Source organism: Bos indicus x Bos taurus, chromosome 4, assembly GCF_003369695.1.
Source record: "Bos indicus x Bos taurus breed Angus x Brahman F1 hybrid chromosome 4, Bos_hybrid_MaternalHap_v2.0, whole genome shotgun sequence".
NCBI classification, from domain to species: domain Eukaryota; kingdom Metazoa; phylum Chordata; class Mammalia; order Artiodactyla; family Bovidae; genus Bos; species Bos indicus x Bos taurus.
The window spans coordinates 16,513,921-16,802,278 of record NC_040079.1 but is presented as its reverse complement, the minus strand read 5'-3'; the positions used below and the strand labels follow the sequence as shown (position 1 = coordinate 16,802,278).

Genomic DNA, 288,358 nt, shown 5'->3' with positions numbered 1-288,358 from the left:
ATGGGACCAGATGCCATGATCTTCGTTTTCTGAATGTTGAGCTTTAAGCCAACTTTTTCACTCTCCACTTTCACTTTTATCAAGAGGCTTTTGAGTTCCTCTTCACTTTCTGCCATAAGAGTGGTGTCATCTGCATATCTGAGGTTATTGATATTTCTCCCGGTAATCTTGATTCCAGCTTGTGTTTCTTCCAGTCCAGCGTTTCTCATGATATACTCTGCATATAAGTTAAATAAACAGGGTGACAATATACAGCCTTGACGAACTCCTTTTCCTATTTGGAACCAGTCTGTTGTTCCATGTCCAGTTTTAACTGTTGCTTCCTGACCTGCATACAAATTTCTCAAGAGGCAGATCGGGTGGTCTGGTATTCCCATCTCTTTCAGAATTTTCCACAGTTTATTGTGATCCACACAGTCAAAGGCTTTGGCATAGTCAATAAAGCAGAAATAGATGTTTTTCTGGAACTCTCTTGCTTTTTCCATGATCCAGCAGATGTTGGCAATTTGATCTCTGGTTCCTCTGCCTTTTCTAAAACCAGCTTGAACATCAGAAAGTTTACGGGTCACATATTGCTGAAGCCTGGCTTGGAGAACTTTGAGCATTACTTTACTAGCGTGTGAGATGAGTGCAACTGTGCAGTAGTTTGAGCATTCTTTGGCATTGCCCTTCTTTGGGATTGGAATGAAAACTGACCTTTTCCAGTCCTGTGGCCACTGCTGAGTTTTCCAAATTTGCTCTCATATTGAGTGCAGCACTTTCACAGCATCATCTTTCAGGATTTGGAATAGCTCAACTGGAATTCCATCACCTCCACTAGCTTTGTTCATAGTGATGCTTTCCAAGGCCCACTTGACTTCACATTCCAGGATGTCTGGCTGTAGGTCAGTGATCACACCATCGTGATTATCTGGGTTGTGAAGATCTTTTTTGTACAGTTCTTCTGTGTATTCTTGCCATCTCTTCTTAATATCTTCTGCTTCTGTTAGGTCCATACCATTTCTGTCCTTTATCGAGCCCATCTTTGCATGAAATGTTCCTTTGGTATCTCTGATTTTCTTGAAGAGATCTCTAGTCTTTCCCATTCTGTTGTTTTCCTCTATTTCTTTGCATTGATTGCTGAAGAAGGCTTTCTTATCTCTTCTTGCTATTCTTTGGAACTCTGCATTCAGATGTTTATATCTTTCCTTTTCTGCTTTGCTTTTCGCTTCTATTCTTTTCACAGCTATTTGTAAGTCCTCCCCAGATAGTCATTTTGCTTTTTTTTCATTTCTTTTCCATGGGGATGGTCTTGATCCCTGTCTCCTGTACAATGTCACAAACCTCATTCCATAGTTCATCAGGCACTCTATCAGATCTAGGCCCTTAAATATATTTCTCACTTCCACTGTATAATCATAAGGGATTTGATTTAGGTCATACCTGAATGGTCTAATGGTTTTCCCTACTTTCTTCAATTTAAGTCTGAATTTGGCAATAAGGAGTTCATGGTCTGAGCCACAGTCAGCTCCTGGCCTTGTTTTTGCTAACTGTATAGAGATTCTCCATCTTTGGCTGCAAAGAATATAATCAATCTGATTTTGGTGTTGACCATCTGGTGATGTCCACATATAGAGTCTTCTCTTGTGTTGTTGGAAGAGGGTGTTTGTTATGACCAGTGCATTTTCTTGGCAAAACTCTATTAGACCTCAGTGAGGACAAAGAGCCTGGTCTTCCCAGGAGGGTGGGCTGCTCCAGTGTGGCCCGATGCTAGGCTACATGATGATGCTGGAGACAGCAGGCAGCCCAAGGCCACTCAGGACAAAAACGTCGAGATGAGAGGTCTCAGCAACCCCATAGCCCACAAGGGGGTCCCCCGACTGTCTTTCAGGCCCTAGACTTGGCTCTGTCAGGGTTGAACTGACCTGGTTACTTCTGCTGGTCAAAGATGAGGGGCCGCCAGTCTCAGGCATGGAGTCGTCTGCCTCCCAGGCCCCGGCCCATCCCAATTCTATAAGGGCTCCCTCTCCCCGCTTCCATCTGTCCCCTGAGTCCCTCCACCCACCTCAAGACAGGTGGTGCTTCCCGAGACCTGTCTCAGACACTGGAAGTGCCCCACACCCTCAAGGACTTTCCATGTGAAAAATAAGAGGGGTCTCACGCTTACACTGTGACGCTCCCCCCTGAGATACCCACCCCCTTCATGAGGGAGCAGCCCCGGGACACAAGGGATTCCCCACACACTGCCCTCAAATCCTGGCCACCTCTCCTCCCTGCCGACCTGATGCCAGGACACCCCATGGCCACAGAAGCAGGCCTTGTGAGGCTCCTCCCTGCCCAGGTGAATAACACTGGTAATGATCACAGCCTTCAGGGGAGGCCAGGAGCAGGCGACAGCGTGACGCCCTGGCACTCATGCCCGTGAGGAAGTCTAAGCCGGGGAGGGGGTTTTCATCAGACCTGGCTCTCGGTGATGTCGTACAGATGCTTTCCAAACAGTGAGTGTCTTTGTGCAGACCCTCCCCAGTCCTGCACCCGTGATGCGTGTGACTTGGCTGCCAGCCTGTCAGATACAAGGAGAGGGATGGCTGAATGGAGATGCTCACAGCACAGAGTGAGGTGGAGATACTCCCAGGTGTGGTCCACATGCATCAAAATACCCCAGCTTTCCAGAAGACATTAAAACAATAATGCAGGCAAGTAGAAAACAAGAGGCTTTCTCCCCCCAAAATAAAAGCCAAATTCATCCGTTAGTGAAAAACTGAGGTCTGATGGGGAGACTATTGGAGATCTCTGGCTGTGAAGGAAACTTTTAGGAAACTATTAGTTTTAGGAAACTATTTAGTTTAAACAGCTTGCTAAAATTTCTTTTATTTCTGTAAAATAAATCTGGCAGGGAAAGCTAGATTTTTTTATAATAATGCAGACTGAGAATTTTCCCTACCATGTACCATTAAGGTATACAGCTATCTATCTAACATCTTTCTTTCATCTATCCATTTACCATAGAGGAGAGTAGTGGCAGAGGGCTCCCTAGGTGGCGCAGTGGTAAAGAATCTGCTTGCCAATGCAGGAGACATAGGAGACTCAGGTTTGATCCCTGGGTTGGGAAGATCCCCTAGAGAAGGAAATGGCAACCCACTGCAGAATTCTTGCTTGGAAAATTCCATGGACAGAGGAGTCTGGCAGGCTACAGTCCATGGGGTTGCAAAGAGTCAGACAGACTGAGCATGCCCACACACAGTGGTGGCAGAGGGTCAGACAAATGAGAGACAGAGAGAGAGAAAGAGAGACAGGGAGAGCAGGACCAACTTAGTCTTAAATACAAACACTGTGAATCTTTGGTCAAGTAGAAGTCGTCGGTCACTCAGCTCTCACTCAGCTCACTCAGAACAAAAACCCTCTAGAGAGGCAAACTTCTAGGGAAAGGGTCTTACATCGCTGTCAGTCTTGGGACCAAGCTTATGGACTCCATCAAGGTCCATCTTTCTCTACAAAGGAACAGATATTTCTGTTCCTGGGGACCCATCAGAGAACCCAGGCCACAGGGACCACACTGCATGCTATTCTGTGACCACAGAACCTAGCCTGCATCAATCCAAGTTATAGAACCTCATACACAGCCCTGAAGTTCCTTCGGGGCTCAGATAGGGAGACAACCATTGTCAAGATCAATTCCCAATTTCACGATGAACGTCTATGCTTTAGAAGAAAATTGAAACTACTCATTTACCCTAAAGATGTGTGAGGGGATGAGAGTTTTTAGGACAGTATTTCTTAATTGGTTTATGTATAGATTCCTTTGACTCTGCAGTGAATCCTGGGAACATCCTCCCTGCTGCTAAGTCACTTCAGTCATGTCCGACTCTGTGCGACCCCATAGACAGCAGCCCACCAGGCTTCCCCATCCCTGGGATTCTCCAGGCAAGAACACTGGAGTGGGTTGCCATTTCCTTCTCCAATGCATGAAAGTGAAAAGTGAAAGTGAAGTCGCTCAGTCATGTCCGACTCTGTGCGACCCATGGACTGCCGCCTTCCAGGCTCCTCCATCCATGGGATTTTCCAGGCAAGAGTACTGGAGTGGGGTGCCATTGCCTTCTCCATCCTCCCTAGTAAAATATATATACTTTGCAGTTTTTGGTGTTGGGAGGCGGGGTCACAGATTCCCTGAAGCCCACCCATGAGCAGCAAGGTAAGGACCCCTGGTCTATAGGCTGAAGCTCTAACCATCTGGCTTATCTATTCCACTGCATTTTTGCCCATGAAGCTTCTTTCATAGGCCATCGGAAGTCTGGTTTCCACCTGTCTCCTCAGACCCCCAAACTGGGATTACATGACTTAAATACCCTGACGCAGACAGCAGGAGAGCCAGTCTGGTCACTGTGCCTGAGAATTAGACACAGAACCGTGCCGTTTCTGCAAGCAAAATACAACAACTGAAACAGGCATTTAAGCTATGGCTAATTTTGAAGAGACCTTCACTGCGATGATTAAGACAAGGTATAATTTAAAAAACCTGAAGGGGTAAACGCCTGCAAGGATGATGATAGCTCTGGCCAAGGAGGCCAGCTTTTCATAGCCTTATGTTTCTTTGGCTGCTGAGACAGCTCAGGGTCTGTTTGGGCTACAAAGCCTCCCTTTGCTTTGGGGTCTGGAGACACATAAATTTGAGACTGTCTGGCTTGTTTATCTTAAGAGATTTTATTGGAGATCAGACAGGTTTCTGAATCCAACCTGACACAGAAAGAAAAGCTTTCTAGTAACTTTTATGAGCTGAATTTCTCTGTCCCTCCAGCCTCCCCTCCTCCCATCACCATGGCAATGGAGGAGAAGATGAGGGGTTTAGTGCTATCTTGTTTGGGGATCTTAATGGTATCTGCTGAGCTGTGTCCCCACAAATTCGTATGTTGAAGTCCTAATCCCTAGTAGCTCAGAATGTAACTTTATTTGGAGCTGAGGTCCTTGCAGATGTAATTAGTTAAGGTGAGGTCATTAGGATGAGCCCTTCGTTCACGCATATATGCTTAGTCACTCAGTCAGGTCCGACTTTTTGCCACCCCATGGACTGCAGCCTGCCAGGCTCCTCTGTCCGTGGGATTCTCCAGGCAAGAATATTGGAGTGGGTTCCCATTCCTTCTTCCAGGAGATCTTCCCAACCCAGGGACTGAACCAGTATCTCCTGTGTCTTCTGCTTTGCAGGTGGATTCTTCACCCACTGAGCCATCAGGGAAGGTCCTAATACATCATAAAAAGGGGAGGTCTAGACACAGACATGCATGCAGGGAGAATGCCATGTGAGCATAAAGGCAGATGGGGGAGACGTGTCTACAGGCCAAGGAACACCAAAGATGGACAGCAAACCACTGGAAGCCAGGAGAGAGGCAAGATTCTACCTGACAACCCTCAGAAGGAATGAACTCTGCTGATGCCTTGACCTCGGACTTCTAGACTCTGGAACTGTAAGACAGGACATTTCTGTTTTCTAAGCAAGTGATCCCCAACCTTTTGGGCACCAGGGACTGGTTTCACGGAAATCTTTTCCACAGACCGGGGAGGGGATGGTTTCAGGATGATTCACGTTATTACATTTACTGTACACTTTATTTCTATTATTATGATGTCAGCTCCTCCTCAGATCATCAGGCATAAGATCCCGGATGCTGGGGACCCCGTTATGTCACCTCATTTATGATACTTTGTTACAGCAGCCCCAGGAAACAAACACACTGACCCGGGCCTTTGGTAGCCCACAAGGAAATGCCTCATTGTCCCGTTTCAGACATCATCAAAAAGTGCTCAACTACACAGATTTTTATAGAACAGGTGGTGGGAACATAAACTCACTCTTGGCCCACCTTAATCTCTGTCTGCCGGAACTGTAATGACCTTTCTATTTACAGAGGAGTGTCTGTATATCTAAGATAGTCTGGGAACAAGAGAAACGAAGGTGAGCCATTCACAGCTTGGCTTGAAGAGCTAGGCTACAGTCAGCAGAATGGTGCAAGCACGTTTTCTGCCTGAAAACCTTATGATCAAATACAGAGGTAAGAGTCTTGACGTTACACACCGCAGCTGCACCCCCTGGTGGAGACCACAGGCACAGGAAAAGATTTGCCACTCCAGCTAATACACGGAGCAACTCGGGAAGGGATTTCTACCTGTAGGAGAACACAGGTGAGAAGGGGTCCAGAGAAGCCAGGGAGTCATGAGCTGGGACTCCATGCAGGAGCCTGTTCTCCAAGGAGCCACCTAACTCCCCGAAAGCTGCAGTTGGCCCCTATCTGTGAGAATTAGGAAAAGCCCCACCACTCCCATCCACTGTGGGCAGGCTCACAGAGAGCAGGTGGATTTGAAAAATGTGCCCTTTCCTCCAGGTGACATGGCTCTGCGATCAGGTAAGAGCTGAATTCCAGGTCCTAATGGCTTCACCACCCCCCCCCCCCAACGCCCCCACCCCCGCCCCAGGCCAGGCATCGGGTGTTCAGTGAGCAGCTTACACAAACGTAAGTAGCCTGTTCTGATTGCTCTCTTGGTTCTCAGTCTGTATCTGCTTCTATTCATGCACTTGTCCCACATGGGTGGGGGACAGCCTGTTGCTCAAGAATGACAGCCGGGACTTCCCTGGTGGGCCAGTGATTAAGACTGGGAGCTCCCAATGCAGGGGGCTTGGGTTCAGTCCCTGGTCAGGGAACTAGATCCCACATGCCACACCTAAAGATGCCACATGCAGCAACTAAGACCCAGCACAGCCAAGTAAGTAAAAATAAATATTAAAAAAAAAAAAAAAAAGAATGGCAGCCAAGGCTCCAAAAGTGGGTAAGAAGTGCTGGGTGGTCCACATTTTAAGTCCAAAGAGGCCAACAATCAGACCAAGCCTATCCACAGGGCTTACTGAGTGGTGCCTATTGAAAACTTTCCCTTTTCCTCATCCTCCTCCCCAACAACCCCCTCCCCCCAATAGGGAAGGAGGTCAGCAGCCTTTGCGAGCTCAGTGCTTGTGGGGAGAAGCTATTCTCTTAAAAGGCGGGTGGTGCCTTCCCTCCGTGAAGCCAAGTTGGGGACTGCAAGAAAACCCCTAAGCGGGGTGTCTGAAAAGAGGAGAGTGGAGTCCTTTTCCACCTGATTGTTTGCTGAGCTGCAGAAACCACTTGCCTCCTGAGTTTTTTCTGGAGCAAGTGGGCTGTTGGGGATGAGGTGGTTTTCTGGAGCAAGTGGGCTGGTGGGGATGAGGTAGCTCAGGGCCAGGCCGGCCCAGAAACTTCGGAGGTCGGTCCGGCCGGGTCTTCTGAGTCTGTAACCCGGGTGCACTCAGGGAGGGTGCACTCAGGCTAACCCTGGTGATGCTCCCTCTGACACCCTGGTCTCCCCGAACACCTTCCCCAGTCCCGACAAATAGTGGGGTATCTTGAACCAGAATTCTCCCAGAGAGGTCTTATGCCCAGTGTGGCTCTGAGCCGACCTCTGTGGGGCCACCGGCCTGCCCTGCTGAAGAGCAAGGCATCCTCAACAGGAGGCCTGACTCAGGGCTTGGACCAGACCCGCCTCCACCCGCGGAGATGGCCCCAGGCCGCGTGTTGTTGTCGGGCAGGGAAGCGCCATCCCTCATCCGCCCGCAACAAGGCCTTTTGGAACGGGGTCCAGTCCTCTCCACAGAACTTTCCCGCACTCATCAGAACGTTCCACAGGTGTACTTCGGCCACCCGAAGTTAGAACGTGTGGTAGTATACCTTTAGATATCGCTAGATGGCGACCCTGCGTTAAGAGAAAGGGAAACAGCGCTGGAAACAGCGCCGCTCACGGCCTGCTTGCCTCTCCTCAGAGGCGGGGTCCCTGGAGGGAATCGAGACGGTAGACGGTGCAGGAGGAAGGTGCTGGCTTTCGGGTTCGCCCGGGGACTCCGGGGGCGTGGCTCCTGGGGGCAATTCCTCCCCCAGACGCCCCGGGAGCGGGTGCTGTCCTTCCCCAGGAGCGCGCCCAAACGCCAGCCCAGCTTCCCGCGGCTCCGGAGCTGTGCGCACTCGCGGAGTGGCTCCTCGCGTTACCCGCTGGGAACCGGTTTTGCCCCTAAAGGCTGTTTTCAGGTGAAGCCCATCTCGGGGCAAGGACGTGAGCCCTGCGAGGGGGGAGAGAACACTCTCAGCTGAGCACCGGCCTCCAAGGCACAGGCTCAAGGCCACGGCCAAGGTGGCGCCCGCGCACCGCAGCAAGGTCAGACCCCGGGCGGGTTCCTAGAAAAACCAGAGTGGATCTGTGTGCTCGCAACTGTACAATTTAAATAACAACAACAACGGGCTTCCCAGGTGGTGCTAGTGGTAAAAAAAAAACCTTCCTGCCGATGCAGGAGATATAAGAGATGCAGGTTCCATTCCTGGGTGGGGAAGATCCCCTGGAGGAGGGCTTGGCAACCCACTCTAGTATTCTTGCCTGGCGAATCCCATGGACAGGGGGGCCTGGTGGGCTACGGTCCGTAGGGTCGCAAAGGGTCGGACACAACTGAAGCGACTTCGCCAAAACAAACAACAGCAACAATAATGAAAGCTCTGCAGTGTTTGGAAGCTTGTGGAATTGGTCTGAGGGTCCTCAGTTGTGTCCGACTCTTTGTGACCCCATGGACTGTAGCCCCGGTTCCTCTGTCCATGGGATTTCCCAGGCAAGACTCCTGGGATGGGTTGCCATTTCCTCCTCCAGGGAATCTTCCCCACTCAGGGATTGAACCTGCGTTTGCTGCATTGCAGGTGGATTCTTTACCAGTGAGCCACAAGGACGCTGTCTGGGCATATTTGAAAAGTGGCAACTGGAGGCCGCTTTCGAATCTTCACCCTTTATATTAATTTGCAGTACTATATATTTTGTGTATGTTTCATTTCAGTCCTGAAACTCCCTCAGGGCGATGGGGAACAGAGCTTTACTGCAGGGAGGCAGTGGAGAAGGCAATGGCACCCCACTACAGTACTTTTGCCTAGAAAATCACATGGACGGAGGAGCCTGATGGGCTGCAGTCCATGGGGTCACTAGAGTCGGACACGACCGAGCGACTTCATTTTCACTTTTCACTTTCGTGCATTGGAGAAGGAAATAGCAACCCACTCCAGTGTTCTTGCCTGGAGAATCCCAGGGATGGGGAAGTCTGGTGGGCTGCCGTCTATGGGGTCGCACAGAGTCGGACACGACTGAAGCGACTTAGCAGTAGCAGCAGCAATGGTAAATTAATAGCCCAACTAGGGCCGAAACTAGTCCGTGCCGTATCACAGGAAGCTTTTGCCAAGATGGCTTCTGTGCTAGACGCTGTGTAAGGTTCAGGGAATTCAGACTAAATAAGATGCCAGGTTCCTCTTTTTGATAGTTGATAGTTACTCAGAGAGATGTTGGGCCCTGATCACCCCACCCAAAACAGCGCCCCCTACCTGCCAACAGTCATTACTCTCTCTCCTTAAGTCTCCTCATAGCAAACTACCCAACCTGGGTAAGGTTTATTGCCTATCCCTCCCCCCACTACAGCATCCGCTCCGGAAGCCCAGGAAGATACCTGCAAGTCTCCAATCTCCAACCCGCCCCCTCACCCGGGCTTTTTTGCTCAACCTCTCTTTGGGCAGGGCTGCCCCAGAACTTGCAGTTCTCTAGAAGCGTTCCCTGCCACCACAGCTGCTGCCCCAGAAACCGAGTTATGAGTTTCTTGTTTGGCTTCTGGCCCCCAGAGGACACTCTCCTTCCCTGTGGGCTATTCACTGTGCCCCACTGTTGCCAAATTCGGGCTTCTTGTCTGGGTGAGGGAAAACATCTTACAGTAACTACCGGAAGTCCAAAGCAGTTCACATGGTTGGGGGAAGAGTCCCCAGCAGCTGCTTTGTCTTCAAGAGACCTGTTTCCCAGGGGCTTCTTAAATCTTGAACTGTTCAAACATGGCAATGGCTCTAGAGAATTTAATGACTGTCGCAAGTGTGTGTGAGCGTGTGTGTGTGTGTGTGTGCGCGCGCGCACGCTAGTGACATCTAGTGGATAGACAGACACCAAATTGATGTTTTTGAACTGTGGTGTTGGAGAAGACTCTTGTGAGTCCCTTGGACTGCAAGGAGATCCAACCAGTCCATCCTAAAGGAGATCAGTCCTGGGTGTTCATTGGAAGGACTGATGTTGAGGCTGAAACCCCAGTACTTGGGCCACTTGATGCGAAGAGCTGACTCATTGGAAAAGACCCTGATGCTGAGAAAGATTGAGGGCCAGAGGAGAAGGGGACCACAGAGGATGAGGTGGTTGGATGGCATCACCGACTTGATGGACATGGGTTTGAGTGGCTCCGGGAGTTGGTGATGGACAGGGAGGCCTGGCGTGCTGCAGTTCATGGAGTCGCAAAGAGTCGGACATGACTGAGTGACTGAACTGGACTGAACTGAATGGTGTCATTAGGGCTTCCCTGTAGCTCAAATGGTAAAGAATCTGCCTGCAATGCAGGAGACATTGAACCCAACCTGGGTTCAGTCCCTGGGTTGGGAAGATCCTCTGGAGAAGGAAATGGCAATCCAGTCCAGTATTCTTGCCTGGTGAATTCTGTAAACAGAGGAGCCTGTTAGGCTACCGTCCATGGGGTTGCAAAGAGTCAGACATGACTGAGCAACTAAATTTCACTTTTCATTTCCTGCTGTCATTACACATCCCACATTGCACAGGACAGCCCCCCTCCACCCACCTACTCCAGTAACAAAGAATCATCTAGACCAAAATGTCAACAGTGCAGAAGTTGCAAAACCCTGGGACATGGCTTTTTGGGTTTATTTGACTCCTGAATTGCTCCTTAAAAAAAAACAACTCAATCTGAAAGAAGTTTTGGTGTATATATACATAACGGAATATTACCCAGCTGTTAAAAGAGTGAAATAACACCATTTTCAGCAACATGGATGGACACAGAGATTATTATACTAAATGAAATAAATCAGACAGAAAAAGACAAATATCATATATCACTTATATGTGAAATCTAAAAACAAGAATACAAATGAATCTATTTACAAAATAGAAACAGACCCACAAACATAAAAAAACAAACTTACAGTTACCAAAGGGGAAGGCAGGGGTGGGATAAATTAGGAATATGGAATTATCAGGTACACACTGCTATATATAAAATAGATAAGCAAGAATGGTTTACTATATAACACGGGGAACAATATTCAATATCTTGTAATAACCTATAATGTAACATAATCTGAAAAATACGACTGACCCACTTTGCTGTACACCTGAAACTAACACAATATTATAAACCAAATATAGTTTAAAAAAATCTCAATCCAGAGTGTTCCTGTGCTTATTCTCATACTGCGAGTTAACTACTTGTTAACTTGTCTACTTGTTACTAGTTTCTTTTTTACTTTGTGACCTTTTTTCAAACCATCGTGCCAGTTTGTATCATTTCTGGAGCATCGCTTAATGTTCAGTAATATACTGCATGCATGCCTGTGTGCTAAGTCGCTTCAGTGTCTGACTCTTTGCGACCTTATGGTCTGTAGCCCGCCAGGCTCCTCTGTCCATGGGATTCTCCAGGGAAGAATACTGGAGTGGGTTGCCATTTCTCCTCCAGGGGATCTTCCCAACTCAGGGATCCTCCAGGGTATCTTTGCAACCCAGGGATGGCACCTTCATCGGCTATGTCTCCTGTATTGGCAGGGAGGTTCTTTACCACTAGCGCCACCTGGGAAGCCCTCAGTTATGCAGGGACAATGGCAGGATTGCAGTGAGAGGTGGATGCTGGCTAAGTGAGCCCCACTCACTGGATAACTGTTCTACACCTTTGAAAAACTACACACGACTACATATCATGGCACTTTGGTCACACAAAATGAGAACACTAAGACTCAGACTCACTACAACTTACCCAGAGTCTTCTTGGATCGTATGGTATTACTTTTCTTTAAGAGGTTTAGACTGTGAGTATTTACTGGGTGGGTTTAGAGGAAGTGAGAAACTAAGCAGGAAGAGATACAGCCCCTTGTGTGAGGACAGGTGCTGACACCTAAACGCCTCTTGGGGGCGCTGTTCTCTCTTCAGAACAGCACTTAGTAGGAGTCTGAGGGCTTAGGCTCACCTGTGGTCCCTTCCCTCCTGTGATCAACTGATGTGTTCAGTCCATGAATGATTCTGATGCTGCCATCAAAACCCTTCACACGTTCCCGTCAGTGAGGTCAGGGAGACCCGGTTCAGAAATCCTGCTTTGCTGATTTCCTGTCCTCAGGAGGAAAGTGGAATATTTCTGACCAGGCAGTGCAAAGGCACGAAGCATACCCTTGGGCACACTTCAACTCTCACTCTGAATAATTAATCTTGTGCGTTATTTTATAACTCTCGGCTCTGCAGAATGTTTACTCACAGTGTTTTGAGTTGAACCATTTCAGATAACTTTTTACCCAGTAATTCCTCTTCTAGAAACTTCTTCCACAGAAACACCTGTACAGGGCACAGAAGTAAATGTGCTGGAATATTTATCGCAGCACTGCTCGTACTATTAAAAAAATTACAAATAATTTAAATGTCCATCCATAGGAGAATAATGAAGTAGTAATAATTATGGTATCTCCATTCTGTGGAATTCTATATGTTAAAAAAAAATGTTATAGAGCTATAGGAAGTGACACAAGAAGCAAGTTGCAGGATGTATTAGCTTCATTTTTGTAAAAAAAATCATAAATACTTATTTTACATATATTAAAAGGTGTTTAGAAGCACACGAAGTATACCAAACTCTAGCAAAAGGTATTTAAAAATTTACATATTGCCTGCATGAAAACATTTTCTGTATTAGCTTTATAATTTAAAAAATGTGTTTATTTTGGTTGTTTTGGAAAAAAAGGCACAAAGTCAGATTTGGTTTTCATCTTCAGCCAGTTTAAGTTTTTTGTGTCCCTTACAGGTTCCTGTTACCCTCCAGGGAGAAGGCTAATGCATGAGGCAGCGGTTTGGAGCAGGATTATTATTGAAGACATCATTCTTATCCTAAAGTCAATCTTTTGGCCAACACTAGCTTTTTTTTTTGGCTGCAGAGCATGTGGGATTTTGGTTCCCTAACCAGGGATCAAACCTGCTCCCCCTGCACTGGGAGTGTGGAGTCTTAACTGCTAGACCACCAGAGAAGTCCCAAGACTAGCTTTTCTTGACCGCAGAAGTTGCTTCCATCAGCAAATACAGCTCACTGTCAGAGCTGGTACCCAGGACGCTCACCAAGCGACCCGGCTTCCATGCGCTGGTGGGGCCCTTGTCATGAAGCTCTGAGTGCCAGGGCTGGGTGTGTCCTTGGCCTCTGTGTTCCCAGCACCCAGTGCCCTGCTCAGTGTGTATTTGCTGCTCAGTAACTGTTAACAGAATTTGTTGAAGGAAGGCTGTTTGATCCCTTTCGGCTTGATTTTCAGATTTTGGGGCAGTGGGGTGTCTGTGAAGGTGGCTGGAAGTTCCTGGGTCATGGGTGTCTCCTGGGTTCCTAACTCTGTACAGTTGTGAGTTGGCTGAGCCACCTGAGCAGCACCTGGTAAAGTCTTAACACACAGGAGCAGACACTGTCCTGGACTCAGACAGGATGCCATGGAGTTGATGTGACCCGTTTTAGCAATTTGCAGAATGTTTCTCCTACACAGTTGCTGTTGTGTTAGTTGCTCAGTCATGTCCAACTCTTTGCGACCCCATGGACTATAGCCCGCAAGGCTCCTCTGTCCATGGGTTCTCCAGGCAAGAATACTGGAGTGGGTTGCCATGCCCTCCTCCAGGGGATCTTCCCAACCTAGGGATCGAACTTGCATCTCTTATGTCTCCTGCTTTGCAAGCAGATTCTTTACCACTAAGCCACCGAGGAAACTGTGATGTAAATGGTAATCACCTTAAATAATGGTAAGTGGGTTCATGGCTGAAGCAAAATCAATCACTTCTGGGGTGTCTTTGGAGCCTGGGTGCCAAAAAGGGATCTAAGTGGACTTGTAACTGCTCTGAGCTCCTTTCAAAGATGCTCTGGACTCCAAATCAGGCCCACCCACATGCCGACTCTCTCTCTGTTTCTGAAAAAGGAGGGTGGTCCCCAGTCGTGAGCTCTCAGAGCTGAGCCTCAAGCTCCCCTTCCTTCTGAAGGTCTCCCCAGCCTCCACCCCTGACACAGAAAACATGACTGGTGGCCCTGCTTTGCCCAGCTCCTGGCCCAGGCCCCCTGGCCTTGCTATCCCAGGTCCGTTGCCCCTCAGTCAAAATCTCAGCCAGACCTCAGAGTCCTTACTCCCAGTGATCTTTCCCGGCTTCTGTGAGATAAAAATTCTGACATAGGTGCTCTGAATGCAACTTAAATATGGGGCCTGTGGTCGGTTGATATTTAATGAAAATGCGCAAGAACTGAAAACAAAAAATATTCTTCCTTCCACACCCCCTAGTTCTACTGTACAGAGATAAATACCCATTAACCCTTTCTTGTGTGGTCTCATAACTATCTTCACTCCTGTGCCAGCGCCCACGCACACATCCTTGCCTTTTGGTGGCCAGAGATGGACACACCCTCTGCCAGTCTTATGCATCTTCCTTTTTTTTTCTTTTTTAGCTTAGCTTGGAGACTGCTCCAAATCAACAGACACAGATTTACCTTATTCTTTTTTAAACAAACTTCTATTTTGAAAGAACTTTATTTGCCTGCACTAGGACTTGGTTGTGTCCTGTGAGATCTAGTTCCTTGATCAGGGATTGAACCTGGGCCCCCTGCATTGCGAGCACAGAGTCTTAACCACTGGACCACCAGGGAAGTCCTTACCTTATTCTTTCTAAAGGGCTTTCCTGTTCCACTGTCTACATGGGAAACGCTTGCTGTATTCTTCCTGCCCAGCAGCCTGGGAGAGTAGCATTTCGTCCTTTGAGAGTTCCTTTGTCTCCTCCCCACCTTCAGTCCTATGACTTGGGTGAAGATGGCCTTGACCTCAGCTACAGCCTTGGACATACGACCCAGATCTTATCATTGAGACTAGTTCAAGGGTGGACACGTGACCCAGATGCCAGCAAGGTCAGTGAGGGCCACAGTTTTATCTGAATTATTAAGGTAAGAGAAGCTCTCTTTCTCCTGCTGAACATGCAACCAGGAAAATGTGGTCCTGGAGCAGTTTCCATCGTGTGGAGTCTGAGAATGAAGCCTATATGAAGAAGAATGGAGCCAAGATAGGGAGATGCTTGTCTTGATGGCATAGTTTTAAGAGTCTGGTTCAGGTTTACCTGGAGCCCTCCCTCTCCACCCTGAACTTTTAATTACATGTGCCAATGGATTCCTTTTTTGCCTAAGCAAATTGGGCAGGGCTTTCTGCAGTTCACCCTAGGAAGAGTCTTGCTATAGAAACTGGCATCAAGAATGAGGAATGGCAAGACTTCCCTGGTGGTCCAGTGGTTAAGAATCTGCCTTGCAGTGCAGGGGACATGGGTTTGATCCCTGGTTGGGGACCTGAGATCCCACGTGCCTTGGGGCAACTAAGCCCGTGCGCCACAACTACTGAAGCCTGCATGACCTGGAGCCCACACGCCACAAGGAAAAGGTCCCACATGACTCAACAGAGATCCTGAGTGCTGCATCTAAGACTCAATGCGGCCAAATAAATAAATGAGGGATGGCAAGGGACCCCAGCATGCTGAATCAGCCCAGTCAAAGAAGGTGGAGATCCTTCTCTTGGTAGCAAGTTGGCCATTCTTATCACATAGTAATGAAGCAACTAATTAAATTGTGGCCATTCAGACTAAGGGCACTGTTCTACTTACATGAGGTGCCTAGACTAGTCAAATTCAGAAGGAGAGAGAGTAGAGCAGTGGTTGCCAGTGGCTGGGGGAGCTGGAAACAGAAAGTGGTTGTTTGCTGGATACCGAGTTTCAGTTTTGCAGGATGGAGGGAGCTCAGGAGATGGATGGTGGTGATGGCTGCACAAAACGTGAACGTATTGAGAGCCACTGAAAAATGGTTAAGATGGTAAATATTACTTTGCATGTATTTTAGTTAAAATAAAACATACACGGATGGAAAGAAACACAGCTCTATTAGGAGAAGCCCCTTTTTGCCTGGGACCTGCAAGCCAGTATGGCTGAGAGTCTGGTCAAGTTCTATTGGAAAAGCTGAATTTTCTGCAACAAGCTGAGGGCGCTGCAAGTACAGGCTGAGAGGCAGAAAACAGCCAGCAGAAGGTTGAGACTAAGGAGGCTAGTCACACGACCCGACACTTTGGTGTCTCTTGTATGGTTCACATCTATGAGCTCATAACTCCTAACAACCCACTGGAGTAGATGCTGATTTTCACATAAGGAAAATAAAAGCAGGAGGAAGTTAAGCAAGGAAATCCTGATGAGGTAAAACACGGAGTCCTGGCTATGACCTGGGCAGTCAGTGGTTTCTACTCCATGGCACTTGGGAAGAACAGCCTGGAAGCCCCTGGAATCCCAACTGGATTGTGTTGTCAGAGAAACCAGCGCTGGCTCACGAAGCCTCTGCCCCAGGGCAATCTCCAGGTCCTGCTGCACCAGCCTGTGACCCGAGGTGCAGAAAAGCCCCAGCGTGGGGATGTGACGGCTGCCCTGTGCCCCCTCTCCTTCACTCTCACATGCTTCAATTTCCATGGACTCTCCTCTTACCCGAGAACAGTCTATGGAGAAGTTTTGGAAAACCGCTGGCCATACAAAATTATTCAGTGCTTCCAAGATTCATTCACCACAGTCCTCTTTTTATTTATTTTTTTGGGGGGGGATGATATTAAGTTTTTCTTTAATTTTTAAACTTTTTATTTTGTATTGGAGGCTTCCCAGGTCGTTCTTGTGGTAAAAGAATGCGTTTGCCAATACAGGAGACATAAGAGCCACAGGTTTGATCCCTGGGTGGGAAAGATTCCCTGGAGAAGGGCATGGCAACCCACTCCAGTATTCTTGCCTGGAGAATTCCCAGGGAGAGAAGCCTGGAGGGCTACAGTCCAAGGGATCTCAAAGAAGTAGACACAACTGAAGCGACTTAGCACACGCATAGCTGATTAACAATGGACATCAAAGGGACTCAGCCATACATAGACATGTATCCCTTCTCCCCCCAACTCCCCTCCCATCCAGGCTGCCATATAATGTTGAGCGGGACCTGCTCAACTCCATTGAGCGGAGTTTCCTATGCTATACAGTAGGTCTTTGTTGGTTATCCATTTAAAATATAGCAGTGTGTACATGTCGACCCCAAGCTCCCTAACTATCCCTTTCTCCTATAGTGTAAAGAAACACTATTACAGTTGTCTTTTTAAATTTTTTATTTATTTATGTGGCTATGCCGAATCTTAGTGACAGCATGCAGGATCTTCCATCTTTGTTGCCACATGTGGAATCTTTAGTTGTGGCATGCGAACTCTTAGTTGCAGCACGTACTATTTAATTCCCTGACCAGGGATGGAACCTGGGTCCCCTGCATTGGGAGCACGGAGTCTTAGCCACTGGACCCCTAGGGAAGTCCCTCACCACACCCTCTTTTGTTGTGCACAAGTCCAGGAACTGACACTCATTTCCTTGTTTCATGTGTCTCACAGTTGACTCTGGGATTGGAAAATCTCCTGACTGAAGTCTTTTGGCTATGCTCATTACTTCTGCTTGAACAATCTGCTTGTGTGCGCTACTTGGGGTCCTAAGCTTAGCCTGTGTATTAGGGTTACGTTGAGGATGAGAAAAAGTCAGAGTCATCATCTGGCCTGATTGAAACTGGCAGAGGACAAATCACATCACTGGGGACCCAGGACAAAGAAAGACAGGACAGGGGAGTGGAGACTTATTTCAGCAGATGAGCCATGCTCTGGAGAGAAACACAGGACAACTTGACAGGGGGAGCTTTGCCCCAGTGGAGAGGAACCTCAACAGATAATGTCTCTTCTGTGCTACAAAAAGGACAATGACTTCCCTGGTGGCTTAGAGGGTAAAGAAGCTGCCTGCAATGAGGGAGACCCGGGTTCAATCCCTGGGTCGGGAAGATCCCCTGGAGAAGGAAATGGCAACCCACTCCAGTATCCTTGCCTGGAGAATCCCATGGACAGAGGAGCCTTGTGGGCTACAGTCCATAGAGTTGCAAAGAGTTGGACATGACTGAGCGACTAACACTAACTAACTGACTTCCTGAACTCAAGAAAGAAGGACCTTGAATACCCCATGATTCCAAGCAGCATTATGAGTCATATGGCAAGACTCACATGGACTTGGCAATGAGAATTTGATTGTTGACAGCCAAGAATGGACTCGTGAAGGAGATGATGCCAAAATAAGTCATGTGACAAAATATATTCTACTACCAGGCTTTAGTTTCTCCTTGTGTTGGCTTCACAATTTTTTACTTTATTAACTTATGGACAATAAAGTGAATTATTTATGTTTGTTATTATAAATGATCTATTCCTACTCCTCTTATTGCCAAGAGCAAAGACCTTCTTGGTATCCCACGGTAATATGCAGTCTGCTTGCAGATCTCAGGTGATGCCATTGACTTATGGGGAGAAGGTAGTGTGATTTCTCAAGCCCAATCCAAAGGAATAAGAGGAAAAACCTATAACCAGTATATAGGTTCAGCCTTCATCTGTATGGAAATGCCTTTCCTAATATCCTCCCAGTTCAACACCTGCTCAGCCATAAGGACCCCCACACCCTATGCTCACATAATAAGCAGTGAGGAAGTTTCCTTCCAGATGACGGAGACAGGCCAGTAAAGGAAGCCCTTGCCTATTAGGAGACAATTGCTCTCATGGGTCTCATCCAGTGACCATTTTTCCTAAGGGTTTGTGATGTCTTGTGTTATATGGGGTCCCTGACATCAAGTATGAGATGGCTGGATGGCATCACTGACTTGATGGATGTGAGTCTGAGTGAACTCAGGGAGTTGGTGATGGACAGGGAGGCCTGGCGTGCTGCGATTTGTGGGGTCGCGAAGAGTCAGACACGACTGAGCGACTGAACTGAACTGAACTGACATCAAGTATATCCTTAAATCAGAGACTGTCAACTGGTACCTCAGAGGCTGAATCAATCCTGTAGATGTGTGTGTGTGTGTGTGTGTGTTGTTATTTTTTTGGCTTGTACAAGTTTTCTATTAAAATATGAATTGTTTGCCAGAACTAGAAATGATGAAGTTTCATATAACCACTCATATTTCCAACCCCTGTGGAAAATACCCAAACGCTGGGAAGTGCTGATAACAGTGGAGCGGTGTTCCCACTTGGCCATGACCTGCTGACCTGAGTGAGGGGGTCCTCCACAGTCCCCCACTGATAGGATTTACTCCCTCTTTTCTTCAGATGTCTGCCCCTGGGCATTTGGGTTCACAATTCTGTGCCCTCCTGGTCTAGCAAACACCATAGCAGACACCATCATTCCAGAACAACTCTGCACGTGAGGACACGGGTGCAACATACATCACACTCTAACAGCTAGCAGAAAAATAACCTGTTCTAATGACATTTATTTGGCAGCATCAGGTCTTAGTTGCAGCATCCGGGATCTTTTGTGTGGCCCACAGGTTTGTCTAGTTGCACACGCAGGCTTAATTTCCCTGTGGCATGTGAGATCTTAGTTCCCGGACCAGGGATCAAACCCATGTTCCCTGCATTAGAAGGCAGTTCTTAACCACTGGGCAACCAGGGAAGACCCTATTCTAGTGAAATTTTTGTTTGACAGTTTACGTATTTCCTGTGCCTATTCAGTTGCTCCAGTCATGTCCGATTCTTTGTGACCCTATGGACTGTAGCCCGCCAGACTCCTCTGTCCATGGGATTCTCCAGGCAAGGATATTGGAGTGGGTTGCCATGACTCCTCTAGGGGATCTTCCCGACACAGGAGTCAAACCCTCGTCTCCTGTGTCTCCTGCATTGCAGGCAGATTCTCTATCCACTGAACCTGATTGTAAGCAATTCACCAGGCTTTGTATGTCCTTGCCTTAAGAATTTTGGTGGGGCAGAGAGCACAGCAGCTTGAAAATGAAGCTGATTTATACTAAGAACCTAAGGTCACTGATGAGATGATGGGGTGTCCTGGAGAGTGACCTTGGAGAAGTGGTGGAGTGAGGAGGGTGGGCCCCAGCCCAGGAAGGGCAGAGAAGTCTGGAGGCTCCTTCAGGGCAGCAGGGCCACCACAGCTCCATGAGAGCCTATGGAGGGGCCACATGGCCCAGTGGCCTGGAGAGGCAGCTCTGGCCCCAGCACCCCAGGGCTAGCAAAGACTCCACATCTCATGAAAGCCAGGAAGCAGAGTCTGCTCAGCTCAGAGGACAGGTGTCAGCCAGGATGTCCCTTGTAAGCTTTGGGGATTCTGATACAACCTTGAAAGGACAGCAGCTCTCAAAACAGAACGAGATGAAAAGGAATGAAGGACTGACACGTGCTACAACCCGGATGCTGCTCAAAAACAGGCTAAGTAAAAAGAAGCTAGGCACCAAAGGCCACATAGTGTATGACTCCACTGATGCAAAATATCCAGAACACGCAATCTCACAGAGACAGAAAGCAGCTAGCAGTTGCCAGGGGCTGGGGGAGAGGGGGATGAGGAGTGACTGCTTGATGGGTGCCAGATTTCTTTCTAGGATGGTGAACACATTCTGGAATTAGGTAGTGGTGATGGCTGTGCAACATTGAGGGAGACCGTTAGGAAGCTGGGGTTGCAATCAGACAAGAGGTGAAATGGACTTGTGTTTGGTGAGTGGCTGCAGGAAGAGAGAAGGATGGACAGATGGAGCCACTGAAAGAGAGAATTCATAGGAGTTGTTGGTACCTTACTGGATTTGGTGGAGGAGAGAGCAGGAGGGCTGAGAATGAGGGATCATAGACTGAGGAAACAGATGTGGGATGGGGCCTGGAGAAGGACATGGCAGCCTCCGCATGGAGCCTGAGGTGACCTGGGGTCAACCACAGAAAGAGCCCGGCCCGAGTGAAGACCATCCAGGAAGCCCTGGCCCCAGAATAGAACAGTGGCCTAACACGCGCCTGCACGGTGCTGCCTTCAGCATCGCTCTTGACCTCTCTAACTCCCCGTTCTCAACCTAAACTGAGGATGTTGTCAGTTAAGTTTTGTAAAAAAAAAAAAACTCCTGGCACGTATTAGAGGCTCAGTCAACTTTAAGTGAATCGGAAATGCTGTTCCACGCGTCCCCTCGGCCCTCGGCTCTCTCGTGCTCACCGATTCCGTCGTTTCTCTCATCTGCCAAGAGTCTGGGCCACGTCCCAGCCCTCACCCTACTGCTCTGGCTCCAGGGTGGCCCGGAGGAAAGCCCCTCATCTTCCTTGAGCCTCGCTGCGTCGGCCGCGGTAACTTGATTCCCGTTTTAATAGAAACTGGCAGGTGGACTGGGAGCCAGGACTCCGGGCTCCCGGCGCCGCGGTCCCCGCTCCGCAGCATCTGGACTCCTGCCGAGGGGGCGGGAGGCCGGCGGCCCCGGGCGGTGGGGCCGTTCGCGCTCCCGGCGCCTCCTCCCTCGCTCCCTGCCCCCGCCCTGCCCGGGTCCCCGCGCCTCCCCGCGCTCCTCCCCCGCGCCTCGGTTCTGCGCTGAGGTTGCGGCTCCGCCGGGCAGGCGCGCGGGGACTCAGGCGGCGGCGGCGGCGGCCACCGGGTGCAGCGGGTCCGGAGCGGGGAGCCGGGCTCAGCCCCGGCCTGCACGAGCCGCGGCCCTCGCCCACCGAGGCCGGCCTGGGGGGCCCGCAGGGCGCGCGGAGCGCCGAGTGCGCGTGGGGCTGGGCCCCGCACCCCGGCACAGGAGCGCGGGCGCGGCGTGGCGGAGCGCGGGGCATGGAGCCGGCCCGGGAGCCCCCCGCGCGCACCCGGCCGCCGCCGCCTCCCGCCGTTCGCCCTGCGCCAGCCCCTGCCGCCCCCAGGCCGCGCTCGCCCGCCGAGGCGGAGGGCCGCAGTCCAGAGGGGCTGCTGCGGCGATCGGGGTCGGGCTACGAGGGCAGCACCAGCTGGAAAGCGGCCTTGGAGGGTAAGCGGTGAGCGGGACGCGAGAGGCGGGACAAGAGTCACCTTGGCCGATCTCCCGTGGGGAGGGCAGGGAGGGCAGTGAGGGCGACTCTGGACCCCCGAGGATGGATGTCAGGGCATCGGATGCCACACTGCGGGGCAGTGGGGAGGAGGTAACTGGGGACCACCTATCTCTGCAGCTAACTCACACTCTGACCTTGGGAGTAGGTTTCTCGCGCTGAGCTTCAATTTCCTCATGAGTGAAGGGGGCGGTTACTGTCCCGCACTCACCTGGGAAGCATTGAGAGAGTGGCTTGACCCTCCAGCAGTGAAAACGCCCTGGGCAAAGCTCAAAAGCTGTAGACCCCAGTCGCGGTGCTAATGCCCTGTGAGAAGGGGTTGGCTGGGAGGTGGGGGTGAACGCCTGGAGGTGATGGACTGGAGAACCTGCAGGGGTCCCACCTACCTCTTTCAGTCGGAGGGGCTCAGGAGGTGACCCCTGACTGGCCAAGGGGGGCGGTTACCAAAGTGGAAAAGAGAGTTTAAGTTCATGAGTTCTCCCAGTCCGCTTGGGTGGCCACTGGTGGTGTGTGGTGTGGGAGGTGTGGCCAGAGGGCTGGTCCTTTGGAAGTTTCTTGGTAAACTTGACACCCAGAGTCCCAAGGCGGAGGACCTGGACAGCATCAGCTAAGGGAAGCCCTTAGCTGGATTACCCAGCCATTAGGGAAGGAATATCAGGATAGGAGGACTTCCTGGAGTAGGTGACTTCATAGATATATGGAAAGAGAAGGAGTGACATGTTCAGGGGTCAAATAGTGAGAGGTAGCCTGTCCCCTGTGGGGAACTGACCTTCAAAGTACAGGATCGGGGAGGGGTGAGAAGTGAGGAGTCCGGAGGACCCAGATTGTGAACGGCAACCCAGGCCTTGCCAGAGTTTGGACTTTGTCTGAGGCAACTACTGAGAGATTTAAAGCATAGAATGAAAATGAAGCGGGTTTCATTTTCCAAGCGAGTTTAACCTTGGAAAACTGATGGTGGCCCAGAGGGGTCAGACCAAGGCTAGGTCAGCGAGGAAGGTGGAGCTGTGGTCGGAGGAGGGACATAGCCAGTGGCAGCCAGGGCAGGGGCCTGGCCGAGGAGGGAGAGATGGGGCAGCCGTGTCTGCATTTGGCCCAAAGGTGGGTGGACCAGGAGACATGGATGGCCTGAGGGCGGGGTGGGGAAGTGCAGACTTGGGGGAAAGCTGGACACCTGGGTGGTGATTTGGGACAAAGGAGGCAAAGATGTTGGAACTTGGAGAAGAAGAACTTTTGCAGAGAGGCTTCGGGCTGAGAAGAGCTGAGCCCTCTTCTCAGGATAAAGGTGGACAGACCCCTCTCTTTGACGTGCGTCTCCAGGCACATTGTTAGATTTGCATGTGACACCCTGCTTCCCTCCCACCCAAGTTATTTCTTGGTTGCTCACGCCTCTTATCTGTATTCTCCACTCATTCATTTGTAAGCATTTCTCCAGCATCTGCCCCAACCTAGCTCTAACCCCCAGGGGTTAGGGCCATTTCAGAGGTGGTGTGGCCTCTTTCAACACCTCTGGCTTGCCACCTCCTGTCTTATTCCTCATCCTGACCTTGGCCCCGTCTGCTTCCTACTCCCAGGGGTGACTGGGCCAACCACCTGCAAGTTAGGCTGAAGAAGAGGCTGCACGCCCGGCAGGAAATGGTCCAGGGGGTCTTTCAGGACACTGGGTCTTCCGGGCCACCCTGTGGTCCGTGTTTACCTGTGGCCCAGCCTCATCTCACCTGTCCGGGCATGGCTCCCTACCTCGCCTGACTCTGGGTCTCGGGGCAGCTCTGGTCCCTTGCCCTTGTTCACATGGTCCATCAGAAACAGGCTCACTCTGATGCCTGTGGACCTTGGGGGCTCAGCCTCCGGGGCCTATGGGCCTTTCCCATTGTTTTAGCACGTGGAGTCTGTGTCCTTGCCAGGGGCCTCCCCTCTGTCAGTCCCCTGAGCATCTCCTGGGTGTTCCCTGGGTGCCGCATCTCCCGTGGGGAGAGGGGAGCTCTCAAACCAGGATGGTGCTCTCCAAGGTCCTGCCCTGTGCTGGCCGCCACACCTCCCCACCCCAACTCATTCATTCTTCCTCACCTCCCACACACACTCCTGGAGGGCCCACTGTCCTGGCGCACCTCTCGGCACAGGGAACATCCCTGTGCTTGAAGAGATCGTGGGGCAGGGGCCGAGGCAGCTTGTTGAGGGGCAGAGAGAACGAATTCTGGGGTTGGCCAAGCCTGAGCCAGATCCTTTCACTGCCAGTGTACTGGCAGGTTTTCAAACTTGTCCGAGTCTCAGTTTTCCCACCTGCTAAGCTAGAGAAGGATTTCTGCCTCTCAGGGCTACACAGACAGAGGTGCTGGGGTGTAGGGTGTGTGCAGGTGACCCCTTTCCCCAGTCCCTAGAGCCCGGTGGGGGAACCCAGGCAAAGTGTGTGACTGTCTGCTCAACCAAAATCCTTTGACTGCTGGTCTGCCTACTGAGTCCACAGCCCACCCTGAACTGTGTGCATGCTAAGTCTGACTCTTTGCAACTCCACGGACTGTAGCCCGCCTAGCTCCTCTGTCCATGGGATTCTCCAGGCAAGAATACTGGCGTGGGTTGCCATGCCCTCCTCCAGGGGATCTTTCCGACCTAGGGATTGAACCCAAGTCTCCCACATTGCAGGCGGATTCTATACCATCTGAGCCACCAGGGAAGTCTAAGAATACTGAAATGGATTGCCATGCCCTTCTCCAGGGGATTTTCCTGACCCAAGGATCAAACTGGGGCCCACCTAATAAGCCCATGATGAAACCCTCGATATGGAATGAGTGGTCTGCCATGTCTGTGGACCAAGAGATCAATTTTGCAGCCCTTGCTTAGCCAAGCATCTGTTTTGAGACTTCTTCTTTTGGCTGAGCTGCGGGGTATGTGGGATCTTAATTCCCTGACCAGCTATTGAACCCTCACCCCCTGCGTTGGAAGTGCAGAGTCCTAACTACTGGACAGCCAGGGAAGTCCTTGTCTTGAGACTTCTTGATTTGACCAAGCTGAGCCCTCAGGGGAGCTGTGCTCCTTTATTACCACGTGCTGAATATTTATCAAACCCCTACTATGTGCCAGCCCCATGCTGGGGCTTTCCTATAACCGTCACATTTAACCCTCATGTCTGCCCTTCCACGGGCTGGGTAAGTGTCGTGTGTATTTTATACAAGAGGAAACTGAGACTCAGAGAGGCTCAGTGTCTTGCCCAAGGACACACATCGCTCTGTCACAGGTGAAACCCCATTGGGTTTGCCACGAGGCCCTCTGATGTGAGAGCTCTTACCCTGTCCTGACCTGACCAAGGGCATGGGGCTCGGTGAGGCTAATTGGAGAGAAGTTATGCTTGTGACGCACGCAGCTCTCCTCCGTGTGCTCCTCAGATGACCCTGCCGCCTCCAGCAGATATTTTTTTCCTCTTCACAGGTTAAGTGACGTGGAAAACATCTTAAATCTAAAGCTGAGATTAGAGCCCAGGTCTTTAAGACTTTCCTTTGATGAACAGTTAGCTTTATAAATAGGAAGCCAAACAGAAATTCTTCCAATTGAGTCCTCTCCCTGTGGCTATTAACCTTTCCTTCCACCCTCAGCCTTGGGGGACAGGTTGCAAAAGTGATCCAAAGCTGCCATCTGGGTGCTGGAAAGACTGGAGGTGATTGGAGATGGGAATATTTCTGGCACTGGGGGTGCGGGGGTGATGAACAGCAGACTGGGGGGTACAAGAGGGGGGCCACAGATGATTCTGCAAATCTCAGGCTATAGATTTTTCAGTGCTCACCAATTCTGAATTTTTAATGTTGAAAGTTTCTTGATTAGGCATAAACCCACAACTTCCTGCTCAAAACCACACACACGCATTTAGCAAAGCCTCTTAAAAATTTAAAAATTACCAAACTCTACATTTGAGAGTTTTTGACTGTCAACTTAGGGACGTCAGCTATGAGTCTCTTTTGTGCTATGATATGAACGTTGTCGGGATTTGTCTGGGCTTGGAAGCCAAATTTTTTTCAGTTGTTCTTTCTAACATTAGGCTAAATCATATGCATTTATAACATAAATAAACTGCACCCTCAAACTCCATTTAATAAAGGCCAGTGCATACAAGGAAGGATTGCTGAGTTAGACATTTGTTCTGGCTTGAATTGTATCCCCCTAAAAGATGTGTTGAAATCTTAACTCCACAGTTCCTCAGATTATGACCTTATTTGGAAATATGGTCACTGCGGGTGTAATTAGTTCAGATGAGGGCATACTGGAGTAGAGTGGGCTTCTAACTCAATGTGACTGGTGTCCTTCTAAGAGATGGTCACATGAAGACAGACACACAGGGAGAAGGATGTGACAATGGAGGCAGAGGCTGGAGTGATGCAACTGCAAGCCCAGGAGGGCCGGAGATCACCAGTAAACCAGGAGAAATGAGGACAAAGCCAGGAAGAATTTGCCTACAGGTCTCAGAGGGAGCATGGCTTGCTGACACCTTGACTGTGGACTTCTAGGCTTCAGAGCTATGAGATGACACATTTCTGGTGTTTTAAGCCACCTAGTTTGTGATGGTTTGTTATGTTGACCTAGGAAACTAATACCACATTGTTTGGGGTTGTCCAGCTCCAAGGCCACCCTCGGGAGTGAACGAACTGTCAGATCCTGTAGCGTGTCTTCTGTCTGTCCACAGCACAGTGTCCAGGGCAGTTATCCCGTGAAAGACGAGGAGAGTCCTCCATTCTGGTGATGCTGGAGGTGCGGGCACAGACTCCGCTTTCTCTGAGAGCAGGTGTATATACACATGGTCAAGGGCATTGTCATTCAGGGCAACTAGATTCTCTGTGCGTTTCCAGCCCCAGTTGGTGCTCTGTAACATGCCAGGCGATGACTGCGCCCTGTTAGAGGGAACCCAAAGGTGAGGAAAGTACAACCCTTACCCCAAAGGACCAACTCAATGGACATGAACTTGGGCAAGCTCCAGGAGATGGTGAGGGACAGGGAAGCCTGGCGTACTACAGTCCACGGGGTCGCAAAGAGTCGGACACGACTGGAGGACTGAACAACTGCCCAGAAGGAGCCTGTGGGCCAATAACCATCATGATGGTAGTTGTTGACACTGAAGGAGAGCTTACCGTGCCAGGCACTGCTCTAAGCACAATTTGTTGAATTCTCATAAAATTCTAAGAGGCAGATACTATAATGACTTTGTCTTAAAGACAAGGAAAATGAAATAGAAGCTAAGTAACTTTGCCACAAGAAAGTGGCAGAGCTGGGATGTGAACCCAGGTGAAGTGGTTTACAATGCGGACTGAGAGGTGTTTATGGAAGGAAAAAGAAGGATTCACACAGCGTACTTGCCATGGGCGCCACCATGCAGCTCAAGGGCATCAACCTTACAACACGCAGCCCCTGGGGACGGCAGAGCTGACCCAGATGGGGTTCAGCCCTCTGCTCTTAACGGGCCTGGGGCCACCCGCCTCTGGATCCTGCTTAGTTGTCAGTACAAACAATGCCCATAGCAAGGACTCCCGAATGTCTGTTGGACTTGCAAATAAAGATGGCAGACTAAACACATGCATTTTTCTTTCCCTTCTGAAACTCACTAATACAATAGTAAAAGGTTTTTTTTTTTTTTTTCCTTTTATTTGGGAGGGGGTCACTGAAGCATGTAGGATCTTAGGTCCCTGACCAGGGATCGAACCCATGCCCCCGGCAGTGGAAGCACAGAGTCTTAACCACTGGACCGCCAGGGAAGTCCCAATAAAGGGACTTTCAAGTAAAGATGGCAGACTGAAGACATGCATTTTTCTTTCCCTTAAAAATCCAATAAAGGGATTTTTTAAAAAGACCACAAGAATAATAAGAACAGGAGAGAAAACAATAGCAACACAGTTGGGAGCTAGGGATCAATGATGATGATCAATGATGATCAATGATCAATAACTGACACTGACTTCCCTGGGCTTAGAAAGTTCAGGAAGTAGAGGAGCACGCAGGACCCCACACTGGTTAGCACAGCAGTGAATGAAGAGGGAGCTGATGTTAGGAGGGCTGGGTGAACCCTTGTTAGGAAGACTTCAGGTCCCCAATCCTCTTCCCACTCTGTGAGCCTCTCCCCAGCCCTCTGCCCTGGGGAGAGAGGACATCCAGACACGAGAACATTTGAGAGCAAACGAGGCAGCATCTGCGGCTTGAGGGCTGAGGACGGCCTCCTCACCTCTTGTCCCAGGCAAGACTACATCCTCCAGGAGTGAAAACAGAGGGACAGCCCCCAGGGACGCTGACCCAAAAGGAGAAACCCAAGAAGGTCCACAAACAGAGAGCTGGACTTCCCTGGTGGTCCAGTGGCTAAGACCCAGTGCTCCCAAGGCAGGGGGCCCAGGTTCAATTCCTGGTCAGGGAACTAAGATCCCACAGTCAAATAAATAAATATTAAAAAAATAATAATAAAATCAAGTGTTAAAGAGAGAGCCTTGAGGACTGACCCAGCCAGGTCACCCTGCCGTGACCTCCACAGTTAATAAGCTCCTCTCACGGTCTCAGAGGCGCCAATACAGTCTTATTCCTCCTGCCTTAATCATGAACAAATAACCAAGGATCTTGAGATGTATGAGGAAAGTCCCTGACATGGAAGCTAGAGATTAAAACACATGAATGGGGGGGTGGGGGAAGCAGTTTGGAAAAAACAGCGATTATATAGACTAAACTTTCTGCCCACCTCTCCCCCAACCCTCCTGCTTCCCCCACAAAATATCAACTAAAAAACTGTCAGTATTATTCAGAGAGAGAAGAGAAAATATCGCATCATTAAAGAACAGGATGTTTTAAGAGGGAGTATTCAGGGAACAGCAGCAACAAATCCCCCAAAACCTTGCAAGTTAAAAATAATCGTAAAAATAAAAGATTCAGTAGAGAGTGGGAAGGTAAAGTTTAAAAAAATCTTCAGGAAATAGAAAAAGGCAAAGTGGATATGAGGGCTTCCGCTGTCTGCTCTGGTGCCATGTCCTCTTCTTGTAAGGGCATTAACCCCACCATGGGAGCCCTGACCAAGAACAGATCTGCTGGTAACCTTGATCCTGCACTCGCCAGCCTCCAGAACTGGGGGAGAGATGTGTCTGTTGCTTCAGCCATCTAGTCTGGGGATTTTGTTAGCCTGTGAAGACTAAGACAGAAGTGGAGTAGAATTCCTGATTTTGCCTCATCAGCTTAAAGGAGCTTTGGAATTGAAATCAGGATGAGCACACAGAAGTGTAGGCAAAGGGAAATAATTACTTACAGGGAAACAAGAAGTTGTGTAGAAATAATACGCTGCATAGCTTGCTGGGAGCAGCATTTACATTGTCATAAGAAAAGAACACTGAACTTCCCTGGTGGTCCAGTGGTTACGATTCCTCACTTCCACTGCAGGGGGCGCAGGTTTTATCCCTGGTCAGGAGAGCTAAGATCCCACAAGCTGTGTGGCATGGCCAAAAAAAAAAAAAAAAAACACAAAAAACCTCACCAAATTATCAGTCCAACCCAAACTATGATGTTGAGAGGGTAAGTAGTATGTGAGTGGTCAGGGTGGGACAATAATGCAGAGAATTAAATCTTCCTCATTATTGTGGAACGTCAATAAGTAATGTCTTAAATAGAAAAGTTGAGCAGTATTGACTTCTTGACACAAAGCTTTTAGAGATTTGGAGGTAAATACCGAAAGAATTTGCTGAAGGAATTGGAAGTAGTTGCCTCTATGGAAGGGGCGATGTTCTTTGGTTGTGTAGTGAAGCCTGGTAGAATTTCTTGACTTTGGATCTGTTGCTTTGCAGATCCTTGATAAAGGACCAGGTTTCTTTTCCCAATCTGTTGTGAAGTACCATACAGATGAATTACTAGAAACAGTATCAGGCACTTGGATGTCACAGGAATGCTGAATTGCTGTAGACGTTTCTACTAATAGATACTTCCTCTTGACTTTGGTACTTAGTTCATACGGGTGGACAACCCAGTGGTGGGCTGTGGAGGTGGTTCTTTCATCTATGCACATATATAATATAAAACAATTTTAAAGGACTTAAAAACAAAAAGGAAGTTCTCATCTACTGGTGGCTCAGCTGGTAAAGAATCCGCCTGCAATGTGGGAGACCTGGGTTTGATCACTGAGTTGGGAAGATCCCCTGGAGAAGGGACCAGCTACCCACTCCAGTATTCTGGCCTGGAGAATTCTACGGACAGAGGAGGCTGGCAGACTACAGTCCATAGGGTCGCACAGAGTCTGACACGACTGAGTGACTTTCACTTCTCACATCTACTAGGATGGCTATAACAAACAAAAGTGGAAGCTAACAAGTGTTGGTGAGGAGATGGAGAAAGTAGAACACGTGGTGTCGGCATCTCTGGTAGGATGCAAAATGGTGTTGCAGCTGTGGAAAGCAGTTTGGTGTGTCCTCAAAAAGTTAAATGTAGAATTATCATATGATCCAGCAATTCTACTCCTAGGTATATACCCCAAAGAGTTGAAAATAGGGACTCAAACAGATCTTTGTTGGCCAATGTTCACAGCAGGATGATTCATAATAACTAAAAGATGGAAACAGTCCATCTAACTGTCTGTCAATGTATGGATGGATAAACAAAATGTATGTAATCATACAATGGAATATTATTCAGCCACAAAAAGGAATGAAATTTTGATACGTGCTACAATATGGATGAACACTGAAAACAATATGTTAAGCAAAAGAAGTGAGACCTCAAAAGACAGATATGATTTCATTTACATGAGGTACTTAGGATAGGTGAATATTAGAGTCAGAAAGTGAATGAGAGATTAGCAGGGGCTGGAGAGGGTTGGGAATGAGGCGTTAATGCTTGATCAGTACAGAGTTTCTGTTTGGGATGATGAAAAAGTTTTACAAGTAGATCATGGGGATCAATGCACAACTTTGTGAATGCAATTAACACCATGCATCGCACCCTTGAGCATAGTTAAAAAGGCAACTTTTATGTTATGTGTATTTTATCACAATTAATAAAACTTTCAAAGACCCTGTGTCTAAAGTCTATAAGCATTCTTTCATTAAATATCAAATTAAATGCCATTTGCAGCAACACGGATGGATCTAGAGATCGTCATACTGGGTGAAATAAAGTCAGACAGAGAAGTACAAATATTGTATGATATCGTTTATATGTGGAATCTGAAAAAACAGAAGAATACAAATGAATTTTTTTACGAAACAGAAACAGACTCATAGATTTAGGGAAGGAACTTATAGTTACCAGTGGGAAGGATTGAGGGGAGGGATGGTAAGGGAGTTTGGGATTGACATGTACACGCTGCTATACTTAAAATAACCAACAAGACCTACTGCATTGCACAGGGAACTCTGTTCAATATTATGTAACAACCTAAATGGGAAAAGAATTTGAAAAAGAACAGATATATACATATATAAAATGAATCACTTTGCTGTATACACCTGAAACTAACACATCATTGTTAATCAATTACACTCCAATATAAAATAGAGAGTTAAAAAATTGCTGTGCAGGATTCCACTGAATGAATGCCCAACATTTTATCCATTCTCCCTTTGACAGACATTTAGCTTCTTTCCATTTTCGCACTGTTATGAATAAACCTGCTATGAGCATTTAAAAAATCAAATTAAAATTTGGAGTGAGAACAATAAATAAATAAAAATTTAAAGGGAGAAGCCAGAGGATCAGGAAAGCCTTCCTGAAGAGGATGGAGGGTGTGGGGCAGAATTTCAAGAGATAGCAGTGGAAGAGGAGCACTTTGGGAGCAAAGATCCAGCCACAGGGCTAAGAGAGTGAACTGGGTATTTCAAGGAGTCTGTCTGGCTGACATTAGGGATGAGGCAGAGAAGCAGCAGGAGATGAGAGACTGGAAAGTGCTAACAGCCACAGAAAGAGTTCAAGTGCGTAGCCTTGAGGGAGGGTTTTAAGCAGAAGTATCACAGAATCAGACAAACCTGTGCTTGAGAATGGCAATTCAGACTTCAGCACCAGGATGGCCTGGACCAGAGGTCTCCAACCTCCAGCCTGTGGACTGGTACCTCCTATCAGATCAGCATTGGCATTAAATTAGAAATAAAGTGCACAATACATGTAATGCACTTGAATCATCCCCAAATCATCCCTCTCCCTCATGGAACCCCTCATGGTCCCCATGGACCCCCTCATGGTCCATGGAAAGATTGTCTTCCACAAAACCAGTCCTTGGTGCCAAAAAGGTTGGGGGCCACTTCCCTGGAGGGCTTGTTCAAACACAGAGTGCTGGGCTCAGCCCCAGTTTCTCAGTGTCAGGACTTGGGGTTGGCAGTGGGAATGGGTGGTAGGGATGGGCCATAATCAATCCCTTTCTCTCTCCTCAGATACCACCACGCGTCTCCTGCTGGGGGCCATCGCAGTGCTTCTGTTCGCCATCCTGGTGGTGATGAGCATCTTGGGTGAGCATGGATGTCAGAGCATTTGTAATTCATTTCCTACACACCTTTCAAAAGCATGTCTAATTAGGTCAAGAAAGGTTCCAGACATATCGTCAACTTTGTGGGGGTCAAAGTAAACAGGAAATAGAGTGTTGGCTCTAGATGACATTTTAGCCTAAAATAATATGTTCACACATCGATTATATCCATCCCCTTAACTAAGCCATGCAGCGAAAGTGGAGACGTTACTTAGGTACCATTACAAAAATGCTTCAAGAACGCTGAACAAACTTGGTGTGCGTTAGGCGGGCAGTGCTTCATGAAAGAGACAGTTTGGGGTTAAGGGCCTTAAAGATCTCATTCACTCACTCAACAAACATTTATTGATCCTAGCTGTGTGTTAGGCCCTGGGCTAAGTGCTGGAGATATATATTTTTTAAAGTGTAGTACGACATCAACTCCCTTGTCCAGTGATAGGGTATTGCCTGGAGGTCTCCCATGTGGTAAACTCTGAAGAATGAATAGTTTCCTGGAGACCAGGAGGAACACAGACCAGGGCATTCTGAGAAGGAGAGTCCAGGGAAACACCAGTGGCAGGCAGGACTGAAAGGGTTGAAGGAGGAATAAAAAAGAGGAAACTGCTACAAGTAAGGCAGGCCAGGCTATATGACCTGGGGCTTTGCTGCTTGTAATGGATTCAAGCCAAAGTGATTTCAGGACCTCTGTCTTTAATCTTTGAGAAGCATCCCAAGACCTCAAGATGGGAGGAAAATCCACGGATAATATCAGTTCTATTCAACCCGCACTTGCAGGGCATGCAGGCTAAGCAGGGCACTGTGGGTGCTTAGAAAAGAAGGTGGTGACCACCAGCTTGGATCCACCTAGACTAATTGCTACAAATTAAACTGTTCTACTGCTGTGTTGGGAGGGCAGGGCAATGTGTAAACAGAGCATATTGTGATTGGAGGAAAGCACAACAGTCTTCGGACATCCTCATGGAAAAGCATGGCCTATACTTCTAAGTGAGCCTGCAGCTCACTGAGCAGGAATGCCCAAGTGCCCATTAATTAATTAATTGGTGTTGGCGTAGGGGTAGCTCCCTTGGGCGCTTGAGTACCATGGGCCTGTTCTTGACTCTGTCCTGGTCTACATTTTAATCAACCTTCTTATATGAGAACAAATGAAAAAAATATGCTTATGGAATTTGTAGGCAATACAACCCAAAGGGGGATGTTCCACAGGCCAGGTGAAAAAGAAATCGAGATTAAAATTCATCCTTAAAAACTCAAATGAGCCAACGTGAATGAAGCGACTGTGTAAGAAATAAACACAAGACCCTGCATTTAGATTTAAATGTGATTTACACGTGTTCTGGGCAGGGGGGCCTGGTTTGGAAGGAGATCATAGGAAAATAGTTGAAGAGTATGGCTGAATTCCTTTTGGCAAGGAGGCCCTTAGAGAATTGCATGGAAGCTCCGGGCTTCCTTCCCAGAAAAGTGCACCTATGCACATACTCACAGATTCTTCTCATTGGAGAGTCTGCAGACTGGAAAATCCACAGCAGCCGGAAGGGGTATGGCGATCACTGCTGGGTGGCAGAGCACAGCTGATGTGTCGCAGCCTGTGCTGGTGGCAGCGTTTTAGGGGTGATGTGGGCGCATCACAGTGAGGCAGGCAGGATGGAGAAGGTCTGGAGAGCATCCCCTCCAAGGGATTGTGGAAGAAACGGTGTCTGTTCAGTTCTGGAAGAGGGGGATGTGGGTCCTTCCTCAAGGAGAAGGCAGAGCAGGTCTGTCCGGGTCACTCCAGAGGCAGATCCTGGGTCCGCGGTGCTAGGTCACAATGGGAAGGCAGGTTGAGACTCAGCATTGAAAAGGAATTTCCAGCGCTTCCTCAGCGTAGCCGATGAGGGTGTGGCCAATGAGAGTGGGTGGGAGTGGGGGTCAGAGGTCGGGGGTGGGCTGCAGGTGGGAGTGGGGGGGTTATGGAGCCCATGGAGTCTGGCATGGTTCCCACCCTGGCTGAAGAGAGAGGATGGTCACCAGGTTCAAGTCCGAGTTTCTAGGATTCCACGGCCTCCAGGAGCTCAGAGAGAGAGGAGAACATAACCTGCTATAATACTTCCCCTCACAGGGGTGTCCCTGCCAAATTGCTCTTCCTAGTTCATGTAGTCCTCAGCCTCCGACCTGCCAGGCACTGTGACAGGCCCTCCCCTGAGATGAATGACTGATGGTCACCAAAGACAGGGGAAGTGGGATTTCTGGGGGCCAGGCAGAGGCTCTCCGTGCTGGCAGCTACTGAGTCCCTCCTTTTCCCTGCAGCCTCCAAGGGCTGCATCAAGTGCGAAGCGCCCTGCCCGGAGGACTGGCTGCTGTACGGAAGAAAATGCTACTTCTTCTCGGAGGAACCAAGAGACTGGAACACGGGCCGGCAGTATTGCCACAGCCACGAAGCGGCACTTGCTGTGATCCAGAGTCAGAAAGAGCTGGTGCGTGCGGGACGGGGGGCGTGTCGGGGCGGGGCGGGGGGCGTGTCGGGGAAAGGGGCGGGGCCACCCCGGGACAGCCACGCCCAAGGACATGGTGCCCCCTGTGACCTGTTTCCAGACGGGTGGGGTGTGCACGTGGGCTCCACAAGTGGAATCTGAGCAGCTCCACGAGGGGCTCTTGTTCTCACTGCTCTTGTCAAGGCCAGCTGCGTCCATTCCAAGGCTGGTTTGCTGAGCTCAACACAGTTAAGTGTAAGCATTACAAATTATACAGGCACTTGTGAAATGTGAGGGCTTCCTTGGTGGCTCAGACAGTAAAGAACCCGCCTGCTATGCAGGAGACCTGGGCTCAATCCCTGGGTTGGAAGGATCCCCTGGAGGAGGGCATGGCAACCCACTCCAGTATATCAAATTGGCATCTTCAACTAGTCCATGTCAGGATCTGAGGTCCCACCTAACACCCCAAACAGTTATATCACTAGAAATATGAATGTAACACAATGAACAGGTCTCTTGGCCATTTTTGGATTTTGTAGGCAACAGTTTGTGCAATTCAAAATCTAAAATCACTTCTGTTTGTCTCTGATACACAGTCTAATAGCCTCTTTCTGCAGAGAAAGGCCCAGGACAGCCAGTCCCAGATAATCCATCAAGCAATCCCAGGCTTCCTGAAAATCAGGAATGTTGGCATGCTGGGTCCCCAAGCTAAGAGACAAACCCTGTTCCAGGGTTCCTGCCCCATTGGCACATCCCCAGAGTCCAGGTACCTTGAAGGCCATTGCAGTGCATCTGTAAACCCAGCTCCTCAGTCTTGGGGTGCAGTGAGGTGTCTCCTTCATGGTGTCCACACATCTTGAGAGCCAGTCTTCCAAGTTGAGGTTCATCTGTGGATGTTTGAGCAGTCAGGAGGCCACACCTGACTCTGCGGTTTCCCTCTTTCCTTGGTGCAGGAATTCATGTTCAAGTTCACACGGAGGGAGCCCTGGATTGGCCTGCGCAGAGTGGGGGACGAATTCCACTGGGTCAACGGGGACCCATTTGACCCGGACACGTGAGCTGAGGCTTCATCTCCTGGCCACCGAGCTTAAACCGGGGAAGACCTAGCCTCCCAGACGAACCCCCTGAGGGAGAACTTGGTTTTGTGTTAGCTAGAGCCACTCACCTGTAGGGTTAGGAGTGAGGGACAGAGACCTGGGCATGGGAATGGCTTTACTGTTCCCTCCCCAGTAAAGTCCAGCCTGGTTTGGTGGTCCTGTCCCATGTAGGCATCAGAGCTTCCTGCTGCTGGAAGGGGCCCAGGCTCTTTCCATCTTGTGACTCCCTCATCCCTCTGCACAGCTCAGTGTGGCTCAGAGAAAGGGGAGGACATCCCAGGACAGCCCTCTGCATTGGGCAGAACTTAGCCATATGGCCCCACCTGACAGTGAGAGAGGGGAGGAGCTGGGACTTCTCTGCTGGGCAGTCACGTGCTACCTGAACAGTTTTACTATGGAGAAAGGGGATCTGAACTATGGGTCCCAGGAGGGTCCTCTTAGAGAAAACACCTTGAGGGTGTTGGTGGCGTGTGCCAGGATGGTATTATTTGTGTGGCCCACGTGGTGTGGCAGCGAGCGTCTGATTTGTGTGGTGCATGTGTAGGGTGATGGTGGCAGCAGAGAGGGGGGCACTTTAGGCTTAGGGAGACACAGGTCAGCACACACAGGGGCGTAATAACCTCAGCCTCTGATCTAGACCCTAAGGCTGGAGGACTAGGCCCGAGGAGCTGGGTGCGGGCACAGCTGCTGACCTGATGTGACCCTCGGGCCACGAAGACTTCCCTGTTCCTGTGTCTCCCTGTCTCCTGCGCTCTTCATTCGGTGCCTCTCTCTGTCCTCACTGCCCCTTCCTTTTTTCTCCTTTTTCCTTGTCCTGTCTTCATCCCCAATCTGTTCTCAGAGCTGCTGAGACAGTCTTGCCTTGCTGCTGCCCCTGCCTCTCCCCTTCTGGAAGCTTCTTGCTCCCAGAACCCGGGGAGCCCTGGAGGCTGGGACCCCAGGATGTTGACCACCCAGCAACCAGCAGGCCTTGGGGCCACGCTTCTCTGACCACTCTGACGTGGTTCTGGCCTCCCCACTCCCTCTTGGGGTCCTTCTGATGCCCTCTGAGACCCTTGTTCTGACCTTGGTGGTGGGAGGCTCAGGTCAGGGTGACCAAATGAGTTTAAGAAGAAATGTTGAGATTCAAAAGGGATGATTTTAGGCAGGGAAAACCCCCTGTGCTATTAATAGCTGTAAGAGGTGCAGGCAGGGTGCCGTGGGGAGGTGGGGTCAGGGGAGGCTTGTCCTAGATAGGGTCCCAGTCTCCTGGCATGAGTGAGCTGAGCCTGGCAGGATGGGGAAGCCGGATGGGGAGTGTAGGATGCGTCCAGGACACGTCTGTGGGCGTTACCAGGGCGATTGGAACTGTGGACAGAGTTGGGAGATGGTGGGAGCCACACTAGCAAGGTCTATGGGGCGGACTGTCCCAGAGCAGGGCAGCTCCAGAGGGAAGGATGAATCACAGGGCCTCCGGGGCTGCCCAGCGATGGGTGGCATCTGCCAGCGGTGAGTGCCTGGTCTCGTCTCTCCCGGCCACAGGTTCCCCATCGCGGGCCCTGGGGAATGCGTCTTCGTGGAGCCCACCAGGCTGGTGTCGACAGACTGCCTGATGACCCGGCCCTGGGTGTGCAGCAAGATGGCCTACACGTGAGGTGGGTCACACCAGAGGCCACCCTGCAACCAGGCTCCGAGACCTGCTGGCCCGGGGCCCCACTCCAAGGCAAAGCAGCGAGGAGGATGCTCTCTGCCCCTGGGTGCTCTTTCCCAACCCCTGAGTCCTGGTCCCTGGTCTCCTTGGCCCCAGGCAGGTCCTGTGGCTCAGCAGTCAACTCCCACGAGCTCAGTAGTACAGTAGGCACCTGTCCTCAGACACACACGCACACCAACGCACTTGCTTATGCACACATGTGCACACAGCGCCCGCTCAAGTTCACAGTCTACCCTTAGTCAGCCCAACAGGTCTCTCCCTGGCCCCACCCTGGAGCATTTCTTCCTCTGGAGGCCCTGGTGCTCTGAGGAAGGCTGGGGGCTGACAGTCTGCCATACTGTCTGCACACACGGAGCCCCCTCCCCAGGCATCTCTCTTCTGGCACCTGGGGAGGCAGGAAGGGCAGCCCCCTCACCTGGCCCCTGCATCCACCTCTCTGGCCTTGCCCGGAGTCTCAGGCAGGCCCCTGCTGTGTCCGTGGTGCTGCTCTGTTGGCCACCGGTGGAATAAAGAGATGACTGGCGTCCAGAGAAGTCGGCTGCTGTTTGTTCCATGGTCGTGGACTGGGGGAGGGGCCATGGCTCGGGAGGACCGTCTAGGGAGGGACCGCCAAGAGGCACCTGTGTGGCCGGCGACACATGTAGGAACCAAGGCCAAAAACACGCTCAGTGGCCTCAGGGCACTGTTTAATGTTGCCAGGCCACTGTGTTATTCTTAGATGTCTGAGGGGTGTGCTCCATCTGGCGGCGTCATTACTATTCGACTCAACATGACAAACATTTATTCACACCTATCATGTGCCAGACACCACACCAGGCAGGGGGATCAGCAGCTGTATCCCCCAAGTGAGCACACAGGGAGTAGAGGGGCCAGCTTGGGAAGCACCAGAACATTCTGGGACATGGCTGGGGGATGGCTTATTCTGCCTTAGGAGAGGATGGAGTGAAGAAGGCGGAAGGATGAGAGGAGATCATGTGCATGTTGGGCTGGACAAGAGTTTGTGCAGGTCCAAGGGCCCCTTCCTGTTCTCCCTTGGTCTGTGGGGAAGGAAGGGGGGATGGGGCAGAGGCTGGCAGTTCCCCTGGGCCTGCAGCGGCTGCAAGTGCCACCCTCTCCAGCACACACCTGGAGCCCAGAGCAAGCGGTAGGGTGGCCTGGGCCTCCCCAGCCCACGGCCAGGTGAGATACAGGCGGGAGCTGCCTCGGAGTTGCATCTGTGAATCTGGGTCCTGGCCCCTTTTCTGAGAAAAGACCTTGGAGGGAAACACATCCTGCTCTGCTCTGGTCACTTTTACTGTCAGTTTTCAGACAAAACTGTCAGTTTCGGTTTTGTTGATTCTTCTGAAAGCTTTCCAGATATTTAGTAAAATATGGGTATTTTGTGGTTTCATATTTTATCTTCATGGGGAGCCAGTATAGAATCTGTGTAATGAAGAGGTTAAAGGAATGCAGTGTGGTGGTGGTGGCCTGTGGGGGGTTGGCTGAAGCCCACTGCCTTCCCAGCTCCTGTGGGGAAGTGTTTTGAGGGGCTGAGGACTGAGGAAGTGGTCAGCTGCTGTTGCTGCTGCTTGGGTTGGGCAGGAGCTGAAGGGTGAGTAGGGGGGTGTCTCACACTCACACCTGTTCTCAGTCATACACAGGCCTGGGGTTCTCACCAGTATCCTCCCATCAAAGGCTTTGCTGTTGTTGTTCAGTCACCAAGTTGTGTCTGACTCTTTGCGACCCGACAGACTGCAGCACACTAGGCTCCTCTTTCCTCCACTATCTCCCAGAGTTTGCTCAAACTCAGGTTCATTGAGTCAGTGATGCTAGTCTTACCTCATTTAATTCTCTTAAAAAGGACCTGAGGCGGATTATGCTGCCACAGATGACCCAACAGTACCCAGGCAGGGCCCCAAGGCACAAGGAGCGGGGCTGTGCTCTCATTCTGTTTTGTGGGTTCGAGTGGGAAGAAGGGAGCCACGAGGGGGCAGGGAGGAAGCACTGTGGGAGGGCAGGGAATAGGAACCCAGGCCCTTGGGATCTGATCTTTCATTCAGCGCTCCACAGCCTGCTGCCTCAGGGCACACTGGCAGGTGAGCTCGCCTAACCTTGGGTTTGTCCTGGGCTGGCTCAACAATTCTAAATCAGTTCAGCAAAGTTAAAGGAACTCTAAAGCTAAAAGAGATCAAACCAGTCAATCCTAAAGGAAATCAACCCTGAATATTCATTGGAAGGACTGATGCTGAAGCTCCAAAACCTTGGCCACCTGATTTGAAGAGCCGACTCACTGGAGAAGACCCTCTTGCAGAAAAGATTAAGGACAAGAGGAGAAGGGGGCAACAGAGGATGAGACGGTTTGATGGCATCACTGACTCAGTGGACATAAGTTTCAGCAAACTCAGGAAGGTAGTGGACAGGGAAGCCTGGCCAGCTGCAGTCCATGGGGTCGTAACGAGTCAAACAGGACTGAGCGACTAACAACAAAAGGAACTCTGACCCAAGGTCATGGATGTTTTCAGAGCTTTCTTATCTATTCCTACCCAGGAAGGAAACACAAGAGCAAAACAAAACACCGGCACGCCAAACTTGAGAAAGGTTGAAAATCCTTTCAAAGGTTATAAACCAGCCAGGGACTTCCCTGGAGGTTCAGCGGTTAAGATTCCGCCTTCTACTGTGGGGGGCGCGATCCATCCGATCTCTGGTCGAGGAAGATCTTGCACGCTGCCCTGCGCGGCCAAAAGCAAAACAAAATACCGATAAACCCAGCCAGGCACCCACGCCATCCTGGTGGGCAGAGAGCCAGGCTGGGTGGGCATGCAGTTCCTCCTGAGGCCACAGGCGGCAGCATGGAGTCCAGACCCTCTGCGGGTTTCTAAGCCTGGAGCTCAGAGCTGTCTCCCTGGGGCGGGGGCTGGGGGGTTGGGTGGGGGCGGGTAGGGAGAGGTCTAGGGTAGGGCTTCCCTTGTGGCTCAGCTGGTAAAGAATCCGGCCGCCATGAGGGAGACCTGGGTTCGATCCCTGGGTTGGGAAGATCCCCTGGAGAAGGGAAAGGCTAGCCATTCCAGTATTCTGGCCTGGAGAATTCCATGGACTGCATAGTAGTCCATGGGGTCGCAAAGAGTCGGACATGACTGAGCGACTTTCACTTTACTTCACTTCAGGCTAGGGAGAACGGTAGGGGCAAGGTGCAAAGAACCACCCTTCTGCCCCAAAGGACCACCCTCCAGCCCCACTCCTCAACCCCTTTGGAAGATTTTCCCTTCTGAGGCAACTCGCCTGGAGTTGAGAGCGTGCTTAGCTTGGAGCCTGGGTGGATTTGAAGCCACACGGCAGCGCTGTCCTCTGAGTAGCCCCTGGAGGGGACGGGAAGGCTGGAGCTCACCTCCCAGGCCACCCTCAGACGTTGGCTATGAAGATGGCGCGAGGAGGGATTTTATTAGCAGGACACAGTTGGGGGTAAGGTTCGTTGCTGTGCTGGCAGGTTCACTGGTGTTTGCTTAGTAAATTCTCTTACAGCCTTAACAGATGAAGAAGCAGGTTCAGGAACGTTAAGGGGCTTGCTCTATCTACATCACAAGCCTAGGGGGTGGGGGATAGAAGGAGCCAAAGGAGCCACCTTGGGAGAGGACGTGGGGTGCCCCTCGGCGATTTTTTTTTCCTGCGCACTTTTATCGCTTTCATATGGTTTTCAGGTGGAATTTCCCATAGAGCGTGAGTGACGCAAATACTGACTACTGCCCTTCTCTCGCTTCAAGGTCCAGTTCGCACTCCCTGGGACTGCTTCTGGGTCGGCAGCAGCCCTCGGTGACCACGCCTTCCCCCAACACCTCCAGCACCGAAGACTGAGCCTCTCACACGGCCGAGTGTGTGGAACTTCTCATCTGTGACGCATCTCTTCACTCATCTGACTGCTCTTGTCTGATTATAAGCCTCTGAATAGCAGGGATTATGTGTTGCTGGCTCTTTGTAGCACACATATGCTCAAAAAAATTGTTGTTGGTGACAATAAGATTGCTGGCGAGTGTCATCTCTTCACCCTTTGCCATGGGGGCAGACAGCCGTGGCCGGCTGCCTGTTTGAGACTTGCCTTTTAGGCTTTAGTGGGCGTGGCATGATTTTAGAGGTCCGGCCAAGATGAGATCTTTAATTTGTTTTGCTTCAGCTAAGTGAGCTCACTCACATTCCCTAAGCACGTACATACTGGGCCGCCTGAGTGGGGGTGGCCTGGAGCACGTGAGCCAAGAGGGAGAAATCCCTCCACCTCTTAAGATGTTCTTTGCATCATACACAGAGGACCAAGAGACCAGGCCCAGGGAGGGCTTCCAGCAGTGACTGGGGTTGGCTGCTGAAGATTCCTGTGATCTCCAGGATAATTATGCTAATGTCGCTGTTCTGTGTGTGAAAGACCACTTGGCTTTCAGAAATGTCCACTGTCAGCTGTGTACTTACACCAGGAGGGGGTAAAGAACTTCAAACAGGGAGCAAGTATGAGATTCACACAGAAGGGCATCCGGAAAACTTCTGCCATACCCTTCAGAGATACATTCTCAGCCTGGAGGGGATGTGCTTCCTCTTGGCTCTGAAGACCTGCTGGAGTCTAGTCTGGACTATCTCTACCAATGAGCAGGTGTGCAGCTCAGACTGCTGTGCTCAACCTCCCAGACCCCAGGCTTTACTTCTAATAAAGTAGAAATCGTGCCTGCCTGGCCTACCTCACAGGGTTATGAGAACTGTAGATGTTAGAATTTCAGGGATAAAAAATGATCAACCCTGTTCTCACTATCCATGAGGCCCAGAGAGGGTTAAAAAACTCGTCCAAGGTTGCGCATCTAGTGGCAGAGCTAGACCTCAGGTCTTGTGGCTCCTCTCTTCTTTGTTGATCTTCTTATTGTTGCATGTATCATGCTTTATTTGTTCACTTGTTCACCATCCACATGGAAGTGTAAGCCCCTAGAGGGTGGGGATCCACTCTCATGCTCCTTTGTTTCTCTGGAGCCTGGTGCATACTAAAGGAGCTTAATAAATGTGTGTTGAACTGATCTTGACTCCTAGTTCACATGCTCCTTCCCTCTATACCATGCCGTCTCTGATCTCGGAAATCTGCACTGCCAGTCCAGCTGCCCACAGAAAGTATGAAAACTTGGCAGATGTTTTAGAGAAAAAGATAAGATGCTCAACTACCTTGCAATGCCGATTAGCATCTTTTAGAGCACAGAATCCATCTGAACAAAGAAATACACATCTTAGACAAAATTGGAATAATAACAATGAATGCTGATTAAGAGCTTATAATAAGGCCAGGCATTGTGCGAAGCACTTCACACACATAGTAAGTGCTTAATAAAAAGTTATTATCTTTTTTCACTATGATGTAAACTGAGTAGGGGATTGGAATATGCTAGCTTCTGTAATACCTGCATTTCAGAGGCTTACCTGAGTAAAGATCTCTTTGTGGCTCACCCCGCAGACTAACGCAGGTCAACCACATGGAAAAGTGTTGAGGCATCCAGGGCCTTTGAACATAGAAGCTCACACAGGACGTGTTTTAGGGGATGTGGTAGATGAGGCTACCAGGTACCAATTTTTCCTTTCCTTTCCTTGTGGGTATGTAGAAGGACTGCACTTCCGGGTCTGTTTGAAGGTGGGTGTCAGGTGACACCAGAGCTTTAACCATGGAAAGGTGACATGTCGTTTCCTGGTGGAAACATTTAAGAACCAGTGCACACTCCTCCATATTCTATACTGCCCCCTCCTCCACTGCCAGTCATAATTTTTCTATTTGGAGGCTTCCTAAGACTGAAGCATTCTGAAATGCTAAGTCAGTATGTGGAGGATGGGTTCCCTGGAGGGTGTCTGAATCTGCAGCAGATGTGTAAGGGAGAAAGCCTCTGAGATTTTGGATTTGTTGTGATCATAGCGTATCTTACCCTAGACTAGACAGAGACCTGGAGGTGGCACACGTTCCATCCACAGTTCATTGACCAGGAAGGTTGTGGGAGGCTGAGAAATATCTTCAGCTGTATGCCTGTTGTATGCATGAGATTCTTTTTTTAAATAAGTTTATTTATTTACTTAGTTTTGGCTGTGCTGGGTTTTTGTTGCTGCACGGACTACTCTCTAGTTGCGGTGCCTAGGCTTCTCGTTGTGGCGGCTTTTCTCCTTGTGGAACGTGGGCTCTAGGGTACTCAGGCTTCCGTAGTTGCAGTGCATGGGCTCAGTAGTTGTAGTTCCCAGGCTCTAGAGCACAGGCTCAATGGTGGTGGCACACGGGCTTAGTTGTTCCTCGAAATGTGGGATCTTCCCAGGGATCGAGCCTGTGTCCCCTGCATAAGCAGGCAGATTCTTTACCACTGAGCTACCAAGGAAGCCCTGCACGAGATTCATGATTCTAAAAGTTGAGGTTTTCATAAATTTTGGAAGATTCCTTACCTTTGTCTCTAAATATTTCTCCTGCCTGACTCTTTTCTCTCCTTCCCGGACTCCAATTAAGGCTGTTGGGTTTGTCGTACCTTTTATCCTGTTATCTTACCAGACTGACTTGTTAGTTCTATATTTCAGCAGACTGATCAGGCTTTTTAATTGCACGTGCATCCAATGTTTTATTAAAACAAAGCGTGGGTCACCATGATTCCAACTCCTGAAATCAGCTTCATTTCTCTGTCCAGCTGCTAAGCCAGTGCCATGGATTTTATTTTACCTGTTTGCTACAGTAGTACCTCACTTTCAGAAACCAATGTCTATATTAGTCAGGATAGGCTAATTGCTATAATTTATTGTTGTCGCTTAGTGGTTAAGTTGTGTCTGACTCTTTGCGACCCCATGGACTGTAGCCTACCGAGTTCCTCTGTCCATGGCATTTCCCAGGCAAGAATACTGGAATGGTTTGCCATTTCCTTCTCCAGGGGTATTCCCAACCTAGGGATCAAAACTGCAATTGCTGTAACAAACAACCCGAAAATTTCAGTGGCTTAAATATTATAAAAAGGCTTTTTCTTACTCTTTGTGGCTTTGTCCAACGTGGTTTTATTAGGAGGCCATGAAGTCATTCGGTGGTCCCACGGTTCTCCGAGCTTTCAAAGTCCTTCATTAGCTCTTCCACACTTGGCCAGAAATTGAGGAAAGAGAGCGCGGATAAAAGTAGGAGAGTTTTTTTAGGGCTATTTAAAAAATATATTTATTTGACTGTGCTGGATCTTAGTTGCAGCACTTGGGATCTTTGGTCTTAGTTGTAGCACACGGGAGCTTTTAGTTCTGGTGTGTGAACTCTTAGTTGCAGCATCTGGGATCTAGTTCCCTGACCAGGGACTGTACCCAGGCCCACTACATTGGGAACTTGGAGTCTAGCTATTGGACCACCAGGGAAGTCCTGGGCCAGCCATATCTATACGCAAAGAAAGCTAGGAAATATAATCTGGCTCTGTGCTCAGCAAGAAGAGGAAACGACTTTGAGAGTATCCAATTAGTCTTTGCCACTGTTGGCATTATCCCTGTTTTACAGAAAAGAAATCTGAGGCTTGAGAGGTTAAGTGATCTCTCAGCTTTTACCATCATAAACAACAGAGCCTGGAATTGGACCCAATATGGCTGACTCCAAAGCCATGCTCTGAATTGCTCTGTTACGGATAATGCCTTCTCTCTTATGCCTCATTGGCCAGTGCTATCTTAAGACCTGGGGCAATCATTTCTCCTTTAGAAGGGCTTCTTCCAAGCACCCACTTTTTCTATTCTGGTTCTGCCTTTTTATATATCAATGGGTAATTTTTTCTCTTATAAGCAGTCTGGTCCATGGGCTTTTCAGTTCAGTTCAGTCGTTCAGTTGTATCCAACTCTTTGCAACCCCATGGAATGGCAGCATGCCAGGCTTCCCTGTCCATCACCAACTCCCAGAGCTGCTCAAACTCACATCCATCGAGTCAGTGATGCCATCCAACCATCTCATCCTCTGTCGTTCCCTTCTGCCCCTGCCTTCAATCTTTCCTAGCATCAGGGTCTTTTCCAGTGAGTCAGTCCTTTGCATCAGGTGGCTGAAGTATTAGAGCTTCAACTTCAGCATAGTCTTTCCAATGAATATTCAGGACTGATTTCCTTTAGGATTGACTGGTTTGATCTCCTTGCAGTCCAAGGGACTCTCAAGAGTCTTCTCCAACACCACACTTCAAAAGCATCAATTTTTCGGTGCTCAGCTTTCTTTATGGTCCAACTTTCACATCCATACATGACTACTGGAAAAACCATAACTTTGACTAGACAGAACTTTGTCAGCAATGCCTCTGCTTTTTAATATGCTGTCTTTGGTCATAGATATTCTTCCAAGGAACAAGCACGTTTTAATTTCATGGCTGCAGTCACCATCTGCAGTGATTTTGGAGCCCAAGAAAATGAAGTCTATCACTGTTTCCATTTTTCCCCATCTATTTGTCATGAAGTGATGGGACTGGATGCCATGACGTTAGTTTTTTGAATGTTGAGTTTTAAACCAGCTTTTCTACTCTCCTATTTCACTTTCATCAAGAGGCTGTTTATTTCCTCTTTGCTTTCTGCCATAAGGGTGGTGTCATCTGCATATCTGAGGTTATTGATATTTCTCCTTGTGATTATGATTCCAGTTTGTGCTTCATCCAGTCTGGCATTTCGCATGATATACTCCGCATATAAATTAAATTAAGTACGGTGACAATATACAGCCTTGACATACTCCTTTCTCAATTTGGAACCAGTTCCTTGTTCCATGTCAGATTCTAACCGTTGCTTCTTGATTTGCATACAGGTTTCTCAGGAGGCAGGTAAGGTGGTCTGGTATTCCCATCTCTTGAATAATTTTCAACAGTTTGTTGTGAGCCACACAGTCAAAGGCTTTGGTATAGTCAATAAAGTAGATGTTTTTCTGGAACTCAGTCTGCAGCAGATAAACAGTCTGAGAGCCACAGCAATAAGACATCCAAACAGAATACAAAAAGACATAGAAGCGGAAGTTAAGTGGTTCTGGAGAAGGGTACCTGCACTCCAGTGTTTTATATGTGCTGGTCAAATGCCGAGTGTGTCGGTAGATGGGACTAGATCTATAGATGGATGTGTGTAAAGAGAGCACTCATGAATGGGAATTAGATGGTCGTCTTACCAAACCAACGTTGTCTTGCTGATGCACAGTGATTGGAAAAAGGTTTGGAATCACTCTCTGTGCAGATGTAACCAAGCTACCAGCCTCTGCAGGGGTCCAGCTGGAGGGTTGCTGGCCTATCCATTTTACCCGGCTCAGTTGAACTAGATGCAGCTGCAATTCCAAATTCCTAGAAAACGACTCAGGCAAAGATCTTACTGTTCAGGTTAAAAGCTGCTTGGAGGACACGTGATTGTGAAAGTGCTCTGGATCAGCGGAGGCAGGTGGAATGGACTTTATTAATCATCGTGCATGGTTTCAGGCTCACAAGACTGGAGGACTATCTGACTTCTGGCTGTTTCTTCTCTGTAGAGTGAGGATTGGAGAAGGCAATGGCACCCCACTCCAGTACTCTTGCCTGGAAAATCCCATGGGCAGAGGAGCCTGGTAGGCTGGAGTCCATGGGGTCGCTAAGAGTCGGACACGACTGAGTGACTTCACTTTCACTTTTCACTTTCATGCATTGGAGAAGGAAATGGCAACCTACTCCAGTGTTCTTGCCTGGAGAATCCAGGGACGGGGGAGCCTGGTGGGCTGCCGTCTCTGGGGTTGCACAGAGCCGGACACCATTGAAGTGACTTAGCAGCAGCAGAGTGAGGATTAGGGTTGTTGCTGAATAGGGTGTTGGGGGGGGGGGTTGGTGGTGGGAGGGAATGGTTTCCAACCTCAAGCAGCACCAGGCAGTGTAAGGAAAGTAGATCTTCTAAGGAAGATCTGTTGGAGGATGTTTGCATGGCTCAAGTTGGGCCTACATCGTGCCAGGTGGGGGAGGGAGGGCCCAAGGGCAGAAGGGAGGGACTGAACACAGTGAAGAGGTCATGAAGACACCTGCCCCATCACTGTTACATTTACACTTTGCTCTTGGTGTATTCTCTGCTTTTACACTTACTTGATATTTGCTTGTGTGTGTGTGCTTAGTTGCTCAGTTGTGTCTGACTCTTTGCAGCCTCATGGACTGTATAGCACGTCAGGCTCCTCTGTCCATGGAGATTTTACAGGCAAGGATACTGGAGGGGTTATTTGCTTAAGCTTAGCTATTCCCAGGGAACAGTTAGGAAACGTGTAAATCAGACTCTTGCCGAAAACGTAGTGCACGTGGCTGTTCGGCAGGACCTCCAGGACCCAGCAATATGCCCCCATAGGAAGGGGAGCTTTGTGAGGTGAGAGCACCTCCCCCCAGAAGCAAAGCGCCAGGGAGCAGAGTCCGGAGCTGCCTGCTGCATGAAAGCGCCACCTACCTCCTGGCTTGGCCTTCCTCTAGGGGCTCCTTGGCTCTGCTGGGAAATAGTATTTATTATTGGCCTCTAGAGTTCCACTTTCTGTTCATCATCAGTTCAAGGAAAGCAGTGTTTGTTTTTTTTTTTTTTGCTTGGAGGAACATATTGACATCAGTAGCTTTGTCTTTTCACTTATTATTTTACAAATTTTATTTATTTATTTTCCTGCTGTACAACAATGTGAATCAGCCATGCGTATGAGCTCAGTAGTCTCAGCTGTGTTGACTCTATGCAACCCTTTGGGCCATAGTCCACCAGGCTCCTCTGTCCATGGAGATTCTCCAGATAAGAATACTGGAGTGGGTTGCCAAGCCCCACTCCAGGGAATCTTCCTGACCCAAGGATCGAACCTGGGTCTCTTACCTCTTCTGCATTGGCAGGCAGGTTCTTTACCCACTGAGCCACCTGGGAATATGTGTGTGTGTGTGTGTGTGTGTGTGTGTGTGTGTGTGTGTGTGTATATCCCCTGCCTCTTGAACCTTCCTCCCACCCATTCCCCCATCCCGCCCCTCTAGGTCATCACAGAGCACTGAGTTGACTTCCCTGTGCTCTACGGCAGCTTCCCACCAGCTATCTATTTTACACACAGTGGTGTCATGCAAAGAGTTGACTCATCGGAAAAGACTGATGCTGGGAGGGATCGAGGGCAGGAGGAGAAGGGGACGACAGAGGATGAGATGGCAGGATGGTATCACTGACTCAATGGACATGAGTTTGGGTAAACTCCGGGAGTTGGTGATGGACAGGGAGGCCTGGCGTGCTGCGATTCATGGGGTCGCAAAGAGTCACACACGACTGATCGACTGAAGTGAACTGAAGTGAACTGTCAATGCTGCTCTCCCAATTTGTCCCACCCTCCCCTTCTCACTGTGTCTACAAATCTGTTCTCTATCTCTGTGTCTCTATCCTTGCCCTGCAAATAGGTTCATCGGAACCATTTTTTGTAGATTCCATATGTATGTATTAATATACAATATTTGTTCTTCTGTCTTTTCACTTTAGATTTAAATAACTTTCCAGAGACACTAATGGTGAGATCTTAAACACAGCTGCCCTGTATCTCCCGTTGACATGCTCTTATCTCACTTGGAATATAGGCTCTGCTTCTTCTCCATTTCCATGGGCTGTGATCCCTGGAGTGCATTTCTCACTGAAGAAGTTTGTTGGACGAGTTCTGAAGTTCTGTCAAAATTTTTTGCATGGATTTTTACGGAACTTGAGTTTTGGTTGAGTTGCATTTAGGGTTTATTTGTCCTGAATTCTGGGACACATGGAATTTGGCCAGCGGGAAGGTGGGTTGATTGGGCAATGAAGGCAGCCTGATGTAGTGTGTTCATTTATCCAAATATTTCTTGACCTCCTACTCTGCCTAGCAGGGTAATAGAAGGCATGGAAATAAGAGATGAGAGAAAAATCCTTACCTGCAAGGAATTTGTGGTCCCTGGGGAAGGAAAATCAGGAAAAAAAGGTTGACAGTGTGGCTTACTAAGAAGTATGCACAAGAGGTTGTGGTCAGGGACACCCACCCTATCAGGAGCCTGAGGACGAGCCCACCATAGGGATGACTCAGGCTGGTTCTCGAAGGGCACCCGGTGTGAGACAAGCAGGAGAATCCCAGGTAAAGGGCAGATGCTTGACAAGAAAGAGCTCTGAAGAGAGGAAGGGACTCTGGGTGCAGGCCCTTCTTCCTCTGAGGCTGAAGGGAGAAAGGCTTGTGAGGCACAGGCTTCAGGAGGGCATGGGATTGAGAGAGCCCTGTGGGGGCCTGGATTTCTCTGGGTGACTCTGCAGAGTAGGGATTGTGGCTGGAGAGAATGGCAAGTTTTCAAGCAGCCACACATGGAGCCAATGACGAGCACAGATGCTGGCCCAAGGTCCCCATGGTTCTGGGAGCCAGGGTGGAGAAGCAGAGCCATAGATGGTTGAATTCACAGTGAGTAGGTGTAGCAGGAAGCTCAGGGTACCAGCCAAAAGGGTGTGCATGCAAAGTCACTTCAATCGTGTCCAACTCTGCAACACTATGGACTGTATGGAGCCAGGCTCCTCTGTCCATGGGATTCTCCAGGCAAGAATACTAGAGTGGGTTGCCATGCCCTCCTCCAAGGGATCGTCCCAACACAGGGACCAAGCTGCATCTCCTGTGTCTCCTGGATTGGCAGGTTCTTTACCACTAGCATCACCTGGGAAGAAGGGATTCCCTGGTGGTCCAATGGTTAGGACTCCATGCTTCCACTGCTGAAGGCATGGGTTCAACCCCTGGTCAGGGAACTAATATCCCTCAAGCCTGGTGGTACGGCCAAAAAAAGAGAAGGTGGGTGGGGAGAGTTTAGGCTGGTTGGGGACCTTATGAAACCTGGAGACACAGAAAATGGAGGCCCAGGAGCCTGGCATTCCTGAGGCCTGAGAACACTGGCCACGCAGGACAGGATAAGAGTGCTGGGTGAGGAAACTGGAGTTGCCGGGGGTGTAATATGGTACAGCTGCTGTGGAAAATTTTGGCAATTCCTCAAAAAGTGAAGAATCACCATACAACCCAGCAATTCCACATTCAGGTATTTATCCCAAAGAACTGAAAGCGGGGACTCAGGCCCTTACATCCCCGTGTTTCCAGCAGCATGGTTCACAGAAGCCAGAAGTTGAGTCGTTACTCACTTGTCCATTAACAATGAATGGACAGACCAAATGTGGTGTACACAAACAATGGAGTGGCCCCAGTCTTTGAAGGGAATGAAATTCGGATGCGTGCTATAACATGAGTAGACGGACCTTGAAAACGCTGTTGAGTAAAAGAAGCCAGACACAAAAGGGCAAATATTGTACTGATCCACTTACATCAAGTGTCTTTGTTGTTGTTCAGTCTAGAAAAGGAAAATTTAGAGACAGAAAGTAGGAGGTGGTTTGGGACGATGAAAGTTCTAGAAATAGCTAGTGGTGAGGTTTGCACAACATTGTGAATGTAACTAATTGATAGTACATTTTAAAGTGGTTAAGATGGTAACTTTTATGTATATTTTAACCACTTTAGAAAAGATTGCTGGAAGGGTGAGAAGGCCCAGTCAGAGGGATGTGGAGTTTCTCACGGTGGTAGAGTGCTGGTGGGCAGTGCTGGGGGGGCCCTGGTGCTGGTGAGTGGGGGGCTGCCTGGCACTGAAGTCTGGTGAGATGGTGGGCCTGGGTGCACAGGATGGTGACCTCCCACTCAGATCTGGGATGACTTTGGGGAGTGCTTGGGACAGCAGATGATAGCAATGCCTTAGCCCTTAGGGATGGAGCTGGGAAACGGCGAGCTGAGTCAGTGGCAGTGAGGAGACGACCCCCTGTCCAGCTGCCCTGTCCAGCTGCCCAGGAGCAGGTAGTGACATGACCTCAAGACCTCCCCTCTTCAGGCACATACATTCCTGCTGGCAGATTTAAAATGCAGTGGTGGGTTATGAATGTCTTCAGAGGTATTAAATATTTTCCAGAGGGCTAAATAACTTAAGCTGTGACTCGTATTAACAACCTCTGCAGTCTCAGAACTGGTTTGGCTCTAGAATAAATAAACGTGCCAGGGCGAGTGTACAGTGATTCCAAACAGTTTAATGTAATTCCAAGACAAAGTGTGATTACATTTCTACACATATACAATATGCATATGTGAGTTTACAAATTTTAATTAATAACTCGTTTCACCTCAGAGACCGAAAAAATGATCAAAAAGAAACTGTGAGTAACAAGCTATAACATAGTTCACCACAACGGGACCCCCCCCTTCCTCACCCTACAGTTAGTAATATTACAATTAAAATAACTATATTCTTCTATAATTTTTTTCTGTTAAAATCATCTCATAAATTTACAATGCTATTATTAGTTTCCAAGACTAATATAAATTCACTCCATTTTTCTACAACAAAAATGATCATTAATTTAGAAGCACACGACGTCATGATGAAAAACACAAGCATTTTAGTAGCAAGGACTGGATCAGTTAAGAATTATTTTTCTTGTAAAACATTCTAAAGCCAAGTAAAATATCCATTCTTATAACATACCTATAATATGAGACTAAGGAATAGGTTACATATAGGCCTACGACACATTGGTTTGTCTTTTTTTAAAAAAAGTAGACATTTATAAATAAAAAAAGAAAAGAGGGACAATTCACATAGGAAAAAGAGGTACACGAGAAAATACTGTTGCACGCAATAATTTTCACAAAGATTAACATGGATTAACACTTTTTTTTTTTTTATTACAGAAACCGTACAGTGAAGGAACACAACAGACCAGGGCTTCTGTAGGGTAACTGAGCTGAGATGACCTGGTAGAGAGAGATCTGGGCGAGATGGCCCTGGGGAGGAGCCACGTTCCTTGGACCGGTGACCGAGCCTCACCGGATCTCCTCTTCCCTGCTCTCTTTCTGGGGAGTGAGTCTTTCTATCCAGAGTGTCCTGATGTGTGGGCAGTTGAAAGGTAAACATTTCTACAGATGCCTTCTCTTTCCATCCTAATGGATACCATTTTTGGAAACGGGATATAATATCAGAGGCTGCAGCTCAATACATGTGGTCAAAGCAAAATGGGATGGAAAATTCCAGTCATTCTGATGTGCTGTACCGCCCTCCCCCACCCCCCAACACTCATCTCTGCCCTGTTACTGGGGACCCAGAGAGAGCAGCAGTACCCTTCGGGGCCACCGGCCTCCACTGCAGCCCGAGGTGGTGCCTGGGTCCCCCGCATCCTGCTTTTCCAGTCCATGTGCGACGGCGCAGCCTGGGTCATCCCTGGCTCCTCTGATATACCAACCAGCTTCCAAAAGCTCCTCTCCTTCCTCATCCATAAAGCTATACTTTTCCTATCCAAAATTTGGTTTGATATATATATATACACACACATATATATCAACATCTATTATCTATACAGTGATTCTCCTAGACTAGAAATCCTACCGCCCCAAAGTATGACTTCCGGGTCTACTTCATTTGGTTAAAGAAACGCACACAAAGAGGATGAGGAGGTGCTTTGGGGGCCAGAAATGATTGTGCCCTGGAAAAGCCATGGGAGAAAGCTTTAAAGGAGCAGTAACGCAACGGTGAAAGGGTAGAAAGTGACGATGAGACGGCAGGGAGAAACCACGAGCCATGGAGGCGTCTACAGGAGTCTGCCGGAAGGGAGGAGAGGGAACTGGGGTGGGGCACGCTTTAGGTTCCATTCAGAAGTCACAGAAAGCTACGAAGGATGGGCATGGTCAAGTCACTTTCCATTTCCCAAGTTCTTCCTTATAACCTGAGCCAAACTATTAAAATAATAATAATAAAAATAAATCCATTGCCCCTTCAACCAAGCAGGCGAATATCTAACAGGGAGGCAAGACCACCATTGGCAAGGCTAAGTGGATCCTTCTTCCTGGCTCTTGAGAGCTTCCTGGGCGTCCTGGGTGCCTGGGCATGGATGGGGCTGTGGGGACATCAGGGCGGAAGCCAAGGTGGCCACGTGTGGGGGCGGTGGGGGGAGCAGTGCCCCAACGCAAGAGGGCAAGGGTGCTGGGAGGTTTGCGTGGAGGCTGGCTGAAAGGAAATGAGAGAGAAGGCAGAGCCCTTTTTTCAGATACAGCATATTTACTAAAAAAAAAAAAAAAAAAAAAGCTAATTTCTATTCCTCTGTTTTTTTAAAAATATGATTAAGCCCCAAAGACAATGACATAAAATATATTTGGTTATTTAAATCACGGGAGAAAACCAGAGGAAAGTGATAGTTGAATTAGGAGAGGCAAGACAAAAACTATTTTACAGTGACATTTCCAACCGAATACTGTGATAAGAACGTGCTATCAACAGAGTTCACAAGGCAAAAGCAAGTGCATTAAGAACCACCACCAGTTCCCTGGTCCCAGGTGTTCTGCAGCTTTTAAGGTGTTATTTGCTAAAGGAATGCCCTTTGGATCACAGTAGGTCCTCTGCGCTAAGGTTGTGGCACAAAAGAAGAAATGAACCAAAACATTTAGGGCAACTGGTGCCCTCCAGGCTGCTTCTGCATGGCGACGGGGCCTCTCAATTGTGACCTCTACTTGGATAGATCTCATCATCTGCCCCCCTAGCTGCCCTTCAGTCTCCAGTCCCTTCCTCCTGCTCAGCAGCACTTACAATCTCTAGAAAAAAAGAGTCTAGGCCTCTCCTTTGGGGTCGGCCCACCCCCACGCCTGGAGGATGTACTACTTACCCTCTGTTTACTGAATAAAACACTGAGCTGTTAAAAAAAAAAAAAAAAAATCTAGATCCCACCTCCTAATGACCTAGGCTTCAAACAGAAGTTTGATAAAGAGTAAAAAGTAAACATATCCTTTTACACTTTGTTTTAAAGGACAAAAGGAATTAAATGACAGCAGATATATGGAAAACTCAACCAGTAAATATAGGCACGGGGGTGTATGACTCTCCCCTGCAAAACACCAATCAGAGTATTGCTGGGGCCCCAGAAATAGCAGCTGTACCCTTGGGGCCACCTGAATCCCAGTGTCTTCTACTGCCTGGTGCCTGCAAGTCAGTGGGTCGATTAATAAATTAAACATTCAAATCAAGACAAAATCAATGAACCAGATGTCTATTCTCTCTGCCTCTTCCAAGATGTCAAAAGGAAGGCCTTGACCACCAGTGTGCATATCACGTGGCAGATCTTTGCACCTGGCCCAGGCTGTGGACTCACCCCTTCCTGCTCAGCCTGGAAATCCCTTTACATTCTCTCGAGTTCCCATGGAAACCAGCAATACGGATGGAAATGCTCACGGTGCGCTACAGTAGGGGCAGAACACACCTGCCTTGGGGGAATGTGGCCTCCAACTGAAGAGGCAATTGCTGGGGTCCGAAGATGTCAGTTATAAACAGAAATTTTCTTTAAAAAGTACCAGTTTAAATGTAAACTATAAAATACTTTAACTATAAAACGTGGCCAGAAATATGTTTAGTTATCCACAGTCAATTGTTTATAGTTTATGCACTTAAAACGTGACTCTCTTGATATCTTAGAAAGCTAACAGCATTTTACAGTAGCTAAAAACATATATACTTAAACATGTGCATTTGAAACTCACATTTGAAAACACAAAGAATATTCTCTCCCTTGGTTTAATTTCTGTTGTAAAGATTACCTATTTTCAGAGTTCACTTAAGCAACAACGACCAGGATGTGCAGTAATCATTGTTTTCAGCCCACACAGAGTTTATATTTATAGTCTTTTAAATTCCAAGAGCAAGCTGGCTACATGATTTCAAAAAAGGCTAAAACCAGGATGAATGCCCACATTTGAGGTAATTATTGCCATCAGGTCACAGTTTGTGTAAGATAACGTATCTAAAACCTTCTTAAAAAAAAAAAAAAGAAGTCTTCAGGTGTTCTGTCAAGAATTCCAGAATACCTATTCAAACCAACCAGGATCTCAAATTCTGATTAGCTGGGTTTGCTTCCAATGGAATTAAAGCTCTAGAAGACTCTAGAACTTGTGTAAACTACCTAAGAATTGAGGCAAACATGTCTGGAGCCAGTCAATAAGGAAATTTTTAAAGGAAAAAAAAAAGAAACTGAAAACCCCATTCCAAACAACTGCAGAGATATTTCGTAACAAATGGTAATGGTTTTCCACAAAATGAAAAATCTAGTTCTAAAGCATTGCTAAATTCTTGCCACCTTTCAACCAAAGGAAACACGTTTCTACGTTACTGTTAATCTCCCACCTCAGCCAGAGGCTCCCCTTCCTTGTATCCTGAAAGTTGGCTAATTTTTCTTCAGTTTGCACAACATGTTGCTTCCCATTTCTTTGAGAAGGCTATCTTGAAAGAAAACTTAATTTTGTTCCTCTTTCTAAATATCATCTTGATCTTGTCTCTTTTTTCCTTTTTTTTTTTTTTTAAATTTTTTAAACACAAAGAAAAAACAGTTCCTGGACACCAGACTCACACGTGATTATTTACAAATTTGGTGTGAATCCTGCCTTTGGTTCTACCCAGAGCTGAAGGGTGGATTGATTACAGAGACCAGAGTCGTTATGATATTTATCAGTGCAGTAAAAAATAGTATTTTGAAGAAAATATATACTTTTAGTATTGCCTTTCTAGAATTAACTATAAGCAAGAAAAAAATATTTTTTTAAAAGAAGAAAAGAACACTTTTTTTTTTCTTCACTCTTATAAGAGTTTGTCGCAGCAGCAGCACTGCTAAAGCTAGTTGGTGCACTGAAAAGGAATCGAAAATGAACCCTACTATGATTAATCAAAAGAAACTCCCCTAAGATTTTCTCTAAAAGTCAAACTAATTCTGCCCTTGTTGCCTGGATCAGATTCAGGACTCCCTCTACATACAGACCTTCTGCTGAGCTCTGCGCACAGGGCAGGGGTGGTGCGGGGCAACGCTCCTGTGAGGCCCTTCTTCGCACACACTCCCAGGAGACAGCTGAGGCCAGCGTCTGTGAGCTGGGCAGACCCAGGTCACGGCCGGCCTTCCCTACTGGCTTGTGTGACCCTGGGCTGGTTACCAGTTCACCAAGCCATCTGCCTCATCTGTAAAGGGACTGGTACTGCCGATTTCATAGGGCTGTTATGAAGACGAAATGAAACGGGATAAACAGGAGCGACTTCCAGCACAGTGTCTGGCACAGAGTCAATGGGAGCATCATAGACGGATCACCAGAAACACGAGGCCACTCACTGATGATTATTTAACAAGGGAAACAAATTCTGTTAGTAAAGGTCTCAAGAACACAAAATTTCACTAGAAGCTCGGGGATTTGGGGCCACCCCCAATCCTTGTATTTCCTTTCCTTAACACAGCCTACTTTCTCAGAGAGTCGACTGTCTCATCAACTTCCTCCTCTGTAAATGGAGGAGAGGGGTGTTGTGAATAGGGGTGGGTCTGAGGGTACCGGGAGGCCGTGCTCACTAAGGGCTTGGGATGAGCCTGGTGTATTGAAAGCATTCAACAAATGTTGGCTCCTACTCGAAGGACATGGCAAGTTTTAACAAAGAGACAGTCAACGTGAAATTCTAATGCAATGAGAGTGCAATTAGGGGCTCGCAGAGGCTCCTGGGACTCAAGCTGGGGCGTCAGGAAGCTCCCTTCTGGCAGAGGTACCCTGAGCAAGCATGCCCCGCAGAAGGGTCACTTCTCTGCAGATTCTCACTGAGTCTCAAATGAAGAACTGGCTCAGAGCTGGCTCTCTTGGACTTTTGGGAGCTGCCAGAAGGATGGGAAAAACTTCTCCTAGGTTGGGTTGCTCAAGTGAGTGAGGGTGCCAAAAGCCTTCAAGGGGTTTCTACTGCCTTTAAATATCAGTTTGCCATCTCCATCTCTCCACTGAGTCCCGTCTGTGGAACTCAGAAGTGAGAGTCCTAAGGCATCGAAGTGGAAAAATACTGACCCCCCTGAGCCCGGTCCTGGCGTGCACCTGACCCAGACAGAGCCGCACCTCCTGGCTGGTCTGCTCCGGCAGATACCCGAGGTAACTCAAGGTGAGTTCCACCCACAGATCCATGCAGTACTTCCAGTTTCCTGACAGCAGCAGCATTTGGGGGTTATAAACCTCCACTCCACTTACAAGATGAGCACAGTTTTAAAATAAAGTCAAAAACAAAAAACCCAAAACAAGTCAGGCAAGAGAAGGATATAAACGGGATTGCATCACTGACAGAGTCATTATTGCCGGGAGAGGAAGGACAGAGGAATGCCATTCTGTCCACATCTGGGGGTGTCTTTGAGGAGAGGGTCTTTGGCTAAAGAAAGGAACACTTTCACTTTCCTTTCCAATTTGGTTAGGACAGCTCTAGCTTGCTCAACTCTGAGCCTTCCCCATCTGAAATCTCTAAGACACACCAGAAAGAAAACACAGAGAAGGGGCGAGAAGCAAGTTGGGTCCCTGGGGCTGGAATATTTCATGGCAGAATCGCTTGGGCTGGTGTTGAGCAGTGCTGGGCAAGGTCTGCGACCCACAGAAGGAGCCCTGGCCTCTCTGCTGCTCGAGGGCACCTCGTTTTTCTCTTCTGTTCTGTCCCCGCAGCTACTGAACAGGCCATGGAGAGCCCCACATCCCACCCCACCCCCAGCACCAGAGAACCCAGGACGAGAGCTGGGGCCGGCCAGTCAGCCCACCATGTTTCATCAACCACAGCCCATCAGCAATATTTCCTTAAGCCTCCTCATCTCCTTCCTCCAGTTTCCAAGAAAGTCTGCTCCACTCACTCACACACACTCACACAACCCAAATCCTCCACCACGAGCTTGTTCAAAAATGAGTGTTTGCAATTCCAGAGATCCGGTCGAGGGAAATCTGCCTGTCAGCAGCTGGGCTGATCTTTCCTTGCCTTCCTTACATCCCACAATCTGGTGTCTGGGCGGGTAAAGTCTTCCAGCTCCCACAGCCCACCAGCCACTCACCACCAGTAAGGCCAGAATGCAAAGACAGTCCAGGAGACAACCAACCCTTCCTTTCCCTCTGAATTCGACCAACCACATGCTCCACGTCACAGTATTAATTGGCACCAAGCCTCAGACCCTCCCACCCATCGGCCTGCTCACCCTTCCCTTGGAAACAGCCAAAACATCATGAAAGGAGGCACTAAGCACAGAGATGGCGGTGCAAATACCCGAGGTGCCCGCGAGACGACACGAGCAGAAGCAAATCAACCTGCGGTTCCCAGGGCTCTGGTTACGAGGCTCCCCTTGACCTGTCTTTTTTAGCCTGCCCCTCTGAGCCGTAACCATGTTGCTTCAGTAAAGGAGGATGGAGCCAATTCCAGAGCAGATGATGTTCTAGGGTATTTGTGGTCTACATGAAGACTAGGTTGGCATCTCTCCACTTGGGAGCTGGGTCCTGGGGACGGGCAGCCTTTATTCAGCCTATCTGCCAGGGCGACTCAGGGTTGGAGGATGGGGTGGGAGTTCAAGCAGCTGCTGAGGAACCCACAGAGGGGCTCATCTCTCCCACTAGGGCCTTCTCCGAGGGCTTCAGACCCACAGCTCTGTGCTTGGGTTGGAAGAAAAAGGCAGGTGGGGATGCGGGGAGGATACTAATGTTCGCTGAGTGGTGGGGGGCTGGGCATGGCCTGGCGTCTCCCTTCATTAGCCTCAGTGAAGCCCGTCATTCCAGGCCTTATTTCACCCACCTGGGGCCTGGTAGTTTCTGGGTTTGGTGGGCGGTGTGTGGGCACCTCAAGCTGATTTAGAAAGCCCATGGCACCCAGCATGGTGGCCTAAAGGGCACAGTCAGAGCCCAGTAGGCATCGCTGTAAGGCCCCACTGTGCCCCTCCACTGGCCAACGAGTTCATGGGGGCAGCAGCCCACACTGTCCGAGGACCTGCCGGACACGGTCAGTGCTCTTCTGGCCTCCTACTATCCCTATTTATTATTTTTTTGGCTCCACAGTTTGTCCCTAGAATTGTGTGCAGAGATGTACTGGGTGGGGGCAGGGACTGAAGAAGTGGGCAGTGTGGTTTGTGAGGGGCAGGGAGGCTGACATCTCCCAGGGGAAGGTACCACCTGCCTAAGCACCTTCCATCAGCTCGTTACCTTCAGTGGCTTCTAGGAGGCAACCTTATCTATACACTGAAGGGTATAAGCCACACTTCTGGTGGGCTGATGGGAAAAGGGGGGACTTTTAGGGAGGGGGCTGGGTCAGCTCTGGGCAGAGGGCTTTTTTTTTTTTTTTCCTTGACAGGTCAGTATCAGATGCGAGGCAGGCCCAGGGTCTATTTAGCAGATTTCAGAAGCACAGGGAAGGTTGGAGAGGACCATGCTGAGGGTTCAGCCTCCAAGGAGCCTCCTCAGATCTCTTCCCAGGCCACTGAGAGTCTAGAAAAATCTAGTCTTGATGGTGACCACGAACCATGCTGTCCAGAGCCCAAGTTGGCTTACACAGAGATAAAGGCTTTGATTCTTCTTCAGACTTTTGTTCTCTGGTGGATCATTCTTGACAGCTTTTTCCTGATTCCTGAATCCTTCCTTCTTTTCTTTTCTTTTTGGTCTGACAAAACTGGACATCTGGATGTCCCTCCTGTCTACTCAGATACTCACAGATACAATAAAATAAATTTAAATATTAAAGAGAAAACACAAAGATAACTTGGAATAAATGTGCACTTTAAACCCCCAACTAAAATATCAAAATGATGATTAGGATAATAATTACAAAGGTTAATAACCAAAATAATTAGTACAATAATATTATCTTTATGAGCAGCATGAAACTTTCATTTCCTGATCAGGAAGGAAAGGAAAGAAAATGTCAGGTGAAAGAGTAACTTCCAACTTAAGTAGACAAAATAATTTTCATTAAAGTGGAAGGCTACGTTGTCTTTTCCTGTTAAAAGATCAGATCTAGAAAGCGCTGGAAGTGAACAGTACCAGGGGTCCAGTATGCTACCCAATAAGGCAAAAACGCTGGCTCGTTTGCAGCCATGACTTGGGCGACTGGGCACGGGGAGGGTCGGACGGGGCACTGCTGCCCTCTGGATGCCGCGAGTCCAGAACAGAGATCCGTCCGCAGGCTGGCGTGGCTCCGTGAGTGCTCGGGCTCACGAGTCCTCTGGCACATTCCCCGCCCCCACCCCCATGGGCCACTTTCTGGTTGTCTCAGAATGGCGGCACTTCCCCACGTCCAGATAGAAGATGCATTGACTGTGGCGCCATGAAGACACCATTGTGTCCTGCTGTAGGCGGCTCCCCGGCGGACACGGGGTCCTTCCTTCCTTCCAGGCTGAGGCCGGGACTAAGCTGGTTCCAACCTGGGGACCGATTTCTTTGTCGTTTAAGTAGAATTGATGCATGGAGAGGGGATATTTTCCAGAGTTATTTCACATTTCACAGCTAAGAGCTAAGGTAAGGGCTGGGCTTCGTTACTGAATTAGGTCGGATATCAAGATTAAAAACACCTTTCACAGTAGATCGTTAAGGGATACCGCAGGATGGGGAAGGAAAGTGAGGGAGGCGGGTGCGGACTGCTGTTCGTACCCGGGAGCGATCTCTCTGCACCTTGGAAGCTTGGCTTTGGGGTCAGGGGCTCCGCATCAACCATCAAACAGTGAGGACCACAGTTAAAAATCCCGTCTGGGACCAGACAGCACCTCCCAACGTTTTCGTGTGTGACAATAATTTGCTATGGATAGAGACACCTCTCCACCCCCACCCCCACCAGTGTTCAAAGCCTGAGGAAATTTCCAGAACGTTATCAACGATGCACAGAGGGCAAACGGCAAACTTCCTTGGAAATTTGACTGCCCGTGGGCGTGTTTTCCCAAGGGCGGTCCAAGATCACCGGCTCACCCTCGTGAATGTCCCTCCAGCCTTCTGCCCACCCGAACCCTCAAAGACCAGAAACGAAGGCCTGCCTGGGGTAGGCCTGGGTAACGCGAGGAAAGATTTAGCAGCAAATGACGGTTGGCGGTTGTCTACAGAGAAAGGGATCAGGCAAAATGGTTGAGAGAAAAACACAGCCTGGTGGGGTGGGAGGGTGGAAGCAGAGGCCAGATGGGCTGGGCTGGCGGAGTGGAGTGTGGGGCGGGTCTGAGAACACGGGGCGGGCCCCCAGGCCTGCTCTCCGCCCTGCGGACAGGTGGCGACCGACCCGAAGCCAGTGCCGGGCCTGGAGGCTGCAGGCCGCTCCTCTCCTTTGCTCCTTGCGTCAGAAGCAAAGCCAACATTCCTGAAACTGAGATGGGATCTGTGATCCCACAGATCGCAGAGCTAGCCCGCTGGGGGCAGAACTGGGTGAAGGTGCAGGGTGGGGAGTCAGTCTCTCTTGCTTTGTCCACCAGGGGAAGAGCCACGCCAAGCCATCTCCAGCGTCAGCCTCACCCACCACCATCCACCTCCCGCAGCCGTCTCCTGACCCACTGGCTCTCCTAGCCCCTGCCAGTTCCCTGACACTCCTCTGCTAGCAAACAGCCCGGGGAAAGACAACAGCTTATTAAAATAAAATTAAAATTAAAAAAAAAAAAAAAAGGAAAAGGAAAAGACCAGAGTAAAATGTTGCAACAGCACAGAAGAAGGGCTGAGAGGCTGAGACTCGCCTCAGCCGGCTTCTTGGAGTACCGTGGAAGTAAACCCTCAACCGCGTCCCCGGTCGCTAAGGCACTAGGAGGAAAGGATGTAAAAACCAAGTCTGCGAGAGCCGGAGGCGGTGCCGGGGGCGGGAGGGCGCACCTGGACCACCGCGCGGGGGACGTGCCTGCGTGAGATCGCCTTTCTTGTGCAATTACAGTGAGGATAGTCTATTGGTATCAATGGGGTGAACGAAAAGCAGCACAGATAGGTGCACACTGCTACATTTACCAGGGTGCTGGCCACGCCGCGAGCCCTAGGCTATGAGACGCGGGATGCACTCAAAGAGAAGAGACGTTTTCAGAAAAGACCAAAAAAAAAAAAAAAGCGAGTTTGCAACACACATCATTAATGACATTTTGAGGAATATCATTGCTTAGGGATTTATCCAGAGTGCTCAGAAAAACACACCCTCTCCCGGGGTCCTCCTTCAGCCCAGCTGCCTGCCCGCCCTCCCCAAAGGTCCAGGCAAGTGGACCAGAACTAGGCTCCGCCAACCCCGACCCAACCCCTAGACACCAGCCTCCTCAGGCCACAGCCTGGCCTTTCCAGAGGGCTCCCGACCCTTTATAGAGTTCTGGAAAAATCCCTAATCCTTACGTTCAATCATTAAAAATCTATTGGATTTCCGTATCAGGTGTCCCTGACAGCAAATTCTTAAACGCCACTTGCTGCCATATGAAAATAATCTTTGCAAAGTTCATAAAGTTCTTCAAAAACGGAGGCCCCCCTCCCCCTACTTCTGGAATCTTCCGTGGCTCTTCTTCTTCTTTCCAGTTTGGTGCCGAACGGGTTCGTGAGCTGTGGTTTTTTTTTGTTACTGACGTTTTATTTTTAATTTTTTTTCCTTTTTCTTTTTTAAAATAAAAAGCATAATTTTCCCCCCTCCTTAAATCCCTTCCTTTTCAAAATGTTCTCTCCTCCGCTCTCAGTCCTCCTACTTCCTAGTTCAAGTTTCATCTGTGTCCCGTCCCTGCCCCCTGCCCCCCACCCCTGCCCGTTTGCATTGTTTCTGTGCGGCATCTTCAGTACAGAAGCCCCAGATCCCCCCTCCGTCCCTCCTCCTCTCCCTCTGGCCAGCCTCCCTCCCATCCCCTCCCCTTCCAGTGTTTATATGTAAGGGTACTGGTTGACCTTGGCTGGGCTCAGTGGGTATCCAGTGTAGACTGTGGAGGCTGGAGAGGCGCTGATGTAGGTCTGGTGGGCAAACTGGGCTGGATACTGACTCGGGTGTATGGTGGGTGAGGGCAGGACCCGGGGGCCCATGCTCACGGGGACCTGGTGGACGATGCTGGCCGGGTAGGCAGTGTGCTGCACGGTGTGACGCGCCGAGCCTTGGGAGGCCACCAGATGGGCCACGGTGCCCGTGGAGCCCAGGGCCGCGGGTGCTGTGTAGGTGTAGAGGTGGGGCTGGGCAGGGAGGTGGGCGGCGGCGGCGGCGGCGGCCAGGTGGGGGTGCACAGTGCCGTGGCTGGGGCTGTTGTGCGGAAAGGAGTATGGAGCCTGGGCCATCGTGGGAGTGATGTAGGCCTGCTGACGTCGGTGGCTCCCGGCGCGGTCTGCGGCAATGTGCTGTTGAGCCTGGAGAAGGACCAGGAGGACCGCGTTGAGGGGGGTGGGGGGACTGGACATACGCATGCGCAGAAGAGCATGGGGCGGGAGCGGGCAGAGAGGGAGGAAGGTGGGGGGAGTGGGGAGGAGGCGGAAGTGAGGACTTGGGAGAAAGCGGAAGTGAGGGCTGGGGAGGAGAGTCAGGAGGAGGGTGGGGAGGGCGGTGCGGCAGGGATCACAGAAGATGCCTCGTTCACATGCTGGGAAAAATATCAGTCAACCTGTCCGAGAAGCAAGGTGGTGCCCTGCTGTTTCCTGGGCCGGGTGACACACCGACAGAGCCAGCTGCAGAGGCAACAGGAGACAGCATGTCTCCCGAGGACATCCTGCAGCTGTGAAGTGTCACACGGGCCCGTCTCTGAGTGCGGACCACTTTCCTGCCTCACCGTGAAGTCCTGCTCCCCAAACAGCAGGCTCTCAGAAACGTTGCCGTATTCTGAAGTCACATACAAATGAAGCCACCTTCTCTCAGCCAGAGACTGAGTCACAACACACGTGGTCTTATCTTACCTCCCAGCTACTAAGGAAGCAGGGCTGGAGTCCACTTTGCAATTCAGACCTGAGTGATCCTAGACACACAGGCTGAGTGCTGCCCCTGGAGACACCGCCTGGTTGATACTCCCCTGAGTATCAACCACTGTCTCCCAAGTTTACCGGCTCTTTTCCTGGGTTTGGGGTCCCTGTGTGAGGCCTCCTTCACTGTAATGACTCAGGAGGCCTGGCGTGGTTGGACTCTAGGTCTGTCTCTGGGGTGCTGGGCCGAAGTGGGCCCAGACCCAGTGTTTTACCCTTCGCTGGGCTGAAAAGGCAACATGTGGGCCAGACTATTTTTAAGCAGGCACTGCATCACTAAGGGCTTTGGAACATTAGACAAGTCATTTCGCGTTGGACTGGCTCTCCATGTATTGAGGATCCACCTTTTCCAAGGTGACCTGCAGCAGAGGGAGACCACCAGAGCTCACCAAGGCACTTCCTGCTACCCCAGGGCACCCAGTGAGCTGGTGGGAGGAGAGGGGCAGGGGAGCGTGGCATGTGTGCTTACCTGGCTGAGATTGAGAGGCTGTTGCTGCTGGAAGTGTGGTCCTGGCCGCTGTTGCCGGTAGGCAATTGCTCCAGACGAGCTCCCTGAAGAGTGACCGCTGGTGGAGGTCACGTTGCTGGAGGACTTGGACTTGAAGGAGGACGAGTGGTGACTGGTGTTGACTGTGTCAGGAGGAGGAAAAGGGCACAGGTCAGTCACAGGTCCTTGGCTGCCCGGAAGACCCTGCCCTAGGGGGACAACAGTAGTCTTCCGAGGACACAGTCCTGAGACTGGACGATCCCCATCAGCCGCATTGCCCCCAGACTCGGTGATGATGTTGACTCGGGACTGACACCTGGGCTGCAGCTTGTTCCACTGGTTGGGAGCAAACCCTGATGGACTTTAGAATTACTATCTGGTGACACTGAAAAGCCTAAAGGTCATCTAAGAGGTGGAAGGAGAGCTCTCTGAGGTTCCTTGTGTTTCAGCCAGGGGTGCAGTGGGGGGCCACCTGCCAAGATGCAAAGACACAGTGACAGATGTAGCAGAGTACAGAAAACTGAGTCTCAAAAAAGGGACTGTGGTCTCTCAGACAGCAAGGAGACCAAGCCAGTCAATCTTAGAGGAAATCAACCCTGAATATTCATCGGAAGGACTGATGCTGAAGCTCCAATACTTTGGTCACCTTATGTGAAGAGCCGACTCACTGGGAAAGACTCTGATGCAGGAAGGATTGAGGGAAAAAGGAGAAGGGGGCAACAGAGGATGAGATGGTTGGATGGCACCACTGACTCAATGGGCATGAGCTTGAGTCAACTCCAGGAGATAGTGAAGGACAAGGAAGCCTGGAGTGCTGCAGTCCTTGGGGTCATGAAAAGTCGGACACAACTTAGCAACTGAACAATAATAATATACCCAGGGGTAGGGGGAACAACCAGAATAAAATGAAGAGGGGGAGGCGGTTTATATTAAAGAAACCATTTCAGTCATTATTGGTGCCGAGTGACCTGTCAAATTCCCAGCAGAGTGGGACTTGTGTCTCCAGGGGGCAAAGTAAGAACCGCATGCACGGACACAGGACATATGGAATTGAGAGTGACCGCTCGCCTACCTCTCAGTGTCTCTCCTGACATCAGGTATTCCTGTCCTGAAGCTTTGTCTAGATGAAGAGGAAGTGATCCACAGTGAATGCCAAGAGGCCTTCAGCACAGGGAGTCCGGACACTTGCCAAAACCTGCAATGTCCTCAGCAGACTCCCCGACCCTAAAACCATCCATGTTTGAAGGAGCCTCCCAGAGTAGGGACTTTAAGAGAAGACCCCAGTAAAAGGAGAAGCGGCAAGACAAACCCAGGACCTCAGAAGGCAGGGCTATTTCTCGTGCTGTCAGTTGTGAGAATTTGGAAGATTTATTGGGGATGAGCATCTTTGGGAAACACAAAAGTCTAATACAGACAGTCTCAATCAGGCACCCCGGGACTGTGAGTGTAAAAAGAGCACATCTGGTCATTCCCAGGTGGCGCTAGTGGTAAAGAATCCGCGTATGAATGCAGGAGACACAAAAGATGCGGGTTCAATTCCTGGGTCTGGAAAATCCCCTGGAGGACGGCATGGCAACCCACTCTTGCCTAGAGAATCCCATGGACAGAGAAGCCTGGCTTGCTGCAGTCCGTAGGATCGCAAAGAATCGGATACAACTGAGTGACTGAGCATTCTCTGCACTCTCTGGCTGTTTTAGGGGGTAGGGATGCTAACAATTAATAAAGCACACTTGACATAACTGGGTTGGATCAATTCTATTACAAATCCCAGGGTGATGAGATCAAAGTCATGATGAGGAGATGCCTGAGGCTGGGGCCAGCAAGAGAGAATGCTGATTAACTGTTGATGGAGACAAAGCTGGAGAGTGAAGGCCAATCAGGAACCTGGGAGAAGGAGACTGGGGAGCACACTGAGGGTGAGAGGAGCCTCCTACCTGGAGGCAACAGCCACTCCCCCCAACCTCCCTGCCCCAGTAAAAGGAGAGCTACCTCCCTGGGAAGGGGCGGGTCCTAGCAGAGACCCCAAATTCAACTGTGCATCGGTGCCCAGGGGCCCTCCCATCCTACCCAGTGAAGCATGAGATGCCCAGGAATTTGTATTCTTCGTAAGATTCCAGGAGAGCAGGAGCCAGCCTGGCCCTGGTGGACACAGCTGACCTGCATCATGGAATCAGGGTCTGTGCTCAGGCCAAACTTAGTTAGACTCTCAAAGGTCCTCCAAAACCTGGGGGTGGGGGTGGAGGGAGGGGTTCAGGGGACCCACTGTAGGGTGAAGGACGGAAAGCTGCAGATGTTGGCAACTTCAGGACAACTTCAGTCTCCATCGCTCAGCCATAGGGCTGCTGTACTGGTATTCAGTTCCTCCCTGCCTTGTGGATCACCAGCTGTGCAAGCTTCCTGGGCCCAGCTGGGGATGGCACCTCTCTGCTCCTGTGTCAATGCTCTGGGTACTTTGTAGTAATTATACTTGAGGGAGAAACTCTTAAGTGCAAGGGACCCATAGCTTGAGCCTGTAAGTTAGAGAGCTTCAGATGAAATGGATGTGACAGGGCCAGGCCACCATCATCACAGGGACAGGGGTCGGGGGCTGGGTCAGAGCTTGTCAAGTCACCAGAGTAGGGGACCCCAGAATGAGGGAAGAGGGTCTTGAAAGGGACCAAGAGACTAGGAATTTCCTCCTGCAGAGAGAAATGAAGTGACCTCGGAGTGGAGAAGGCAAGTGCTGAGGGTCAAGTTCTTGGGGCATATTTTGGAGCTGGAAGGATGTACAGAGCTCTCTACCTAAGCCTTGTTATTCAGTCCCTAAGTCGTGTCCGACTCTTTGTGACCCCATGGACTGCCGCATGCCAGGCTTCCCTGTCCTTCACCATCTCCTGGAGTTTGCTCAAACTCATGCCATTGAGTCAGAGATGCCATCCAACCATCTCATTCTCTGTTGTCCCCTTCTTCTCTTGCCCTCCATCTTTCCTAGCTGCTCTCAAAGATCCACTGCTCGGGAACAGGCCTGGGTTCACGGGTGGCCCCTAGTGGCCCTGTCTGCACAAGGCCGGTAGCAGAGTGCTTTAGATGCCACATGAACCCTGGAGGGCCTCCTGCATGGCCGTAGTGAGTTAACCTCTCTGTGCGTCTATATTCCTATGTGGAAAACTGGGAAAGTAATGGAAACTACATTAGGGTTGCTGTGAGGACTACCTGAGTTAAAGGACGTAGAATGCTTAGTATCTGGCACGTGTTCAGCTCTTAACAGTGTTAGCTATGGTTGATGTCTTTATTATTGAGCCCTGTTCCTTGGCTAAGGCTCAAACAACAGATGTCTGCCCCAACTTGGGACCATCAAGTCCTGTCTCCTGGGGCAGGGAAACTGGGAGCCTGGGGGTCACTGGGTCAGGGTGACGCAGTGCCCAGAAAGCAGGCGTTGGGCCTCCAGTGGCTCAGATCAAGGAGTTCTGTCCCATCCGGGACTTGGTGGTTGACCCTAGTCCTGCATTTTCCTTATAACAGTGCAGAGTTTGTTCTGTTGCCGTCCAGAAGAACCTTAACTACCCCAAGAGATCTGAGGAGGCTACGTGAGACATTCTCAGGGATCCTTTCTGAACTGGGACCCACAGAGGGTATGAGCACTGAGAGAAAATGGACCAAAACAAGAACGAAAGAAAATGGACTGTTGGCTGCACGGCCTTTTGTCTTGACCTGAGAGGGCTCAGGGAAGCCCGGGACCCCCGCAAAGGTCCATAATGGGGCCAAATGGGCCGCAGGAGGCCGAGGAAGGCTGCTCTCCTGATTCTTCTGAGCTGAACTAGGAGGGTTGTGCCGCTAATGGTGGGTGTCAGTGTTGAGAGACACCACAGGCTGGTGGGCTGACAGGGACCAGAATGAAGCTCCTTCCTGCCTCCTGCTGTCACTAGGAAGGCAGGTCCTCACAGGGGAACATACATCTCTCTTTACATCAGGAAATCACACCACGGGCTTCCCCAGAGACAGCAGCATGAGGTGCTGTAGAACCAGCAGCCTTTCTGAGAATTCTGAGAGTAACTTCCTTTTTTTTTTTTTTTGGTCCAAAGTATCCCTGAGAGATTCTCATCCCTTCAGCTCTAACAATCTCTGTGGAAATGTAGTGGGGTGAGTCCTCAAAACCACCATGGGCGGCCCACAGCGTGACAGCTGATGGTGGAAATGGGCAGTGGAATGTGAAAGAGGTGACCGGTGGGCTCCACAAAGCCGCCTCTGTCCACCTCGCTGTTGTTCTGGGTCCTAACAGAAAACTGCTGTGTTAGGCGGGGCAAAGCTGGCCTTCGGTTTCCTCACCTGTTTCAACTAGGGATCGGACCACCTCACCTTAAAGTTTCAGTAACTCCCAATTTTGCCAGCACCAAGACCGACAAAGCTCTGAGCTGGAAGATGCCTAACCTTCGATGATATGGTCACTCTCTCATGCATCCTCCTCTGTGTTTAAACGGCCAAGGGAATTTCAGCATCAGTTACTTGTGCACCCCCACCCCTGCCTTTATGAATTGCAAGAGGACCTGGGTAAGGTCTGTTCTGAGCCAATTCTTACAGACACTGTCCTGAATTGTACAGGGGCCGTTACTGCTACGGAGTTCCTCTGAGAGGTCCTGGAACACGGGCATCCTCAATTTACAACGCTCATCTCATTGTGTAGATTGACAATCTCCGATTGGAAAACCCTAGGGTCAGACACTTATGAAATAAAGACTTTCAGATTTTAGAAGGGAATTTGATACATATTCAACATTTTAGGTTACCCTCAAAGGAGCCTTGGGCACTAACCACATAATAAAAAGAAGTGAATATTTCTGTTATAAAATACGGGACATTTCACTAACTGGCACAGATATGACTATGACACAAACAGGAATATGACAAAGGGACTTGCAAACAGCCTCTGGCTAGTTCAGGTCTGGGTTTACCAGCCGAGTTTGCTATGAACTTAAAATCTGGTTTTCAGAGCTTTTTGGATTTTGGATTACAGATGAAAAACAGTATGTCATTCTCTTTTTGCTGGTCTTAAGGTTTTCAACAACATAGTCTTGACACCTTCACTGTTAATTAAGCAGGAGAGCACACACCAAGATGTGTGCATTTAAGGCTGTAATCTTTATAAATGGGCTACATGCAGGTGACCTGAGGACTTAAGGGTGTGAGGCAAGGAGAGGTTTGAGGGATTAATGCCCAGATTCTTAACTTTCAGATGTATCTTTTCCTAAATGGGTGCACTTGCCCTAGGACCCACTGGTTCCCTTACCCGCCTTCTCTCTCGCATTCACCCCTCTTACAAAAGAAAGGCTCCCTTCTCACTCTCCTGAATGTTTGCACTGCCACCAGGTGTGAGAAACCTAAGAAGTGCCCAAATGGAATAATTCCAGAACATATGGTTCCTGAGAATGGTCCCTTGAGAGCAAAGAAAGCCACCCTCAGTAGGAAACATTGAGGGCTGACCAGGCTTGTTCCCACTCAGGCGACAAACTCTTTGCAAACTCCCCACCCATCCATCCATCCATCCATCCACCCATCTGTCCACCCATCCGTGAGATAGTTTAGAAATGAGGCGGCCGTCATCACAGGGAGGACTTTTTGTGACAGATATGAGGTCATCTCTGGCCGCCTTGGCTGACAACAAGGAACCTTCTCAAACAGGATCCTTGGTAAAGATCTATTAACCACACACTCCCCCGATCCAGGGCTTATTAAGTGCTCCTGTAACAAGATTGCGAGCCACAGGAAGCAGAAAACCAGCCTTGAGAGAGATGCTCCTGGCAGCTCCGCCCCGAATTACCTGGCCCCAAGCTGTCACACTCCACCAGCACCTCGCTGGCCTGGGTTTTCAGGGGGGGCACGATGATGGTCCGGGGGTTCCCCGTGCAGTGTGGCTCCAGGCTCCCCTTGGTGTCGAAGGTGGTGGTGGTGTGCCCGGCGCGGTGCTGCACGGAGTAGGGGCTGGTGTTGCTGGAGGAGTCGGAGTAGGGAGAGTCGTGGACCGTGACACAGCTGATGACGTTTTTTCTCTGCTTGGAGACAGTGCTGGAAATGCAAAGAGAGAAACAAGGACCATGAGAGGCTGTGTGGTGAGACACCTGACCGGCCGGGCAGAGCTGCACTTGCTGCAGGCAGGGGCAGGCAGAGCAGGAGAGAGGGTAGGAATGTGACTTCTGCTCTTGAGAACCCTGATGGGGAAACCCAGGTGTCACCAGTCTCACCGGCGGGGTTGGGGGTGGGGGTGGGGATGATGCGAGGACAAGAGAAGAGGCTGGAGTGGGGCCCACAGAAGCTTCTGGAAATGGGGTGAGAGAACCTTCCGGGCAGGCCTGGGCTCTCCCCCATTCATCAGGGCTCAGCAGACCTGCCGGGGAAGCACTGGCAGCCCAGAGCTGTATGGCAGCTGTCCACTAAAAAAACAGGCACAACCTTGAAATTGAGAATTATCTTTTGTTTGGTGGGAATTCCTAGTCCTTTGGACCACTTGGCGATCAAACCATTCAATCCTAAAGGAAATCAACCCTGAATATTTACTGGAAGGACTGATGCTGAAGCTGAAGCTCCAATCCTTTGACCACCTGATATGAAGAGCCAATTCACTGGTAAAGACCCTGATGCTGGGAAAGATTGAGGGCAAGAAGAGAAGGGGATGGTAGAGATGAGATGGTTGGCTGGCATCACTGACTCAATGGACATGAGTTTGAGCAAACTCTGGGAGATAGTGAGGGACAGGGAAGCCTGGCGTGCTGCAGTCCATGGGGTTGCAAAGAGTCAGACACAAATGAGCGACTAGACAACATCCACCTAGGACTTGGGAGTCCGAGAGACAGCATCTCAAGTGATCCTGAGATAACTGTTCCGAGGAGGTAGCGGGAGGAATCAGGTTATATAGAAGTTTGTAGCAAGGGGCAAGTAGTCTGAACATCAAAAGTGTTAATTAAGGAAAAATAGCTAGGTTGTGACATCCCTGTTTACTATGGCAGAAAATACTCCATTTGACATTACATTTGGAGGCCTGAAATCACGGATGGCTGTGACATTCTTGTTTACTGATAAGGCAGGAGATATTCCAATTCACACAAGTGCCCTCTGAGCCACCAGGGAGGGACAGAAAAGCACACGGAGCACCCAGGCAGACCCCAGCAACGCGAGGCTGTGGTGTGGAAGAAAAACACCCCTGGGAAGGAAGAGCATAACCTTTATTAGGCTTGGGGCCTGGGAGACCCCGCCAATTTAGGCAAGGGAGGATAAGACATCCAAGAGGGGCTGGGATGTAGTGAGAGGGATGGGAGCGCGAGGTGCTGACCCTGCTAATCCCGCACACAGCTGAGGAATTGGAGCTGGACCCCATAGCATCAGCCACCTCTTGGCTCTGAGGACGGGAGGGGCGATGGCTTTGCCGTGCAGGCCACCTAAGACCCCCAGGTCCCCATCTCAGGGAAGTCCCAACCTTCCTACAGCTTCTCCACTGCCGGGCCGAGGGTGGGGTGGCGGTAAAAGATGCCTGTGAGGGCGCTGCTCTGAACCCTTGGTCTTCGTTCTAGAACCGAGACTTCATATACTGATGGGGAGGAACACACTTTGCCTGGCTCTTGACCAGCACATTTCTTTTTTCCTGAGATATTTATGTTTGTCACTTTGGGAACCAATTCTGTCTGCCTCGCAGCTCAGTGAGAGGCTGGTGGGATGACAGATACGGAATTGCTTGCTTATTGTGAAAGGTGTAAAAATGGATCACATCTATTTTTGTATATTGATCATCTATTTTTAAGAAATATCGATTGCCTAAGTAAGATGGTCAGTGTCCAACCACTTGGCTAAGAAGCCGGTATTTATAGAGCGCCTAATGGAGCCACAATACTGCCACCTCCCAACCCAGGTGTCTTGCCCAAGGTCATACAGCCAGTGACAGCCAGATTCCAAGATTGATCTCTGCCCCACCTGAGGGCAGTGGAGAAATGAGAAACTGGAGCCCCAGGTCTGCTGGTCTACAAAAGGCTGAGGGGCTGGGAGTGAGTCCACAGGAGGCCTGATGCCTTGCTCCCCGAAGCCTGCACTGCTGACATCTGGGCTGGATAATTCCTCCTGGGGCTGTACCTTCTGTCCCCCCGGATCAGGGTGGAAGGGTCCCTCTCTGCATCTGTGGGTAAGGACACAGGCCCGGAAGACAGATGTCTAACTTCAGCAAGTGCTGGTGGTCTTGGGTGACTGTTCAACCTCCAAGAGAGTCAATCTCCTTACCAGTAAGGTGTAGATAATAATAGTACCTACATCACAGGCTTGTTCTGAGAATCAAATGAGAAAATACACAAAGTATTTTGAATGGTACACAACACAGAGTAAGTATTCTATGAAAACTAGCTTCCATTATTAGTGTTACCTCATTTAACATGTGGAAACAGGTTTGCAGGTAAAAAATATCTCTAGGCAAAGTGAGTTCTATGAAGGTAACAGACTTGCTGGAAAAGTTTCCAGTCTAGGAATAAACCAGAAGACTGATAGGAAAGAAGTTAAAACTCATCAGTTAGAATCCTTGGCAATCTATGCTAGGAGGTACAGGGAATTTCAGTATAAAGAAATATAATATGTGTCTCCGCCCTAGGAGCTGATTAAAATCTCAGTGAAGGATTGTATAAAAACATGACAAGTTACACACTAGAAGTTTTAAAATAATCAGTTAAAGAGAAAGGATGTCATAAAGGCTTCCATGATGAACTGTCAAGTGAGCTGTGCAGATGATAATTAAGAACTCAGAAGAAGGCAAGGAATGAATTGATTGCATACACTTATAGTTCTTCATTCTAACTGATAAAATGGATATATCTTAATTAAGAAAAACTACGTGCATGTGTGCTCAGTCGCTCAGTCACGTCCGACTCTGCAACTCCAATGGACTATAACCTACCAGGCTCCTCTGTCCATGGGATTATCCTGTCAAGAATATTGGAGTGCGTTGCCATTTCCTCCTCCAGGGGATAAAGAACTACACTTTCTACTTGTAACAGCTGAAATGCAAAAGGCCCACATGCTTGTTGCTCAAACACAGTTTGAGGTAAACAGTTACTGTATGACCCAGTGATTCTGGTCTAGGTAAGTACAAAACGGAATTGAAAGCCAAAACAGACACTTGTATGCTAATGTTCACTGCTGTAGTATTCACCATAGCCAAAAGGTGGAAATAACCTCAGTGCCCATCGGGTGATCAACAGAATAGTATTCAGCCATAAAAACGAATAAAGTTCTGATACATGCTACAATATGGATGAATCTTGGAAATGTTATGCTAAGTGAAATAAGCCGGACACAAAAGGACAGATATTGTGTGATTCCACTTATACGAGATTCCTAGAATAGGCAAATTAATAGAGACAGAATGTAAATTAGAGGTTGGGTACCAGGGGCTGGGGGGTGGGGAGAGGAGTCTGGGGAGTTGCTGCTTAATGGTACAAAGTTTCTGTTTGAGGGGATGGAAAAGTTTTGGAAATGGGGGTGACAGCTGCACACATGAACGTATTCAGTGTCACTGAACTGTACACTTAACAATGGTTCAAGTGGCACACTTTATTACGTATGTACAGAGAGATGGGAATACCAGACCAGCTGACCCGCCTCTTGAGAAACCTGTATGCAGGTCAGGAAGGAACAGTTAGAACTGGACATGGAAAAACAGACTGTTTTCAAATAGGAAAAGGAGTACGTCAAGGCTATATACTGTCACTTGGCTTATTTAATTTATGTAGAGTACATCATGAGAAACAATGGGCTGGATGAAGCACAAGCTGGAATCAAGATTGCTGGGAGAAATATCAATAACCTCAGATATGCAGATGACACCACCCTTATGGCAGAAAGTGAAGAGGAACTAAAGAGCCTCTTGATGAAGGTGAAAGAGGAGAGTGAAAAAGTTGGCTTAAGGCTCAACATTCAGAAAACTAAGATCATGGGATCTGGTCCTATCACTTCATGGCAAATAGATGGGGAAACAGTGGCAGACTTTATTTTCTGGGGCTCCAAAATCACTGCAGATAGTGATTGCAGCCATGAAATGAAAAGACATTTACTCCTTGGAAGGAAAGTTATGACCAACCTAGATAGCATATTAAAAAGCAGGGACATACTTTGTCAACAAAGGTCCGTCTAGTCAAGGCTATGGTTATTCCAATAGTCATGTATGGACGTGAGAGTTGGACTATAAAGAAAGCTGAGCGCCAAAGAATTGATGCTTTTGAACTGTGGTGTTGGAGAGTCCTTGGACTGCAAGGAGATCCAACCAGTCCATCCTAAAGGAGATCAGTCCTGGGTGTTCATTGGAAGGACTGATGTTGAAGCTGAAATGCCAATCCTTTGGGCACCTGATGCGAAGAGCTGACTCATTTGAAAAGACCCCGATGCTGGGGAAGATTGAGGGCAGGAGGAGAAGGGGACAACAGAGGATGAGATGGTTGGATGGCATCACCGACTCAATGGACGTGACGTGAGTCTGGGTAAACTCTGGGAGTTGGTGATGGACAGGGAGGCCTGGCGTGCTGCAGTTCATGGGGTTGCAAAGAGTCGGCCACAACTGAGACACTGAACTGAATCTGAGTGCCACAACTGAAAAAAAAAATAATGTAATAGGCCCCGAACCACTTAATTGTATACTTTAAATGGGTGAACTCTACGGTACTCAAATTATATCTCAAGTTTTAAAGTCCATATGCTTATTCAGGGACAAGAAAGCAAATGGGACTCACAGGGTAGGTGGGGATGAATGACTCAGATGTGGCAGAACTAGAAAGTGGGGCACCGGGGAAAGATCCCCAAGCCTGCACAGCAGGGACAAGAAATCTGAGAGCAACAAGAGTTCTGGAAAGCTGTGGAAATAGGATGGAGCACTGGGGCTTTCCTGATGGCTCAGCAGTAAAGAATCCGCCTGCAACGCAGGAGAAACAGGAGACTTGGGTTCGATCCCTGGGTTGGAAAGATCCCCCGGAGGAGGCAATGGCAACCCACTGCAGTATTCTTGCCTGGAAAATCCATGGACAGAAGAGCCTGATGGGCTACAGTCCAGGGGGAGGCAAAGAGTTGGACACGACTGAGTGACTAACCCACAACACACTGGGAGGAAGGAGAGCTGCCTTACAAAAAAAAAGGAACTGGTGAGAGAAGCTACAGCTGCTCTCTGTGGGGGGGTGGGGCGGGCCTGGGAGCAGTCTGTAGTGTAATAAGATGTTATTACAGGAAACGCCCCCAGCTCTAACCCCCAACTCCTGGCACCATCACAAAATGCTCCCAGGACCAGGGTCAGCGCTGGGAGACTGAGAGCGTGCGGCTTGCCTGCCCCGCCCTTCACTCTCAGCCTCGGTCACAGCCAGTTCCGCCTGATTAAATGACACACACACAGTGACTCATCTGGTCACCTCACTAAACGCAGAAACGTTCTGCTGCAGGTGCGCAGACTGTGGGTGGTGGACCCCACGTAAAGGACAGAGGCTGGCTGTTGCCAAATGTGTCCTCAGAGCTGGTGCTCTGGGCCTGGCTCGGCTGTCCATGTCATTGGTGTGACCTTGGGCAGTGGCTTGGATATACTGGGGTGACCCTGGATGTCCCTCCAGCTCTAACCTGCTATGAAACTGTTAGGGAGAGTGGCATTAAAGGAGCCAGTTGTGGTCCCCTAAATATTTATTATTAAAGACATTTAAAAGAGGATTTGCTTTACTAATTTGGAGAGAAAATAAATCCTTTTAGTAAGTGTATTTTTCACGGAGACCCAGACCAAGGCAATCCCTGCTGACTACCTATCCTCCTTAGGTTCTGAGTAGTTCATTAAATAGGGCTTCTGCGGTGGCTCGGACTGTGAAGAATCTGCCTCCAATGCAGGAGACATGGGTTTGATCCCTGGTCAGGAAGATCCACTGGAGAAGGAAATGGCCACCCATTCCAGTATTCTTGCCTGGAGAATCCCATGGACAGATGAGCCTGGAAGGCTACAGTTCATGTGGTCACAAAGAGTCAGACACGACTGAGGGACTAACACACAAATAGAAAACGGGCAAATTAAACATACACACACCCCACCCCCACTAATTCTGGCCAAGCTGTAACCGAATTCAAGGTGGACATACTTGGAATTCTTTACTCAAGTTTAGAAATTGCAGAGAAGCTTCAGCTCAATACGAGTTAAGAATTTTCTGACAACTGGAATTATCTGAACATACAGTGGGCCAATTTGTGAACCAGTGAGCTTCCTGTCACAAGAGGATGGCTTTCTGGCAAGAGTCTTATAAAGCCGACAGCTGATCTAGATGACCCCTCAGAACTAACAAGTGGTGAGTCTTTCCACCAAAGGGTAGAGGAATTCTGCGTGTCATTTTCTTGATATCTATCAGGAGTGTGGGATAAAACCTCTGAGCTCTTCAGGGATTCCTCCCTTTTTTTGGAGCTGGAAGTCCCCATGCCTGACGAGCAGACAGGTACAACACAGTCTGATGCTGATATACCTACGTTTTTGGGTTTACATGTGACAGGTTTGGAAGAGGTGAATTAATTTGATAGCTCTGTTTCTAATATCTTCTATTGTTAGAATCTCTGTGCTCTACTTGATGTACTATGCAGATTAAAGAACAAAAGGGAAGCTGTTAAATGAGTCAATTTAAAAATGAGCACGCATTTGACACGATGACTACGGATTCTTTTAGCTCCTACATGTCGATTCTGCTGGGATTCATCCCACGACACTGTCTAATTATTATTGATAGCTTATCAATCCCATTACAAACTGGTTAATGGAAGTGAGACAGACAGTGACAAGAGCAGAATGAGAAATCCTTGCTTAAATGGCCTCGACAGAACATCACTTCTGAATAAAGAACAAAGCTGCCAGAGTTCACGACTGCACTGTGTTGTCATGGCAGTAGACAATTTTCATCATTTTCAAGTGATGAAAAGAAACAAGGAGCTAAGAAGCAAAGAAATCAGCCCCAGTGGAGAACACATGGCTGGAGAATCAGACACATTCTGCGACCCCTTCTCTGTAGGACCCTACCTGGAATATGCTCTTCTGATTTCCATTTGCCGGTCAATTCCATCCTGCAAGACCAGAGTCAAAACTCATCTCCACCAATGAACTTTCCATGCCATAATCAACACTATATGTGAAATGACATTGATTACTGAATATAGATAATGTTTACTGAATGCACAACTACTATTCAAAATCCTTCACATGTTTTATCCCCTTGAATCCTCACAGCCAGACTATGAGGTGGAGAAAATTATAACTTCCATTTTGAGAACAGGAAAATGTTGGGTGCTTTAGGTCACTTGGATGTTCAAGGTCACATAGCTGGTTGGGGACAGAGCTGGGCTGGAACCAAGCGTGAGCATTCTTCTTCTGCTCCTTTTTCTTTTTGTGACTGAGTGTGGTCTTAGTTTATTTAAAACTTTATATTTTATTGTGCTAAGAATATGCAACAAGAGATCTACTTTCTTAAAATTTTAAGTATACAATACGGTATCAGTGACGCTATATAGCAGATCTCTGAAGCTTATTCATTGTAACTGAGATTTATGCCTGTTGATTAGTGACTGCCCATGTCCCCCTACTCACAGCCCCTGACAACCGAGATTTAATTCTTTGATTTTGTGAATTAGACTATTTTACATAGCTCATGTATGAGGTCGCATACTGCACATTTTCCTTCTTTTTAAGGCTGAACAGCATCCCACTGTCTGCACAGGTCACCTTTTTTTATCCATTCATCTGATGGACACTTAGGCTGCTTCTACATCTTGGCTACTGTGACTGATGCTGCAGTCAACATGGGAGTGTAGGTATCTCTTTGAGGTTCTAATTTTAATTCTTTTGGATAAACACTCAGAAGTGGGCCTGCTAGATCACATGGCAGTTCTATTTTTCACTTTTTGGTTGTGCCCCACAGAACGTGGGATCTTACTTCTCTGACCGGGGATCGAGCCTGCACCTCCTGCATTGGAAGCATGGAGTCTTAACCACTGGACTACCTGAGAAGTCCCTATTTTTAATTTTTGTGAGGAACCTCCATACTGTTTTCCATAATAGCTGCACCAACTTATATTCCCACCAGCAGTGTCCAAGAGTTCCAATGTCTCCACTTCCTCCATCAACAATGATCAGCTTTTGTCTTTTTGGTAACAGCCATCCTGCCATGTGTGAGGTGATACCACACCATGGTTTTGCTTCGCATTTCCCTGATTATGAGTGAGGCTGAGCACTCTTCATATGGCTGCTGGTACATCTTCTTTTAAGTAAACTCTGTCCAAATCCTTAGCCCACTTTTAAATTTGGTTTCTGTTTTTTTTTTTTTTTTTTCTGTTGGGTTGTCCAGAGCCTGCACTCCCTCTTCATCACCAGCTACACAGCTCCTCCTACCCATGAGCACTGAGAATGTAAGGCAATTCAGAGTCCTCCTTCAGGTTCCACCAGGGGCCGAGTCGGCGACAGTGGCATGGGACGTGGGATTGTTCACAGGGACAGCTGCCCCAGCTGATGGAGATGACAGCTGCTGGCCCGGCCACCTGTATGGGGGTGTGAACTGTTCACTGTGCTGTTCCCACTCCCTTTCTACCCAACCAGAAAGAAATGGCCAACAGCCTTTGACTAGCCTGTCACGTGAGTGGAGGGGCTGGGGTCCAATGCCACCAGGCCAGCATGCTCCTTCCAGTGTATCACATGGCCTTCGATTTAAAGAAAGCTGAGCACTGAAGAATTGATGCTTTTCAACTGTGGTGTTGGAGAGGATTCTTGAGAGTCCCTTGGACAGCAAGGAGATCCAACCAGTCAATCCTAAAGGAAATCAGTCCTGAATATTCACTGGAAGGATTGATGCTGAAGCTGAAACTCCAATAGTTTGGCCACCTGATGTGAAGAACTGCCTCACTGGAAAAGAACCTGATGCTGGGAAAGATTGAAGGCAGGAGGAGAAGGGGATGACAGAGGATGAGATGGTTGGATGGCATCACTGACTTGATGGACATAAGTTTGAGTAAGCCCTGGGAGCTGGTGATGGACAGGGAAGCCTGGTGTGCAGTCCATGGGGTCGCAAAGAGTCGGACATGACTGAGTGACTGAAATGACTGAGGACCAAAAAAAAAACCCTGTACATTTTAAATTTGGTGCATACATTCCATTTGAGTTACATTATCCATATATATATATATATATATATATATATATATATATATATATATATTTCTCAATATGGACTGTACCTTGCCAGGATCCTCTATGGGATTCTCCAGGTAAGAATACTGGAGTGGGTTGCCATTTCCTTCTCCAGAGGATCGATCTTTCTGACCCAGGGATCAAAACCCACATCTCTTATGTCTCCTGCACCAACAGGTGGGTTCTTTACCATTAGCGCCACCTGGGAAGCCCCAAGATACGCATATACATGTCACCATTATGATCACTTTAAACTTGACTACCTTCTGGAGAAATCTGAAACGGGGTCTGGAAGGAGCCAGGGGTGGCCCTGGTCCCCAGGCATCACGCACAGTAGCCGGTGTTCACTCTGCCCCCGCCTTCCACATGCCTGCAGGCCTCTCCTGATCACGCTGGGTCCGTCCCCCGGGCATGGCTCTGCCCCGTGCTTTCCAAGCCGCTCTGGCCCTCCTCCCTCTGCCCTGTGGAAGGCAGGCAGGACAGCAGGTCGTCGCTACACGTCAGCAACGGCTTTGTAACACGGGGAAGTGTAGGACTGGCAGCTGGGGACAGCCGGGTGCAGTATCTTCTCTTCAAGATGCAGTCTTTTCATAAAGTGCAGCCCTTAACCACTGGGGTGTTCTGAATGAAGCCCAGGAAAGAGGAGCCACGGGGTACTCTCCTCAAAACTCACCTCTCCCGGGAAAAGTCAGGTGATGGAAACTGGTTCACTGGATTTAACTTAACACCGCAAAATAACAAACCCTCCAAATGACACTGCGTGCTGGGTTCCTTTGCTTCTTTCCTCAAGCCTGGCTCTGATGCCACCAGCACAGCACGAAGTTGGCCTGAGTGGGTGTGTGCGCTTTCCCCCGTTAACTGGATGTTAATTCTTCAGGCCGTCTTTTGGGCAGCAGCACATCAGCTTCCTGACTGTGACTTTTCTATAGTAATTTATCTGGATTTTCAATTTAGTGTCAAAAAGAACATTGGGGGGGTGGTGTCACACTTTTGGGGGATAAACAGTTTCAGAATGACCCCTAAAATCCTTAGGGATAATGATGAATCAATCTCCTAGGGAAGTTCACATTTTGGTCAGATTAGCTGTAACACTCAGCATCACTTGCAAAGTGATGCAGGATACAGTGGTGCCCTGATGACCTTGGTAAATGAACCCCGTCTAATTGAATGAGCAGATAAATGAATGAATAATGGAGACCAGGCAAAATGATTTCTAATGGATCAGCTGAAATGAGCCACTCTGGTCACACACTCTGGAAGCCTGTATGATGTAGCCCCATGGCCCCTAAAAGACAGCTTCAGCACAAGACAAGGTTGGCAGAAAGGTCTGAATAATAAGACGGGCACCCATAAACTTTCTCCAAGGGAATTTCAAGGGAGAAAACATGGCTTATTCAGCACATGCAGAGAGTCAGCTGTTCCTCTCATCAAAATCATTTACGTGTATTTAAAGTAATTCTGGTTCTACTACCTAATCCTGGGGAATCCAAAAAATATATCTGTTTTCTATCTTTACACAAACAACTCTAACCATGACCACAGAGCCCCCTCATCCAACATGGAAAAAGAGGAGGCTACTGGGTCTTGCCTGGCCTCCTCGCTTTTTCAAACCTTCTCAAAGAAATGAGAACAGGTGAATTCTGCCTGGCCTGCTGCTAGAGCAGCTGCACTCAACCAATGCCTGGCCTGAGTCAGGGCTCAGTGAACATGCCCTGGACTCCCCACTGCCCTGGCCTGGTGCTCTGCACACAGCAGGTGAGACCATGGGTGTGGGCATGGTTATGGTCAGAGGAGGCTGAGGACATAATTTATAATGTGTTGAATTAATGACTAAGGAGAAATAAATTATTTTTGCCAGTAATTAAGATTACCATTTTCTCACTGTCACAAAACCTGAATCCCAATTCTGCTACTTGGAACCTTTGCCAGTCTGGGTCACTTATTTTTCTCAGACCTCAGTTTCTTCATCTATTAAATGGGACTACAACTACCAGCCTTGTGTCATCTCATCAAATGATGCAGAGACAGTGCAGGTGAAAACTCCTGGGGGATGTCTGTTATAACACCCTTCCTGTCTGGTTCACTCGCCCCCAGCCTGCCCCTCACACTCTGGAGTCCTTCTTATAAGCAGGAGCTGTCGAGTGTCCATCTGCTGTGGCAGCTAACAGTCCCACATGCTGGGGGTCGGGAACGATAATTTTGCCTTGGCATTCCCCTGAAAATTCTAGACAATGTCACCTGGTCCTGGAGATTTACTGACACGCTTGCGCTTTTGTGCTCAGTGGCTAACTCATGTCTGACTCTTTTCGACCCCATGGACTATAGCCCACCAGGCTCATCTGTCCATGTCATTTCCCAGGCAAGAACACTGGAGTGGGTTGCCATTTCCTCCTCTAGGGGATCTTCCTGGCCCAGGGATCGAACCTGCATCTCCCTCGTCTCCTGCATTGGCAGGTGGATTCTTTACCACTGAGCTACCAAGGACTACTTGTCTTAGGTCGGCTTTAAAAGTCGCTGCCACGTGATCCCATGCTCACCATCCCTGTGAGCATCACAGGAACCCCCAACCCCCCCTCCCTCAACTCTCCAGAGGCTGTGATGAGGCTGAGGGGAAGCCATTGGCATTTGAGGCAGGGTTACAGGGCTAGTACTGGGGCTGAGCCGCAAATAGGAAATGAGGTCAGAACACAGAAGAGCAGAATCAAGTTGCTCACAGCTGGGAGAAATTAGGTTTGGGAATGAGGACGGTGAGGGTCAAGGAGGGACGCGTCCACGGTTCACACTGGAGCCCTGGCGGGTAGAGAAGCTTCCAGTCCGAGGGCAACCAGGCGGCTCCCCAGTGGCCTGCCCTGGGGGCATGTCCCATCCTTGTTCTCCCAGAACTGATGCTTTCTTGGGAGCTCCTCAGCATCTCCTTGGAAAGCTGGCCACGCCCACCTAAGGGGAGATTCCCCCCAAATCCCCCTTTCCATGCTGAAATCCCTTTCGTCCCGACCTCCCACTTTCTCTTATCAGCGAACCCCACCTGTTCTTGATCCCCCTCTGCCCACCTGTGAGGCTCTGCCCACCACTTATCTCACTGGAATTTGCAGTCTCACCTCCTCTACCCATTGTCTAAGCATATCAGGACCACTGACCTTGAAAAGCCCCCTCTCCCCTATTTCCTCAAGCTATTCCCCCTTTGAATCCCTACAGTTCTCTGCTAGTTTTTAGGGGCCTGGTAACCTGTTTTGTATTATGAAGATTTGTACGTGTCTTATCTTGCTTATTACCCTGCAAACCTCCTGAGGACAGAGACTGTCTACCTTATTTATGCAGCACCTACGGTTCCGAGCATAATATCTTACCAGTGGGGCCAATAAATATTTACCCTGTTAAATTTTATGATAGTCTGATTTCTAAGAATGAGTACTTGTATTTCTCCCTATCTTTTTCCTCATTACAAAATGCAGTCACATTAATGTGGTCACATTACATGATGGTTTCTCTATAAATAAAATAGCTACCGGTTTCTGTTTTATCCTCCTCAGGTTCCAATACCCTCTCCTACCTTCCTGGGTCCTCAAATGTTTCTTCAAGGCAACAGTTATTTGATCTCTCTGGAAAACACTATTTTCTCATTCTGTGAGCTTCCCATCACACCTGTGGACAGGTGACACCTTTCTGGGTTTCGCTCTGGCCTCAGACTGCAGCCTCCCATGTTTGATGGAATGTCTCTGTGCATCTTGTTACCCTGGGCAGGAGGCAGGCCTGCATCTTCCATGTTATGAATCTCCGGTACTCAGCAGTCCACTGTCACTCACTATCTCTGGTTGTCACACTCGCACCTGCCCATCGGCCCCTTCCCTGCCCTCCCCTAAGTCGTGACTCATCGACACCAAGGTCCTCCCATGCTGCCACATGCTTCCGCTCTGTTCTTTCTGGGCCCTGGGGCTGCTGCAGAGGCAGCCTGTACTTCCGGCTTGCTCTGTGCTCTCGGCCCTGGCAGCGGCATGATGGGTGGAGAGATGGTTTGCTCATCCTCCTTCCCCTCAGATCCACTATTCGGTTCTCTCCTGAGCACATATGTTGAGATTCCGTGTCAATTCAAATGTTAAAATGATATTCCAATCTAGTCAACTGTCAGATTTTAAAATTGCCTTTTTCCACTTGTGGCAAAGGGCCCTGTGAGGTTGCCTGTCCTTCTTATGCCTGATGCCACAGATGTGTGGGCACACTGCTCCAGGCCAGGGCCCGGGCTGTGGCTGGGAGGAGCCTTTCCCTTTGGGAAGTGACTGGGGGGCACGGGCCATGGACTCAGCTTGGGACTGTTCTCCTAAGGAAACAAAGGAAACTGAGTCTCCAAAGGAAACTGAGGCCAGCTCTGGAACAGGCAGGCTGGGAGGGAGGCACTACGCCCCAGCCCTCAGCTCCTCGGCCCCTCTGCCACCTGACCCAATGCTAGGACAGAAATGCTCCATCACATGCTTCTCTGAGACACACTGAACTGAGCTAGGCCATTAAAGAGGACACTGGAATGAGCGCTACACAAGCCTTCTCATGAAAAGACAAGATGCTGAGCTCATTATAAAGGTGGGAAGGGAATACCCCATGCAGCTAGGAATAGTTGTAGTGATAATGTTTTAATCAGTCTATCTGTACATCGTGCAATGATTTCAAAGGTAAGAATTTATTATCTAATCAAAAGGATTTGTGATTATAATCAGTGACATTGTATCCAATTAGGAATTAATAATTTGGGCCTAAATGTGAATGTTATCTTCACATTGGGTCACAGGATGTGCTCTGACTGGCAGGCCTCCCTTCCCGAGTCCTGGGTCCCAATGGGAAGAGCCAGCAGGATGGGGTTGTGAGATTTCAGATCTACAAGGTCCCGAGGCCCAGGGATGCTAAGGGCCAGAGGACCAACTGTTTGGAGGGAAAAGTTCCAGGGGACCATTAGACAGCTCAAACTCACACCAAACTCTGTTTCAGTCTGGCTGGCAAGTATAGGAAAGAGCCTCTGGCACCAGGCTTAACAGTCTTGCAAATATAATAAATATTTCTTCCCTCTCCCCCAGAAGCATACAGCGAGTGAAATGAGTTCTTACTACTTTGGGAATAAACAGTAATGTTCTCTGGGTAAAAGGCCACGTGGCAGTTTGAAAGACTGGGTTAATCAGACACAGGGAAATTTCTGATTAGTTGGACAATTACCTCAAATTCTGAGCACCGAGGCAATGTTTGAGAAACAGCCTGACCAACTGGGAATACGTTCAATAGCCCGAGGCAGAGATTTTTTTAGCTTATGAGGGCTGAAATACAACGGCACTCTGTGCCTGACTTTCATGGTCTCACGTCCCCCAAGTGTAGAGGGCCTATAACTATTTTTTAAGACCAAATTGACTCAAAATTATTTTGGGCTTTCAATAATTATAGAAATCTGTTTGAAAAGTAGAAAGTGAAGCGTCATTCAGTTATGTCCAACTCTTTGCAACCCCATGGACTGTAGCCCACGAGGCTCCTCTGTCCATGGGGATTCTCTAGGCAAGAATACTGGAGTGGGTTGCCATTCCCTTCTCCAGGGGCTCTTCCCAACCCAGGGATTGAACGGAGGTCTTCTGCTTTGCAGGCGGCTTCTTTACCATCTGAGCCACCTGAGAAGCCCAAATCTATTGGACGATCCCCTGAAGTCACTTTAGGGCTGCAGGACATGGCAAGGCCAGGATTCAGGGGCCAGGAGAGAAGGATGGATCATCACTTTGGATGACGGGGAAGTGGTCCAGGCCCACCACCGACTATCTCTGGGTGAGCCGGCCGTGCACCGTGCACCCCGACTCTGCTCCTTCCTGGTGTCTGAAGGCATCACGGCCTCACCTGGTGGGGGCGTGCTTCTGCTCCTCCTCCTCGTCCGTGTCACTGCTGATGGTGATGACGCTGACCGTGGGGCTGGGGGTGTCGGGGATGACAATCGTCTGCCGCTGCCGCTCCCTGGTGGTGCTGGAGGCCCCGTCACCCCAGCCGCAGGTGACGGACGAGCTGCAGGCGGGGCTGCTGTGCACCAGGGCGCAGCGCGGAGGCGTGTTCTCCTTGACGCGCTTGGACCGCTGCGGGGAGCTGACGGCCTGAGAGGAGGACACCTCACAGGTGGAGACGTTTCTGGAACGACAAAGCCACACCACACTCATGGAGAAGGTCAGGGCCGCCAGGTCCTTGCAAGAAGCCCAACTGTCTAGAAACACCAGCATGGCCAAATTGAGAGGATCACAGGCAGGAAGGCCAAGGGTCTATAAACGGAGGAAACAGGCTGCAAGTGTCAGACATTTTTCTCTCTCTCCCTTAAGCGGCAGGAGGAAACAAACCACAAGTGTCAGAATTTTTTCTCTTAAAATTCTGTGTTGCCATGACAACACCTAGTTCCACCTGAACTTAACTTTTCTCAAACCTTGCGCTAACCAACGCATTTTTCTTATGGAAGTGTTTTTCTTAAGCTATGTTAATGAAACTATGTGTTTGCTTTGGAATTTGCCTTTCTTCAAAATGGTTCCACCTAAGACTAACTTTTGGCTGATAACAGCTCAACCAACCAGTATCCATATCAATTGTTTTATGGCTGGGGATGACACACCTCCTGCCATCCTATCTCAAAAATGCATATTGTGGGAGAGGGGCCTGGTGAAACTCCCTCAGGCTTGAGGGGTCTCTATCTGATTAACAGCTTTCTAACAGGCTTGAGGGGTCTCTATCTGATTAATAGCTTTCTAACAGACAGAAAACAGCTTGCCAAAACTAGCATGGGGGCCACTCCTCCTCCCCCTTCTGGTGTCTGTGTCAGAAGCTTTCTCTGTCCGTTTTTTATACTTTAATAAAACTCTGCTTTATGAAAGCTCTTGAGTGCTCAAGCCTGGTCCCTGGTCCTGAAGTTATATCTTCTTTGGAGATCACGAATCCGACACCATTCATCGTAAGCTCTCCATAAATCGGAGAGAGGACCAGCACACTCGGGCTTAACCAGACTGCAGAGGCGGTGGCCTGTGGGACTTTCTTTCAATTGCTACACAGACAGGGCAGCATCCTGGCTTCTCTGGGCTCTAGCCGCTGAGGGACAAAGTGGGTAGCCAGGGCTCTCAGGAGAGGACAGAGGACCATGCCCAAAGACTGGGCCGGTCCTGCAGTGGGGGCAGATTTCAGGGGTGTCTGCCCCAACGCAGCCCCCTGCCTTCAGGGTCAAAGCCCAACTACGTAAGTTCAATCTCGTCATCCTCCCCAGTGTACTGAGTTAGGTCCTGTTTTGGAGGGAGGTGGAAGAAAAGATATTTGCACATAAAGCTTTCATTTCCTTGCTCACGGCTGGTTTACCACTGATTCAATGACCACACTCATATCCTAAGACTTCCTGGAGCTAAAAGATCTAAGGTTAAAGTGTAGCTTTGCCTCCTTCCTCCTCTGGGAAAAGGACATAACTATAAAAGTATCTGTGCGGGTATAATTTTTCAAAAATTAATTTTTCTGGGGACTTAATGAGCGGTCTACTGGTTAAGACTCTGCCTTCTAATGCAGGGCACATGGGTTCAATCCACGGTTGGGGAACTAAGATTCCACATGCCTCGCAGTGCAACCAGAAACAAACCCAAAGAAAATCCTGGATTTTGACACATGAGCCTCACAGGAAGCTTACCAGTCTGTTTCAATCGTAATGAAAAACCAGGAAAAATGCAAAATGAAAATGTATGCTTAAGGGACCTGTAACTCTTGATTTTGATCAACTAGAAATTAACTTATCAAAAAGCCAATGTAGTTTCTGGTAACTTTAGAGAAAGAAGACCTTACCTTTCCCCTCCCCATCAACTGTTGATGACCATGGTTGTATCTATACAATGAGACCAAAGCCAGCCTATAATGAAACTTAAGAGTGTGATATGTCCTTAGAGATTCTAGCACCTTCTAGCTAAAGGGAAGGTAATTAGATGAAAATAATTCCATAAAGGTAGGTCTATTTAATTTTCTATTTAGTCGGTATCACATGTTGCTTGTTCCTTTTGGGGGGCTCCTAATAAGAAGTTTCACTGATAAAATTGTTCTATTATCTGTACTTACCAGAGAACTTTATATTTGTTATTACTAACATGGTACAATTTTGAGATTAAGTTTTCACTACTCGAACAGTTAAAATATGTCTACTTGGCATTTTTAAAGGAAACTATGCCTGATTGTACTGCCTGCCAAAGGGGAGAGCCTTCTGGTTTTTCCAATTGTTTTGCCTAAGGCATTGGTCTTAAAAATAGGCAAACCCATAATTTTCACCATAGTCCCACTGATCTTGAAATGCACTGGTGGTGACCCTTCTAAAGCCAGCTGGGTGGTAAGAAGGCCACAAAGAGGGACTTACCAACAGGTCAGAGGCTAAGGGTTCTTCTTGCCCCTACCTGGCCAGAGTGAGCACTGAGACAGGGGCCTCTGGGGCCACCCAATCTAACACAGACATGGGTGTTCTATCACAGAGCTGTCAAACAAAAGCATTCTGGAAGCCTGCCACTGATCTGACATGAATTTCCCTAAGCTGTCAGAAACAACCAAATAAGAATCTTGTTCAGGAAGGATGACAACTTCAGGAAGTCAGCTCTTGGATTAGTTTTCAAATGAAAAAGAATGAAAAGAGGCAGATCTAATTTCTGGCATCTTGCTATCCAAGGAAGTTTAAAAAATTCACTAGACATTTCATGTATTACTTGACTTCTCTTGATTAACCTATTCCAAATAAACAATTAGGGACCGCCAAGCCACTGGAGAGAGATGTAGGAACAATTTTACAGCCATACAATTTTGATCTCAATTTTTTTGTTTGTTAGGAAATCTCTATTTTTTAAGTAAGGTATATTGAGGTATCATTTATATACAGTGTAAGACACCCCTTTGAATTGTTTGATGAGTTTTGACAAATGTACAGTCATGTAATTCCCATCACAATGCAGATACAGAAATTTGTCATCACCTTGAAAAGTTCCCTCTAGTCCTTAGCAGCTCCTGATCTGATCTGTCTCTATAGTTTTGTTGCTGTTCAGTTGCTCAGTTGTATCTGACTCTTTGTGACCCATGGACTGCAGCACACCAGGTTTCCCTGTTCTTCACTATCTCCCAGAGCTTGTTCAAATTCATGTCCATTGAGTCAGTGACTGTCACCCAACCATCTCAACCTCTGTCTTTTTCTCCTCCTGCCTTTAATCTTTCCCAGCAACCTTCAATCTACACACTCTATAGTTTTACCTTTTCCAAAATACCATATAAAACGAACAAAAGGACATGGCCTTTGGTCAATCTTAATTTTTTTTTAAGAGTTCATGGAGATGAAACTGGATTTAGAGGAAATGGGAAAGATCATTGTTCTCCTGGTAGTATCTATGATTAACCAAAGTTACCGCTTATATTTTAGCAAATAGCTGAATCAGTTAAATTTCTGACATTAGACTCAAATAAAACACATTTCTCTACTACTTCTAAAAAAAAGTTATGGTTTCAAAAATGCATCTTCAGAGGGCAGTCTGAGTGTTTTCTAGATAAGTGGAAGGGGAGAGAATCACTCAAGACGGGAACACGGAACACTGTGGTCTGAGGGCCCCACCCTAGGGTGCTGGTAGGGCCAGCACTCACATAGACCTCAAGATGCGTGCCTCCTTCAAAATCCCATTCCAGGGATCCAGATCTTTAACTTCCAATCTCCTTGAAGTTTTCTTTCTCTAACACTTCTTACACACCTACCTCGCAGAGGACTGGTGTTGCTTATTCTTCCGGGAAGAGGTGGTGCTGGTAGGTTGCTGCCGCATCACGTGGGCCACACCCACATTTAAGGGTTGAGCTGCTGGAAGGGTCACATGACCAGTCAACAACGCAGGCTGCTGCATGATGGGATTGTAATGGCTGCCATGAGCATGCGTGTTCCTGAAAGGGAGACAGGAAAACAGATTCTTTGATGGTTTAATAGAAACAGAGCTCCTTTAGAAGATAAAGTTCCCTCTCGCCCATTAAAAGTCAAATTAAAATCAAAAGGTAGTCCTCACACCGAGGGGAGAGTTGTTGAAGAGATGAGCCTTCCCAGGTGACTTCATTGAGTGTCTCTGGTGTAGGAATGTTTAAGTGGCGTGGACACAATTTGTTCGTGAGTGAGAAAGGGCACATTTCACGTGGGGAGAATGCCAAGTAGGCAGACTCAGCTTAAGTTCTGGGGAGAGGAAATAAATATTCCCTTCTGCTCTTCAAGACCCTAAATAGCTAACTGGGCTGTGTATTTTATTTTATAATTTAAAAAGCACCTTCAATGGGTTGTTCCACTCTGTGAGGTAGGCAGGATATCTTAGTAATACCGTTTTGTAAATGAGAATATCAGTTATGTGAAAAACAAACTTTGAAGTCTGGGAGGTATGTCTTTCTGGCATTAGGAAGTGCTAACATTCTTTAGAATTCTCTCAGCAGTTAGCACAATGTTCAGGAATGTAACAGCTGATCAGTGAGTTACATGCTTTCTGAATGAACAATTAGATTAACTGAAGGTTGACTAGACATGTATAGAGTTTGGTACTAAGTGAAAATTAGTAACAGACACATGTTGATAGAAATATTTGTAGCCATAATCCTGAAAATGGGTTATGTGAGATCTGGGTTGTATGGTGCTGTTAGGCTTATTCCCACAGAAATATTAAGAGTGATGATGAATTTAGAGAGTTGCCCATAAAAACCCATTTGCTGCCGCTGCTGCTAAGTCGCTTCAGTCGTGTCCAACTCTGTGTGACCCCACAGACAGCAGCCCACCCGGCTCCCCCATCCCTGGGATTCTCCAGGTAAGAACACTGGAGTGGGTTTCCATCCAGAAGCCCTTTCCTTCTCCAATGCATGAAAGTGAAAAGTGAAAGTGAAGGCGCTCAGTTGTGTCTGACTCTTAGCGACCCCATGGACTGTAGCCCACCAGGCTCCTCTGTCCATGGGATTTTCCAGGCTAGAGTACTGGAGTGGGGTGCCATCGCCTTCTCTGAAAAACCCATTTAATACATGGTAAAATGAAGAGCTATAGGAGAGTTCATAGGAATTTTTAAAATATTATGAAATTTAGGAAAAAAGTTGAACACAAAGAAAAGAAGTAGGGAGACACTTTTGTAGAGATCCTGATAGGCTTTTGGACATTTAAGTGAACTTTAAAAACTGATGTTATAGCTCCTTTACTTTGTTGCTATTTCTTCTACAGACATGGCATTTTCCCCTTTGACATAGGTCTAGCACTAGCCATGATTCCAGATGTTCTCTGGGCTACATATGAAATGGAGAAGAGACTGAAAAGAAACTGTTGGCTTTAGGTCTCTCCTGTGGTAACCAGGTAAGAGATGAGGAGGGATGAGAGATAAGAAGATGTGCATGAATGAGTTAAGAATGTCAGTATCTCTGAAATTAAATAAGCTGTAAATGCTGAGAGACAAAGGAAAATGGAAGTACAGCATATGTGTGGTCTTCTGGGAGAAAAAGGGGTAAGGAAAAAAACAAGTGGTCAAACAGCTTTCCACTTGGTTGCTGCTGCTAATGAGCTGGAGAGGGAAGGTGGTCTTGCTGAGCGTTCATGCTGTGAACGGGGGAAGGGCAGATAACAGATTTATTGCTGCCTGTCATGGATCAGGCGCTGGAATGAAGTGAAATGTTATTCACTCAGTCGTGTCCAACTCTGCGACCCCATGGACTATAATCCGCCAGGCTCCTCTGTCTGTGGGATTCTCCAGGCAAGAACACTGGAGTGGGCAGCCATTCCTTCCTCCAGGGGATCTTCTCGAATCACGGATCAAACCCAGGTCTCTGGCATTGCAGGCGGATCCTTTACCCACTGAGCCACCAGGGAAGCCTGGCGCTGCATGGTACATGTTAAATCCAGTCAAGTGCTTTGTCTTTTATCTTAAATTTAAACCTCCCAACAATCCGATGATAGGCATTACTGTCCCTACTTTACTGAAGAACTGAGGTTTAGTAACTTTCCCAGGTCACGCAGGGCCAGAAATGAGCCCAGTTTACCTGGCTTGAAAGTGCTTCCAATGAGAGGCGGTGGGTGTGGGGGGTGGTGTTGTCAGTGGAAAGTGAACGGGATTGTGATAAATGGCCTCCATTCCTCTCTTCTTTCTACTAAATTAGAATTAGTAAATTAGTAAGTAGAAAACTAAATGGCAGGACAGAGGACGCTGCAGTTGAGGCTGGACTGGGGGCCTGTCTCTTTGCCTTTCATCAGAGCTCTTCACTCACAGCAGCTTTACGGGACAGAAAAAGAATTGTCGGGAGGTTCTATGGCTGGTTTGAGGACTGTCAGAGGGTGAAGGGTGTGTCCTACCCTGATGCTTCGGCTGAAAGAAAGACAGCCCAGAGGGCCATGAGAAGTTGGGGCCAACTTGGGGGACTGCCATTTGGCTCTGCACTGGTGAAGGTGGGCACTGAGGGTGGTATTGGGATGGCATGCTGCTGCTGCTGCTAAGTCGCTTCAGTCGTGTCCGACTCTGTGCAACCCCAGAGATGGCAGCCCACCAGGCTCCTCTGTCCCTGGAATTCTCCAGGCAAGAACACTGGAGTGGGTTGCCATTTCCTTCTCCAGTGCATGAAAGTGAAAAGTGAAAGTGAAGTCACTCAGTCGTGTCCGACCCTTAGTGCCCCATGGACTGCAGCCCACCAGGCTCCTCCATCCATGGGATTTTCCAGGCAAGAGTGCTGGAGTGGGGTGCCATTGCCTTCTCCGTGGGATGGAATAGGTGGCAGGTATAAGGAAAAGTGGAAAGTGGCCATAAAAACAACAGAGCCACATGTTAGTGATGAAGTTGGTGAGCAAGATGGCATGGAAGGTTCTGGAAACAGATGCAGGGGTTGTGGTGTGCTTGTGGCTGTCAGCTGGATGTCTCTGGGCTCTGTGGAAAGTGTACTTTGATCTCAAAGATATGAGCATCAACTGAAGAGACACACTCAGCAAACAGAGCAGAGTTTACCAGTCCAAATAAACCCCTTTCTGTCAAGCTTTCCCCCAGGAGGTTGGATGTGACTCCAGCGTGCTCACGTGTGAAAACACCTCGAGAACACTTCCTGGAATTGCTAAGGAGCCCCTGGATCTCTTCTGCAGAGAATCAACCAAAAATCATCCCAAGCCAAGTCTGGTAAATCACACTGGTGATCAGATAACGGAACTGAATTTGGAGTTCAAAATGACAACAGATCCTAAAGTAACCAAGCTGGTTTTCTGGTGTGCTGGTATGCTGCTGCTGCTGCTAAGTCGCTGCAGTTGTGTCTGACTCTGTGCAGCACCATAAACGGCAGCTCACCAAGTTCCTCTGTCCCAGGGATTCTCCTGGAAAGAATACTGGAGTGGGTTGCCATTCCCTTCTCCAGTGCATGCATGCATGCTAAGTTGCTCTGTGCGACCCCATGGACAGCAGTCCAGCAGGTTCCTCTGTCCACGGAATTCTCTAGGCAAGAGTACTGGAGTGGGTTGCCATTTCCTTCTCCATTATACATTTATTTAAAAACAACCTCTCATTACACTGCAGTTTTAGGCCACATGGTGTGCTCAGGTGCTTAGTTGCTCAATAGTGTCTGACTCTTTGCGACCCCATGAACCGTAGCCCGCCAGGCTCCTCTGGCCATGGGATTCTCCAGGCAAGAATACTGGAATGGGTTGCCATGTCCTCCTCCAGGGGATCTTCCCAAACCAAGGATCGAACCCAGGTAGGCCACATGCTACTCTTTTTAATTTAAAAAGCCCTCTACAAAGCAGGGGAGTCTGGTACTGGCCAGCCTGGCCGCCCTCTGGGTCAGCGGTGGACGTGCCTCCCATCCCAGCCCTGCCTGCGCCTTGCTCACCTCCAGTCGGCCAGCTGCTGGGTGCCGGCCATGGTCTCAGGAATCACAGTTGCGTGCTGCACCGAAGTGTGCGTGGCCACGCCGGTCAGCTGTTGCCACGCTGGGGGAAGCAGGATCTGCTGGGTCCCACTTGGCCAGGCCTGCTGTAGGACAGAGGACACCTGCCATCACTATGTCTGACGATCATATATCAGTTGGCATGAGTCAAGCGCTTATTCTTTGCTCAAGGTTATGCTAGACCCCTTGACAGGTGTGACAGTGGAGACCTGCTCTCTGACCTCAAACACCACGGCAGATAAAATGAACACATGTGAACTCAAGAGAAGACAGTAGGTAGGTATATGGGCAAAGAACTATATGGAAGCGATTCATTCACACGAAGAATGATTTACTTATAAATCTGCTCTAATGAACCACGTTTAAAATTCCCCAAAGTTCACTTATTGATTTCTTTTGTGACACAACTGTGCACAAGAGATTGAGGGGGTTGAATTGGGTCATACAAGCGTAACTCCTTGCCCTCAAGAAGTTTTCTGTCTAGTATCCTTTATTTAATATCTTACCTTTTGTTTAGCAGTTAGAATGTAGAGGTGCAACTTGTGTTATCTTCTGAATCTAAGTTAACGTAATTCTGAGATCACCAAGTATCTGACACCTGCCTATATCCAAGGGCAAACAGGCATGAAGTAAAATTCTTAGCTGGGATCTTGAGCTTAACTGAGAATACCTTGACTCCTCAAGGCGAAAATGAAACAGTGAGGAAGTCAGAGTTCGATTTTTTATAAGCACCAAGCTATAAATCAGGAACTTTCCTGATTCCTCCTTGAATAGACTTACAGGTGTGCATGTGTACACGTGTGTGTGTGTGTGTGTGTGTGTGTGTGTGTGTGTTGTGTTTTGAGCCCTCTGTATCTTCAGTCACTATTCTGCTTGCCTTTGGTTATTAAATGATTCACTCTGAACATAGTTGTGTCCAAAGTTGGACACTTGAAGGAATGCTGCTAAGGGAAAATACCTCTTGGGAAGGTCAAGGATTTAAAGACTTGGGATCTTAGCTCTTTCTCTCTTTCCATCAGGCTGGAGATGACGAACACTGGCTAATTAATATAATGTAGTGCTCCACAAACTGTGCATATGTTCAATATGTGTGTTTTGGCTCATATCAACAAACAAGCACTTCTAGAAATGGATTATAAATTTGAGTCAAAACTTCATAATCAGTGATGTGTACTAAAATGATACAGCTTCCTCTTAGATTTGAGTGCATAGTTCACCTGGTCTATCTTGTTACCACTGTTGCACATGAGATTCAGTGAGATCTCTTATACCTTTTAGATATTTCCTGTTTGTTTACTGATCTTTTAATATATAGTCAAAAAGCTCAGGGACCACAGATTATACAATAAGTGCTTAAGAAATGTTTGTTGATAAAATGAAAGAAGCAATTCTACCAAGGCAATTAGCTATACTTAACTGTATTTCAGGTTTACTGAATTCAAACACAGTAAGCAGAAAAATAATTTAATTGATTAAAATAATTATGAGCTCAAAAGCTTAAATGAACAATAGTCTCATTGGCAGTAAGAATTCTACTGTTTTGTCTGGAACTTATTTCAGATCCCATGAAAAGCCTGTGTTTTGACTAATGTCATTTTGAAATAATAAATCTTGATATCAAGCTAAGGACATTATTTCTTCCCTGTTTCCCTAAAATGAATCTTAGCATTTTACCTCAAAGAGATGGGGTAAAAAGATATTTCTGGACCTCTATCACTGATGGATATGTTCAACTCATTTGAGACAACACTTTGCATCAGGTATTTCTATAATTTATTGCTACTTTATAATCTGTAAGGTTAGAGCCAATATTTCTGGATGCACATTGTTTGCCAGGCATAGAACTAAGACCATAAGTGGATTCTCTGACTTTATCTTAACACCAATCCTGTGACATCGGGGCTATTCTCCCCTCCTATTTTTCAGGTGGATAAACTGAAACACAGAGAAGTTAACTAGCTTGCCTGGACACATAGTAAATTAAACATACGTTTACAGCTCTCCCTCTTTTAAGCCCAACTAAAATGACAGTGAAGGAATGAAAAAGTATATATAGATCCATAAGGACACAGAGAACAGTGAGGGACAGTAACAGTTAACAGAATTTTAGAAGCTGGAAAACAGATGAGAGTGATTACCAAGTTAGCAGACTGAAGGAACAGAAGGTAAAGTCTGAATATCAAACCCTGGGATTCTGTCACCCTCAGATTCCTGGTATGAAGGATTGTTACCCCCTCACCCGCCACCCCCAATCTTCAAGCAGGAACCTGGTGGATTCTCTCCAGGGAAACTGACTATTCCAAGAGAAAAAAACTACAGATACTTTCGATGAGAGGGGACCTGCCAATGAAAATGCTGAGCTCACTCCTTATTATCCGATAGAGAAATCCACCCCGCTGCCCCTGAAGCGTTCCAGTTTTTAGTCCTTCAGTCTTAGATATGAATGAACAGCCAAGGGTCACCAGACTTTAAAGGAAGTTTCTATCATGAAGGAGACTAAAACAAAAAATGAAACTCTGAGGAACAACAGTACAGGAATTGGAAGAAAATCTAAAAATATATGTAATTAGTGTCCTCAAAGAGGCTAAACGTGTATATATATCCATGAAACAAGATATAAAGGATATATATCTATATTCTGAGAACAAGAAAACTCTTGGAAATGAGAACAATGACAATAGAAATGAACAATTCCATACAGATGGGGAAATTTTGGAAAGTAGCATAGATAGAATATATACAGGGAAAAGGTGGATGGGGGTGAGGGTGGGAGATATGAAAGTCATTAGATCAGTTCAGAAGTACCAGCGCTCAACTAGCAGGAATTCCACAAAGAAGGAACAGAGAAAATGTAGGGGAAGAAGTTAACAAGGGCAAAAATAAAAGAAGAAAGTTCTCCAGATAAAAAGGGCAAAAATAAAAGAAGAAAGTTCTCCAGACAAAAAGGGCAAACAGGATGTACCGGACAGGGTATTCTAAAAGACTCATGAGAAAGCATGGAGCCGTGAATCTCACGGACATCGTGTCCACCATGGACAAGGAAGGTCTTAAAAAACTTTCCGAAAGAGAGGAAAAACAACAGCACTGAACTTCTCAATGTGCTCAAAGACACCAGTACATCAAGCACACAAGCCTTTGAGAGCTCTGGAAGACTTCGGGGCTGCATAATAACACATACAGAGGAAACTGACCCAATGAAAAGATGGGACAATACTAATTCCAGGAAAAACAACTTATACAGGAAAGGAAGCAGAATCGTAGTACGTTATGAGGCTCAGCTGAGAATAATATAATACAATATTGATGATAATGTAGATAATATAAAGTGGTCGAATAAAAACTTACAAGGGAGGAAAAGGGAGAAAGGAAAAGTGAGAGAGAGAGGAAGAGAGTGTGCATGCGCGTGGGCCTGTGTGTTCTGGGGATGGAGGGTTAGAGGGCTAAGCATTCTTCCATGGTTGATTGATACCTAAAGTGCAAAATTCAGTAAGAAACAGTTAAAGAATGCTATTTAGAAACATGGATTTAAATAACTAAATGAAACAGTTAAAAAAAAAACTGTTTTATTTTTGGATGACCAGTCCAAGTTTGATGCATGAAACAAGGCACTCAGAGCCGGTGCACTGGGACAGCCCAGGGGGCTGGGATGGGGAGAAGGGTGGGGGGCGGTTCGGGACGGGGTAGGGGGGGACACATGTACATCCATGGCTGGTTCATGTCAGTGTATGGCAAAAACCACCATAATATTGTAAAGTAATTAGCCTTCATTTAAAATTAATTAATTAAAAAATGATAGTTTGGGGGGAATGGAAATTGGGGACAGGATAGGCAGGAGACTACTATTTTCTTAGCTGTTTATGGTGGCATTTAACTGTAACAATTAGACACATGTATTACTTTGAAAAAGAATTAAAATTTAAATTCAAAATAACTTCTCCAAAGTCAAACAGCCAGTGAGTGCTGGGGCCGCTATCTGAACATGGGCAGTGGAATTCCAGAGCCCATGCTCTCAGCCAATATGCTACACTTTCTGTGGAGGTGACACATAAAAACGACGGCCCAATTCAGGATCAGGTGCCTAAGAGTCGTATGAAAAAGTCTTCCTTATTTATTAGCAATATCAGGCACCCAGCAAGACTGACACAGACAGCAAGACAGAATGGTGGGAAAGACTGGTTGCTGAAAATGACCAGAGAAGGTTTTGAGAAGCGCTGGAGTGGGATCTTCCGCCTCTGTTGTGGCAGGCAGCATCTTCAGTTGTGGTGTGTGAGCTTCGTTGTGGCATGTGGGGTCTAGTTCCCTGGCCGGGGATTCCCAGCCCCCTGCATTGGAAGCGTGGCACCTCAGCCACTGGACCAGCAGGCAAGTCCCTCACTCACAATTTCTGATGGTGGTCAAGATACCAGTTCTTGGCTGGGGGCTGGGCAGACAGAGGTGAAAGCTCCTTTTAGGCGATACCAAAAAAGCATTACTGGTAAGGCGATCCACGTGATCACCCTTGTGTTACTGAAATGAGAGGGTGTGATTATTTCCGGACACACATCTTTGGGGTGCACCAGAGAGACTGTTTTCCATTTTAGGGACATATGATGCTACTGGCGAGGGGGGGTTGGAAAATGGCAGAGCAAACAAAGCTAACATGAGGGTGGATTCAAAAGACTATTTCTAAACATGCACAAATTCCTTGAAAAGGTTTAAACATTTAGATAAAAAGAAATATACTGAAATTTGGGGATATATTTAAAGTAATAATATTTGGAGTACCTCTGCCTGATACCTAACCTAATCCCAAGAAAAATGAAGGGGTCAGTGTTAATGTTTAATTACTGCTTTAAAAAAATAGCTGCCATACTAGTTTTTTAGGGCTTCCCTGGTGGCTCAGAGGCTAAAGAATCTGCCTAGTTTTGCAAGTTGCTTATTTTTTTTCCTTTGAAGGGATCATTAAAAAATATCTAGGAGAAAGCTCCACCTTAATAGGCTAACATATTGGAATGGATTGGGTGACAAACAAGAAAAATCAAAAGCAATCAATAAATGAAAAAGACACAGTGACACTGGATAGAACAGGACAGTTCTTTTTTTTTTTTAATTTTTAAGTTAATATCTCTTAGACAACTCTGTATGTTAAGACACTTTGGTCCACCACATCCTTTTCCAATGGCTATATGGTGTTCCATTTTATGCCCTTACCAATTTAAACAAATTTTCTACTGATGAACATTCAAATTGCTTCCAGCAGTTCCCTGTTATAAGCACTGTAGCAATTAAAATCCTTGTACATGTAATTTTGGTTCACTTCCCCACTTAGAGCTGTAGGTTAAATCCACTTGGAGATTTATGGTGCTCTAAGGACTCCTTTTCAAGTAGGCAGTTGGTAAAGCCCTTCCCTGCTGTGATTAAAGGACTAAGACAAATTCAGAAATGCTGGGCCTGTCGGTTTCCACCGAACTGAACAACGAGTAATATCTACTTTAGCTAGTATGCGATGCTATGTATCATTTCTTTCAGAGATGGTTCTTGGCTTACAGGGTTAAGTATGCAAACACAAAAAAAGGATCTGTAAGTACCCTTTAAGAGTACATGTGAATTCTGCAGGTTTTGGCTCACAGAGGAGCAGCACTGGGAAACTGGCCTGAATTTTGGCTCCCAGTCAGATGAAGTGTGAACAGGCTGCCATGCCCCTGGAGTGAGTGGTAGTTCTCTTGATCTACCAGGGCTTTTTCTGAACTCCGTACTACCAAACTGTGCAAACAAAAGGGAGCTATGAGGAACAGAGAGAGAGGGGAAGGAGTGCAGGTGTGCTTTATATACGGAAGGTTCTCTGTTTAAACCTTCAGCAAGACAGAATTTTGTGTGCCACCAGAAACTAGTGGAAGTGGGCATCTGCAGTCTCAATCTGGACATAAGAACAAAGAGATTAAGAACGGCTAGTGTCAATCTCAAACAAGCTGTTCTTGAAAACAGAAGAAGAAGTAATAATATCCACCGTGTCTTATGAGCCTGGGTGTGGTCTCCATGACCAAAGCAGATGAAGATTCTATAAGAAAAAGAAATCCATGCCACTTCCTCACGTACGAACAAAGATGCAAAAATACTAACTGCAGTATTCACAAACAATCCAGAATTGAAAAGCACACAAACACATCAAGTACCACATGATCAAATAAAGTTCACATTGAAAATATTGATACAAAGATGATTTAATGTTACAAAATCTATTAACTTGCTACATTAACAGTTGAAGGAACAAAAACACAGGAGTATTTCAATAGGTGGAGAAAGAACATTTGATGCAGTTGAACATTAATTCATTAAAAAAAATTTAGCAAACTTGATAAAGTGTCCCTAACCGCTCTTTAAACAAAATCTCTAGTGGCAAACAGCAAGAAGAATTTGCTTTAAAGTTAAGTTCAAGTTAAGAATGCTCAATATCAACGCTCTTATTAAACACTGTTTTGGAGCTACTGTTGGCACGGTGTCATGAGAACAATAAATAAAAGTTATAAAGACTGGAAAGGAAGAAACAAAATTGTATCCCTTGTAAATGAAAAAATAGTCTACACAGAAAATCCAAGGGAATTCACAGAAACAATCAGAACTAATCAGAGTTTGGAAGGTGCTGGATAACAAACTCAATGGAGCAAAACCAGTTATATTCCTATTAACCAAAGACAAATAATAAGAAAATATAGTTAATAAAGTTATTAATAACAGAAGTGTAAAATATTTAGGAATGATTCTAACAAAAGAAAACTCTAGTGAAAGGAATAAAAGGTAACTTATATACAGTTATGACTTCCCTGGTGGTTCAGACAGTAAAGCATCTGCCTACAATGCGGGAGACCTGGGTTCAATCCCTGAGTTGGGAAGATCCTCTGGAGAAGGAAATGGCAACCGACTCCAGTATTCTTGCCTGGAAAATCCCATGGATGGAGGAGCGTAGTAGGGTACAGTCCATGGGGTTGCAAAGAGACACGACTGAGCAACTTCACTCACTATATACAGTTATATACCATGATCAAGGATGAAATGACAATATTACAAAGATGTCAGTTTTCCTTGAAGTGAACATAAATCCAATGCAGGTCCAATACACACAAATCAGGGTTCTGGGCTTTTGTCTTGTTTGTTTTGGAATGAAAACTCTTATGTAACGGTGAGGATAAAATTCACATAGAAAAGCAAAGGGACAAGAACAGACAGGGAAATTTTGAAGGACGTGATAGGATCAGGGCTTTTCCCACCAGATATCAAGACATACGTTAAAGTTATAAAATCAATAGCAAAGACAATAGGATATCAGAGAGCCCAGTGGTCTAGAACGGACTGAGTCCAAAATTGTTGTTGTTTAGTTGCTCAGTTGTATCTGACTCTTTTTTGACTCCATGGACTGTAGCCCACCAGGCCCCTCTGTCCATGGGATTTCCCAAACAACAACAGTGGAGTGGGTTGACATTTCCTTCTTCAGGGGATCTTCCCGACCCAGGGATCAAACCTGTGTCTCCTGCATTGCAAGTGGATTCCGTACCACTGAGTCACCAGGGAACCCCATGAGTCTAAAATAGACCTATGCAATTTGACTACATTAAAATTATCCCCCAAACTTCTGTTCAATAAAAGACACTATAAATAAAGTGTCTTTGGGAACCAACTTCATTTAAAAAACAAAGGTGCTTTAAACTAACAACATTTCAGTCAAACTATCCTTGACTCCCAACAACAGAAGCCATGATAAAGAAACAGTACAGCAAATGATGGGTTAAAATACACATGCTGGAGTCAGACTTCTTGGGTTTGTGTTCTGGTTCTGTCACCTAATTGCTGTGTGACTTTGAGCCAGTGCCTGTGCCTTGTTTGGCAAAAGGAGACAAACACCTTACCATATTGTGGGGATTAAATCAATAGCAACTATGAAGTGCTCAGCACAACGAAGATGTATTTGTTATTAATGTTCGAGTGACATTAAGGATCGATTACTTATTATCATTACACCACTTTGTTGCCTACAATTTTCACAACACGTCACAAATTTTCAACCAGTTTCACCTCTGTGATCTTATTTGAGGAATCTACCAGAGTACCTATGTGAACAGATAAGGAAGGTTCCAGCCCAAAGCCTCTGTGATCCTGGTTTTCAACTAGGAAACAAAGAGATAATCTCCAAAGTTCTTTTTCTGCTTTCAAAAAATAGTTTCAATTTATAATAAGGAAATGCTAACTGACTTGCCTTGGGTCACAGAGAGTTATTTGTAGAGTTAGGATTAAAACCTAGGTCTCTCATATTAATCTACATTACAAAGAGACAATAATAATAATAAATTTCTCCAGACTCCCCCTGTGTCTAAATTTCTTCTTGGAACTGTAAGCTAGATACTTAGGAAGGTAATTCACCTGGGGATCATTCGGAATATTACTGATATATTCTAATGACTTGAGGCATCTAACTCACTGCCAGGGAGGGAATTATCAGAGATATATCTCTTTTGTGAACAACATTAACATGTGTCGTGGTAATACCAGTGATAATAAAAAAAGAATTACCTGGGCAAGCAGACCTGGTTGGATCTGAAGAGGCTGAGCTCCTGGGGCTTGAGTGACGATGGGAACGGCGTTTTCCATTCGGACAGAGTAGCCAGCATGTTTAGAGGGAGAGGCCTGCAATCCTAGTGCAGACAAGGGGTGAGGGGGAGAAGGGCTGAGTAACTGGCAAGAGCTGGATGAGGAGACCTTCCTAGCCCACTCTGTCAGCCCTCAGCTTCCCTTTGCACTAGTCCCCACCAGACACTGCCTGGTCCTTTGGAAGTCTTCCCTGCCTCAGTTTTAACTTAAAAAAAAGTCTGTGGTTTTTTTTTCTTTGGCCATGCCACATGGCTTGTTGGGATCTTAGTTTGCTAACCAGGGATAGAACCCAGGCCTTCATCAGTGGAGGTGTGGAGTCCTACCCGTTGGACCACCATGGAATTCCCTCTAATTTAAAATTAAAAAAAAAAAAAAAAACCAAACCAAAAAACAACCTTTTTGAATGTTTTCAAAGATTCAGTCAAATTAAGGAGTCTTTAAAGCCCAAAGTGAAACAGTTATGCTGACAAATTACAGCAGGAAAACAGCTGCTTTTGTCATGAAGACACATCTGACTGGGTCAAAGCCAGGGAGAGAGGGTAAGGCTGCTGAACAGCACTTACTCAAACTCAACCACGCAGACTTACACCAGGGGGTTTTCAGAACCAAATTCTCGAGTTTTCAAGGTAAACTATAACAAGGTACCCGGTCAACTCTCGCTTAGAATTTTCAGAAGAGTGCCGGGGTGCCTGGCCAGAGGTGGGGGCACTGGCCAGGAAGTACTTTTCAGAGAGGTTTACACTCGTCACAAGAACGGGGACTGGTGCGCTGTCAGAGGCTGGCAGTGTGCTGTCGATAATCCACACAGAGGTTATCCCACGGGAGAGCTGACATCAGCATAACAACGGGAGCGCACACAATGTGCTGATTTACAGACGGTGGCTGAGCCAGGACAAAACCACTGGCAGGTGGTGCGAATAACAGGGAACGGACTTGACACAGAAGCCTAAGTCCATTGTTTCTAGGTTGGCTGCCGCAGGATGGGGGCCCTCAAGTTCAGGGATGCCAGGGCTCTCGCGGAAAGAAACAAAGAGGGCTTTAGCAGGACAGAAAAGCATGAGGCCAGCACCGCAGAGGCGGTCCTGGTGGAAGCAGGTGGGAGGCTGGGTCCACTCCGCCTTACCTTGGAAGCCGGGTGGACACACGATGAGCGCTTGCTGGAAGGGGTCGGGCCGGGCGCAGATCTGGGCGGCTCCCGTCTGCAGGGGCATGCTCCGCTGGGCCACCGCGGCCATGGATGCCGCTGAGGGCTGGCAGAGTGCAGATTGGTAGTTTAGTATGGAGACCTCGGGATTGGCTAGGGAAAGAGTGGCACTGGTGGAGGTGGGAGCCTAAAGGAATGGTGGGGATTAGACAAAAATAAACACAAATAAAACATGAGGGAGATGGCATGCTGGGAGACATGGATCCAAATCAAATAAATGAACTCAAAGAAGAGCAAACGAATGAATGAAAACCACGAGCCAAGAAAAAAAGCAAAAACGGGGGAGTGGAAATACAGTTGGAAAGTCTTAGGGGAAAGCAGGCACCTGCAGCCCAGGACACAGAATCACCTTCGATGCTTAGATTCGGGCCTGTTCTTAATATTTTCAGGGCCTGTTCCTAATACTTGCAGGGCCTGCAAGTGCACACGGCATGCCTGCCTGTCAAGTCTAAACAGCAGAGTTAAGGACTGGCTGGAAAGAATTATGATCTGCCCTTCCACGCAGACACAAACACTTTCATAACCACCTGGAAGGCTTTGGTTTGAGTCTGAATCTGGATTCCTTGGCTTGGGCCCTGGAATATGGAGCCGAGTGCCTGCCTGCCTTCTCTCCAGGCTCCAGCTCCGTCCCACAACCTGAGGGCCTTTGGGTGCAGGTATTTGGACTTGGTCTCTACTGGGGAGGATGAAACTAGAAGTGGCTCCTCCAGGCCCCGGGTCTCAGATTCCCGGAGCTTGACACGGAAGCACATGCACTCGGGGAGGGCCTGGGCAGCAAGCCCTTCTGCTCAGGTCTGAGGGTAGCACTTTTACAGATGCCCTTAGATGTTCACAGAGCACAGTTACTGCGAAGAAATAACACTACAGAAATAGAGATAGAGGGGGACATGCTGAGGCTGGGGTTACTTGTTGGAATTCAGTGCATTCTTGTGCTGGCATTCAGCAACTAAGCCTAAAGGGCAAGGAGAAGATGCCAGGGGGTTAAGAGAACTTGAGATGGGTTAAGTTAAATGGAGATGGGTTAGACAGACACTGAAGTTATGTCCTCTCTCCTTTCTTTTTCAGAAAGAGATAGCATTTGAGGTTGAACTTGCATGTGAAGCAAGGCCATGGAAGGAAAAGGAATTCTACATTGGGAATTCTCCAGTTTCAGCCCATCTTCGTGCTGATCCTTTAGTAAGATAGGTGGAGTAACCCATGGCTTCAATTTCAACCTTGTTTATGAGAGATTTTGCTACTAGAGGCTATAAGGACTAAAAAAGTAAAAAGGGAAAGAGCCACAAGGCTATCGGGAAACATATAAAATTAGGACCTTAGGAAAGGTATGCATATATGTCAAATTTGATGAAAAGGATAAAGTCTCATTTTACATGTCTTTTACACTTATATTTTATGCTGAATTTCAGTGCAAAGCATAGAATTTGTTTGAAAGTAATCACCACATTAGGTACTGCCCATGTTTAGATTTTAAGATATTATTTTAACAGTCAGCGTCTGTGCAGCATCACACAGTCAGCCTCCAGGCAGTGTGACTGGGAATGCATGTGTGGCACATGTAGGCCAGCATCTCTTATCACTGTTTTTTATTGAAGTGTAGTTGATTTACAATGTTGTGTTATGTATATATATCCTAACAAAAGGAAATTCTAGTGAAAGGAATAAATATACACGATTTTCCTGTTCCTTTCCATCACAGGTTACTAAAAGGCACTAAATACAGCTCCCTGTGCTGCACAGTAGGGCCCTGTTGCTCATTTTATACACAGTCATTTGCATGGGGCCAGCATTTTGTGTTGTTACCAACGGCATGACTTGTGTTTCCTTTCTGCTCTCTCTGCAGCCTCACCTCTCCTGGAGGCTCCCCTCAGACACACCTCCCACTAGCCACTTGCCCTCTACACACCAGAGTCCACACTCTTCCCTCATCTTCCTGCCTCCTGGCTTCCCTCTTTGGGGCACTGGCAGCAGTCTCCTCCAGGTTCCCACACGGGTGCTCAGTGGCTCCCCCTTCTGGCCAGCCACTGGTCTTGCTGCTCCTTCCTTCCAAATGTCCCCGGAAGGCTCTCCCTCTTTTTAATCACTACTTCCTTCGCTAAGGCCTTCTGTCCTGGTGCCTGGGACCTGTAGGGCCTTGACTAGTGATGTTCTGGTCTCCACTTCTTGTTTTCTAATTCTTCTTGGGCACAGAGGCTAGAACATTCTTTCCAAATGACTACTTTTTGTGTGATACCACCTCTGCTCAAAAGTCTCCGGTTGCTGCCTAATGGGCACTGTGTACGCATCTTAGGCTGGCCCTCCTTCCAGTCACAATTAGGCCCTACTTCCCATCTCAATGTATCTTCTACCCTCCCTGCTCAGGGCACCAGCCAGACGGCCTGCTCACCGTGCTGGGACTCTGGAGACGGAGAGCAGAATCACAGTGGTTATTCTGTCCAGGAGTTCACCTGACTGGAGGTGGCTGTCTTAGCCTGAGGGCTGAGCTAGGCGCTGGGTGGGAATGTTTATCACAGGGTACTCCAGGCATTAGAGAAATGAACTCTTTTGGCTGAGGAGAACGGTAAGGACACCAGCGGCCTGCAGGGGGCAGCAGATTCTAGGCGGCCTCTCCTAGAGGGTAGGCAGAAGGGGAGAGGAACAGGCTGGGAAGGAACGCTGGGCCTTAGCAACCAGACGTTCCGGGAATGGCCTGGGAAGCAGGGTCGGTGACTCTTCATGGGAGCACGGGACCTGTCAAAAGAGTGGATGGCCAGGCAGAGTATTCCCGCTGGAACATACATGCTCTGCTATCGAGGGGTGTGGTGTGTGTGTGCGTACACAGGTGTGTGGTCATCATTAAAGACTGATACTAAGACTGAAGAAGATCTAGGGACACTTTCTTTGGGGAAACTGGTAGGTAGGAATAAAAGTTAAAGTCTCTTAGATAGCAGAGGCTGCCTGAGCGAGGCCTTGGAGACTCTTCATGTAGGACATATTTCCTGGGTGTCATCCATATTTCCAGCAGTATATTAGGTGCTAGATTCTGCAAATTTTCTGTAAGAGGTTTGAAAGCTGTGGGTCCCCTTTTAGTTCTCACTGCTGGGATTCTGGTGACAAGACCTGGAAAAGGGCGGGTTTTGTCTGTGTTGAAAGGAGATCATGTGGACCCGGCAGTGTGGACAAGAGGAGTGGGGGCCTGAGCTGGATGACCGCTAGCATCCATCCCTTCCAGTTCTAGAATTCTCCATCGGGCAGATGTCAGACATGAGAGGATCCCAGCATCTCCTTTACCTTATTCTCACAGCAGGACAGGGAAGCAGTAGGAGGTACGATCTCAGAAATAACTCTCTTAGTGAGTCATTTCTGGGACCTTTCAAGGGGCTAGGAGTCAATACAAAGAATTCCTGAGGATCTCAAAGGACAATAACGAAGACAAACACCTTCTTGCAGAGTTGAACGTGACAGTAGAGGGATTTTGTCTGTTGTATATGATATTGGAGTTTTGTCTTCTGACTCAGCTTGGTGGGAAAACAGAATTCCTGACCTCTGCTCTGTCAGCCCCGTGTCTGCCTTCCGCTCTGCTCCCCACTCACCTGGTTGTGGACAGTGTTCAGCTGGTTGTTGAAGGTCATGGTCAGGTTGGTGGATGTGCTGGGGGCCACGTGCGTGATGAAAGGGGTTTTGCTCTGGTTCACCGTGTCATACATGTTCACCCGACGCTTGCAAATCTCCATGTTCTGGAAACATGATTTGACGCTGTTCATGCACAAGCAGAGACAAAGGTGTCAGGGAGAGAGTAACATGGAATTACAGGGGAGAAAATGGAGAGAGAAAAAGAGAGTTAATCTAATAAACGAAAGAACCGAGACACTTCACTTTGGATCTCAGGTTCCTGGATTTCTCAGGCAGTGTCTGCACTTGCAAAAGTTGGTGGTATTTACAGGACTTCCACCCTCCCCTGCCCCCTCCCCCCACACCTTCTCACTGCCTCCTCCTCATCCTGGGTGGGTAACAGTTCTCCACCAACACAACAGACCTCTTGGCTCTCACTGCATTTCCTCCTGCTGCTGATCTGCTTCCCAATTTCCACAGCTCATTCTTGGCTTTTAAAGTGGTTTCTGGCCCATAAATAAACATGTAAGTTCTCTGATTGGCACTGGTCATCAATGGATGACCTGCCGCCATCTTCCTTGCCCACGCCCTTTCCAGCTAACCCAGGACACCAGCGCCATCTAGGGGTCAGCCAAAGAATAGCCAACCCGGTGTCAGGACCTATTGGCACTCTTGCTCCTCCCTGGATCGTGCAGGGAATGAGCGAAGGGTTCTCATTGGAAAAGACTCTGATGCTGGGAGGGATTGGGGGCAGGAGGAGAAGGGGAGGACAGAGGGTGAGATGGCTGGATGGCATCACCGCCTCGATGGACGTGAGTCTGGGTGAACTCCGGGAGTTGGTGATGGACAGGGAGGCCTGGCGTGCTGCGATTCATGGGGTCGCAAAGAGTCGGACGCGACTGAGCGACTGAACTGAACTGAACTGAATAGGGGTGACAGCGTGGCGGCTGTTCGCAAGCACTCTTTCACTCAGTCCTACAACCACCACGAGGGGAAGACAGACAACTGTTGCCCCTATTTTGCGAATAAGGATAAAGCAGAGAAGGGATAGGTAATTTGCCAAGATCAAGAGCTGGTTAATGGTAGTCTTCACATAGACACGTGCATTCTCTTTAACTTCCTTCATTCTTCATTTCTTTTCTTATTGTTACCCAGTTACATAAAATTCTCTCCCTTTTTCTTCTTCCATTGCATTTTTGAATCAAAACAAAACTCTCAATTATGAAATTCAAGTATAAAAGTGTTGCGGACACCAGCATCAAGGACAAAGAAAGCCATTAGTGGCCTTGACTGGGTGTTTGAAACCCCACCACAGGATTTCCAGTTGTTTGTACATCGCTTCTCACTCACGTCCCCGGCTCCCAGGTGGTGTCCAGGTCAGGAATCTGCCTGCCAACGCCGGCCACGCGGGTTTGATCCCTGGGTCAGGAAGATACCCGGGAGGAGGAAATGGCAACCCACTGCACTATTCTTGCCTGGAACATTCCATGGACAGAGGAGCCTGGTGGACTATAGTCCACGGGGTCTGAAAGAGTCAGACACAACTGAGCACGTGTGCCACGCCAAGTCTCATTCACTTCTGGGTCATCTTCTAATTAAACTCACTTTTTCCTCAAATGCTAATATTTAGGATAGCAAGATCCCACTGAAATTTCCATTTAAAATACTTATTTTAATTATAAGTAGTGTAGTAACAATAAAATTCTACCATTTTAAGATGACAGCTGCATACTGTACTACGGGTAAGCTAGATTCTGGGCCAGGCAGGTGCTTGCAGGCTATCCCGAAACATCTGCTCCATGAAAGGTCCTCTGAACTGACTTACACGTTTTTTGTGACTTAATCATGACTGACACTGGCCACACAATGCACACGAAGTAAACAATGACTGACTGATGACCCTAGAGAGAAGGAGAACGGATTCTCTGCTGACCAAGAGCTAAAAACACTAATGCTAGCAATGCCAACACGTTTTGAGCATCGACTCAGTACCAAACCTACTGCTAAGTGCTTGGAGGCTGAAAGAAAAAAACAATGGATTTTGTGTTCTTCTGGACTGTATTTAACACATCAGTGGTTTTTCGACAATTCAACACAAAGCTTTCAGACTCAGGATTCTGTAACTGAAACGATCTGAGTTTTTAGTTTCAGAGGAAAGTACTTTCACACTGGGTTAATGTTGAGAATGGTTTTTAAGGAATTCGAGCACTAGAATCTTGGCATGGAGAAACGAGTGGAGTCTCTTTCATCTGATAATCTAGATGTTGGGGCAGCCCTGGCCCAGCCGCGGGTTTCTTCTGGCCCCAGACTTCTTCATGGTCTGCCCAGCAAATTCTAGGGTTGCTTGGAGATCAGGCCTACTTTGTGCTCAGAGACCCTTCTTTCCTTCCGAGGCCTATTTTCTGAAATCTAAGTTGTCAGTGCTTCCCCTGGTTCCACACCAGGTTCTGAGTTAGGAGCCAGCTGATGCCCATGGTTTCCGTGCTGGGTCTTCACCTACAGTGAAACACCCTGATTTGCTTCCATGCAGAACTAAAAGACAGACGGCACCCTGAGGTCATTCAGCCAAGCCTCAAACTTTATGCATGTGACTGTTCACTGACAGTGCTGGGGGCTTTCCAGGTGGCTCAGTGGTAAAGAATCCACCTGCTGGTGCGGGAGATGCAGTAGATGTGGGTTCGATCCCTGGGTCAGGAAGGTTCCGTGCAGAAGGAAGTGGCAGCCCACTCCAGTATTCTTGCCTGGGAAACTTCTTAGACAGAGGAGCCTGGTGGGTAGCAGTCTATTGAGTCACAAAACAGCTGGACACAGCTGGGCATGCACGAATGTTTCACTGACAGTGCACACGGCTATCAGGAACCCTCTAACGAGCACCCCTCCATCTCCTATCCACAGCTGTTTCTCAGCCATCCCACTTCACTCCTGATGACACGAAGACTGATCTTATGGGGGCCTATGCAGTAAATCACCAAGTCTGCCTTTCCTCTGTGGTTCAGACTGGCACCCCTTGACTTACCCATCCCATACCCAGAAACAGGACAAATCCCGTAATGAGAGCTTGCAAGGGATGGGTCCCAGTTCCTTCTCTGTTCTCCAGTCTGGTTGTTGCAAGCATGCTTCTAAAGTAGAGGCACTATCTGGTTGTTGCAATACAATCTGACTTGCTCAACAGCAGCTAGTAAGGAACAGACCGAAAAGAGAGGAAGCACCACTGGTGATGGGTGCCACACCCTCATTTCTCGTATGCTGCTGAGGGTCAAATCCAGCCTTGAGACTTGACCTGATCTGATTCTGGCTGTGGCGGGGCCCATGGTGACCCGTGACTGTCTCGGCTGCAGGCTCTTTCCATGTATCCCTCTCTCTCCTGATGCCACCTGAAACCTGCTGCTCTCTTGAGCACCCTGCTTCTCCCGGCAGACACCCAGGGAGAGGGCTGTTTATTCTTTCATGCCCCAAGTGCCTCAGAGGTTGAAGTGATCTCTCTCCTGACTCTGTTTATAGGCTGAACCGTGCCCCTCAGATTCACATGTTATAGTTCTAACCCCCCAGTACTTAAGAATGGGATTGAATTTGGAGATAGGATCTTTAAAGGTGAAATGAGGTCATTAGGGCGGGCCCTGATCCAATTCCTTAGAAGGAGGAGGAAATCAGGACACAGACAGCGTAAGAGGAAGACCACAGGAAGACTCGGGCAGAAGCCGAGGAGAGAGGCCACAGAAAAAGCCAACTCTGCCGGACACCTAGATCGTGGGCTTCTAGAATAAGAAAATGAGTGTCTGCTGTTCATGACACTCGACCACTTGGTGGTGCTTTGTGATGGCACCTCCTCAAACTAATCCTCCCTTCTCTTCTCTCCCCCTCAGTCACCGAGGCCGGGCCACTTGCTCAGTCCTGCCCATCTGGGAGACTTCGAAAAGTGAAAAAGTGGAAGTGTTAGTTGCTCAGTTGTGTTTGACTCTTTGTGACCCCATGGACTGTAGCCCGCCAGGCTTCTCTGTCCACAGAATTCTCCAGGCAAGAATACTGGGAGTGGGTTGCCATTCCCTTCTCCAGGGGATCTTCCTGACCCAGGGATCGAACCTGAGTTGCTTGCCTTGCGGGCAGATTCTTTACTGTCTGAGCCAACAGGGAAGCCCTTCGGAGTCACCCTGATTCCTGGTCAGACTCCCTGGCTCCTTAGTTCCTTCTCATCTCCAGGGACCTGTTGTCAATTCCAGCCACCCCATTCCTTGGACCGTCAAGCCTGAAACCGTGCCATTTCCACAACCACAAATTCAAGCATCCCACCTCCTGGGCACACTTTCCACCCATCTGGCTAGTTCAACTATGACTATACTAAGCATTCTCTGAGCTGATCAGACCACTCAGTCTCTTTGGACCCCTCCCAGCTTCACTTCCTTTTTCTTTTAGCTAAGCCTCGCATAGCCATGACTTTGGATTACAGTCTCTTCACTGCCAACATCATAAATCTGTGTCAATCTTTTTCTCTTAGCAGCGCAGCCAAACTCCAACCTGGAAGGACTCTGTTGATTGTATGCCTTCACCTGAGGAGTTCATTTACACCCCGGGCTTTTCAAATCCAACCCCCACACTCAGCGATTCTGCTCTGTTTCTCTGTTCAATTGTCTCTGCTACCTTCCGCTACCTAAGCTTTCCTACCCGCCTTTAACCACCAATACCCTGTTTTCAACAGGGAGAGACAGAAGCTGGTGGAAGAAGCCCTCAACTCTGCTCCACTGCACCAGGCACTTGCAACAGCCATGCGCTCTCCTCTGCCCGCCCTCTGTGATGTTGCCTATTCCTCCACCTGCCCTCCGAATCCTGGTCCTTCCCACTACCTCGAGAAACATCTTCTGAGCATCCTTTATCTTTAATCTCTTACTTACTACCAGGCACTTCCCATCAGCCTCTTAAGATGCTCAAGTCTCTTCCATATGAAAAGAAACCCCCTCCTTGGGTCTTCCTGAGTCACCCTTCTATTTCTTCCCCCCACCTTTCACAGCCTTCCTTCCTGAAAGGGTACCATCTATTTCTTCATCTCTCACTCAATCTTTCAACCTGCTAAACTGGTTTCTGCTTCTACCATCCACAGAAACAGCTCTCCATAAGTTACCAGCAACCTCCAAGTTGCCAGATCTGATGGGCATTTTTTCCAAGCTTATTTGACTTGATCGAGCGACAGCAGACCGATCTTTGTTTAACACAACTCCAATCAGCCATTCCCTGGCCATCAATCCTTTAATGACTTCCCATTACTCTTAGGAGAAAGAGCGAAATCCATAACACGGAAGCCTTGCCACTGGCTTATCCTGAGGCCTCATCTCTCCCTGTCCCCAGGTGCTTGATCTTGCCCGTGCTGGGGTCTCCACCTGGGAAGGCCCCTTCCACTCTCACTGGCCTTTCCACCAAGCAGCTCCCTCTCCTTGGGCGGTCACATCTGTGGGTCATCCCCGCCCTGCCTCCAGCAAGGTCCTCGTGTTACATGCTCTGCTCGCCCTTTGTATCCCCTGAGAACAGCCTGGTTATTTGGGGATCTTTGGTTTAGTGCCTTCCTCTCTCCTATAGGGGCTTCCCTGGTGGCTCAGCTGGTAAAAAATCCACGGGCAATGTGGGAGACCCCAGTTTGATTCCTGGGTTGGGAAGATCCCCTGGAGAAGGGATAGGCTAGCCACTCCAGTATGCCTGGGCTTCCCTAGTGGCTCATCTGGTAAAGAATCCACCTGCAACGCGGGAGACCTGGGTTTGATCCCTGGGTTGGGAAGGTCCCCTGGAGAAGGGAATGGGTACCCACTCTAGTATTCTGGCCTGGAGAGTTCCATGGACTATAATAGTCCATGGAGTCACAGAGTCAGACACGACTAAGCAACTTTCACTTTCTCTCCTATAGACTCTAAACTCCAGTGGGCAGGGTACCCTTCTGCTCTGCTCCCCACTGCCTCCAGCTCCCGGCCCAGCCCAGTGAATGAATGAAAGAATGAACAAACCAATAATCCACGCATGACCTCTGGCTTGTACATGGCTCTGCACCACAGATGCTGCCATTCTGAGCACCTCCCTTCATGCAGACACCCCAGGTCTGGTCCACCTGGCCTCATGCCCTCTCATGCCCCACTGTTCCCTCTTTTTGGTGTTAAGAAAACTTCAGCCCAGGATCCCAGTGTGGCTGCCGACTATTTTTATCAATACTGCTTTAGTGGAACACAGCCTCCCTTGTTGGTTTCTGTAATGTCTACAGCTGCTTTCAACTCTAATGGCAGAGCTGAGTCGTCGTGACAGAGACCATACGGCTACAAAGCCTGATTTTTTTGGGGGGGAGCCTCGAGGCCTGTGGGATCTTGGTTCCCTGACCAGGGATCAAACCTGCGCTCCTTGCATTGAAAGGAGCCCAGAGTCTTGAACACTGGACCCACCAGGGAAGTCCCTACAAAGCCTGAAACATGCACTACCTGGGGCTTTAAAAAAGAGTCTGCCGACCCCTGGGATAAAGCATCCACCAGGACACCTACTGTGTGCTGTGGGGAAAGTCGAGTAAGTGCGTCATGGTGACGAAGGGGTGGTTCAGGGTCTCGATTGGAGTGATTCTCTTATCGGCGTCTATGGTCAGCATCTTCTTCAGCAGGTCGATGAACTCCCGCCGGTCCGCCTTCTCCACCAACATGTCACTCCCTTCCAAATCTGTGGTCATGTTCACCTGCAAGCAAGTGGGGACAAGTTACCAAGATTCCGCTGGGCCTCCCTGGCCCCATCCCTCTTATTCTGTGCTCTGCAGCTCCATCCTAATCTCTTGGGCACCCCTTCACAACCCCCAGAAGGCTGTGTCTGCCCTGTGGGGGGTGCTGCCATGGGTCATCACTGCCCGCAGGTCATAGCTGTTCTCTCTGCAGGAGAGGCTGGTGGGGGCTGCTCAGGGAAGAGAGAGGCCCCTGTGGGCACCTGCACACATATGAGTGTGCGGGCGCAGCTGGCTCTGCTTTCATCAGTTAGGTTGAAATGCACCTTGCATCATTGAAAAGAACCATAAGATGAAAAGAATTCTGGAGACTGAGCTTATGACAATGTGAATGTACTGAATGGTATACTTAGAGTTGTACCATTTTAGGCTACACATATTTTCCCATGGTTAAAAAACAATAATTACAACCAAGCAGTGAAAAATAAGATGCAAAAAAGGTTTAACTCTTTAACCTTATAAGAGAGGTATTGGGGCCTGCTTCCTATACCTACAGCAGGTCAGTCTTCTTGCAGCTTCTGAGCCAGGGTCTGAGTTATTTGAATCCCTGGGTTCACTGGGACCATCTCTGGCAAAGGCAGGCAGGATATCTGAACACAAGATTTTTCTTCCAAGAGCAAGTCTATATGGTGTGTGTGTGTGCTCAGTCGTTCAGTCGTGTCCAACTCTTTGTGACCCTGTGGACTGGAGCCCACCAGGCTCCTCTGTCCGTGGGATTTCCCAGGAAGAATACTGGAGCAGGTTTCCATTTCCTTCTCCAGGGGCTCTTCCTGACCCAGAAATCGAACTCGTGTCTCCTACATCAGCAGGCAGATTCTTTACCACTGTACTGCCTGGGAAACCTATACTAGGATGACCTTTAAAAGCCTTGTTTTGTGGTGCTTTCTTTTCCGCCTCCCTCCCAAGACATGTACTGGAAAGCAATTTCCGTTTTCTCAGAAAATCAAAGCTTCTAATCAACTGACAAGTATACTTTACTTGGAGTTATGAGTTTTGGTTACGCTTATCTTCAGTAAGAAGTGTGTTAAGTGTTCATTGGTCTGGAGCTGTGTTTCTCATTGCTTTGAAGAAAAACTCACTTTGGGTTGCCCTGATTTTAGACTAGGTCTTATTCTAAAAATAGCTGATGTTCTAGAATTCTCTCTGGACACAAAGGTGACCTGAGAGAGACTGACTGCATTGGGTTGAGTGCTCACAGAAGATGGATGTCCTGGTCCCTGGTACCTGGGAATGGGACCTAATTTGGAAACAGAGTCTCAGCAGATGTACCCAAGTTAAAGTCACAATGAAGTAGGGTGGGCCATACAGCCAATGACTGGTGTCTTTGTAAGAGAAAGAAGGGAGATTTTGGACCCAGAGAAAAGAGGGAACATAGAGAACACAGAGAAAAGAAGGCCACATGAAGGAGACAGAGACTGGGGGATGCAGATACAAGTCAAGGGAAACTGAGGGTTACTGGGGGCCATCAGAAACTAGAACAGCCTGGGCCAGTTTCTTCCTAGAGCTGGTCTAGAGGGGACATGGCCTGCTGGCACTGTGATCTCAAACTTCCGGCCTCTAGCACTGCAAGAGAATAAACACTGTTGCCTTAAGTCACCAGTTTATGGCCCCTTGATAAGGTGGCACTAGAGAACTCCTCATGGTACTCAAATGAACTAATGGGCTTGAATTCTTCTCATGAAGACATCAGTAAGATTGGCCAGTGCTATTTTACAATTGAGAGACAGTAAACTGAAGCTGTTTTTAAAGAGCTTGTGTAAGGTCTTAAAAATGTTCCACAGACTCAGTGGTATACTTCCCAAGGCTGACATGTCATTGTTTAAGGTCAAAGTCAGCCACCACATTGGAGTCAGGTGGATTTCTACCCCCATCCTCTATTAATTACTCCTGCAGAAGTGGTGTTGTGTGTGGCCCTGAAAGGGCTAATACTGTATACTCACCCACGGAGCTTACCTGGGCCATGTCATCTAAACAGTTGAAAATGTACTTCCTTGCTTCTTTTGACTTAATCCCCGTCTCTGCTTCATGGTCATCTGGTGTCTGGTCAAGACAGGCAACGGGCCATTGGTAATATGAATTATTTCCTAGTCACTGTGACTCAAACCTGCCAACCTCTGCTTCTCCCCCTGAGGATCTTTTCCCACCTTTCAGAGAGGAGATAGGATTCTTAAAGTGACCTGCCCAGGAATTCCTTCCTCTCCTCCTGCTCCACAGTTAGTTCACCCCTCCTCCTTCCTCCCTTCCCATGAACACTGTTGGGGTGCCAGCTCTGAGTCGGGTCTGGGGGGATCCCCAGAAGGCAGTATATGCCACAACCCCGAAAACTACATTCTCCCCTAAGTTTAAGGGATGCGGTTAGGTTTCATATGTGGAAAAGCAGAAGCCTTTTGTCCACACATTTTAAAATTTTAATTTATCAAATTCATATACATAGAGCTCTCCCTATGTGTCAGACACTATTTTTTAAAATTATTTATCTATTTAACTGTGTATTTATTTTTGGCTGCATTGGGTCCTCGCTGCATGAGGACTTTCTCCAACTGTGGCCACAGGGGGTTTCTCATTGTGGTGGCTTTTCTTACTGTGGAGCATGGGCTACAGGGCACGTGGGCTTCAGTAGCTGGGAGGCACAGGCTTAGTTGCCCCTCTGCACATGCATCCTTCCTGGAACAGGGATCGAACCCGAGTCCCCAGCATTGGCAGGCGGATTCTCAACCATTGGACTGCAAGGGGAGTCCCCAGGTACTGTTCCAAAGCACGTGAACTCACATAATGCCCTTCACAACCAACTTAGGGAGGCCGATTACCAGCCCATCTTCCAGAGGGACAAACGGGGGCAGAGAGCCTGAGGAGCTTGCCAAGGTCACGTGACTGCTGGCTCTGGAGTCTGTTCGACAGTCCTCTCTGCCTGGGTCCCGGGGACACACGTCCAGTTCCTAAACTGGCCTCAGTCTAGGAAGCCGCTGTTTCCAATGACTATGGGGTTTTGGACTAATTCATGGATCACAGGTAATTGATCCTCCAAGACTCACTCAAGGACAGCACACCTGGAGCTGCTAAGATCCAGGCTTCGATGAAGGAACAGCTGGCCAAGAAGGCCTGAGTCTCCTAACTAAGACACAGAAATGAACCCCGGCCCTGGCCAGCCTCAGCCTCCTCCTGCCAGGACTCTTTTTCACTGGACCTGACCTTGAGCCGCTCACCCTCAACAGCTGCCAAACGCCAGCCTCCCATCAGGAGCCTCAGAGGCCTGCTCAGCTGCCAGATCTCTTTTCTAAATCTTTTGCCATCACTGACCATGCATCATCTCTAATGTATTACAGTTTGGCTGTGGTTTCTGTTAAAAAAATACCCACCCACACTCTTGCAAAAAAAAGGAAACACCTAAAATGAACACAAAACACACTTAAGACGTATATTATTTTCTCCTCCCCAGGAAAAAAAAAAAAAAAAACATTAATTTTAATTACTAGGCACAGATCAAAGTGAAAGCAAAATATGTTTCCGTTAAAGTCAAACTGCCGGAGTTTACGGTGTGCAGTGAGGCGCTACACCACCTGCCGGCGGGGCCAGCAGACCCCTCCCGGAGCCTTCGTACATTGTGTTGCTGCCTGCAAGGCTCTCTGCATCCTTCAGGGCCTGGCTCAAATGCTCCTCCTCAACCCTCTGCCATAGCAAGAATCAAGGCTCCCTCCTCCAGGCTCCCACATTCTGTTCCTGCCTGAAACAGGGTGCTGGTCATGGGGAGGGGGCAGGGCTTGTCACACAGGTTCAGTCTCCCTCTGCACTGGGAGCTCCTTAAGGGCCAGGGGCCGTTCACTTCTTTCATTTCTCTATCCAGCAGACAACCAGGCAGGTCATCCAGGTTTACTGGATGAAATTGAGGGAGTTTAGCAATCAGAGCTTGAGGTGCAAAGGCAGTAGGTCAAGCAAAGTGGTGCTTTCTGAACATTCAAAAATCCATCCACCATGTATCAACCACAGTCGCGACCCCGCCATGGCCGAATCAGAGTCAGAGCCAGGACCCACATGCCTCGGTTAAAGGCTCCCTGCGAATGGGGGTACTTTTCACGGGGACCTTCTTCCCCGAAAGCTGGGTGTTGGTGAGGAAAGAGTGGGTGCTCTTCCTACCTTCAGCCTCCACAGAGGATACGGCGAGTCTGTGTCCCGGTTAAAAAACCTAGTTGTCTTTGTCCCCGCGCTTAATAAATATTCTGCTGGCAAACCCTGTGTTTGTGAAATATACCGGATCTGCAAGGAAAGATGGGAATGAGGTCAGGGCTTTTCCTGTCACCATACACGTGGTATACTCACGGCTCTAGCGTCTCAGAGAAAAATGACAATTTTATAGGGAGAGAAAGAAGTAATCAAAGGAAAAGGGAAAAGGAAGAAGAACAAAGAAAGAAAAGCCAGGTGATCTTCAATTGTAAATTTGGATACTGGTACTTGAAGAGATAACACAGGTAAGATGCTTCAATAAAGGTCGTGGCTAAATTAAAAAAAAAAAGTGATTGAAGGGAAGCAAGGTTTGGGAGACAGTATCATACCTCAGAGCCCCACCCCATGTCAGGTTATGGATGGGGTGCCCACCCAGACAAAGGAAGAGAGCTGGCTGAGAACACCTGTGCTGTCTGGACCCACCTGATCGTACTCTGAAGCTCCTGGATACAGCGGCCAGCCCAGGAACAGCTCTGCGATGACGCAGCCCAAAGACCACATATCAATTGCCTCACAAAATGGTAAACCCAGGATGATCTCAGGGGCCCTGAAAAGGAAGAATGGAAAAAAAAAAAAGTCATTAGCAATTTGGAAAAGCAGGAAGCTATTTCTGTATGACTTCTACAAAAAAAAAAAAAATCCAGTCTTTCAAATCCAAGCTACTGTTACTCAAGGTCCTGCTGTTCTTGAGCTGGGCTGCAATGATCCCTGCATCCTTTGGCTTGGTCCTCCCATCAGTAGGGAGCCTGGCTGGATGACTGGCTGAGATGCACGGTAGGTCTGAGGTTGTAGAGCAGACCCAGAGGGAACCACAGCTACTGCTTCATTACCATCACACTCCAGCCAGACGAGCTAATCAATGCCTTTCAGATACTCAAGAATTATCTTTTGTAGCTGAAAATCCAGGAAACCAACCTTTAGAGAATGCCCAGGTTTAAAAAATTTTTTTTGCTGAGTGGCATGCAGGATCTTAGTTCCCTCATCAGGGATCAAACCTGCACCCTGAACATTCAGTGGAAGCTCTGAGTCTTAACCACTGGGTTACCAGGGAAGTCCCAAGGATGCCCAGTTTTTACAAAGGAATTCTGAAGTACAGGTATTTTATTTTCAGTCATATATAAAACAAGTTGCCTCCACTCCGAATGGGATTAAATCCAGTATCTGTTTATGCCAACAATCCCTTTTTAGGGGTTTGTATCACACTTTTCCAAGGAAACACTAGGTTTTTTTTTTTTCATTACCTTCTAAAGAATTCTCTATTATGACAATTATAGTACCTGGTTCAGGTGTTAATCAGAATTCCATTATAAACCCTTTCCTAACTTTAGAAACTATATTCCTTCACATGATAAACCTGGTTACCTGCTGGAACTTCTAAAGGAAATCACCTAAACTCAAAGAGAAAATTTCACATATACTTGGTAATCAAAACCAAAGACCACAGAGTAGCTCCGCTTTTCTAGGAATTGGTCATGATTGCTAGGGGTACATTTTGGAGAAAACCACGTTCAGAGCATGAGATATGAACTCAATTTATGATTTTTTTTTTTTAAACGTGGCTCAAGGCATTCTGCTGATGCATGGGCCCAACTTCTGTTTTGTCTATCAATGGTCCCCTTGATGAAGTGATCCAGAAGATGCAACTCCACCTTTTTAGCAGCCTGGAGAGGGAGCCCGGGAGCTGGGAGACTTTTCTCTATCTGGGTTATCTTTGCCCAGCCAGCAGGAGAGGAGGGAGGGAGGGGATGCCAGGAGCACCTCCACTTGTTGGAGCTTCGAGTTGAATTTTCCCTGCACAAAGCATCTCCCTGCCTGTTCCTTTAAACTGGCTCTCATTGCTGGTTTTTTTTCTCTACATAATGGTTCTGAAAAAGCAAATATGAACCAAAAGGTCTTGCTATCAAGTCTTTTGATTTTTCAGCTGTAAAAAGGAGTCTCTTCCCTTCCTTGGAGCTGGAGAGGCAGCACTACTGTTGATGCTTCTAGAGCACCAAGACTGTGGTCTGGGTGGCGAGGCCACGGTTGGGTCTCCGTGGGCTTGGAAGGAGGGGATTGCTGCGGAGGGCCGGGGAGCGAGCTGTTACTTAAGGGGTCTCCCCTGTCCCCGTCCCCTCGCTGCTGGGTGTCTTCAGCTCCAGTGTTGCGCCTGGCACTTCGCTCTGTCTTTGGTCTTTGTCTCCTCCCAGCCTAGCTGCTGACGGTTCATGTGGACGTGGGGGTTGGCTCTTGCCCTCCGGGATGGATGCCCTGGGGAGGCGTCAGTGCTGGACTGCCCCGGGTCAGGGACCTTCGACCTGGCCTAGGTCACTGTGTCCAGCGGGGCCCCCGCACACCAGGGCTTCCAGAGCCACACATCATTAGGTGGAACTGATGAGACTACCGCAGGTTGCTTCCAGCAATGCCATCTCTTCCGCGGTGGTTTCGGTTTATTTAAAACAAAAACAAAAACAACACATCTTTTTGAAAAGAAGGGCATATCTCAAAAGAACATGATAGTGAAAACAACATGCTCTTGTTACACATGTGGCAGAACCTGCTTTGCTTTCTGCCCTCTCTCTTCGAGAGTCAGATGTGTCTACCTGCATCCTCTCACGTGGAGACTCGGGCCTCTCCTTGGGGAGGTCCCTGCTCTGGTCTTGAGAAGCCCCTCCTGTGGCAGCTGCTGCTGGCTCAGAATCAGGCATCTCAGCACCTCTGTCTCCCGTTCTTGTGACCTGTCCCTTTGCCCGTTGCAGCCTGGACACTCGGGTCTTAGGAACAGGCTGCTCTGGTTCTGTGTGGCCATCTCTGGACTTGACCATGAGGCTGTCCTTCCTATCAGGTTAATTAACTGGCCCTCATGTCCCAGTACTCTTGCCTGGAGAATTCCAAGGACAGAGGAGCCTGGTGGGCTACAGTCCATGGGATCGCAAAGAGTGGGACACAACTGTGCGACTAACTTTCACTTTCACTTTTTCATGCCCTTAAGCAGACTGCTGGGAACCCCTGGAAACCCATTTCTCAGATTCTGTTCCCTGATGATCTGCCCAGCAGAATCCAACAGGTAAGACTGTCATGCAAAGGGCATGCCAGTGATGTTCTTGGGCGAGAAACAGCAGACTCACATTACAGGTATGGGATCTGTGAAAATCATTTAGCTGGGGACTTCCCTGGTGGTCCAGTGGTTAAGACGCTGAGGTCCTTATACAGGGGGCTCAGGTTCGATCTCTGGTTGAGGAAGTAATATCCCACACGCTGCAACTAAGACTTCTCATGCCTCAACTAAGACCCAGCACAGCCAGATAAATAGTAAGTAAATATTTAAAAAAATGGTTTAGCCCATCAGAAAACGGAATGACAGCAATTCCTGGCATCGCGATATATATGGCAGAGGATTTCTTTTGCTGTGATCCTAGTGAGCAAATGCATGGGCATCAGGCAGGGCAGCTGGGAGACAAAAGAAACAGAAGGTGCAGCCCTGTCCCCAATGGGTCGCTGGGGAGGCGACACCAAAGCACAGGTGACAACTGAAGTCGAGCACAAAAACATACACAGTACACACACACACACACAGACCTAATCCAAGCGCACACTCTCCTCCAGTGTCTCACAGTACACATACACACACACACACAGACCTAATCCAAGCGCACACTCTCCTCCAGTGTCTCACAGTACACACACACACACAGACCTAATCCAAGCGCACACTCTCCTCCAGTGTCTCACAGTACACACACACACACACAGACCTAATCCAAGCGCACACTCTCCTCCAGTGTCTCACAGTACACACACACACACACACACACACCTAATCCAAGCGCACACTCTCCTCCAGTGTCTCACAGTACACACACACACACAGACCTAATCCAAGCGCACACTCTCCTCCAGTGTCTCACAGTACACACACACACACACACACCTAATCCAAGCGCACACTCTCCTCCAGTGTCTCACAGTACACACACACACACACACACAGACCTAATCCAAGCGCACACTCTCCTCCAGTGTCTCACAGTACACACACACACACACACACACCTAATCCAAGCGCACACTCTCCTCCAGTGTCTCACAGTACACACACACACACACACACAGACCTAATCCAAGCGCACACTCTCCTCCAGTGTCTCACAGTACACACACACACACACACACAGACCTAATCCAAGCGCACACTCTCCTCCAGTGTCTCACAGTACACACACACACGCACACAGACCTAATCCAAGCGCACACTCTCCTCCAGTGTCTCACAGTACACACACACACACACACAGACCTAATCCAAGCGCACACTCTCCTCCAGTGTCTCACAGTACACACACACACACACACACAGACCTAATCCAAGCGCACACTCTCCTCCAGTGTCTCACAGTACACACACACACACAGACCTAATCCAAGCGCACACTCTCCTCCAGTGTCTCCCATCTAAAAACAATAAAACAGAGCGCAAGAACAAAACATGCCAAAACCAAACCTCTCCTAATCCCTTCAGCTCCCTGCAGCTGTTGCCCTAGTTCTCTGTTCTCCTTCCAAAGCCAAATCTCTGAAGAGTCATCTCCGGCAGCTTCCAACGCTCTGTCTCTCGCATCTTCCCTCCCTCCTCTCGCTGGACTTGCCCCTCCGCTCCACTCAAGCGTGGAGCTCGTCGAGGCCAGCAGGGACCACGTCTCGTCCACTGGTCAGTTTCTCAGCTCTGGAGCCTGAGAGTCATGTTTCTTCCACACAGTTGATCGTTCCATCCAGTCTTGAAACAGGCAATCTTGGTCCGCACGACACTACGTGCTCCTGCATTCGTTCTGCTCTGTTGCTCACGGCTTGTCCTCCTCTGTCCAAGTGCTGCCCATGGCAAAGCCCCAGGACCCCTTCTCTTCTTTCATTTCATTGTTTTTCTAGGTAATTCTTATGGGGTTGAACTGTGTCCCAAAGTCATGCTGAAGTACTAATCTTCGGTAGCTCAACGTGTGCCCTTTTTTGGGAATGGGGTGACTACAGATGTCATCAGTTATGATGACGTCATCCTGGAGCGGGGTGTATCCTTCATCCAGTATGACCAGTGTCCTCGGAAGAAGGGGGAGATTTGGACACAGACACAGAGGGAAGATGGCCATGTGAAGATGGAGGCGGAGACTGGAGTGATGCTGTCACAAGCCAAGGAGCCAGCAGAAGCTAGAAGAGGCAAGAAGGCCCCTCCCTGGAGGGTTCAGAGGGAGCATGGCCTTGTCGACACCTTGGTTTTGGATGTCTAGCTTCCAGAACTGAGAGAGGACAAGGCTCTGTTATTCTGAGTCATGTATTTTGTGGTACTCGTCTCTGCACGCTGGGAAAGTGCAACGGTCATTGTGTCCACTCTTAGTGGTTTAAATCCCATTTTGTGTATTTCCAAAAGTCTGTCTCCATCTTGGACTTTTCTCGGCTCCAGCTTTATGTTTCTGATGGCCTGACATCTCCATTGGAATATCTCTCAATCACCTCAACTTGTCTTTAAAAGGGAACTCTGCTCCTCTGCACCCTCCCACCCCAAATAATTCCTCCCTCTGTCCTCTGTTTCACTAAATGGAATTCCTGTCGCACCCCCACCCCCCACAGCGCCCCATTACTCATGGTGGAAACCTGGGATTGATCGCTGATTCCTCTCTCTCCCTCCACATCCTTGCCACGCAATAACGGCAGCTCCGAAGCAGCTCAACTGGCCCCAGATCCTCCGCTTCTGCTGCCACCGCCCTGGCCCTGACCACCTCACCTGGGCCTTCCTATCTTTCCATCCATCACTGCTTCCTCCAGTCCACTCTCTACCAGCTCAACAGGTCACAGGCCCTCCGCTCGAAGTCCTTCCCAGGCTCCCTGCCACCCTGAGAAGGAAATCTCAGTCCCTCCCCCGCCGGGCACTGTCACCCAGTCCACTCTCGCTCAGTGAGCCCCAGCCTAACCAGTTTCCTGAGCCTTCCTGCGGAGCTGTAGCTTCGGCGTCAAATGCTTTCTCCGCTGGTTCTCAGGTGGCGGCTTCCTTCTCGCTCATCCTTCAAACCTGTGCTTAATTGTCACCGCTGCCGACAGGCGTCCCTCGACACCAGTCAGTCTCCATCTCTGGTGCCGTAAATGTCACTTTACAGCACTTTCCCAATAACCTCCTCACCGTCTGTCTCCTCTACTACGTCCAAGAGGGCAGCACAGGGTCTGGCATTTAGGAGCCAATCAGTAAGGATTTGTAGATGGAATAAACCTTTATTAAATATAAGAAAAGTGCTAAAATATGTGATTCAGATGGAAAGTTCTAAGGCTTGCAAACAAAGGAGGGTGGAAGGGGCGAATCTTCATGAAGGAATGAGAGCCCAGGCGCGAGCCTTTCACCCAGGGAAGAGCAGGCTTCCGTGCATGTGAACGGGCAGGGCTGATAAGGCCCATCTCTTCCCTCTTCCTTTAGAAGCCATCATCCACTCAGCTCTACACTGTGGGCTTGCTGGAGCCCTCTGTGGTCCAGCCCTCTCTTGTAAACCCCTACTCGTCCCCTGTCTTTGGTTTCAACCGTTTCCAATTTACTCTGAAACTGTCCCCCATTCAAAGGCTGTGTCCTCTTGTCTGCACACATGACACTTTGGTCACATTTCTGAGACAGCCTGTCCTTCCCCGCCCCTTCCTCACTCAAACACACCTTGCTCTCGGTGCTGGTGGACTGTGTGGTGAACATACAGACATGAGCCACCAGATCGGTCCAATAAATATTAACTGACCACCTGAAGGACTGATGCTGAAGCTGAAGCTCCAATCCTTTGACCAACCTGATGCGAAGAACTGACTCATTGGAAAAGATCCTGATGCTGGGAAAGATTGAAGACAGGAGAAGGGGACAACAGAGGATGAGATGGTTGGATGGCATCAGCAACTCAATGGACATGAGTTTGAGCAAACTCCGGGAGATGGAGAAGGACAGGGAAGCCTGGTGTGCTGCAGTCCGTGGAGTTACAAAGAGTCAGACACGACCGAGCGACTGAACAACAACTGCTGTATATATATGTCTGGGTGTTCGCCCTCTACTATCCCAAGGGCAGGGCCTGTGTTTCTATGTTTTGAGCCACTGGTACACAGAAGATGCTTCATAAAAATCTGCTCAACATGAACCCTCAGGTCAGGAAGGTACTTCTTTATCTGGCCTCTCAGTAATCCCTGGGGAACTGAAGACCCCTCTGCTATGATCGGGCAGATGCCTAGTCCCTGCTCCAATGGTCTGTAAGGCTCCAAACTCCTCGATGTTCAAAGTCAAGTCTAAAATTGGTTTCTTTTTGTTCAGTGCACCTGAAGCATATTCGATGGTTGCTAAGGTGTATTTATTCTTCAGTGAAGAAACCATTATTAGCAGGGGTTATCCTAAGACAGAGTTTAGCGCCCCTTATTTAGTCACTTAGCAGAATAACTCAACTGCCATTTTCCTAAGCATCTCCTATGTGCCAGGCACTGTGCTGGGTGCTGATGATCAGAAACCAGACCCTGCGGTTCCTCCAGGAGTTCACTGTCTAGTCAGAGGCAACAATGGGCCTGCAGCCAACATACAACCGGCACCCAGCACACGCAGGCGAGGCAAAGCCTGGGGGGCTTCTTGGGAGAGGTGATCGGGCGAAGTGGCCTCCGGGCACAGGGCGGGGTGAGTACATGTCCATCCCTGGCCTCTGGCTGCACCTTTGGCGTCTAGCACAGACACATGGAGCACCCAGGTGCTCACCACACCTCTGAAGAAGGAATAAACCCTTCTGTTTCAACCCCACACCCTCAGCAGGCACCAGTTTTCCCTGAAGCTGGTGCCATCTCCTTGGCAACACTGCCTATATGACAAGAGGCAGACTACTTGGCCTTTCTATTTCAAAGTTTACATGCTTTAAAAAAAGAAAAAAAGAAAAAAGATCACGTCCCGGTTTCTTGCATGGGGGCTGTTTCTGGTCTCGGTTTGGGTCCCTAGTGAGTAGGACTGCCAGCTTGGGACATGGCCTTTCCCCTCTGGGCTCAGAACCGCCCAGGCTTTGTCAGGGACTCAACCTTCACTTACCAGCCCATGGAATCCTCTTACAGAGGCTCCTCACTGCTATTTTGGGACATCAGAAATACTTGAAACACACACGAAGTGTCAGACAAAATTTGCACCTAAGAAAGAGAGATTGTTCCTTTCCAACATTTCCACAGCAAGACATGGAAAATTCTATCTTTCTACAGAAAGAGAACAGACAACTGTCATTTTCAACACACCAGAGATTAAGCTTTGATATTTCACTCTAGTTGCTCTCCTGACAGTACATGTAGCTGGTGAGGCATTCCCAGATCACGTGCAGAGTGTTGTGAACCTATGGGGGAATGACCTCCAACAGAGGCGTGGATACCACCTGAGTTGAGTGGAAGCACTCAGGACCCCAAGTTCACAGTGCCATCAGGTTGTGGCTGTATACCAACTTCCTGACGTTGGTAGGAGGATAAAATGAAACAGCATCATCGGAGCACCTAGCACAGGGCCTGGCCCAGAGAAAGCAGTCAACAGATAGTACATCACTTATGTATTATGTACAATGTGTCTAAGGCCATGTGACGGCAGTTAGATAAAAAGCATCCCTTTTCCTCATTTAAAAAGTTTTATTACTGTTATTTATTTTTTGGTTGCGCTTGGTCTTCACTGCTGCACGCGCTTCTCTCTAGTTGCAGCGGGCAGGGGCTACTCTCTAGTTGCGGTGTGGGCGCTTCGTATTGCAGTGGCTTCCCCCATTGCAGAGCACAGGCTCTAGACACATGGGCTTCAACAGCTGTGGCTCACAGCCTCTAGAGCATGGGCTCAGGAGTTGCGGCACAAGGGCTCAGTTGCCCCATGGCATGTGGAATCCTCCCAGACCAGGGATCAAACACATGTGCTCTGCATTGGCAGGCAGATTCTTACCCAATGGACCACCAGGGGAGTCCCCCTTTCTTCATCTTAAAGGTCCATTTTCTTCCTTATAAATTTAAACATTAGGAAAACTATTTAAATATATTAAAACATAACCATTAAAGAGTTTTTTCATTTATCTTTACGAAAAAGGTACAAAGATTAATATAACCAACAATGAAGTCCCTGTCATTTAGCTTTAGAAAGAAAACTGCCCATTCACAACCCCCTTTAACTTTAAAGAAGTTAAAGGGATGCTCTTTAACTTCTTCCTACTGGAGAGCATGACCTTAACCCTGCATCACCTTTCACAGTACAAGCCCTTCCTCACCCAACCTCCCCGGCCAAGTTCATGTCTCCATCACCCACACTAATAACGTAAGTGCAAGGTTCACGGCCACTCCCAACTCGGGCAATAAATCTGCAACACTAATCAGAGAGCACAGGAAGGACTGTGCATTTCTGGAAAAATGTTACTCAATTTCTCCAGGTTTTTATTTCACCATCTATAAAATGTGATTATTAATCTTGCTTTTTTCCTTGTCTCTGCAGCAGCTTATGAAGATAAATTACGTTTGGTAGAATTATAAAGCAGTTTGAACTCTCTGGAAGCAAGACACTCTGTTAGTCCATGGTATTTTATAATCACTGGTATTATAAGGTGTACTTGAATTGAACTGCAGTGAAAAAGCCTGTTCCCACAAATATATGTAGATTGAAAGTAACCTCAGTATGGCTGGGGCAGAAGCAATCAAAATGTAAAATTGTGTTTCAGATGGGTTGTTAAATCTTATGTTTCCGCCGCAAAAATAAGGAGACTTGGAAAGGCTGACACCCGCTCAGAGGCACTATTTGAGTTGGTGACCTGGACTGGGAGGCAAAGGATTATATCAAGGCAACACAGGACCCTAGGAGGGGCAGAAATCTGAGGACTCGGAGGAGGCTATTTTAGGGAAATTGGACCCCAAAGCCCAAAGGATTTTCACAGAGGACAACCTGAAAGGTGAATGCTGGGGAGTGCCTCGGGGCAGTATTTCTAGAAGATGGGTTCGTACCATGTCAGGGGGACCCAGAAAGGTCCAAGTGGAGATAGCAACTGAGGCCTGGCTAATCCAAGGTCAACCTGGGGTTCGATTTTGAAGAAGATACAGCTTCCTTGGCAAACTGGAGATAGTAAAGAAGCAGCTCCGTCTTTGAGGTGCTTGACAAATGGGTGAAAGGCAAAGTGACTCAGAGACAGAGCTTCAGGAACAAATCACAGGGTGAGGTTGACCAGGAGCCCGCTCATTCTGTGAGCCTGCCCTGAGCCAAGGTGATAAGGAGACTGGTCTAACCAAACGCTGTGCATCCTAAGAGCTCCACACACCCTCCACAGAAGAGATTTTCTTCTGTAAGAAAATCTGCTGTACGACGAGGAGGACGCTGTCCTCTGACAGTGACAAGGCTCTGACTCCAGAAGGGAAGCCAGCAAATATTCCCAACTGGTGCCTGTGGTGGTCCCAGATTGATGTGACATATGCAACGAAATTGTTTCAGAGGGGTTCTAGAAGTTCTTTCTCGGGGCCACTGCTGACAGCCATAAAACTGTGTGTGTGCTGTGAGGATTCAAGATCCTCACTGGTGACGCTGCTATAATTGAGCACCTCCAGTTCTCACGAACAGAAATGCTCAAGACATCAGAACAAAGCATCACATCCACCTGGAAAGTTGATTATATATAATCAGGGTTTGACTGTGCTGGTGACGTCATTCTCACGCCATACTTGGATAGTCTCCCGAAGGAAGTGCGTTTCCTTGAGTCAACCAACCATTTCAGGACAATGTTAGAATCAGAGCGGAAGTTTTTTTGGATTTGTATTGGCAATGAACATTTTGACTCTGAGGAAGTCTTACCCGGTGTACACTAAATATACGCGCGCGTGCACACACACACACACACACACACATCTCCACCCTCCCATTCCCCACCCCTGTGCTGACCCTTGGTTCCCAGCTCTGCTTCAACTCTGCAAAGTTCAGCACTAAAATCTAACCTTCTTGCTTATCTACCAGAAGAAAAGGTTGGATCTGGAACTCAATAACTATAATCTCCAAAGGCTTCTAACAATATTGGTATAATTAGGAAACCGGTTCCCAGATATCTAGAGGATATACTGATGTTAGCCTCTAATTCTTTGTAAATCGCTTTAAGAAATGGTCCTGGGAAGAATGACTTAGACCTCATAACGGGTCATTTTGAAAACATGGACCCTGTCCTAGAATTCCTTATCCTCTTGACATGTATCACGCACTGTGTCTACTCAGCCCACCCCACACCCGGTGGTCCTGTATCTCCCAGGTCTCTGGGGCTTGTTATCATGAAGTCGGGGGATGCTGGAGAAAGCCTGCTCTTGCCGTCCAACACCCCATGGGATGATAACATTACCAGACTTTATGCTTATACTTTTGGCGAAAGTACATGCTCAGTAAATGTCTGTGGAAGCACCTGTTGGCCAGGGAAACGGAATCTCAGATTTCGGCACGTCTACATCTGGTCCCATCACTTCATGGCAAATAGATGGGGAAACAATGACAGACTTATTTTCTTGGGCTCCAAAATCACTGCAGATGGTGACTGCAGCCATGAAATTAAAAGATGCTTGCTCCTTACAAGAAAAGCTATGACAAGCCTAGACAGCGTATTAAAAAGCAGAGACAGTACTTTGCTGACAAAGATCTGTCTAGTTAAAGCTATGGTTTTTCCAGTAGTCATGTATGGATGTGAGTTGGACCATGAAGAAGGCTGAGCACCAAAGAATGGATGCTTTTGAACTGTGGTGTTGGAGAAGACTCTTGAGAGTCCCTTGGACTGCAAGGAGACCAAAACCAGTCAATCGTAAAGGAAATCAGTCCTGAGTATTCATTGAAAGGACTGATGCTGAAGCTCCAGTACTTTGGCCACTTGATGCAAAGAACTGACTCACTGGAAAAGACCCTGATGCTGGGAAAGATTGAGAAGGGGGCGACATAGGATGAGATGGTTGGATGGCATCACTGAGTCAATGGGAGTTTGAGGAAACTCTGGGAGTTGGTGATGGACAGGGAAGCCTGGCGTGCTGCATCCATGGAGTGGCAGAGTCAGACACGACTGAATGACTGAACTGAACTGAACTACACCTAGAGATTCTTTTTACACATGTACGGCTCCAGGTTCTTTTATAAAGTTAAAAAAGGCTTTGATTGATTGTGAATAACAACACATGTAAAAAGATGTGCATAGAGCAAAAACATAATGGCGCTGTGACTTATCAGAAAGCATCGCCCGGCATCACTCACAGCCGGGTGGAGAGACGCGGTGGGCATCACCAAGCCCCTCCCGCATACCGACCCCTCTCTGTATGAGGTGGTGACACGTGGCCTGTACAGGAGTGTGTGCATCTTGTAGTGTGGCCCCCATGCCTCCAGGAATCAGGTCCTTAACAGGAGGACCAGACCAGAGTCCTGGCTCACAGGGGCAGGCGTGCAGCGCAAAGCCCGGGGCAGCTGGCTGAGGGGGAGAAAGAAGACAAAACCTCGGATGTCCTTTTTAGTTCTGCTGGTTGACTGTTTCTTCTGCTTTGTTGCTAGTCTGCTGACTGAAACTGAGGGTTGAAACTGCATTTCGAGCTTCCCTGGAAAGTCAGCTGATACCAAGAAGGCCTCACCCATGAGGCACTGTCACCGGCTGTCACCCTTCGCTTCCTGAGGCCACTCCTCTTTTCTCTGCACTGGGAGGGCATTTGGAATTTGAGTTCCAGACCCATGGCAGATGCAGCCCCTCCACTTTATTCAGAGTGGTTATGTGTCACCCCCAATGGGGTAGAAGTGGGATGTCAGGCCTGGAAGAAAGGAGGGATCTCCTTCACACCTTTGAGTGAGTTAACTCAAGGCTCAGCCATTGATGCCTTCAAACCAGGGTGCCGGAGAAGACTCTTGAGAGTTCTCTGGACAGCAAGGAGATCAAACCAGTCAATCCTAAAGGGAATCAACCATGAATATTCACTGGAAGGACTGATGCTGAAGCTCCAATACTTTGGCCACCTGATGTGAAGACTGATTCATTGGAAAAGACCCTGATGCTGGGAAAGATTGAAGGCAAAAGGAGAAGGGGGCAGCAGAGGAGATGGTTAGATAGCATCACCGACTCAACGGACATGAATTTGAGCAAACGTTGGGAGATAGTGAAGGACAGGGGAGCCTGGCGTGCTGCAGTTCATGGGGTCGCAAAGACTTGGACATGATTCAGCAACAGCTCAACAGCCTCTATCCCAAATAAAAGCACACTAAGAAGGTACTATTACTTATAAGAAATTATTGATTTCGGTGGAAAACTTTTCATTGGTTAACACTTAGCTTCCACTGGCCCGTAGTGAGTTCTTAGAAATGCTTCTCAGGGCTGGACTGAACCAGCACGAGGCTGGAGAGCCAGTATGCTGTACTGCGTGGGGCCCCCTGATGCCCAGCTCTTGGCAAGTGAACGGTACCAAAGTCAAGGCTCGTCCTTGGGTTATTTCCCTTCTTATGGCACCAGCTGACTCTGTGGCTCACAGTGCTAAATCAGGAGACGGTCTTTATGGCTGATGGATGGGGGTGAGGAATACAGGGCCTGGCGATAAACCTGCTCCTTCTTTGAAAGGGAGATGCATTCAGTGTCACCGATTGGAGACATACCAATCAAGAGAGCTGGAGCTGAAACCTGAGATATGGAGAGGAGCCCGCTGAGTAAAGATGTTGAACACATGCTGGAGGGTGACCTTCCCTGTAGCCATGGGGATACTTCCATCCTCAGACAAGGCCTCCCTCCTGCTATTGCGCTGTCAGTAGAGAATTATAGAGAAAGAAGGGCCAAGGCTAGCAGATACGCTACCTAAGCAAGTTTTCAACTAAAGCCAGTGGCCACCCTGGCCGATGGAGCAGGTTCTGGTCCACAGAGTGTAGGAAGTGTCCTGTCTGCACGTGGACAGGTTCGTGGAGGAAGAAGAGCCAGGTGGATGAGGCTGGCTCTGCCAGGAGACCAGATGGGCAGAGGAGAATGGAGGCACCATTCTTCACTCAATTCTACTGCAGGACATGCTGCAGAGGGGACTTAAACCACGGTCTACTCAGACCTGCCCTGGTCAGGGCAAAGATGCGGCCCCCGTGGCGGCTGGTTGTTTGTTCCGACGGGAGTTAGGACGAGAGAGTGGGCATAAATCCCAGGTCTCCAGCCAAAGGCAGCTGATTGAGGGAAAACCTAATATTCAACTTTTCCTAGAGGAACTGGAAACAAAACAGAGCTCCAGTTTGCTTTCTTGTGCTCGCTTGGGTCATGGAGGAAAAACAAAGATGGCTTTTTGCAGCTGACATGAGGGGCTGCCGGAATGCAGGGGCCGATGCATGCTCTGAAAGGGCCCCCATCCTTCGACTGCTACAGGATAGAGGGACGGAGGCCACCGGGGACAGCCAGGGACGTCACCGTGACAGACCTACAGCACGCTGCAGACGAGAACCTGGAAGACACTTCTGCCGGTGGAAGGGGAGCAGGCTGTCCCCCCAGATGAGAACACCACTGCTCATCTGTCCAGAAACTTGTTTTTCTCATCCGAACAATGGGGCCTCTTTGTAATCCAAGAGCTGGGACTCTCGGATCTTGCCTTTGGAATGGAGCAGCCTTCAGCAAAAGAGATTAAAATGTTCATCTTGTTCCTTGGAGCACCGAAGCCCACTCCAGCTGAGTGGACTAACCCAAGTGCAGAAATAGGGCGTTGCACATCAGTCGGCTGGGGCTCAGGAGGTGGAGGAAAAGGAAAGGAAGATGGACTTGAGAGGGAGGGGGGGATCTACCTGGTGGGGGCACAAGAGGCGACAGGGCAGAACCATCCAGACTCATCAGGGTGGTCAGGACGAGGCCCTGGAAGCACGCCCAGCATCCCTTCCAACCGCCCTCGCTCCCCACCCCCAGCCGCACCTCCAGTTTGCCTCTATGGAAAGCCCTCCTCTGGCCATCAAGGCTTCCAACTCGAATCCTGCCTCTTCTAGAATTCTGTCCTGACCAAGGCGCTCTCTGAGTCTGTGTCCCCACAACACATCTGCCAGTTCCAGTCTTTTATTCATCGCTGCCCTGATAAATTTCTTAAAATGAGAAAAATCTACCAGCGGCTCCTCAGCTGGACAGAAAGCATCTCGAGGCAGTGGGCGTCTGTTATTTATCCCTGCAAACCCGGCCTAAGTGCTGTGGGGGTGAGTCCTCCACATATACGGGTGGCCACGCACCACGCTCATGGGTTGGGAGAGGCAGAGGTCTCAGTCTCCTTTTCCTACCACAAACCCTGCAGGATGTAGTCAATGTTCAATACACAGATGCTTGCTGACGAAAGCCATTTTCTGGGGAAGAAGTAAACACAGGGACTTCTTACTATTTGTTGTTTATGCATCATAGATGATGTGTGGCTTCCCTGATGGCTCAGGCAGCAAAGAATCTGCCTGCAATGCAGGAGATGCGGGTTCGATCGCTGGGTCAGGAAGATTCTCTGGAGGAGGAAATGGCAATCCACTCCTGTATGCTTGCCTGGAGAATCCCATGGACAGAGGAGCCTGGCGGGTTATAGTCCATAGGGTCGCAAAGAGTTGGACATGATTGAGCACGCACATGCATGTGTTTATGTGCCAGGCAAGAGAAGGGATAGAGAACAAGTGAGCCCTGTCTGGTACTTCTCTGATAATGGGGATTTCCATGGAGAAATCCTTCATTTCTAATGGAAGAGGCTTGACCTAGGAAGTTTGTATCTTTAAAAGATATGGAGGAATGGTAGGTGAAGAGAAGAAACTATTTATCTGGAATGGAGGAAAGAAATAACAAATGGAGAGGAGAAGAGAGGAGGCAGCTAGGGAGATTTTAAAAGATACAACTGAAAAAAAAAGAAACCACAAGCAATTAAATGAATGTTTGAAAGAATGGTAGTCATCATTGGTACGAAGTTTTGAAAAATCATTTAAAGTAACCGAGCTTGTCACCCTCGCCTCTGTAGAGTGTCAGTTATGTAAGCAGGTCTTTGTATGTGTACATTTAGGCTTGTCCTGGCTTTCCCCACGAGATCAAAAGTTCCTTGAGAAGACAGAGCCTATGTTTGCTTCCTAAGGAAGTGCTAAGCCGCCAGAGAGCAGCCTGGTGGTGCTCTGCACACAACAGGTGTTCAATCAGCATTAACCAATCAAATTCTGACTCCTCGTTGAAAGCCTCTGACGAAACTGTCTAGTTCCTTTTCATTCAGGCTCAAGAAGGGTTTGTTTTTCAAGGAACAAAACAACCCCAAATACCCCCAAAGATTCAACTCTAGATTCAAGTTGGTGGCTAAGTGGAACAATTCTGCCTGACTCTTTAACGATGCTAACTTGTGTGAAAAATCAAACAGATGTCTTCCTTCCTGTCTCTTCTGGGGTCCCCTGACTTTACAGAGGCTGACAGGCTTCAGACGGTCACAGGGCCATCACTGGGGACTCACCGTTCAGACCAGGAAATCAATACCGCTGGAGGAAGTGTGGCATGTACAACACCGAGGACTTGGGGTTGCGTAGAGGTAAGGCTGATAAAAGAAATACGGCGCATGTTCCCTAGCCTGGTTATGTTTTTTATTTTCTCTGCAATTGCATCAGCAGTTTAAATGTGAGTTTCATTCCTAGGTGCACCTAACATGTGAAAATGACTCCATTTTGCAAGGTGGGGCTGAAGGTCTGTCATCGGTTCCATCATCCCTACTGAGAGGCCACAGCCACATCCCACAACTTTGTCACCGGCCCATCTGCATTATCCTTAGCACCATTTTCAGGCCTGTCCTGCCTGCCTGAGGGAGGCAATTTTGGGAGGGAAAGGCAGGGGGCAGAGGTGGGAAAACGATGCTACGTGGGTGTTTTTCTTTCCCAGTACTGTGTTCAATATGGACAAATATTTGTGTAGCCTCTGTATTTACCATTAATACTGGGATGAACTAATTAGGGACTAAATTTTACTATGGGAAGCAGCAAAGCCTGGGGCCGGAGTTGGGGAGGGGACAAGGAAAGCAAAACCCCCAAACGGAAGAACACAAACACGCTCAAAGCTGGCATCTGAAGGTATTATTCACAAACAATATGGGAAAAGGCAGAAGTGTATTTCCTCTGTTCTTCTAAAGGGAAGTTCAGAAAAAGGTCAGGAATAGAACAATGAGGGCCATCTATCACAGCAGCCTGTAACCTAGAAAGGTTACTTACACGCCTGCAGCCTCCTTTCTCAATTCTGTAATTACCACTCCCCTTCCACAGATCACACGCCACTACGGGCCTTATGAATTATGCATTTCATTTCCATCCACCTATGCCCTTCTCGGTGACCAGGGCTAAGGTGGAGTGGGCCGGGCGAGGCGGTACCCCCACCCCCACCCCGCCCCGCGCCCCCCTCACCACCCGGGTGCGCACGCAGACTCGCTGGCCCCAGAGCACAGCGCAAGGCACACTCGTGTGGTTTTGCCTGGTGTTGACCTTCAATTCCCAGACTAAGGTTTTGTTTATTGAACAAATAAGCACTAGCTACCAGCAGGGATTTTCCTAGGGGAAATCACGGTGGGGCACGTTTCCTTCCCCTGAACATTTTTATTGAGGCGAAATGTGGTTAAAATGAGTATTTAGAGTGGTCTTAAAGGAGGCAAAGGCAGGGTGCAGTCTGAGGGTGCGCGCGTGCGCGTGCGTGTTGTGTCGGGTCTGTATGTCTGCGAGGTGCAGCCTGAGTGATGTATGTGGTGTGTGTGTGTGTTTTGTGTGTCTATGTTTGAAGCAGGCAGCAGCTCCCACTCCGTCCTGCTGCTGGAGCTGGGATGGGGACTGGCACAGGGGATACCCGAAATAGATACAGTGGCATGAACTTCTGACCTTCTGAAAACTGGCACCCCTCTCCTACCAATTCAGAGGGCTCCAGGAAGTCTCTGGGGGCTATTAGTCTTCACAAATGATATTAATATACCAAAGCGGGTACCATCCTTGGCTCAGGACACTACTTCTTCAGGATTTTCCTTTCAAATCTTTAAAAAACATTAGGCTCACTAGAGAAGTGTCATCTCAGACAATCCAGAGAATATGAGAACAGGGAAACCCCGTGAAGCAGACAGAGGGAAGCAGTAACTGAAAGCCCTTCCCTGAAGAGCAAACAGTATACCTGAGTCTATCACTGTGAGAGGTGATACAGGTAGAATTTTTAAATCTACTTTTGAAAAGTGCTTTTTGACACATTTGGAGATGACAGTTTTAAGACTGGATATGAAAATAGGGTATTTAATTCCTGAGGTTCATCTCCATAACACAATAGTAAATGAGATGAATATTAGGGATAAATCACTAGGGCATAAATGTTATTCCTTTAGGTTTGTTTTTTTTTTTAAACTACTCTCAATGATCATCTGTTTAAAAAGGATTTACTGACTACTGAACTTCCCTAATGGTACACTGGATAAGAATCTGCCTGCTAAAGCCGGGGACACAGTTCAACCCCCACCTGGGACGATTTCACACACTGTGGAACAGCTAAGCCCACATGCTGAAACTACTGGAGCCCAGGCTTCACAAGAGAAGTCACTAAAACGAGACAGCAAAGAGCAGCCCCCATTTGCTACACTTAGAGAAAGCCAGTGAGCAGCAATGAAGACCCAGTGCAATCAAAATAAACTAAAAGGATTTACTGACTACTGTAAGCACAGCTGTGACACACAGCATCTAGGAGCCTCCAAGATGGCTCCTAGACGCTCACCTCGTCATATTCAATAGTGAATCCCCTCCCACACTGAATCCTCCCACACAGGATACTGCAGAAACAATGTGACTGCTGAGACTAGGTTATAAAAGACATTGCATCTGCTACCCCGCTCTCTCTTGGATGGATCACTCTGTGAGAAGCCGGTGGCCATGTTGTGAGGATGCTCAAGCAGTTCTAGGCAGAGGCCCACACAGCAAGAAACTGAGGCCTCCTGCCAACCGCCTGCACCAGCTTGGCACCAGCCAGGACAAAGAGCCACTGAGGAAGATCCTCTAGCCCAGGCCAAGTCCTCGGATGACTGCAGCTCCCCCTTGAGAAGCTGACTGCAACCCTATGAGAGAACTGGAGCAGAACTGTCCAGCCAGGTTGCTCTCAAATTCCTGGCCTGCAGATACTGTGAGATAATACATATATATTATTGTTTTAAGTCAATGAATTTTGAGGTCATACGTTATGCAATGATGGGTAACTAAAACCCACATGTGACCAGACTTCTAAGAGAGGAGGGATTATGCAAAAGAAGCTTGAGACTTGTTCTTGAGACAAGCCTTAGCTGAGCATCTGCCTGGTGCCCATAGCTGTACTAGACGCTCCTCCTAGTCCCTTCTCTGTGGGCATACACACCCTGGATGTCAGTGATCAACCTCTTAAAAAAGTAGGTGGTACAATGAAACCAATGACCAAGGAGAACTTTCAAGTGCCCAGAGGCAGGAATGCCTGAAAGACAGAATAAAGGTTGCAAACTGCTACCCCGTAGGAAGCGTGTGACACAGACACATAAATGGTTTGGCCTGCAAAGGGTTAAAAATCCTTTTTGAATTAGTTGTTAACATTTAGAAATCAAGTGGTCTTTCTTAAAAATCTGGATTTCTGGCTTCTCTTGAAATTCCGAGGCTCCGGCAACTCAGGGCTACAGGTCTGTGCTTGGCAACAATTAGCCTGGGCTGGGGAGCTCTGCCCCCTTATGTGGCATACAGGTGTGTCTCCCGCTGTGCCCTCGCAGCTCGATGATTTTACCCGCCTGGCCCTACAGGCATGTGAGCTTGCCACCCACAGGAAAGAGGCAAGAGGAAGGACGAATGGAGGAGCTAAGCAAAATGACTGCTTTTAGCTTATATACTGAAGACTTTTTTGAGTGGTAGAAAGCTAGTTATCTTTTATTAAACAAAAAACGTTTCATCAACAGCTACCCCAGAAGCCAGGGACACTTTAGAACTTAGAAGGAATGTACAATAATGATTACACTTTACATTAAACAGCATGAAGTTTAGAAGGATCCCACGTGAAGTGTATGCAGTGTTTGTTTATGAAGGTCTCCATTACAGAAGACCTCAGCTGAGAGGAAGTGGGATGCCGGAGTCTCACTTTGCTGACCTGGCTTTCGACGAGCACAATAATTCACAATAACAGAAGAAAGGAAGGCTCTGGCGCCATAACTCAGTGAATATCCTCTGGATTCGTCTCTCCTACAAGATACAATAATATACCCTTTTTTGGCCCTCTCCCAACTTTCCATTTGAAATAGGATTAAAATCAGTTTTCAGAGTGGCTTACTCAGGAATTAACTAACCAATCCCTGGATAACTTGATTCCTGAACAATTTCTATACAGTCCTTTGAAAATTTATAGAGGAGGAATACAGTATTAACAATGTCATGCTCTTAAGACCATCTTTTCTAAACAGTCAAGTGCTGAGTGGGAGGTCAGGGGCCCTTGGGCTTCCTTAAAAAGCTGCTCAAGGTGGTTTTTATAAGAGCACGAGAAAGACACTCTGCCTGCCTCCCCATCCCCGAGCCCACCCCACGCTCAGGGAACGATGTCGTAAATGTGATCACCAGTATTTATGGAGCTCCTCGGGTGTTCCAGACTCTGCTAGAGGGTGATACAAAGTCATGGTTTCTGTTCTCAAGAAGCTTAGCAGCTGGTGGACATGGACAGAAGGGATATACCTCAGATGGCCACTAAGTTTACAGACAGTAATCGCTGTCTTTCATTCAACAATACTTATCAAGCATCAATTCTGTCCTGGTGCTGAGTATTTGGGAATGAACAAAAATGGGGCGTCTCTGCCCTCCTGGGGCTTACACTCTAGTGGACTTCAGTGACTTGATCCAGGCTGGGAAGAACACAAGCAGGTAGGATTTACTGTGACCACTAGGCATGGTAGTGGCTACCCACCCCAGTGTTCTTGCCTGGAGAATTCCATGGGCAGCGGAGCCTGGTGGGCTGCAGTCCAAGGGGTCACAAAGAATCAGACACGACTGAGCGACTAACACACTAGAAGTGGTAGACTTTCAGCTGACTTTAGAGGGTCCCAAGAGGGGAGAGGGCCTGCAGACGGGAAAACTGTAAGTGAAGGCGCAGAGGCAGGAAAACACAGGAGTGTCCAGGGGAACAAGGAAGGGACACCAGGACCTATGACCCAGGGCAGCAAGCACTAACCCTGCATTTCCGGTGCGCTGGTCCTGAGGTCAGATAATGAGCTGTTCTTTGATTCCTTTACTCAGAAAGTACAGACACAAGGGGGTTTGTCTCTAACCATGAGTAACTGGAGAAGATGGCACTGGGGATTATTAAATGTTGTAAAGTAGATGGTGGGGTTAGAGACTTCATGGGACAAACCACACCTCCCACACCATAAAGAAGGCTGAGTGCTGAAGAACTGATGCTTTCAAACTCTGGAGCTGGAGAGTCCCTTAGACATTAAGGAGATCAAACCAGTCAATCCTAAAGGAAATCAACCCTGAATATTCACTGGAAGGAGTGATGCTGAAGTTGAAGCTCCACTACTTTGGCCACCTGATGCAAAGAACCGACTCATTGCAAAAGACCTTGATGCTGGGAAAGATCGAGGGCAGGAGGAAAAGAGTGACAGAGGATGAGATGGTTGGATGGCCATCTCCGACTCAATGGATATGATGAGTTTGAACAAACTCTGGGAGACAGTGAAGGACAGGGAAGCCTGGTGTGCTGCAGTCCATGGGGTCACAAAGAGTCGGACAAGACTGAGCAACCAAACAGCAACACCGGGGCCATATACTGTAAAGGCCTGACACACGGGCCTTGGAAGGAGGCCTTCATGTCCTGTTGGCGATGCCACTGAGAGGTGAGAAGTGAGAAAGGAAGTGAGCCACACAGCCTCAGGGGGCACAGCCCAGGACATGATAGATGATGCCAAGTTTTCCGTCATGTTAGCAAAGCTTTTCCACTTGTTCAATGTTTCTTCCTTCCCAGATGTTGTGTGTGTGTTGGGGGGAAGCAAACCACACTCACCTGGTCCCAAAGACTTGGTCCTTAGTAACATCAAACAGTTCTGTGTATGTGCAGCCTAGCGTGTTGGATGACACAGAAGCAAAATAGCGTCCTAATGGCGCAGAGACCCGACAGAACCATGTTCAAGTGGCCTTAATGGTATGGAGCACACAGAGAAGTGGCTGCTGCCCGAGTGGCTCTTCAAGGTAAACGTCACTTGAAACATATCTTAGGAGCTGCCTCTCACATTTAGGAGGGAGTGGCCCTCTTGTGGACGGGGTTTCACTGACCTGTCATCTGATCCCCTAGGCCCCCCATGATACATCAGTGCAGTCTCCATGGAGGGCGTGGTAGACAAGCATGATGAGGATTCTTAACAATCAGCCAAGTTCTGATTTCTCAAAAAGTGAGCTCGTCTTGATATTCTTGGTAATATCAACTCTCAAACCTCTCCTTGGATCGCCCACCCAATATTTATTTTGGGAACAGCTTAAATCGAGAGAAAAGCTATTTATTTAATAAGTTAAACAAAAGCTGTTGCAGGGATTCCTCGTGAGTGGGAGGCTGGATGGGGTGATTTCTCAAGTCCTCGCCAACACCATGGCTCTAGGATTCAATTCCGCCTTCCTTCTGATCACATGCAATTACACAGGCAGAGGGGACGCAGAGCAATGGAAGACCATGCATTAGCGTGAAGGGCTGTTATGACCATGGCGGAATGCACAGGATCAGAAAGCATCCCTGGGGATGAGGGTCCTCAGCCAGAGCTGCGGTCTGTGAGCCAGTGGCTGAACTCCAGGTGCCAACAAGGTGCAGAGTTAACGTCAGTTGTCAGTAACCACGTTTAGTCAAGGGAGCATCGTCGCAATAAACGCAGACCAGGGAAACAGCAGGCAGAAGTACTGAGAAGGCAAACAAAGCAAGAGCAGATGAAGCAAGTGGTGATAGATAAGCAGACATCGATCTTCCCTTTGGAACGAAGGGAAGGTGTATCATGAGTTAAGCCGTTAGTTGCAGTGGCCGGCCCTGGGTTCCTGGAGATGCAGGAAGGAGGGGCCAGCAGTGCGGGCTGCCTCCCTCTGTAGCCGCTGCTCATTCCCCGCTGCAAGGCCTTTGCTTTGGGTTCGGATGTGCTCACTTCCTCTTTCTTTTCTCCTTTCTCTTCTCTCCTTCGTCCTTTTTTTTTTTTTTTTTTTTAATTTTTATTTTTGGCTGTGCTGGGTCTCCCTTGCGGCATTCAGGGTCATTTCTTGCAGCCTGTGATCTTCTCTTGCTGTGCACAGGTTCAGTTGCCCTGTGGTGTGTGGGATCCTAGTTCCCCAACTAGGGATCGAACCTGCATCCTCTACATTGGAAGGCGGATTCTTTACCACCGGACCACTAGGGAAGTCCCTCCTTCTTCCTTTTAAAGCAGTGTTGGCCGCCATATGCCCCCTCTGATTGGTGGGCTCCCCTTCTCCTCAGACCTTCCGCCACTGCCCATGTAACTCACCCGTCCAACTTAAGATGTGTGATTAGATCTGTAGTTTAGAAACATAACTATTAATTACTTGTGACTAAGATTTGAAAGAAAGAGCCCTCTCCTGCTAGGCCCCTGGAGAAGCAGTCAGAGCTGAGAAGGCCAGGGGGAGGGAGTCTGGAGCCCAGCACATCATTTCAGGTGGGTGGGGACCCCCCCCGCCCCCCGCACCGGGAGCCCCCCGCCACTAGGAAAACTGCTCTTATAGCAACACAACCTCCTTCTGTGCAGACCCACTGGCCTTCTCAGTTCCCATCCTTAGCCTCCCCACTCTTTCTCTCTAAAGTTTTATTAATGTAGTTTTGGCTACAGTGGGTCTTTGCTGCTTTTCGAAGGCTATTTCTCTAGTTGTGGTGAGCAGGGGGCTACTCTTCGTTGCGGTGTGTGGGCTTCCCATTGCGGGGGCTTCTCTTGTGGAGAACAGGCTCTCGGGGCTTCAGCAGTTGCAGCACACGGACTCCGTAGTTGCTCTTTTGGGCTCTAGAGTGCGGGCTCTGTAGTTGCGGCACATGGGCTTAGCTGCTCTGCAGCATGTGGGATCTTCCCGGACCAGGGATCGAACCTGTGTCCCCTGCATTGGCAGGCGGATTCTTATCCACTGCGCCACAAGGGAAGATCCTCCCCTCTCTTTGACAGCAGATAATCTTCAACTCATTCTATTTTGGGGGGTGCTGCACTGCGTCTTCATTGTGGTGCTTGGACTTAGCGAGCAGATTCAGTAGTTGTAGCTTATTTTGCCCTGAGGCATGTGGGATCTTAGTTCCCCAAGCAGGAATCGAACCCACGTCTCGAAAACTGGAAGGCAGATTCTTAACCACTGGACCACTTTCAAAATCCATTCAGATGTGTAAATGTGCTTCACTGGCTCTCCACTTCCTCCTGTCATTCTTGTCTTTCCTTTCTGCCTCCTCTTCCTTACTCTGGACCCCCAGCCCCCCAGTGGCACTCGTTCACTGTGGTTCACTGTCCAGCATCGGCCGTCAGACGTCAGTCCCAGCTCCTCCACCTCTAGGCCCATAGTCTCAAAGATGGGAGTATCTTTACTTGGGTGCCCCAAATGGAACTATCGCCTTCCCCTTTCAAAATGGGGTTCCTTTCCCATATCACCCCATTTTATCCCAGTAGAACCATTATTTTTTATCTTCAGAATTAGGGCCCTCAAGTCATATCTGCCCATGGCATCTTCCCTGAAATCCCAAGTTTCTGATTTCTTTGTTTTGGAGTCACCTTTTCCTCTTCCCTCTCGGGGCCATGACTCCCAGGGGCTTAACCCAGATTTCTGACAGAGTCTCCTGGCTGGTTTCTCTGCCTCTAATCTTTCTCCCTTCCAATCCTGTCTAAGACTCTGCCAGGCTTGTTTTCCCAGAACGGCTTTCATCATACCAACTTCCTTCCTCCAATTTGCTACCCCATGCAATCCAAGTTCTAATTGCCTCCCAGCCCCTGAGCAGCCATTCCCATCTTTTTATCTCATCCTGTTTCTGTTTAATAACTTCTTTCAAGCCCGTATCTTCCCTTCTTACTCCTTACTTTTCTGTGTCACCTTCACCTGAAGCGCCTTCTCCATCTCCTATTCAAATCGTAAACATCTTCAGAGTCCAGCTCAAGGCTCTTTATTAGCCTCACCCAGGCTCTTCCCCCCAGGAGCCCCAGACTGCTCTCTGTGCCCCCTTGCTCACTGCCTCTCACAGGAGGCATCACACCAGCCTGGAGACCTCTCTGTTAGATACCGTTTGCTTTGTCTTTGCAGGTCACGATCCCGCTGTTTACAGACTTGGGATGACCCCAGTGTGCCTTCAGACTCATCTACTCAGTTCTTCAGTTTACTAGTCCAAACTCTTCAGCCTGACCTCTGTGGAGCTTGTGACCTCACCTTTAGCTCCTCATCTCTAGACTGGACAGTTCCTGCACATTCTGCCGGCACCCAAACGACCCCTGGCCAGAAGGCCCTGCTTGCTAGCTCTTTAAAAAAAAGTGTTTTTTTTTGTGTTTGTGGTAAAGTCACATAATATAAAAGGTACTATTTTAACTGTACAGTTCAGTAGCACTAAGTATGCTCACATTGTTGTGCAAGTCTCACTATGATCTGTCTCCTAAATTTTGCACCTTCCTAAACTGAAACTCTGTCCCCATTAAACACGAACTCCCCATTTCCGCTCCCAGTCCCCCGGTCTCTGATTATGCAGTCCTATCTCTGCCCAACATTCAGTTCTAGTTCTTCCCCCAGAGACTTTATTGGTACATTCCAGAACTCTCTTCTTTCCCTTCACTCACCTTCATTAAGGCTAATTCTTTCTAGGTGTAGCAGTTTGATCCTTCCAAGTAAGCTTTAAGCTTCTTGATGAAAAACCACGACATCTTTTCCTGGACACCCATGCCTCTGCCCCTAGTCTTATATATTAGGTGCTTACTGAAACACAACTTGTCTTATTTTGCCTCACACCATGCACCTGGCCACCATTCTTCTAGATTCCCTTTAAAAGTTCTGGATCAGGGATCAGGAGACCTGGGTTCTACACCTGTTCCTGGTTAAGTCTCTTAATTGTTATGAGCCTAAGTTGTCTCAACTCTGAGACGGTAAGAATAATTCCTACTTGGTTACCTTATATATTGGGGTAAAGATCAATGGAGTGTCAATAATTCTCTCACTCAATAATTCAATGTTGTGTTATAGATATGACCAAGCTATTAAGGGCCAGTGAGCCAAGAATTTTCAACCCCACTGAGTTATTTTCATGGAACAATTTCCATGAGAAATGGGGAGGCAAAAACAAAATTTTCTTCTTGGAAACTATCTCAGTGCCAATACTGCTGCTGCTGCTGCTGCTAAGTCACTTCAGTCGTGTCCAACTCCGTGCGACCCCATAGATAGCAGCCTACCAGGCTCCCCTCTCCCTGGGATTCTCCAGGCAAGAACACTGGAGTGGGTTGCCATTTCCTTCTCCAATGCATGAAAGTGAAAAGTGAAAGTGAAGTCACTCAGTCATATCCGACCCTCAGCAACCCCATGGACTACAGCCTTCCAGGCTCCTCCATCCATGGGATTTTCCAGACAAGAGTACTAGAGTGGGGTGCCACTGCCTTCTCCACAGTGCTAACACTGCTGCTGCTGCTGCTGCTAAGTCGCTTCAGTCGTGTCCGACTCTGTGCGACCCCACAGACAGCAGCCTGCCAGGCTCCGCCATCCCTGGGATTCTCCAGGCAAGAACACCGGAGTGGGTTGCCATTTCCTTCTCCAATGCATGAAAGAGAAAAGTGAAAGTGAAGTCGCTCAGTCACGTCCGACTCTTCGAGACCCCAAGGACTGCAGCCTATCAGGCTCCTCCATCCATGGGATTTTCCAAGCAAGAGTACTGGAGTGGGGTGCCATTGCCTTCTCCGGTGCTAACACTACTGGAACCAAATACTAGAAGTTTTGATGGGGGAGAGCCTTTGGAAGCACAGATTTGATTTATTAATAAGAGAATTCATCTTGGGTAAAGAGAAGGGGGGAATTGGAGTTCTGATGGGTACATCAAAGTTGGGAGATGCTTCAAAGGCAGCTAAGACCTTGGTCTGTATATCCCCAATCCCAAGTGCCCCCTAGTCCAGCTGCTACTGCAGTCCTCTTCAGGCAGAACCTTGGCAAGTTGCTAAAATACTTAATGATTTTGTATCAGAAGGTCAGGCATTGCCAGTCTTTCTTAAGGAGGGTTCTCCTCCTGAACCACAGGAGACAGAAAATGACCTGAGTCACTGTCATCTTTCTAGGCAGCACCCCAGGTATCCAGGGGAGAAGCTTTTTTTTGCAGATTGTCTTTTTTTGTTTTTATTTTTTCAAATTGGAGTATAATTGCTTCACAATGTTGTGTTGGTCTCTGCTGCAGAACACCGTCAATCAGCCAGGTGTGCTGTGTGCTGTGCTGTGCGCTTAGCTGCTCAGTCATGTCCTTTGCGACCCCATGGGCTGTATGTAGCCTGCCAGGCTCCTCTGTCCATGGGGATTCTCCAGGCAAGAATACTGGCGTGGGTTGCCATGCCCTCCTCCAGGGGATCTTCCCAACCCAGGGATCAAACCCAGGTCTCTCACATTGCAGGCAGATTCTTTACCAGCTGAGCCACCAGGGAAGCCCTAAGAATACATATATTCCCCCCCGCCAATCGCACCCCTCCAGGTCGTCACAGAGCACCGAGCTGCGCTCCCTGTGCTGTGTGGCAGCTCCCGTCTAGCTGCCTATTTTACACATGGCAGTGTATATATGTCAACACTACTCCCTCAGTTCATATCCCCTCTCCTTCCCCCTGCGTCTACAAGTCCATTCTGTACATCTGTGTATCTATAACTGCATCTCTATTCCTGCCCTGCAAATAGGCTCATTAGTACCATTTTTCTAGATTTCATATATATGGAGCTGGCTCTTTACATACAGTCTAGGGCAGGAGGGCTTCATTTCCCTGAAGCTCTGACTGCAGAAGGAGAGATGCTGACCAGCAGATGTATTTCTCAGTGAGGCCATTTCTCAGACAGCATGTGGCCAACCAAAACCAACAGGGCCCCTATTTTTCTGCTGCCAGAAGGGACAAGGGGCTTACAGAAGCCCCAGCCTGTGGGCTCCGCAGAGCTCCAACCCCAGGCTGGGGCTTTGGTAAGGCTAGAGTGAGGTTGCTCCCTGGCCTCCTGGGGTCCTGGGATGGGCCTGTGGTTAATACCATTATCAAGTCACCACCTCCTGTCATCCTACAGCTTCTGCAGCAGGACCCGTTTCCTCTTTACTCCCTGCCCTTGGCCTAAACCTTTCTAAGGATGTGTCCCTAGCCTGGGACCCGGTGGTGCTACAGCTGCATTCTCTTTCCTGCCCTTTCTTCCTGTCTCACCTTTACGCCTTTATTCAGGTCTCTCGGACCCTTCTTCACACTCTAATCTCCACACGAGGACAGAGCTCATCTTCATTGGGTTTCCTACTAAGCCGCTTCAGTCGTGTCCAACTCTTTATGACCCCATAACCTGCTAGATTCCTCTGTCCATGGGATTCTCCAGACAAGAATACCTTCTCCAGGGGATCTTCCTAACCCAGGGATCAAACTCAGGTCCCTTAAATCTCCTGCACTGGCAGGCGCGTTCCTTCCCACTGGTGCTACGAGGTTTAGTCACTTCTAAAACAGACCTCTTTACAGCTTCACAACCTGTTATTGCATGTTAAAAACAACTGGATACTGAGGTTCAGACTAGCTTGCTCTATGGCTCAAAAATCACCTTTGGATAGGTTTATTTGGCAAGAAAACTTTTTATCAAATACAGACTGTTCACAGGGTGGCAATGTGAACTTTTCTGGAAGGGCCGTTCCCCCAGGTTAGTTCAGTTCAGCTGCTCAGTCATGTCTGACTCTTTGCGACCCCATGGACTGCAGCACGCCAGGCCTCCCTGTCTACCACCAACTCCTGGAGCTTAACCAAACTCATGTCCACTGAGTCGATGATGCCATCCAACCGTCTCATCCTCTGTCATCCCCTTCTCCTCCTGCCTTCAATCTTTCCCAGCATCAGGGTCTTTTCCAACGAGTCAGTTCTTCACATCAGGTTGCCAAAGTATTGAAGTTTCAGCTTCAGCATTCGTCCTGCCAATGTATATTCAGGGTTCATCTCCTTTAGGATGGACTGGTTGGATCTCCTTGCAGTCCAAGGGACTCTCAAGAGTCTTCTCCAACACTACAATTCAAAAGCATCAATTCTTTGGCGTTCAGCTTTCTTTATAGTCCAGCTCTCACATCCACACATGACTACTGGAAAAACCATAGCTTTGACTAGACGGACTATTCCCCCAGGTACAGCCTACCTATTCCTGGGTGCTACTGTCTCTCTCTCCTGTGGAACGGGGAGAAAGCAGCGCTGGGGAAAAGAGAAAAGCCTTTGGGGTTTCAAGTGGGATATAGTAGACATATGAGAAAAGTAAAAACAATCAATTTCTTGACTAAGAACCTCAGAACAAACTCAAATAGAATTTGCGTGACCACGGTTGACTGCTGTCTTGTCTACCACAGGGTATTTGCTTTTCCCTTATACCTGACTCAGGCTTTCTTCAAATCCTCTCTGTAAAAAGAAGTGTGAGAGAGAAACAATAGAATGAAAATCATTGTTTACTCTCTGCCCACGAACCATGGGCACGGAGGCTGATCTGAGATCTGCTGCGGGCCACATGGCCTGCAGGGAGGGCTTTGCTCTTACACCTGTGACCACGTGTTCTCCGTAGCCTGTGTGTTTCCAAATCCTGTTTTGATGGCTGAACTCATCTGTGACTCACAGTTCTTTCAGCTGGTGCTGAGGAGTGGGGCTGCCTCTTGCTCAGGGCTAGCCAGTCGGGATACTGAACAAGGAAAGAATTATTCCAAGAAACAGAAGGTATCTGAGTTTCCCTGGCAGATCCAGTGACAGAGAAACTCCCAGGCTTCAGATCTTGGCAGGAGATAGGAAGTGCTTTGAGCACCAACAATGGGAGCTGCACATAATGGAGGGAAAGAAAATCTGAAAAGTCCAAAGAACGTAAACATGGATGTTCCATTCTCCGATCTGCTGTCTCACATTCCAGAAGGTCACAGCTTCCAACAGACACTCTTTATTCTGACAATCCCGGTGGTGTGCTGGCCTGCTGACGCTGGGTGGGGGTGGAGCAGATCATCTATAATATTTGTGGGCTTCTGTGGTATAAATGAGGGCTTCCCAGAGGGTGCTAGTGGTAAAGAACCCACCTGCCAATGCAGAGACTTAAGAGACGTAGGTTCGATCCCTGGGCCAGGAAGATCCTCTGGAGGAGGGCATGGCAACCCACTCCAGTTATTCTTGCCTGGAGAATCCCATAGACAGAGGAGCCTGGCGGGCTACAGTCCACAGGTCACAAAGAGTCAGACACGACTGAAGCGACTTAGCACGTACAATGCTGTTTATATGCATTAGGGACCAAACGAACTTTAAATAATAGCTCCAGGTAAAAACTGGGTTCTTGAGACATTTGAAAAAAACAGACAAACAGAAAAGATATAAAAGCTAAATTCAGTTAGACTCTGGGGTACAGTTTAACCTTGACAGACCAGCACTTTCCACATTCCAACCTGGAAACTAGAGACAGTAACTGATAAGAAGCAACTAGCCCAGAGACCTCTTCAACTCTGTCTCCAGCGGTCCTTCAAGCTCACCTGTGTTCTGAAAGCGTGTGGTCCAGCAACTGTCACCAACAGGCTGAAGGGGTGCCTGGGCGTCCCACAGAGCTCCTACGGGGACCCTCTGTCCTCACACCTGACCACTCGCTTCACTGCCACCACCCTCCACCCTCCACGCCTCTACACTCAGGCTTCTGACTGAAAAAAACCCTCACCGGGTCACTCTGCGTTCATCTTCCCTTTCCCCTTGTCATCTGCTTTGTTCTCATCCTCCTTTCTCAACTATCCCAATAAGCTTATCCCCCTGAAAACTCCCTCCCTCATCTCACCACGTGGCTTCCGTCTGCACCGCTGTGTTAGAACACTCCCCGTGGAGGACGCAGAGCATCCCCTCGGATGGCCTCTGTGGCGGCAGTGAGGTGGGTCTGAGACCACACTGTGGCCCTATTTCTCCGCTGGCTCTTTTGCCCTCTCCACCACTGACTTAATCCTCCCCTTGACTTTCTTTTTCTAAATATTTTTATTTGTTTATTTTTGGTTGTCCTGGATCTTCGTTGCTACACACAGCCTTTCTCTAGCTGTGAGGTGCAGGTTGTTCATTGTGTGGTGACTTCTTTCGTAGAGCACGTGCTTCGGCGGTTGTGACACATGGGCTGGGTGACCTCACCGAATGTGGGACCTTCCCGGACCAGGGATCGAACCCGTGGCTCCTGCATCAGTAGGTGGATTCTTTACCACTGAGCCACTAGGGAAGCCCATCCCCTTGACTTTCAACTGGGTCCTCCTTCTGCATGTGCACTCATCTGAAGAACACAAAACAGACAAGTCTAGTGTCTGGTCCTAACTGCCCCCGAATTCTATACCTTAATTGTCCAGATAAACATCCCACGGATACTGGAGAGCGACAACACACCACACAAGCAGCTTGGAGTCCCTCATCCGTCTTATTATAGGTACTCTGTCCCCAGCCTGTCATCAACACCCGCACAACAACAGTTTCCAAATGCTTAGAATTCCTTTCCCTTGGTTGCCCTTCCTTCTTCTTATCTTGCATTCAGTACTTTATGAAACCCAGAAGATTCCTTTTCTGTAAAAGATCTGACTTTTGTCATCCCCATTTTCTCAGCAGATGCCCCAGCGATGTAGGCACTGACCCAGCTCTCCTGGGTTGGACTCCTGTCTTCAGCCCCTTGGCCATATTCATCAATCAATCCGTCTCCTAGTCATAATTTTTATTCCATTACTCACTTTCCAGAAATTGACAACTGCTCTTTATTCTCACTACCTTACCAAATTCATCCCTTTTTAAAACTGGTACCTGGTACTTGACTTTCTCTTACACGCATAGTCACTCCAGCTGGGACACCCAGGCCTCAGCTAATCTAAGCCTGCTACTCACTTGAGGATCACCCAGAACTGGGGGTTCAGTGCAAATACTTATGGCGTGACCAGTTCATCTTGACCTTTGGGAATGTTCTTCAGTTGTTCTGTTTCCAACTAGACTGTGAGTTCTTTAAAATCAGTTAAGTCAGTAAGCAGAACTTTTTAAAACAAAAACAAAAACATGGTGATGCTTAGATGGTGGTTTCAATGTGGCAGTTACTTAATATACTGTGCTGATGGGCAGTGACCATTAGTAGCCAGAAGTCAGTTTCTACGAGGGCCAGCAACATTGCACAAGCAAAACTATGATGAACCTGTCTTGAAAAGCAGAAACAGAGACACAGAGGTAGTAACAAACATATGGATATCAAGGGGGAATTGGGAGATTGGGACTGACATATATGACACTCTGTATAAAACAGGTAACTAAGGAGAACCTATTGTATACCTCAGGGAACTCCACTCAATGCTCTGTGGTGACCTAAATGGGAAAGAAATCCAAAAAAAGAGGAGATATGTGTATACTTACAGCTGATTCACTTTGCTGTACAAAAGAAACTAACACAACATTGTAAAGCAACTATACTCCAATAAAATTTTAAAAAAGAAAAATAAGAAAAAAAAATACACCTAGAAAAAGACAGATGACATGGTGAGTACATTTCTGGAAACTGCAATTTTTCAAAATAATTTATTGGTATGGGTGAAGAGCAAGTATTTCACTCTTTGGGCTTTCCTTTTTTCATTAAAAAGGTCAATATATGTGTTAGGTAAATCAGAGTTTTAAAGAGGTGGGAATGCGCAGATATCTTTAACCTGCAACCCAGTGACCATGAGTTCAGCCTTCTGAGACTCAAGAAGGGGTGCTGGCCAAGGGGTGCTCTTGTGAGAGGGGCTGTCACTATGTCACTACGATAACACAGAAATCCAAGGCTCACTCGAACCACTAAAGACCCTCTGGCACTTCTTAAAAGTCAAAGGTCAGGTGGCCAAATGTCATTTTATGGACTGGCAAATATCATCTTCCTCCTTGAGGCTTTAACTAGACAGATAAGACACTCCAGAAGAAACTGTTCCACCATGTAAATGACTCTCTGGGAGTTGGTGAGGATGCTTAGAAAGTACAGACATTCTTTGAGGATGCCACAAATGGATGCAGTCATTTGTTAAATGGCACCAAGAGACCTTATTGTTGATGGTATAACCTGCAGTCATTTTGGCTGATCCTTTCAATTCCTCCTTGAAGTGCCATGGAACAAAAATATGCTAAGCAACATACTCAACAACTTTGTAACAATATTTAAAAAAAAAATAACATTAAAGAAATTTAGATTACAAATCTAACACAAAAGCTATTCACTTAAAATTTTTCATATCATTTTAATCACAGTCCACATACAATTTTGCATTCTTTTGTCTGTAACCCCTCCTATACACTTTTGATCTTTATACTTATAATACAGACTCCACCTGACTCTTAATACTCCATTTTCAAGCTTTTATTCTTCATTGCTCATTTGTTGATTCTGTTGTCTCTGACATTCAATTCTAATATCCAACTGTCCAACAATAGTTGGATAATTACATATATGCTGGTAGCTCAGAGGGTAAAGCATCTGCCTGCAATGCGGGAGACCAGGGTTCGATCCCTGGGTCAGGAAGATCCCTGAAGAAGGAAATGGCAACCCACTCCAGTATTCTTGCCTGAAAAATCCCATGGATGGAGAAGCCTGGTAGGCTATGGTCCAGGGGGTCACAAAGAGTCAGACACGACTAAGCGACTTCACTTTCACTTTTAAAAATCAATTAGTCATAATTTTAAGGAATGAGATGATCAGGTGAAAGGATTTAAAACTATTTATGGCTGCTGTTATAATTGGCTAAATTGATCTTTAGTAGCATTGTACAAACACAGAGTTTCAAATTCAATTTTATGATTTTTGATCTACCTCTTGCATTAAGTCACTGCTGTAGGATCCTAAAAGAGTGACTGCCATTTCAGAAATGGCATTGACTTGTTGGTTTTTATTATAAGAAAACCAATAACAACGGGGAAGCTCTTACCAAAAAAGCCATAGTTCTTGGAGAAAGTTTGTACGTTTGTATAATATACAAAAACATATTGGTTAATCTCCTTTATACATAGAACAATCTGGTTTTATATGTAATAAGTGGTGAATACATTCTATTTCACCTGGGTTATCTTTTAGGTAAGAGAGAAGAGAGCATTTATGATTAAATAAATTAAAATTATATCAAATTTGAGTTAATTAAAATCAACAATATCTTATGCAACAATAGTCAGATGACTTACTATTAACCAAGTAAGTCTGATTAATGCTACCTGTTGTGGGAACCAGACATGATTTACTTTTAACTGGATGTCTGGTGAGACATCACTCACCTGCTTTGTCAAGTTGATTTCTTTTAGATTGACTTAGAAGAAATTAACAAATGAAATCAATTCTATTAGAATTTAATGCCATTATTTTTGTGACTAAAATTACAAATGTTATTCAGATATTCTGGGATTGTCTGGCTAATGCTAAAATTGCACATTTGATTGGATACTAGCTGTTGTATTTAGCTGATACAGAATCCAGCTCTGAATTCACATGGTTAATGGAGAAGTAAAAAACTGATGACTGTCTTTTATTCCTCTAAATGTAACTATTTACATTGATTGACTTTTGTCTATATGCCTTTTAGCTTTCAAGATATTTTGCAAATAATCAACCACAGAAGAATTTAAGTGGCAGGATCAACTTAACCTTTGCTTTCTAATGTGAGGTGTAGAATTTACAGAAGGTTCAATTCAATTTTCTTATCAAAAACAAGACCAAGAACGTGGCCATAACATTCCTTCCTTGGGGTTAATTAATCCCTTTAGATAACAATTACATTCAACAGTGGAGGGTTTATTATTCTGGGTAGGGAGTGACCTTTCTTGAAGAATCTCTCCTCCTACTAAGGAGGTCACAGTCTATCCCCTCGGCCAGTGGGCCACTGTGTACTCAGCTTGCTCTTAAGTCGTTTAAAAGGATGAACCATAAACAGCAACGGTGATCTCTCACTTTGAGGAGCTGGTGATCTGGCAGGGGAGATAGCTACATGAATAAAAACAGAGGTCACATAAATAAGGGCTTCCCAAGTGGTGCTATCGGTAAAGAACCTGCAGGCCGACGCAGGAGACATTAAGAGACGCAGGTTCAATCCCTGGGGTGGGACAATCCCCCGGAAGAGGGCATGGCAACCTTCCAGTATTCTTGCCTGGAGAATCCCATGGACAGAGGAGCCTGATGGGCTACAGTTCACAGGCTGGCACAGGGTCAGACACAACTGAAGTGACTTAGCATGCCTGCAACATTAATAAACACAGTTTTTCTCCTGCAGACTGAGAGAAAGATCTTAAAAACTTCTTAAATCCAGTTTTTCAAGACTCATTTGTGAATGAGAAAACACAGCTGTAAAAGGTTCTCATAAATTATCTGATGAGTACTGTTCTTACAGAGATTCCATCTGGTGAATGGAGAGATGACCCTGAAACCACAGAAACACAGTGGGAAATTCCTGGGTCTCACCAAATTGTTCCATGAGCAACAGTACTACCACAGTCACCAAAAAACTTAAGCAATGAAGCAGAAAATCCTAGGATAATCAGAAAGATTATATCTCACAGAAGGCTTCAATAATGATTGTGCGACTACATCAACTGTGATGGGAAAAAACAGTCTACACACATTATAAATGTGTTAGTGTGGCTTTTAGAGGAAATGGATTAAATATAAAGAGCTATTGATGGCAGTCATATGGCAATGAGGTCAACACGACAGCCAGGCACAGGCATACCCATGGCTGAATTTTAAACTGGGATAATTAAGCTTTATTTACTTCCTGTCAGGTCCATCATTTTAATCTTATATTTATGGAGGTTCTAAGAGCAAAATGCGGCACCATTAACAGTTAGATGTAGTTCTTTACTGTGCTTTGTGTTCAGTCACTCGGTCGTGTCTCTTTGTGACCTCCTTGTGACCCCATTGACTGTAGCCCGCTAGGCTCCTCTGTCCACGGAATTTCCAGGCAAGGATACTGGAGTGGGTTGCCATCTCCTTCTCCAGGGGATCTTCTTGACTCAGGGCTCAAATTCATGTCTCCTGTGTCTTCAGCATTGGCAGGCAGAGTCTTTACCACTACACCACCTGGAAGCCCTAGTTCTTTACTAGCTCTACTGAAAGATTTGGTTTGAATTGTTCTCAAATTGCTTTCGGACGCTGGGCAGGTGAGAACTTAGAGTAGAGGCTGAACATTTTCATCTCTCATTACCGGTTGGAGAGTCCAGCCTGAGAAGACTCAGAAGTCATACAAGAAGCTGTTCTTCCTTCAGTAGAAAAGCTGTTCTTCCTCCCCGCACAACTGATGGAGGGGTGACAGAGTCAAAGGGTCCCTCCAAGGCCTGTACCGTCATTAAGATTCTAGACTTTTACAAGGCAGGAGTGACATGACTTAATTACTGATCATTCCCGTAATCGGCAGTGAAGGGAGTGCAGTGGGGCTGGGGTCGCACCTCTTATCCTGATACTCAAACTGGATTGTTTTCAACCAAATTTAAACATCTTAGTGTTTTGTTTTTCTTTTTTTTTTTACATCTTCTAGTTTTAACTACAACTTGAAAAGTAACACTCTTAAAACCCACAATTTGAAATAGTTGAACCCAAAGGAGTAATTTGCAACAGAAAGAACATTAAGATATTTTTATAATACTTGAAAACACAGTATTACAAGTGGAATTCAGTGACGTGAAACTGGCATGTCAAACACAACAGAAGATTACAAGAGTAAAGGCAGAATAATTAAAAGAAATAGTAATTATACCAAAGACAGGTTTATAGAAAACCACACTGGTTAACTTTGTATTTATAGACTTCAAAAGAACTGTGAACGTGACATTTTCTCTAATATTGTGATTGCTCTGTACCCAGCTTTATGCCAGTCTCTATAAAGACTGCTGAATACAGATCAGAAAATCAAAGTAGATTAAGAACTATTTCTATGGTCTGTGCACCCAAACAGACTGGACTCCCTTACAGTGCTTTGAACTCTGAGTAAAGTTCTAATGCAGCGACTACAGTGCATCTATTAGAAACGGGCATTACCAGAATCTAAGCATTGAGTGCTACAGTTGAGATGGGCAATGCAGACTGTTTTAATTCCTCCCATTTGTTCACTACAGGCAGACCTCAGAGGTTTGGTTCTAGAACACCAAAATAAAGTGAGTCACATGAGTTTTTGGTTTTCCAGTGTATATAAAAGTTATTTTTACATTATACTGTGGTCTGTTACGGAGAAGGCAATGGCACCCCACTCCAGTACTCTTGCCTGGAAAATCCCATGGATAGGGGAGCCTGGTGGGCTGCAGTCCATGGGGTCGCTAAGAGTCGGATACGACTGAGCGACTTCACTTTCACTTTTCACTTTCATGCACTGGAGAAGGAAATGGCAACCCACTCCAGTGTTCTTGCCTGGAGAATCCCAGGGATGGGGGAGCCTGGTGGGCTGCCGTCTATGGGGTCACACAGAGTTGGACACGACTGAAGTGACTTAGCAGTGGTCTATTAAGTGTCTAAAAAAGGGTACATACGTTAATTTAAAAGTATGTTGTTGTTGCTGCAAAATACTAGCCATCATTTGACAAGGCAGGGTTGTCACAAACTTTCAATTTGTAAAAACCACACTATCTGTGAAGTACAATCAATCATGGTATGTTGGTATTTACAGTCTTAGTTGAAAATGACACATTTGTGATTTAACATTATGATATACTGTTCTGCATTTTTGTAAAAAGATTTTTATTAATTCTTATAATTTGTCTATAGCTCACTTATTCATTCATTCATTCAATATTTATCTAGTGACAACAACACATGCTCTGCATTGTTTTAGATCCTAGAGATAGTACAGTGAATAAAATAAACACATGCCTGGCAAACATTGCTGCCCTCATGGAATTTACATTCTACTTCGTATAATACTTGGAATGCTAATAGAATTGATTGGCTATTGACTTAGTGATTTGAAAATACATTACATTTAAGTTGGTATGAGATTATACAATATCTTTGATATGGAAGACTGCTGCTGCTGCTAAGTCGCTTCAGCCGTGTCCGACTCTGAGCGACCCCATAGACGGCAGCCCACCAGGCTCTCCCATCCCTGGGATTCTCCAGGCAAGAACACTGGAGTGGGTTGCCATTTCCTTCTCCAACGCATGAAAGTGAAGAGTGAAAGTGAAGTCACTCAGTCGTGTCCGACTCTTAGCGACCCCATGGACTGCAGCCTACCAGCCTCCTCCGTCCATGGGATTTTCCAGGCAAGAGTACTGGAGTGGGGTGCCATCGCCTCTAGTCAAACTTATAAGAAAAATTGGGACAGTTTTAAATATGTCATATCAACTAATCATAAACTGACTGTAGAAAGGTCAGTTCAAGTCCTGTCTCCAGAGCATAAGAACTTTAAAAAAATAATTAAAGTAACATTTTTATTAATTCTGGGGTCAATTAAGGTCATTAAACCAGAATCATGATTTATTTAGTCAGGTGGGTTGTCCTCCACATAACTATCCCATCTTTAACTCCTGTTATATTTAAAGAATTTAAATTTTACTATTCTCAGTCACAGTATGATTTAATATTTTATAATGCATTCAGTATCCTTGCAAAAAAAAAAAAATAATGCAAGTTGGAACAAAGCCAAGAAGGCAAAATTACCACCTGCAACAATTAAGACAAATATTTTAACAGCCATAAATCTGTCTAGAACAGAAAGTCCCAGTGGTTAGAACAGTGGTGATTAGAAAAGCAGTGGTTGGAACATTTTAATGAAAAAAAAAAATTGGGGGGGGGGAAAGGGTAGGTGTCAGGGGAGAAGATGGCCAGGAACTGATTATTAGAGACCTACAGAGTCACCCCCACCTACTCTGGGGCCCAGGGATGGGCTGAGAACGAGGAGCCTGAAAGGGTGTCAGCTGGGAAGAAACAGAAGGAGCATGCTGGCTGGCAGCGAATGAAGAGAGCGGTGGCGGACGCCTGACCTTGACAGTGATGTACTCTGGTTCTCATTCATATTCTGTCAGCTCTGCTCTCCCCCTCACAGAGGAAGAGTCGGCCAGTCACCAGTGCTTCTGAGCACACTGCCAAATTCCCCCTCTCCGAGCGGCAGTCCAGCTTCGCCTGCTTCTTTTTGTAAGACTAAATGGAGGAAGATGAGATTGGGGGAGCCCCTGGGGACTGAGGTCTGTGGGGCCATCTGTGTTTGACTCTGGGCAGGTGGGGAGGGGGAGGGCAGGAAGATTCAGGCAGGGCGGGGCCAGGTGCCTGCATTTGAGTTCCCTCTCACTGTTTCAAGTGGGTCTTCGCTGTCCTTCGACCTGCAAGGGCAGCAGGTACCTGGAGGAAGTCTGCTTTTAAAACCATCTATTTGCAGCATGTTGTCTGGCGAGGGTAAACCCCGTTTACAAAGAGTGGTGTTCAAAAACCTGTTGACTTTCGGTTTGGGGATCTTCAGTATAAACACAATAGAGAAGCTATATGTACCCCAAAATAATTATGGTGCAGCAGAGAAGCTACACATATGCCAAAATAATTATGGTGCCGGTAATTACAACTTGTGTGGCCTTCACAGTGCATAGGTGTCTTGCCTGACACCCTCTCCTCCATCCCCCGTCCCTCTGAGATGTGCTGAAGGCGGCTTATCAGAGCAGAGAGGTCGGATTTCACACTATGCAAAGTGAGGGAGATGTCTATCTTTAATCTTTTAATCCTTTCCCCTTATCCCACATATAAAGCAACAAGAAACATTACACGAGAAACTGCTTGGTATTGATTAGGTAAAATGGTGACTTAAAGAAAGCAGGGATCCACAAGGACCAAGACAGCCTGAATCCATGGGGGGTGGGGGGCGAGGTGTGGGCGGAGCTTGAGCAGGTAAAGTGTTGGAGGGAAAGGTGGGGAGACAGGCCCTTGGCTTGTGGATGATGTAGGAACAGGAGCACAGAGCGGGGCACCAGACAAGCTGTGAGGAGAAGAGCAAAAACGAATCTCAGGCCGATTGATCCAGCCTGGCCCCTGATGTCAAACCTGGCATGGACCCGACAGCAGCTCCCTTCCACAAAAGGAAGAAAAAGGAACACAGCAATCATGCTAATCAATTCATCTTCTGTTTCCAACATCAATTACCGGAGCGAATTAATTACTCCATTAAGTAGAAGGTTCTCTGTTGATTTAGGTCACTAATGAATATTACCAAGTAAAACTGGATTCATGATTCTGACGTTTTTGCTTCTCATACCCTCAAGACGAGAAAGGGGTGCTGGATGTGACCTTGGGGCTCCAGCCCCGGCCATTACCTCCCCTCCATTCACCCAGGCTCTTCTCTGTAAGGACCATCGAACTGAACCGTCCGAGGAGTCCAGACACCTTAGCATCTGCCTCTATCAGTCTTTAATGTTGGGATAAATGCTCTCATCTTTTCTGTGTCTGTGCTGTGTCTAATTTTAGTTTTATTGTACCAAACTGACTGACGTGGGTTTAACCGCTCTATCTGATGGACGCAACGTTGCTTCGTCAGACAGACAGATGCTTGTTCTTACAATTATTAGCCTGATGTTTTCTGACTAAAATATGGAACAAGATAGGGTATGTTTTCTCTAACAACACGTCCTGCTTGGTGACTGTCTCCTCACCAAACATTTCAAAGTGACTAGTTATGTTAAAAATACCAGCTAACCACTGAGAGAGGTGTGGCAGGCTGAAGCCCCTGGCCTCAGGGTATATTCACAGGCTTAGAGAGACAGGACACACGTGTCTCGATAAACAGCACCACAAGTCAGGGTATGGTCAGCTGGGTGGGACTGACTTGGGTTTTTTTGAAGGAGCTTTGAGGTGGACCCCCAGCTAGTGGTAAGGACTAGGAGAGGGCAAGGGTTTCTAGTTCAGGGACAAAGTGTGCCAAGCCAACTCTCATCTTGAGACTCAAAACCATGCACTTCCCCCCATGACACCTCAGCAGGTGACTGACGGCGGTTCTTGGTGGTTTTCCTACACTCAGCTCCTTCCCTGGTGCAAATCACTGCCACAGCAATGGTCTTCAAACACTCCTCCCGTCAGGGCAGTCCCCTGCACAGGAGGACCAAGTGAGGCTGTCCCTCTACAACATGGTCCTAAGGTCCCTGGCTATACTCATCCTTGTTCCTGTGTCCGAGGAGAGGCCGGCACGCTCCTTCTGTGAGTGAGTGAAGTGAAGTCGGTCAGTTGTGTCCAACTCTTTGTGACCCCATGGACTGTAGCCCACCAGTCTACTAGGAGTCTGTGGCTCCTCCGTCCCTGGGATTTTCCAGGCAAGAGTAATGGAGTGGGTTGCCATTTCCTTCTCCAGAGCATCTTTCCAACCCAGGGATCAAACCCGAGTCTCCCACATTGCAGGCAGATGCTTTACCATCTGAGCCACCAGTGAAGGGACATGTAAAAACCAATTTCAGTTTTCAGGCCATGTTGTTGCAACTACTCACCTCGGCCCAGCAGGCGCAGGCACAGCCACAGTCTCCTGGCGATGAGGGGACGGGGCTGGCCTGTGGGCCATGGCTTGCTGACCCTTCAGCAGACATCCCGAGGCTGGGCCCCGCCATGCGGAGCTCTTGACTGTCCCCCTCGGGCCTTCCAGCCCAGAGGCTAGCCTCCTCACCTGGGGTCTCCTCACACTCACTGTGGACTGTCAGCGTCCCACGCTCTCTTCTGCCCACCTCACAGGCCCCTCCACCGTTATACGCATCTGCTCCCCCCAACAGCCCCCTTCAGCAGACACTTGTGGGCCGCCCGCTGTGTGCTCAGCACTAGGTACATGGCGTGCAAGGCCGGTCCTGGGTGTGTAGGGGTGACGGACGGGTGAGGATGATTTCGACAGCTCGGAGGAGCTGGATGAAGCTCCCCTGCCTCTGACCTGCCAGGGCACCTTCTCTCTACAACCAAACACCTCATGCTTCTGTATCTACAGCTGGCAGGAGCGGCCCCTTGGGAGAAGACCGCTCACCCAGTGCCTTGCACATGGTGGGTGCTCAAAAAACAGTGACCGAGGACTTCCCTGGTGGTACAGCGGCTAAGACTCTGCTCTCAATCAGGGGGCCTGGGTTAGATCCCGCATACCGCAACTAAGACCTGGCAGAGCCAAATAAATATTAAAGAAAAAAAAACAAAACATGACTAAAGTGAATTAAAGAAAATTTAAGTTAACAGTGCCTTATGTCTACCTGACACACGCATACAAATTTTAGAACTTTAAATAAGAACCTACTGTGTGACATAGGGAACTCTACTCGATACTCTGTAATGACCTACATGAGAACAGAGTTTAAAAAAGAATGGATGTATGTAGACATATAACTGATTCACTCTGCTGTACACCTGAAATGAACACAACACTGTATATCAACTACACTCCAACAAAAACTAAAAAAAACAGTGTATTGAACCCATTGTATGCCTTACACGTATGCAATGCTATATGTCAACTGTATCTCAATAAAGCTGGAAAGAATTTTAATAAAATAAATTTTTAAAATTATAAAAGTGTTTAGAACTTTAATATTTCTCAATAAATTCAACATTAAAGTGAGAGGACCGACTTCTAAAGAAAACATGACCATAAAAGAAACTGGGTATTAAGTAGGAGCTGGACGCTAACATACGTATTTTTTATGCATATCCCAAACAACAACAACAGCAACGCAACAGCTCTGTGATCATCCTTCTGGCCAGGCAAAGTGACTCTTACTTTGTGGACAAGCACTTGTGAAGATTATGCTAAGGAGATGTGGCCACTCCAAACAGATTAGAGCAGTGGAAATGGGGCTATGGAATCGTATTAGAAACCCCATATGCTTGGAGGGACCATCCTGAAATTAAACCTCCTATCAAGACACCTTCATGGGGTGCTGCCAGTTATAAATGTGCTACACTCGACTGGGAGAAAATTCCATGAAAGCTTACAAAAACCTTGCTAGAAGCATTAAAAATTCCTAGCCGTTTCCTTATTTGTCATTCAGCAAATGTTAATATTTCTTTCTGTATTCCTACTGAAGCTTGAAATTAACATGGCTTTTTGTTTATTTCTTCATTTCTGCACTCTTGTCAGCTCATCTCAGGAATGCATTTTGTTGGTCGGCTGCTGCAGAGCCAAATAAAAAAAAGCCAAAAGACACTCACACCCTGACTAGTGAAAGCCTCTGCATGAAATTACATTTGTTCTTTAACCTCTCAGAAGTAGAACATTCCACTTAAAATAAATATTTAACACCTAGGACGCCTTCTTTCAGGAATCACTTTGACACGGACATTAGTCTCTCTCGGTACCCAATGCCAGAACCCTGGGGTGCAAAGCTTTCTACAGATGAAGCTGAGGGAGAGTGTGGATGGGGTCTAGGAAGGCTGGCAAGCAAGGGCAAACACAGAATTTGCTAAAGCAAATTGATCTCTGAAAATGCCCCTCCCCCACCCAAGACTCTTCAAGCAGAATTTAGCCCAAGTCTAAGTGGTTTTCAAACCAAGATGGGATGCGGGTCCCAGGGAAGGGCCCCTCTGCCCCAGGACTGGTTGTGTCGGATCCAGCCTGCTTCCTAAGGACCCGGCTCTACGAAGCCTCCTCCCCACCAGGAACCTGGGTGATTATCACCCCAGTTTAACTGGTGCCCTGACAGCTCCAGCGGGCATGTGGCTTTGGAACAAGAGCCCTGCCCTGGGACACTCGGAGTGGGCAGCCTCAGACTCAGGTACCCAGTAGTAAGTGCTTCCTTGCTGGCTCAGATGGTAAAGAATTGGCCTGCAATCAATGTGGGAGACCTGGGTTTGATTCCTGGGTTGGGACGATCCCCCTGGAGAAGGGAATGGCAACCCACCCCAGTATTCTTGCCTGGAGAATTTCACGGACAGAGATGCCTGGCCAGTTACAGTCCATGGGGTCACAGAGAGTCAGACATGACTGAGCAACTCACTTTCACCCAATAGTAAGTTTATGTTGCCGACTTAAAATCCTGCCCCATGGGGGATGCCTTGGGTGTCTGGGGTATGCTGCTTTTTGAAGGCTTTGTGGGGGGCAATGGATGTTTTGAAAAGTACAGACCGTGACAGAAATGGTACTGAATGTCCCCAGGAACAGAATTAACAGGGATGGTATCCAAAACTGGCTTAAGAATGCCTCCAAAGCAGCAGGTGATTTTTTAACTTGATGTTCAGATGGCTCAAGAGTCTTTACAAGACAGACTCTTGCTCATGCCTGTGGGCATGTGTGTGTTTAAATGTGCTTCCAGAACTTTCCAACTAGGACAGAAGGGAACAGCTCTCCCGGTTCAGGACACAGCGCCTGATAAAGCTCGGAGGACAGCCCGAGGGTGGCGATGCATGTCCTTTGAAGGCCATTTCCGTGGACTGTGTCTCCTGTCTGTCATGAGGACCCCTGACAGACCACAGGGCCTCTGGTTAGACCACAGCATCCCCCGGGGCCGGGTGCCTGCCCATGGAGAATATCGTGATGCTATATTCATCCTTCCTCCCGGCTGATGTTGACTCATTATATGACAAAGCCACTCTTCAATCTCTATTTCGGGTAGACTTTGCACTTTGGGGGAGCTGGTAACATGCCTCTCCAGATAAAAATGTACAGGAGAGGCCATTAAAGGCAGGCCTCTTAAGTCTTAATTGGGTCAATTTCTTCCCTGCCCCATCATGAAACCAATGTGACCTTTTCTCTGGTGTTGGCTTTTAATCCCTCTTGTTCTTGGCTCATCTTGATAATAGAAACCCATTGCCATCCCACATGAGGACGGCGGACAGGATGGAGGTGAGTACAGAGGAAGAAATCCTGCTTTTAGGGTCCTTCTGTGTTGCACAAATCTACTTCCAGAGCCAATTTCCGGAGTACCTGCTGTTTTACACGCTGAACCCCAAAGCTCCACCCACCTTCCCATCTCCTCCTCCCCTCAACCTGGACAATCAAAGAGGTGACTGTGAAAAATGATCTCCAATGATCACTAAATGCCGTGCTTTAAAAGTCACATTTTCTGTGAATCCAAATTAAGCTCTGTTTACTCCATGGAAATTAAGGTTGCCGCAGCTACCACCCAGAGGCACATTTAAATATTCTCACGTGACATGTTCTGTTATTCCAGGGACAAGAGGTTCTCTTTAAGCAAAGTCCAGAATGCAGCCTGGACCCTGCACTGGCCAAGCCCAGTCCACTGCAGCATCCACGGGTCCTGGGAGCAGAGGGCCTCCAGTTCTCTGGGCCAGAATCTCGCCATACATCTCCGTGGAGCCACCTGTGTTCAGGAATGCCTCCCCCTGGACTGGGAGTTGCCCCAGCCCACGACAGCTTGGCCTCAGTGGGCTCTGATTTTTCTAGCCCAGGAATCACAACTGCATCCCTCAGCTCTGGTTCCTTCTCTTAATATGCCACCTCTACTGCTGGCACATGGCTTGTGCCCCTCTGGGGACAGACCCTGGGTGATGCCGGGGCTCACGGGAACACACCAGCGTGGCCCCCAGCTTCCACCTCTCCTTGGTGCCACTGACTGTAGGCCACATTGCTTCCACATGAGAAGGCAAACACCCCTGGGTGCCAATTATTAGCTCAAAATTCATGGCATCCCAGGCCCTTACAACTCAGCCCCGGTTACCTTGCCAGTCTCATCAATCATCACTGTGTATATTCACTCACTTTTTCATCTGTTCATTTAATCATAAAGATCCTCCGAGGCCAGTGAGTCAAGCATTGTGATAGACGCACACAGAGACACTAAATAACACCCATCTCTAGATGAGCTTCCTCAAGAAGTTCAGACTTGAGTAGTGGTAGCCGGATCTATCAGCACAGATGTGCAGTAAACGGTCAGGATGAAGGGTCCTGAGAACCAAGGAAGGAGAATGCAGTTCTCCATTTCTCGGGGCCCAGCTTGGATACCACCTGATGGGAAGCTCTCCCTCATCACTCAGCCTCCTCAGGGTCCTTTTTGGGGTCAGGGCAGTAATGAATGTACTCAACCTGGGCCCCCAGAGGCATGAACACCCCTCGAGAGCAGGAACAAGGCTCTGCTCCTCTGTGCTCTCCACACAACAGGCACCCTGGCTTGTACACGGCGGGTGCTCCGCACATGTCTACTGCTGATTCGAATGTACCTGACGGTAAAACTTAGGATCAGGGTCAACAGCAATCCTTCCTGAAGTATTCACTAGAAACCTGTTCCTCCTTCTGATGGAGGGGGCAGAAATGTGCCAGACGGCTCCAGTCAGGAGTCTGACGGCCAGCCCCAGCTGTCCACTCTAAGCTGTGTGCTTTGCAAAGACCCTCCTCGGACTCCTCCAGACTATTGTATCTGCAGGACAGCAGAGGCCCCAGATGCGGAGCAGGTGGGAGGAGAGGTCCAGGCCTCAGGGGAGCGACACAGCAGCAGGATGAGACTTTCTGGTGGTGGATGGAGGACATGCCTCTCCTCTTAGAGAAGAGGCACATTCACCACTGACACACCATCCCCTAAGGCCACTTAGTAATTACTGAACAAAACCTTGCTCTTCATGTGATACCGAGTATTACCCATTGCAGGAGGTTGGCTTTCAAACTCGAGTCTGGACTACAACCACTATGACCACGTCAAGCTTGTGTGTTACATACACACACATGGGTTACATGTACCGAGATTAAAATACTGTAAGACACCATATTAGCTATCTGTTGCAAGGCTGACAAATTACCATGAAACTCAGTGGCTTAAAATAACAGTCATTATCTCATAGTTTTTGTAGGTGGGAGATACAGTAGCGGCTTAGCTGTGTGGTTTGGTTCAGGGTCTCTCGTGAGGCTGTAATTAACGTGATCTGCTTCTAAGCTCACCTACATGACTCCTGCCAGGAAGCCTCTGTTACTTTCTGGCTGTTGGCTGGAGGCCTCAGTTTCTTTCTATGTGGGCTTCCATTGGGCTGCTCACAATACGCACGCAGAGAGATTTTTTTCCCCACCTGTGAGTTTGAAGGCTGCAGATGCTTTACACAATGGCTGTGAAAATTTTAACAGGCTCAGAATTGGAGAAAGGATATTTATCTGTTTGTCTATCCACACACCTATACCTATAAACACAAACATAAACGTATGTGCTTTTTTTCAGGGTGCGGGTTGTGGTGGTGCTTTAGTTCCTATGTCGTATCGGACTCTTGTGACCCCATGGACGGTAGCTCACCAGGCTCCTCTGTCCATGGGATTTTCTAGGCAAGAATACTGGAGTGGATTGCCATTTCCTTCTCCAGGGGATCTTCCGACCCAGGAATCGAACTCGGGTGTCCTACATTACAGGCAAATTCTTTACCGACTGAGCTATGAGGGAAGGCTAGTGTGCGGGTAAGTGACATTAAGTACATTCACATTGCTGTGTGATCACCATCACCATCCATTTCCAGAATTCTTTTCATCTTGTAAAACTGAAAGTCTGTACCCATTAAATAACAATACCCCATCTCCCCTCTTCCCTTCCCCTGGCAACAATCACTCTTTCTGTCTCTATGCATTTGACTGCCCTAAGTACCTCATTGGAGAAGGCAATGGCACCCCACTCCAGTACTCTTGCCTGGAAAATCCCATGGGTGTAGGAGCCTGGAAGGCTGCAGTCCATGGGGTCCCTGAGGGTCGGACACGACTGAGCGGCTTCACTTTCACGCATTGGAGAAGGAAATGGCAACCCACTCCAGTATTCTTGCCTATAGAATCCCAGGGATGGGGGAGCCTGGTGGGCTGCCGTCTATGGGGTCGCACAGAGTCGGACACAACTGAAACGACTTAGCAGCAGTAGCAGCAGCAAGTACCTCATATGAGAGGAAAAGGCAATGGCACCCCACTCCAGTACTCTTGCCTGGAAAATCCCATGGGCGGAGGAGCCTGGTAGGCTGCAGTCCAAGGGGTTGCGAAGAGTCGGGCATGACTGAGCGACTTGATTTTCACTTTTCACTTTCATGCACTGGAGAAGGAAATGGCAACCCACTCCAGTGTTCTTGCCTGGAGAATCCCAGGGACGGGGAGCCTGGTGGGCTGCAGTCCATGGGGTCACACAGAGTCGGACACGACTGAAGCGACTTAGCAGCAGCAGCAAGCACCTCATATGAGAGGAATCATACAATATTTGTCCTTTTGTGACTGGTTTATTACACTTGATGTCTTCAAGATTCATCCATGTTGCAGCTTGTGTCAAAATTTCTTTCCTTTTTAAGGCTGAATAATATTCCATCCTATACACACATCACATTTTGCTGGACTCTTCATCCATCTATGTACACTTGCGTCCCTTTCTTCTTTTGACTATTCTGAATTACGCTGTTACTAACATGGATGTATAATGATTACTTTTAAACATGTTAAATATGTAAACATTTTAAAAATATTTTAAATATTTTCAACAATTCATGTCACTAATAAAATATTATTTCAAGACGTTACTAGGAAATATTCTTGTTTCTGAATTAATGCCGAGGTTCGTGGCTGGGAAACTTTAAGGAATAAAGGTAGATCTTCTCTGGACCCCCGGGGGCTGGGCTGTTCAGCTGGCCAAGTTGGGGCATGGCAACCTGGTGAGTATCACGAAAAACGTAAAGAAACTCAAACTTAACTCTATTCAAAAATGTTAACACTTTAAAAAATAATGTTCACTAGTAAAATATTGTGTTCTTCCAACATCCAAACAAACAACTCCATTGAGACAAGTTTACAACAGACTCTGAGTTAGAGCCTCTGCAAAAGAAATAATTATAACCAAACTTTGGCTCTTATAAAATTCAGGTAATAATTCTAAACAGCTGGAGTGGGAGTTTAAAATTTTTTTTTAAAAAATCAATAAATATATAAAGATAAAAATTCTTCCCTTCTCTCTGGCAGGAGGGCAAACTCCGGTCATTTGGTTTTTAAATGACTTCTTTACTAGGCCATGGCTACTCATCATGAGGTGAAACAGGGCTGCATGCAAATGAGGGGAGAAAGGGATGCTACCCGAGAGAGTTTCTGAAGCCAGACTATCCACAGCCCTGGGGCCATTCCACAGAAGACGGAGGGGGTGTCTATAGAGACATATGCACTCATCCAGGATTTAACTAAGCTGTTAAAGATAAGTGATCAGTGATGGAATTTTATGTATTCTTCAAAACTCTAAATGCCTACCACTTTAAAAAGTTTATTTTTAACATTCAGCAAATATTCACTGGATTCTTAAAATGTGCCAAGCATTGTTAGGTGCTTGGGATACGGAGCACACTGGTAAAGAAAATGGACAAATGTGCTGAACACAGAACATCTGATGTTATTTAAGAATTTCGGTTTTAATTTGAACAAAGGATATTATGGGTGTTATGCCCCCAACTTTGTCTCAATCCCCCATCCGTGTGTCCAGTCCCCCACCAGGCACCCTTGCCAGGACCCGCAGGCCAGCACTGGGGAGGAAATATTAGTTCCCTGGATTCCTCAACTTGCAACCATGAAGCAGCACAGAGCGGGTCTAATGATCAGCCCCTGCTGCTCCAACATAAATGAAATTCTGGCCAAGACAGCCCAGGTTTGTATTCGATAATGTTGTGAGGCAGTTTTGGGGCTGGTGGATGGCTGGTTGGCTGAGAGAACAATCTAGATATGAGATGAAACAAAATTTCCTACAGAGAGGACAAAGGGCCCTTCCTAGCCACGTGTTGCAGAGCTGAGTTTGAGCACATCTGGGGGTGAGTATGCCCTTGTTCTCCAGCAACACAGGTTCCTGTCATCCCAGCCTGCTGTAAGTTGCTGCCAAGGCTGACAAACACAGATGTCCCACTGGGTCTGGAGGGACAAGCCCAGTGGCCACTGTGTGTACACACCCATACTCACAGCCATGCACACACATTTTGTCCTGCTCACTGCCCCAGCCTGCTGAGGTCCCGCTCCTCCTTGACCGTGGGGCTCTGGCATGGAGGACTCTCATTCACCAGGTTCTTTCCAGGCTCTGCAGGTCCCTCGAACTTCTCCACATTCATCCTCTCCAGCTTCCCTGTGGCCGATGCTGCTCACTGGACTGCTGTTGTTTAGTAGCTCAGTCGTGTCCGACTCTTTGCAACTCCATGGACTGTAGCCCACCAGGCTTCCCCATCCACAGAATTCTCCAGGCAAGAATACTGGAGTGGATTGCCATGCCCTCCTTCAGGGGATCTTCCCAACCTGGGTCTCCTGCACTGCAGGCAGACTCTTTACTGTCTGAGCCACCAGAGACAACCTGACCTCTTCATGTCAGAAGCAGTTGAGGGCAGCCTGAAACTGGAAAAGCCAGGAAGGTCTGGGAGAACCGGCTTCTTTGTCTCTGACCTCTAGAGTCTGGGTCAGGTGTCAAGAGCCAGGAGGTGGGAACTGTTGGCTGCCATCTGGTCCTCTCCCGGGGGCTGTGCTCAGGGTTGGGGGCGGAAGGTCTGCTCCCAGCTACAGGTACACATCTCAGAGGGCTGGTCTTCTAACTTATTTTCAACTCCGACATACAATTTTAGCATCAAATGCTTCCCTGAATAATGTGGAATGAGGTAATATTTGTCTATCACCTGTATGTCTCTGATGATCACTATTTTTTTAACATCAGAAGTGAATGCCCATGTACAATCACTACCCCTCTTCCCACTTCCCACTTGACCCACACCTGGACAACCAACTTAAAAATATGATTGTTCACTACAAAGGGCATTCTGCTTATGTGTACATTTAATGTTACCAGGATAGAACCTGAAAAAAAAAAAAAAAGGTTGGTGAAAAGGTCCATTAACTGATAAGACTCTGGGGTACTTTCTGGAGCTTTTGTGTATTAAAATATACTTCTAGTTTTACTTCTTCTTCTTTTTAATCTTCCCACCTCCACCCCCAAGGCCTACTTCTAGTTCAAGAGTTCATGTTTTCAGATACCATTGCAAGTCAAACTCCAATATTCATAAGGCTTATGAAGAGAAATTCTCAACCTGAAAACATAATTGCCAGTTGGTGACCCAGAACAATAGCTAAAGAATAATCCTGTTACCCCTTGGACCATAAAGAAGGCTGAGCACCAAACAACTGATGCTTTTGAATTGTGGTGCTGGAGAAAACTCTTGAGAGTCCCTTGGACTGCAAGGATATCCAACCAGTCAATCCTAAAGGAAATCAACCCTGAATATTCATTGCCACGACTGACATGAAGAGCCAACTCACTGGAAAAGACCCTGATGCTGGGAGAGATTGAAGGCAGGAGGAGAAGGGGAAGACAGAGGATAAGATGGTTGGATGGCATCATTGACTCAATGGACATGAATTTGCTCAAACTCCGGGAGACAGTGGAGGACAGAGGAGCCTGGCGTGCTGCAGTCCATGGGGTCACAAGAGTCAGACATAGTGACTGAACAACAACCCTGTGATAGCCAGGAGGTGCCTGCTGAATGCCAAATTTGCCAGGGGAGGAGGGTAAAAGCAGCCTTGGACCCTCTGGTCTTCTCCCAAGAACTGGGGAAATGGTACACTTCTGTCAGGGAGGCCTGCTCCCTATAGGGGAACATAGACCAACTCGGGCACAGGCAGAGAGAGGTGGCCCCACTTTGCTGCTGTCCCTAATCCAATCACCACAATGAAGTTCACCCACAAAACAGACCCCTGAAGTTCTCATGATTAAGGTTTAGCCAATACAAGCGCCATGATCTTGGAGTTACTTATGTCACATCTTTTCCTATGAAAAGAATCATCTTGCTATCTCATTTAGGATGAAAATAAATATTTCCTGTGAAACAGCCCCAAGTTATTTTCATACAATATCATTTATATGTATTTGCTAGACTGTTGAAATTGTCCAGGATTCTTTCTGCTAGTCTGCCTGCAATGCGGGAGACCTGGGTTCAATCCCTGAGTGGGGAAGATCCCCTGGAGAAGGAAATGGTAACCCACTCCAGTTATTCTTGTCTGGAAAATCTCATGGAAGGAGGAGCCTGGCAGGCAACAGTCCAGGGGGTTGCAAAGAACTGGACACAACTGAGTGACTAACTCTTTCACTTTCTTTCTTCTAATGAGCCCAGACTGGAGCTGTCCCCATGCGAAGCTGCACATCCCTGCTGGTCCCCCACTTCCCCCTGGCTGGAGGGTGACGCCTGACCTCCACCCAACTGGCTCACAGCTCTCACATTAGGGCTTGAGTGTTGCGAGAGACTAACTGGGGTAGACAGATACCTAACTCGAAATCAGAAAAAGAGGAGGAGAGGGTCGGGAGAAATGAGCCGGCAATACTGAGAGACACAGAGCTTCCCTGACGGGGTCGGAGACAAGTGGCCCAGGGTACAGGGGCCTGATGGCAGGGACCCGAGGACAGGGAGCAGCAGAGATGACAGATTTCAAAGGGACAGCAGGGCACGTGCTTGGGGGGAGCTGCGCTCAGCGGGTCTGGAGCACCACAAAGCAGACGTTGGTGGGTTAAAGGCCCAGGGACCACATCAACTAAGGGACCCCTGCCTGTGTTTAGTGAGCACTGGCCATGGCATCAGGGGGAATGTCCTGGACATTGAGGAAAACTCCATCCTCTTCTGCAAAATGGGGGCGGGGCAGGAAGAGCCACATGATAGTAACTATACTTCTATTATCTTCCAACTGGGAAAATACCAAATGCCAAAAAGCTATGGTAGTCAAGTAATGTTTTTCAATATATGAATCACAAGAATGTCAATGTGCATCAAAAAAAAAAAAAAGTTGCGTGCAGCTGTACCAAACATAACTTACTCTACATACACTATGTGGAGGGAACACACAGTTTTCAAACTACATGTGTGATCAAGGCTCAGCTGGGAGGCAGAAACTAGGAGCATCCAGCTCTGAGACTTCAGGAGGTTAATGACTTGCTCAAGGTCACACATCTGGCCTTGAGGCCAGAATCCAGGTCCTTTGGCTCCCGTGCCAATATTTTTGTATTACCTTTAGCAAGTTTGGTTACTTGACTCTGCGGTCACGAACAGATTAGAACGTCACTGCGGCAGGCGGGAGGGGTCAGCATACTGACAGCAGTGAGCAGAGATGGCTGAATGCTGGGAGGACCAGGGGACGGTCACCGTGAGAAAACGTAGATGCTCTGGAGGCAGAAGGACTTAGCTCTATCACTGAGTGGTTGTACGATCCCGGAGTGGGGGGTTCTTAACCTCTCTGAGCCCATTTCCTCATCTATGAAACGGGGATGATACTCAGCTGCAAGAGTCGTGGAGGAAAGAGATAATGTATGTAAAGTTCCCAGCATATAATAGGCATTTAATAAATGGCAGCTCTAGCTATTATTTTAAGAATTCAATGAATATAGATAACAGGAGCCTTTTAACTCTGGAGCAGAGAGAATGAAACATCTACGTAGAATACATAAGTGCACGTCTGTAGTTGAGCACATTTCATCACATCATAATGATAACCCTGAAGGATTAAGAAAAGGCTCAGCTGGGGAGAGAGCACCCTTTGGTAGGAGGAACCCGTGTCTGGGAGTCCGATACTCTGGGCCCAATTCCAGCAGCACTAGTTATGAGCCTTGTGACATGTGACGACCAGTTCCCTGAAACTCAGTTTTCTCATCTATTAAATGGGGACAGTGACAGTAGTCCCTGGCCTTTGGCAGGTGTTTATTAAACGTCAGAGCCTTTGTCTTCTACGCCATATAAGAAGGCAGTGGGTGCTTTGATGTCTTCCTGTTGGATTTCTATCCAGAAAAATGAAAACATTTTCAAGTATGTATTGAAATCGGTAAGTTTCAGTCACCTGGAAAAACGTATATACACACAGGATATTCTTCCATCTCCAATACTGTGCAACTCACATGAGCATTTCTTAAAAAAATTCACATTCATCAGAGCACTAAAATACAGTATGGAGCATGCAGGAAGCACTTAATGAATGCTTGCTGCAAATCAAATACATGAAAGGAGCGATAATCCAAGCGAAATAATCCAACCTAAAAACAAGCCACTTTTATGTGCATAAAAAGTGCAAGCTTTCCTTAAAATAATTCATTCTAAAATGAGGGGAAGAATCTGGAATTGAAAAAGCAGGAACACATTTTTTTTCCTATTCAATAAGTAATCAAGAATGGTTAAGTCTAGGTGTCCTGTATCCCTCAGCACTTTGGGTTTCTCAAGCTTCTCTTTTGACCTTGCTGAAATAAGGCGATTTAATTTCGACTTAGCCGAAATTCATTTCATTTTCCTGGCTCACGAGAGGGATGTATTCAGTAAAATTCGTGCTGCCACAGCTCTCACACGGTCAGTCCTGCCCAGACACGCGCGCCGTCAGGGCGCCACCAGACAGCAGAGATGAGCAAAAGTGAGGTTCTGTCCCCCGGCCCAGTGAGGCACAGCCCCATCTCCACCACAGACAGGACGTGCACTGACCGTGACACCCCAGCCACACCTGGCTCAGAGCTCCCTGGGCCATCTTCCCAGGGCGGGACCAAAGGCACGTTCTTCCAGGTAGGACCACCTCCGGTCTCTGGAGACACGTGGGAACTCCGCTCTGGTCTACCTGGGTCTCAAAGGGCCCCAGGCGAGGGTTCAGGAGTCGGGGCAAGCCGACGGTCACCTGCTGGGCCCGATCACCTGTGTACACTTCAGTGCTGTCCGTGGTCACGCAAGCACGGGGACAGATGGTGAAACGCGAGGGTGGGGAGGCAGTGTCTGCTTTGGGTTGGTGGAAGGATGCTGCTGAGGAGCACAAGAGGGCTGGGGGTGCGCAGTGAGAGCAGAGCAGGGAGAGGTTCCCAAGTCAACCATGGGCGAGCGACGGGGCATCGCGTGTGAGGCGAGATGCTGCCGCAGCCACATCAGAAATTCCCTGAAACACTGCTGAACGACGCTACTTATCTGCCTTGCCTTGGATGACAGTCACAATGTAAAAATCCCCAGGGTCACCCCATGTTAGAAGCCAGCTTCTCCTGGCTAGCTGCTCCTAAACATGCCTTCCTCTGGCTGCGTCTTCGCCATTTTGTCATGAAAACAAAATGCCTGCCTTCAGCCCAGTGCCTGGGCTTCACTTACCAACACCATCTCCACGAAAACCTAATGAAAAAGTAATAAAAGTGATGTATGGTTTATTAATATTCACACTGCCTCCCACTGGCCCGCCAGCATTAGAGGGGGAGGCTGCTGGCAGCCAGTTCTCTGGGAACAGTGGTCCCTTGTCATCAGAGTGCCCATCACAGCAGCGGTTCCAGAGCAAAGGGGGAGACCTAAACATCACTGAACGGCCATCGAGAGGTCCAAAGACACCTTCATCACTGGCCAGCTGGGTGGCCTTGGGGGGTGGGGTCGTCACACACCACCTCTTGGGGCCACCCCAACCATGAAACGGAGCTGATAATGTCAGCCCAGTTACCTGACGTCACTGCTACCGGGAGGGAAACCTCTGTACGCACGACGCAGAAATGGATCTATCTGAGCTTGAGGATGTTAGAAAGTTTTCTGAGAGGCCGGAGAAGAGCACAGAACCAGAACAAACCAGAGCTGTCGTACTGAATGACTTACGGGACAGACGATTTGTTACAGCCAACACAAACTTCTGAGAGGAGAAAGAGAGTATGCTCATGGGAAAACTGTTGGGACTTCCCTGGTGGTCTGGGGGTTAAGACTTCGCCTTCCAACACAGTGGGTGTGGGTTCAATCCCTGGGATCCCTGTTCGGGGAGCTAAGATCCTGTGTGTGCCTCACTGCCAAAAAACCAAAACATAAAGCAGAAGTAATATTGTAACAAATTTAATAAAGACTTTAAAAATGGGCCACATTATTAAAAAAAAAAAAAAAGGAGAAAACTCTAGGGAAGGAAGATTTACAAAAATAGTCACTAATATCCCCCAAAAAAGATGGTAAAAAATTACCCCAAATGATGGGGCAGCATGACTGGGGAGTGAAACAGCTATAAAAACAGAGTTTAGTGAAATCTTCTGCCATTTAAGACAGCTTGACTTTGACCATAGTGATTTCTAATTTTCCTTACTGGATTCTTCCTGAGAGAGGGGTCTACTTCTGGATTCATCATGGCCTGGCTTATGACAGGTATCCAATAACTGCTTCCTGAATGAAGGGGGAAAGAAAAGCCGCAGACTTAGAGAAGACCAGACCTATTATAAACGTGGGAGAACCGGCCAGGAGGGAAAAGCGTATTGCAGGGCAGCAGACACCAAGGCAAGGAGCCTTGGTGTAAAGGATGTTTGTGGAACTTCAGTTGGTTTTGTGGATGGTAGGTGAGGAAAAAGCAAATACGTAAATATACATGTGAAAGTGAAAGTCACTCAGTTGTGTCCAACTCTTTGCAACCCCATGGACTATATAGTCCATGGAATTCTCCAGGCCAGAATAATGGAGTGGGCAGCCTTTCCCTTCTCCAGGGGATCTTTCCCAACCCAGGGATTGAACCCAGGTTTCCTGCATTGCAGGTGGATTCTTTACCAGCTGAGCCACAGGGAAGCCCAAGAATACTGGAGTGGGTTACCTTCTCCAGCGGATCTTCCTGACCCAGAAATTGAACCTGGGGGTCTCCTGCATTGCAGGCGGATTCTTTACCAGCTGAGCTACCAGAGAAGCCTTCTAAAGGTTTGGCCCACTTTAATTTAAGGTTCCAATTCGCACATAATCCAAAGAATATGTCCCATTCACTAGCAATAAGGTGAATCTTCCCATCTGGGAATAAAAACTTCATCAACCTTAATCTCTTTTTTTCTTAAAGAGTGGCATTTTGTCTCACAAATCCTGCTCACGGTGCCAATTAATGTTTTGCTGAAAGTTTTCACTTTGGTCTCAGGTTGAAAGGATTTGTTAACTATACATGTTAACATATGCATGTGTTTACATTTAACATTTACATATTAAAAATATGTATATATTTAACACATGTTAAATATACATGTGGTTAGATGCAAATTTGTCTTTCATCCAAAGGCTAGTGAGAATAAAATTTAACTATCTACGTGGCAATCTGGGGTGGGGGCGGGTGAAAAGCAAAGTTTTTACTAGGGAAGACAGCTGATGTGAAAACAAATAAAACCCAGGTACTCTGCACTTCCTCTAAAGGGCAGGGCCAAGAAAGGGTGTGACACAGAAGAGGCAGAGATCTAAGGAAGGGCGGAAAGGGCCAGATGGGAGGCAAGCACGAAAGGAAGGGACCTGTGTCTCCCTGGGGTACTCATTTCTCAGGGGACACACTCTCAGTGGTTTCCTCTTCAGAGAAGTTGACGTTTCTGCGCATTTCCACAGGCCAGGTCCTGCATGAGTGGATTCATTTAATCCTCATGCTTTTCTAAGACAGTGTTGTTGTCCCTGATGTAGGAATTAGGAAGGTTAAATAACCTGCCCAAGGACACAGTCTGGAAGCTGCAGAACTAGAATTTCATTTCAGGTTTGCCTGCTCTAAAAATCAGCAATACCATATACTTTAGGAATACTAAAAGTGTCATAAACAAAGGTCTTTTTTTCTTTTTTTAAGACCAAGATTAGTCTCCCTCATAAGATAGACCAAGCGAGGGAGAGAGAGAGACAGAGACAGAGAGAGCAGGAGAGAGCAAGGAAGGCAGGCAGCCCGGCTCTAGGACCCCCGGCTCACTGCTCATGCTGCACAGCAGCACCGACCTCCACTTTTATACCCCGAGTGTCTGATGCCCTCAAACAGAGCAAAGATAAAGCTGTTCCTGGGACTTCCCTGATGGTTCAGTGGCTAAGACTCCACACTCCCAGCGTAGGGTGCCCAGGTTCGATTCCTAGTCGGGGAACTAGACCCTACATGTCACAACTAAAGATCCTGCATGCTGCAACTAAATCACGGCTCAGCCAAATAAATAATGGAAAAAAAAAAAAAAAAATCAAAGCTGTTCCTTTTCTTGCCAAGTCAAAGAAAAAATATATACTTCAGTGTTTCGGCCCAGCACCAGAAAAGTATAAATGAACCTAAAAAATCTGCTTTTGTAAGGATTTTAAAATCAGCTCCCATAGTTACCACACAAATACAGTTCTCAAAGCTACTCAGATTCAAGCTGGCATTTTTTAACAATTCTGGGTCCTAGTAAAATATCCCACTCCAACTTTTTAGCCTGAAAAACTTCCTTTCTTTTTAAAAAGTAATTTATTGAGATGAAATACACATAATATAAAATTTACCATTCTGTGGTATTTAGTATATTCACGGTGTTGTTTGGTCACTACTCCTACCCAGTTGCAAAACATTTCCATCACTCCCAAGAAAAACCTCTTCCTCATTCAGCAGTTTCACCCATTCCTCCCCACTCCCTACCCCATCAACTATTAATCTGCATTCCGTCTTTATGGGTTTATCTGCCCTGTTGCTGGGCTTCCTAGGTGGCATTAGTGGTAAAGAACCCGCCCGCCAATGCAGGAGACACAAGAGATGTGAGTCCAATCCCTGGGTCAGGAAGATCCCCTGGAGGACGGCACGGCAACCCACTCCAGGATTCTTGCTTGGAGAATCCCATGGACAGAGGAGCCTGATGGGCTACAGTCCATGGGGTTGCAAAGAGTCAAACATGACTGAAGCAACTTAGCATACTGTTCATATAAAGAGAATCACACAACGCTCGACTGCTTGTGTCTGGCTCGTCTCACTCAGCACAGTGTTTTGGATATACACCCATGCTCCAGTGTGTGTGTCAGTACCTCTTTCCTCTTTACAGCTGACTATTAATAATATTCTGTTGTGGGGATACACCACAATCTGTTTAAACATTCATCCCCTACTGGACATTGGGGCTGTTTCCACCTGCGGGCTACTGTGAATAATGCTGCTATGAACATATAAGCATTTGTCTGAGTATCTGCTTTCAGTTCCTCTGGAATAATTCTACATTTACAATTTTGAGGAAATGCCAAATATTTCTATAGTGGCTGTACCATTTTATTTGACCACTAGCAATGTATGAAGCCTCCTGAAATAGTTCTTTTAAACATATCTAATTTATTAAAAAAAAAAAGCCCTGAAACGATTATTAATGCTGACCTTTGCGGCTATGAACGGCTTAGGGAATTTATGTAACAGCTTTCCTTTAACAGTTCTTATGAAATCTCTAATCCTCAACCCTCTCCCCTAAGTATGGAAGAATATGTTAATCACCAGAACCCTCAAGACATTAACAATCTAGCTAGTTGCCCAGGACTAATACCTAGGACACAATTACAAAACAAACGTAAGTCCAAAAGTTACATCAAATGCAAAGAGGCATAAAATACAGATTTTTAAATGCAACAAGAATTTATAGCAGACAAGGGAGAGACGCACTGGAGAACAAAGTGACTAAAGACAGATGAATAGAGAAATGAAGTCTAAGACCTTGAAGAACGCGGGTATAATAAATAAGAAACACAATAAGCCCTGGCTTCCATCCAATGGCCGCCTTAAGGACTGGGGGTAGGGGGTGGGGTGCTCTGCTCTGTTACTGCAGGGCAGCTTGGGCAGCAAGCACCCTGAGACCCAGAGGAAGAGCTGGGCTCTTCCACCTCCCTGGCCAGCACCTGGCACAATCTCATTTCCCAGGGGCGGTAGGGAACAAATCCCCTGCAGAAGAGCACCGCCCCCCCCCCCCCACCACCTGCTAAGAAAGGCGAGGTTGTCACGTTTCGTTAGAAATGTTCAATTTCTGTGGCAAAACAAACCCAGCAATTCTCATGCTGTGCAGGCAAAATTGCAAGTATTTAAGTGTGGTGAGTCTGGATGACTAGATGGAAGGAAGGATCCCATGAATATGTACAAGGTCCCTCCCCGCTTAGGCTGTGGGTGCCTTCCTTCCACAGCAAGAAGTTAGATTTTTGTGCGGAGGGACCCTTCACCACAACTCAGGCCTGTTTACATTTTTCAGTGTAAACTCTAGGGGCCAAGGCTGACCTGCCCCCGAAGGCACAGAGGGGGCGAGGCGCCGGCGTGCGGCACACCTCCAAACGACGCGCACGTGCACTGCAGCTGCGCGCCTGCACCGCGCTCTCCCACCCAGACTCATTCATTTCCAAACGGGAGCGGATGTCTTCCTGTCCTGCGTGTCAAGGATGCTGCGTTTCACTAACACCAGGACAGGGAGGGAACAACAAACAAAAGCAAGTAGTATGCAAATATGAGTGTCGGGTGCGGAACTAAGCAGGTGCCTCCCAATGTGGCGGGAAAACCAATCGTGGCTCCGCGGTCCCTCCAGAGGAGAGTGAGGAGGACAGGAGCCAGGACAGGAGGCCGCTCACATCAAATACATTCCTGGGGCTGCGTGCAGACGGGGTCTGTGCCTCTGCATCGGAGGTTGTTCTAGGTTTCTTGGCTGGTGGGGGCGGGGCGCGCAGGGGCGGGGCAGGGGGGGAGGTGGGCGGCGCCTCAACCAGGGCAGGAATTGCCTGGACAGAGTGGGACATGCAAGCTGCACCTGTGGGGCTAGTCACCAACATGTGGGTGACCCCTAACAAGGCACTGACCACACAGTGAGATGGTGACAACGCTGTCAGAGCCACCCTTGGTGTTATGGTCACATAAAGCCATGTCCCTGGGGCGAAGAAAATGCAAGCCGTCACCATAACCAAAGGCCCAGGCAAATACAGGCTGTTAGCTCCCACCCAGACAGGGTCTGGAGACTTGGCACTCCCGCTGATTTCTCTGATGGCTTCATGTTCCTGAGACTTCCGTCCAAATGGGTGTGTTCCTAAGAGATGCTCTTTCCAGAGAACCTGTGGCTCATCCCCCAAAGCTGGGGAGTGGGAGGGTGGGGGGTGTGTCCGCACTGGGTCTGCAGCCTCACACACACACAGATGTTTGACACCCCTTGCTGAACAGAGCTTGTAAAGTAAAGCAATGAGATGAAGATACAGGTCTTTCTATACAAACCATGACACAGAATACCAACTGGGAAAAGTTGGGGAAAATGCTAATGGCTCATTTTCAGGAAAAAAAAAAATCTATCTTCGATCTTACTATTTCTGTCCGCACCAGCAGAAACCTCATTTGGGTCCACATGGCCCCAAACTCAGAAGTAACATGAGTACATTTCTTGCAGGGGCAGCAAAGCAATTAACTGGTAACACTCTGAGAGCCGAGGTCTCGCTTAATCGTGTCTCCAGAGTCTATGTATGGCGGTGCCTGAGACGTCCCACCGCTGCTGATGTACCTGGATTAGTATGGGAGTACCTTGGGAGCACAGGTAGAAGAAAAGAAGAAAAAGGAAAAGCCAGGGATAGAAAGGAAAGGCCGGGCATGGTTAGAAATAGTAAGACAGTGACGGTCTGCACTATGCCCGAAGCTCACAGGGCTGTGTGAGGCTAAGCACAGAGGGGTAAACTCACAGACCTTCCAGGTGCCCGCGGCCCAGTGTGCTACGTCACCTGGTCCAACTAAGGAGATGGCATGTCAGGGAGGCGAGGAGACCCACCAACTAAGGAGATGGCATGTCAGGGAGGCGAGGAGACCCACCAGGAGTCACACGGTAGGCGGGACACTGAGACCGGGTCTCTGTCTCCATCTCACCTCCCTAGATGTGCCAGCGGTGGCTGGTCATGCCAGCTCCCTGGAACATGGGTTGTTAACATCAGCTCTGGTTCTATCACGGGGTCTAAGGGCCAGACTCTGGTCCCAGGAAGTGTATAATTTCCTTGGAGGTCAAATAGACAAGTGAATAACATGCCAGGTTAATCAATGTCCGAATGTTTCCAGAGGAAGAGATTATTTCTGGTTGTGGTGGGTCTGGCACTTGGCTTCCACAAGAGGAGTGGGACAGGGCTAGGTTTCAGGGTCTGGGTGTTGGGGAAGGTGGGGAGGGACGCTAGGCTGAGGGAGTGGGGTGGGCTCACACAGGTGCTGAGGGTGTGGGTAGGGGGCAAGGGAGAAGCTGGGGCCTTGGAACAGGACTTGGGATTCTGAACCAGGACATCGGAAACAGGGGAAGGGACACTGAATCAAGGAAGGAGCCATGGGGGGCATCTTCTGAGAAGAAAAGGACAACATGGAAGGGCAAGCAAGGATGCCCTGTGCTCCCTGGAACTGGCACAGAGGGAGAGAGAGGCCCAGGAAACAGCAGAGCTGGCCACGAGCTCAGATCTGCAAACAGACGGACCTCCCACTGCAGGAAAGTCACAGAGAATCCGTCTTCAACCGGCCCCTCAGAGCTGCAGAGGGCGCAGTGGAATGACATTTACATGCTGCGGATGCTCCTGTTTCTCCCAAGGAAACGAGTGAAAAGTTCCTGTCAGTGGGGCGGGAACGGAAGGGCCCGTGGCTCTGGGCCCAGCGTGTGGCCTTGGGCCATGGCCCAGTCACTGGGGTGCGTGGCCCAGGTCATGCTGCTGGGAACCGGCTTCATCAGACCCGGGATCACTGCTGGGGACAGGGGCCCCTCTCCAAGGCCCATCACTCAGAACGCACCCAGCAGAACCCACTGCTTCCAAGATGGCACACAGGTGCCCTCTCTTTGAGGGGATAAAAGACCCTTCCTACAAAACCAGCCACCCCTCGGTGAAAAGCCAATGTCTCCACAGGTGGGAGGCCTGCTGTTGGGAAAAGCTTGGATTTTAGGAAAGCTACTTGATTGAAAACGATGTTGCTTCACTCCCGGGTTTGCTGGCCAAGGCCATGATGAGGTAAGAGCCAAGGGCAGGGCCCTGCAGGCACAGTAAGGCCGGATGACCAGATTCCACAAAGTCTTCATCTTCTTTCTGGACTCTGAGATTTCAGAGGTAACAGTCCCTCACGTCTCTGTTTCTAGCGGTCACTGTCCTTCACTTTTAGAGGACAAGTCCATGAACCACACGTGGAACAGCACATGTAAAGAAACGCTGGGACAGAAACACTTCCGTCATCAGCAGCTGTTTATTCCCCAGAGTTGTTTTCACAGTTCCCTGGGCCGGCCGTTTCCAGTAATGACTGTTGCCCTACTGGCCATCCTGTTACAGGATGGACAAAGATATCTCTTTTACCCAAACACAACGCAACACAACAAAAACAGGAAGAGAAACGACACAAGATAAAGTTTAAGGGTTTAATATAACAGTTTCCTTGGAGATCTTTAGGGGTAAATAGATTCTAAATGTTCACTCAGAATTTAAAAAATTTTCTGTGTAAGTTCTATGAGTTTTAGCCCGTCACCATCTTGACAGTCGGGACACAGAGCCATGCCACCTCCCAAAGGTCTCCCTGCTGTGAATATTTACCTTTTACAATGACAACATCTGACTCTCGGTGCCAGAGCTATTTCTATTCTGAGGGTTCACACTTAGTGCATTTTTATTTGCCAATATAAGTTCTAATTTACAAAGAGAAGAAGACTGGAAATCCTTCAGTGGAGGTCAGTGGATGGTAAATAAACACTACCCACGGTCTCTCCCTCATGTTCTGGCCAAAATACTAATTTTTATGGTTAATAATGACATAAACTAAGTTGTGACTGGAGGGTACATTTCTGCAGCCACACGAAGCGGGATCTGAAGGGATGGCAAACATGGAGACCAGCCTACTTCCTGCCACTGAACTGCACAGCCTAACACACATACACCAACCACAGCCACACACCCCCACCTGCCAACACTAATCACATATATAATACACACTAACACACATGCCACACACAATACACCCCCCACATATACAACACACAGACACATACAACATATACCAACACACACACACACCAACACCCACACAGCCCCACCTACCAACACCCGTCATATACACAGTACACAGTAACAATATGCCAAACGTAATACACACTTCATATATACAACACAGAGACATATACAACATATACCAACACACACACACCAACACACCTCCCACATAACAACACATATCACATATACAACACACCAACCATACATCACATATACAACACACATCAACACACATTCACACATCGAAAACATGCAGATTACATACATACACCAACACACATTCACACATCCAAACACTCACGTCATAAACATACAACATTCACACACACACACACATCCCTTCAGGGAGTCCCTGAGCAGAGTCTTGCCTATGACTCTAGTCTTGGCCCCTGGACCTTTCTGATGTTGGCGGCGATGGAGAGTGGAGGCAGGAAGCACGGCAGGTGGCAGATGCACTGTAACTTCCTGAGGCTTGTGTGCCCGGCTCCCCACCGCCCTGAGGTTTTGGTACATGGCTCCCCACCACCCTGAGGCTCACGTACCCCAGTCAAGCAGAAGGCCGAACAGCAGCGGCTGTTTGCGAGCAGCAAATGCGAGCAGCGGCGGAGGGTGCCAGGCCCGTGCCCTCAAGTTGAGAATGCTGCGCCCGTGTCTCTCCTGACTCAAAAGAGCTGTCGCTCCTCTCCTCAAACACTGACCCCTTCACCGCTGCACGGGACACTGTCTCTTCCTGACACCAAATGAGCCCACCAAACACACTCCTGTAGCGCCTGCTGAATGTGAAGGAGGTGCTGGGCCTCCACGTGTATAAGGGATGATAACGACGCGTGACCCCAAGGAGTGTGGGGATGTTGACAGCTACCAATGATACCAGGTCAAAGAAAACAGATGCTAAGCCACAGGCACATAAACCAGCAAGGGGGCCCAACAGGGAGTGTGACGGTTACTAATGGTCGAGGCAAGGTGCACACGGGTGAGCCGCACACCAGCCATCTGGTTTGGTTGGTCCCTAGAACACCCTCAAGAACTGCTGTCGTATTTCTTGTAAGAAAAAGAACAGGGAGCCTCAGAGAGGTTTGGGAACTCACCTGGAGTCACACAGCTATAATGCAGCAGATCTGGAATTCACACCCAGGTCTCTGCCAATAGAGTGAGGATGGTAAGAATGACGACAATGATGCTAACAGTAGCAGCAGGAAAAGTAGTAAGAGCAGCCAGCATGGGCTGAGTGCTTGCCATGTGCCAGGCACACACTGAGCGGTGGGTGATTTACTTTATCCTCTATGGGAGAGCTCTGTACACTCAGCTCCTAAGGAAGAAGACAAAGTTACAGGGCCTGCGACGAGCATGTTCGGAACATCTCACGAAACAGGAAGCAGAGACGGGGTCAGCGGCCTGGAGGACGGCACTGTCTCCACACGCACAAGGCTCCCTGGTCAGGTCGTGCTGCGCTCGGCCCCTTCTTTGTGCTAGGAAGTCATTTCTAATTTTCTGTAAAGGCGTAATGGGACATGACAGATGCTGGCTGATTTCCGGGAACTAATCTGTTAAAAGCAGTCAGCTGTCCTCGGGTTTCAAATTGAACCCTCACAGGTGGAAAGGCAAGATGGAATGAATGTTTTTGGTGAGATGTGTCTGCTCCCCAAAAGGCTGGTTAAGCGGACCCGTATGATCCAGGTTTCGGGGGTGCTGGATGCCATGCCCAAGGTTTAGGGCAACGGTGAAAGGACTTGTAGGAAGAGGCTACAAGACGCTGGGCACGTGGGGGGTCTCTGCTGTGTAACAATGTGAGTTGAGCTATAAACATACGAGGCCACTGAAACCATCCATCCATCCATCTATTCATTCCTTCGTCCATTCATTTGGCCAGCTGGTCACCAGCCCATTTGACACAGGTGCCTCGGGGACCAGCACCTACATCAGCTACTGAGCACCAATGGAAAGAACCCGCCTCCCCCTCACCCCACTGCTTCTACAGACACATGCTTCAGGCACCTCCCCCTGCGCAGGTATCTCGCTCTGAGAGCCTGGCCCATCTTGCATGTCTAGCCAGCAGGCTGGGCAGATCAAAAGGCAGTGGGGTGGAGGCAAGATTCATTCTTTGTTTTTTTTTTGAGCTTTTAAGTCAGATTCTCCAACTCTACCAAAACCAAAATCTGGAGTTCAGTTCCGAATTCTTAGCCTCTAATACTTAAATTTGTCCACAAAGGCATTTTGCCTATATTCCCTTTCTATTTAAAAATGCCACACTTGTAGTTGGCGAGGAGGACAAAGCGGATCCCTGGGCAGGGGCTGGAGCTCACACTTTCATGGTTCCTGGGGCCCGTGTCATGTTTCCCACTGATCTCGGCCACAGTCACGTGGTCTGTTCTGCCTCATGGGCTCCCCTGCGTCTGCTCAAGCCCACCCAGACCTCGAACAAGCTCAGCCCACACAAAGGCACAGGACAGTCAATGCCCCCGAGGGCCCTAGGTCTCGGGGTGAGGAGCCCCAGAACCCCAGCCTCCCCTTGCCTGGGGCAAGATCCCTGAGGCCTATAGCAGGCCCCTAACTCCTCGTGGAATCACCCCCTGCCCCCAGCTCCTTGAGGTCTTCTCCCACACAGACGTGTAGCACCCCAGCCCTGCCTTGGGCTCTGCTTTGGGGAGCTAACCCATGACAATTGCTTCTGCAATGTCAATATCTCCATCTCTACCCAGGAACGAGGGCCAGGGGCCAACACTCAACACCGAGAGCCCAGATCCTCCATCTGGCTTTAAGGCTCTGTGAGCCAGCAGCTGATGGAACCAAGGGAGGAAGGGAAGTCCATATTGGAGCTGCCCTGCGGAGGCTGAGGCTGGGCGTTCCTTCCTCCTCTGGAAGCCTGGTGAGGGGATGCAGGAGGATGGCCAGGTCTGTCCCAGCTGTGAGGCAGAGATCCACTGCTTGGGGGGACCAAGGACAGGTGGGAGGCGGGGCAGCATTCACTGGGGAGGGCACCCAGGACTCAGAAGACATGAGTGGCACCCAGGGAGACCAGACAGAGCCATTCAAAGGCAATGCACTCTGCCTTCTGGGTTTAACAAGACATCTGCTCCGGGGCGGACCAGGACAGTGGAGCCCGACGCACCCCCACTGCCTCCCCGGGGGACAGCTCACTCCGTGACAGGCTTGGGGGTAGAGCTGCATAGCTGAGGGCACTCCTACTCGCCTCTTGAAACCTCAGCACAAAGCACAGTGTCTGGCACATCTTCGGAATTCAAAAAATTACTTGTCGGATCCAGAAATGAGGATTATGGCTTCAAACCCAGCTGTGGCTACGGGGACAGTTCAGTAACTGGCCGTAAATGCTACACTGATTGCAGATTATGCAGAGAGCCATGTGTATTAATGTCTCTGCCATGCATTAATGCTTCCCCACGCCCACCCACCCCCATCACAACCCCCTCCCAAGCACCCACTTGTCAGTTTACCAACCCACATAAACCCCTCCTGTCCCATGCATCAACTATTTTTGGATCTTCACTGTCACCACCATTGAAGCAGAAAGGGTCTGACCACAAGGAATCTAACAACTGGGCCCCGAAGGAGGGGCTGTCAGCCACTGAGGTGAAAGGTCAACGGTTCCATGCCAGGCTGTCAACAGTGGCCCCACGGCTCCCATTTTGACGGGGCAAGTAGTAACGCCCTCTGTGGGGTGACGGACTCTGGGATCCAAGCCAACTTGAGCAACAGTTCTCAAAGGACAAAATAATAATTTTTAAAATGTAAATAAAGAAATAAAGCAGGAGGAAACTTCTGGAGGTGATAGATCTGTTTAGGGCACTAACTGCGGTGATAGTTTTACCTCCAAACTCATCAAGTTGTACATATTAAACATGTAAGGCTTTTTGTATGTCAGTCATACAGTGGCAACCCACTCCAGTATTCTTGCCTGGAGAATCTCAGGGACGGGGGAGCCTGGTGGGCTGCCATCTATGGGGTCGCACAGAGTCGGACACGACTGAAGCGACTTAGCAGCAGCAGCGGCACACCTCAATAAAGTGGCTTAAAAAAAACAAAAGAATGAGCTGCAGAGCTTGTTTAAATCATCCTGCCCCGTACCCAGAAAGCCTGTTTCTTAGATCTGTTTTGCAACCCAGGAATCTCCATTTTTAACAGGCACCTGGTTGGTACTGCGGAAGAAGGGTCCTTCGATCACACTTTGAAAAAGACTGGTTCGTACTCTGAGCTCAAGAGTGGTTCCAGCCCTACCATCCTCAGGTTTGCGGACGTGTGGATGGTAGGTCTGCAGCAAGGCAGACAATTGGGTCAAGTTTCCGGGGCATCAACACGGATGCTTTTGCACCTGGGCCCTTGGCCTCCAGGGTCACTCTGGTTGGCTCATGTGATCTGTGAATGTATGTGGCTTCTCAGTGTCTGTGAAGTTGTGTGTATGTGTCCTTCTCCCTGTGCTGGGCATCCGTGTACATCAGCATCTTTGCTAGAGTTGAGAGCTAGCTTCTATCACCAAGACGCTCACAAGCACACCCAGGTGTGCGTAAGTCATGTGTGGGCTTATATTGTGGCATCCGGGTTTATTTGCGTGACTGTGCACGTGTGTGTGTGTGTGTAAGAAGGACTACAACACTGGGGTAGAGATACACTCAAAAAAAACCAGAGGGGTTCTCACTTAAGTTCATACTAAAGCAAAATCCAATTTCAAATTATTTCACCACACAACTCAAGGTCCGAGACAAAAGCAAGGGAAAACTAAAGATAACCTAACAGCCCAGATAACTTATTGATTACTTCTCCTCAGAAAGGAGATTGCAACTCTAAAAGCTTCCACATATTTATAAACCACCTCCTTCATTTGGGTGACTGAGACTGCCAGTAGGTTGAAGCTGCCACTCAATGTTCTCAAGGGTGAACTAGCACCCTTTCCTGTTGCATCTGCTGGTAACGAAAGACAAATTAGCTGAAAAGCCAATGCCTGCAGTTGCTTTCAGAGCTCTTCTTTTCAATCAAACCTAACTCCTACTCAGGAATCTTTTACACTTTTTAATCTGCACAAGCTTTGCAGTTTTGGAAACTTATTTTTATGGCTTTATTAAGTTTTGCCCCTTTTTTGAAGTGACTTAAGGCCTTTTGGAAGATCCTGTGTTCCCTGTTGATGGGGAGGAGGTGATGGCGGGTCCCCAGTGTGAACTAATGAGATCAAGGTCAGCCCACAGGAGAGGAAACTGTCCCCTGGCCAAGGACGAAGCCCTGGTCATAATGGGATCCAGACGCGGGAGTGGGGATGGCTCACAGTGGATATTCTATCAATACACCGACTCAGGGGAACACAGTCAGCTGGGGACCCACAGGGCCAGGACTGGAGCTGAGATCTCTCAACTCTCCTCCCAGAGCCTGTTACTTGATAGCACTGGTGGGACTTGAAACCAGGTTCTGGAGGCCAGAGCCTTACAACTGTGCCTTAGGGAAAGCAGAGTCCATGAACAAAAGACAGCAAACCAAACCAACCAACCTATTTCCTCTAGCCAACTCTGCAATCACAGTACCAGAATGTAAAAGCATTAAAAGTGTTCACAGGAATTTCCCTGGGTGTCCAGTGGTTGAGAACCTGCTTTCCTGCAGGGGATGCAGGTTTGCTCCCTTGTCAATGGAAGCAGTGACAGACTTTATTTTCTTGGGCTTCAAAATCACTGCGGATGGTGACCGCAGCCATGAAATTAAAAGATGTTTGCTCCTTGGAAGAGAAGCCATGACAAACCTAGACAGCGTATTAGAAAGCAGAGATACCACTTTGCCGACATAGGTCTGTATAGTCAGAGCTATGGTTTTTCCTGTCGTCATGTACAGATGTGAGAGTTGGACTATAAAGAAGGCTGAGTGCTGAAGAATTGATACTTTTGAATTGTGGTACTGGAGAAGACTCTTGAAGGTCCTTTGGACAGCAAGGAGATCAAACCAGTCAATCCTAAAGGAATTCAACCCTGAATATTCATTGGAAGTACTGATGCTGAAGCTCCAATATTTCGGCCACCTGATGTGAAGAGCTGACTCACTGGAAAAGACTCTGACATTGGGAAAGGTTGAAAGCAAAAGGAGAAGGGGGTGGCAGAGGATGAAATGGCTGGATAGCATCACCGACTCAATGGACATAAGTTTGAGCAAACTTCGGGAGACAGTGGACAGAGGAGCCTGGTATGCTGTAGTCCATAGGGTTGCAAAGAGTCAGACATGACTTAGTGACTGAACACCAACAAGAGGAACTAAGATCCCACATGCTCAAGAACAAAAGAAGCCCTGCACTGCAAAGAAGACCCAGAGCAGCCAAAAAAAACATGTTCACATTTATACTGGTGGGGGTGGGGGAATTCCCATTATAATCTATGGCCTCTTCCCTTTATTCATGAATAACCACTGTTGTCTCCTGGCCTCTGCGTTTTCCCAAACGTTTTCCTGCCATTTCAATTGATTAACTTCACTAATATTCTTAACGTCCCTGAATTATTCCTTTGTTAAATCCAAGCCCCTGAAGCCTCAATCAAAATTCTCCACTGTCTGGCCTCTCTCACCTAACCCTTCCTTTCCAACCCAGGCCCCCAACTACCTGCAGATCTCATGTTGTTTCCCCACCTCCACCATATTCCCTTATTTATTCCAGTCTCTGTGCCTCTCAGGCTGCTCCCCACCCCCATCTCACATTTCCTTTAAGACAGACCTCAACAGTCCTTCAATATATAGCTGCGCTCTATAAATCTTCCCTATTAACCCATCTTGCAAAATCTTTCATTGACTTTGAATCTCTTTTACTGGTTTTTCTCATCACGGGTTCCCTAGAGTCTCAATGAATATCTGTTGAGTGATCAAACATTTGCAATATCAAAGTATCAGAATTACACTCCAGGCAATCTGCTTGTGTCTTTTAATCTCCTCAGAGAAACCATAAACTCCTCCAGATTGGAACTCTTGTGTCTTATTTCTCCCACCCTTCAGTGCATCCACCACAGGACAGACGGTAGGCACCCAATGAACCTGTGATGAGTTGAACCGAATTAAAATGTATCTCCGCCCCCAATTTTAAGATAGTGTCTGAAACCTTTTGAACCAGGCAAAAAAGGCTAGATTATTCTGAAGGAAAAGACTACTGGCCATTTTTTACATCCTAAGTTTTTATACACACCTCCCCCCTACTTCTTTGGTCCTGGTAATAGTCTTAAGTATTTCAAATGAAATCTAGACAAGAGTATTTTGAACAGCTTGGAACAGAAGCAAACAAACAAAAATTCACACATTTTAATCACTATCTCCTGCCTGAATGGCATGTCTTTTTGTTTTTCCTGGGTAGAGCTTAATATTTAGTCTTGTTTTCAGTCTGCTGGTCACACTGACAGTGGAAATATCCAAGCATCAACTTATTGCTTGCTCCAAAAAAAAAAGAAAAATAACTGGTATCGATATAGAATCAAATGCAGTAGTCCCTCCCCCTTAATCATAGTCAACCTCAATCCAAAAACATTAAGTGAAAAATTCCAGAAACGAACAATTCTTAAGTTTTAAATTGCTTGCTATTCTGAGGAGCATGATAAAATCTCATCAAGTTCCATTCTATCCCAGCCACGACGGGAATCTTCCCTTCGCTCAGCATGTTCTGCCCGTGAGCCCCCAGTAGACTCTCCTGGTAGCCAACTCGACGATCAGACTGACTGTGGTATGGCAGTGCCTGTGTTCAAGTAGCCCTTATTTTACTTAATAACAGCCCCAAAGCGCAAAAGTAGTGATGCTGGGAATTCAGAGATACCAAAGAGAAGCCATAAAGAGCTTCTTTTAAGTGAAAAGGTGAAAGTTCTCCATTTAATAAGGAAAGAAAAAAGGTATGCTGAGGTTACTAAGATCTACGTTAAGAATGTTGTTGTTTAGTCACTAAGTCATATCTGAGTCTTAGCAACCCCATGGAGTGTATGTAGTCCAATAGACTCCTCTGTCCATTTCCCCAACCCAGGGATCGACCCCAATTCTCCTGCAATTCTCCTGTATCTCCTGCACTGGCAGGTGGATTCTTTACCACTGAGTCACCAGGGAAGCCTCTGGGTTGGGGAGATCCCCTGGAGAAGGTAATGGCAATCCACTCTAGTATTCTTCCCTGAGAAACCCCATGGACAGAGGAGTCTGGTGGGCTACAGGCCATGGGGTTGCAAAGAGTTGGACATGACTGAGGACTAAGCACTGAGGATTGCTGTGCTCGATTTTTAATAAACATGAATGAAGCCAGTATTCTTCACTAAATGGCATCAAGTTAATAAAATAATAAAAGCCTGAGCATCTTGACTCTGCTGCAGTTCACCCTAAATTCAGGCCAAGACCCAGGAAGAAGTGGCCTCTGGCATCCTGGTCTGGCACCCCCAAGTGCAGAGGGACAATGGCGGCAGGGAGCTGGCCACAGCACTGAATATCCCTCAGACGGGCAGGTAAGCCTACATGATGCCACCCAGACTGCACATTGAGAGAAGGGCACTTTCAAGAGAACACCTGCCATCCCAGTCCTGCCCAACCACCTCCTCATGACCTCCCCTGGGGTCCGCAAGCCCAGGCTCCCTTCCGCAGCTGCCACGGCACCAGGCTCACAGCCTCCTTCTTTGCCTGGCTCCGGGGCTGCAGGTCCGACAGCTGACCACAGAGGCTTAAGAAGCAGGTGAGTGGAGAGGAACCGGGTGAGCAATACAGATCCACCCCTCCAGAAACCCAGGGGACATGGACGTGAGGCTCTTCCCTGGATGCTCAAGAAGGGATGGGGGGATGGTGATGGATGCAACAGGTGGAATGGCTTGCAAACCTGTTTGAGTCAGGACTGAGATAAGGGAGGTGGGGGACCATGGGGATGCCTGTCTCGTGGCCACAGATCATCCAGGGGAGGGGGTGTGAGGTCATGGATGGAGACCCAAGGGTGAGGGCCGGGCTGGGTCAGGAGACCCTGGGGTGAGGGCACCTGTGCAGATCTGGCCAGGTGGAGGGGTGGGCAGATGGGCAGACAAGGTGGGGACGCGCCAGGACAGCCTCAGAATGGGTTGATGGGCTGGCTGTGCCCATGTGCCCGGGACGGAGGGGTGAGCAGAAGGCGTGGGCACCCTTCGGGGCTGGGCCCACAGGGCCTGGGCACGATAAGGTCGAGGGATTCAGGTTTCACCGCCCACGTGTCAACCTCCTAAATGTGTTGTCAGCCCTCATCTTCTCGTGGGGGTTTTAGTTTCATTTCTTGCCAAACTCCACGAGTCTTGGACCGTTCAAACATTCCCTCAAGCGCAGCCCACTGCCATCTCCCAGAACAGACTCACTTGTTCCTGTTCCTATCCAAGCCCTGAGCACCCACCACATGCTGGACTCAGAGCAAGCACCCAAGTCATGTCCTGGCTCCACTGTCCACCAGCCCCACACGGCTGGTGCCCAGACCCACCCAGTTTACGGGTCAGGAACAAGGCAACCAGCCCAGCCACACACTTTAGTGAATAGAGAAACAAGGCCTCTCTGACCCGAGCCAGGGCTCTCATCTGGGTCCCTCCTGAGCAGCGGCTCTCAACCCTGGCTGCGTGCTGAGAGCCCCAGGATGGCCCTGACAATCACCCGTGCAGGATACCTCCCCCAGAGACGTCCGTTCAGCTTGTGGGGACTGGGACCTAAATCAGGTGTTTTTTGTTTTTTTTTAAAGCTCCGTCCACCCGCTTGTGAGTTTGACATGGAGGCAAGGGTGGGAAGCTGTATACTACAGACTTGAGGATGGTGAGGGCCTTGCCCCTGCTCTCCTGGCTGTGCTCCCGTCCCCAGCGCTGTGCCTAGCTCATGATAGAAGTGAAATAAATCTTTGTTGAGTGAAGGAATGGAAGTTTCACATTTTCCCACCAAGGGTGTTACAATCCTTCATCTTCCTGACCCCAAACCTGGAGTTCTCCCATCACCAGAGCAGGCGGCCTGGTCCCCAGGCTACAGACCCTCCCCCTGGACTCCTCCTCCTACAGGGACATAGGGCCACCTTCTCAGAGCATCACTTTCATCCCATTACCCTCTGTTGCTCAAATGCGTTGGCGTTTACTCCACGTTTACAGATGCGACGGCAACCCCTTAGTCTGGTAGCTAACACCCCAGCATCCTGGGGCCACCTTATCCTTGTGGTCAGCTCTTCCACCCGCCACGGATCCTCTGTTCTGGCCAGGTGGGCAGTCCTCCTGGTCTGCTGTGAGTCTTTTGGGGCATTTTGCTGGAGTGAGTTCATCACGTGTGTCCCTCTCTCTCCTTCACCTGCATCTGGATTCTATCTGTCCATGATGACCTGACTCCCTGCCACGCCTTTGCTCTTAGCCCCAGCCCCACCCTGCCAGGAATACCTCCCAAGTCTGAATGTCTACGCCAAGAACCTTACTTGGCTCTGCTTTCAAGTGACTTCTAATCATTGTTTCAAAGTGCAAATGTCCTAATTTCCCGAGTAAATCATGACCACCGAGAGTAGCAATTTTATCTCCCCAGCAGCGACCAACACGGCACATGCTTTGTGAATGCCGCTGGGCATTCAGCATCTCTTATCTCAGGGCACACGGCCTTACCTGTAATATCTAGACTGTAGGTAGGTGGAGCACACAGCCTTGGACACGTGACTGGCGGAACCGAAGTCAATGACCTTCACCCTGTACGGCTGTCTGGATGGATCTACCAACATGATGTTCTCCGGTTTGAGGTCGGCATGGATAAGACCTAGACTTTTCAGTTTCATCAGGGCGGTGGCCACCTGCTGGAGGACCGGGCGAATGTACTTGAGGGGCAAGGGGCTGAACTTGTTCTGCTTCAGAAAGTCATAGAGGTTCTGCTCCAGCATCTCGAACACCAAGCACGTGTGGTTCTTGTGCTGGAAGCACTCGTAGGCGCGGACGAAGTTGTAGTCGTCGGCGCTCTCCGTGCTCAAGCGGGCCAGGATGCTCACCTCGATCTGACCTTGGCGGGCGTACGACGGGTGGTTCTTCAGGATCTTGATGGCCACAATCTCATTGGTGCCCCGTTTCCAGCACTTGACCACTTGCCCGAACGTCCCTCGGCCCAGGAACTCTAAGACCTCGTATGTGTTGGTCATGGAGCACAGCACCTCATGCTGGACCAGCTGGTAATCCCCCTCGCTGTTGGAGCCACTGTTTTTGGAGGTGGCAGTCGAGGTGGTGGCAGTGGCTACAGTGGCCCCGCTCGCATTGTTCTGAATCATGGGTGGATGCTCTTCGATGATCTGCACGCTGCTCGTGTTCTCGATCTCCTCACTCTTCCGCTTGAGTCCACATTTTTGGTAGGTGTCAAGAAGGCTCACAGTGCTGCGACGCATGAGGTTGTGTGGCCCGCCGAGGACGGGCCCGGAGACGGAAGTGCTGCTGGCTGAGGTCACGACGATGTGCCCGGTGCTTCCTGGGAAGATGATGGTCTGCTCGTACGGGAGGCTGGGGTTGGGGATGGGCAGGGAGGCGCTGACGGTCGCGGCGGCTGGCTGGGACGGTGGCGCGTTCTTGCTCGGGCCGTACACTTTGCTGTGGGAGCCGTACCCGGTCATGTCCCAGTTGGAACTCGGCTCTACTTTCAGTTTCTTCACGCTACAGAAGGCACTTGATTGAAGGGTGTGAGGGGAGAAAACTTGCACATGCGAGGCCATACCTGCGGGGGAGGAAGAGAGATGTTAGTCGTCCTCGCCTGAATGAACGTGACACGGCCCCTTGGCTTCTGACTGGCGGCGTGGGTCCTCAAGAATACTGTCTTCCCACTTCAAATAAGGGCAAAGGGGCTTCCCTGGTGGTCTGGGGGTGAAGAATCTGTCTTGCGACGCAGGGGGACGCCGGTTGATCCCTGGTCGGAGAAGCTCCCACATGCCGCGGAGCAACTAACCCCGTGCGTCACAACCACTGAAGCTTGCACGCCCTAGAGCCTGTGCTCCACAACCAGAGACGCCCGAGCACCGCAGCTAGAGAGGAGCCCCCGCTTGTCGAAACTTCAGAAAGCCCGCATGCAGCAACGAAGACCCAGCGCAGCCAAAAAATAAATAAATTTAAAAAAAAAGATTGGAAAATGGAATCTATTCCACCCAGAAGCACAATCTGGCCACTAAGCCTGTGGGCCCGGGGAGTTCCGGTAGAAGACTCGTAGGGTGGGAATACGGCTAAGTCTCAGAGATGGAATTAGAATACCAGAACTTAGTTCATTATGTTGGGGTTTTTTCCTAATAAATATTGTCTGCGATAGAAACAAATTCTTCCTCAGTTCTCATCGGGTGGCAACCCAGTTAAACCTGAAGGCTGCCTCAGGTGGCCCGGTTACCTACTGTATACTTAGCTGTCTCACACGGTTGGGTACTCCCTGCCCATACACAGGCCCTGCAAGTGTCAGGCTTGCTCATTTGAGGACAAAGCTTCCCACACAGGTCCAATCACAGAGCCACTCATGATCTGCTAGCTTCCGGATGAACCATAATTACCCCCTGGTGTCTTACTCACCTTAAATCATTCTGTAGGGCTGAATCGACCAGCAGTTGGTCTGACGTTTTCACTGAGATAGTCTGAATCATTTTATCAACTTTTTTTGGGGGGGGGGGGTGGGGGGAAGGCTAGGGGGAATGGGTAGCATAATTCATGGGCTCTATTCACTCACTTTTCCTGCTAAAGTCATGTTATCAATCAATTTATCTAGAAAGTACTATTATTTCATATCAAAACCGCACCCACAATTTAAGGAACCTCAGTAATCCAGAAAACCATAACTATGGAATAGCTGTGCAATTTATAACTATGGTGATGCTGGACACAAAAATTCATAGACAACGAATTAAGGAAAAGTAACAAGGCGATGAGGAAGGGTAAGTCCTTACAGGTAAAAGCAGAAATAAACACTGCCCATCTTCTAAAGTGTAGTTAAGAAACATTTCCTATAAAAGCACACAGGAAGTGGGGCTTCTCTCAAGCACCATCGGTGTTTAGAGATCCTCGTGCATGTCTTTCTGACCCCCTAGCATTGCCTGTGGGTTATTTAACATTTTCCCTTTGACCTCATCTACCTTTTCTCTCAGCAACAACCCACTTTCCATGCTGTCCAGAAGCCTGAGGCCAGCTGCCTTGCTTTCCACCTCTATTCTCTTCATTTCAAAACATCCCTGAATTTATCTCCATCCTCCATCCTCTCTTCCGTCTCTCCGGTCTCAAGAGAAGAAGGGTCTCCCTGTTCTGACACTAAAAGTTCCCCTGATTCTCAGCCTCTCCCATTTCCTTTTGAACTCCCTCCATGACCTATTCTCTTTCAGTTTTCAATTTCTCTATGTTAACTGGATCCAAGTTCTTAGCAGGTACTTAATACAGTTTTGCCAAACGAATCAATGACAGTCTTTTTCTTCTGCCTTCACATTGTGCACATGGACACTCTCCGCTTGGAAGGGGAGTACCAGCTGAGTCCTTCCCTTTTGATCCTTCCCTTCTTCTCACCTGTAATCAGTGGTTGATGCTCCCTTGTCTTCAAGGCTCACTCTTTAATCCCTCTCCACCCATGCACACATACACACTGGACAGGAATGCCCTCTTAAAGGTAAACAACTTCCTAATTGCCCAATAAATGGCCTTTTTTCAGCCTCTATTCTCTTTGCCCTCTCAGCAACTGACCGATCTGATACTGCCAACCACGACTTCCTTCTTGATGCTCTTATCTGTGTGCCCTGTGAATCTGTAAACTCCCCAACCTGCATCTGATTGCACACTGTGCTGGCTGCTTCCTCTTCCTCCTTTAAAATTCAGGCATCGCCAATGTTTGGACTTTGCTCTCTCTGGAGTTAAGCTCTCGTGACCCCCACACGTTCATCACCAGCCAACTGCTCTGCTGTGCCTTCCAGGAAGGTTATTTCTGCCTCCTGCTACAATACCATAGATGATCTTCCAAAGATGAACGCCCTGTCTTTTCCTAAAAATCTAGCCATTTGACCTCCATGATCATGTCCCCATGTCTGTTCATAAAATATTCTTCTAGTCACTTGGTTCCAAAACTGTGGATTTGCCTTTGATGATTCTTCTTTGCCTCCATGGACAAGAAGGTGCAGACTCTTATTTTTCCATCCTCCAAAATGTCTCTTGTAACCACCTCTTTGTTTCTGTTCTTGCTGCCACTTCCACAGTGAAAACATTTATCACTCTCCAGTAGAGAAAAGCAAGCACAGACATCTGGCCTACCCGAGCGCTCTTTCTTCCCCCAATCTGCCCATATTCAGCCACCAGATTATCTTCCTAGAACATTTCTAAGCATGTCACTCCTCTGTCCCAAAACTTTCAATGATTCCTTAGTGTCTAGAAGATAAATTTGAGGACTCTTAACACCTTCACATTTTGATCTGAACTGCTTTGCTGGCTTCACCTCCAACTATTAATCTTCCTGAACCCAGTTTTAATTAAACTGTTCTACTCACTATTTCTAGACTGTCTCTTTTGTTTCCTACCACCATGCTCTTATGCAGTGCCCCCTACCCCCATCTGGCACGCCCTTCACCACTTCTCTCAAGTTATTCAAAGATAAAACAATTCATATGCCTCTTCTCCCCAGGCACCAGCAATGCACAGTGATATTCCCAATTTTCCGTTTCTAAGCCACTTACCACGTGCACTGCCCATTTGCTCACAAATTCATTTCTACCTTGCAGAATATCTTGTCTTGAGTTGAATGACTTAGCTTTTGTGCTATGTAACTTTTCCCATGTTTAAGTCATGTTTCCATAACCAGGCTACATTCAGAGGGCACGTGGTACAGTTTACACCCCATACTTCTTTTTTCTCTCAGCATTAAGCCACGATTGTTATATATAGGAGGCACTCGGTTGATGGAATGAAGCACTCTATCTGACCAGGCCTCCAGGAGAGCTTAGTTCTCTAGCAATAGAGTAATCAATCACCAGTCACAAGTACTTATGGAACCTGGCCTCTCCCCGGAGAATAAAGAAAAACCTGCTTATACTTTTCCACACAAACTGGGGCAGAGCCTAGGCAGCTCCTGTTCTGGTGTCAGCAGCCACGTTCTACCTACACTTCATCCTTGATGTGCTCTGACTTCCCAGGGTCAACCTCAGCCCAACACCCAACAGCTGCTCTGAACCCTACCTTGACCCTGACCTCACAGATCTGACGGAGGCTTCCTGAACTCCAGTATCTACTTGTGTGACATGACTACACTTCTGTAGACAGCCTTCTGCCTGACAAGACTATTCTGGCTTGCTCATTCAGAATTCACACTTAGCCTGTTTCTTCCTACTCTACTTTTTGTTCAAGTCAATTTCCCCTCAATTCTACAATAGCACAGAAAATGACTATTGTATATACACCAGTATTAAATAACCATACTGTTCTAGATCAAACCAGTCAATCCTAAAGGAAATTAACCCTGAATATTCACTGGAAGGTTTCATGTTGAAGCCGAAGCTCCAATACTTTGGCCATCTGATGTGAAGAGCCAACTTACTGGAAAAGACCCTGATGCTGGGAAAGATTGAAGGCAGGAGGAGAAGGGGACGACAGAGGATGAGATGTTGGATGGCATCACTGACTCAATGGACATGAGTTTGAGCAAACTCTGGGAGATGGTGAAGGACAGGGAAACCTGGCGTGCTGCAGTCCGTGGGGTCTCAAAGAGTCAGACAAGACTGAGCGAATGAACAACTGTTCCAGATATTTTATACAATATATAAACCACCAATCCCTTGGCTTTTGGTAACTTATCCCTGAAAAGGCAAAGCAGTAAGCATTTCCTATATTCTCTAGTATGAAGCTTGCCCGTAACTTCTTCATCCTTGGTATTTCGAAGCAGGAAGACTAAGGCCAAGGAATTGCGGGGGTAGGGGGGCGGGCTGTGCAGTGAAGAGGTCAGAGGTGGCAGAAGAAACATGCTGAAGTTACATAAAGGAGATGCAATTCTCTTCTCTGTTTTCACTGTTTCAAAAAATCTTGGTGGAAAGGCCAGGGTATAGAAGTGGAATTTTACAAAGGGGAAGAGAATGGCTTATGACTTGTTTGCTACTGGGATGACAGCCAAGGGTCATAAAATTGTGGAAATTGTCATTCACTATCTCTGGTGACAGAGTCCCAGGATCAGAGAGGAGATCTGCATGGCTAGAGACGCCCTTTGCCACACCAGCCTGGCCTGGTATGACTACTGCTGCCCCTTCACAAGATCAGCAGCCACTGTTCTAAGAATCAGTCACAGGTCCTGATACAGTCTTATTTCCCAATCCCCTAGCTTTACGAGATGTAACTGACATACGAAATTGTGGAAGCTTAAAGTGTACAACATAATGATTTGGTATGCGTTGATATTACAAAATGATAATCATAAGGTTAGTTACCACCTCCATCAACTCACACCTTACCTTTTGTGTGTGTGTGATGAGAACATTTAAGATTTACTCTCTTAGCAACTTTCAAGGATACAATACAGCTTGTTAACTACAGTCATCAGATTGTACATTACATCCCCAAGCTTACTTATCTTAGAGCTGGAGGTTTGCCAATACAGTCTTATTACCCTTATTCTTTAGCAGAGGTCATTTTGCTCTGTGAAGCAAACTGCTCAAAGAAAATATAGCGAAAGAAAGTCTCCAATAATAATAACAACAATAATCTATTTTTAAATCTCCAACCTATAAGGGATAAAAGACTGCTGGTAGCTGTGTAACTTACTCTTAATCCTACTGGAATAAACAGACTTATCCAAACACTTCTTTTTGAGAGTGTTTTTCTGGAACAAAACCTCCTGATTAATGGAGTCCCGGGGAAGCCCAATCCACACCTTTTGCTTTCGATTTATTCAAACCCCCAAGGCTGGGGACGAAGAAGGCAACAATGTTTATGTTCCCCACTCTGGGAAGAGCTATTTCCTCTCATCTCTTTCCTTTTTTCTTTTTCTTTTTGGCTGCACTGGGTCTTTGTTGCTTTGCATGGGCTTTCTCTAGTTGTGGTGAGGAGGGTCTACTCTCTACTCATGGTGCTCAGGCTTCTCACTGCGGGGGCTTCTCTTGTTGAGGAGCAGAGGCTCTAGGGCGCGCGGGCTTCAGGAGTTGTAGTGAATGGGCTTAGCTGCTCTGAGAAATACAACAAAGTTGTGGGATCTTCCCAGACCAGGGATCGAACCCACATCCCCCTGGTTGGCAGGAGGATTCTTATCCACTGCGCCACCAGGGAAGTCCTGGTTCCTTTCATTTCTCTCTGTGTTGAACTCTTGTGTTGTACTCTGCAAGGCCTGCCATCCTCCTTATCGGTCGATTTTCTTTTCAGAAAAGGCAGGGGGTTTAATGGACATTTTCCGTTTGATATTACAGCACAATCGCAATTGCTTTTTAAGTAACCTCTGTCCTTCCTATTTGGCTCTTGGAAAAGAAAGAATTTTTCTCCTCCTTCCGTGGGGGACTGGGGTGTGAGGGGGTGGTTCTGAGCCCATGAGGAGGGACCTGGGAAATCACTGTAGGATACATCTGCAAAACTCAACAGCTGCTCCCTAGAGGGGCCAGGAGAGCCAGACCAATTCACGAAAGCCTCAGTAGCCTCCCAAGGTAACTCCTGACACGATGGTCGCATTGTCACGCATATGAACGCACAGCCAGGCACCATAATTTAGAACTCTGGCTTCTAAAAGGCATATAGCCCTGTTACCATCTGTCTCGTAACGAGGTCAAAACATCAACACTGACTATTAGATATTCATCAGGGCCTTGTGTGCTTTTTAATGTTACTGATACAAGTTTATGTGGATGTTATAAAAGTGACCAGTAAGAGGCATTGAAATTTATTAAAGTTTAAGTCAACTAATACAACTGTACGTAATATATTCTTCCTTGCATAGGGCAAATGAAATACAGCCCCAATAAAATGGGCATTAAGATACACCCTGCAGTCAGCAGAATTAAAGCCCGTGATTTGTAAGAAGGTATTTCTTCTTACCAACAAAGACAAAAGACCTCTCTCTCACACACCCCAAACAAATCCAGGCTCCTGATACTTGGGTGCATTTCTGACAGCCTGTATGTTGAAGGTAAAGAAAAGCACCGGGCTCTCTTTTGGTCACTTTATTCACATCCTCAGTGTGCATTAAAAAAAATCACGTGGAGCTTCCCTTGTGGTCCGGTGGCTAAGACTGTTTCCAGTGCAGGGGGCTGAGGTTCGTTCTCTGGTTGGGGAACTAGATTTCACATGTTGTAACTAAGACACAGCATAGTCAAATAAATAAATAAAAATTTTTTAAAAAGCATGCCTATAAGTCTACACTTCAAAATACTATTTTTAAAAGTGTGTGCTCAGTCGCTCAGTCATGTCCGACTCTTTGCAACCCCATGGACTAGAAACCACCAGGTTCCTCTGTCCATGGAATTTTCCAGGCAAGGATACTGGAGTATGTTGCCATTTCCTACTCTAGGGGATCTTCCTGATCAAGGGACTAAACCCGTCTCTTGTGTTTCCTGAATTGGCAGGTTCTTTACACTGTGCCAAGGATCAAACCCAGGTTTCCCACATTGCAAGTGGATCTTTACCACCTAAGCCACCAGGGAAGTTGAAGCCATTTATGTCCATTGATGTGATCACACTTCATTTCAAACCCTATTACTTAGGAGTCTCATGATTCTCCAGAAGTTAAAATCTTGAGCACCTAGTAGGTACCAGGCTCCAGGCCAGATGTTTCACGAACAGAGTAAACACACGTCTGACTTTGGGACGATCTGGAATTACCCGTCACAACAATTCGATTAATGAGGGCACCCACCCTACCTTCATTCTTACAAAGGTCCTAGTTTGAAAACTAGGAAGTCAAGTGATGGGTTTAGGCACCTATAATAAAGTGGAAAAAACAGACTCTGGCCCCAAAAGTTCAAACCTGGGTAATTCTATGTGCCTTTTTTGTCTTAATAGTTCAATGAGAAATTAATTTTTCTAGGGTTAAGAATAGTTTTTTTCCACCTTAAAAAAAAAGATTAGTTTAAAAAATTTTCATGATCTTTCTGAGCTCTTAAGTCACAAGCATTTTTAAAAGGTCATTTGTTAAAGGATTGGCTTATTTAGTTCATTTTTTCCCACTTATTTGCTTAGTTTCTTCATAATTTTATATTTCACAATTAGATGAACTGAAGAGTTGCTTCACATCTGAGTACATTTCCTTTTCATTTCACCACCCCAAAATTATCTACTGGAAGATCAGACTCTGGTGAAACTACAGGGATGAGTGAGGGTTCGATTATGATTAAAAAAAAAAATTAAACTGAATTCAATTGCACTGGAACCTCTCAAAGCTCAAGGGAAGGAATTACAAGCCAAATAGTGGCACCATTTTTATCAGGATGTAAAGTTTAATTTTGGTGTTGCAGGTCACCACCCAGAATCCAGTTACATTATTAAAGAGAATGGAATCACAAACATCTTAGTTTGGGGATTTCCTGGCGGTCCAGTGGTTAAGAGTCCACACTTTCATTACAGGGGGCAAAGGTAGGTCCTGCAAGTCACATGATGTAACAACAACAAAAACAAAAACAGGGAAAAAAGAGGACACCTTAGTTTAAAAGGTGCCAGCCTCACCGCGTGTATAGTCCTTCGGACACACACTTCTACCAAATAGCATTCGATACAAGCTACAGACTTTTTCTTTTTTTTTTATGAATCCAGAACTCAAAGGATGGATTAATTCCCATACCTAGCTGACTGCTCTCTCTCTCTTACGAATCACATTATGCACATAAGACATAATAAAATCACAGAATATTTCAAAAAATATAAAAAAATATGAATGTTAGAAAAATGCATCTGAATGGACCTTTAGAAACACTTAGAAAAGAGTTAATCAGTATAATCCTTGATTACCGTAATTTGATGCCTTTGGGGGTTGAAAGGTAACAGAAAAAACTTCTTCATTGACATATATAACAATATTCATAAAATTTTAATGACAGTAACCCTGCTTGTCAAGTTTCTATTTCACAAGTACAAAGACAATTTCAGGTTAGCCCATTTATAAATGATTCATTTCCAAAACTGTATACTAAATGTCCGTAAAACTTGTATACAGTTTTCCATCAAAGTCTAATTATCTGTTAGTTGTATAACGTTAAATGTCTAGTCTATCCCGCCAGAACTCAGTTCAGAATCAACCACAAGGTCTACAGAATTCTTCATCAATAAGCACAATCACAATACTACTGATTCCATTAAGGGTTCTCTCTATAAAAAGGCTGGAATTGGGTATAAAAGGAAGCATGAGATATCTAAGACATTGGCCCTGTGCTAAAGGAGCTAAAAATCTCATGGGGTTGCCAAGGTCAATGCAAAGTAAAAAGGCCATCTGGCAATTCTGAGCAACATAAACAACTTGCCAAAATAAACGCAACAGGAGTTCAGAGGCAGGAATCACCACGGGCTACCGTAAGGCAAGGGTTTACAGGGGAGGTAAAGGCAGAGTTGAGCTGCAGTTAGAAAGATGTTACGTCTTTTGAAGGGCAGTGTTCCAGCTCCTGCTGACTGGGCCTTGGGAGCCTGCAGCCAGCACTATGGCCCCTGCCCTCAGGAAGCTGAGGCTTTGCTTGGAAACAGCAGCTTAGGAGTTTTTAGTAGTAGTCATACATTAACAAATGCTCATTCCCAACATAACTACTAGTCTACACTGGTGCCCCAACAGTCTGCTTATCCAGAATTGTCATCTTCTGATAACTTCAACCTTCTAGAAGTAATTTTTAAATACTGAAAAAGCTGGTGTGAAGCCCTACCACTAGATACTCACTTTACTATCATCTAACATGCAATTAACAAGTTGGAGAGCAACTGTTGTGACTGGGTTTGCTCTGTGTCAGACTCTAGGTGTGCACAGCTCACAAATGCAAGGTCAAGTGCATTTCCCATTTTATTTTTTGTTTTATTTTTTTTAGTTCTACCAGTTTATTGCTACCAACCCATCTCCCTCCACCCTCATACATACATGCTCAGTCATGTGACCCCATGGACTGCAGCCTGCCAGGCTCCTCTATCCATGGACTTTTCTAGGCAAGAATACTGGAGTGGGTTGCCATTTCCTTCTCCTGCATTTCCCATTTTAAAGACAGGTAAGTTGAGTGTGAAAGTGTGTTAGTTGCTCAGTCATGTCTGACTCTTTGTGACCCCATGGTATGTAGCCCACCAGGCTCCCCTGTCCATGGGGATTCTTCAGGCAAGAATACTGGAGTGGGTTACCATTCCCTTCTCCAGGGGATCTTTCTGACCCAGGGATTGAACCCGGGCCTCCTGCACTGCAGGCAGATTCTTTGCCATTTGAGCCACCACGGTAGTCCAAGTTGAGTTTAGGGAGATGATTTAGCTTGTCCAAGCTCACTCTACCACTGGGATCTGAACTGAGGTCTGCCTGACTCACAAATCCATGCTGCTAACCCTTTCTTCTTCTTCATGCTTTAGGGTCTTGGAGTCAAAGCACCAACTAAGGGGAAGGGTACCATAACAGCCAAGAAAAAATGAAACCTGATGTGTGAGAGGAGACTGATCTAAAGTAGGGGTAGGCTGACTGCACACCACCTGGGAAATCAATGCACTCCACAACAGTGTTTCCAAGTCACTGGCATTTCTCTATCCTCTGGTTAGGATGACACTGGAGAAACACCACTCCAAACTATTCACATAAATTTACTTCCTGAAAGAGGTAAACTTCACTTCTCTGATGCATAGTGGACAGAACACTGGTCTTGGGTGAGCTGACCTGGGTTTTCCCAGCAGGGAGGACCTGGAATAAAGAACTGCCTGAAAGAACAGAAAGGAAGCAGCAGAAACCTAAGACTGTGCAGAGAAGGGAGGCAAGACACACTGACGGACGGGACAAAAGGGCAGAGGCGAGGGGGTAATCAAATAGTAACATCTGGGGGCTGAGAGGAGTGGGGTTCCACGGATGGTGACAATGAAGACGGGAGGTGGTCTGAAAGCGTTTCTCTTAGCGGGTGGGATAATGAAATGTGTTTTCAAACAAGTTGAATGACAAACACGAGAGGAGATCCCAGTTGAAATATTCAGTGTTCAACACTTCATACTGAAACTCTGAGACAAGGAAGTGCTGAATTTACCAAAGTCACAGTATCAGGAGCTGCTGGTCACTGACAATCAAGCATCTACTTCCCATTGGCTGAGTTGAATCTCAAATGAAGATAAACCATTTGGAAAGAGAATGGAAATCAATAAGATGGGCTCAGCCTGTACAGCATGAATCAGAGGGGGAAGAGGGCAAGGTGACCCTGAACCAGTCCATGCACAAGCCCAAGGGCAAAGGGGTGGAGCCCAAAACACGGCTCAACAAAGATGAGCAGGTCAGAGTGACAAAAATATGGAAAGGGAAAAAGACTGAAATCAAAGGTTCGTGTTCCATGACGGGAACCGGTGTTGCCGAAGATGAGAGCAGAGTCCAGTAGGGAGAGCTTGGTTTGGGAGAGATTTCACTGTGGGATTAGTAATGACAGGGCGGAGACATTCTATAGGTACCAGGAGAAAAACGAGAGAGGAGAATGGGTAAGGGGTCGCTGACCTGAGGGCTGTCCCCAACACCTCTATGAACATGGAATCCACGTGGGAAAAGCTGCTCCCTGGAGAAACGGTGTAGAAAGTAGAGCAGATGGCAAATAAAGTAATCCTTGGGGGCAGAGACGTTGTCAAACACTATGAATCACACAGAGACGTCAAGGATAAAATGATGGAAAAAAAAAAAAATTAAGGGAACAGAAAAAGGGCTACAGGGCCTGGCTGAGAATAAGCCACCAATCCATTTTTTCCCCCCACAGGGTCAGGAGGAGAGAAAGAAGGGGTGCTCCCCTGGGAAAAGAACCAAATGCACCATGTTATGCTCCTTGTTTTCCCAAGAAATAGGATTCTCTTAGACTTTCAAAATCCTTTACGTCATCTTCTTTGAATCTGCAAATTCTACCATAAGCTGTGTTTCTTCAGTTGAGAAAGTATCCTCTTCCTACCATTTGCAAATTCTCCACATACCTATCTACCTACTGGCTCATTATTCATCCAAATCAGCCCTTCTCCATGTTCTGACTGACTTTCTGAAAGTTGCCAACTTCACCTCTGAAAGCTTCATGCCTCCCAAATTCCCCTTTCTATGTCTCTGCCTCATTGCCTGGGACTAAGCCATAAGTCACTGTGGATGCACCAGAATTTCACTGCCGTGGGTAAGTACACGCAGCCTACAGATTGATTAGCTAGAGGCCATGTTACCAAGAGTTCATAAGCAATCTGAAAATTGCCAATCCAAGAGAATTCTGGTGAAGGAAAGAAAGATATGATAAAACATGCATGCTTGTTTTAGGAAACTGGAGAATCAGTGAGAGGAAAACAAATTTTATACACACACACACACACACACACACATATATATATACACACACTCAAAACTCAAAAACTCTGTTTCCAAGGGAACTCCCTGGAGATCCAGTGGTCAGGACTCAGCGTTCTCATTGCCGAGGGCCCAGGTTCAACAATCTGTAACTTGACTGCCTCTGTGAAGACCCTCCCTTAACTGAAGTCACCTTCTGAGGTCCTGGGGTTAGGAATTAAACACACGAGTTTTTACAGGTGGGGAGACAATTCAACCCTTAATGGTAGGTTTAAGGAAACCAAAAGCATTTTGCTACAGCATAACTTTCTCAGGACATACTGTCATTATTTTCTAAGAACTCTCTTTGTTTCTCCCTCCTTGGAGACAAGACAGTCCACGCTGTGACTTCCCTATGTCTTGCCTCAAAAGACCCTGGAAGGGATGTCAGTTAGTTGAATATTATACAAGCAAAAGCTAAGTGATTACTTTAAATTAAATTCTGCATAAGTTTAGGTGACTTATGCAGTGCTTCCCAAAAAAGTCATGCAGGAATATCTCTGCAATGTATATCAAGGAATAATGGCAGTCATTCTGGTATAAAAGAGAACTGAACATCACATATTAATAACACTAAAATGGGAGAGTAAGTTTCTAGTTTCTTTTTTAAAAAAACATTTATTTTTATTTATTTTATTTGGCTAGCTGGCACAGAGCATCTTCAATTTTCATTATGGCATGCAGGACCGTTAGTTGCGGCATGAGAACTCTTAGCTGTGATCTGGGATGTAGTTCCCCAACCAGGGATTGAACCCGGGCCTGCTGCACTGGGAGTGTGGAGTGTTAGCCACTGGACCACCAGGGAAGTCCCTCTAGCTCTGGTTCTGGGTGTGCATGCATTTCTGAAGGAGACCTGAGTACACTCAAGAGATAAATCAGTCGCAGATTAGGTGAGGATGAGGCACTTCTGTTCTTCAGGGCCACCCCTATGTCTGGTGATGCTCAGGGAAGCCTTCAATTGGATTTGCTTGTCCTTCAGAAATGGTTTAGCAAGTCCAAATCAAGACTAAAAATCTAGTAGGCTTTTGATTTTTTTCCCTCTTTCAGGCCCAATAGAGTAGTTATTCTTAAACACCTTTTACCCAATTATGCATTTTACTTAACCTGACCCATCCCATGCCCAGCCCACAACAAACTTGTCTTGTGAACCTAGCTTCCACTTCAAAAATGTTTGGCGCACTCAGGATCAAAACTGAAAATCTACTTTACTCTTTTTCATTTTACTGTTCTTATTACAGTGTTGCTGCCAACTCTTTTGTACCCAACAAATTATGTAAATCTGTTACTCTATATTTGGAGAAGAAAATGGCAGCCCACTCCAGTATTCTTGCCTTGGGAAATTCCACGGAGAGAGGAGCCTGGTGGGCTATAGTCCATGGGGTCACAAAGAGTCGGACATGACTGAGTATGCACACACACACACATTATTCTACATTACTCTGTTACTCTAGGTATATTATATTAGTAAGTATCCCCTCAGAAGATATGTTGGAGTTCTAACCCCCAGTACCTGTGAACATGACCTTATCTAGAAACAGGCTCTTTGCAGGTACAATCAAGTTAAGGTGTTAAGGTGAGTTCTCATCCAATCTGACTGGTGTCCTTATACAAAAAGGAGAAAAGACACACACACACACACACAGATTGCCCTATAAAGACACAGGCAGAGCCCAGAGGGGTGCAGCTGCCAGCCCAGGGATGCTGAGGCTGGCTGGGGGGTGCACTGGACGCTGGGAAGAGGCAAGGACGGCTTCTGCCTAGATTCTCGGCGGGAGCCTGGCCCTGCTGACACTTTGGCTTCCAACCTGCAGGCTCCAGAACTGAGAGAATAAGTATCTGTTGGTTTAGATCACCCAGTTTGTGGCACTTCGTTACAGCAGGCCTCAGAAACGCATACCCTCTGGAATATAATTCAAGATGCATTTCATTGAAAAAACATGTTTGTGCTCAAGCTGTGATAAAGTATTTATAACAAGTGCAGAGTCACGCTGGCCAAACGGCAGTTTGCCCTGACAGCCTGTCTTTGCCGCCTCCCGGTTGAAAGACAGTAGAAGCATTCTCAGTCTAAACGCCCATCTCAGTTTTGGAACTGAGGTCCTATGCTGGGGGGTGGTGCTAAACACCCTCTCTCTTTGTACAAATATACTTGTTCTTCGTGTCGGATGTGTGACTTTACAACCACGACTTCACCGGAAGGCAGAGAAAAATTCAGTCTGTCCTCACCAGCTAAGTGACAGTTAAGGAGTCCCCGCCGCACTTCCTCACACCTGCCCGCTCAAGAAACCTCAGCTTCTTGCTGTCGTTCAGAGAAACCAGGACATCCCATGCTCAGTGCAACACCTGTTGCTCGCTGCCTCTTGTACTCGGGTTTCTGCATTTCTTTGAACACTTCCCTCATAAGACTGCTATCCACCTGCAAAGAAAACTTTGTGAAGATGTCATTCAGACCCCCGGTAGCCCAGAGTGTAAAGAATCCACCTGCAGTGCAGAAGACCAGGGTTCAATCCCTGGGTCGGGAAGATCCTGGTGAAGGAAATGGTAACCCACTTCAGTATTCTTGCTTGGAAAATCCCATGGACAGAGGAGCCTGGCAGGTGGCAGTCCATGGGGTTGCAAGAGTTGGACATGACTTAGCGACTAAACCATCAACCACCACATCCAGTCCCAGCCATGCCCATAAGGCCAAGTGCATAGGACTCTTTCCCCTGGGTTCTCTTCAGAGACCAAATTCCTTCCTTCCTCCTCTTAAAAGCCCAGTAATATAATCCTTCTTACTTGATTTAAATGGTGACCGCTGTTTACAACAGTAACTCTATGTTACAGCTCCCTTGCTCCTTAGAGAATTTTTTCATTACTCTCAGTTGCCTTTAAAAGTGACATCTGATGAAACTCAACTAGCGATCAATTTGGGAAAGATAGAAGAAGCATTTCCTAACAGTGCAAAGGGAATAAAAACCAGAGGAATGGCGGGGAAAGCAGGCTGGGATGCTGGAAGGGAGAAAGGTCAGGGAAAAGGAAAAGGAAAAAGAAATGAAAGATGGAGAAAAAGTGAGAAAACAGACTGCAGTGAAATGGTATTGTAAGCACAGGTGGAATAATAAAGCAACACTGAGATGTGCTTTGTAAACTATAAAGCATAATAAAAATGCAGCACAATATTATTTATAATATTTGTGTGCAGATGATGCAGATATAAAAACCAGCTGGTACAGGGATCCCTTGGCCAGGCAACCAATAGCCCGTTCTACACTGTGTAGATGGTAGTGGTTCTTTGGGCTGCTGCAAGGACATTTTTATGCTGTGAGTCACTGTCACCAAACCAGTCCTGGTGTCGTTATGACCCAGCAACCCCACAGTGCCGGCCATTGGCACACGGCCTGAGGGGAGGTACCCACTCCGGTGATACCGGGTGTTGCTCTGTCCCCACCCGGAGCACAGAGAAGACGTCAGAAAGCTCTCATGTGTCCTGCTCCAGGGCACAGAGGATGGCAGCTGGTGACATAGCTGGTCCCAACTCAACAGGGTTTGTGTTCCGAAGGCTCATTCCAGGTCATTTCTGAGTTCCTGGCCACTGGTCAGGTGTGGGCTCTGCTGCTTGCTGCTGCAAGGTCTCAGCAAGTGATGAAGCCTCTCTGAGCCTCAGTTTTCTCATCTCTGAAATGGGTGCCTCTTATGATCCTGGTGTGAAGGGGAGGCGTCAGTGTCCTGCTCTCACAGCACAGTCTGGCCCAGGGGGAGCTCTGTCTTGGTGTCAGAGGAGAAGGGAGAGGTCAGCTGGCTCGCTGAGGCCCAGGAACACGCACCCCAGCCGATGCATGGCTGGCCGTGATGGACGGAGCTCACGTGGTACCAGGGGCCCCCTCAGCACCATGCCTGGCTGGACGAGGACTCAGTACGCTATTTCTGAATGACTGGACAAGGCAAACAGATGATGAAATGGGACAAGAGCTCATTGGTCACTTGTCTCAAGTGCTGTTCGCCATGGAAAGGGAGGTCTGGTTAGGAAAAAAGCAACTTCCAAGGGTTCTGAAGAAGACACAGAGGAAACTGGATGGATTCAAAAGATTCAGATAAAAACTCTATATTTTTACCTGTGCATGCATCCTAAGTCACTTCAGTCAAGTCTGACTCTGTGCCCCTATGGACTGTAGCCCGCCAGGCTCCTCTGTCCATGGGATGCTCCAGGTAAGAATCCTGGAGTGGGTTGCCATGCCCTCCTCCAGAGCTTCTTCATGACCCAGGGATCGAAACTATATCTGTTACATCTCCTGCACTGGCAGGTGGGTTATTTGTCACTAGCGCCACCTGGGAAGCCCATATTTTTACCTACTTAACCTTAAAACTGTATTGCATTTCTTTTCCATGTAACGTTTGAATGAAAGGCACTATTCCCAACACTACTATATATAAAATAAACAACAAGAACCTACTGTATAGCACAGGGAACTATATTCAATATCTTATAATAACCTATAATGGAAAAGAATCTGAAAAAGAAAATATATGCATAACTGAATCACTTTGCTGTACACCCGAAACACTGTAAACCAACTCTACTTCGATTTGAAAAAAAATTTTTTTTTAAAAAGCACTACTCCAGGTCATAAATGGAACTCAGTTTCTATGTACAACATACTCATTGCACATTTGTATCTACTGTATAAACTATGACCTAAGCATTTCTGATTGACAATCAGTAAAAAAAAAAACAAAAAACCTGAACACTCCTAACACATGTAATATCTATTTTTAATAAATCATATATTTCTATTTTACTATTATGTTTATTAAAAACACAAAACCAGAATATTTATAAGGATGAAAAATAATATACATAGTCTAATGCTTTCTTCTGTGCGTGCGTGCTAAGTTACTTCAGTCGTGTCCAACTCTTTGCAACCCCACGAACTGTAGCCCACCAGGCTGCTCTGTCCATGGGATTCTCCAGGCAGGAATACTGGAGTGGGATCCCATGCCCTCCTCCAGGGGATCTTCCAGACCCGGGGGATCGAATCTGTGTCTCTTATGTCTCCTGCATTGGCAAGCAGTTTCCTTACCACCAGCGCCACCTGGGAAGCCCCCAATATTTTCTTCTCTATCCCAATAAACTGTTCTGAGCTCTTCACTTTGAAAATTCCTGTTATACCTCAGGTAGCTAAAGCCAAGTAACTTACAATTAGTCTTGGCCATATGATTAAACTTGGCCAGTAGAAAGTGGCCAAGTGAGAAGTGCCACTTCTGGGCAGAAGCTTTCACAGCCAGTGTGCAATTGGCCTATTTGATCCCTCTATCCCTTGCTAAGGTAACCAGTGATGATTCAGGGGTGGGAATAGGAAGTGAATGAGGATGAGAAGGGGCTGAGATCCCAGCTGACCCAAGGGGGACCCGCAGCAAGATGATGGAGCAAACCTTTGTTATTTTAAGTCCCTGAGACGCTGGAAGGTGTCTGCTGCCACAGTAAAACTTAGTCCGTCCTAAATAGCACTGTGTTTTGCCTTAATGCTGTGCTCCCTAACGAGTCTGGATTAACGAGGTTGAATGTAATCACGTTTGGACGCTCAGCATCCTCACCCATCAAAGTCAGAGCACACATTTCTAGAGACAACTTAAAAAATTCTAAATCGTTCAATCCTTAGCTTTCATAGTTTAGCATCGCTTCTGTGCTTTGTGAAAATGGTTCCTGAGAGGAGGAAGGAGAGAGTGGGACAAATGGAGAAAGGAGCGTTGATATGTGTACACCATCACGTGTGAAACAGTCGGTGAGAAGCTGCTGTATAACACAGGCAGCCCTGCCTGGTGTTCTGTGATGACCTAGAGGGGTGGGAGGCAGGGAGGAGAGGGAGGGTCCCCAGGGAGGGAATATACGTGTAATTACGACTGACTTACATTGTTGTACAGCAGAAACCAACACAATACTGTAAAGCAATTTTCCTCCAATTAAAAAAAAAAGACAAGAATTTACAAGTGAAAATAAAAATTAGTTAAAAAAAAAAAGAAAGAAAATGCTTCCTGAGATCAAGGTGTCCAATGATGCGACAGCTCTGACCCTCACAGCGATTAGTGACTTCAGGTGTGCGCCCACTCATCCCCACCTGGTACTTTCCTGAGCAAGCAGGAGGTAGAGGATCACCCATCACAAATGCCTCTTGTTTGGAAACCCTGAGGCAAATAACTTCCGGGTGGCAAAAACGGGAAGCTGTTCTCCAAATCCAAGCAGGAGTCTTGGCACTGCAGAATTCAGGCTTCCCCGCCCTTGTGGGAGAACCAGCTTATGCTATTGCATTCTCCGGGGAAAATGGACTTTTCACACCCTGCCCCAAGCTGTGTGATGCAATGGTTATGTTCTTGGTAAAGAATATTCAAGTTCTGACATCATAATAACCATAGGTATTACTCATGGTAAGCTCACAAGCCTGGCAAGGCACAGTCTGTACCCTCTTTATCACTGAGGTCAGCAATGGGTGTAAAAATAGCACTGCTCACATGTTCAGGGTACCACTGATTCATTAATGGCCAAAACACTATTCTGGATTCCTGACTTATATGGGATTTGGGACCGAGACGCCTAGACGTGTGCCACAGCATCTGTGACTCCCCTAGTAGGCGGGTTACGCTGCACTATTTCATAAATAGAGATTTGCATATCCTAAAAGAATCCCCAACAATTACAAACCAGGAGGTAAGATGTCATCTTATTTGTGACTGAAAAATGATAAGCCTAAAATATAACTAACCAGAATATCTATAAATCTGGGAACTATAATGTGCAGAACATCCCAAAATAAAGAGGGCTGATGTGACAATAAGCGACGTTGTCCCAGTGAAGTCTATAAATAAGAGTCTGAGATTTTTCATTGTTTTAGGTGGGGAAAGAAGGCATTTGCATCTAGATGTGGGATACTGGTTCTTGAGAGAGAAATATCCCTGGAGAGAGAGTGATTTCATAATTTATAGGGATCTGGAAAAGCACAGAATGCCTAGTACTCAAATTCTGTGCCTGGTAAGTAGTCTCTGATTTCCAACTGGGACTCCGGAAAGGACCTTGTGACTCAGGGAATGCCCCTGGAGATGCACGCCGAGGGGTAGGTCTCTCTTAAAAGGATTCAGATGAATCAGTCTTCTCTAAGATCGGTTAGCAGGAATCGGTCCTGCTGATCCTCAGAATGCTTGATGAGTTTATGAAGTCAGATTTCCCAGATCTGCCAAGCTGAGGATTCTAGAGGCCGCGGTGGGCATCCAGAAATAGCGACTAAGCGCCTGCTGTGTCCAGGCACCGCCTGGAGTGCTGAAGCAAGGCTACAGGCAGTGTGCAAAACAACACTACTGTTTTTCAAGAGACTGACGAGATGAGTGATAATGAGACAAGATAACTGACCGCAGAAGGCAGGCGCAACCGTTACTGACCAACTGCTAGAGGGGTCACAGGGAGGGTGGAGGCGCAGGAGAACACCCCAAGGGGAAGAAGGAGGCCAATGGCACACAGAGGCCAGGGGACACACATCGGGCTTAGGGACTAAGATGAGAGCTGGTGTTTTATACGCCCACAGGACCTGGGGTAGTTTTTGCAGGTACAATGTAAGATCACTTAAGACAAAAGCAGGGGAGAAGCCATGTAGAGGGAACACAAGGAAGAAGGGTCTGCCTGCGGGGAGGACTCCTGCAGAGAGCGAGCAAACAAACCTGGAGAGACTGGAGTGAGTGAGATGCGGAGGGCCTTGGTGCCAGACCTCGCCTGTACCCAGGAGAGGGTGCGGGGCTGCAGAGGCGCCTGTGGACAGAGGTGGGGAGGAAAAGACTAGCAGGGCTGTGGCACGGAAAAATGGACTTGCGGCAGAAGCCCGGAGGCAACCTGCTCACCTTGGAGGCGCATCTGGGAGGTAAGATCCTGGAGGAACCGTGGCATCGGGTGGAACTAAAGCAAGGTCACAGACAAGAGACCAAGGGGCAGTTAAAGACCTTGGCAACTGGCAGGGAAGGCAGAAGCCAGGAGAGGCGTCCACAATAATGTCGGGTCACGGTGACAGCCAAGGGAAGCGCTGGTCCCTTTCTTGGCATGGCCGAGGGAGGCACGGCCTGGTGGGCATGGCCAGGCCAGCTGGGAACACAGCCCTGGGAACACAGGGGCTCCCAGGGAATGGGGACTCTGCTGCCAGAAAGAGCTCAGACACAACAGGGATAGGGTGGCTGCAGTGTTTCCCTGAGGAAACCCAGACAGCAGACAGCAGGGGGCACTAGTGGGCAAAGAACCCCCCTCCCCGCCCCCCATCCTCCTGCCCAGCCCCTAGCCTGCCCAATACTCAGTGCGTGTTATCTCCAAGGCCTGAAATGAACCAGTGCTCAGGCTGGGCCTATGCGTCCCTGTCCTGTGATGCTGGCCTCGGCTGAAGCTGGGACGCTCTTAGTCCTTAAACTCGAAGACTTACAATCCCGAGGGATGACACACAGAAACCCTTACAGAAACACACGGATCAATCAGAACAATTTGGCCAATTAGGTACTTCTTTAAAAAATTTTTTTTGCTGCCCCACCAGGCATGTGGGATCATCCCTGAGCAGGGGCTGAACCTGCAACCCCTGTGTTGGACGCACAGAGTTGTAACCTCTGGGCCACCAGGGAAGTCCCTAGGGTACCCCTTGTTATACACAAGATATGAATGCATAGAATCCGAACTTACGTTCTTCTCTGACAGCTGGAGGAAGTGCCAGTGCTCTGATTCTTTCACCAGCATCAAATGCACTCAGCTTACTCCTCCAAATGGGGAGGGGACCTGGTACTGCAAGTCCTTCCTGTGTCAATTTTCAAGAAGGCGAGGAAGGGCAGAAACTCCACTGCGCCTGTTGCCCCGCCTCAAGGTCTTGACCCTGCCAGCCAAGCCCTTTGCATTCTTTTTCAGTTGGAAAATGAAGCTATCAGCTCCATTTCCACTTTCTCTGCATGACTCCATTTCTCCTTTCTTTCTTGGCTCAAGCTATATGGCTCATATAAGATCCCCACTGAGTTCTTCAGTGATTCTTATCTTTTTTCTGCTGAACATTTTTCTAAGAAATGCTGAATCAAAATACAAGGTGGGAGAAGGTATAAGCATACATTTAAGGGGCAGAATGGAAATATAAGAAAGGCGAATGCATAAGCCTGTAGATTTCTTGTTTCCCAGCTTTCACGCTCTCCACACGGTAAGAGTCATGGGGATGGTGCCCTGTGGAAGTGAAGTTAGCAACCCAGGAATCTGTTTTCTATTCTTACTCCTGCCATAAAATTCCTTGGAGGGTGAGCCAACACCAGTAGAAACCGCTCTGCAATTTGCTTGCTTCCCCCACATCTCATCCAAAGTGTGGCTGAAAGATCACCAGAGTCCACTTTTCCCTGGACGGGGGTGAAGTAGGGTGAAGATGGGCCAGGGTTGGAAGCACCTGGGCAAGTGGGCAGGGCAACCCCAGGCAGGGACTCACTCTCCTGGCCTCTACTCCACAATGGGTTCAGGCAGGAGGCTCCCTGGAGCCCCAGCCGCCCTGCGAAGCTATGTAGAGCCCCGGAATCACGACTCAGCCACAAAACAAAAAACCAACGGGCAACAAGATGAGGCTTTCTTTTGACTGCAGGCTGAAATGTGGAAAGTTGTCAGAATAAAGCAAAAGAGTGCAGCTGCTGGGAGGCCAGTTGTCTTGTTCTCACAGGAAATCTTTCCTGCTGCTTTCAGAGCAGAGCTTCTTCACCTGCTCAGACACCCAACATCAGTGTAGAACAGGGAAGGGGGTTCTCCAGCCCATGACAAAGATATCAAGTGACTTTTAATATGGGCCATTTTTAAAGTCTTCATTGAATTTGTTACAATATTGCTTCTGTTTTATGTTTTGGTTTTCTGGCCCCAAGCACGTGGGATCCTAACTCCCTGACGAGGGATCGAACGGGCAACCCCTGCATGAGAAGGTGAAGTCTTAACTGCTGACTTTTTGAGCTAAGGAAACGCAAGCTGGCCCCAGCACATGAGTTAGAGAAAGGATTCAAGTTTGTGAAAAGTAGAGCCACAGGGAAGGAACCCCCAACAGAAAGCTGAACCGTCTCTATGTAGTTCACACGCTTCCCCAGAGCACAGACCAGGCGGATCTGGGCCACAAAGAAGACTGCAGACCTCATTCCAAAAGGAATGAGAACATCACTGGATCTACGGACGAAACTGGAGTACGAACTGTGGCTAAGACGGGAGCTCTGAATCAGGGCTAAGTTCTCCTGAGTTGGGAACCACACGGCACCCTGTCTCAGGACACAGGACACACACGAGCAGCGTCGGGGCCGTCCACTCGAGCTCTGCACAGAGCTGCAAACGCCTGAAACATCCTCTGACCCACACAGTCACCACCAACCACACGTGGCTACCGAACACTTGAAAGTGCGGCTGGTGTGACCCAGGGACCTTTTTGTTTACATTTTACTTACTTTCTTAAAAAATATTTTTAAAATATTTATTTATTTGGCTGTGTCAGGTCTTAGTTGCGGCATGTGAGATTTTATTTCCCCAACCAGGGACTGAACTCAAATCCTGTGCGTTGCAAGGTGGATTCTTAACCACTGAGCCACCAGGGAAGTCCCACATTTTATTTACTTTTAATTTAAATAGCCCTCTGTGGCTAGTGGCTACTGTATTAGATGGTGCAGAAATCAGGGGCCATGATACTTATAACTCACCCTCAAATCATTCAGAGCAAGTAGCATTTACATATATATAAATATGTATGCGCACACACACACGTGTGACCAACAGAGTAGAAGTGAGAAAGAGGGAGCGTGTGAGTGAATGCAAATGATAAAAGCAAATGGTGCAAAATGATGACCAGTGAACTTGGTGAAGGAATGGGGCTATTCTTCACATTATTTTTATTTTTGTTAAGTTTAAAATTATTTCCAAATAAAATGTGTTTTCAGTAGATGAGGGTGAACTCTCATCTGAACTCTGGGTCCAACTGGAACTTATTTGCAGATGGGGGTTTGAAACTAAGAAGTTCAGGGTACCCCCCAAATTTGAACAGATGTCATGGATTTCAGAGGACACTCGATGTCCCCCAAAAGCATGTCTCACCCAAACCCACGACCTGGTGCTTCTCTTCTCCCCTCTTGTTTCCTAGCCTATACATCTATGTCCACAGAGGACTGCACTGCAACAAGTTCTGAGCAATTTTCTAAGTAAAGCTTTATTGACCTACAATCACATACCATAAAAGTCTTTCTTTTAAAACGCAGTTCAGAGGCTGGTAGTCTATTGAGAGTTGGGTGCCCATATATTAAATAATTCCAAACATTCTGACTGCCCTCAACAGAAATGCCACACCCATTAGCAGTCCTGTTCCCTCTCCCCCAGCCCCTGGCAACAGCTAATCTGCTTTCTGTCTCCATGGATTTACCTATTCTGGACAATTCATAAAAATTACATCAGATAATGTGGCCTTTTGTGTCTGGTTTCTTCCACTTAACCTCATTTTTAAAAGTTCATTCATGTCATAGCATGTATCAGCATTTCACTCCTTTTTACTACCAAATGTGCCATGGACTGGATACAGCACATTCGCTGACGCATTCGTCACCTGATAGACATCTGGGCTGTTTCTAGTTTCGGGCTATATTTCTGGACAACGCTGCTGAGAACTCATGTTCAAGAGTTGGTGTGGACAGACGTTTGCAGTCTCCTGGGTGGAGACTCTGGAGTGGACCTGCGGAGTTGTGTGGTAACTCCGGGTTTAACCTTTTGAGGAGCTGCCACGCTGTTTTCCAGAGTGGCCTCTGAAGTCCCCAAGAGCCATGCCAGACAGCGGTCTCGGGTAAAGCCCACAAAAGGCAGTTCCGTAGACACGGCTGCCCTTCTGTCATCCTGTGAAACTGCACAGTCACCATTCAAAGCCGGGGAGCTGGGGTTTGTTTGATTCGAGGTAAATAAATTAGGGAAGCTGTGATGTGCTGGGTGCCAGCCGCATGCCCAGCCCCGCACCGTCCCAGCACCTGGCGGGGCAGGCGGGGCTGGCACGTTGTGCGCTGGTGCCAGGCGAAGGGCTCTGTGTGCCCAGAGCAGCTGCAGAACGACGCAAGCCGGCACCCTCTCCGCTGGCCCCCTTGCCACAGCAAAGCCTGGGGAGGGTGATTTACTATCGACCGCAGACTGCTCCCGAAACCACCTGCCAAGAAACTGGCACAGAGAAGGGGGCTAGGACCACGGGTGATCCAGAGAACAATTGGACGGTGGCAGGGGGTGGGGATGTGAGGGTGGTGTCAAAGAGACAGGGCCCTCGGGGCATGTCGCCTGTTAGTCCTGGGACTGATCCCAGGAAAGTTGCCCTCATCGATGCAACTGGCGACCCGGTATCAGGCTCATCTGTGGTCCCTCCACGCTAGTGGTAAACAAATGTCTGAGCTTCCCGTTAGACAGATACACAAGTCCACTGTCACGCAGCTTGTCTCTGTCTCCTTCCCGCTTCTCTGCACATGTGGACCTGCCGCTACCTGGCTGCCACCTTCTTGATTTCGCAGAAAAGCCCACTCTACCCTCAGAAAGTGTGTCATCTACTCAGAAGGGTGAAATAAATCAGAAAGTTGTCCACTGTTAGAGCTAAAAGTTTCCTTGGAGATTATTCGATCTAATCTTTTCCAATCTCCCATCCTGACCGAAAACCACAGATACTAAATTTCTCTGCAAAGGTGCAAAAGTCACATGGGCAAGTTTTGTGGTTGGGGTGGTGGGCTGGGGAGGTGAGGATGATTTCCGCCCTGGGGAAACCTGGGCCCCGTCACAGCCCTGGGAGCCCCTTCTGCCATGCTGAACTCTGGGCCCTGCAGTGCCCCATTCTCCCGCAACCTGTCACGTGAAGGTTTACGTCTCCCGCCTGGGACAAACTTTGTTGCCAAATGTTTTAAAATACATTGTATTCCCAAGGCAAACTGCTATGTGTTTTACAAGGAACCTCCACCAGGTTTCCTTGTTGCGGGGATGGAGAAAGGGAAGGCGCGGGCTTGAGAGCTGAACAGCTCCTACCTTGGACAGAGGCTGCCCACCGAGCCCCTCGCAATCTACACGTTCAAGCCCATCCCTCCATCTGTGCCCCCCTAATTCCATGAATATTTAGCAGCTCAATGCAGCTCTGCATTTGCATAGGTAATTGCTGCTATCCCACGTGCCTTCATCCTATAAATCAGCATCATCCACTACGATCACTGTTATTGATTTCTCGGTGTCTGTAATATGCTTAAGCCTTTTAAAATCACAAAGAAGGGGGGGCCAGCACCTGGTCTAAGGAGAAAAGTCTGCAGAATCAAAGGTATGAACACAGACTTGAGCTGTACATGTACCGTCTCACCTCCTCCTCACACCAACCCTGTGAGGCCGTAACTGTCACCCTCTCCTTACAAAAGAAGGAGACACAGAGAGACCAAAAGGCTTAGCTGCTTAAGGTCTAGTAAAATGACAGGACCAGGGTGCACACACAGGTCACTATTACTCTAAAGCCTGTGTGTTTTTCATTAATAATGTGAACGACAACGTTTTAAACATCATACACCTTCTTTCAAGCATGATATGGTTATTATTTGTAACAAGAACAATGGATTGGGAGTTGGAAAACTTGGTTTCAAGTCTGGCTTTGTGTTCACGTTGAGCAAGTCACTTGGTATTTCTGAACACAGGTTTCCTTGTCAGTAAACGAGGTAACGGGTCCCAAAGTGTGTCTACTGACCTGGGAGCTATAAATATCTGTTATGGAAAAAGAAGAACAAAACCTGAGATCAAAATGGTTTAAGGAAGGCCGGGTTAAATCAAATTAAGCTGTTGTTTTTGTTGCAGGACTTCTCAGAGCCTTCAACACACCAGTGCACACTTCGAGTCTCCAAGAGGGCCACACAAACATGCCCCATAGCCCAGAGTTATTTATCAAGGGAAACCTTTTCTTTTCCACATAAAGCATTTAATGGTTTTTGGTCAACATGGTAGACTGGAAAATATTAGACTGGATAATCTCCAAGGAATGCATTGGCTCTAACAATGAACAATTTTCTGACTTATCTCACCCTTCCAAGTAAATGACACAGTTTCTGAGGGTAGAGTGGGCTTTTCCGAGAAATCAAGAAGGTGGCAGCCAGGCAGGGGCAGGTCCACATGTGCAGGGAAGCAGGAAGGAGACAGAGACAAGCTGCGTGACAGTGGACTTGCCTATCTGGAGGGACCTCCTACCCTTTAAAAGTGAGGAGCCGTCATCCAAATGCAACTGGACTGGCTTTGTCCTCTAGAGGGAATTTCCTGGGCATTAAAATGATCTGAAACTGTCCTAACTGACTTAAGGGGAGGAATCAATGATATCTGTCCAAAACCCTTGAAATCCACATCCCGGGTAAGGCCATGTCTTCAGGGCAGATGTGTGACTCGACAGTTTTGAAAACTGGTGGTGCTCACTCCCAAGGGGTTGGTCCAGGCTGGACTGCCAAAGGCCTCTGCTTCTCTGGGAGGCTCCCTTCCCCTGGTGAGTGGGGAGAAGGGAACCCTAACTTTAGAGGCCCCTAGAGGCTTCTGGGAGGGGCAGGAGACCTTGCTGGGCCTTGAGGGGTGATCTGATTTGAATTGGCAGAAAGGGGATAGTTATCCACGCCAGGCTGGGGGAATGGAGAGAGAGGACAAGGGCTGCAAAGACACAGAGGCAGCAGGGACAGGACATGTCTCAGATGCTGAGTATGGGTCTCAGGACACAGAATCATTTCCAGGTCCTCTCAGTAGCTTCAAGGGTTTCCCATAAAACTCCCTTCTCTTTGAAACAGACCCATGACTTTCATTGGGATATTTTTATATATGACTTGAAATTGCCAAATAGCTCTTGGAAAACACGTGACTCACCATGGCAGTGGCGCTATGGAAAGATGATGATGTTCTCAGATATACCTCCACGTGGTCTTCAGCCCCAAGACCCAGGTGCCCACAGCACAGGATGAAGGATACCCTAGAGCAGCTGCAGCTAAGAAAGCTGTACAATCACCCCCTGCTACACTCTCCATTCCGGAAAAAAAATAAGACTTAGAAATAGCCACTGCTCCACAGGTCCCACCAGAGCTCCTTTCTAGCCCCTCAATCACTACCCTTGATGTTCTAGGTTTCAAATTTGGGCTCTAGGATCAAAAAGGCTGAGGGCTCTGTGCTAAGAGCTTTACAAGAGACAGAAGTATTTAAGACTCAGGACATTGGATTTCTGCAGTGGTACAGTGGATAAGAATCTGCCTGCCAATGCAGGGGATATGGATTCGATCCCTGGTCCAGGAAGATTTCACATGCCGTGGGCAACTAAAGCCCATGTGCTACAAACTACTGAGCCTGTGCCCAGAGCCTGTGCTCCGCAACAGGAGAAGCCACCACAATGAGAGGACCAGAGTAACCCCCACTCACGGCAATGAGAGAAAGCTCTGCCCAGCAATGAAGACCAAAAGAGAAAAGAAAACCTCAGGGACTGCCCTGACGGTCCAGTGGTTAGGAAGCTGCCTTCCAATGCAGGGAATATGAGTTCGATCCTTGGTCGGGGAACTAGATCCCACATGCTGCAGAGCAACTGAACCCGCACATCGCAACCTAAAGGTCTTGCATGCACAGTGAAGATCCCGTATGATGCAACTAAGACCCAATAAATAAATATATATATAAAAAGACTCAGGATACTGGGCATTCAATGTCTTAGCAGTTAGTTCCAGATGTCACCTAAAAGGTTACAGATTTCTGAGAAACCTGGTAAGAGCAATTAACATTGACTGCACACCCATTTTAAAGGCAGGCAGTATCTAGAATAAATTAAGAAGCCTTACGACTCAACAATAAAAAAAGACAAATAACCCAATTTTTTTAATGACCAAAGAATCTGAGTAGACATTTTTCCAAAGGAGAGGCACAAATGGCTAATAAGCTCACGAACAGTGCTCATCAACACTAGTCAATAGAGAAATGCAAATCAAAATCATGAGACACCAAGAGAAGGGAGAAAGCACGTCCACACGAAAACTCGTACACCAGTGTTCACAGCATTACTCGTAACAGCCAGGAAGTGGAAACAACCCAAGGCCCACCAGGCATTGTATATATGCTGCATGCATACAATGAACATTGCCTGGCGATGAAAAGGACTGAAGCACTGATACACACTGCGACGTGAACGAAATGTGAAAACGTTACACTCAGCAAGAGGCCAGACGCAATAGCCCACATGTTCTAGAATTCCATTTATATGAAATGTTCAGGCCAGGCAAACCCACTGAGACAGAAAGCAGACGAGAAGTTCTAAGGACGAGGGGGAGGGGAGGACGCGAAGTGACTGCTAACAGGTGTGGGATTTCTTTGCAGGAGTGAGAAAAATGTTCTGGGGTCAGATATGTAGTAACCAATACACAACTCTGTGAATGTACTAAAAATTAAGTTGTACTTCAAAAGGATAAATCTTCTGTTATATGAATTGTATCTCAGTAAAACTGTTTGAAAAAGAGCCACAAGGGTAGATGCTTGATATATATTAACACCCAATGAAGCTATTGTGTGTGTCATCATGCCCCTTTTGCAGGCGAGGAGACTTGAGGGCTGTCGGGGAACAGCTAAACTGGCAAGAGGTACCCGGCTGGCCGTGGGTTGGGGTGACGGATTTGACTTGGGTCGCTGACTCCAAAGGTTATATTCTGGCCACCTCATCATGCTGCTTCTTGCCAAGATGACAAGCTACCTGGCAACAGCAGAATGGCTCCTATGGAAAAAATAGCACACCCCAGACAAAGGATCACTGCCCGACACAAAAATGCTAGTGTTGGAAGTCACATTGCAGGGCATCTTGCCAAGTCCCTTCATTTTCCAGATGAATAAGCAGAGCTTCAAGGCAGTCAACTGACCTGCCCCACCAAGGCGGCAAGGCTGGTGGGAACGCTCACCCCTCTCCTTTTACAGAAGACGAGCAGGTGTATTGTTTGCTGCAATTAGTCAGGAATGGAAAGGCAGACAGAGTTCACCCTGTTGGGGCACGCGGGTCAACAGGTATTCAGCAACCTTCAAACGTGCTGGCTGACCCCCGCAATCCAGCCAGGAGATCACTCAAGCCGGTTAGAGCTCACGCTATTTTGCAGTTACCCTGCAATTTCTCTCCCGACCCTGGGAGGGCTCTGAAAAGTCCCACCAGGGTGCGACTGTTCCAAGGATCCCTCGGAGCTTTTGAACTACTTAGCAGGAGCAGGGAGTTCAGGAGTTAGCATTTGAGTGTGAGGATAAAGCCCTGGGGGACTTAAGGAATGTCCTCCCCCGTAATCTGAAGTGACTCTTCGGGGAACCACTTGAGAAGGGCAGGGAAGGAAAAGTGAAAGTGCTACTTACTCAACTGTGTCCAACTCTTCTGCGACCCCATGTACTGCAGTCAGCCAGGCTCCTCTCTGTCCATAGAATTCTCCAGGCAAGGATACTGGAGTGGGTTGCCATTCCCTTCTCCTTGGGATCTTCCCGACCCAGGAATTAAACCCAGGTCTCCTGCAGTGCAGGCATATTATTAACCGCCTGAGTCACCAGGAAGCTGAAATCGAAGGCATTCCCGCTACAGCCGTGGGGTCTTGAATACTTTAATACCTGCTCACTGGCTCCATGGAGATGTTCTGTCTCAGACTTAAAATGTCACAGATCAGGAACTTCCCCGGTGGTCCAGTGGTTAAGAATCCACCTGCCAAAGCAGGGGACAAGGGTTGGATCTCTGGTCAAGGAAGATCCTACACGCCTCAGAGCAACTAAGCCTGTGTGCCTCAACTACTGAGCCCTTGCCCTAGAGCCCGTGCTCCACAGCAAGAGAAGCTACTGCAATGAGAAGCCTGCATGATACCGTTAGAGAGTAGACCCCGCTCGTTGCAACGAGAGAAAGCTTGTGCAGCAACAAAGACCCAGCAGGGCCAAAAATAAATAAAGTTTTCAAAAAGTCTCAACTCAATCTCGTAACCTCGATCCCACAAGCCTCCTCCTCCTGTCTTCCCTTTCCCCCATGACTATACCATCATCACCATTCTCCAGGCTTGCCTTCCACATGTCCTGGGGCAGCTCCTGTAGTCCACGACTCTTAACCCCCTATTCACTGGACCCAAGCGTGCACCCTCCTTCTGTGCAGGCTCCCCACAAGCCGTGTCCCAGACTCAATACATGTTCACTGACTCAAGAGGTCACTACCACCCACAACCAATAAAATCCCACACAGCAAGTGGCGGCCAAGACTACCGAGACACAGGAAAAGAGAAGAAGAGGAGGTGGGTGACCTCACGTGAATAGGTCACAGAGAGGTTATTGAATAAAACACTGAGCTGGGAAGAGTGGAGCAGATGGGGCCGGGAGCGTGGATTCTGCTGGAACGGAACAGCACATGGAAACATCGGGGCCACTGGCTGCACCTGCAAATTACTAATTATTTCAGTGTAGTCCCTCTGAACTCTCCATCTGCTGACAGCTACTACAGTCAAATCGTTGCATTCAAATGGAAAACCCCGTGATTTGTAACTTGCACTGGTCGGAGCAAGTTAGTCACCCACTGTTGCCAGCTGAGACTCGGGGACCACCACCTGGAGGACACTCGGGCTGCCTGGACGCCCATCCGAATCAAGCCCATCCTTCGAAGATCAGATCAAATCAAACACCCCCGGCTGTTTGGGACCTCAGAGTTTTTCCTTTGTGTCACTCTGATGGTGCTCGTGACACCTTACCTCACATCCCTTGGTCTCTTGCTGTTTGTTTAATATTGTCTGCAATGAGTTCATGAGTTCTTGGAGACGAGGGAGACTATGCTTCGGTGGTCTAAGACACCATCACGTTGTCTGTGTGAGTGTGAGCCATGATGAAGGATCATTACTTACTGAGGTCTCCAAGGTCCCAGACATGAGAACAAGCTACCGAGTGCTGACAAGCAGTTTTCCTTCAACCCCGTTTCTCTCCCTAACCTCTCTCAAATGAAAACCCCTGCCCTCTAAGGCTGGAGAAGGAAATGGCAACCCACTCCAATGTTCTTGCCTGGAGAATCCTGTGGACAGAGGAGCCTGGTGCGCTGCTGTCCATGGGGTCACAGAGTCGGACACGACTGAAGTGACTTAGCATGCATGCATGCATTGGAGAAGGAAATGGCAACCCACTCCAATGTTCTTGCCTGGAGAATCCCAGGGACAGAGGAGCCTGGTGGGCTGCCGTCTATGGGGTCACAGAGTCGGACACAACTGAAGCAACTCAGCAGCAGCAGCAGCAGCCCTCTAAGGCCTAGACAATTTCGGCTGAACATCCACCAGCTCCCAGCTTGGTCAGGAGAATCCGCCCCTTCCTTCTGGGACACCCCCCACCGCCTCCCACACACACTTAAGTCCAGTCTGCTGGAGCGGAGAGGGGCAGGGCAGAGACAGACAGCATCCTCACATAAAGCATCTCCGTGTGACACCCCTCCTTTGACTCGGGGTTTAGAAAAATCACAAGACTTGATGAACCATTTGCTTCTTTGTGAAATCAAAATCATAGCTAAGTTAGAGTTGGAAAAAGGAGCAATTTTTAAATGGTATGGGGCCCTGAGCCAAAGCCAGTGGTGAGACGATGACAACAGTCATTTGTCTGGGGCTGGTCGCACGGTCACAGGGACCCGTTCTTGTTCCATACGAAACTGCATCTGAGAGCGCCTGTCTGTGGTTCCATTTTAGGGTCTGAAACCTTCCACGTGCGCTCTCTCCAAACTAGCATACCCCTGCCACGTGTTCCACCCAGAGGTCATCAATGTAGTCGGATGGGTGGGGGTGCTGAGCTCTGGGAACTTTTACTGGGCATCTGCACACAGCAAATCCAGTGTAAAACACTCCAGGCGTGACCCTCTTGCCTTCAGAGAAGGTGTTCTAACCTGGACATCATCGACTTCCTAACGCTGGGTCTCTGTGTCCCTCCGGGCAGGTCGGGGCAAGTACACACAACCTGAAAGAGACTTCGAGGTCTCTGGACCCACAGACCCAGCTTCCCCACCCTCTCCGCTCCCACTCGTTCACCTGCCCCATCTCTCTACTGAGTATGGCACCGTCTAAGACGATGTGGACTCCGAGAAGCAGCCCTGTATCAAGCATCTTTTAAGCAAAGCATCTAGAGACGTCTGCTTGTATTTACCTCTCTTTGACTCCCACCAGAGCCCCACTGGCTTCCCTGGTGGCTCAGATGGTAAAGAATCTGCCTGCAATTTGGGAGACTCGGGTTCAATCTCTGGGTTGGGAAGATCCCCTGGAGAAGGGGATAGCAACCCACTCTGGTATTCTTGCTTGGAGAATCCCATGGACAGTCCACGGGGTGGCTAGGAGTCGGACCTGACTGAGAGGCTAACACTTTCACACTTTCAGAGCCCCATTAGGTGAGGACAAGGCCACACACTGGGGGCACTAGCAAACCCAAGGTGAGCAGTTAACCCAACCTTCCCCTGAACCTCAGTAAAGACCCAACACCTCAGTCTTCTCTGGGTCCTTTCCCACTGTTACTCTTATGTTCTGGATCCACATGCCCAACATGGTGCCATTCGCCACAGGTAGAAACTAAAATTTTAAAAATTTAGTTCCTCAGCCACACTGGGCACATTTCAAGTACCACACAGCCACACAGGCAGCATGTGGCTACCAGGCTGGAGGGCGTGGATCTGGAACATTATAATCAGTAAGAAAGTTCTGCTGGACAAAGCATTTCTGCACAGTGAAATTTAAACTTAGAGGGGGCCAATTTTTTTTTTTTTTTTAACATCACTTTAAGTCTTGAAGGGCTACCCTTGTAGTTCAGTGGGTAAAAAATCTGTCTGCAATGCAGGAGACCTGGGTTTCATCCCTGGGTCGGGAAGATTGCCTGAAGAAGGAAATGGCAACCTACTCCAGTATTCTTGCCTGGAGAATCCCACGGACAGAGGAGCCTGGGAGGCTACAGTCTATGGGTCCCAAGAGTCGGACATGACTTAGCGGCGAAACCACCACCATGTCCTGAAGCCAACCCTAATGGACAAATTGCTTTCCTTAAAAAAAATTTCAGCAAGGCAAAAGGCCACCTCAGAGAAACGGCCCTTACACAACAAGCATTCACGTTCTTCAGAAGGCAGTCTGCTTGTCCGTGCTTCTCTTCTTTCTACGTCCTGAACCCTCAGCCCTGCATCCAACTCCTGCGCCAGAGAAAACAGTAGCCCAAGCGCATGGCTGACTCTCAGTCCTCTCCTGGGTTTACACACTGCTGTTTCTCCATGGGCTCTGTTTGAGCTTGCCAGAGCTACCAGGACCCACGGCCAGAAACTGGGTGACTTACAGCAACAGAAACTGACTGATCATCTAGATGACAGGTTCAAGGTCAGGGAGTCAGCAGGGCTGGCTCCTTCTGAGGCTCTGAGGGACGATGTGTTCCACGCCCCTCTCCGAGCTCTGCTGGCTTCTGGAAACCTTTCATGCTCCCTGGATTGAAAAGACATCACCTGAAGTCTTTCAGCGATTTTGTCTGCCTTTCTGTTCACATATGTTCTATCAAGGTGCATGCCTGTGTCCACATTTCCCCCTTTTAACAAGGATACCAGTCATTTTAGGGGCTTCCCTAGTGGCTTAGTGGTAAAGAATCTGCTTGCCAATGAAGGAGACCTGGGTTCAATTCCTGGTCTGGGAAGATCCCCTGGAGGACAGCATGGCAACCCACTCCAGTATTATTGCCTGGAGAATCCCCATGGAGAGAGGAGTCTGATGGGCTACAGTCCATGGGATTGCAAAGAGCTGGACATGACCTAGCAACTAAACAACAACCACCACCAGTCATACAGGATTAGGGTCCCCCCCCCATTTCAGTATGAACTCATCTTAACTAATTACATCTGTTGTAATCTTATATCCAAATGAAGTCATGTTCTGGGGACTCAGACTTCACTGCTGGAATCTGGAGGGGGACGCAATTCAACCCATAATGGGCCCTCAAGCCTCCAAGAAAAAGCACCCCTCCTGGCACACCATCTGTTTTCCATTCTCCTATTAATACAAGAAGATTCGTAAGAAGCTACTGAGGTTTGTGGGAGCAGGTGGTGACCCAGGCGGAAGCTTATTCCACATAATGCTGTTTCCATTATCCACCAGGGCAATTCAAGCTCACGATACTAGATTTAACAAGGTCCAAAACCAAAAACCAAAACCTGGACTTTGGCAGAAGTGCCAAAGGAAAACTGTCACAGTTGTCACGGTCCCCAGATCAGTGCTGGGAAGTTCCTCCACCTTCATCCAATCAAACCATCTCACTGCATAGGTATGATCACCAGGTAACATGACAAACAGATGGGAAAAAAGTCTCTCCTCACCCAGACTCCTTATCACAGTGTTGCTTCCAGTCATCACACAAGTCACTGCCCAAGCTTATCAACTGTGGTCATCAAGGACAGAAAGTCATCCACCAGCCCGGGGACCCAGAAAGATACTTTGGTTCACAGCCTACACATCTGAGTTGCAAGATACAGGAGAGTTATCTATAAATCCAGGCAGCATGGAGTAGAGAAAAACAATAGGCTTCAGAGCTAGAAAACCTGGGTTGACTCCCAGCTTCAACACTGATGAAAGATCTTGGACAAAGTAATTAACCCTCTCAAGCCTCGGTTTACCTATCTGTAAAATGGGGAGCGGGCTTCCCAGGTGGCACTAGGGGTAAAGAACCTGCCTGCCAATGCAGGAGATGAAAGAGACACAGGTTCGATCTCTGGATTCGGAAGATCCCCTGGAGGAGGGCAATGGCAACCCATTCCAGCATTCTTGCCTGGAGAGTCTGGACAGAGGAGCTTGGTGGGCTATGGTCTGTAGGGTCGCAAAGAATCGGACACAACTGAAGCAACTTAGCACACACAATATGGGGAACATGAGACTCAACTCACATTATGTTGAGAAAGACCTGGTGATGGTCATCAATCTTATAATGATGTTTACTGAGTGCTGATGATGTATTCATGGGGTAGGGTGCCACCATTATGCCCATTTTTGAACGCGCACACTTAGGCTTAGAGCTGAGAGCTAGGTCCCTCTGATGGCAAAGCCACACCCCTAACCATTTTGTGATAGGCCTGATATATAGTGGGAGCTCTATAAATGATCGTTCCCTCTGTATCCCACCCCTACTCTCTTCTGTGGTATTGAACACACTGTATAACAACCCATGCCATGCTGCCACCCATCACTGCTCACATCTGCACAAGGGTGGAAAGGTCATTGAACGTCATGTAGAATAAACATCACCTCTGTCAGGACACAATCATTGCCTCATTTGACACTTCCCAAACCCTGTGAGGGTGCTAAGTTGCTTCAGTAGTGTCTGACTCTTTGCGACCCCATGGACTGTAGCCTGCTAGGCTCCTCTGTCCATGGGATTCTCCAGGTAAGAATACCGGAGTGAGTTGCCATACCCTCCTCCAGGGGATCTTCCTGACCCAGGGATTGAATCCACAACTCTAAGGTCTCCTGCATTGGCAGGTGGGTTCTTTATCACTAGGGCCACCTGGGAAGCCCCTCCCCAACCCTTCCTCGCCGATAAACTCTTACTCACCGCAGAACATTCCTGGCGGTTAGGGGTGGCATCTCTGCCCACTTGTCCCTCCTCTGCAGGTCCTGCCCTGTTCTCCCTGTTCATTCCCACCCTCCATTCACACACTTGAGATGACAGGATGGCACTGGATGGTCTGGCTTTTGAGGTCCCCACATCATACAGATGACACTGTCCTTGGGTGAATGGTGGTTTCTTGGTTATAACCTCATGGTTTTAACTGTTAGGCTTCGTCCTTGGGAGTGGTTAAATAAAGATAGATATTAGCACAGTTTTCCACCCAATTATCCTATTTACAAAAATAGAACTCTCCTCTGTGAGTGTTTCAAATAGAGTCCTTAATTTCTGCAGAAGATGTCAACTTTACCAGGTCGATTTCCAAAGCCTCAGTGAGCTAGAAAACAACATGGTAGCAACGGAATATAACCTCAAACCATCTCTACATATGTGTGTATATATGCGTGTGTGTGTGTGTGTGAACTCTCTCTCTCTACACACACACACACACACACACACACACACACGTGCATGAATGCTAAGTTGCTTCAGTCATGTCCAACTCTTTGTAACCCTATGGACTGTAGCCCACCAGGCTCCTCTGTCCATGGGATTCTCCATGCCCTCCTCCAGGGGATGTTCCTGACCCACGGATCAAACCTGCATCTCCTGTGGTTCTTGCACTGCAGGTGGATTCTTTACTGTTGAGCCACTGGGGAAGCCCCATAATATATACATGTATGTATACACACACACACAGTATTTCATATTAACATATGTATACACACATATATGGGCTTCCCTGGTGCCTCAGCTGGTAAAGAATCCTCCTGCAATGTGGGAGAGACCCATGTTCAATCCCCAGGTTGGGAAGATCCCCTGGAGAAAGAAACGGCTACCCACTCCAGTATCCTAGCCTGGAGAATTCCATGGACTGTATGGTCCATGGGGTCGCAAAGAGTTGGACACAACTGAGCAACTTTCACTTCACTTTGCACACATATACACACACACCTATTCACACACACACACACACACACACACACCTCTGTTAAAGGCAATGATGGCTGTAAAGACTGTCTGATGGACACAGAGACCAGCATTTCCACTGGTATTTTGGGCATCGCATCACACCACACCAGCAGGCAGCCCGAATTCCACTGACTGAGCTGCGTTCTGATGTTATGCCTGGCGCTTGTGATGAGGGCTGATGTGAGAAACAGCTATAAGAGCCCAGCTGTTCGTTTGCCGTGGGGATGCTGAACACCCCGGTCGTGATACCACTCAGTTCTTCCTAGATAAAAGTCCACACGCAAAATTGAGTTTCAAAGAACAAAAAAACTCTTTGCTTCTCTTGAGGATGTGGGATGTCTTCCTTCTCTGGCAGCAAGAATTACTGAAGTAACCACTGCTCTTTGATCCTCTGAAGCTGAGAGACGATGTGAGGCCCAGCTGAAGCCAACGCAGGGGTCTCACTGTTGGCATATCTGAGATTCCTTTTTCCTCCTGGCTTTGAACTTCTATATTGATTTGTGTTTTTCCCAGTTCTGCTCTTAAATTCCTTTTTGTATTGTATGGGTTATTATAGTCTACGTGTTTATAATATAAAGCCGATCATAATTTGTAGAACAAGGTGAGGTATAAATAATTAACTGAATAGAACCCAATTGAACTAATTATCATAGCAAACTTAAAAAAAAAAAGACACAATCAGAACAAAACATTAAAAAAAATTAACGTGTTGCAGCAGACACTCTAAGGTGCCTGCCTCATAAAGCCATCTCCACTTGCCCTCTGGCAGAGCCTGGATCTGGTTCACACATCACCCTCCCTCACTTCCATCACCACCTCCCACCCTCCCCCTTAGGACTCAGAATCCAATCCTGACGAGTCTAAGCTTACAGCTTCCTGAGTCTGGGAGCCCCTGATCTGGGCAGGGCACATACCCGGCTCCCCCTGTAAGAAGGCAGAGGAGAACGACTGAGGGCCATGAGGAAGGCTCCTTGTTTCGTGAGTGTTTACCTGGATGGCTGGACCAGCAGATGGATGAACACACATGGTTTTCTGCTGGGCCAACCACACACAATAATTTTTATCATCATTAAGTGTCGGACACTAAACGCACCCGTCAGGAGACACAGAGATAAGTGAGAAATGACGAAGAGCTGGAGGAGGCAGACACCCTAAGAACTGCACCCTCCTGAGAACACTGCTCCAAACGTGGCCCTCCAGATTCTCCCTGGAACATCGGGAAGCCTCCAGGGTTGTCTGATTAACGCTTTCAGAAACTCTACACAAGCACCAAATGCCCCCCTACCCTGCTGCCCACTAACAAATGAACGGCTCTTGCTCTTCTACGGAAGAATGCAGAGGACAGGGATCCTGGAGGCCAGGAGAGCTTGGTACTCCACCAGGCAGCACACTCTGTGCATTCTCTGGACCAGGTACGACTGCCCCCCAGGTTTAAATGAACTGCTCTTCAGGTCATTGACAACGCTGTCTTTTCTATCTTTTCCACACCAACACGCAAGCTCAGAAACAAGCATAATATTTTCAATGTACTCCACTCCACCCACACCTCCGCCCCTTCCCACATGCTGATCTGTCTTCCTTTTGGCCAGGTAGGGACTGTGTCTCCTTCTTCTCCACCGTCCCCGTCCTCTGACCTCAGGGGTCAGTTGCTCCCACTCTGAGTCTTTGCGCCTCTCGTGGTCCCCATGACACCGTACCGTTGTCCTGGAGATGCCTGAGAGGCGGTGCATCAGAGCTCTTCCCGCTGCCACATGGCCTTGCACACAGCAAAACGACATCAGGCTCCTGTGCCATCCAGGAACCCCAGCGCCAGACCTCCCTGCCCTGTGACTGTCTCACTTCCACACTCACCCTCTCCCTTCTGCACCAAGCCACAGCCATCTTCCTTCCGGACCACTGAGAAGCCAAACATCTTCCTGAAGGCACCCAAAGCTAACTCCCTGCGGTCAGGACCATGACACCCAATAGCCCTTCATGCCTTTAGGCTTTTGCTTAGGAGGGAATGATTCTCCAAAGTCATCTCCTGTAAAGCAAACCCTACTTCTCACTAGTCTGTACTTCCTCGCAGTAGAAATGAAACAACCATAAAACTCTGCCGAACACATGGGGTACTGGCCGCACCTGCTTGGCTGAAAGGTGAGGGGCTTTACTTGTCAGGTCGAAAATTCCTTAAGTTACAACATCAGCCCAACACCACTGCTGCGGCCTGAATGTCTGCACATCTGATTTAATTGCAAGGGGACCCAGGAGAGGCAGACGTGAGTACAGCTTTGTCCCTGAGACCAGGAAGTCAACACCAGTTCCATGTCCTCTAAGCTGGGAGAGCGTGGGTGGCCGTCTGCCCCAAGTTTCTTCAGTATCTTCAGGTGTCTTCTCTTCTGTTTCCGGCTGAACCACTTAATGCAGGGCTCTATACCCAGTGGGCCTCAACTGCTGCTGCAAGGTTGACTGCAGAGAGTAAAGTGCTTGCAACAACTGGCTGTCTGATCATAGGAGAGGGCAGCAAGCTGTCACCGGCACGCCCTGAAGAGAAGCCTCTGGTTTAAGACAGGTAATGAAAACCCAGAGTCCAAAAGAGCTCAGTTGAAGGGGCTGGTTTATCAGCTGCACTGAAATCAGAGAGGATGAGCAACCACGGGAGGCTTCTCCACGTCCTGCTGAGGCCAGCCCCAACTCTTTCTCTCTCAGATGGAGAATGGTGAGTGCAGGAAACGAGAAGGGAGAGATGACTGGAGAAAGATACCCAGTGTCATGAGCGATGGAGCAAAATCCCAACTTGGGACCACGCAGAGAGACAGGTATCTCTCAGTCCAGCATGCGTGCAAAAAACCTCGTGCATCATAATAGCCAGACTGCTTGAAACATTGTTTTAGGTTGAGCACAGTAAGAGAAACACGAAAGTAAATCTTAATCTCTGACTCCACACTTCTGAAAATGACCACTCTGAGGGTGGAAGCGTGGTGTGCTATGGGCATGCACGCACGGGCAGGCATGAAAACACACACGTGCACACACACATGCAGTTAAAAAGGTGAAACCGTTGCTTTAATTGTGCCAATCGTGGGACGGGGAAGGCGCCAGGCGAGAAGGCATTTGAAGCAGATTGCCCCATTTAGGGAGATATGATTCTTGGAAGCGAAGACTGGCACCTTTCCTAGACTAAAGGTTGCACTGAATAACCGAGGAGCAGGAGGGCAGCAGCCAGGCTGCTCAACCTGGCTTTGCAGCAGTGGAGGGCGGGGGGACTGCTGGGAGCCGGCTCCCTGCTCCAGCTCAAGGCTGTATCCAGGTGATCCCCGCGCCTACATCCTTAGAAAGCGGGTGGAAGCTGCGGGTCAGGCCTGAACCGCAGGGCTGGGGAGAGGACACAGGACACTGGGTGCCCTGTCCTTTCATTTCAGAACCATGTGAAGAGCGACAGTGACTTTATCCAAGTCTCTCTCTCAATGACAGAAGGAGCGGGAATGGGAGGCTACTCCATGTGGTCACGTAGTTTGGGGTCAAGGAAATGCCCAGCTGAAGCTTCACTGGCGTTGGTGGAGAAGAGAACCGATGTTATCAGCACCTCTGAGTGGAGGTCATGAGCAGAGCTGGACCCTCACTCGTCAGACACACTAGGACTGGTACCTTCTCTCTCAGGAGGAATTCTGAAGGTCACCAAGATCAACTTCTCCAGCGGTCCCACCAGAAGGTGCTCATTTCCAACACCTCCAGTAGGAAAGGAGTCTGATTCCCAGGGCTGTCCATGTGTAGAGAGTTCAGCATGAAAACGTTCTTCCTGAGGGTCTGATTAAATGTGCCCCCTGTGGCTCCTCAGCTCACTGGTTCCAGGTGGGTCCACAGCTACTGTTCTGACCCACCTGCCCTTCAGATACTGCTTCTGTCTCGCACTGTTCAATTCTCAATTAGTGCCTTTCAGACGAATGTTTTCTTGTAGCTGATTCAGATGCTTTAGGACCATATTCTATCCTACTGTTCCTGTTTCTCAGGTGCTTTAAGGAAATCTATGTAAATGAAGGAATCAGTGAATTAATCAGTCTGTCTCTTTCCCCCACCCTCAACCCATAGACGCCTAATAACATAAGGGTAACCTTGTTGAAAGTCACATCTTTTGAACAAAATTGAGGCAATATAAAAATCCAGTATTGCCAATCTCGAAACCCTTGGACAGTGATCAAAAGTCTCCTGTAAATACACACACAATCTTACCTATTTTTATAAAGTATCTTTTTTCATACACTGATATTGAAGCGAAGTAATTTGTATTCAATCTTATTTTTCTGACATTAAATTATTTCTCTTTTCCTATAAAATATATTTTTAAGTTATGCTATTTTTTCAAAATTTTTATTATACCTTTTTTTTTACAGCAATTTTAGGTTCACAGCAAAACTGGGCAGAACGTACAGAGATTCCCATGCACCGCGCCCCCCACCCACACTCATTCATCAGCCATGTGCTCTTTAATGTTCTTTCAGGCTAGCTTGAGACCTCGATCTTAAATGTACCACTTTTTTCTATTGTTAAATGTGATCTGTATCCACACAACCACTTTATAAAAGAAATTCTGGAACACAGCCCCTGGTAAACGTACAACTTCTGAAATGTTCCTGAGCTGATCTATCTCATTCAAAACTCCCTTCCCAGGACCAGAACACCTTTACCTAATTTCTCCTGTTTATCTTATGTATCTTACAAAGAAGTCTCCAACAATAGAATCTAGGGCATAAAATCATCCTCCTGCAAAGATAATGAGTCTCCTAGACATAAGTTTCAGCAATTCTCAGTCATTCATGCTAATGTAAGAGAAGGTAGCGTTAGCCATCACAAACCATATATCACACAAAATTGTTTTTACAGGGCTGTTGGATATAATACACGACTTTCCTTCCTAGAGAAAAGAAAAATCCATCCTCTTAATTATATTCTGCCTAGGGTAAAATAATTAACTTATGTGTGCTAAACCACACAGTAATTTTTAAAAGTAGAGGTGCTCTAGAAATACAATAGATCAAATCATTCATTCAAGAAGCATCTAGTAACACCAAATATTTGCCAGGCTACTGGGGACTATTTAGGCATTGGAGATTTAGAACTGAAAGCCCACTCCTGTCCTCATGAAGTCTCACTAGAGTGGGTGACAAAAAGAAATGAAATACACACAGAAATTCGCAAATCAAAGCCACAATGAGACCCTGCTTCACACCCATAAGGATGGCTATCATTTAAAAAAAAAAAAAAAAAAGACATAAGCTACAACGTGGGAAGAACTTGAAAACATTACACTAAATGAAAGAAACCAGGTACAAAAAAGATGATATGTTGCATGACTTCATTTATATGAAACTGTGTAACAGAAGGTAGATTAGTGGTCTCCAGGGAATGAGGGTAGAATGGGACCAGGGAATAACTACTAAGGGCACAGAGTTTCTTTTGGGGTGAAGGAAACATTATAAAATTACATAGGGGTAATGACTGCACAATTCTGCATGTATCTTAAAAACCACTGAACTGTACGCTTTAAATGGTGAATTACAGCTCTGTAAAGCTTCTAAAAATCCATATGGAAATCAACAGTCTTCATACATACAAACAACAACCAATTAGAATACAATGAAAGACTATTTACAAGCATAAACTTAAGATGTTAACTACATAAGCTTTAAGTAAACTTTAAACATTACTAAAGTACACAAAAAGAGAACACACGGAAAGCACACATGAACTCAGACAAGACTCAAAGTCTTGTAAAGATGTTAATTTCCTCTGAGCAATTTATAAATTTAATGTGATCCCAATGGAAATACCAACAGATTTCTTCTAAAATCAAGACATGTTGATTCCAAAGTTCACATAGAAAAACAAACAAGGGGAACAGCCAGGAAAACTCTGAAAACAGCAACGAGAGAGAACTAGTCCTTTCCTATATTAAAAGACAATATATATCTCAATAATTAGCAACAGACAGACCAATAGAAAAATACAGAGTCTGGAAACAGATCCCTGAGCCTACACTACAGGAATTAAATATACGATAAAGAAGACATTATGATACTGTGGAAAAAATATAAACTTTTAAATAAATGATGTTTGGACAATTGTATATTGGAAAACTATAAGGTTGGCACCAAATCTCAGAGCATACCTGTTTACCAAACAAACAAAGATACAAATGGAAAAACACAATCACAGAAGTACCACAGGGAACTTAAAACCTGAAATAGGTAATGTCTTTTTAACTCTGACTCAAAATGCAGAGGCTATAAACAGAAAGGTAAAAGTGATTACATAAAATTAAAAAGATTTTTAAAGGACAAAAAACACCACCATCAGTGAATCAAAACATATATGACCAACCTAAAAAAATATCTGCAACTCATATCACAAACAATATGTAAAGAGCTCTTAGAAATAAAGGAGAAAAAGATAAACAACAGTAGGAAAACAATTTGCATAAAAATAAATACCAAATGGCATTTAAACAAATGGAAAGATGCTAAACCTCACTTATAATAAAAGAAATACAAATTAAAAACCTACATTGAAATACCATTTCTCACCCACAAGCAAAAATCCAAAAGTGTGACAACAGAGTCTATGGGCAACATTCTGGGGAGTCAGGCACGTTCATATATGGCTTGTTCTAGTGAAACACAATACAAATCCCAACTGAAGGAATTTGTCAATGTCTTTTAAAAGTTACAGATGCACTTACCCTCTGACCATACAATCCCACTTACAGGATTCTGTCCTACAGATGCACCTGCATGAGTATGCAATGACATGTTTATAAGATAACACACTACAGATGGTTTGCTAACAGCAGAGGACTGGATACAATTCAAGATTATGTTAATATTCCACTAACCTGATGTGTCAACAAAATAGGTACTTTGTGGCCATAAAAATGACTGAGGATAATCTCTACGTACTAATATAGAGAAAGTTCCAGAAGATATTCTTAAGAGAAAAGTTAAGATGTAGAACAATATATATGTTACCTTTTGTATAAATAAGGTAACAAACTAACAAACACAAACACATATACTCTCACACAATTTGAATTTGCAAAACAAAAGACTCAAAGGGTCAAGTAAGACACAATAAAAATGGCTATCCTGAGAGAACAAAGTAAAAACTTCATTGTGCATATATAGTGGATTCTTTCTATATAGTTTAAATTTAATTATTTTAATTTTCAAACAAAAAAATGTAGAAAGAATAACTTATTAAACTCCCATAGACCTGTCATCTACATTTAGTATTGGTATACTTTTGACCTTTTGGTCACGAAAACGCATTACCTCTCTCAAAAAAGTTAAATTATAAAATTTCTTAATTAAAATTTCAAAGCTGAAAGCTACGAACCTAATTATATGCTAAACTGTGACACGGTCACCTTGACGAAAAATTTAGAGATTTCAGAACACAGTTTTAATTACACAATTGACCCTGGAACAACACAGGTTTGACCTGCATGGGTCCACTTACACACTGCTATTTTTCAGTAAACATGTTGACATTTTTTTTTGTAGACTTGCAACAATTTGAAAAAACTTACAGATGAACTGTGTAGCCCTAGAAATATCAAAAAAATCAAGAAAAAGTTAGGTTATACATAAAATATATTTAGATATACATGTAACATGAAGAGGGCATGGCAACCCACTCCTGTATTCTTGCCTGGAGAATTCCATGGGCCGAGGAGCCTGGCGGGCTACAGTCCATGGGGTCGTAAAGAGTCAGAAACTACTGAGTGACTCACACACACAGGTAACATACAAAATGTGAGTTAGTCCACTATTTATGTTGGTGGTAAGGCTTCCAGTCAACAGCAGGCCATCAGTAGTAAGTTCTGAGGAAGACAAAAGTTATACACGAAATTCTGACTTTGAGGGAGGCAGGGCTGGGGGTTGGTGCCCCTAACCCCTGCGCTGTTCAAGGGTTAACTGTATATCCATAGTTGGATGCATGCTAAGGAAAAGACAAAAATTACAAAGATGTGTTGAACTTTCTTTTGTAGTTTTAGCATTTGTAATAATATAAATATTAGTATTCTGAAACTTAATTCTTATATTTAGAAGAAGAAATAAAGTTTTCTAGAATAAAGATTTTCTTAGAGAAGAGAAAGGAGTTACAATGATAAAATTGAGGAAAATAAGTGAAAGCACAGGGTAATTAAAACTAAACTAAATAGTATCTAAACTCTTAATTTTTAACAACATGTACTTTCCACTTCTGTCCACTGAAATTCTCTAGGAAAAAAGTCATCTCTGTAGCAATAACCACTCCTAACGTCCAACCTGTGGTGTCTAACACCACTGTACAATACCACTGCAAAGTCCAAGATGAGTCTGGGGCATTTGTGCCATTTAGCAGGAAAGCTTTTCAAGACTGCAGAGGTCCTGTCAAGAGGTCACATGAGCTAGCTGAAGGGGTCTCACTGCCTAGAATTGTAACAAGAAGACTAATGATTAAAATATGCCAAATCAATAAAAATCCATGACTACATGATTAAAAAAGGCAGAAAAAAAGCCTCATTTCTCACTATTTTAAGTGGCTATTATGCAACTCCTTACTCTGACAATTAATGATTAAAGGGTGCCTGCATGTGTGCGCTCAGTTACTTCAGTCGTTTCTGAATCTTTGCAACCCTGTGGACCACAGCCCACCAGGCTCCTCTGTCCATGGGATTCTCAAGGCAGGAATATTGGAATGGGTTGTCATGCCCTCTCATATGTCTCCTGCATTGGCAGGTGGGTTCTTTACCACTGACACCACCTGGGAAGCCCTATGAAAGGGGGAGTATTAGCAAAGATCCTCTCTTCCTAGTAGGAACGATCATTTCAGGGTAACCAGATGGCCCCAACGCAAGAGGAAAAGTTTTACTTTACATAGGATATGAAAAGAATTAGGAAAACACCATTTTACAAAACTTAATGAAATGTATGAGTTCAGCAGGCCAAGAATTATCATTTGGTGTTAAAATCCCTCAGTAAATGGTCTGTACGCCAAAGTTACACCTCACAGAGCACTTTTTGGTCTCAGGGGGGAAAACGGGAATGGACAGGGGAGGGTCCAGGCTGTCATAACCCTCATCCAGAGGTTAATCTAAGCATCACTAAGGGTAGGTCCCTGGACACTGAAGCTGGTGCCCAGAATCAACACTGGGGTATTCTAGTCCCAAATGATGAACCTGAATTCATCAAGTCCGTACATACAGGATACAGGAGATGAAGAATCAAACTCAGCACCACCCAAGGAAGAAATCCTGCTTATCTAGAAGACAACAGCTTCTATGGGCAACTGGCCCACTTCTTTAGAGAGAGAGAGAGAGAGGGAGAGAATGTGTGCCAGGCGGGGAAATGAAAAGAAAGTTACGACCAGATGCAATGCGTGGTCCTTGATTAGATACTGATTTCAACAAACTGGCTTCAAAGGACATTTGGGAATCAATAATGGAAAAATGAATATGGACAAGGAACTAAAGGAAAAAATGTGCTGAAATAAAGGTTGGAAACTGTTCGTTAAAAAAAAAAAAAAAAAAGCCAGTTACAAAAGCAGTTCTTTTACTACATCATTTTGGTGTAAAAGAAAAGCGTATATATATGTACATATACATGCACAGAAAAAGACCTACAAGGATAACATCGGTAATCTCTGGAGAAAGGAAAGAGAAAGGGGTGGGGGGCAGTGTTTGCTTGCTTTCCTTTACTTTTTTGAATCTCTTGGCCGTACTACACGGCATGTGGGATTCTAGTTCCCTGAGCAGGGCTTGAACCTACACCTCCTGCACTGGCAGCGTGGAGTCTTAACCACTGGACCACCAGGGAAGCCCTTTGCTTGCCTTTTTCTTTTCTAACTTTTTATGATGCATAAGTGATGTTTCTGTAGTACATCTCTTGAAGACTTTAAATAAGGTTTTAAATTTCATCACTGCTAATCTATGAAAGACCATCTAAGACAATGTACAATCTTCCTAAAATATGCTGAATGATCTGTCCATCGAGAGCAGGCAGAGTTCTTGGGATGCTCCTCAATTTGGAACTTTGCTGCTTAGATGATTCTCAGAGAAATCAAAGATTTCTTCCCCAGACTATAGCAATGCTGTAGTAGAAGGCAATGACACTCCACTCCAGGACTCTTGCCTGGAACATCCCATGGATGGAGGAGCCTGGTAGACTGCAGTCCATGGGGTCGCTAAGAGTTGGACACGACTGAGAGACTTCACTTTCACTTTCCACTTTCATGCATTGGAGAAGGAAATGGCAACCCACTCCAGTGTTCTTGCCTGGAGAATACCTGGGATGGGGGAGCCTGGTGGGCTGCCGTCTATAGGGTCACACAGAGTTGGACACAACTGAGGTGACTTAGCAGCAGCAGCAGCAGCAGGAAAAAAACTAATACCACTTAAGGTCTGAGAGGGGTGGGGTGATGCTTTTAGAGAAGAAATTAAAGTCAGTGTTCAAAAGGGGTACCACAAATGCCTTGTCAAGCACATTTCACTTTCACTTCCCCTGTGTGAAAACACTACCAGCAAAGTTCAAAAAATCTTTCGGAGAAAAGGGGGACTGGACATAGCACTTGAGTCCCATGGAGAAAGCCCCGGATTAGGTGTGCCTGATGGCAGAGTCACCCTCTGACAATAGACACACATTCACACCCACTGACAGACTCGCTATCAGAATGATTTTCTTTAATCACCACTCTCAAATTGAGAAGATACACTAGAGGCTCTAGAAGGGTGACTTTTGCAGGTTTCTATACAAAGAACGATCTTCATACAAAGATCTGTACAAGCAAAAGTACATTGTACAGTCGTGTGTGCTGCTTTAACAAGTCTCAGGAAGTGTCTACAACGCATGCAAAGGCAACTCGAGCAGAGAAGACAGAAACGACAACTGAGGCTCTATCTTCCTAGAGTGTGTGGTCTGATGGGGCAGGCAGATGGAAAATACACACACCCAAACACATGGATGCCTGAACACACCAAGTGCCGTGAAGAAAAAGAGCAGGGTGTCCTGGGATCAGAAAGGGGGCATGTACTTTACCGGAGGAAGTGACATTTCAGTTGTGACTACAGAGTGAGCGGGAACTGGACAAGCAGAGAGTGGGCAAGCCTTCCATGCCAGACTGTGAGCAAAGGTGCTGAAGCAGGAAGGAGCAGAGGACGGTCACCCAGGGGCAAAGGGAAGACTGACCTAAAGTGAGGCTGCAGAAATCCACAAGGGCTGTACAGTAGCCATGTGATTCAGGATTTGGGATTTTACTCCAAGTGTCAGGGGAAGCCGCTGGCCATCCCAAATGGGACAGTGGTCACATCTGAGTTACATGTAAAATCAACATGGAGATTGGTTGGAAGCTCAAGAATGAATGGCGGGGGTGGGAGGGGGGGACACGTCTACAAGGCAGTACAGAGAAGATGCGAAGCTGGATTATAGATGAGGTTGCATGCGTGTCAGTCGCTTCAGTTGTGTCAGACTCTTTGTGATGCCAAGGACTGTAGCCCACCCAGCTCCTCTGTCTGTGGGATTCTCCAGGCAAGAATAGTGGAGTGGGTCACCATGCCCTCCTCCAGGGGATCTTCCTGACCCAGGGATGGAACCCATGTCTCCTGCAATGCAGGCGGATTCTTTGCCCTCTGAGCCACCTGGGAAGCAGGATGAGGCTACAGGGGTCCAAACTATACCCTGAAGGCAGAATTCAGCCCAAAGCTGGTTTGTGTAAACAGAGCTTTATTGGAACATCACCCCGCCTGCTCATTTATGTATGGTCTACAAAGGCTTTCACTATCAGGGCAGAGCCAAGTAGCTGTGACAGAGGCCATTTGGCCTAAAGGCAATGGCACCCCACTCCAGTACTCTTGCCTGGAAAATCCCATGGATGGAGGAGCCTGGTAGGCTGCAGTCCATGGGGTCGCTGAGAGTCGGACACGACTGAGCAACTTCACTTTCACTTTTCTCCTTCATGCATTGGAGAAGGAAATGGCAACCCACTCCAGTGTTCTTGCCTGGAGAATCCCAGGGACGGGGAAGCCTGGTGGGCTGCCGTCTATGGGGTCACACAGAGTCGGACACGACTGAAGTGACTTAGCATAGCATAGCATAGCATCTGCTATGTGGCCCTTTTGAGAAAGCCTGCTGACCAATGGACTAGCGGGTGGCAGTGGAGAGAGACAAAGTTCCCTATGTAAAACTGATTGTCGCTATTTGCAGATTCAATAATCTCGCTAATATTTATTTGTAACTTCAAAATCAATCCTCAGCAGGTGCTTTCACAGTCACCCCGGGCATGCACACACTGCCAGGAAAAATCTGGGCTGCGTGATGCCTGATGCCTGTGTTCCCAGCTGAGGTCAAACGAGGTCGAGCTCTGACTTCTTGCTTCACCTCTTATGTCAATACTGTAAGTGAGCTTACCTTCCATGGTCTACTTAGGACCACGTTTTTCACCTTTGGGGGTATTTTTTGTTCGGGATTTTTAAATGACCCCCAAGCATCATGATGAATGGGTGTCTAGTGTTTGTAAGTGTGAGCAGGCTGAGATGTGTCTTACAGAAAAATACATGTGTTCAGTAAGCTTCATTCCAGCATGGGTTATAGTGTTGTGGGATGCAAGTTCAACGCTAATCAATCAACAGTATGTATTAAAGAAGGTGTCATTAAACAAAAACACACATAAAACACAAGGTTCTGTAGTGATTGGCTGATGAAAATATGACCAGAGGCTCACAGGAAGCCAATCCTAGGGACAGAGGGTCATCGTCCCCTAACGTGGCACCCGCAGAGACTTCACAGAATGTAAGCACAGTGAAAAGCAAGAATGGCTGTACTGGGGAGGCAAAAATCAATACAATTCAGTGACGGATTAAATATAAAGTAAAATGAAGTTGAGGATGACTCTCCGGTTTCTAATATGAACTACTGGGCGGAAGGAGATGCTATTTATGGAAATAAAGATTTCTGGGAGAAGTACACACTTCGGGTGGTTGATCAAGATTTTTCTCTTTTACACATTAAGTTTGAGATGCTTGTGAGACATCCAAATAGAGACGTCATGTAGATTGTTGGCTTTGTGACTTTGGAGCGCAAAAAAAAGGAGTCTAGGTGAAGACACATCTTTGGGAGTCGCTGATACACAGAGGTGGTGTGTGAAAGCCCTTGGGGATGCTTACGTCCCCCAAGAGCAGGAGGAACTCTGCGCCTTCCTGAATTTGCGGGCAGGTGAACTTAAATCTTTATCAAGGTGCTTTGATTTGTTTAATATAAAAACACTTAGGGGAGGAAATTAGGTTAACCTGGTGCTCTGTATCTTTGTTATTGTTTAGCTGCTAAGTCATGTTCCACTCTTTGTGACCTCATGGACTGTAGCCTGCCAGGCTTCTCTGTCCATGGGCTTTTCCAGGCAAGAATACTGGAGTGGGTTGCCATTTCATCCTCTGGGGGGATACTCCCCACCCAGGAATCGAACCTGCGTCTCCTGCACTGCAAGCAAATTCTTTACCACTGAGCCAGCAGGGAAGCCTGGTCTGTATCTAGAACCAGATTAACGGTCATACTCCTTGATCTAATAATGCTTCTTTGAAGAACTGATCCTAAAACCCAGACACCCCTTAATGTTACCCCGAGTGACACTGAGAAACGATTCAGGATAGAAGAACCAGAAACAACTTTAACATCTGGGGAATGTTACACTAACAAAACTACCAATATTTTCCTCTGTGATTTCTTTGACAGATTCTAAACTTAGAAATGTCAACCCCTCTGGAGGTTTAATAAATACCACTTCTGTTTCCTCCCAGCTTTCTTTAAAAATGGATTTTTTTTTTAAGCCATTGATAAATTTTACCTTTCTCCATGAAAACGCAGGCTGCTTCAGGGTAGGGGTGCTCATCTGTTTCACTCATTGCTACACCCTCAGCACCTAGAGCAATCCCTGGCTTCCTGAATGCGCTCGACAGACTTTTGTTGAATTTAACATTTTAATCACACAGAATTTATGTTGGTATAATGATGTGAGGTGATAACATCCGTTGAGACTTTTCAAATTGCTATCACATGGTCCCATCCCCATTTGCTCAATCAGGTTTCCTCTTTCCGACTGCTTCGTGGAAACTCCTTCGTCATCTATTAAATGCTCACAGACTACAGGGCCTTAAATCTGAGCACCTATTCTGCCCGCTGATGGGGCTGTCAAGTTTCATGCCAAATCTGAAGCTTTATGGTTTGGCTTAACACATGGCAGAGCTGGTCCTTCCACTGCTCTTATCTTTCAGACCTGACTGTTCTATGCGCCCACCACCTTGTCTTTCAAGAAGACCAAAAGGAATCAGTGTTTCAAATTTTAAAACATTTATTCAGGTTCTGATTGAAACAAAGAACATTTATATTTGGGGGCGGAACCAACATATTTACAAATTTCTCTTATCAAGGAAGGGACTGGAAGGACTTTCTGCTTTGCAGCTAGAGCCTAGTGGACAGGGGCAGGGGGTCTGGGTCCAGGCTACTGGGCGGGGGTTAACCTCAGCTCAGCCACCTGTTAGTGGCTAACCTTCCACTACCTCTGGAGTGTAACATAGCAGGGACATAACCTACCCTGCTGCATTACTACAAGGTGACAATGATTTAATAGAACTGAAGCCTGAGAACAAAACTGGAACTTCCAAGGGCTCTGTAAGTATTAGCTGTTATCATCTTTCCATAACTTTTTTTCTTAGAGGTCTCAGTAAGATTATTCTCAGATCTCTGTTTTAGCTGCTCAAATGGACCCATGGCTTGGCTGCCCCAAACTATACCCTCCTCTGCGCCAGCTCCTGGGCTAAGACTTGACACTCACCATCTCACTTCTTCCTCATGGATGGAGAGGAGGTGAATGGGACAGCAGAGGGGGGGTGGGGTGGGGGAACGGGCGTTTGTGGCTTCAATGCTCTGGCACCATCAGCCCCCACGGTGGCCGCCCCTGCTCCAAGAAGGTACCAGATCCTTCCTACTGGGGATCCTCCCCACTGTATGCTGCACCCCTCCCACTGCCCCATGTGGAGCTGGGTGGCTGGCTGGTCAAGCCAAGAACACACTCCAGCGTCAGGAGGGCTCCAGCCCTGGCTTATGAGATCCTGGACAGGTTAGTTAGTCTCTGCAAGCCACCATTTCCTCTTCTGTAAATGGAGAAAATCATAGTGCTGTTTATGTCAATTAATAATAATCACATATTGTTACTGGGAGACATTCCTGCCCATTCAGTTCTGGGGTCCCAGCATTGAATTGGATGAACTACTGACTGCGTGTACAGACGGGTCCTGGAGAAGATGGAGCCTCATCCCTCCCGGAGTTGAGGCAGGAAGGCTGGAGGCTGGAGGCTGTCTCAGCTAGGAAGGGCGTCAGAGCTGCAGTAACGCACTGCCAGGTCTCTCTGACTCCCACCCACCCAAGGCAAGTCTCCATCAAAGCAACTACCGTCTGACTTTAAATACGTACGGATTTCTCATTCTGAGTGCATTCCTCTAAAATCGGGGTTCTCAATTAGAAATGCAAATTCCCGAGCCCCACCCCAGACCTACTGAAACAGAAACTGTGAGGGTGGGGCCCGGTGATCTGTTTTAACAGGCCCTCCAGGTGACTGACAGTTTCCAAAGCTGGAGGAGCACTCTTCCCAAACAGCTCCCCGACACAAATGCTTCCCAGAGAGAGAGGCCCAGTGTCCTGCTCTTGGACCCTGACACCTACAGGAGTGTAACGAGGCGGACACATGTCCAAGATACACAGAGTCGGGGAGGGAAGGAGCCCAGCTGGCTGTGGGCAGGTGAGTCGGGGACAGGAGGAGCCCGGCTGGCTGTGGGCAGGTGAGTGGGAAATAATAAGCAGGTGGAAGCAGAGAGGTGAGATGACATCAAAGGGGAGGACAGGAGGAGGAGCAGCTGCCTGTGTCAGTGGCAGAGACAGACAAGACATAGGAGCTGCGGGATGCACTGGGCTCTCTGGTGAGTTTCACTGTGGGAGGAACAGACTTTCCGCAGCCAGGAACAGGAAATGGGGCAGTTTCATCAACCCTGCTTTATGGAGCAACCCTAAGTAGAAGATCAAGGTGGAGGAGGGAAAGAAAGGAGCAGGGCATCCAGTGAAGCAATCGGCAGCCAGGACTTTGTATAAACAGGAAATATTGTCGGGTCGCCTTTGTTGCCCAAGCTTTTATCAGCATGGCTCTCACAACAGGGCAGCTGGGGCTCCAGCCCTGAACCCCATACTTTGCAGGTCTCAGCCACACCCCTCCCCAAGGACAGGGTGCTCTCCCAGACCATGCTCTGGGTCCCTGGTAATCCCTGTCCAAAAGGTTTCATGCCTACTTGCAGGCCTTCCCAGGGCAGGTCCCTTCCCCAGGCAGGGGACTGGGTAGGTGGCCAGGAGGCACCCCGAGGTCCAAGGGGAGGTGGAGGTGGTCGTAGGCTGGACACAGAACCCAGGAACTGGTGGGCTGCAGGCCGCCCTGCACCATCGCCCCAGGATTCACCAATGCCAAGTCAAGCCAGCCCTTCGCGTAAAAGTCTATTCAAATACTATGCAGGGTTACTCATCAGGGTGGAGGACCTCCAAGGGAGGTGGGGAGCAGCACAAGACAGAAGGCCACCCCAACAGGATTCAGGCTGGGGTCACAAGGGCAGGCCTGACAACAGGGATAGGGGTCAAGTTTTGGTCAGGTCAAAGGGAAAGAAAGGATGACTTGAAGCTCTACCTTAGAAAATCAGTATTTTTTAAAATCAATTAATTTTTAAAAATCTAATTCTGCATATGACGCAGCTTGTAGGATCTTAGTTCCTCAACCAGGGATCAGACCCAGGCCCTCAAGCAGCAAAAGTCCAGAGTCCACACCACTGGACTGCCAGGGAATCCCCCCCAATTTTTTTTTTTTTTTTAAGCCACTTAATGACTGAAAAGTGTGCTGAGGTTCTGTGAAACCTGTCACAATTGTATCAGTTTCTGTGATTTTTGTGTGCATGTGTTTTTGTTAATAAGTAGCTTGTGGTGACAAGCTGAGTAATGGCTCAGGGAAACAGAAGGAATGACTTCCTGACAGAAGGCCCTTTACAGACTGGTGCTGAAGGCACATGGCCTTGCTTTCCTGAGACAGTGGGAAGGAGCCCTCTGGGATGGGCTCAGGCAGGCACCATGGGCGGCAGGGCACCCAGGGGGACTGGAGCCCGGGACCTCCCTCTGGATTTTGGGAGAAGGTTTGTGGTTCTGACAGCCCTGTGGGAACCATCCTGATGGAGCTTCCATGGGCTGTGCAGCCCAGCAAAGCTCACTCAGTGGCCAACATCCTGGAGTTTCTGTGCCCATGGCTGAGGGAGCGCAATGCGGGGGGTGCCTCACTCTGCCCACCTCCAACTCTCAAGACGATGCCTCGGCAGCCTCTTCTCACTGCTCTGGCCTCAGTTTCCTCAAGTGTCTAAGGTGGATACAAGTGTGCAAAGCCTTCCCTGGGGTTATACTGTAACCCAGTGAGATCCTGAAATACTGTGATGCCAGTGTAGACTGTGAGAGAGCCTATAAAAAGAAGAGATTCTTTAGAAAGACAGAATAAAGTCACCCCATGGTATCTGAGGAATGTTGGTTCCAGGAGCCCAATCTCCTTGTATGCGCCAGTCCTTTACATAAAAATATGTAGCATTTGTACATAACGTACATTCATCCGCTTGTGTGCTATAAATCAGCTCTAGATTACTTACAACACCTAATACAATGTAAATGTTATGGAGATACTGGCCAGGAGCACAACAAACACAAGCTTTGGTTTTTAAAACTTTCTGCAATTTTTTCCCCCAAATATGTCCAATCCGTGGTTGGTTGACTCCATGGATGTGCAAGCTATGGATATAGAGGGCAGACTGTAAATATCATGGTACTGCTAACACCAGCAAGCTTCCCTGGTCCCAGACCACCGCCATACGAGCTGGGGAGGAACGTGGAAAGGAATGAATATTCACTGAAGCCTCGGGTCAGGCATGCTGCTTGGTGCTCTTCCGCACGCTCCTGTGTGACGCCAACAGCAGCCCAGGTCCAACACCACTGTGCACACACCTTCCCCTGCACCACATGGCTCACCCTCTGGCTGCCTCACTCCGTTATACCCAGGCCAGGAAAAATTACCTTGTTCAAGAATCATTTCGATTATATTAGTCCCCTTCTCTGCACCATAAAATGCCTCTCAAATTAGCACTCGTTTTAAAAAGCCTTTGGACAACTGATCCCAAACACTTACCAATCTCGTCTGCTGGTCTATTTTGCGCTTACACTCTAGCCAAGCAAAAATGACTTTGCAAATGAATTCCATTAGGCCCTCTGCTTGTTCACCTGGTTACGCCAGCACAAGCGATCTGACGGCTTCCGCTGTCACTCCGGGTAGGACAACCTCACTTATCTGACATCTTTGGAAATAAGGTCGAGCCACAGAACTGATCTATATGAATTAATTTCCTCTCTTCCAGGAACTTAACTCTTTAAGAGGCCTTAAATCCTTTTGGGGGAATAAGTCATGGAACAATTAAATCAAAGAGTTTCTTTATTTATAACCATTTTCTAATGGAAACATTTCTGTAACACATTACAGACATTCCCAGTCTCACTTAACAGAACATAAGGACCATCGATTAACCTCTTCCTGACGGTGCAGGTCATACTCATTAATGAGTAACGGTGATCACAGGTGTGCTGGAGCTGAAAATGTACCTGCTTCAGCGGTGTATGCTCCTACCAGCCCCACCCACCATTACAAATTTCCTTGAAATTCACTTTCCTGCAGAAACTCCTTCTATCAGCCTGGGTTCTAGTGTGTAGCGGACACAGAACTCTGGAGGGTGTAACTTGCTGCCTTTCTACAATTTCTGCAAAATTAACTTAACACGCTGCCTTTTTTTTTTTGGTCAGAGCTCTATTAATTCTTCATTAGAGAAAAAAAATCAAAATTCCACAACTACCAACAAACCAGAGTTTTCCCAATTGCTTTACCATGTGACTTTTGAAAGGACTCCAGACACGCGTATCATTAAAATCTGTTTCCTTGATGCTATGAAACTAGAAGTTCTCAATAGAACTGGCATGATGGATCACTGTTATTATATAAGTCCTTGGAAAATCAGCCCTTTATATTTAACTCCATAGGTTGAATCAAAGGGTAATATTGCTATAGAGGAAAATGGTACAAATATAGGGGGAAACAAAACTTACTGCAACATCAGGATGCAGTCTGTAACTATGCAAACCCAAAGTGCCATAACCCAATGTTAGGGCAGGTTCCAAAATGATCTTTCACTGAGGACAGACAGCACAGCCTGGGGAGAAAATCCCCTGTCCACTCACATATTAAACCGCATTCTTTCTGTGACAATGAAGGTTTTATGAAGTTTACAGCATTAGCACATGCAAGAGTCAATCAATCTTAATTCTGCTTAAACACAGTGGCATTTAATTAATCAGAACCTACTAGAGCAAAAGAAGTTAGGCAAGAATTGCTAAAACAGACCACTTTCAAAAACACTACAAATCTCTTCAACGCTGTGTTTAGAAATAAGCTGCTGGAAAACCACACAATTATTTTGCAGTTTTAAGAGTCTGCTGCTTTTTAAAAAATTGGCAACTATTTCAGCAGCTTACTTTCTAATGGTAAAGTCACCCATCAGAAAATTGCCAATTGAATGACGTTGCCCATCTCATCTTTTGTCTTTTGCACTGGCCCTAGACCAAAGATGGAGGGATACGGGCTACAAGTCTGACTTGTAGCCAGTGTCATGAACACCTCACTGACTCGTTGTAGAGAACCTGGAAAAACAGGTATGGCTCTGGCTGACTCAGAACCTCTAAAGAATCTGACAAGTGTCCTTTCTAAACCTGAATGAACCAATATTGCATCAAATTGTCAAGATTTTTCTGAGCCCTCTCTCCTCTTCTTTCGAGAGTAGTTCAACTTTATGTTTGTTTTTTTTTTAATGACTTATGTCAGCTGCATTCTGTATGTAGGATCTGTTAAGTAAGGTTCTAGAGAGCTACAAACAGAAGGGTGAGATTCAAAGGATCAAACAGAAGATGGCCTTGTTAGGGTGAGGGATGGTTAGACATAAGTACATACAAGAAAAATAAAGATCAGAACCGAGGAGAGAGCAAGCTAACCAGGGCAGGGCTTGTGTGACGTAAGTTATTACTTAGATATATTAAAAGGAAGTGTCAACTCAACAAGCATTTATGAAGCACCTACCAGGTTTAGGAACTGCATGGCTACTACTGGGGACACAATGATGACTCAGACCTGATTCTTGCCCTCCAGGGGCTCTCCATGAGGCAAGAACCCTGCAGTAAGGGGACCATTATTACAGAACTGTGTCCAGCTTTGATCACCACCATTTTTTCTGGTTTTGTGGAGAAATGAGAGCTCTCAGAGGAAGAGGACCCAAAACAGGCTCTGTGAGGAAAAAGCAACAGTGACTCGGTTACTGCCTTCAAGTACATGAAAGGCTTCAGAAAAAGACACTGAGTCAAAGAGAACAGGTTTGAGTGACAACAGACGAGATCTCAGGCCAACCCAAGAGTTTCTTGACCATCAGATTAACAGAATGCTGGAACTGGTCACTGAGGGAGTTCCTAGGGTGGTCTTTTCCTGGAAAAAAATTTTGTGGGTGAACAGACGATTCCAAGTTACGACTATTCACCTTCCTGAATGCAATAGGGTAAACTCATTTCTCCCGAGGTCCTCTCCTGTCCTGAGCTCCATGCTCTCGCGAGGAGGAGTTGGTCTTTTTCCACAACTTCCTTCCCTGAGGGATCTACAGAGTGACCACCCAATCTATATCCCCACCAATAAGTATCACAAAGCTACCTGGAATTAAGGATCTCAGCCAGGCAGCAAAGTCAGGAATTCATTCTCCGACAGCCACGTAAGATGAATAGGTCCGCTGGTGATAGAGCTGGGGACGCCAAATGCCAAAAACAGAAAGTCTCCAAGCGGCATGTGCAAATCAGAAACGTGGTGCATTTACAAAGGTATAAAATGTAAGTAATGAAAGAGGAAGACGGAATCTTCTGCAAATTAGAGATGGTAATTTCCAAGGAAATTTCTAAGGAGATTTGTAATAGGTATTTTCTGCATTCATAAATACTTTTTTGATCCCAAAGAAAATCTTTCTAGAGAAAATAAAGAAATGGTGGTCTTCCCTGTATACCTCAAGAAACATGAGCATGTAAGACGTAAGAACTGGTTAAAGTTCTGAAAGGCACACACGTAAAGGCATTCTATCTTGAGTTCAGCTCTTGCTTAGTTTTGATTTTCACTTCCCATCACCCCTGAACTCAAGGACAGGGACCCCACACAAACGTCTGTGGAATGGATGTTCTAAAGAAGCGCCCTGTCTATAAAGTGGGGGTGAAGGTATCCACTCTGTGGGTCTGTGAGGAGGACAAGTGGGTCACTGTAGGGAGAGGATGTGCCACAAACTAAGCTACAATTATTACCATGAACTTCAGGCATCTTGGCTTCTTTTAGAGGAAAAATAAAGACTTTCCTATATTCCAGGTTTTCCATTTTCTTTCTCTGCCTCCAGTCCTCACCCCTCCCAACGCAGTACTGCCACACGAAATGGAACTATTATGATTTGGGGCCTTTCAAGTTCATGCTTCATCGGATGTTATATAACATCTGCTGGCATTATTCTGAAACTCGCCTTTGACAGCAACCTGAAGAGCTTGAATTGTCATCGTGAGACCACCAGAAAGCACTGGCAAATGACATGTTCGGAGAACAATAAAAAATGTTCACGTATCATACCCTTTCGAACGTCGCTACTTTGTTCCACTCAAAGGTGGTTCCTTCAAGATCGGTCTCTACACAAGGGAGAAAGAAATAAAGAAACAAAAAATAAAATATGAAGAACATGAGCAGCTGCAACTCGCAGAATGCACCACAATTTTTTTTGTAGGAAAATCACGTTAGATGCATGGATCTAGTCCTTGCCTTGTGATCGAGTGGGTGTCTCCCCTCTGAGGAGGCCGTTCGTAAGTAAGCCACCTTGGGGCGCTCCCTTTCCTGGCTGGCTGTCTGGGTTACCAATGGATCCTGATAAAGGGCAAAGATTATCTTTCACACCTTGGGATATTTTCCCAGAGGCACAGCTGCAGCCCCTGAAACTCAGTTCGAACGGTTTGTTGCTTCATTTTTAGAGTTGCAGAGAATGTGCCATGGGAGAAGAGAAATCCTCTACCTGAAACCAGCAGAAGTTCAATGGGAATAAAGACTCTGGAAAGGTCACAGAGAGGGTCAAAAGAGGCTCTTTCTTCCCTGGCCATAGGGGGCTTATTGTTGCTGGTGCCCAAACTGGAAAAGGAATGGCAGGAGATTAATAATTGAAATGTTGCTATTATTGGTTTTCTAAACTATTTGTGGCTTATTCTTTCCCTGGAGTCATCATGCCTGTAAGCAGCTCAAAAGATAGAGGGATTTAACATGTACTGAGAAAATGCCTACTATAGCCTGATGCTTTACATATACTTGTTTCTAATGGAGCCCTGGAACAATCGAATAAGGCTTTGAAAAGAAGAAAAAAAAAAAAAGCTCAGAGAAGTTAAGTAACAGGCCCAAAGCCATACAGCTAGAGTCAAAGCCCAGGTTTCTGGTTCGAGTATTGTACCACACTGTCCGGGATCAGGGATTAAAATTAATTAATGAGCCTTGATTCACTTTTCAAATGTGGTAAGAAGGAAAACAATATTTATACTTACTCATTTTTAAAAATATAAAACATAAACACAGGAAAAGATATTTCTGAACATGTGTCATCAAATTCTTTTAATGGAAGATGATTCAGAATCCATTTCTTGGTAGGTGTCTTCAGGCCCATCTGATGACAGACTTTGATGCTACAGTTTGGGGAAGTCTGACTGTCTGAGCCAACACTAGTGGACAAGGCACAGCCAGGGAGAGAGAATACAATTTAGGGTCCTCTAATTTACACCTGTGGCACTGGAAAAAGCCTTGCTAAGCAAGTTGATGGAGTAAACATAACTGCAAGGAGAATGTTTAACCTTCTAAAGAAAAGAAATCTTTTTAAAGAAGTTTAACTTGATCAGTACCAAGCCATTGAAAACTACTATGCTATTTAGAAACCTATCCTTAAAAGCAAGCTGTGGAAGGCTGATCACACTTTCCTACCCGTTGACTTGTATTATCAAACATACCCCGTTTCAAACTGATCACTTCTCTCTAAATACCTGGCAGTTCAGAATGCTCCACTAATGCACTCAGGCCTTTACATCAAATCCTAGCCTGAGGCAATTGCACCCTATTTAAATAAATGAATATACCCCTGAATTCTGGCTTAAATGCCTCACCTGTCATTATCCTTCTCCTGAGAAGAATCCAGGGTTCAAATCTTTTAGTAGGGTGAAAACTATCAGAAATCGCTCTTGGAGAATTCCACAGGAAAAGCCCTGCTCCTCTGGGATACACACAAGGAGTCCATGTGCTCTGACCGGGATGTGGTAAAAATCAGGTTCGCTAAATCCAGGGGGCGTTGCCAAAGGAGGGAAAAAGGAGGTCACTGGAGTCTTAGAAGCACTCATCGCAGGAAGTAAATGTGGGTTCCGCAGTGCAATGCCTGATTAGAGGGGTCACCTGTCTGCTTTAGAGCATGACCAACAGTTGCTTTCAAACAAGACCCAGGCCTGAGCTTGGGCGGTGATGCTGGACTGGTTCAAAAGGGGTGAGGAAGAAGAGAAGAACTACAAAGATTCGAAGAAACTCTCGCAGAATCAAAGGGCACAATGCACAGGAATGATCAATAGAGCACGCACACAAGACTGAGGGGCCCAGGGGTGGCAGAAGTGACCGCGTAGGTCAGCTGGGACATAGAAGGCAGGCTTGCAAATAAAAAAAGTGAGCTCGAGACCTTTGAGATCTGAGATTATGCTTAAACCACAACGTCTTACACACCCACAGGTCTTTATCTGGTGTCGTGCCCTGAAAGAGCACGGTAGGAAGAACCTGAGTGCCAAGTCTTAGCTGCAGGGGGATGGCCTACATTCCGTATGGATTTAGAATGAAAGGAACAGGAGGGGAACACCACGGTTCCCAGGACGGCTTTCTACCAAGTTGACAAAATACATCCCAACCCACATACCCGGCCCCTTGAGAAAGGGAAAGCAGCCTGTTTTACTATAGTTCTGAATTCAATGCCAAGTTCCTTCTCCAATGCTCACCCGGAGTGTCCAGCAGAGGGAGTCTCAAAGAGGTACTTAATAAAGAGAAAATTGTTTCATTTTAACACTCCATAGACAGTGGGAGCATTGACTGTAGCCCCCTCCCAGAGACTCAGAGGAACAATGAATGCCCGACTGGGTCCTCCTAGTATGTTCACAGAGCCACCGGGCTCGCTCCATTCTGCGTGGTGGAGTGATCAGAAATTTTGTTTTGTTTTGTTGAATGGTTAAATGGACCTTGTGTTCTTCAGAATCAAAGAGGAAAGCCCCTGGAATAACATCTCTCTGTTGCCTTCTAAACAGGCCCCTTTGTTTCTAAGAGAGTCTGAAAAAAAATATTTACAGTCCATAGGTTATTTACAGCCTCGTTACCCAGGGCCTGACTGGTAACTTTATTCCATCCAGAAACCTAATTCATTTGGAGCTCTGGAACTAATAACAGATTTTCTTTTCAGATAAGTTTTTTTTTTTTTTTAATCTGCCTTTATAACAGAGATAAAACTATTAATGCGTTCCCTGTCTCACTGGCCATGACTGTTCTCCGGATTTATAGAGGATTAAAACCTCGCCCCTCCTCTCCATTCCGCACAAACCCTTGCCTCCTCTCATTTGGTATTTCATCCACAGGATATCTGAACAAAACCGAAAGAAAGCCAGATGGACTGACGCTCAAAGTATGTAAAGGCTGCTACTTCAATGATTTCATGAGAAAGACATTTTCACGAGGAAAATGACTGAAAAAAAAATCAGACACCCTTTGGTTCAAAATCCCTCCTACTACAAGCACACACACACACACACACACAAAACACACATCGAAGTGTAAAAACTTAGTTGATTCCGGTTTGATTTCTGGCTGGAAACTGACAGAACTGACTGAAGAAAAACGAAAGAGAGAGGGACTGCAGGGGAAACGGAGTATTTGTGCCTTCCGTTCTTGTCTTTCTTCCTAAAGACAGACGAGAAAAAGGACCCAACGCCAGGTGAAGGTGCACCGCGCAGGTTTACCCAGATCGGCGGAGACCAGCGTCTTGGCCGCCTCCCCGACTGGCAAACCTAAACTACATTTTCCCTTACATACGCTAATGCGGGGAGATTTTCGCCTATTTCATTGTTCTGCCTGGCTCTGAAATGGACTTTTCCTCTCTGCCCCCCTCGCATCACCTAGCCCCGCACATTCCGATCCGACAGCCCCCCAAAATCTGAGGCTCGCGAAGAATAAAGGAGTGTGTGTGTGTGTGTGTGTGTGTGTGTGTGTGTGTTGGGGGTGGGGGGGAGTGGAGGGAAACGGGAAGGGAGCTGGGAGGACGGAGAGTGGAAACAGATCACCCTAAAGGTAATTTTCTTTGGGGGGGGGGTGCTGGAGATGGAAAGCTACACCGCATCACCTTTATTTCTTACAAATAAATAAAAAGCACCGTCACGGGTCTGTCTTTTTCCCGGCGCCCCCTCCCACCCAATTTCTTTTCTTCGGCCAGTAGCCCACCCTCGCACACCCCCCACCCCACCCCCCGCCTCTTTCTCCACCCTGGAAATAAGATGTTTGATTCCGGATCCCGGCCGATCGCCGGGCGACCGAGGGGGTGGCGGGGAGGGGGGCGGGCGACCGGTTCGAGCCCCGGGGGTGGGGCGCGGGGACCGGGCGCCGGGGGGCTGCGGGCCGGGGGTGGGGGGGTGCTGCCCGGCGCGGGGCCGCGGGCAGAACAAAGCTCCGGGGGCCGGGCGGCCGGGCGGGCGGGGGTCGGCGGAGTCGGCGGGCCGGCGCCGCTTACCTTCGTACACGGGGGCCATCGGGGCCGGGGTGTCCGCGATTCATGGCAACGGAGAAGGGATCGCGGCGCGCGAGCTCGGCCCCCCCAGCCTCAGTCGGAATCTGCCATCTTGAGCCTGTGTCTCCGCTCTCGGCGCAGCCGGGGCCGCCAGCGCCCGCATCACCGCCTCACTTGGCCGGCGCCGGGGGAGGGGGCCGGGCGCCGCCGCCGCCGCCGCCGCCGCGGCCCGGGCCCTGCGCGGGGCTCCCGGGGGCTCCGGGGGGCGGCCGGGCGGGCGCAGCGGCCGAGGCCGAGGGCCGAGCGGCCGCGGCCCCCGAGCGGGTCCGCGGTGGGGCGGGAGCCGGGGCGGGCAGCGCGCGGCCAGTCCCCGGCCGGGGCTCAGCTCAGCATGGCTGTGTGTGTTGGGGAGGGGGGCGCTCCGGCAAAAGTTGCAAGGGAGGCGGGGGAGGGGCGGGAGGAGCCGGGGGAGGGGCGGGGGGCGGGGGGAGGGGGCGGGAGCGGCGGCCGAGCGCGAGCGACGAGCGAGCCCGGAGCGAGGAGTCCGCGCGCAATCGAGCGCCGATGGCACGGATGCGAGGCGGGGAAGGCCGAGCGCAGGGCAGGAGCGGCCGGGCCGGTGCAGGGAGAGGGGTGGGTGGGGGGCGGATCCCGGGAAGCCGGGGAGGTTAGGCGGCTCCGCCGGGCGGCGGTGCATGCGCTTCGGTTCTGATTGGCAAGGGAGCCGGTCCGCGGGGGTGGCAGCCAGAACTTTGTGTGCGCGCGAGCTGGGCGGGAGGGGAACCGACTGGAAGGGGATCCTTGGCCGCCGGCGGCTCGCCCTTTCTCGCACCTGGTTGGCGCTCCCCGAGATGGGTTTGGAATGAATGAATGAATGGAGGAGTGGGCGCACGCGGTCCTCCCCGGACTCTCGAGTAAGTGGAGGAGCTTTGGAAATCCAAATGAGGTCAGAGATGCGGGAGCCATTCGGCGCACGCTTATGAAATGCAGCCTTCGGGTGTTCGCTGTATTCCTGCGGGAATCTGGTTTCCGCCCCCATCCTCAGGTCTACGAGGTCTGGAGGGTTAAACCCCTAATCCCTATCACCTAGACGAGTGGTTGCCACCGATTGTTTCCCAGGCCTCTGCCTTCCTCAACACTCATGCCTCACAGAGCTTCAGACGCGCTCCAGACTCCCCAGCCCTGAGGCTTGCCAGTCCACTCCTGCAGCTAGTCTTCGGTTCTTTAATGGGATGCCTGCCATCGCCCCCAACTTAAGAAGACTTGATCTTCCTCTTAGACAGTGTTTTTAAAACTGTGGGTCGTGACGCAGTAATTGATCATAACAGACATTCATTGGACAGCAACCAACTTTTTAAAATAATGAAATGTACTAGAATAGTACACTGCCCTTAGAGTAATTATTTGTTTCATAAACCCTTTGTTTCAGTTATATATACTGGACAACTGTACTGGACCAGGATACAAGTTGTATTTCCTGCTGTGGGTCATGGGTCAAAAAAAAAGTTTAAAGTCTGTATTTGGGGGATGTAAAATAATGAACAAACCATTATTTTCCTACCACCTCTTACTTATCCTTCCCCATCTCCATGCCTTGTGACAAACCCCCTCCAAAAAAACCCCCAAAGACAAGCCCTTTTATACACTCGCCTTGTTTTTTTAGTAGTACATCATTCCCCCTTTGCCACGGATGACCTTTGATTCTGCTGTCTTCCTTGCCCCTATATTCAGTGCTACACTTTGCACTGCTTCTCTGAGCCTAATGTCATTCTGATTTGCAGAATCCTTGACTACCTTTGCTGAAGGGGCTCTCAGAAATAATCTGGGCCAGCCATGCCCTTCTAGAACTGAAAGAATGAGGCCCGGGGAAATGAAGTATATTATCCAGTGTTACACAGTGTTAAATCTTGGGGTTCCGTATGGAGATTCCTTTAAAAACTAAAAGATAGAACTACCATATGATCCAGCAATCCCACTCATGGGTGTATATCTGGAGAAAACCATAATTGGAAAAAATACATGCACCACAGTGTTCACTGCAGCACTATTCATAATAGCCAAGACACAGAATCAAACTAAATGTCCGTCAACAGAAGAATGGATAAAAATGTGGCACATATATACAATGGAATATTACTTAGCCATAAAAAAGAATGAAATAATGCCAGTTGCAGCAACGTGGATGGATCTAGACATTATCATACAGACTGAAGTAAGTCAGAGAGAAGGACAAATATCACATGATGTCACTCATGTGGAATCTAATTTTTTAAATGATATGGATGAACTTATTGACAAAAAAAGAAACAGACTTACAGATATTGAAAACAAACTTACGGACATATGCACACAACTATAAATAAGATAATCAACAAGGACCTACTGTATAACACAGGAAACTCTACTTAATATTCTGTGATAACCTATATGAGAAAAGAATCTGAAAAAGAATGAATATATATATATATAAAACTGAAATTATTTTGCTGTACACCTGAAACTAACACATTGTAAATCAACTATACTCCAATAAAATTAAAATTTAAAAAAAGGGAGAAAGTAAAATCAATCAATCAACCTTGGGGTCTTGTGTTTTTTGCTTCACACCATCATTCATCCCTTCCTTCTATCCCCTTGTCGTCTACAGGTCACAGCCCAGTTTACCCTAAGCACTTCCACCTTCCAAACACACAGCTCTGTCCATGCCATGCTCCTGCTAACATCCTTCAAAGAGTCAGCCTCTGCGCTCAGGGCTGATTTCCTTGCTTCTTGGCTCTTAATCAAGGCAGGCAGGCTCTGACTTACCTTTTTAAGCACTTGAGTTGAGTTCAGCAAGTCACTGCCTCTCCAGCCGGACTGGTTTCCTCATGGTCCTCTGCCAGCCTTGCCCATCTGTGCCTTTGTCCAAGCTGCTGCTTCCCCGCCAAGGATGGCTTCTCCATCTTCTGTCTTTAATCAGACTCTACCTGTGCCTGACTCATTTCCTCCACAAAACAGCCTGAGGGAGCATAAGTTTAAGACAGGCCTGGGTTCCAGTCCCAGCTCTTCCACTTGGTAGCTGTGTGAATTTGATCAAATAGTTTATCCTCTCGGAGCTTCAGTTTCCACATCTTGATTATAACATGACTAGTAATTGATCCTCCATGCTAGCTGTAAGTCTCTATCATGACCTTTACCATACAGGTTTTATCTCTCATCCCTTTCCAGTATTACCTAATAGAACTTCCTTCAGGAATGGAAATGTAACCCTTGGTGGCTGCAGAGTGCATGAAATGTGGCTGGTGTGACTGAAGAACTGAATTTTTCATTTTAGTTAATAGCCAACATATGGCTGGTGGCTACCATACTGGATAATGCACATAAACTGTAAGCGCAATGGGGGCAGAGACCATCTTGACTGACGTTCTATCCCCAGCAATGAGCACATTGCCCGACACATGGCAGGTACTGCACAAATATTTGTTCGATGAATAATTAGCTGTCATTTGCTCCCTTATGCCAAGCACAACACCAAGAATTTGGTGTAACTTATTTTGTACAGTCCTCCCCACGGCCCCTGGGGTGGGATTAGATTAGAGATAAAATGTGTACAAAGGGCTAACAGATAGTAGAGTTCCATAAAAGGTGGTTATTTTTATCATGCAAACCTCCCTGTGACCAATCCGGCTGATGTTTATCTCTTCTTCTTCTAGGAAGCACAGTTCCTGCCTGTTATCCACACTCTGTTGTGCTCTGCACACTCCAGTCTAGATGGCTGATGCTTCTTTTCTGTATCAGCACCCTGTCCCCACCACTGGGCTGGCAGCATCCTGGGGCAAGGTCCGTGACACACTTGTCTGCATGTCCCTCGGCTCAGAGCTTGCACGGATCCACGTTTAGCAGTTGCTTCTAACTTCATCATAGCTGCTGTCTAGCCGTGAGTGACTCTAAGCAGTCTCACTCTCTGGAGTGCCTCCTCTGTCCCCCCAAAATTCATATGTTAAAACCCTAACACCTGAGTGCCTCAGATGGGGACTATATTTGGAGATGGGGGCTCTTTAAAGAGGTAACTGAGTTAAAGGAAGGTCATTTGGGTGGACCCTAATCCAGTACAACTGGGGTCCTTCTAAAAAGGGAATTGGGACAGAAACATAAAGAGGAAAGATCACATGAAGACACAGAAAAGGAGGCCCTCTGCAAGCCAAGGAGAGGGGTCTAAGAAGAAACCAACCCTGTCAACACTTTGATCTCAGAGTTTCCAGAACTGTGAGAAAATTAATATTCATTGTTAAAGCTGCCTGCAGTGTAGCAGTCCAAGCAAACTAATATGCACCCCCTAGGAGGTGAATCCGGAGAAGGCAATGGCAACCCACTCCAGTACTCTTGCCTGGAAAATCCCATGGATGGAGGAGCCTGGTGGGCTGCAGTCCATGGGGTCGCTGAGAGTTGGACACAACTGAGCGACTTCACTTTCTCTTTTCACTTTCATGCATTGGATAAGGAAATGGCAAGCCACTCCAGTGTTCTTGCCTGAAGAATCCCAGGGATGGGAGAGCCTGGTCTGTGGGGTCGTCTATGGGGTCACACAGAGTCAGACATGACTGAAGTGACTTAGCAGGAGGTGAATTAAAGTGAAGAAAGATCACTCGTGTCCAGTAGAAACATCTTGAGGGCAGCTTCCTTCCCACAGGAAGGAGGAAATGAGCGTGGAACTGGAGTCCCATAAAAGGAGAAGATGATGGAGCCCAATAGACAAGGGCCCCTCCCATGCCCACCTGCTCTTCAGTCACTGTGACCACAGCTGAACCATGTGATACACAACTTCAGCAGAAGACGGTCAGCTGAGCCAGCATGCTTGGCATCGCATAGGTGGGGAGATGTTCTTTGAATGGACTTAGGTATGTTTTCATGAACTGGCAGGTTGAGTCCACTTACCTGTTTCTCTTCTCTCCAGTGATTGCAATCAGGTGAGTGGGATATAAACCACACAGTGAAATGCCACGGAGGGGCAGCATGAGAGCTGGAAGGGAGAGAGTCTGAGACAGAGGCCCACAGGGCACCAGTGTTTGAAAGACGGAAGACAGAAAAGAGCAGGAGAGAGCAGGGAAGAAGCAGGACGACTTCGATGCACAGCCCCTCGACATCCCAGGGAAGAAACCACTGCAAAGGGAGGTGAGGTCAGCCATGCTAATCGGAGGTCACACGAGACGCAGGTGGGGGGGCGTCCAAAGGACTGGGCAACAAGAGTGACATTAGTGCCTTTCGTGAGACTAATTATGGAGCAAATGTAGGGTTCTTAATTCAGCTGAAAAGAATGTGCAGGGTTTGATAGATGGAGACGGGAGGAGGGGAGAAGGGTCAGGGAGATACTAGGAGAGGGCAACAGATAGCATTCCAGACCCAGAGCAAGACCTAAGTCCTGGGGTGAGACCTGAGATAGGGCCAGGAGCTAGCATGATTGGTTTAGAGAGAGTAGGCATTGGATTTTGCTTATTTAATAAACACATGAGCTCCTAGACAGTGTTCCATTGTTAGTTGCTCAGTCCTGTCAGATTCTTTGTGACCCCATGGACTGTAGCCCTCCAGGCTCCTCCATCCATGGGATTTCCCAGGCAAGCATACTGGAGTGGATAACCATTCCCTTCTCCAGGGGATCTTCCTAACCCAGGGATTGAACCCAGGTCTCCTGCATTGCAGGCAAATTCTTTACCATTCGAGCCACCTTGGGTGAACTCCGGGAGTTGCTGATGGACAGGGAGGCCTGGCATGCTGCAATTCATGGGGTCGCAAAGAGTCAGACACGACTGAGCGACTGAACTGAACTGAACTGAACTGAAGAAGTTAACTAATATTAGCTCATTTAACAAATCCAATATTTTACACTACAGAGAACTCTGGTTTGCCGAAAGACTACTTGAGAAACATAAGCAAAAGCAAGAGAACTGGAAAGGATATAGTAGTCCTCTACAGCAGTTCTCTCTTCTTCATTTGCCTTTCTACAAAACGGCACGATCTTTCTCAGGGGTTAGCAGTGGCACCCACTCCAGTACTCTTGCCTGGAAAATCCCATGGACGGAGGAGCCTGGGAGGCTGCAGTCCATGGGGTCACTAAGAGTCAGACACGACTGAACGACTTCACTTTCACTGTTCACTTTCATGCATTGGAGAAAGAAATGGCAACCCACTCCAGTGTTCTTGCCTGGAGAATCCCAGGGATGGGGAAGCCTGGTGGGCTGCCGTCTATGGGGTCACACAGAGTCGGACACGACTGAAGCGACTTAGCAGCAGCAGCAGCAGCAGCAGAGTAAACATGGGGGAGCTTGGACCTCATTTCAAGTTCATTTTGCTCACCGAACTGGTGATGAAAGGTCTTTTCTTTGTTTGTGCCTGTAGTTGTGAAAATGCACAGCATCACACTGTTCTCGAGGCCACAAGATGGAGACATTTCTCTTTGAGGTGTGTGTATTCAGGTGTGCGTGTCTTGTCCTTCCTCTCAGGGTGTTCGCCGTCCGATGCTTGTGCCGGCTGTCCCTCACTCAGTCTTGCTGTGTGGTACCCCCGTTTTCCTTCCTGGTCCTTATTTCTGGGTGGGAGCCTGTGGCTTTGTCTTTGAGGATGTGGCCTGTGCGTGGGAGGGAGGTGATTCACTTTTTTCTTTTCAGATCACGCCTCTTTTTGGGCCTCTTGTTCTTCGTGTGTTTCCCTCTGCCCCTTTGACGGTGTATCTGTCTCATCTTCTTTTTCTCTGTGTCTTTCTCCCTCTTCTACACATGATTTCTTCTCTCCTTTCCTCTTTTTTATGATTATGTCTCTTAACAAGTCCCAATACAAGCCTATATTTGCCTTAGTTATTCTTAAGACATTACTGGGCTTCCCTGGTGACTCAGTGGTAAAGAATCTACCTGCCAATGCAGGAGACCATGCATCTGATCCCTGATCTGGGGAGATCCCAATGCCAAGGAGCAACTAGGTCCCTGTGCCACGACTATTGAATCTCTGCTCTAGAGCCGGGGAGTCACAACTGCTGATCCCACATGCTTCAACTACTGAAGCCAGGGCCCTAGAGCCTGTGCTGCACAACAAGAGAGGGCACTGCAGTGAGAAACGTGAGCACCGAAACTAGAGAAGAGTCCCAGGCAGCAATGAAGACCCAGCACAGCCAAAAATAAAATAAATAAATAATTTTTTTAAAAAAGAAATTACTTCATATTTCTGCTTTAAACCTTTGATTGTCTCAAATGAGACATTTTGCACAGAACTGATGTTTCATAACTACAGGACACTCCTGAAACAAAACCTTCAGAGGCAAGGTATTATACCACAGAGGATGTGAAAGGCTGGACACTGCACTCACACCGGGAAAAACAGGAGCTGTGGCTTTAAGGGCAAAGGGTAGAGCGAGGCTTCGCAGGGTGAAGGGAATCTGATTGTGGAAATGGCAGCCTTGGAGGAATTACAAGATCAGGGAATAGGGAAACATCATTCATTTTCCACTTCTGCTCCTAGAAGAAAAATGATCAGACACCTGAACAGGGATTCAGGAAAGGCAGAGAGAGGGAACAACATTCAGCAGAAAAGAGAAGAAAACAAACAAAAAACACCCCAAACCATAATCAGCCTATGAATGTAAAATAAAAGAAGGTGTGATGTAGACACACAGAAGACAGGGTGTTTGTGTTAGGGGTTTCAGGAATGGTAGGTTAGGGCAGATCTGAGGAGAAAAAGAAGCCATCCAGCCCCGCAGGGAAATGTTTGTGATGAGAGGAGATGGGTAACAGCTTGGTTTGCCTGACATGCAGTCCAGACTGAACTTGGACAAACTAGGAAGACAGGGCACAGAGAGAACCCACTAGCTCAGGAGCAGATGTAGAAAAGAGGATGGGCACAGGAGAGCTCTTTGCAAAAGCCCGAGGGTCCTGTTAAGCCAAGTTAAACCTAGCTCTGTGATTAATCAGTGGGATTGAGCATTTCTGTGCTGTGCAAAAATTGTGTCATGAAGTCTCCTCCCACTGGCATGAAAGTTAGACTGCCCCTCGGTGGTAACCCCGGGAGGGAGACTGACCGTAATGGCTGAGGGTTGGCAGGGCCGACTCTGCTGTGAATTCCTGGATGCCAGATCGAGTGCCCCTTTTCAACCCCTCCCGTGGTTGATCTCTAGACAAACATTAGTTAGACGCTGTTAATCCCTTCATCCTACTTGAATCAATCCCCTCCCTTTTCATAACAAAGCACTTCTAGAATTTCCTTTCAACTTTCCAAATCAAGCTTCTCTCTTCCTTTCTCTCTCTCTCTCTTCCTTTCTTTCTTTCTTTTTCACCAAGAAATTCAGTTCATCAAATGTTCAGTGATTGCTTACTGTGTGTTAGACTCTACACAAGAGGTGAGAGTAAAAAAAGAATAAGGACAGAGCCCCCTTCCTGGCTTTCAAGGAGCTCAGGTTCAAAACAACCAAGTAAAGAGTGTAATTCGGTATGGTGAGCACAGCAATTAAAGGATGCACGTGGTCAAAAGATGGCACAGAAGGACAAATAGCAAGGAGTGTGCTTATAGGCAGCAGAAGATTGGTGTCTAAGTCCAGCAGCATGAATTCTGCCCAGGGGACAATATATGGAAAGACATGTGTGTCTAGGATCTGCAAGAAGTCAGAATGTTGCTAAACATGGAGAAGAAGGCCCAGGCGGTCGTCAGGGAAGGGGCTGAAGACAGAGGCAGGGTCTTGGATGCCAAATCAAGGAATTTGGGCTTTATTCTATATATGCCAGGTGTGGGGAGAAAAATGAGTTCAATTTTGAACTGCTGAGTTTAAGGTTCCTATGAAATGTTCAGATAGGGATGTTCAGTTGCCAAGTGGGTGTAGGGAGCTGGGCGATAGAATTTTGAGTCATCAGTATAAAATGGGTGACTAATCCCTAGAAGTGGGGAGATCACACAGGGAGAGGTGATATATGGTGTTTCTCAAAGTGAGGTCTTTGAGTCACCTGCTTCAAAACTCCAGAGGAGTTTTCTAAAGATGCAGATTCCTCGGGGTGCGGGGGGAACCCCAAGCCTACTGACTCAGGAATATCTGGGGTAGTGCCTGGGAATCTGCATTTTAAATTCACTCATTAAGGAATACAGTTACAGATGGGAAGTTCAACAGCCACTGGTCTGGGGCAGCCACTGGTATGAGAAGAGGCTGTGTTAGGTGTCAACCCAGAGCCTTGACATCTTAGGAATGAACCACTAATTTCCAAGCTTCTTGTTGAATCAGAGGTGAGGTCATAAGTCTCCTTCAGCTGGGGCTCTCATACTTATAGCTCGTGTGTGTGTGTGCTCATTCAATTGTGTCTAACTCTTTTGTGACCCTATGGACTGCAGCCCATCAGACTCCTCTGTCCATTGGATTTTCTCAGTGAGAATACTGGAGTGGGTTGCCATTTCCTCCTCCAGGGGATCTTCCTGACCCAGAGATCAAACCCCATCTCCTATATTGCAGGTGGAGTTTTTTCATGTTTGTTTTTTTTTTAACTGCTGAGCCACCAGGGAAGCCCCCAACTTATAGCTCACAGCATCTTCATTTGTATAAGGAAGAATTTAATTTTGTGATTTCCAGATAGTTTTGTTTTTTAGTCTATTTGTAGATTTTTTAAAACTCTTCAGCAGCCTCAAAGTGTAATTTTTTGTTTTTAAAAAAGGATCTTTTGTCACAAAAGCCTGAGGACTTTCACTGTACATGAGAGATAAATTTGAATTTTTAAAGAATTCATTTTGAAACATGGCAGTATCTTCAGCTCGCATTCCATTCGCTATAGGTGATACACTTCATCAACACTCAGAAACTGCCGATTTGCTTATCTTTTCTTGAGGAGACATACACTGCCTGACTAATTTGTCTGGTTGAGTTGAATGTTTCAACAGAAGGCAGAACAACAACAAAAAGTAAGATTTCTTTTTAATATCCTTGAATTTCCTTGTGTTCTTTCGACTCTGTTTTGTTGATTCTAATCTCCTGAATGTTACGCGTGCTAAGTCACTTCAGTCTTGTCTGACTCTTTATGACCCCATGAACTGTAGCCCTAATCCACCAGGCTCCTCTGTCCATGGGATTTCTCAGGCAAGGGTACTGGAGTGGGTTACCATGTCCTCCTCCAGGGGGTCTTCTTGACCCGGGGATCGAACCGGCATCTCTCATGTCTCCTGCATTGGCAGGCAGGTTCTTTACCACTAGTGCCACCTGGGAAGCCCAGGTGCTACATCCTGTGGTAAATAACCACTGAGAGGGGAAGGTGGTGAGCAGCAGGGAGGGGTCAGAGTTCTTTCATCAGGAAAATACATTGGTGAATAACAGGAATACATCACAGGGCACCTGAGTCTGAACTTTGGGCAAAGCCAAGGCTGTGCCTGGGGACGGCCCAGGAGAGCATGGACTACATTGGCTCAAGAGGACATTAGGCGTGAGACTGACTCTGCCCACCCTGTCTACTCACCCCCATTGTCCTCTGCTGCACCCCACTTCCCTTCCCCCACGTTCTTAACCTTTTTTCTTCCATGAATTCCCTGGACAGTCTGGTGGAGCCTAGGGACAGGCTTCTTAGAGAAATGCTTTAAGATGCATTTAGAAAGATACATAAGGTTACAAAAAAATCTAATCATATTGAGATACTTACCAAATGTATGTTTCTTTATTGATGAAAGACATTAAATAACAAAATCTAACTGCAGGTCCAATAGTTACAAAATTTCAGTTCAGTTCAGTTCAGTCTCTCAGTCCTGTCCAACTCTTTGCGACCCCATGAATCGCAGCATGCCAGGCCTCCCTGACCATCACCAACTTCCGGAGTTCACTCAGACTCACGTCCATCGAGTCAGTGATGCCATCCAGCCATCTCATCCTTTGTTGTCCCCTTCTCCTCCTGCCCTCAATCCCTCCCAGCATCAGAGTCTTTTCCAATGAGTCAACTCTTCACATGAGGTGGCCAAAGTACTGGAGTTTCAGCTTTAGCATCATTCCTTCCAAAGAAATCCCAGGGCTGATCTCCTTCAGAATGGACTGGTTGGATCTCCTTGCAGTCCAAGGGACTCTCAAGAGTCTTCTCCAACACCACAGTTCAAAAGCATCAATTCTTCGGCGCTCAGCCTTCTTCACAGTCCAGCTCTCACATCCATACATGAACACAGGAAAAACCATAGCCTTGAGTAAACGGACCTTTGTTGCCAAAGTAATGCTTCAGCAATATGTGAACCGTGAACTCCCTGATGTTCAAGCTGGTTTTAGAAAAGGCAGAGGAAACAGAGATCAAATTGCCAACATCTGCTGGATCATGGAAAAAGCAAGAGAGTTCCAGAAAAACATCTATTTCTGCTTTATTGACTATACCAAAGTCTTTGACTATGTGGATCACAATAAACAAAATTTAATGAATATGAAAAATAATTCAAGACACCTGTAGCAACTGTCAATACAATATGAAAATACCTGTGACTTCCACTGGTAACATGTCGCAGGTTCTGCAGTTTCTCCTGTGGTTAGCTGCCTTTAGTCAGATTTGAAGATTTAAGGTTCATGAAAATAAAGAAGTCATTTCTTTTCTCCATGTAAGTTCACAGATCTCCTGAATTCTATCCATGAACCCCTCATTGATACAGAACTCCAGGATAAAAATCCCTGCCCTTATTCTATTCCACTATCTTTCTACATAGTATTTATTATCTACTAACATATTATTTACTTATTTTTAAATTCATTTTTAATCATCTGATTCTCCTTATTAAAATGTTAAGTGCCACAAAATCTGGAGCCTTTGTCTCTTTTGTTTGCTGATGTGTTGTGAAAATCTAGAACAGTGTCTGGCACATCCTAGAGAACTGTAAATTCCAGAGTGAGAGAGGCCAGAAGATACTAGCTCTGAGTCTAGGTAGGAGGCATGGACTTCTCTTGTCTTCTCTCTGACTTCCCTTCTGCCTCTCCTTCTCCATTTTATATCTTCTTTCTTTATCTTTATAGTCTCTCTCTCCTTTCCTTTCTCCTTTATTAGTCTCTTTTTATTTCTGTCTCATTCAACAAGTATGTATGGTCGCCCTCCATATCCAGGGTTCTTCATCCTCAGATTCGACCAACCTCAGTTAATAATTTCTAAGGAGAAGACTCTACTATTGATGTATCTCTTGAGGCTCCCCAGACTTTCGTATCCATGGAGGATCCTGAATCCCAGCCCTCCCATGGAAACGGAAGGATGGTCATACTGACAGTGCAACTGTGACAAGGCAGACCCAGGCGTCGGGCTCCTAGAGCTCATCACCCCCTGGCTAAGGACATGGCCTTGTGTGTGTGTGTTCAGTCGTGTCTGACTCTGAGACCCCATCATGGACTGTAGCCCGCCAGGCTCCTCTGGCCATGGGATTCTCCAGGCCAAAATACTAGAGTGGGTTGCCATTCCCTCCTCCAGGGGACCTTCTCAACCCAGGGAATGAATGGGCATCTCCTGCATTTTAGGCAGATTCTTTACCACTGAGCCCCCAGGGGAGCCCAAGGATGTGGCTTTTAGGCTAGTCCAAGTTCAATGTCTGCCTCTACATCCTACTTGTGGTCCAACCTTGGGCAAATCTCTTCATCTCTCTGTGACTTCATTTCTCTTCCATCATTTATTCATTCATCAGTCAATCTTTAGAGGGCTTACCCACCATGCACCTGGTCCTGTGCTGGGGATTTGCAGTCTAGTGGGGAGAGAGACAAGTATACACATAAGAGTATAATGTGATTAATGCTCTGATGGACAAAGGGCACATGTGTAGGAGAGTAACTCATGAAATTCTGAGGCCCATGAAATTCAGTCTTAAAGCCATAGTCAAGGAAGATCCATTAGCCCCAAGTAATTTATATATGTGTGTGTGTGTGTGTGTACATATTGCATTTCTGGAAAAACACTAATGTGGATTCAAACTCATAGTGCTTGACAAGAATAATTAAATCTCCTTTCATTTTACCCTCAGATTTTTCTTCTCCCAAGCACCTCAGGATTTTGTTGTGTGGATGGACTTAAACCTTTGCCTTCCTTTTGGGGTGAAGGAAGAAGCCAGGCAGAAATTACATGGTTGTCAATTTCAGAATTCTCTTTGGTTCAGTTCAGTTCAGTCACTCAATCATGTCCAATTCTTTGCGACTTCCATGGATTGCAGCATGCCAGGCCTCCCTGTCCATCACCAACTCCCGGAGTCTACTCAAACTCATGTCCATTGCATCGGTGATGCCATCCAACCATCTCATCCTCTGTCATCCCCTTCTCCTCCCACCTTCAATCTTTCCCAGCATCAGGGTCTTTTCTAATGAGTCAGTTCTTCATATCAGGTGCCCGAAGTAATGGAGTTTCAGCTTCAGCATCGGTCCTTCCAATGAATATTCAGGACTGATTTCCTTTAAGATGGGCTGGTTGGATCTTCTCGCAGTCTCTTTGATAGATAACAAAAAAGAGGGGGTTGTGGATGCCCCCCTTAGGGCTAATTTTGCCCAGACATCCCAGGAAAGTGATATGTAAGCCAAACACTGAAGGATGAAGAGAGCGGGACAGAGTTCCTGGTAGTGTGGGGGTCTGGGGAATGAGAGGTCATGGCCCTTGATTGGGAGAATTCAGTCTGCCTGGAGCATAGAGGATGAATGAGAGGCTCGCAAGAGGAAGGATGATGGGGAAGGTGGAATGGAGGGAGATGGGAGGGGACAGTGGGCCAAGTCACACATGGCCTTATAAACCTCATCGAAACATTGGGATGTATCAAGAGATAACAGAAAGTGATAACAGAAAGTTAGAGGGTGACAAGATCAGGGTTTTTAAAAGTCCTTATTGACTGCAAAGTGGGAATAGATCATAGGCCAATAGATTTGGAGGCAGAGGATGAGTGAGACCTGGGCCATGGTGGTGTGACAGCAGGAATGACTGGCTTCAAGAGACATTCCAGGGATTTCCCTGGTAGTTCAATGGCTAAGATTGTGCACTCCCAATGCAGGGGCCTGGGTTCGATCCCTGGTCGGGAAGCTAGATTCCACAGGCAGCAACTAAAGATCCCACAGCCTCAACTAAGACCCAGCACAGTCAAATCAATTTTTCTCTTTCTTTCTTTTTATTTTTTTAGAAAAAGAGAGAGACATTCCAGAGTTGGAATCTATAGACGTTAATGACTAGCAGTATATGGAGAAGGCAATGGCACCCCACTCCAGTACTCTTGCCTGGAAAATCCCATGGATGGAGGAGCCTGGTAGGCTGCAGTCCATGGGGTCGCAAAGAGTCAGACACGACTGCGCGACTTCACTTTCGCTTCACTTTCATGCATTGGAGAAGGAAATGGCAACCCACTCCAGTGTTCTTGCCTGGGAGAGTCCCAGGGATGGGGGAGCTTGGTGGGCTGCCATCTATGGGGTCGGACATGACTGAAGCGACTTAGCAGCAGCAGCAGCATATGGGGTAGGGCTGGGGGTGGGGGGAGTATTACCTGTTAAATTGTGTCTCTCATCAAAAAAAGACATGCTAAAGTCCTAGCCCTCAACACCTCAGGATGGGACCTTACTTGGAAGTTGGGCCATTACAGACGTAATTAGTTAAATCAAGATGAGGTGGTGGTGGAGCAGTATGAGTACTACTCCAAGAGAACCGATGTTCTGGTTTATGAGAAAATGGCCATGTGAAGGCAGAGACACTGGGAGGAGGCCCTGTGAAAATGGCAAATTGGAGGGATGTACCCACGAGCCAAGGAGTGCCGAGGGCTGCCTCAGCATCCTCAGAAGAGGCAAGGGTGGATCTCCCTCCAGGTTGCAGAGGGAGCGTGGCCTGTAGACACTGATGTCAGACTTTGTGCCTCGAGAACTGTGAGACAATACATTTCTGGTGTTTAAGCCACTGGGTCTGTGGTACTTGATTACACCAGCTAAAGGAAACAAATACTGGAGACCAGAGTGCTGAACATAGGCTACTCTGAACTTTGATTTTATAACAATTACAGAGCAAGAGGTGCTGGAAAATGTGAACACAGGCTAAAAGGGAAATGCCCAGAGGCTTCCGATAGATTCAGAAATGCCTGGAGATCCACAGCTGCTGCTGGAACTCAGCCTCCTCACTCCATGGGTTTGTCTGATGGTTTAGATGTGGTGGTGTTGTTGCTCAGTCATGTCCCACTCTTCGTGACCCCAGGCAAGAACGCTGGAGAGGGTTGCCATTTCCTTCTCCAGAGGATCTTCCTGACCCAGAGATCGAACCCAAGTCTCCTGCATTGGCAGGGGGATCCTTTACCGCTGAGCCACCAGGGAAGCCCTTAGATGCAGTGGTGTGTGTAAAATTGCTTTGTACACAGAAAGTGCTCTGGGTGTGTTAAAAACTTTGTCTTCATTTTTAATTAAATAAAAACACAAAGTGTTGTGTTGGAGTTGTCCATATAAATAGTTCCCACCCACAGGCCTGCTGACATAGTTCGTGGAGCCCAGTGCAAGTTGAAAATGTGAGCTTCTCGTTCAGAAATTATTGAGAATTTCTGGACAGTGTCAGCAGAGCATCAGGTCAAGCACACAATCCTGTGTACCTGCCCTTGGGAGAGGGGAACTAGACCAATGGGGAGGCATTAGAATGCTGAGCTGTGCCCAAAGCATCACAGAATCTGACTGGAGGGACAAGGGGAGGCAGGGAGGAAAGGCTCAGGGCTGGGAATGGAGGGATGAATGTCATGTATTGAATGGAGACTGCCCTGCTCAACAGAGGACAGAGGTTCAGCGAGAATGAATGCAAAATACATATAGACAGTTAGATTGGATCTATACTGTGGATAGCCTTTAGTACCAAGCAAGGATGTTCAACTCTATATTTCTATCAGCAAGGGAGAAGCACTAAATATTTTGGAGCAAGAGTCCAAGCTGGTAGGGAGTGAAAAATGGAAAGGGACGTTGGAAACAAAAGCTATAAGGTTTTGAGTTCAGATCAAACCTACTTTGTAAACTATAACCAAAAGAAGACTTAATCCCTCTCCCAGCTCTGTATGCCTGACACCTACTTATGCGGAATCACATCCTTGGTGTGATGGTGTATCATTCCAACCGGTTTAGCACACACCCTCACCCCAAGATATACCTGTTCACTTTTTGGTCTATTTTGTAATAATTGGAGAAGCTACAGAAAATGCCTATACATTTTCTGCTGTTGCTGCTTAGTCACTGAGTTGGGTCTGACTCTTTGTGACCCCATGGACTGTAGCCTGCCAGGCTCCTCTATTCATTGGATTTTCCAGGCAAGAATACAGGAGTGGGTTGTCATTTCCTTCTCCAGAGGATCTTCCCGACCCAGGCATTGAACCCTCGTCTCCTGCTTGACAGGCTGATTCTTCACCACTGAGCCACCATGGAGGCTATAGGTATACATTTAGTATCTCTTTATTAATAACATTTCCAACCCGGTGACTAGGATTTGATGATCTTTTTACTATGGTCTCAGATCATTGTATCCTGAAAGAGAATTTTCTTCTAGAGTATTTTGGGGTCTAGTTCTAGGTCAATTCTTCCTTCAACCCCCACTGAACTTTAATTGCTGCTTTGTCATCTGAGGGCTTCCCTGATAGCTCAGTCGGTAAAGAATCCACCTGAAATGCAGGTGACTCCGGTTCAATTCCTGGGTTGGGAAGATCCACTGAAGAAGGGATAGGCTACCCACTCCAGTATTCTTGGGCTTCCCTAGTGGCTCAGACGGTAAAGAATCTGCCTGCAATGCAGGAGACCTGGGTTTGATCCTGGGTTGGGAAGATCCCCTGAAGAAGAGAAAGGCTACCCACTCCAGTATTCTAGCCTGGAGAATTCCATGGGCTATATAGTCCATGGGGTTGCAAAGAGTCAGATGTGACTGAGCAACTTTGACTTTGTCATCTGAACAGTACGGTTAGTTAGGCCCATGGGTGAAATGCCAAGACATCTGTTTATATGTTCCATCATTTCCTCCTCCTCATCAAGTGTACCTACTTCTCTACAATAATGTCCCTTCATCCCACATACCTGTGATCACATGGCAATCATTCTAGCCCAGAAGGCTGCATCAGGATCTCAGGCTTTCTAAATAATTTGTCTTAGCCACAGAGCCAGTGGAGCTGTAGTTTAAAGTGCAGGTAGGGCCAGGAGCATCCTTTGGGTTTCATGCTTGAAAGAAATATTCAAATGTCCCCTATTTCAACCACTACCTTTAACAGTATGATTTTTTGACAATGGGAACAGCTTGTGCCTGTGTGTGTGCTAAGTTGCTTCAGTCATATTCAACTCTTTGTGACCCTATGTACTGTAACCCACCAGCCTTCTCTAGGCAAGAATACTGGAGTGGGTTGCCATGCCCTCCTCCGGGAGAGCTACCTGACCCAGGGATCAAACCTGTGTCTCTTGCATCTCCTGCATTGGCAGGTGGGTTCTTTACCACATCTGTGACCCGGGAAGCCCAGGAACAACTCAAGTCCCGCTAGCTTCCTTTCATCCTCTTCTTTTTTCCTCCACAACTGTCTTCTATTCACCTTTTATCCTACCTTTAAAGCAAGAAAAACTGAAACAATTATTTGGTAAATCTCCCCTCCTGTCAAGACAACCAATATAGCAGGAGTGATTGGGCAAGAGCAATTGGCAAAAAAACAATGCTCAAAAAGAGAAATGATTCCTTAAACTCTTGGAGGAAAGAAATCAAGTTTGCACTGGGATCAAACTAAATTAAGTTATGTGGTAGTAAGGAAAAATGTTAATGTCAGACCATTTTCTCCCTTGCTCCTATGTATTCAGTCTCATGGTAATTAAGGTGGGAGGGTTGGGTCTCCACATGAACTTTGTATGACTTAGTGGGTGTAATCATGATAGCACCGTTTATTGATACTGGTTCTGGATTTTATGTCTGCTTATTCATAAACCAACCAAACAAAAAGAAACCCTAATAGGTACAGTGGAAGTCATGGCCCCAGTTATGTAACACAGCTGATGTAACAGATCAAAAGCTGCTGCTGCTGCTAAGTCGCTTCAGTTGTGTCCGACTCTGTGCAACCCCATAGACAGCAGCCCGCCAGGCTCCCCCGTCCCTGGGATCCTCCAGGCAAGAACACTGGAGTGGCTTGCCATTTCCTTCTCCAATGCATGAAAGGGAAAAGTCAAAGTGAAGTTGCTCAGTCATGTCCGACTCTTAGCAACCCCATGGACTGCAGCCTACCAGGCTCCTCCGTCCATGGGATTTTCCAGGCAAGAGTTCTGGAGTGGGGTGGCATTGCCTTCTCCGGGTCAAAAGCTACATCAGCCTAACACAATGGAAGTTGACTTCTCATAACAGTCCAGAGTCTGTGTTTAGCAGGTGGCCTTCCAAGCAGTGATGCAGGGACTCAGGTTTCCTCCACTGGTGTGTGGGACCTTGGGGTCCTTGGCTTCCAGCTGAGAAACAAAAGAGATTCCCAGTGGGAGGTTTTCATGGGTGAGGCCTAGGCGTGGTGTTCCTCTCTTCTGTCCTCAATCCAAGGGCTGTAACTCAGTCTTGTGGCTTCATCTAACCACGTGGGGACTAGGAAACAGATCTATGGGAGGGTCCAGGAGAAGAAACACAGATTATAGAAAACCTCACAGTCCTTGAACCACCAAAGTTCTGCTTCTGCACCAGGTCACGTTCAAAGAAATAGAGGTCACAAGAAATCATCACAAGAAAGTTAAATTTAAACCCTGGCTGCTGCCATTCAAGAAAACATCAAAAAAGAATCGTATTCTTAATGCACAAACTCTGTAAGTCTTCTTCTCTCAACCTTTGTGTATGTCCTGTACTCATGGCCACACCCCAAAGTCCTCTCCTCCCTACTCAAAGCTCCCAAATCTCTTTGCAGCTTAGATTGCTTGGACTTTTTCCTCCCTTTCACCCTAGCTGTGCCTCACTTAACCCTCTGAGCTTCAATTTCCCCATGTGTGAAATGAGAAACTTGAACAAGATGACCTTCATGTATTCAACACTCAACGAATATTTATTTAAGTGCCCACTGGGCTAGACCAGCTCAAACATTCTCAGACACTATGAAAAGGGCAAAATGCTTAAATCAGGGACTTTCTCCCATAGTGACAGAGACTCTTACAAGAATTCACACCCCATAGGTTTTAACAGCCCTTTCGTGTAATAAGGAGACAGATTTTTCTGATTAAAAAAAAGGTCCTTATCTTTGTGTCATTAAGAAATGGTCAGCAAAATTCACTGCAATTTATGAAAAACAGCTTATACAACTGAAACCACCATTTCTTTAAAAACAGCATTCTCTTTGGGGAATCCAGTTTCTAGAAGTGAGAAGATCAGTATGTAACAATAAGGCCCAGGAGTGTTTGACGCCTTATTGTTTAATACTTTATTGCTCTTGTCATGGTCAAAGACTAGACTTTGATCTGAAGAAGGACTCTAGGCATATCTACCCAAAGCAGGGGACATGATGTGGCTACTAAAAAATAATGGATTTGAATTATATTCATTGATGAATTAAGTAAGTTTCAGAGTAAGGTGCCTCACGTAAGCCCACATTTGTAAAAAGAATTTGAAAACTCCTAACTGCGCTGCGTGTATCTTTGTGTGATCCTGGCAAAAAGTGCAGAAAGCTGCTTACCCCAGTCATGTCCACTTTGGTCATGACAAGGGTCGGGAATGGGGATGTGAGGTGATTAACTTTCTTTGCACATCTTTGGAGTTTTGTTTTTCTTTTTTCCTTTTCTTGCAATGATTGCATGCGTGTGTGCATGCTCAGTTTCTTGGTTTTGTCTGACTCTTTGATACCGTGGACAGTAGCCTGTCAGGCTCCTCTGTCCATGGAATTCTTCAGGCAAGAACACTGGAATGGGTTGCCATTTCCTCCTCCAGGAGATCTTCCTCAACCCAGGAATTGTACCCGTGTCTCTTCTGTCTCCGGCATTGGCAGGCAGATTCTTTACCACTGAGCCAATGATTGCATTCTTTGGAATTAAAAGAATTTAAGTATGATTTAAAGATACTAGAAAAATGAACCTATTTGCAGGGCAGGATAGAGATGCAGCAGTCAAGAATGGACATGTGGACACAGTGGGAAGGGAGGGAAGGATGAATCGGGACACTGAGACCGGCACGTATACACCACCATGTGTTCCCAGTGAGTGGGAACCTGCTCTGCAGTGCTGGGAGCTCAGCTCAGTGCTCTGTGGTGACCTAGATGGGTGGGATGGGGTTGGGGTGGGAGGGAGGCTCAAGAGAGATGGGATATATGTATACATATAGCTGATTGGCTTCATTGTACAGCAGAAACTGACACAACATTGCAAGGCACATATACTCCAATTTTAAAGGGGCAAATAAAAGGGAAAGTGTTAGTCGCTCAGACGTGTCTGACTCTGCCACCCCATAGACTGGAGCTTGCCAGGCTCCTCTGTCCATGGAATTCTCCAGGCAAGAAGACTGGAGTGGGTTGCGGTTCCCTTCTACAGGGAATCTTCCCGACCCAGGGATGGAACCCCAGTCTCCTGCATTGCAGGCAAATTTTTTATCATCTGAGATACCAGGGAAGCCCCTTTAAAGTGTGAGGGGGGATAAAGATACTAAACATAAACAAAGATGCATTTTCTTTTCTTTTCTAAAAAATATTTATTTGTTTGTTTTTGGCTGCGCTGGGTCTTCGTTGCTGCACACTCGCTTTCTCTAGTTGCATTGGCAGGGCTTCTCTTCGTTGCAAGGCTTCTGGTTGCAGTGGCCTCTCTTGTTGCAGAGCACAGGCTCTAGCCTTGAAGGTTTCAGTCATTGTGACATGTGGGCTCGGCAGTTGGGCTCTAGAGTGTGGGCTCAGTATTCGTGATGTGGGGGCTTAGTTGTTCCTTGGCACGTGGGATCTTCCTGGACCCAGGGTAGAACCCATGTCCCCTACATTGGCAGGCAAATTCTCAAGCACTAGACCACCAGGGAAGCCCCCAAAGATGCATTTTATGATGACATGTAAACGGATGGTAGTTTTCATGAAATTTAGAAAAAAGTGATGTGGAAGAGTGCATCTCTGGGTCTCCACGCCATAACGTTCTATCCCATGGGAAAGCACTTTCCAAAGCAGGACTTGTGTGCGTATCAATTTATGCTGTTCCCCACAGCAAGTGCCCTGAAGACTCTGTCTCCATGCCTGGCAAGCTCTCTCCCCTTTAGAAATGTAATTTATCAGTTTTGTGTATATCAGAAGTGAGAGTGAAAGCCGCTCAATCATGTCCAACTCTCTGTGACCCCATGTGACCCCATACAGTCCATGGAATTCTCCAGGCCAGAATACTGGAGTGGGTGGTGTTTCCCTTCTCCAGGGGATCTTCCCAACCCAGGGATTGAACCCAAGTCTCCTGCATTGCAGGTGGATTCTTTACCAGCTGAGCCACGAGGGAAGCCCAAGAATACTGGAGTGGGTAGCCTATCCCTTCTCCAGCGGATCTTCCCGACCCAGGGATCGAGCCGAGGTCTCCTGCATTGCAGGTGGATTCTTTACCAACTGAGCTATCTCGGAAGCCCATACAACAGAAGGGAATAGGACTAAATACTTGGACTGTACATCTCTCGCTCTCATACACTGGCACTGTGATTTGGGGGGAAAACAAAGTCAGTCTGTGGTTTGGTTAGAGTGAATCAACTCATCAGATCCTGATGACTCTTGGGTAAAATGAAAACAACAACAACAAAAAATAGAGTTATCAAAACCACAAGGCTGAGACCTGGACCCCAGCTCTGCAAGATTTGGTGGAGATGCAATCCCTCTCAGGCAAAGAGCCAACCAGCCTGACTCATTATCTGTTTGGTGGTTGGCTTCTGGCCTGTATTATCACCACTCTCTTGTCTTTATTCTCTCTGCAGTTCCCAGAGGTTGAAGATGCTGTCTTTCAGGTCACTTCACTAGAAAACTTTGGGCTTCCCAGGAAGTACTAGTGGTGAAGAACCCACCTGCCAATGTAAAAGACTTGAGAGATATGGGTTTGATTCCTGGGTTGGGAAGATCCCCTGGAGGAAGGCATAGCAACTCACTCCAGTATTCAAATTAAAACATTCATAGTCATGTAGGTGGTTATGCTTCATGAATTCCACGAAGCAAAGTTGGTTAGCTAGGATGTGGGACAGTGAGAAGTGTCAGGCACCTTGTCTACTTAGACAGTCATAGGAGCAGAGCTTGCTCTGAGCCAGGCCTTTGTCTACTAAGGTCAGGTCTGCTGCGAAGGATGAATGAGGGAGGAGAGAAAGGATTACTCTCACTCCTCTCCTCCAAAAGAAATGTCTTGAAAAATGCACTTTTTAAGTTATAAGCACCACTTGGTATCATTTGAGGTTCAGACAGGGGCTTCCCAGGTGGTGCTAGTGGAAAAGAACCTGCCTGCCAATTCAGGAGATATAAGAGACGCAGTTTCAGTCCCTGGGTCAGGTAGCTCCCCTGGAGGAGGGCAAGGTAACCCACTCCAGTATTCTTGCCTGAAGAATCCCATGGACAGAGGAGGCTGGCGGGCTACAGTCCACAGGGTCATAGAGTCGGACACGACTAAAGCGCCTTAGCACACATGCATGAGGTTCAGATAAGAGACCATTAGCAGGAAACAAGGCAAAATGGTAATGGAAGAGAGGAGCGATGTGTGTGACATCATCTGACCTACACCAAGAAGGGTAATGTGGGCTATTCATCTATAGCCTGCCAAATTCATGGCTAACTAGGATCACCAGTTCTACACATGCAGTCGAGTGGTTATCTATCAGGTGAATGGCATAAATTAAAACTTCATGAGGAAGAAAAATAGCATAAAACATCTCTGTATGTATCCTATTTGCCACTGGTACATTTTGAAAGTGTTTATTGAACATCTACTACGTGTCAGACACTGTTTTAGCACATGGCATCCGTCAGTGAACACCTCTCACAATCTTGTAGTGCTAGGTAGGAGAGAAACCCACAAGAAATGAACAAACAAATAATATCCAGGCAGCATGTGATACGGGCCAAATGAAAGATTCATATTATAAATTCTATTGACTTTTAGGGGATGGAAAGATCACAGTCTGCTGAAATAGTCAAGAAAAGCTTAAATTTTGAGCCAGACATTTAGGGATGGATTTGATTTAGAAAGAGAAGAAAAGGAAACATATTTCACATGAGTTGGGGCAGCATAATAGCAGGAACATTTACAAAGTGCTCTAGGGTTTGCAGGGCATTTTCTCATCCATGCTATAGAGTGGAAAATGAGCAAAGTGTTTCAGAGCCAAGAGCTGAGATGAAGCTGACTTAACAGAAGGGAACCCATCCCTCCTTTCGCCTCATGCTTTCTTCCAGGTCAGGGTTCGTGGTTTCACATGGACTTGCTAATCCAGAGCTCTTCTACAGGGGAATTTCTCTCCACAGATGTGGCAAAGGGAACCAGGATGCTATATTCTTCTGGGTATCACTCACGAGTGTGTGTGAATGTGTGTGTGTGCACGCGCATGCATGCAGATTGACATTTGGCATGGGGCACTGTATTTGGGGTGAATAAGACATTTTGCTGGAGAAGACAATGGCACCCCACTCCTGTACTCTTGCCTGGAAAATCCCATGGATGGAGGAGCCTGATAGGCTGCAGTCCACGGGGTCACTAAGAGTTGGACACGACTGAGCGACTTCACTTTCACTTTTCACTTTAACACATTGGAGAGGAACTGGCAACCCACTCCAGTGTTCTTGCCTAGAGAATCCCAGGGACGGGGGAGCCTGGTGGGCTGCTGTCTGTGGGGCGCAGAGTCGGACACGACTGAGGTGACTTAGCAACAGCAGCAGCAGACATTTTGCAGCTTATAATTTCAAATTAAGTAACTTCTGGACTTTGAAGGACTTCTCTTTCTTAGCCAACCGTACCTCTCATCCCTTCCCAGTTCAGATCTATTCTTCCTCCCTATTTCACAGCCCTACCCGGCTTCCCCGCTTCTACTCTTGCGATGTACTGCTTGCTCCACCAAACCAGATCCTACCATCACCCTTCAGTTTTCAGGTCAAGCCCTACTACCATCACAAACTCCTCTCCATCTGTTTGTGCCATAGTGATTGTTTGCACCCTCCTCATCTCTACAATGGTTCTTACTCTTAGGTGGAGGTGTAACATATCCTTTTGAAAATCTGATTAATGCTTTGGACCCTGGATGCATATATGCAAAAAAAATGTGTCTAATTTCAAGAGACTCATGTTTCCTTGAGAACTTCACTCTCATAGCATACATTTCTTTGGTGCAAACCATATACTTCAATGCTTTCAAATATACTTTTACATTATTTTGTCTAACATATATGTTAATGTCATAATTAGAAGTAACCTTGAAAATAAAGCTATTTCAGAATTTTTGGTAGCCCTCATAGAATTAGGTAGAATATAGAGTACATGGGGAGGTATATAATAATAGAAAAAAAGAATGGATAAACAAACTGTAGTACATCCGTACAATGGAATATCATTCAGTGATGAAAACAAATGAGCTATGAGAACACAGAAAGATGTGCAAAAACCTTAAATGCATCGTGCCAAATGAAAGAAGCCAGTCTGAAAAGGCCAAATGCTGTGTAATTCCGACTATGACATTCTCAAGTAGGCAAGCCCATGGAGATGTTAAAAAGCTCATTGGTTTCCAGAGATCCGGGGGGAGGGCAGGATAACAAAGACGATCACAGGGGATTTGGGGGGCTGTGAAACTATTCTCTCTGATCCTGTAATGGTGGATACATGTCACTGCACATTTGTCAAAACCCACAGAACGTATAACACCAAGAGTGAACCCTAGTGTGAACTGTGGACTTTAGTCAATAATATATCAGTATTGGCTTATCAATTGTACAAATGTACTATACTGAGGTTTGTAGTTGTTCTTTAGTTGCTAAGTTGTGTCCAACTCTTTTGTGACCTCCGTGAACTATAGCCTGCCAGGTTCCTCTGTCCATGCAATATCCCAGGCAAGAACACTGGAGAGGGTTGCCATGCGCTCCTCCAGGGAATCTTCCCCACTCGGGTATCAAACCCGTGTCTCCCATGCCTCCTGCATTGGCAGGCGGATTCTTTACCACTGAGCCACTGAGTGAAGTCAACTAAGATGTTAATAATAGAGGAAACTGGGGAGGGGTAATAATGAGAATTGTATATTTTCTGCTTCCTATTTCTATAAAATTTCTGAACTTCTAAAACTGCCCTAAAAATACAGTCTATGAGTTTTTTTAAAAAAAGAGTTTCAGATTTTGACTATAACCTCTAACGACTACTGGGATAGAGAATATGCAACTCCTAGCTGCAATGCATGTGTTTTAGCTTTTCAGGGGCTGTATCTACTCCTTGGAAGGAAAGTTATGACCAACCTAGATAGCATATTCAAAAGCAGAGACATTACTTCGCCAACAAAGGTTTGTCTAGTCAAGGCTATGGTCTTTCCTGTGGTCATGTATGGATGTGAGAGTTGGACTGTGAAGAAGGCTGAGCACCGAAGAATTGATGCTTTTGAACTGTGGTGTTGGAGAAGACTTTTTTTTTTTTTTTTTGGAGAAGACTCTTGAGAGTCCATTGGACTGCAAGGAGATCCAACCAGTTCATTCTGAAGGAGATCAGCCCTGGGATTTCTTTGGAAGGAATGATGCTAAAGCTGAAACTCCAGTACTTTGGCCACCTCATGTGAAGAGTTGACTCATTGGAAAAGACTCTGATGCTGGGAGGGATTGGGGGCAGGAGGAGAAGGGGACGACAGAGGAGATGGCTGGATGGCATCACTGACTCGATGGACATGAGTCTGAGTGAAATCCAGGAGTTGGTGATGGACAGGGAGGCCTGGAGTGCTGTGATTCATGGGGTCGCAAAGAGTTGGACACGACTGAGCGACTGATCTGATCTGATCTGATCTATTGGTATTAAAGTCAATTAAACTTGCTGTTTGACATCATGGTGACACAATATCTGGGATTTTTAAATGAACTAACTGAATTATTAATAGTAAGATATGTTCTCATGATATGCTGCTCCTGCTAAGCCACTTCAGTTGTGTCCGACCCTGTGTGACCCCATAGATGGCAGCCCACCAGGCTCCCCCGTCCCTGGGATTCTCCAGGTGAAAACACTGGAGTGGGTTGCCATTTCCTTCTCCAATGCATGAAAGCGAAAAGTGAAAGTGAAGTCGCTCAGTCGTGTCTTTGCGACCCCATGGACTGCAGCCTACCAGGCTCCTCTGCCCATGGGATTTTCCAGGCAAGGGTGCTGGAGTGGGTCGCCAGTGCCTTCCCCAGTTCTCATGATACAGGCTCAGTCCAATCCTAATGTCAATGAAAGATTCAACATTATTATTATCATTATTATTATTTTGGCTGGATCATGCAGCAGGTGGAATCTTAGTTCCAGGACCAGAGATCCAACCTGGACCCCTGTAGTGAAAGTGGAGAATCTTAACCACTGGATTGCCAGGGAAGTGCAATGATTCAAGATTTAATACACATTTCAACGTGAAAAATCCCATCAGCATGTAATTAGTGAGTCAGGCCTACCAAGACATGGTAATTGCTTAAAAGAGTTCTTTCTTGGTTTGTGTCTATATTCCTAACAGAAGCTTTGGGGAAAAGCTACATCTCTCTGGAACAAAATGAGTATTTGGGGCCACAGAGTATCAGTTTAGTGAGTAAAGGGCCAATTCAGAGTCTTGTTCTCAACTTTGAAGGAACATAGTTAGAGGTGACTGACCCAGGAAACTTCTCCCCCGAGGTTATTTTTGCCTGAATTGATTACTCTGAGGTCAACCAAGGATTTTGGCCACAGTATTAGCCATTTGCCCCACATTGATTCTTACATAATATCATCTTGTTTGGTTTTTTAAAGGCCTGAATTGATAGAGTGACCATTCCAAAGTCCTAGTATTTGGTTCATCTTAACAAGTAAAGCTAATCATGCAGTGATTCAGCTGGTTGGGTGGAAAGTGATCCATTATGAGACGAGAAAAAAGGAAAGCTTTCCTTCTACTCAACCATCCTTTTTGATCCCAAACAAATGTCCCAACTCTTTTACTTTTTGTTTTTTGGCTTTGGTGGGGAAGAGAGGGAAAGAGAGAAGTAAGTCAAGGGTCAGCAAATGAAGGCTCCCAGGTGGTCCCTGGGTCACTCTGCTGTCCCCTGGTCCACTCACACAGGACACAGTGGATGCAATATTCAAGCTTCCCAAGGAGAGCCATGCTGCCCTCTCAGTGACTTTTGACCTCAACCGCTGTTCTGGCCATGCAAAGTATTAATTTGATTCTGTTTATTATCTTCTTCAATAATTATAAAAATAATGTTTTCCAGATAAAAAAAAAGACACTGCTTGCTTCGACTCTTCTCCTCGATGATTCGTGATACTCATTCAAGGTACATAGCCTGGGGGTCGCCATTGTATACACATAATAAATCTTAGTTTATCTGGAACCCAGGCAGTCATGAAGCTTGGATGACAAGGATTTTTCTTTCTTTCTTTCTTTTTTTTTTTTAACAGACAGAAGTAAGGAAGGGCAGTCACTGCTCAGACAAGTGTTGTTCTGAATCTCTGAGCTCTGTAGGGGAGAAGCTGGGTGGGTAGGCTAACAGACAGAAGACAAGTGAGCCAGAGGGAAAGAAAGAAGTTGTTGAAGCAGGAAGAGAAAAAGGCATTTAAGGGAAGGAAGATAAGACATGGAAGCTAGGAGGGGAGAAAGGGATTGTCAGCAGGGGGGACTGGGGAGACTGAGTGGGTGGAGCAAGTTTTTGCTGTGCTGTGAACAGAGGCAGCCAGGTATATTGTTCTGCAAACCACATTATTAGCTGCCTACCATATGGCTCTGAGATAGGTGGGGAAAGCAAAGACAGAAAATAAAATGTTAGTCAGCTGTGCTAACACTGAAAAAGAATGTGTAAATTTTGAGAAGGGAGAGAACAGAAGCCCTCTAAGGTGGAGATCAGTCTCTTTGTACATTTCATCTATCAAGGTTCAAAGAGGACATTTTCCCTAACAATATTAGTTCTAGCTCAAAGTTTCAAACCAACCATAAGTCATGTTCTTAATGGTGACCCTGAAGTATGGTAAGAACCTAAAGGAAACTTCTGAATTTTCAGAGATTAGTCATGTTGAACATGGTTTGACTAGCAAATGCAGATTGAATGTTAAGTGAATGTTGGTGTCTTCACATTTTTGGAAGATTGTGAATCCACGTGTGAGAGAGAAAATCACCCTCAGTTACCTAGCATGCAGTCCACTTGGCAACCAGTTTAGACACCAGATCTGATGCCATTAACTGTATTTATTGGCTTATGGACATTTCTGTCTGGGAGCCCTGTCATCATTTTAAAACATTTATCTGAAATTGCCTCATCTCTCCACCTGTCCTTTTCTGGAACATTGGTATCATTCATCTTTCATCTCACCTTTGATTCTCTTTCTTTATCTCCAAGGGCTGCCACCTATTTCTTCCAAATTTCTCAGTCTCTCCTCAACACCCTCACTGCCCTAAATTATGCCCCGGTGGGCTACCGCTCAGCTGGTAAAGATCTGCACTCATGCAGGAGACCCGGGTTCAAATCCTGGGTCAGGAAGATCCCCTGAAGAAGGGATAGGCTACCCACTCCAGTATTCGTGGACTTCCCTGGTAGCTCAGCTGGTAAAGAATCCGCTTGCAACGTGGGAATACTAGATTCGATCCCTGGGTTGGGAAGATCCCCTGGAGGAGGGAGGCTACCTGCTCCAGTATTTCTGGTCTGGAGAAATCCACTGTACAGAGTGGAAAGTGAAAGTGTTAGTCACTCAGTTGTGTCCGACTCTTGGACTGTAGCCCACCTGGCTCCTCTGTCCATGGGATTCTCCAGGTAAGAATACTGGAGTGAGTTGCCATTTCCTTCTCCAGGTGATATGGGGTTGCAAAGAGTGGGACACGACTGAGTGACTTTCCCTTTCATTTTCCTTACTTACTGGCCTGCCTCTCCACTCTTTTTATTCATGGCACGCTCATCCTAGAACAACTGTCTCAACATCGCTTTCATCCGGATCCAATCTCAGAGCCCAAAAGGTCTCTGCGTTGCCCTGGCAGCCAGCCTTAGCCTGCCCTGCCTGACTTATTATCACGTCTTATCTGTTCATTTCTGGGCACCCTCCAACCACATCTCTTCCAGTGGGGAGCAAGTTTTCACACCAGAAACTTGTAGATCATCCTGCACTCCTCCCTTTCTTATAACTATCCACCGGTATGCTCTGTGGGCTTCCCTGGTGGCTCAGCCATAAAGAGTCCGCCTGCAATGCAGGAGACATGGGTTTGATCCCTGGGTGGGGAAGATCCCCTGGAAAAGGAAATGGCAACCCACTACAGTATTCTTGCCTGGAGATAAATGTGCCAGTCTGGTGGTTCCAGCTCACCCGTGCCTTCTCACTGCACTTCAGATAAAAATTCAAAACACTGCTGTCACCTCCAAGGTCCTGCATGACTTCCTCCCTGCCTCCTTCCCCCAGAGCTCACGTTGGCTGATCACACTGGCCTCACCGTGCTGTCCCACCTCACCCAGGGTCTCTGCCTACTGCCCATTCGGACCACCCTTCTCTCTGCTTGAATGGCAGGTGCCTTCTCACCTCTGGGCTCTTGGCTTCAATATCATATCTTCAGGGAAGACCTTCCAGGCCTCCCTAAGCACTGTCATTCCTCCTTTCCACCATTATTCCTATTGCCATGTTCATTTCCTCCAAACATTTCATCCTAATTTGCAGTTATTTTGTTTATTTGCATTTTATCTGTCTGCCCTCTGGACTCTATGTTCCAAGAAGGTGTAGACCACGTCTGTCTTGTTGACCATCATTTCTCCAGCTTCAGTGCTATGCTCAACCTATTAAGTTTGCATCAATTTAATACACTAGCTATTGAATATTATTTTACTGTTTATGTTATTATGAACTTGTATATTATTATGTATTATTATTAAATTTTTATTTATGTTTCTTCATGATTCCAGACTTTGTGGATAGGAATATCCTCTCTTCTCATTAGAGATGTGTGTGCCTTTTTCTACCTCCCCTGTCTCCTCTGGTACACTCTCCCATGGGCATTCTTACTCCCCTAAATTTTTAGTCTTTTCCCATCGACTGTTTAACTTTTTCTTTCACCTTAAAAAACTCTCATATGACTCAATCACACCTTTCTTCTTCTTTTTATACAAACCTACCATAGGAATAGTCTAGGCATACGTACTAAGTCGCTTCAGTCGTGTCCGTCTCTTTGTGACCCTGTGGACTATAGCCGCCAGGCTTCTGTGCCCATGGGATTCTCCAGGCAAGAATACTGGAGTGGGTAGCCATGCCTTCTTCCAGGACATCTTAGTGCCTCTGGGAGCAAGCCCGTGTCTCTCAGTCTCCCGTGTTAGCAGGCCAGGTCTTTACCACTAGCATCACCTGGGAAGCCCAGAATAGTCTATACCCAACTATATTTCCTTACTCTCATTTATTTCTTCCCTGTATTCAACATCTTCCTATCAAGTGTTTTTAATTACTTCAAATTAATTTCAGAAGCACTTTTTAGAAAATTTTGAAAATAATCCCACTGGTATGTTACTTAGGATCACATTAACTTTGGTTAGCTTTGTTAGTTTGAGGGGAATTAATATCTTTGTAATATGGAATTCCTTCTAATCAAGGACCCAATACAATTTTCCATTCATGTATTTTTAAATTAAATGATGTTTTCTTTGTGTTGGTCCTTTCATATAATTGTTTAGTTTCCCCTCAATATTCAACAGTTTCAATAGAGTATGTCTAATCTTGGACTCTTCTTGTTACTTTTGCCTGACACATAATGAGCTTTGATCCATGATTGTAGGTCTTGCTTCAACTTAAAAAGATTTTCTTTTCTAATAGCCTTATATTATCATATATTATCCTTATAATATTATTAAAAAACTAGATTTCTGTTGTTTATCCTCTAATTCCAGACCTGGTTTCAGATAATTTTGACCTGTTTGTCCTTTTCTCTATTGTGAAATAAAGTCCCAAGCTAGTCTTTCTTTTCATGGCTTGAATTTTATTTTGTGTCAGTTCTAACCATCAGTTCAGTTCAGTTCACTTCAGTCACTTAGTCGAGTTCGACTCTGCGAACCCATGAATTGCAGCATGCCAGGCCTCCCTGTCCATCACCAACTCCCGGAGTTCACTCAGACTCACATGCATCGAGTCAGTGATGCCATCCAGCCATCTCATCCTCTGTCGTCCCCTTCTCCTCCTGCCCCCAATCCCTCCCAGCATCACAGTCTTTCCCATGAGTCAACTCTTCACATCAGGTGGCCAAAGTACTGGAGTTTCAGCTTTAGTATCATTCCTTCCATAGAAATCCCAGGGCTGATCTCCTTTAGAATGGACTGGCTGGATCTCCTTGCAGTCCAAGGGACTCTCAAGGGTCTTCTCCAACACCACAGTTCAAAAGCACCAATTCTTCGGCGCTCAGCCTTCTTCACAGTCCAGCTCTCACATCCATACATGACCACAGGAAAAACCATAGCCTTGACTAGACGGACCTTTGTTGGCAAAGTAATGTCTCTGCATTTGAATATGCTCTCTAGGTTAGTCACAACTTTCCTTCCAAGGAGTAAGCGTTCTAACCATAGTTTATGCTAAATTCCTTCAAAATTCCACTGGCATTAAATGCTTCCTTTCATTATTTTCTTAATTCTGACAGCTCCCTTATATCACAATGTTGACTCATCTCATTTTTTATCTTTTATTTCATGGAGCCTATACTTTTTATTTTGCTTTCTAGCAAATGTAACTTAAGTTTACTTCTATTTTCTACGGTAGTTTTTTCTTTAAGTATGTAATTTTAACATTTCTTGAGTGTTGTGTTTATCTTCATTCATGTTACAGAATTATTACATAGGTCACGTGTTGTTTTTTTTTTTTTTTTTTAATTTTCCTCTTCATTTATTTTACAGTGAAGAAAGATCTGTCTTGACTAAACATTCACTCCAGGTCTCTCCCTCCGTCTTCCTTTTTTCTCTCTCTCTCCTTTCTCTTGAAAGCCTCTTCTTGGCCTTCTCTCTTGCTTCGTTCTCAAAAGTGTCTCTGAATGAGCCTCTCCGTCCACCCCTTTTCCCTCAGCGCCTTGCTTCTCCCCTTTGTTCCATCCTCCGCCTACTACTCTTTCCACTCTAGACACTCTCCTTGGCAGCCTCACATGCCCTGAAGTTTTCACTACCATCCCTACACTGATGGTGTCCAGTCCAGGGCCGCAGCCCAGCTACATTTGCAGCTTCCTTTAAGCAGCCAGTTGTCTGCTGGATATTCTTTCTCAGAACTCATGGACCAGACACCGAAAATTCAGTACCCTGACTCACAGAATATGCCTCCCCCATGGTAAGCGAGTCCATCTAGTCCAACAGGTGTCCCTGACCTCTAGTTCGGCCACTCTCCAGGCAGGTGATGCTCCCCGCTTCTGTGAGGATGATCATCCCTCTTAAACTTCCTTGACGTCTCCAGCCCCAGCTCCTCAAGGTGGCTGCAAGTTCATGTGGGGTCTGGCCTCCTATACCTTCCTCCCGCTGGGTTCTCTC

The 288,358-nt window shown here is 47.4% G+C and overlaps 2 protein-coding genes and 1 long non-coding RNA gene across 5 annotated transcripts; 2 read left to right on the top strand and 1 right to left on the bottom strand.

The window, feature by feature from the left end:
* The first annotated feature begins 21,732 nt into the window (after window positions 1-21,732).
* On the top strand, window positions 21,733-42,697 carry CLEC2L (C-type lectin domain family 2 member L). 2 transcript variants are annotated; one of them, XM_027538859.1, is made up of 6 exons: window positions 21,733-21,937; window positions 32,351-32,425; window positions 34,726-34,892; window positions 35,843-35,943; window positions 37,508-37,620; window positions 41,414-42,697. In XM_027538859.1, the coding sequence occupies exons 1-5, from the start codon at window positions 21,748-21,750 to the stop codon at window positions 37,617-37,619; spliced, it is 645 nt and encodes a 214-aa protein (XP_027394660.1). In that variant the 5' UTR covers window positions 21,733-21,747; the 3' UTR covers window position 37,620; window positions 41,414-42,697. The 2 variants fall into 2 exon arrangements, with proteins under 2 accessions (XP_027394660.1, XP_027394659.1); XM_027538858.1 differs by lacking the exon at window positions 41,414-42,697 and having other exon boundaries at window positions 37,508-38,206.
* Window positions 42,698-51,651: 8,954 nt separating this feature from the next.
* Window positions 51,652-256,055, bottom strand: HIPK2 (homeodomain interacting protein kinase 2). Of its 2 annotated transcripts, none has more exons than XM_027538855.1 (15): window positions 255,863-256,055; window positions 192,461-193,544; window positions 118,682-118,805; window positions 118,172-118,291; window positions 115,994-116,080; window positions 113,817-114,001; window positions 107,292-107,454; window positions 103,642-103,849; window positions 102,441-102,562; window positions 93,843-93,985; window positions 89,736-89,915; window positions 85,857-86,138; window positions 70,620-70,864; window positions 64,808-64,968; window positions 51,652-63,735 (listed from the first exon to the last, which is right to left on the bottom strand). In XM_027538855.1, exons 1-15 carry the CDS (start codon window positions 255,879-255,881, stop codon window positions 63,265-63,267), a joined length of 3,594 nt encoding a protein of 1,197 aa, XP_027394656.1. In that variant the 5' UTR covers window positions 255,882-256,055; the 3' UTR covers window positions 51,652-63,264. The 2 variants fall into 2 exon arrangements, with proteins under 2 accessions (XP_027394656.1, XP_027394657.1); XM_027538856.1 differs by having other exon boundaries at window positions 103,642-103,768.
* Window positions 256,056-260,407: 4,352 nt separating this feature from the next.
* On the top strand, window positions 260,408-263,026 carry LOC113891853. The gene is made up of 3 exons (XR_003510889.1): window positions 260,408-260,707; window positions 260,793-261,010; window positions 262,232-263,026. It is a non-coding gene; the product is annotated as an uncharacterized LOC113891853 (long non-coding RNA).
* The last annotated feature ends 25,332 nt before the right edge of the window (window positions 263,027-288,358 follow it).

What these genes read in the sequence shown, in the direction of transcription:
- CLEC2L (XM_027538859.1), top strand. Translation starts at nt 21,748, where the DNA reads ATGGAGCCGGCCCGGGAGCCCCCCGCGCGCACCCGGCCGCCGCCGCCT. An exon ending in GGTGGTGATGAGCATCTTGG is followed by an intron (nt 32,426 to 34,725) that starts GTGAGCATGGAT and finishes TTTTCCCTGCAG; the next exon opens with CCTCCAAGGGCTGCATCAAG. An exon ending in TCCAGAGTCAGAAAGAGCTG is followed by an intron (nt 34,893 to 35,842) that starts GTGCGTGCGGGA and finishes TCCTTGGTGCAG; the next exon opens with GAATTCATGTTCAAGTTCAC.
- HIPK2 (XM_027538855.1), bottom strand. An exon ending in TGAACACTGTCCACAACCAG is followed by an intron (nt 103,850 to 107,291) that starts GTGAGTGGGGAG and finishes CCATTCCTTTAG; the next exon opens with GCTCCCACCTCCACCAGTGC. An exon ending in GTGTGACAGCTTGGGGCCAG is followed by an intron (nt 64,969 to 70,619) that starts GTAATTCGGGGC and finishes CTCCTGACACAG; the next exon opens with TCAACACCAGTCACCACTCG.